The sequence below is a fragment of the Phocoena sinus genome, chromosome X, assembly GCF_008692025.1.
Source record: "Phocoena sinus isolate mPhoSin1 chromosome X, mPhoSin1.pri, whole genome shotgun sequence".
NCBI classification, from domain to species: domain Eukaryota; kingdom Metazoa; phylum Chordata; class Mammalia; order Artiodactyla; family Phocoenidae; genus Phocoena; species Phocoena sinus.
In genome coordinates, this window is record NC_045784.1 from 41,247,394 (window position 1) to 41,507,349 (window position 259,956).

The following is a 259,956-nucleotide window of genomic DNA, read 5'->3' on the forward strand; positions in this document are numbered from 1 at the left end:
TTTATTTCTTTTTCTTCTCTGATTGCTGTGGCTAGGACTTCCAAAACTATGTTGAATAACAGTGGTGAGAGTGGACGTCCTTGTCTTGTTCCTGATCTTAGAGGAAATGCTTTCAGTTTTTCACCATTGACAATGATGTTTGCTGTGGGTTTGTCGTATATGGCCTTCATTATGTTGAGGTAGGTTCCCTCTATACCCACTTTCTGGAGAGTTTTTATCATAAATGGGTGCTGCATTTTGTCAAAAGCTTTTCCTGCATCTATTGAGGTGATCATATGGTTTTTATTCTTCAATTTGTAAATATGGTGTATCACATTGATTGATTTGCGTATATTGAAGAATCCTTGCATCCCTGGGATAAATCCCACTTGATCATGGTGTATGATCCTTTTAATGTGCTGTTGGATTCTGTTTGCTAGTATTTTGTTGAGGATTTTTGCATCTATATCCATCAGTGATATTGGTCTGTAATTTTCTTTTTTTGTGGTATCTTTGTCTGGTTTTGGTATCAGGGTGATGGTGGCCTCATAGAATGAGTTTGGGAGTGTTCCTTCCTCTGCAATTTTTTGGAAGAGTTGGAGAAGGATGGGTGTTAGCTCTTCTCTAAATGTTTGATAGAATTCACCTGTGAAGCCATCTGGTCCTGGACTTTTGTTTGTTGGAAGGTTTTAAATCACAGTTTCAATTTCATTACTTGTGATTGGTCTGTTCATATTTTCTGTTTCTTCCTGCTTCAGTCTTGGAAGGTTATACCTTTCTAAGAATTTGTCCATTTCTTCCAGGTTGTCCATTTTATTGGCATAGAGTTGCTTGTAGTAGTCTCTTAGGATGCTTTGTATTTCTGCGGTGTCTGTTGTAACTTCTCCTTTTTCATTTCTAATTTTATTGATTTGAGTCCTCTCCCTCTTTTTCTTGATGAGTCTGGGTAATGGTTTATCAATTTTGTTTATCAAAGAACAAGCTTTTAGTTTTATTGATCTTTGCTATTGTTTTATTTGTTTCTATTTCATTTATTTCTGCTCTGATCTTCATGATTTCTTTCCTTCTCCTAACTTTGGGTTTTGTTTGTTCTTCTTTCTCTAGTTCCTTTAGGTGTAAGGTTAGATTGTTTATTTGAGATTTTTCTTCTTTCTTGAGGTAGGCTTGTATAGCTATAAACTTCCCTCTTAGAACTGCTTTTGCTGTGTCCCATAGGTTTTGGATCGTCGTGTTTTCATTGTCATTTGTCTCTAGGTATTTTTTGATTTCCTCTTTGATTTCTTCAGTGATCTCCTGGTTATTTAGTAATGTATTGTTTGGCCTCCATGTGTTTCTGTTTTTTACGTTTTTTTCCCTGTAATTCATTTCTAATCTCATAGCGTTGTGGTCAGAAAAGATGCTTGATATGATTTCAATTTCCTTAAATTTACTGAGGCTTGATTTGTGACCCAAGATGTGATCTATCCTGGAGAATGTTCTGTGTGCACTTGAGAAGAAAGTATAATAGGCTGTTTTTGGATGGAATGTCTTATAAATATCAGTTAAGTCTATGTGGTCTATTGTGTCATTTAAAGCTTCTGTTTCCTTATTTATGTGCATTTTGGATGATCTGTCCATTGGTGTAAGTGAGGTGTTAAAGTCTCCCACTATTATTGTGTTACTGTCTATTTCCTCTTTTATAGCTGTTAGCAGTTGCCTTATGTATTGAGGTGTTCCTACATTGGGTGCATATATATTTATAATTGTTATGTGTTCTTCTTGGATTGATCCCTTGATCACTATGTAGTGTCCTTCCTTGTCTCTTGTAACATTCTTTATTTTAAAGTCTATTTTATCTGATATGAGTATTGCTACTCCAGCTTTCTTTTGATTTCCATTTGCATGGAATTACTTTTTCCATCCCCTCACTTTCAGTCTGTATGTGTCCCTAGGTCTGAAGTGGGTCTCTTGTAGACCGCATATATATGGGTCTTGTTTCTGTATCCATTCAGCAAGCCTGTGTCTTTTGGTTGGAGCATTTAATCCATTCACATTTAAGGTAATTATCGATATGTATGTTCCTATGACCATTTTCTTAATTGTTTTGGGTTTGTTCTTGTAGGTCCTTTTCTTCTCTTGTGTTTCCCACTTAGAGAAGCTCCTTTAGCATTTGTTGTAGAGCTGGTTTGGTGGTGATGAATTCTCTTCGCTTTTGATTGTCGGTAAAGCTTTTGATTTCTCCATCAAGTCTGAATGAGAACTTTACTGGGTAGAGTAATCTTGGTTGTAGGTTCTTCCCTTTCATCACTTTAAGTATATCATGCCACTCCCTTCTGGCTTGTAGAGTTTCTGCTGAGAAATCAGCTGTTAGCCTTACGGGAGTTCCCTTGTATGTTATTTGTCGTTTTTCCCTTGCTGCTTTCAGTAATTTTTCTTTGTCTTTAATTTTTGCCAATTTGATTACTATGTGTCTCGGCATGTTTCTCCTTGGGTTTATCCTGCCTGGGACTCTCTGTGCTGCCTGGACTTTGGTGGCTATTTCCTTTCCCATGTTAGGGAAGTTTTCAACTATAATCTCTTCAAATATTTTCTCTGGTCCTTTCTCTTTCTCTTCGCCTTCTGGGACCCCTATAATGCAAATGTTGTTGCATTTAATGTTGTCCCAGAGGTTTCTTAGGCTCTCTTCATTTCTTTACATTCTTTTTTCTTTATTGTGTTCCACAGCAGTGAATTCCACCATTCTGTCTTCCAGGTCACTTATCCATTCTTCTGCCTCAGTTATTCTGTGATTGATTTTTTCTAGTGTAGTTTTCATTTCAGTTATTATATTGTTCATCTCTGTTTGTTTGTTCTTTAATTCTTCTAGGTCTTTGTTAAACATTTCTTTCATCTTCTCGATCTTTGCCTCCATTCTTTTTCCGAGGTCCTGGATCATCTTCACTATCAGTATTCTGAATTCTTTTTCTGGAAGGTTGCCTATCTCCACTTCATTTAGTTGTTTTTCTGGGGTTTTATCTTGTTCCTTCATCTGGTACATAGCCCTCTGCCTTTTCATCTTGTCTATCTTTCTGTGAATGTGGTTTTTGTTCCACAGGCTGCAGGATTGTAGTTCTTCTTGCTTCTGCTGTCTGCCCTCTGGTCTGATCATCTGTTTATATGTGTTAACCATCTCAATTTCTACTGGGTAGCTTATCTTTTTCTTATCAATTGGTAGGGTACTTTATGTAATCTGGATCTTAATAATTTGCCTGTTTCTAGTGGTGCAAATATGTCCTCTCAGTCTGTCACTAATTTTTTCTGCTTGCCTATGTGTCATTACCACACAGAACGTCTGTACTTTTGTGTAGATACATGTGTTGGTCTTTTACTTTAGTGAATTGAGAATTAATTTTGTGTCTTAAAAAATCCTTCTCCATTTCAAATACGAAAAATATTTCCTTGTCTAATTCTTTCATAGTTTTGTTTTATAGTTAGCTCTTCATCTGGGAATTATTTCTGTGAATGGTGTAAGATAAAGATCTAACTCTTTTTTTTTTTTTTTTTTTTTCGGTACGAGGGCCTCTCACTGTTGTGGCCTCTCCCGTTGCGGAGCACAGGCTCCGGACGCGCAGGCTCAGCGGCCATGGCTCACGGGCCCAGCCGCTCCGCGGCATGTGGGATCTTCCCGGACCGGGGCACGAACCTGCGTCCCCTGCATCGGCAGGCGGACTCCTAATCACTGCGCCACCAGGGAAGCCCAAGATCTAACTCTTTTCTTCCCCAAAGAACTATCTTTCACAGCACCATTAATTATACCCCCTATTATTTTCCACAGTATGAACTGCCATCTTAATCACACTCTAAATATTCCAGATTTCCCAATGCACATTAATTTACATCTGCAAATATGTGTAAAATTGAAAAACACTAAAACCTAAGTAAGAAAATGGTTAAAAGACATTAACAGGCACCACATAGAAAATATATTTAGCTAATCTCCAACCTCAATAGAAACAGAGTGCTGGCTAAAATAATAAAATAGGATTTTCTTCCAGTTTTATTGAGATATAATTGATATCAGCATTGTATAAATTTAAGGTGTACAGCATAATGATTTAGCTTATATACCTCATGAAATGATTCTCACAATAAGTTTAGTGAACATCCGTCATCTCATACAGATAAAGAAATAGAAAAAAATATTTTTCCTTTTGATGAGAATTCTTAGGATTTATTCTCTTAACAACTTTCATATATAACATAGAACAAGTTGTATATTATATCCCTGGCACTTATTTCTCTTATAACTGGGAGTTTGTACCTTTTGACTACCTTCATTTACCCCACTACCAACACCCCATCTCTGGTAACCACAAATTTGATTTTTTTTTTCTATGAGCTTGTTTTTGAAGTATAATTGACCTACGACACTATGTTAGTTGTTGTTTTTTTAAAAATTATTTTATTTATTTATTTATTTTTGCCTGCCTTGGGTCTTTTTTGCTATGCGCGGGCTTTGTCTAGTTGCAGCAAGTGGGGGCAATTCTTCATTGCGGTGCGTGGGTTTCTCATTGTGGTGGCTTCTCTTGTTGCAGAGCATGGGCTCTCAGCATGTGGGCTTCAGCAGTTGTGGCTCGTGGGCTCCAGGAGTTGTGGCTCGTGGGCTCTAGAGCACAGGCTCAGTAGTTGTGGCACACGGGCTTAGTTGCTCCACAGCATGTGGGATCTTCCCGGACCAGGGCTCGAACCTGTGTCCCCTGTGTTGGCAGGCAGACTCTTAACCACCGTGCCACCAGGGAAGCTCGACTATGTTAGCTCTTGTTACGCAGCTTAGTGATTTGATATTTCTGAACATTTCAAAATGATCACCATGATAAGTCCAGTTACAATATGTCACCATACAAAGATGTCACACAGTTATTGACTATATTCCCCACACTGTACATTTCATACTGGTGACTCATTTATTTTACAGCTGGAAGTTAATACCTCTAAATCTCCCTCACATATTTCCTTCCTCACCCCCCTCCTCTCTGGCAACCACCTGTTTGTTCTCTGTACGTATAACTCAATTTCTGTTTTGTTATGTTTCTTCATTTGTTTTCTTATTTAGATTCCACATATAAGTGAAATCATACAGTATTTGTCTTTCTCTGACTTATTTAACTTAGCATAATACTCCTCCAGGTCCATCCATGTTGTTGCAAGTGGCAAGATTTCTTTGTTTTTTAATGGCTGAGTAATATTCCATTATATATATATATATATATATATATATATATATATATATACATACATATATACCACATCTTCTTTAATATTCATCTATTGATGGACATTTAGGTTGCTTCCATATCTTGGCTACTGTAAATAATGCTGCAGTGAAAATAGGGATGACTATATCTTTTCTAATTATTATTTTTGTTTTCTTTGTATAAATATCCAGGAGTGAAATTGCTGGATCATATGTTAGTTCTATTTTTAATTTTTTGAGGAATATGCATAATGTTTTCCATTGTGGAAACCTGTTATTTGTTGCCTTTTTGATAATAGCCATTCTGCCAGTTGTGAGGTGATATCTCATTGTGGTTTTGATTTGCATTTCCCTGATGATTAGTGATGTTGAGCATCTTATCATGTGCCTGGTGGCCATCCATATGTCTTCTTTCTAAAAATGTCTATTCAGATCCTCTGCCCATTTTATATTTGGTTGTTTGTTTTTATGATGTTGAGTTGCATGAGTTCTTTGTATATTTTGAATATTTACCCCTTATTGGAAATATCATTTGCAAATATCTTCTCCCATTCAGTAGGTAGACTTTCGTTTTGTTGATAATTTCCTTCACTGTGCAAAAGCTTTTAGTTTGATGTAGTCCCATCACTACCCTGAACTCCTTCTCAGGTAGATTGCCTATCTTCACTTCACTTAGTTTTCTTCTGTGGCTTTATCTTGTTCCTTTGTCTGGAACATGTTTCTCTGTCACTTCATCTTGCCCAAGTTGCTATTTTTATTTTTATGTATCTGGTAGGTTGGTTACACTTCCTGACATTAGAGAACTGGTCTTTTGTAGGAGATGTCCTATGCATCCCAGCAGTGCACTCCTCTCTTATCACCCAGGCTGTAGGGGTTTCCCCTAGGCAGGCTGTGTGGGTCCTTCTATTGTGGTGCACTGACTATGTGGGCAGTCTGGTAGGCTCAGGTGGCTCCAGGTCCAGTTGGTTGCCAGGTCTGCCTTGTGTGGAGGCTGCTAGCCTCTGGTTAGCGGGACCAGATTACAAGGCAGCTGACTGCAGAACCCTAGGGGGCCCCAGGGCTTGTGCTGGCTCACTGGTGGGCAGAGTCAGGGTCCAGAAAACTCTGGGGTTGTTCCCTGCCCAGTGGTGGGTGAAGCCAGGTCCTGGAGTCTGGTTGCAGGACCCAGGGGTCACAGAGCTGGTATTGCAGGGGGGCGGGAGGGGTAGCTCCTGACACAGTTGGGTACCAGGTCTGGGGTGCCCTGAAGCTTGTGTTAGCCTACTAGCGGGCAGCGCCAGGGCTCAGCTGGTCCTAGGGCAGGGTCTGGTCTGCTGATAGGCAGGCTGGTTCCACGGGCTGTGGAATTATGGTTTTCTTGAGTCTGGTGTCTGCCCCCTGGTGGACAAGGCTGGTCAAGAGGCTAGACCAGGCTCCCTGGAGGGAAGAGCCAGGGCCTAGGGGATTTGGGGTGCCTGCCCACTGGTAGGTGGAACTGGGTCCTGGTCCCTCTAGTGAGCAGGGCCATGTCTAAAGGCAGGTGTGGGCTCAGAGGGTCTTAAGGCAGCCTGTCTGCTGATGGGTAGGGCTGTGTCCCTGCCCAGTTAGTTGCTTGTCTGGAGGCATCTCAGCACTGGCACCTACAGTGCCAGGTCCTGGCACTAACGACCTAGAGGGAGGATTCCACAATGGTGCTTGCCAGCATCAGTGTCCACATGGTAAAAGGAGCTCCCCAAAATGGCTGCCTCCAGTGTCTATGTTCCTAGGGTGAGCTGCTGTTGCCTCCTGCTTCTCTGGGAGACTCTCCAAGATCAGCAGGTAGGTGTGACCCAGGCTCCCCTCCCTGGGTCCCAATGAATGAAATTTTGTGCATGCTCTTTAAGAGTGAAATCTCTATTTCCCCCAACCCACTGGGACTCCCGAAAGTAAGCGTCACTGGCCTCCTAAGCCAAATGCTCTGGGCACTCATCTTCCCAGTTCAGGACCACCATGCTGGGCGCCTGAAGTGGGGCTCAGACCTCTCACTCCTTTGGGAGAACCTCTGCAATATAATTATTCCCCATTCTGTGGGTCACCCACCATGGATATGGGACTTAACTATATAGCAAGTCTGTCCCTCCTACCCTTCTTGTTGTGATTCCTTCTTTATGTCTTTAATTGTAGAAGATATTTTTTTTTGGTAGGTTCCAGTCTTTTTCATCAAGGATGTTCTGCAGATAGTTGTGACTTTGGTGTGCCCATGAGAGGAGGTGGGCTCAGAACCTCCTCTGTGCAAACAGCTTACCTGCAGGGCATTTGTAAAAATAATCAGTGGCAACTGTTTAACATCACAGCTGCCTCAGATGGTATTAAAAGTTGGATTCAAAAGAAGCTGACCAAAAAAGTTAAAAGAAAAAACTGGGGAATGGTATTTCCATAAGGTGCTTTGAAAAGCTCTGACATATTCTCAGAAATCTAGACAGCCACATGAGTGTTCTGGGCTGTTCCCATGCCTAGGAAAGACCTCAGAAGGCCCTAAACTCTCAGCTCTGGCTTATCTTGAGGCTCTGCACAAGCAGGAAGTGAAGGCTAACACAGAGGTACAAAACTGCCTACTACAGCATTCAAAGTATGCCCCAACACATGTACAGAGCCCCTCAGCAAATGCTAGGAGACTTCCTGATTCAAAGCATTTAAGAAAATCCCTGCTCTGTAGATAGCTGATCATTATGCTAACCATGCAGAGACTTCAGTAGCCACACGTAACAAATAATATAGATTTTATAGGATCAATACAGAAAAGTCACTAAACACACTACAGATTAATATCTTTTATGAATATAGATACAAAAATCCTTTAAAAAATAGCAAACTGAATCTAGCAACATATTAAAAAGTGGCATTTATCACAGCAATGCAAGGTTAGTCTACCATCAATCAATGCAATACACCATATAAATGGAATAGAGGACAAAAAACACATGATCATCTCAATAAATGCAGAAAAAGTATTTGACAAAATCCAGCACAATTTTATTATAAAAACACTCAAGAAACTAGGAGTAGAGGAGATCTTACTCAACCTAAGAAAGAACATCTACAAAAACCTACAGCCAACATCATACTTAATGGTGAAAGACTGAATGTTTTCTCCCTAAGATCAGCACCAAGACAAGAATGTCCATCCTCACAACTTCTATTCAGTATTGTAATGGAGGTTATAGTCAGGGCAATCAGGTAAGAAGAAGAAATGAAAGACTTAAAGATTTTAAAAGAAGAGGTAACAATATATTCACAGGTGATGTGGCCTTATATATACAAAATCATAAGGTATAGACCCCAAAATTATTAGAATAAACAAGTTCAGCAAGGTTGCAAGATACAAAATCAATATACAAAATCATTTGTATACACTAACAATGAATAATCTGAAAATGAAATTAAAAGAACAATTCTATTTAGAATAGCAGCAAACACTGAAGAAATCAAAGAGGAAATTAAAAAATACCTAGAAACAAATGACAATGGAGACACGACAACCCAAAACCTATGGGATGCAGTAAAAAAAACTTCCCTTCTAAGAGGGAAGTTTATAGCAATACAATCCTACCTCAAGAAACAGGAAACATCTCAAATAAACAACCTAACCTTGCACCTAAAGCAATTAGAGAAAGAAGAACAAAAAAACTCCAAAGTTAGCAGAAGGAAAGAAATCATAAAGATCAGATCAGAAATAAAGGAAAAAGAAATGAAGAAAACGATAGCAAAGATCAATAAAACTAAAAGCTGGTTCTTTGAGAAGATTAAAAAAATTGATAAACCATTAGCCAGACTCATCAAGAAAAAAAGGGAGGAGACTCAAATCAATAGAATTAGAAATGAAAAAGAAGTAACAACTGACACTGCAGAAATACAAAGGATCATGAGAGATTACTACAATGCAACTCTATGCCAATAAAATGGACAACCTGGAAGAAATGGACAAATTCTTAGAAATGCACAACCTGCCGAGACTGAACCAGGAAGAAATAGAAAATATGAACAGACCAATCACAAGCACTGAAATTGAAACTGTGATTAAAAATCTTCCAACAAACAAAAGCCCAGGACCAGATGGCTTCACAGGCGAATTCTATCAAACATTCACAGAAAAGCTAACGCCTATCCTTCTCAAACTCTTCCAAAATATAGCAGAGGGAGGAACACTCCCAAACTCATTCTACGAGGCCACCATCACCCTGATACCAAAACCAGACAAGGATGTCACAAAGAAAGAAAACTACAGGCCAATATCACTGATGAACACAGATGCAAAAATCCTCAACAAAATATCAGCAAACAGAATCCAACAACACATTAAAAGGATCACACACCATGATCAACTGGGGTTTATTCCAGGAACGCAAGGATTCTTCAATATACGTAAATCAATCAATGTGATACACCATATTAACAAATTGAAGGAGAAAAACCATATGATCATCTCAATAGATGCAGAGAAAGCTTTCGATAAAATTCAACACCCATTTATGATAAAAACCCTGCAGAAAGTAGGCATAGAGGGAACTTTCCTCAACATAATAAAGGCCATATATGATAAACCCACAGCCAACATCATCCTCAATGGTGAAAAACTGAAACCATTTCCACTAAGATCAGGAATAAGACAAGGTTGCCCACTCTCACCACTATTATTCAACATAGTTTTGGAAGTTTTAGCCACAGCAATCAGAGAAGAAAAAGAAATCCAAATCGGAAAAGAAGAAGTCAATGTGTCACTGTTTGCAGATGACATGATACTCTACATAGAGAATCCTAAAGATGCTAGCGGAAAACTACTAGAGCTAATCAATGAATTTGGCAAAGTAGCAGGATACAAAATTAATGCACAGAAATCTCTGGCATTCCTATACACTAATGATGAAAAATCTGAAAGTGAAATTAAGAAAACACTCCCATTTACCATTGCAACAAAAAGAATAAAGTATCTAGGAATAAACCTACCTAAGGAGACAAAAGACCTGTATGCAGAAAACTATGAGACACTGATGAAAGAAATTAAAGATGATACCAACAGATGGAGAGATACACCATGTTCTTGGAGTGGAAGAATCAATATTGTGAAAATGATTCTACTACCCAAAGCAATCTACAGATTCAATGCAATCCCTATCAAACTACCACTGGCATTTTTCACAGAAGTAGAAAAAAAACTTTCACAATTTGTATGGAAACACAAAAGACTCTGAATAGCCAAAGCAATCTTGAGAATGAAAAATGGAGCTGGAGGAATCAGGCTCCCTGACTTCAGACTATACTACAAAGCTACAGTAATCAACACAGTATGGTTCTGGCACAAAAACAGAAATATAGATCAATGGAACAGGATAGAAAGCCCAGAGATAAACCCACGCACATATGGTCACCTTATCTTTGATAAAGGAGGCAAGAATATATAGTGGAAAAAGACAGCCTCTTTAATAAGTGGTGCTGGAAAAACTGGACAGGTACATGTAAAAGTATGAAATTAGAACACTCCCTAACACCATACACAAAAATAAACTCAAAATGGATTAAAGACCTAAATGTAAGGCCAGAAACTATCAAACTCTTAGAGGAAAACATAGGCAGAACACTCTATGACATAAATCACAGCAAGATCCTTTATGACCCACCTTCTAGAGAAATGGCAATAAAAGTAAACAAATGGGACCTAATGAAACTTAAAAGCTTCTGCACAGCAAAGGAAACCATAAACAAGACCAAAAAACAACCCTCAGAATGGGAGTAAGTATTTGCAAATGAAGCAACTGACAAAGGATTAATCTCCAAAATATACAAGCAGCTCATGCAGCTCAATAACAAAAAAACAAACAATCCAATTCAAAAATGGGCAGAGGACCTAAATAGACATTTCTCCAAAGAAGATATACAGATTGCCAACAAACACATGAAAGAATGCTCAACATCATTAATCATTAGAGAAATGCAAATCAAAACTACACTGAGGTATCACCTCACACCGGTCAGAATGGCCATCATCAGAAAATCTGCAAACAATAAATGCTGGAGAGGGTGTGGAGAAAAGGGAACCCTCTTGCACTGTTGGTGGGAATGTAAATTGATACAGCCACGATGGAGAACAGTATGGAGGTTCCTTAAAAAGCTACAAATAGGGGCTTCCCTGGTGGCGCAGTGGTTGAGGGTCCGCCTGCCGATGCAGGGGACACGGGTTCGTGCCCCGGTCTGGGAGGATCCCACATGCCGCGGAGCGGCTGGGCCCGTGAGCCATGGCCGCTGAGCCTGCGCGTCCGGAGCCTGTGCTCCGCAATGGGAGAGGCCACGGCGGTGAGAGGCCCGCGTAACGCATAAAAAAAAAAAAAAAAAAAAAGCTACAAATAGAACTACCATACGACCCAGCAATCCCACTACTGGGCATATACCCTGAGAAAGCCAAAATTCAAAAAGAGTCATGCACCAAAATGTTCATTGCAGCTCTATTCACAATAGCCAGGACATGGAAGCAACCTAAGTGTCCATCATCGGATGAATGGATTAAGAAGATGTGGCACATATATACAATGGAATATTACTCAGCCATAAAAAGAAATGAAATTGAGATTTTTGTAGTGAGGTGGATGGACTGTCTGCCATACGGAGTGAAGTAAGTCAGAAAGAGAAAAACAAATATCGTATGCTAACACATATATATGGAATCTAAGAGAAAAAAAAAAGGTCATGAAGAACCTAGGGATAAGACTGGAATAAAGACACAGACCTACTAGGGCATGGACTTGAGGATATGGGGAGAGGGAAGGGTAAGCTGTGACAAGGTGGGAGAGTGGCATGGACATATATACACTACCAAACGTAAAATAGATAGCTAGTGGGAAGCAGCCGCATAGCCCAGGGAGATCAGCTCGGTGCTTTGTGACCGCCTAGAGGGGTGGGATAGGGAGGGTGGGAGGGAGGGAGATGCAGGAGGGAAGAGATATGGGAACATATGTATATGTATAACTGATTCACTTTGTTATAAAGCAGAAACTAACACACCATTGTAAAGCAATTATACTCCAATAAAGATGTTTAAAAAAAGAAAAGAATAGCAGCAAACAAGAACAAAAAGGAATAAATTTAACAAACGAGGTTACAACATAAAAATAAGTAGACAGATGACCCAGTTAAAAACTGGGCAAATGTTTGAGTAAGTATTTATCCAAATAATAAAATATTTACAATATTTATCCAAATTTATACAAATGGCCAATAAATACATCCAAAGATACTCAATATCACTGGTCATTAGAGAAATAAAAATCCAAACCACAATGAGATACCACTTCACACTTACCAGAACGTCTATAATCAAAATGACAGATAATAACAAGTGCTGACAAGATTGGGGAGAAATTGGAACCCTCATACACTACTGGTGGGAATGTAAAATGGTGCAGCCACAGAGAAAACAGTCTGTCAGTTCCCCACAAAGTTAAACATGACCCAGTAATTCTACTCCTAGTTGTATACCCAAGAGAACTGAAAGCATGTGTCCACACAAAAAGTTGTACATGAATGTTTATGGCAGCATTTTCATAAGAACCAAACGAACTTTACTAACCCATCAATAATAAAAAATTTTAATCATCCATACTAAACGGAAGACTATCTTTGTATTCTCTCTACAAAAAATATATTATAAAATCATTGTAATATAAAGAGGTGACCATATAGTATGCAGCCTAAAACATAGGGAAAGTACTTTAGAGGTGTGTCAGATATTAATTAATTAAGATGTTGTGCTGTTAGAAAAAGAAGTGGAAACAACCCAAATGATAATGGATAAACAAAATGTGGTATATCCGTATGATGGAATATTATTCAGCCAAAAATGTAATAAAGTTCTGATATGTGCTATAACATAAATGACCCTTGAAAGCATTATGCTAAGTTAAAGAAGCCAGACACAAAAGGCCACATATTATATCACTCCATTTATATTAAACATCCAGAATTGTCAAATCCATAGAGACAGATAATAGATTGGTGGTTTCCAGGGCCTGGGAGCAGGGGAGGGAATGGGGAATGGCTACTGATGAATATGGATTTTCTTTGGGGGGCGGTGATTAAAATGTTCTGGAATTAGACAGTAGCAATGGTTGTACAACTTTGTGAATATACTGAAAACTACTGTACACTCTAAAAGGATAAATTTTATGGTATGTGAATTATATCTTAATAAAGCTGTTATTATACTATAATAAATAATAAAATACAAGAAAAAATAGATGAGGCCGGAGTGCTTGCCAGCTACAACCTCTGTATAGGGAAGTCACAGGACCTCCTGGGTGACATCAAGGCCAAAGCCCTCAGGCCACTTTCAGCATCCTTTGAACCCATCAGTGTAATTTCATGGTACAATAGGGGATAGCGAAGGGCTGGAGTATTCTTTTCCAGAGAGCCTCCTAAAACAACCAGCTTATGTGCAGTTTGCAGGGCAAATGAGAAAGAACGATCCTGCTTGAGCACCTGACCTTGGCATGCCAACTAACAGTGATGGATACAAACGTATATTTATACACTGCTTCAGAAAATGATTCAGAGAGGAAGTTAACAGAAAAGCTGACATGCCTGCTAAATGGGAGGAAGTTGAATGAAAAGATTTCTTCAGGGCCAACTTCACGGGTGTACAACCTGTGCAGTCATACAGGGCCCCACATTCAGAAAGGTCTTGTGCTTGGCTTAATGCTGTACTGTCCCACTGTCTTGAAATTCTTAGTAATTTTATCTTCAAACTTGTGTTTTCTAAGGGAAATCTGATAGAACAATGGAGCATGAGTGTGAGCAGGGAATATATGGGCAATGTGTGTGTCTACTGTTCCTTGTCACCCCATTCTCATATAACATTCATGATATTTCATGAGCACAGAGCTCCAGTAGACTCATGTTGCATCGAGTTCAGTGACACTAAAAGTGAGTACGAGGTAAGTGTGCTACATCTACGACTGAGTAAGTAGGGGCACTGACAGCCTGTAGAAGCCACATTTACCATTTGAACTAGAAATTGCTAAGATGGCATTGGTATTCTAAGAAACACAAACAACCAACGGGCCCTATTATATCCTTTCTTACTCTTAGTACTTTGCTGCATTAGCCAACCACTTATTCTGAAAATGATGACACAGAAGGAAAAGGGAAAGATAGGGCAACCCACAGTTCTTTTCACTTTTTCCTTATTCATCCGTAAGCTGAAGGTAGCGTGCTGGTAGAATGTGAGCATATCAAGAAGTGAGATAAAAATATCTGGCTTTGTCTTCAAATTTTTAATAATTTCATTTTTGACCTTGTGCTTTGTAAGTGAAGCCCAATGAGACGATAAAGCCAAAGAGATACGAGCAAAAAAAAAAAATATTTGGCGTCATTTTGTGTAGTATTTCTACTGTCCTGGTACAAATTAAATATATATGCACCTATGAGCTACAAAATACTAATTGTCTAATTTTGGTGATTTGACATACAGGTTAATTTGCATTTAAAAGTAGCATTGGGCAATATAAAGATGAGTGGTAAAATTCATGCTAATAATTCAATTTTTAAATTTTTCTTTATTTAGAATCATATTAAAGAGCAAATAAAAAACATCATGACAAGTCGAGAGAAAGAGAGAGACCATAGAGGAAAGGACAAGTTAGTACCATTTAGTACCTTTAATGGCACTTTGTTCCTGCTTTTTGAACAAAGGGCCCCACATTTTTCTTTTGCATGGGGCCCTGCAATTTATGTAACTGGAGATTGCCTTGATGTCTGCATTTGTGGTTCTCAAAAAGTCTGCTGCTTCACAAGCCTACACTTTATGTTGGAGTCATTGTGTGGGTGTAAATTGTGTCAGTGGGTGTGTGTTAGCAGGGGTGCAGTGAGGTAGGGAAGGTGCTGGAGAGTAGGCTGACAGTAGCAAGCCCGAATTAAGAACACACAGAGGGGTTTCAGAAAAGGAGGTGCTAGTTGGATTCTCTGAAGGGCTCACTCTCAGTATTAAAGTCACAGAAATAAAATTATCATCTTAAATTTTCCAAGTCAAATGATGAAGAAAGAGATGGCGTGGGGGAGGAGTTTCTGCTGCACCATGGCAGCAAAAAGGTTTTCAGATGCCTGAGTGAGGCTGTTCTCCCTAGATGCTTAAGGTACAGAATGTGAAGGAAAATCAGAATTGGTCATGAATGTCATTTGTTGTGAGATATAAGCAATCTCAAGCTTTTCTCTGTGTTTTACCCTTTCCATTTTTTAAAAAAAGAGTTGCTGCCTCCCAGTGCCCAGGTAGTGAATGTTTTCAAACTCACTACCTCTCATTGCACAAAATGAGTTTTAGATTATTTTCTCTATATTTTTTAACATCTGTTTGAGGAGCTCAATATTTAGTATACATTATCCTGCAATAGGTATAAAACATTTTAAAGATACAAAATTGAAGCTCGGTAAAATTAAGTAGTTTGCTCAATGTCACACAAAAGGCTGAAGAAGAGCCCAAATACTGTTGCTGCTTGACATAATGAATGGGATACTGGATCTTATTCCCTTACTCTATAAAGACAGTGCATGGTTTCCTTATTTGGTATTGGTTGTGTGGTTTTGTGGGCAGAAAGGAATAATGATTCATTTTAGACTAAGAGCTACTTCAGATATTATAAAGGTCAGCTGATTAGCAATCTTAATTCCATCTGCAACCTTAATTCTCTTTTGCCATGTAACATAGCATATTGAGGGATTCTAAGGATTATAACTTGGACATCTTTGGGGAGCCATAATTATGCCTACGCACACAATACAAAAATGAAGAAATAGGCAATTCAGCCATAAATTTGGAGACTTCAATATTTGACTCCCCAAAATTGAGAGAAGAGTTAGACAGAAAATCAGCAAGGATATGTAAGACTTGCTGTACCTTATAGGTACAACACTATCAAACAACTTGACCTAACTGGCATCTACAGAACACTCCACTAAACAATGTCATATACCTTCTTTTCAAGTACACACAGAACTTTCTGCAGGATAAACCATATTCTAAGCAGTAAAACTAGTACCAACAAATTGAAAAAGATTGAAATAATTTAAAGCATATTCTCTGAAACACAATGGAATTTAATTTGAAATAAAAAAACAAAAAATTGTGAAATCCACAAATATTTGGTAATTAAATATCACTTTTCTAAATTACCCATGGGTCAAAGAAGAAATTACAAAGAAAAAGATTTTTGAACTGCATGAAAATGAAAACACACCATATAAAAAATATATGGGGGCTTCCCTGGTGGCGCAGTGGTTGAGAGTCTACCTGCCGATGCAGGGGACACAGGTTCGTGCCCTGGTCTGGGAAGATCCCACATGCCGCGGAGCGGCTGGGCCAGTGAGCCATGGCTGCTGAGCCTGCGCGTCTGGAGCCTGTGCTCCGCAATGGGAGAGGCCACAACAGTGAGAGGCCTGCGTACCACAAAAAAATAAAATTAAATTTAAAATATATATATATATATATGGCATGCAGCTAAAGCCAAAGAGTTTATATCCATAAACAGTTATATTAGAAAAGAAGATCTCAAATCAATATAGTAAGCTTCTACCTTATGAATCCCACCCCCCAAAAAGAGCTAATTAAACACAAGGCAAGAAGAAAGAAGTAAACAGAAATTAGAATGGAAATCAATAAGACACGAAAGAGAAAATCAGTAAAGAAAAATCAATTAAACCAAAGTTAATTCTCTGAAAAGATAACAAAACTGATAAACCTTTAGCTGGACTGACCAAGAAAAAAAGAGAGAACCCACAAAACACCAAAATCAGGATGAAAAAGAGAGGATATTATTACTGACCTTACAGAACACAGAAGAGCTATGAGAGAATACCATGAACAACTTTATGACAAGTTAGACAGTTTAAATGAAATGTATGAATACCTAAAAAGACACAAGTTAGCAAAACTGACTCAGAAATGTAGAAAATCTGAATAGACATATAACAAGTAAAGAAATAGAATTAGTAATTTAAAAGCTTCCCACAAAGCAAAACTCAGGACCAGATGGATTAAATGATAAATTCTATTGAACATTTAAAAATGAAATAATGCCAATACTACACAAGCTTCCAGAAAATACAGGAAGAGGGAATAATTCCCAACTCCTGTGAGGCAGCACTACCATGATACCAAAACCAGACAATGACATCACAAGAAAAGAAAATTAAAGAGCAACATCCTTCGTGAATATAGACACTATAATCCTCAAGAAAATATTAGGAAACCAAATCTAGTTAAATATAAAAAGGATTATACACCACAACCAAGTGGGATTTATCCCAGGAATACAAGGTTGGTTTAAAGCCAAAAACCAATTAACATAACAAACCATATTAAGAGGATAAAGGGCAAATACTACATGATCATCTCAACAGATACAGAACAGGCATTTCACAAAATCCAATACCCATTCATGATCAAAAAAAACTCTCAACAAACCTGAAATAGAAGGAAACTTCCTCAAGCTGAGAAAGGGCATCTGTGAAAACTCTATAGCTATCATATTTCATGGTGAAAGACTGAATGCTTTCCTCCTAAGATAAGGAACAAAGAAAAGAATGTCCATCTCACCACTTCTATTTAACATTGCACTTGGGGTCTGGCCAGTGCAATCATGTAAGAAAAAGAAGTAGAAAGCATTAAGGTTGAAAAGAAGAAGTAAAACTTCACAGATGACATAACCCTGTGAATAGAAAATCCTAGGGAAATCTCAAAACACTATCTGATAAACAAGTTCGGCAAGGTTGCAAGATACAATATCAATGTATGAAAATCAATTATATCTGTATATATACGAAGAATAAGTGATCCAAAAGTAAAATTAAGAAAACAATTCCATTCATAATATCATCAAAAAGAATAAAAGTTTAGGAATAGATTTAACAAAAGAATTGTAAGACAAGTACACTGAAAATTATAAAACACTGCTGAGGAAAATTAAAGAAAATCTAAATAAATGGAGAGATATTCCATGTTCATGGATTGGAAGACTCCATATTGCTAAAGTGGCAGTTCTTCCAAAATTAATCAATAGTTTCAGTGCAGTCCCCATCAAAATTCCAGCAATGTGTATGTGTCTCTCTCTATAATTGATAAGATTATCCTAAAACTTATATGAAAAACCAAAAGCCTCAGAATAGCTAAAAAACAATTTTTAAAAGAAATCTGGCAGACTTTCATGTTAAAACTTTAAAAGCTTACTATGCATATGTATGGTTGAGTTGCTTTGCTGTGCACCTGAAACTATCACAACATTGTTAATTGGCTATACTCCAATATAAAATAAAAAAGTTAAAAAAAAGGCTTACTATGAAGCTACAGCAATCAAGACAACATGATACTGCATTAAGGATAGACATATATAAATGGAAAAGAACTGAGAGTCCAGAACTACACTCTTATATTTACAGTCAATTGATTTTTCAGCAACGGTACCAAGGCAATTCATTGAGAAAGGATAGTCTTTCCAACAAATGGTGCTGGTACACATGGACTTCTATAAGCCAAAAGATGAACTTAGACCCTTACCTAACACTATACACAAAAATTAATTCAAAATGAATTGTAGGTCTAAATGTTAGAGCTAAAACTATAAAAACCTTTAGGAGAAAATTTTTTAAGACCTTAGGTTCTATAAAAATGTCCTAGATACGATCCCAAAAACATGACCCATAAAAGAAAAAAATTGTTAAATTGGAGTTCATCAAAATTTTAAACTGTTGTGCTTCAAAAGATACCATTAAGAAAATAAAAAGACAAGCCACAGCCTGGGAGAAAATATTTGCAAATCACATATTCAGTAAAAGACTTGTATACAGAACATACAAAGAACTCTTACACACAATAATAAGATAAACAACAATTAAAAATTGGCAAATGATTTGAATAGATACTTCCCCCAAGAAAATATATGAATAACCAATAAGCACATGAAAGGATGCTCACCATCATTAGTCATTAGGAAAATGCAGATTAAAACCACAATGAAATACCATTTCGTATCTGCTAGAATGGCTATGATCAAAAAGACAGACAATGAGAAATGTTGCAAGGATATGGATAAATAAGAGCTCTCATACATTGCTGGGGGAGATGTAAATGGTGCAGCCACTTTGAAAAACTGGAATTTCTTTAAAAGTTAAACATACCTTTACTATATTACTGAGCAATTCCACTCCTTGGTATCTACCCAAGCTAAATGAAAACATATGCCCACACAAAAAATTTGTACACCAATATTCAGAGAGCATTATCCATAAAAGCCAAAAAGTGGAATCCACGCAAGTGTCCATCAATGGATGAATGGATAAACAAAAGGTGGTATATCCAAACAATGGAATTTTATTTGACAATAAAAAGAAATGAAGTTCTGATAATTGCTACAACATAGAAGAACCTCAGAAACATGCTATGAGAAATAAGCCAGACATCAGAGGCCACAAAATGTACATCTCTATTTAGGTGAAATGTCCAGAAAAGGCAAATATATAGAGACAGAAAGTAGATTAGTGGTTGCCTGGGGCTGATTGCAACTGGGCACAAGATTTATTTTTGGGATGATGAAAAAATATCCTAAAACTGGATGATGGTCATAGTTGCACAACTCAGTAAATTTAAAAAATCATTAATCGTACACTTAAAATGGGTGCATTTACAGTATACAAATTATACCTCAATAAATTGATTTACTAATTCTAATGGAAACCAAATTCCCCACTTAAGGTACAAAACACACTTCAGCTACTTTGTTGTCCATAAAGCAAGGCCCCTAGAAGCATCTCTTTATACAGTTACTAACCATAATAACTATCACAGTTATTGAGCTCTTACCATAAGCCATAAACTACCCTAAGCACTTGAAATGCATTTGCTCCTTTAATGCTCATAATAAATTTGAGTTTGATTTAGTAACGTCATGAGAGTCACACAGGTGGCCAAACCAGTACTTAAATTAATGTCTGCTTGACTCTAGAGTCCTTGCTGTACATCCCTATATTCTTATCTATTAATATGAAGCTAGAAAAAAAGAACAAACCACCACCTTTAAAGAGATCTGGAAGACCTGATACCCATTTGACAGAATAGTAAGTACAATAGCAATTATGATCACAGACTTTAAGACAAAGAAAGTGTATTAGTCTCTAACTCTGTGTAAAAAATATTACTCTAGACTTAGTGATGTAAAACAACAATAAATATTTATTATCTTGCAGTTTCTGTAGGTCAAGAATCTGGGGCTGGCTTGGCTGGGTGGTAGCTCAGGGTTTCTCATGAGGTTGCACTCAAGATGTCAGCCAGGACTGCAGTCATCTCAAAGCTCAACTCAGGCTGGAGCATTCACTTCCAAGGGGGCTCACTCACATGCTTGGTAAGCTGGTGCTGGCTGTTGGTGGGAGGCCTTAGTTCCTCTGTACACAGTCGTCTCCACAGGGTTGCATGTGTGTCCTCATGACACGGTTGCCCACTTCCTCTAGAGCAAGCTGTCCAAGAGATCAAAGTTGCAGTTGTGTTGTCTTTAATGACATAACCTCCAAGGTCACACACCATCATTTTTTCAATGTCCTATTCAGTGTAGGAAGAGTCTCCACAAGAACATAAATACCAAGAGGAGGGGATCATCACAGTTCCTCTTGGAGGCTGGCTAACAGCAAAGGTTCAGCTCACTCTGGGAGGGCTGAGAGAACTGGAGTTGCCAAGCGTTCAGTCCCACATGTACCACAGACATACACATGACACTCTCACCAAGTTAAAACTACTTGCTCCAAAGTCATGGATAGCAGCCTGTCCCTTTGGGCTGCAGTCTCATTCTGCTTGCCACACGCGACAATCTGAGTGGACCCACATGGTGGATGGGAAGCGAGAATATGACTTTTGGTGCCTCTGAAATCCCCTTATCCTCTCTATCTGCAGTCTTATTATGGTATCCTCCCTTCTGTTGATTTCCTGCCCTGCACATAGCTTCTCTGAACCTCCCCACATCCCCTATTCCTCATCAAAATGGACCTGTCCCGCATCCCATCTTTTTGAATCCTCCTTTTCATCTAGAGCTTGGAAAGTTCTAAATCCAGAATACTCATTCAAGGTAGTGGGTTAGTAACTTATTCAGTATACTTGCATTCTAACTGCCTTCCAAAGCTTTAGCCCCCAAATGGATGCATATGAGGGTTTTAGTCATCTTCAGGCAAAGGGAGAGCATTTCTGTCTCTTCAAATTATATCAAGTTGATTCAAACCATATCTTCATTCATTCATTCATTCAGTTAATCACCCAACCAGCGTTTACTGAGTGCCTACCATGTACCGTGCACTGTACTTGGCACCATAAACCTCATCTTGGATACTGTGAATGCATGTCAGAAAAACATTTTATAGGTCACACAACTGCAGAGTATGGAAAGATCGAACATAGGCTCCTTTCCTAAGGTTCCAAGGGAAGGGAAGGAGCACAAAGGCATCTCCTCGTATAGCACCCTATGATATGCATACATTACTGGAAGGGTAGATTTGTTAGTCTCAGCCACACCTAGGAAAAGCTTGTCAGCCAAAAGCAAAACCCAAATTAGTTCCTTTGAGTGCAGCTTTTTAAAAGTACATTTAAAGTACCACCCCCATGAATGCTTCAAAAGGTACATTTCTGAACCCTATGAATATGAAAATATAATTCACATCTAAGAGTTGACATTCTGCCTAAAATAGGCAGCTAACAAATGTTGCCTTCGGAATAATTAGATATTACAAGTGTGAAGAGCTATCAGGACAGGACACCATTGTTTTAGAAACCAACCAATTAAAAATGTATTACATTCCTCAGCAACTCTTGGGTTGCCCCCCACCCCCATTAACAGAGAGAAGTAGAGGAATGAAGAGTTTATTCAGTCAACAAAAATTTCTCAGTAACTATTCTGTATCGTAATTAACTGTCCTGGTGCTGGAAATACAGAGATGGACAAGACAGACACATAAATTGAATAAATATTTCAGAAATTTACTCACAGGGGTGAGCAATGCTAGAAGATAGTCCAAAAATATGCAACACTACACTTCAAGAAAAAAATTTTATGACCAGGACCATGGTCTTATTTTAGCATACAGGGAAGCAGTATAACATACTCATCTTGGAAAACAAGTCCTGAAGTCTGACTACTTGAGTTCAAATTTCAACTCTACCATTTAGAAGCTGTAAGACCTTGGGTCATGTAAATTTTCTAAGTCCCAGTTTCCTCACTTAAAAATAAAGCCTGCTTTGGGGTGCCCTTGAGATAATTGAGATACATAACAGAGCATACTGTCTGGGAATTCCCTGGCGGTCCAGTGGTTAGGACTCCACGCTCTCACTGCCCAGGTTCGATTCCTGGTCAGGGAACTAAGATCCCACAAGCTGCGTGGCGTGGCCAAAAACAAAACAAAACAAAACAAACAAATAAACAAAATCACAAATTGGTGGGGGGAAAAAAGCATACTGCCTCCCATATAATGAATGCTTAGTTAATGTTATCTGTAATTTTATTAACTATGGATCAAAGTAATAATAAAATTAGTTTCCATTCCTTGAGGATACACTCACATTATGAAAGAAGGCTCGGGTTTATATTTTCTCCATGTATTTATTCAGCCACTTATTTACATCTTTGACATCTTTCTTGCCAAAACCAAGGAGAATATAGGATCCCAACACTTTCTTTAAATGTCTTACTTGGCCTCACTTAGATTTTGCTCACTCCAGATACTTGAGAGCATAAGTTTCTTCACTCCCACACTCCAAACCCCATTTCTCTTTTCCTTCCCCTTCTTCTCAAGGGCATCATGGATTAACAAATGGGCTCAACCCCCAAAATAAAGTCAACTCTTCTCATAGGTATAATAGCAGTCAGAGACACAGTGCCAGAGCTTTTAGCACAAGAATGAGATCCCAATATGAGCACGTGCTCTCTGTTTTAAAAATGGTTTGGGTAACCATTTTAGAAAGGGAATTTTTAGCCCTGAAAAAATTCACTATATCCCAGGCAGAAAAGCGAACCTTCAATATATGGACCCAGATTTCATCTACCTATAGAAAAAAAAAGTCATTGTAAAGCAAATAGCTATTATTCACCTTAGGAGAAAAGGCAGAGGTGTGCCATTCTTTCATTTCTCATTTTTTTTCATGTCAGTGAATAATAATGACATTTACTCCCTTCATCCTCAGTTCTTTATTCTTCTGTTTTAAATGTTGCTGGGGTTGTTCCTAAAAAAAAAAAAAACTGTCTTGCATAACTTAAGCATCTCATATAACTCAAAATATGGTTATGGTTTCAGCTTCTTAAGACTATTAATTTGAAATCCATTTCTGGGTTCAAACTGTATATATGTGCAAAACCACACATGCAGATGTGTTTATGTTACCAGGTAGCATAAGGAGATAGTGTAAAAAAAGCATGGGTTCCCAAGTCAAACAAGTTAGGGCTCAAATAGCAGGTCTGCCATTTACTAGCTGTGTTTAGTAGGCAAACTATTTACCCTCAATGAACCTCAATTTTCTCACCCATGCATTGGGTTTATCGCAACGAATAAATGAGATAAGATCTGTAGAATGCTTGGCACCCTAATAGGTGGTCCAGAAGTATTAGCAGCCTCTTTTGGAGGAGGTATAGGAAGGGAGTCACGTGTAACTTAAATTTCCACAGGCTGCCCAATTCTTTATGTAGACAGTAGAAACTCAAATCCCACTGGTTCAGTCCTGTCACCTGCACCAGGACACCTTTCTCCCCAAAGTCTCCCCACTTACTTCTGAGAATTCTTAGAATATGTGTTCACAAAATCTTCACCCACCTTGGCCTTGGTTTTGGAGTCCCCAAGACCTGTGAAGCCAAAAACAGTCCTCCCTTCACCATTTCCCCCAGCTTCAGTGCTCTCCAGAAGAGCATCATTTTCCATGCCAGGGAAGCAGCTTTTGCTTCTCCTCAAAGCTGTGGATCATGAGGTATTTGAACAGAACTGGTTTGTTTTGAGTCCTTAGTCTGATGCGCCACACTGCGTTCTAGGCATTCATGGCGGAAAAGCCCCTCCTCCCAGCTCTGTGCTGCATTTTGTCACCTGGTCCCTAAGAAGCACTATTTTTTCCCCGAGTATTACAGGAAGCCTCATGAGAAAACCTTCTTTAGTTTCTGCCAGAAGCCCCTCTGCTCATGGGCCGCATACCTCCTCGCTGGCCACAAGCTGGGACACATACCATGTTTTCCTCCTGTGTCACATGCCCTCTGTGTCATGCCCATATCTCCTCAGGCCTTACCGATGGCCAACAGCTGCATCACTTTGCCTGAGGCCTTCTTCAGTAGCCTGCCTGCCCTGCTTGCAGGCAGTCTTCTTGGGTGCAGTCCTCAGCCAATGACTGACAGGAATAGGTGTGAATAACTCCAAGGCCTATGCTCTACATCAGCTTCTAGAGTTCCCCAATACAAGGAAACTCCAGTTAACCACAGTGGTAACTGGCTTGATAAGGCATCATTCATTCAGTGGCTCTTTTCTTACCTGTCTCACTTCCCTACCCCCTTATTAGTATTTCTTAGGATTATCTCCCCTCAAAACTACTTGCACTCAAATCCTTGTCTTCAAGTCTACTTCTAGGGGAAACTAAACTAAGACGACTGCCTCATGTCCCCATTTTTCTCTCCAGACCCAAAGAGCACACATCTCCCCAGGCAAAATCAACACATACCAGTAAATACTTGAGGAACTACTGATCCACCAGTTCCTTAGACATGGCCAAGGTCTGAATCCAGATCAGCCCCAGCTGGGCATTCTTCTACAAATATAAGTATCCTCCCATATACAGAGATCCTGGGTTAGGTGCCCCTTCTATCAACTTCTCCAGTTTCTCTGTTTCCCCAGTTGTCATAATGGCAATGCTGTATTATAATTCCATTTTTTATTAACCACTGATGCCATCACATTCTAAGGTCTGTGAGGGCAGGACAGTGTCTGTCTTGTTTATCATTTATACCTATTACATATGATAGTGTATTGTGCAGAGTCAATCCTCCATAAGCATAGGTTGATTTCAATTAAATTTCTAAGGAATAACAGAAGCCTGACACCTCAGGCAGTCTGAAACCAGGGAAAAGGAATGAGCTCATACTAATCAATAATACTGACCACTTGTAGAGAGTCAGCTATATGCCTGGTCCTATGTTAAGTGATTTTCAAACATTATTTCATGGAACATTTATATTTACCTATGAGATAGGTACTACAATTCTCATTTTAGGATAGGGAACGTGAAATATAGAAAAGTTCAACACCTTGGCCAAAGATACACTGCTACTAAGTAGCAACATTGGTAACAGATTCAGGTCTGTCTGAATCCAAGAGTTACCTTATTAAGCACTACACTGTCTCTGTTGAGAATCTCTCAATACTATTCTGCTTTGCGCATAGAAAGTATCATCAGAGGCCAAGCATTATTGTATGAATAATGGTGATAGTTTAATGACCATTAAAAATAAGTGTAGTGGCTTGAATGGTGGCCCCCCACATATGTCCATGTCCTAATCCCCAGAACGTGTGAATGTGACCTTACTGAAAAAAAGGATCTTTGCAGATGTAATTGAGTTAAGGATCTTGAGATGAGGAGATCATCCTAGATTATCCAAGTAGACTTTCAATCTAATGACAAGTATCCTTAGAAGAGGCAGACGGAAGAGGAGGAGGCAATGTGACCATGGAGGCACCAGAAGCTGGAAGAGGTAAGGAACAGATTCTTGCCTAGAGCCTTCTGAGAGACTGCAGCCCTGCTGATACATTAATTTCAGACTTCTGGCCTCCAGAATTGTGAAAGAACAAATTTCTGTTGTTTTAAGCCACCGTGTGTGGTAATTTGTTATGGTAGGCCTAGGGGACTAATATAGGCCCGACATTCATTTGTCCATTCATTCATTCTACAAACATTTGAAAAGCATCTCTTATTACATGCAAGACACTGCTACACAAACAGATGAGACGCTATCTCTGCCTTCAAGAAATTTATAGTTAAGTTCAGGACCTTATGCCTGAGTCGTATGGGCATTCTACTCTGGCACTAGACCTACTGGCCATTTTGCTGGCCAGTCCACTGCATAATTATGTGGCAAGTTAGAGTGCTAGGCCGCCATTGGAAATCTCTGAAACTTGAAAGAGATAGGGATCTTGAAGATCATTTGGTTCAACCTCTCCCCTCCACCCAGTATAGGAATCCACTTTTCAGAGTTCCTGGTAGGGGGCCATTCAGCCTCTTTTTGAGCACTTCCCCAGTGAGTAGTGTATCCCTTTCATACTAAATCTCTCATGTATGGGCAACTTTCACTGTAGAGTTCTCACCGTCACTGAGCTCCAATTTGCCCATTATGGCTTCCATCCAATTATCAAAATTCTATCCTCAAGACCCATAAGAATATGCCTAATTCTTCTTTCATATAACAATCCCTCAAATTATTTAAAACACCTGATATGTTTCCCCAACTATCTTCTGCTACCTGGCAACTAGCCCAGTTTAACTTACCATTCCTCAGGTGAAGTGGTTTCTAAACCTTCCACCATATTGCATTCCTTCTCTAAATACAGTATCGTTTATCCATACAATTTAAAATATGGCACTGAGAACAGAATACAGTTTACACATAACTCAAGCAGAGGAGAATGGGACCATTATCTCCTTTATTCTGGGCTTAACTCACACATCCTAAGACTGTATTCATATTGTAAAAAAATGATGTTACACGATTGACTCATTCTGACCTTCTTGGCAGCTGAAACCTAAGTGTTTTGCTGAATTTCCATTAAACCTGGTTTCCCTTATATGCCTATATGCTTGATTTTGGACTCTATGTGAAATATTTTTTATTTACTTCTAGAAATTGCCTGGTTTTTGTTTCAGCTAATTTTTCCAAGCTGTCAAAATACCTTTCAATTCTGATTTCTCATCCATCATATTAACTTGCTTTGAGTGATTCTCATTCCTATGCTCCCCCACCCCATCCCTGGAACTTACCACTATGTCTTCAGGCTCTGGTTTAAACCCTTTCTTTCTGGACTCTTAGAACCTGCTCACATACTCCGATAAGCCATTACTCCTAGCCCTTGACTCCTGTCAAGTCATGACAAACAATTTCTGGGTCAGGGCTCCAATCTCTAAAGTTCCTTCCAGCTCTAATCTTTTACTCATGTTAGAAACTGGCAGATATTCAAAATCACTGCAGTTGATAGGATGCATGTAAATGTAGGGGGCAGCTAGCACCTTATGAGATCCAGGAAGACAACCAATGTTTTATAAATGGCATCAAAGCAACATAACTGGGGAAGACCCTGGGGAATTACAGCATCGTTAAGAAAGTTCACAGCAAGGTTTTGGAAGCCCTTTTGGGTTCTATCCTCTGAGCTGCAGGTATAAACCTGAAGAACCCAAATGTGGCTCTCATAGGCCTATGAACCAGTTCTAAAGCTCTGGGGGCATCACCACCTGACACTATCAAAACTAACTCAGTAAGAAGGGCCCAGAGTTCACTGTGGCTATTGGGGCATAACAAATAGTATCTTGTCAATACCTTGCAGTCGTTCTTCACTGAATTAAAAGGCATGTCGATAAGAGAGGTGAAAGGATGAGGTAGGAAGATGTGACATGTTTGGGAAAAAGAAGAAATCCTGTTTCAATGCCACATTTTCTGATTATTTTTCTCCATTTCTTTTCTGAAAAAAAATTCAGTGGAGTAGTTTGTGGTGGTGAGGATGTGATGTAAGAAAAAAGAGGGAAAACTACTATTTAGAAGTTGTTTTATTACTATTTTACAAATTTTCATATTCCCTATGCTATTGAGATGCCAGTCATATTTAAAAGTATTTATGGGACTTCCCTGGTGGTGCAGTGGTTAAGAATCCGCCTGCCAATGCAGGGGACATGGGTTCGAGCCCTGGTCTGGGAAGATTCCACATGCCGCAGAGCAACTAAGCCCATACGCCACAACTACTGAGCCCACGTGCCACGACTACTGAAGCCCGTGCGGCCTACAGCCTGTGGTCCGCAACAAAGAGAAGCCACCACAATGAGAAGCTCGCACACCGCAATGAAGAGTAGCCCCCTTTCGCCGCAACTAGAGAAAGCCTGCACGCAGCAACGAAGACCCAACGCAGCCAAAAATAAATAAATAAATTTTAAAAATAAAAGTATTTATGACAAATGATGGGCTAGAAGGGCTAAAAAAATTAAAATTAAGCAAGTACCAACAATCCAAAGTCTCCAATGATACTTTATACCTACATAGCATTTTACATTTCTCAAAACACTTTTTGCATGCATTAAAACTTCACGACAACCCTGTGGAACTGCCATTATTATCTCTGCTTCAAGATGAGATTTGGTAAGGTCAAGAGACTTGCCCAAGTTTATAAAAGTAGTGAGAAAAGGCAGAACTGGGAACTGAACTGTTATATTCCAAGCAGTATTCTTTACACCATGGTACAACTATTCTGAAAGAAGAAAGAACAAATCATTACTAGCACAGCAATCCTGAAAAACTGCAAGTATCTTTAGATTTCATACAAAAGGAGTGGAGATTCCTTTCTTTTATATACAGATGGAAATAATGCAATCACTCTGCAAGTCCCCTATCTCAGTCTCTCTCAGTTAGTCCACAAAGATGTTTCTAACTACTCCAATTTAACGATTTAACAAATGTTTATACTTGCAACACATAAGGTGCTATGCTAAAGGAGTGGAAATTACAGAATTATCTTGGCTCTCAAAAATATTATCATCCAGTAGAGAAGACAGGTGCCTTAGTTATCTATTGCTGCATAACACACCAACCCAAAACATAATGGTTTAAGAGAACAACAACCATCTCCTATTGCTCATGATTCTGTAGGTTGGCTAGGCTTAGCTGGGCAGTTCCTCTCTTCCGCCAGCATTTGGGCGTCCCCAAGACTACCCTCAGGTTCACTAGAAGGACTCACAGAACTCAGAAAAGCCATTATACTCAGAGTTATAATTTATTACCATGAAAGGATACAGATTAAAATCAGCAAAGGGAAGGGCACATAGGGCAGGGTCCAGGAGAGACCAGGCATGGAGCTTCTAGTTGTCCTTGCCCAGTGGAGTTGGATGGACAGAACTTACTTCTCCCAGCAGTGATGTGTAGCAACATGCACAGAATATTACCAACCAGGGAAGCTAACCTGAGACTTGGTGTCCAGAGATTTTATTGGAGCTCGGTCACATAGGCTTGGTTGACCCCCTACATGGCTGACCTTAGTCTCCAGCCCCTTCAAAGATCAAGCTGATAACACATGGCCCAAGTCCCTTACAATAAATCACATTATTAGCAAAAACTATCTGGTATGGCCCATGGCCCCCAGGTAAACAAAGACACTCTTGCCAGACAGGACATTCCAAGGTCTTAGAGATACCTCTCAGAAGCTGAGCAGGACCAAACCTTTCTTTGGGGAAGATTAATCCTTTGTTGCATATCCACATAATGTCTGCTGGGGCTGCGGACATATGGAGACTTGACTACACTGAAACATCCAAAATGGCTCACTCACATGATGGCAGTTGGTGCTGGCTATAGGCTGAGAGAACTCAGCTGGGGCTGTCAGTTAAAATACCTTATACATGGCCTCTCCATGTAACTTGGCCTTCTCATAACATGGCAGATGAGTTCTAAGAGGGAGCCTTCCAAGTACACAAAACCAGAAGTTTCAGGTATCTTAAGACCCAGCCTTGGAAGTTGCACAGGGTCACTTATACTGTATTATACTGGACAAAGCAAGTCACAGACTGAAGAGGAGGGAAAATCAACTCTACCTCTTAATGGGGGAAGTAGAAAAGAATTTACAGCCATATTTAATGCATGGAACAGCAGATAGGTTTCCTTCAAAGGGACTAGAGTTTTCTTTTCCAAACTCCAGTGACACTGCCCTGAAGACACAGTGTGAACCCTTGTTGGAACAAAACAACTGGAGGGAACTGTAGCTTATACTCTGGACCCTGTTCTGGGTCTCAGAACTACAGGAGAGTTGAGACCAAGAACAAACCACATAGCTATGCCATATTTGTAAGAGGCATACAGTCTATGTGACAAGCTGAAGGAGAGATGGTGAGTGCATTGTAGTCGGCAACTGCTGACTGCAGTCAGCAGAAGACAAATACATATATACTTAGATACATACAAAGCAACCACAGAAGAACTCTCACCTCTCCAATGTCCCTGTCTCCAGGGAAGCCACCATCTCTGTATCTCCCTTCCGGGACATAAACCAGTTGCTAGAACCTTGAAATATTTAAGAGTCTTAGTTTGGCAAATCTGTACCACTGAAGTGGCTCTACTAATCCTAAATTTATCATTGGCCACATGATGAAGACCTTGACGGCCAACTGTGCATATGAAAACTCCATAAGACAGGCAGTTTCTTTTAATACTAGAGAGTCCTGGTAAAAACAACAAAATGGCTTACCAAAATGACCAAGTAACTACAAGTTCAAGACACTGTGTTTCCAGTTTCAGTTCAAGAAAAGATTTTTTTTATCATGAGTTTTGTCACCCTCTACCTCATTCAAAAAAGAATATAATTTTCCAAAAAAATGAGGAAGACTTCCTAAACAATCAAACAAGACTGTCAAAAACCGATAGATCTGAAAGGAGCAACAGAAAAATCCACAATTATAGTTGAAGACTTCAACACCTCTTTCAGTAATTGATAGAACAAGTAGACAGAAACTCAGTAAGGATATAGATGACCTGGACAGCACTATCAAGCAACTTGACCAAATTGCCATTTATAGAAGACTCCATCCAATAAAAGCAGAATACACATTCTCTCCAAGTGCACATGGAACATCCACCAAGATAGACCACATTCTGGGACATAAAACAAAGCTGAACAAATTTAAAAAATAGAAATCACACAAAGTACATTCTCAGACCATAACAAAATTAAACTAAAAATCAATAATAGAAAGATATCCAGAAAATCACCAAACATTTATAAATTAAATAATATACTTCTCAGTAACCCATCTCTAGAGTCAAAAGAAATCATCTCAAGGGAAATTTTAAGACATTTTAAACTAAAATGAAAATGAAAATAGAATGTATAAAAATTTGTAGTGCTACAACATGGATGAACCCTGAAAACACTCTAAGTGAAAAAAGTCAGACACAAAGGGACAAATATTTAATAATCCCACTTATCTGAGGTACCTGAAAAAGGCAAATTCATGGAGATAGAAAGTAGAAGAGAAGTTAGTGGGGCTGGGAGGAGATGATGAAAAAGTCCTGGAAAAGGATAGTGGTGGTTGCACAACATTGTGAATGTACTTAATGCCACTAAATTTCTCACTTAAAATTCATTAAAATTGTAACTTTTGTGCTATGTATATTGTACCACAATAAAAAATGTAAAACATGCACGGGGTGCTGATAAAATAGTACTTAGAGGGAAATTTACAGCATAACATTAAATGAAAATGTTAGAAAAGAAGAAATATCTAAAATCAATAACTTAAGCTTAGACTTTGGGAAGCTAGAGAAGAGCAAATTAAACCTAAAGCAAGCAGAAGAAAGTAATAAAAATTAGGGAAGTCAAAGAAATTGAAAAGAGAGAGGACTCAATAAAAGCAAAACCTAGATCTTTGAAAAGATCAATAAAATTAATAAATCTTTAGCCAGCATAACCAAGAAAATTTTAAAAAAGACACAAATTATCAATATCAGGAATAAAAGAGGAAGATCACAGCCAATCATACTAAAAGGTTAATAAGAGAATACTATGAACATTCCTATGACCATAAACTGAATAACTTAGATGAAAGACACAAACTACCAAATATCATCCAAGGTCAAAGAGATAACCTGAATAGCCATGTACTGCAGAAACTGAATTGATAGTTTAAAACCTTCCCCCCCAAAACTCCTGGCCCAGATGATTTCATTGGTGAATTCTACCAAACATTTAGGAAAAAACAATATCAATATTACATAATCTCTCATAGAAAATGGAAGAGGAGGGAACATTTCCCAACTCATTCTATGAGGTTAGCATTATCCTAATCAAAACCAAACTATACAGACCAATATCTCTCACAAACATAGATGCAAAAATCCTTTAAAAATTAGCAAATTGAGTCCAGTCATGTATATAAAAAGAATATCAAGACCAAGTGGGATTCATACCAGGAATACAAAGCTGGTTCAATATTCAAAAATCAATATTTAAAAAATTTTAAACATTTGAAAAGACTAAGAAAACCCAAATGATCATATCAATAAATGCAGAAAAAGCTTTAGTAAAATTCAATATCCATTGATGATAAAACCTCTCAACAAACCAGGAATAGAAGGGAACATCCCTAACGAAATAAAGGGTCTCTAGAAAAAACCTGTAGCTAACATTACAGTTAATGGTGAGAGACTGAATGCTTTCTCCCTGAAATCAGTAACAAGGCAAGGATATCTTTTCTCACAACTCTTATTGAAAATTGTACTGTAATTACTAGTTAGTGCAGTGAGGCAAGGAAAAACAATAGAAAGCATACAGATTAGAAAGGAAGAAATAAAATTGTCTTTATTCCCAGATGACATGATTGTATATGTAGAAAACTCTAACCTACAAAAATAGCTATCATAAAAATGGTTAATTTGCAATTATGAACATTTTTGAAACAAATAAAAAAAGTAGTCTCAGCAAAGAAATAGAAAATATAAAGAAGAAACTAATGGAAATTTCAGAACTGAAAAATACATTGACCAAAATTAAAAACTCATCAGAAGGGCTCAATAGCAAAATGGAGATGACAGGGAAAATAATCAGTGAAAGTTAAGATAGATCAAAAAAATTACCCAAACTGAATAACAGAGAGAAAATACATTGGAAAAAGAGAGAGAGAACAGAGCCTCAGACACCTATGTGAAAATAACAAGAGATCTAACATTCACGTCATCTGAGTCTCAGAAGAAGAAAAGAAAGAATATGGGGCTGAAAAAAAAATCAAGGAAATAATGGCTGAAAGTTTCCCAGATTTGGCGAAAAACAAACCTACAGATTCAAGAAGCTGAGAAAAACCCAAATATATAAACCCATATCTATACCCAGACATATTAAAATAGAATTTCTGAAAACTAAAGATAATGAAAACATCTGCTAAAGAATATGTTTTAAATTGGAAATCCAGAGAGGTTTACTTAACTTTAAGGTTTCTTTTGGAAAATAAAAGGCAATAAACAGAAACAAGGATGCAAGATATAGACACATGTTCATTATTTGGTACAAACTAGGGTAATTATTCATGTTTATCTTCAATATTGAAACAGCATTTGGTTTGGTTATTTATTTATATCTTGCCTTACTCAAAGGAATATGAGACAGTTCACAAAAACAAATAACTTCAAATATTTAGCCCAGCTATTTGGTTTGATCTCACACACTGTCTGGCTAGTATGGTAGGCAGCACAATGGCCCCCCAAAGATGTCCACAGCCTAATCCCCGGAACCTGTGAGTATTTTATGTTAGTAGGCAAAGGGGGCTTAAGGTTGTAGATGGGATTAAGGTTGCTAATCAGCCAACCTTAAAATAGGGAGATTATCCTGGATTATCTGGGTGTGCCCAATGTAATCACAAGGGTCCTTAAAAGTCAAAGAGGGATGCAGAAGAGGAGGTTAGCGTGATGGAAATAGAGAAGGACTCAACCTAATGTTGCTGGCTTTGAAGATGGAGAAAAGGGACCATGAGGCAAGGAATGTAGGTGGCCCCTGGAAGCTAGAAAAGGCAAGGAAATGGAGTCTCTCCTAGAGCCTCCAGAAGGAATACAGCCCTACAGACATCTTGATTTTACCCCAAAGAGACCCATATTAGATGTCTGACTTCCAGAACTGTAAGATAATAAAATGTATTGTTGTAAGCCACTAAGTTTATAGTAACTTGTTACAGCAGCCACTGAGAACTAATACAGCTGGGAAAATGGTTTTTCCAAGCACACATTTGAAGCTAATAGAAATTTAAATCAGCTTTACAGATAGTTGTTTGCTCTTTTAGTATCATATTTCCTTTTCTTGTGACCTGACAACATGGACACACATTCATTTGCAAGCATAATTTGGACCAGCTTTTTTTTTCAGGTTAAACTTTTAGGAAGATAAAGCCTTTAGGAGGCACCCTTCTACAATTAGTTAATAGATTTGGGTGGCATTCTCAATGATCATCCAGTTTTAGATATGGAAATTGAGGTTGTAGAAAACATTAAGAAAATAAAATTATTGTTATAGATGAATATCTTATTGCTGATTGGAAAACCTTTAGACATTCTGAATTAGAACCCTGATGAAAATTACATGACTGTTTGTTTGTTTGACTTATGCTAGATTTTACCTCTGGAAAACTTTTCTAGAGCCATTTACAAAAAAAAAAAATCAAAGAGCAAAGCCCTTAACTGTTTACTGAAAGGGCCTTTGGTCTGATTTAGAGCTTAATGCCCTGCCACTCCACATAGCCAGAGACACAGAATTCTTCTACAGAAAAAAAAATTCACCAATTTCTGAAGCATTGAAATTGACTTAAAATATACTAGGAGATACTACAGATTCTCAAGAATATGCTAGGATAGAGATAAAATGGTGATTCGTGTAATTCAAAATAGCTGATAAGTCTATAATCCTTAATATTTGTTTGTGAAATGTGCTATATGCCATACCATATATGAAGCATTCTTGCAAAAAAAAAAAAAATCAAACCTGAATATGATCAAGTCTGGTTCAAATAACATTTTACAGGAAATTCAGAAGACAGGAGAACATGTCATGTTAAATGACAAATCAATTACAAGAAGAGAGAGACTTGTAGATTCAAATGGACCTAAAAGCCAAATAACCAATTACAATGTGTGGACCTTATTTGGATCATGATTAAAACGATTTATGCTATTTATGAGAAAATTGGAAATTTGAACACTTAATGGATACTTGATGACATTAAGAAATTTTTGTTACCTTTTTTAAGTCTGATAATGGTGACTATTTTTTTTAAAGTCCTTACCTGTTAGAGGTACATGCTAAAATAGTGATGGATAACATAATATGACGTTTGAGATTTGTTTTAAAAAATATATGGGAAGGAGAGAAGTGGATGGGGCTCAAATGAAGCAAGACTGGCCATGAACTGACAGTTGTTGAAGCTGGGTGATAGGTAGGGGGGTTTCATTATATTATTCTGTCTGCTTATTTTTATGTTTGAAATTCTCATAATAAAATAAATACTAAAACATATATATTCTATATGATGTTTTACACATCCAATTTTCTTTTTTTTAATTTTTATTGAAGTAGAATTGATTTACAATGTTGTGTTAGTTTCAGGTATACAACAAAGTGCTTCTTTTTCAGATTCTTTTCCCTTGTAGGTTATTACAAAATACTGAGTATAGTTCCCTGTGTTATCCAGTAGGTCCTTGTTGTTTATTATATATATATAGTAGTGTGTATCTGGTAATCACAAACTCCTAATTTATCCTCCCCCCCACGTTTCCCCTTTGGTAACCATAAGAACACATCCAATTTTCATTTCTCATCACCATTCACTGAGCTAATATTTTAATGGGATCATGTCTCAGGAAAGTAGATGGTTGCTATGACTTTTGAGAGGTGACACAGATGTGTGTTACAGAAAAGGCAAACCTTTTTCATTTTTTGTTCAATATTTGTTTTGTGGGGTTTTTTGGTTGTTTTTGTTCTGTTTTGTTTCCATCAGAACAAAAACTGCACTCGGGAAAAATTATAACCAGCCTTTTTCACTCCCCTCCTAGGGGCTGCCTAATGCTTTCAGATGAGCTTCTATTTGCTGATTTAATCGTCTCAGCAACAGAGGGACTAGTAAATAGACTAGGAAGGAGTGGCTCCCGGAGGGTGGGTGGGGAGGGAGCAGACGGATGGCTTTGAAGGTACTTCAGATACAACCTGAAAGAAAATCCATTAGGAGTTTGGGATTAACATATACACACTACTATATATAAAATAGATAAACAACAAGAACCTACCATATAGCACAGGGAACTCTACTCAATATCTTGTGATAACCTATAACAGAAAAGCATCGGAAAAAGAATAGATGTATGTGTGTATGTGTATGTATAACTAAATCAGTTTGCTGTATACTTGAAACTAACACAACATTGTAAATTAACTATACCTCAATTAAAAAAAAAAGAAAAAAGAAAATCCAGGACAAGAAGTTGGACTGAGAATTATTACTCACCACCTAACAGCAAAACCCAGGATGGTCCCATTTTGCTAGGCATCTTCCTCCCCTTTTTCCAGTCCACCCCATTTTCCTTACCTCCTTGGGGTCAGGACTGCAAGCATCAATGAGGAGAAGGACAGAGCTAGGCATATTGGGAGGGCAGGGAAGTTAAGCCTTTAAGGGGTATGCCTCAATATGTCTGACTCCGATAACAAGGGAAAGGAGATGAGAGAAAAATTTATTCTCACCTAAAGCCCAACATGCAGAGGCAGACTGCTGGCACCCAGAACACAGGAGCCAAGGAGACCTGCTAGAGCTGTAACTCGAGGTCCCTGGAGGAGAGGGAAAACATTTGGGAACTGAGGGGCTGAATGAAAGGTGTTTCCTGACATCTTCTTCTGGCAATAGCAAGGGGATTTTCTTGCTGCTTTTTTTAAAATCTCGAGATAAGGAAGGAGAAGGGACCCCCAGAGAAAAGAAGCCAAGCCTTCCTCCCTGCCCTTACCTCTCCCCATGGCTCACATTTGCAGCAGTGGTTCTCACGCTTAGTGCATCAGAATCACCTGCAGAGCTTGTCAAAACCTGCTAGGCCCCAACCCCAGGGTGTCTGACTCAGTAGCTCTGGATGTGACCCAAGAATTTGCATTTCTAACAAGTTCCTAGGTGCTGCTCTTCCTGCTGGTCCCACAGCATGCTTTTGAGAACAGCTGCCCTAGAAGAGAGCTGACGAAAGTCACCAGGAGGTCCCCAGCTCGTAATGTGAGGCTGTGAGGCTTGAGCTTGGGGCCCAGGAAGGTTGATGTGGGGTCCAAGTCCCGGGATGGTTAGCAAACCATTAGCAAAGTGAAGTAGAAATCACTGGATTTCAGTTTTCATATGTTATCACAAAGTAAATGCTTGAAATTAGTGAGTTGCTTTTAGTTGAGGATAATAAATATTTCTTGAGCATCTGTTATGTGTCAGCCCCTGTTTCAGGCTCTTTAACTAATGTTTTTTAGCCTTTTAAAAAAATTTATTGAAGTATAGTTGGTTTACAATGTTGTGTTCATTTCTGCTGTACAGCAAAGTGATTCAGTTACACATATATAATTTTTCATATTCTTTTCCATTATGGTTTATCACAGGATATTAAATATAGTTCCCTGTGCTATACAGTAGGACCTTGTTGTTTATCCATCCTGTATATTATAGTTTGCATCTGCTCATCCCAAACTCCCAATCCTTCCCTCCTTAACTAATCTAATCTTAATGCTTATAGCAACATCTTTGTAAGGTCGTGTTATTACACCAGTTTGCAGAAGAAGAAACTGGTTAGTTAGTTAGCTGAACTACAGATTAGCTGAACTACAACAAATGGCTACAACAAATGCTACACCATTAAGGTGATAAGAATCCTTACAGGAGATGAGTAGAGAGCATTGGTTTACCCAGTCTAGTAAACTATTTCCAGGAGAGCTCTGGGGGTCTGGGTTCAAGTGACAGGAGGCTTTCTATAGCAGAGCCAGGGTCAGGATCAAGATCACTAATGTGGCGCTGGATGATTTGTGGTTTGCACGAAAAATAGCCAGCATCTGCGACACTGCTGCAAGGGCTTGGGCCCAGCAGTTGATAGGAAACTGCCCAAGAACTGAAAACCTTCTCGGGTTTCTCTGGCTATTTGGTGCAAATTTCATGAGGACGCAAGGAGAAAAGAGTCTATCCTTTTTAGCATGTAGGTTACTGAAGAAGATACAAAATCCAGGGAATTCTGTCAGTGGCCTCTAGCTAAATAAATCCCAACAGAGCCTGTGTGTCCTATGCTGCAACCAACGGGAGCACGAATCACACTTTATTGTGATACTAAGGAAGAAAAGCAAGGGTCCACCATTTCAAATTGTGATCTTTGTTTTCCTAGTTATTCATTGGCATGAATCAACGTAGAACCCATTCCTTAGCAGATTAAAAGGTTACATTCGTTCCCCAACCGGCTAGTCTCTACATGTTCTAGCGGAGCTATTGGGGTTTGGTTATTACTTTGATTCGAGTAATGTCATAGCCATGCTCAGCATGAGAGAAAGATGTGAGAAAATGCAAACCTTTCTAATCTAGGAAAGCAACTGCCATAAAGAACATGAGAGAGAGAGAAAAAAAAATCGAAGCTCAGCATTTGCCCAAGCAAGGGAGATACAGCAGGTTGAAAGTGCTCCTTTACACGTGCATATGGGCAATGTTTTCTAACTCTGATGAAGACACAGTCGTTTGCATTTTTCAACCGCAACAAGCTGCTTTGACTTTGTAGGATTTCATGACTCATCATCAGTGAAGTTGATGTTCCTCGGCGTTTGTCCTCCCCACTCCAATAAGCATCTTCTCTCCAGGGTGAAGTCAAGGCATGGGTGCACCAGCTGCAGTGCCCACACCTGGGAACGGGGCTGGGAACCCCCGTCCACCCCTTGCCTCTGGCCCCAGGCCTCTCCTCCAAGAAGTAGCACCATCTCCGGTTCTCAGTTCGTATTGACTGTGATGTTTCTCTCTCTCTCCTGCTCAAAAGAAAACCTCTAAACTGAATTAGGCTGAACCATTTTGTAGGTAAAAAGTGATCAAATATCAGCCATTTCATATAGTTCAACCTCATAAAAATGGAACAATCCGACTTCAGCTGTATACGGGAAAGGGCTTTTGAGAGGAAGGAGTTGGAAATATGGGGCAGGTACCCACACCCCGATAAGAGGGCTTTAGGAGATTTGGGGGTAGAAGGGGAGGCTCCAGGTCACCAATGACATGAGGCCATAGCATCTTTATCTTAAAGACAGAGGAAATTCCCTGACTCAGCCATTCCACAGTTGCAATTGCCCCTGTTCAAAAAGTAATTGCGACCCCAAAGGATAAAATCCCTACCAGTTTTTCTTTCTATGGGTGGAGTGAGCAGCAATTAACCACTAGGAAAATCCTCAAGCTGTCACATTTATTTTGGTCTCTGGCCTCTAGGAAGAAGGGCAGAGTGAAAGGCCTGATGCTGTGGGCCCTCTGAGGCTGGAAATTAGTCAATAAAATGGTCACAGCCACGAGCAAAGAGCAATGTTTTTCCTGCAGGTTCTGCCACATTATGGCTTGAGTGTAGGCAAAGCTGTGGGGCTACCATGGCAAAGGTAATGTATAGTCATGTCTAAAGTCAATTACAAAAGGCGTAACGTGAGGGCTCTGACACTGGCGTGAATCTCCACCCCTGCATCCCTCAAGTGGATGCTTCTTACTCACATTTTTTCCAAAAAGCTAGAAATTAGAAATGGCTCCAGGATAGTCACACGTTTCTAGCTTTCACTTAAAAAAAAAGAGAGAGAGAGAAAGAAAGTAAAATGTGCGGTCTCAAAAATACATTGCTGCTGCACAACCAAGAAGGAAGTTTAAATGACAAAAGATTTCAGGCCTGAGAGTGCATGTGCCCCTTGCAAGGAGCTCATTCCTGACCTGAACAGCCCACCCTCAGGAGGTTGCCCTGGCAATTCTGAGAGGAGGGCAGCAAGGGAGAGCCTCAAACCCCCATCCCCGGTAGCACCCCAAAGCCTCTGGATGAAGTATCTGAGCCACAGACTGACACATGGGGGAGATAATGTGTGCTTCAAAGCCCTAGAAACACAAAATCATTGTTCCCCTAACATCAGAGCAAGACCAGCAAACTCCATTGTCTCCCTTGCATCCCTGGGCTTTGTTATATCTGAGACTTGAGATGGCTTGGCTGCCTTTTCTGCAGTTGACATTTTTTTAAAAATTATTATTCTAATGGAAAAGAATATGAAAAAGAATATATACGTATATGTATAACCGAATCACTTTGCTGTACATCAGAAAGTAACACGTTGTAAATCAACTATATTTCAATTAAATAAATACTAATTATTATTCCCTTAGCAGATATAGTATATTGAGAGATTACATACATGCTCTGTGCCTCAGTTTTCTCATCTGCAAAATGGAGATAATAATAATACACCCCTCATAGGCTGGTTGTGAGGCTTCAGTGAGTTAGTAAAGTGTTTAGAACAGTTTCTGGGCCATAGTTAGCACTTAATTTTAGATATCATCGTCATAATAATATTTAGTTATTACTATTGTAAATACTACCACTTCAATATTATATCAGGTACTCTCCTGGATAAGACGAGATTCTCTGCCTCGAAGGGGCTGCAATCTGGCAAGGAGGAGGCAGAGGCATAAACAATTAATAGCAATATCTATTGTGTGATGCCTGCTGGACCAAAGGTATCCAGAGTAATTAATCTAGGCAAGTGGGAGGAGAGTAAGATGCAGGGAATGGAGCCACAGATGACCTGAGTGTGTGCTCACTGAACCTGGTGAGAAGTGTATGCAAAGGTCAGGAGAGCCTAACCAGGGTCCCATGAAAAGGTATGAACAGTCCTTTGTTATCAGGTTGTCAATCTTCCCTGAGCTAGAGATACACAAATTCTATCCACTCTGCCAAACACTTGTAACAGAGAGGCAAAGGATCAGTAGGGGCCCCAGAGGGTATAACAAAAACCATCCACCTCAGTAAAGGGTACAAACAGTGTGCCTCATCAGGGAATACAGCCAGAGGGAACTAACCTGTGAGTCTCCACATGAACTTTGATGATCCACCCCCCGGCCCCACCAAATTCCATGAATCTGATGTTTTCACAGAATAGGAAGCATTCAGCTGTTGCTGTGAAAACATCATGGGATAGGAGGTGGGACTTCCACAGTGGCTGTATAAGGAATTCAGCAATGCTCTCCCCAGAAAAACAGTGATAAAACTGGGGGAAACTGTTAAAAACAACAATAAATTGAGAAGCATTTATTCAATAAAATCTACTGAATCTCAGTAAGAACAATGGGAGCCTGCAACATTTGAGCCAGGGACTGCTCCCATCCCCGCCAGCTCTGTATTGTGGAAGATCTATTCTGGATGCGTAAGGCAGCCCATGAAGACCGGCAGCTCCCACCCTCCTTCAGTTCTGGTTCCACAGTGTGGAGGTTCCACTTTAGGTGGGGTGGCACGTGGCCAGTGGCTCCCCTCTGCACGTCTCCCCTACAGCTCCAGATCTGTAGCACAAAGGGTTGACTCTAGCAGGGAAAAGCAGGCCAGGAAGAACAGTAGCCCGTATATGTCCCTATGGCTCAAACTCTCCTTGGGGTGGGGGGAGATGATAGGGCATGGGAAACTGTGAAGGCTGGCAGGTCTGAGGCTCTGCCTAAGAGGGATGACTTTATTCGGAACAGAGCGTGGAGAAATTTATGCCCAGGAGTAATGCTGAAAACATTAGAGATTATACTGGCTAGAAATTAGAGAAGACTAACAGCTACATCATACTAGGACAGGCAAAAAAATGGCAGACCAGCCAGAAATTTGACAGGGAGAGCCAGGAAAAAGATAGGCAAAGAGCACCCTGCTAAAATCATACTCTTCTTTGGTGCTCCAGAAAACTGCATGCATATGCAGGACTGTGCCCTCTTAGGAGCATCCAGAAAGGGTACTTGTGAGCTTCCAGTCCCTGACTGAATGTGGAACATACTTGTAAAGTCTCTGAACTTTGAAAGCAGTCCCCAAGCCACACACAGATCCAACAGCAAAGGGTGGAAGGCTTACTGGCTCAGGGGGCATAAGCTCAACCTCTGGCCAATCACTGACTGACCAATAAGCTCTGCTGACCACGGATGACCTCCAGGATGCCAGGCTTAAAATAAGAATAAGGAAAAAACATGAGCAGTTATATCACAAGCTGCACACTGCAAGAGAAATAGATTTTACAGAATTAGTCCAGGCAAGTCACTAAACAAATAAGCAAACGAACAACATAAAATAAGCAACAAGAACAAAAAGGCTGGTAAGAGGGGGGCAGGAGGGAAGTGGACCTGGGTAATCAGAATCCAGAGTTAATCCAACATATTCTGTAAAATGTCCAATTTTCCCCCAAATGGTAAGATAGTTTAAAAAAAAAAAGAAAGAAAAAAGAAAGAAAGAAAAGAAAGAAAGAAAGGAAAAAAAACAAACAGGAAACTGTGACCCATGCATAGGGCAAACCAGGCAATAGAAGCTGCCACTGAGGGGGCCAAGATGTTGAACTTAGTAGAAAAATACTTCAAAGCAGCTATTATAAATATGTCCAAAGACCAAAGGAAAGCATGTTTTAAAAAATTAAGGTATGATGACATGGCTCATGAAATAAAGAATATCAATAAAGAAATACACATTTTTAGGGAATTCCCTGGCAGTTCAGTGGTTAGGACTCCATGCTTCCACTGCAGGGGGCCTGGGTTCAATCCCTGGTCAGGGAACTGAGATCCCGCAAGCCATGCCATGCAGCCAAAACAAAAAAAAGACACATTTTTAAAAGAACCAAAGAGAAAAGTAGCATTGAAAAGTATAATAACTGAAATGAAAAAGTTACTAAAGGAGCTCAACAGTAGATGTGAGCTGGCAGAAGAAAGAATCAAGGAGATTGAAGATAAATCAAAAGAGATTATGCAATCTGAAGAAAAGAAAGAGGAAAGAATGAAGAAAATGAACAGTCTCAGAGACAGTTGATATCATTAAGCACACCAACATATGCATAATGGGAGTGCTGGAAAGAAAGGAGAGGGAGAAAGGGGCAGACAAAATATTTCTAGGAATAATGGCTGAATTCCAAATTTTATGAAAAACTTCTAATTTTTGATGATGAAATCCAATCAAGAAAATCAATATATACCCAAAAGAATTGAGAGCAGGGTCTCAAAGAGGTAGTGGTACACCCATGTTCATAGCAGCATTATTCACAATAGCTAAAACATGGAAGCAACCCAAGTGTCCATCGATAAAAAAATAAGCAAAATGTGGTATATCCATACAATGGAATATTATTCAGCTTTAAAAAGGAGTGAAAGGGACTTCCCTGGTGGCGCAGTGGTTAAGAATCCACCTGCCACTGCAGCGGACACAGGTTCGAGCCCTGGTCTGGGAAGATCCCACATGCCGCGGAGCAACTAAGCCCGTGCACCACAACTACTGAGCCTATGCTCTAGAGCCCATGAGCCACAACTACTGAGCCCACGTGCCACAACTACTGAAGCCCACATGCCTAGAGCCCATGCTCCACAACAAGAGAAGCCACTGCAATGAGAAGCCCGTGCACCACAATGAAGAGTAGCCCCCTCTCACCACAACTAGAGAAAGCCTGCACGCAGCAACAAAGACCCAACTCAGTCAAAAATAAATAAATAAATTTATTTTAAAAAGAAAAAAGGAGTGAAGTTCTGGCATGTGCTATGACAAGGATGAACGTTGAGGACATTATGCTAAGTGAAACGTCAGTCACAAAAAGACAAATACTGTATGATTCTACTTACATGAGATACTCGAAGCATCTCATATTTTGAATACTTTGAGTAATCAAAATCATAGAGACAAAAAGTAGAATGGTGGTTTCAAGGGCCTGGGGGGGAGGCGGAAATGGGCAGTTATTTTTAATGAATAGAGACTTTCAGTTTTACAAGATGAGAAGAGTTCTGGAAATTGATGGTGGTGATGGTTGCACAACATTATGAATGTATTTAATACCACTGAAATGTACACTTTAAAATGTTTAAGATGATAAATTTTATATTCTGTGTATTTTATCACAATAAAACAATGGGACAAAAAATCATGGGATAGAGGCTTTGCTGCAGATTTCCTAGGAGAAGGTGTATAACACAAAAATTCCATGCCTGCCCCATGTGACAAATAACTCCTTAATGCCTGAGCTGGCTGTCCTGGGGGACAACTTACTGGAGCACTTTGTGGGTAATTTTCCCACAGCTTCACCCATTTGCTTCTCACAAGACCCTGAAAAATAGAAAGGGTAGTAATTACAAGCCACACCATGATTGGTACAGCACACTCCATAACTGACTTGTCTGCAATGAACTAAGACCAGAGTCAAGGACAAGCAGGCCACTTCCACTCCACACAACGTGCTCAACCTACTCCCCTCTCATCACCACGGAGGACACAGAGAGGCCCTCTGAACTGATTGTCTACACCAAGGTCTGCAAACCTTTTCTATAAAGGGCCAAATAGTAAAGAGTCTAGGCTTTGTGGGCCATATGGTCTCTGTCACAACTACTCTGCCATTGTAGCAGGAAAGCAGCCATAATATGTGAAGAAATGGGAGTGGCTATGAGCCAAAAAACTTTATTTACAATTGGTGCAGCCACTATGGAAAACAGTATGGAGGCTCCTTAAAAAACTAAAAATAGAGTTGCCATATGATCCAGCAATCCCACTCCTGGGCATATACAGTAAGTCCCCTACATACAAACGAGTTCCATTTGGAGAGCAAGTTTGCAAGTCCAATTTGTTCATAAGCAACAGAGTTAGCCTAGGTACCCAACTAACACAATCAGCTATATAGTACTTTACTGTAATAGGTTTATAATACTTTTCACACAAATAATACATAAAAAAACAGATACAAAAAATACCTTTTTAATCTTATAATACAGTACCTTGAAAAGTACCATAATACAGTACAACAGCTGGCATCCAGGGGCTGGCATCGAGTGAACAGGGAAGAAGAGTTACTGACTGGAGGAGGGAGAGGAGGTGGGAGATGGTAGAGCTGAAGGATCGTCAGCAATAGGAGACAGAAAGCAAGCTGCAATTTCACTCATGCCTGACGTTGATGGCACAGGTTCTGGTTCCTTGCTGGATTCAGTTCTATCTAGCCTCTTGAAAAAACGATCCAGTGATGTCTGGGTAGTACTGTACCAGCTATACCACCACTGCCTTTACACTTGCTTTCAGACATCCTGGGCTTGAAATAAAGATACTGTACTACTGTACTCTATACAGTACTGTACAGTAAAGTACACAAAAGCACAACCACTTGTAGAGGATGCACGCACGCTGACAGTGTACACCAGACACATGAACTAACTTACGTGACTGGACGTGCGAACAGCCATTTGCATCTCTGAAAGTTTGCAACTTTAAGGTTCGTATGTAGGGGACTTACTGTATCCGGAAAAGATGAGAACTCTAATTCAAAGAGATACATGCACCCCAATGTTCACAGCAGCACTATTTACAACAGCCAAGATACGGAAGCAACCTAAGTATCTGTCAACAGATGAATGGATAAAGAAGATGTGGTATATATATATATATACACATATATATATTCCATTGTATATATATGGACAATGGAATATTACTCAGCCATAAAAAAGAATGAAATAATGCCATTTGCAGCAACACGGTGGACTAGAGTTTATCATACTAAGTGAAGTCAGTCAGAAAGAGAAAGACAATTATCATATGATATAACTTATATGTGTAATCTAAAATATGATGCAAATGAACTTATTTACAAAACAGAAACAGACTCACAAACACAGAAAACAAACTTATGGTTACCAAAGAGGAAAGGGGGTGGGGGAGGGGTAAATTAGGAGTTTAGGATTAGCAGATACATACTACTATATATAAAATAAATAAACAACAGGTCCTACTGTATAGCACAGGGAACTATATTAAATATCCTATAATAAACCATAATGGAAAAGAATATATATATGTGTGTGTATATATACATAACTGAATCACTTTGCTGTACACCAGAAACTAACACAACATTGTAAATCAACTATACTGCGATAAAAAATTTTAAAAAGAAAAGAAAAAAAACTTTATCTACGGAAACAGGTGGCAGACTGGATTTAGCCCAAAGATCCCAGTTTGCCTATCCTGGGTCTGCATGCTTGCCATGCAGGCAGTCCCACCAGGACCCTCACCACTAAAGAGTCAGCTCCTTGATGCAAAATCTCTTACTGTGAAATTGTCTCAGGGTTGCCTTGGGCATAAGGAACACCTGGCTGCTCGTGGAACTAGCCGCATGCTGCTCAGGGCATCTACCATTCTCCTTGTCCCAGCCCATTTCCTCTCTCATGCTCCCTGCTCCACTTGCAAGTCAGCTCTCTTAACTCCCTGAGGGAGACTGTTTTCTGATTCTCTAGGATCTCACTTCAGTCTAGATTGTATTCCCCACCCTCCTTTCCACTGTGCTTCTCTGCTCCCCCAAAGTACAAAGATCACCTGGGCAGCTAAATCCCACTGATTTGCCTCTGATCAGCCAAGATGTTCCTCTCCTAGCGCTCACCACAGCTCTTCTATCTTTGAGTAAAGTGGCATGCCCCTGGAGCCTCAATTTCTTTGTTTTTTGAATGGTATGTGATACCTCAAACTTTTATTGAACAAATTTTGCATGTAACATAGTACGAATTGAAGGTGTACATTTATATACTGTAATATGTTTGCCCATGTATCTCTATTTATCACATTATATAATTACAGCACAGTATTATTTTCTATATTAATTATACTGTGCATTAGATCTCTATGGTGCATTTACTATTCTTTACAAGTCTGTACCCTTGAACACCATCACTCTTATACCCCTGCCCCCCATTCCCTGGTAACCACCATTTTACTGTTTTTCATAGGTTTCACTTGTCTAGATTCCACATACAAGTGATATCATACAGTATTTGTCTTTCTCTGTGTGACATCCTCCTTAGCTTAATGCATTCAAGGTCCACCCATGTTGTCACAAGTGGGAGGATGCTTTCGCATCCCGGAGCCTCAGTTTCTTTCAACAGCTTCCCTTTCTTTCCATGCCGGCTCTAATCAGATCACTGAATTCCATAGAAATGGTGGTCTATTATCAATTTTTCATCGAATGAGCATTTTCAAAGCCTCATTCATTCAGCCATTTCATCATTTCAGCAAACATTGATTAAGTCCTTGCTATGGGATGAACAAGACAAACATAGCCCTGGCCCCTTTGAAATTAGCAGTCCAGTTTGGAAAGCAGGTCAATAGGCAATCAGAACAGAGAGGATCCTGGGGGAAAGTGTAGGAGGAGTGCCTAATTCCATTTCTTAATCTGTTTTCTCTGTGCAGAGTAGGATAAAACAATATAATCTTCACTGACCCGGGGCAAGGCATCCGGCTTCATCAGTGGGCTTTTTAACAGGAAGACAAGCACTGCTGCTTCCCACACTGGGCCTATCTTTTTGAGTGTGCAGGAGTATTCTTGAACACATAGCAGGTTTGTATTCCTTTGGGGTTTTTTGCCAGCTCTGGTTGCTGCCTAACAGCACTCACACCAGAGGTCAAGGGACCTTCCAGGTTCCCTGCATAGCCAGTCCAATCCTTGGCTTTAGCCTTTCATAAGTGGGGGAGAAACGTGCCCAGCTCTTAGACTGTGGATCTCAGCATATTAAGGGTCTGTAGAAGCTCTCCACGAGTTATTAACTGAAGCCCATGCAAAGAAAATAGTACATTGGAAAACTTTCTGTTATGTAGGCTGGCTACCATGGTAACAACAAATTTCTCCCAGATCTGGGCGATTTTAAATGCAAAGTGGATTGAAAAATCTGTTTGAATTTACAGGATTCAAAGCTTCATGGAGGGTCACAAGGTGGTAGGCGCTACAGATTAACCACACAGATAATATTGGTATCTCCATTTGGTAAATTGCTTCTCATTGATTCTACCTTACCTGGCACATCAGGCCGCCCTCTGGCCATTTCTCGTAACAGAAACAAAACAAAGCAAATCCAAGCCTTTTTACATATGCAGTGAAGGCTGTTTCTCCACAGAAACATTTGCTCAGAGTCCAAGGCTCTGCCCCATGCTTGAATCCACTGTGTAGACTCTGGCAGGGGCCCTATGTCATCAACAGGTTGATGGACCTCATAGGAAATGTGCTTGTTTGCCAATTAGGCTAGAATCCTGGTTCACCTCATGGAATGGTGGGGTGGTGGTGGTAAGCACTGGGTCTTTTAAAAGTTATTTGTATTTTTTAAATCCCTGCCATAAGTGTATTAAGATTTTAGTGGACATAGCAGTCATAAAATATTCTTAAGACCCAATATCGTGAATCAGGGATATCTGGAAATGGAAAAAAGTATAGGGTCTTCAAGTCAGACAGAGAAAGACAAATATCATATGATATCACTTATAGGTGGAATCTAAAAACATGATACAAATGAACTTATTTACAAAACAGAAATAGACTCACAGACATAGAAAACAAACTTATGGTTACCAAAGAGGAAAGGAGGGGGAAGGATAAATTAGGAGTTTGAGATTAACATACACACACTACTGTCTATAAAGTAGATAACCAACAAGGACCTACTGTGTAGCACAGGGAACTATACTTGGTATCTAGTAACAACCTATAAGGGAAAAGAATCTGAAAAAGAATAGATATATACATATGTACAACTGAATCACTTTGCTGTACACCTGAAACTAACACAACATTGTAAATCAATATTTCAATAAAAAAATTTTTAAGTATAGGGTCTTCAAATAATCATGGTCAGAATATTTGCTTAAATGCCACACACTTGTTGATGGTTATAAGTCGTGGGTACCAAGTTTTGCTTCACTCTTAGAATAGTACAAAGATTTTTGAATCAGACTGCCTAGTTCAGGCCGGGGCTCTTCTGCTACTGCTTATGTGACTTTGGACAGGCTACTTGGCTTTTTTAGCTTTAGTTTCCTCATCTGAACCTACTTCACAGGGTTGTGAGGATTAGACAGGGCTAAGTACATAGCACCTGGCACATTGGCTAAGATGCAATACAGTGTACTTTGGAATGGAATGGTTAACATAAATCCAGAGGTCTATGAGAGCAAAGAGGAGTCTCAGACTGAAAGGTCTGAGACTGAAAGGTCTCTTACAAGCCTTCCTGGGACCTCAATTGTGGAGAGATGGGAGAAAGCTGGGACCAGAAAGCACCAATGGAAGAAGAAGAGAGAGAGTTGGGGACAGCATCACAGAAAAAACTTGCCATTAGACTGTGCACATCAGGAAGGTGGAAACCAGGGCTGCTTTATGTCTGTGTCCCCTGAACAGGCTGAGTACTTGAGCACAGTAGGTGCTCAATGTCTGCGGAATTGAATAGAAATCATTGAACTGAAAGGATCTGGAAGCCTCCCAGAACTGGAGTCAATGCAAGGGGAAACAGAACAATTCTGTTGCCAGAGCATCAGACTGACGCTGGGAACATTGAGTCACAATCACGGGTGTTGTTGGGGTCATTTATGAGGTGAGTCATAAGTAATCTGTTAATAATAAAGTATGGGATGTTCTGAATGATGTGCTCTTTCACAGATTAGAGCAGATTCAAGGTTATCACTATAGCAATGATGTAGCGCAATACGCTTTATCGAGTGCGTTTGCTTGTGGGGGCGTTGTACACCTGTATGTGCTGACTGCAGAATAGGTCAAAGCAAACAAGAAAAAATAAAAGCAAATGAGAGTCACTGACTCAGACTGCAGGAGAGGTGGGCCCAGTTTGATTTCCAGTGTGAACCAGAGAAAGTCAATTCCTTTCCTCCATCTTTCCCCCCAGGACCCAGGGTGGGTGATGCTGCTTTTACAGGAAACGGCAGAGAAATGACATTTAAAGGTTGATTTTAATAATATAAAAACTGAAACCATACCATTCATATTTTCTTAGCACATTAGACATTACAAATGCTTTTGTATGAATTATCACTTGTTAGAGGATCAACTTGGCTTAAGTGAATGGCCTGTATTTGAAGGCTGACTATGACAGCAAGCAGTGTAAACATTGCAGGGATATCGTCTAAATGAGATCTGAGAGGTGGGGTCTTTATCCATGGAACACACACCAGCTTTGTGTTAGGGATTTCATGATCCACATCTTCCCAACGGCTCATCCCACACCCAGACATATCTCCAAATATGGGAAGGAGGGAGGGAGGAAGGAAGGAAGCAAGGAAGGGAAGGAGGGGAATGTTTTTCTTTTGTTTGTCTTGACAATCAAGCAATCTGGGGGGAAGCGGTTGTATCTTTTGGTTTTCGAACCCAGTTTGCCCTCCAGTCTCACAAGGTAGGTAAGAGGAGAAAGGCTTAGAGGCTGACCATGGAAACCTGAAATTCACAGTCAAGATAGCATCACTCTCACAAAGCCTTTTCCCTGTTCTCCCACTGAGATTCCTATGGGCCACGCTGGCCCAACCAGCCCTCAGCAGAGGTTGGTTCCAAATCCCCTGCCACCATGGGTTGCTTGTCACACCTAGATAGGGCCTATGACTTCAAACAATGACCTTTTCAACTGGCTGCTCTGCTCCGCTACTTAATTACACAGACTATGCATTTATGGGTAAAAGGAAATGTGTCTCCATATACAATCACTGAGTAAGGGAGATATGGCTGAAGCCTTGATTCCTATTTTAGTGAACATGATTTACTCTGATACCTGCATCCCATAAGAGGAGGGTAAACCTCTTGAGGTCACTGATCATATCTCATTGCATTCTTTACAATGAATGCCTTGGCCAGTGCTAGACACATAATAATAACAGGTATTAACTCAAAAGAATTAGCTGTAGGAATATTGGCCTTGTTTCGTTTTATTCACTTCTTGTTGCTAAGTGTTTGTTGCTGTTATTGTTATTTTAAGGTTATTTCTCTCCCCGAATGCTATCCTTTTATGGGGATACCCAGAAATGAAATGATATCGTGGCTACCTATTAAAAATAAATAAATCAGCAAAGTAAAACCCAGGGAGGCTGTACTTAACACCGCTGTAAGGTACACTTAAAAATGGTTAAGATGCAACAGCTGTTATATTTAACCACCATGCCAGGTATTTTTGGAACCAAAATAATGTTAAAACAATTAAATTTGTTAAATATTAAAAAAAGATGGTTAAGATGGTAAATTTTGTTATGTTTTTTACCTCAATAAAAATAAAAAAACCCAGGCAGGTTGAAGCCAGATGTCTCACTTCTTGCACGTGCTAAAGGATGGCACAGGGCACTGTTTGCAAGGGGCAGTTACACAGCCATAACCCTCGTATCCAGTAATGTATTTACAATGAATCTTTTGCAGCAATAGATCAAAGAACAGCTTTTATTGACCTATATCCACATTTGACTGTACAGCAAATTAGCACAAACACACACCCAGAGACCAGCTTCAGTTTCCTCTTACCACACTGGCTCTCTAAAGCGAAATAAATTTTCTGTCCTAAAAGCAGAGTTTTGCAAAGCGGAAACTTCTGAAAAACAAGCATTTGTCACTGAGGTTAACAGGGCTCAACTTGAAAAATGACCCTTTGGCTCATGAGAAAACATAACTCTCTCCTAAACTACTATGGGTGAGAAGGGGTGCGAGGGGGGAGAAAAACAGTGGGAGTATGGAGAAAAACAGTGGGAGTATAGAGAACATGATGAATGAAGCAAACAGAAAGACACATATATGTGCGTGTGTGTAGACCCGTGCACAAAACGTCCATTATTTGCATGTTTCATTTCCAAAGGTCCAGATAATGTCAGGTAAAAGTGTAACTTATGACTCAGTCAGAGCCATGCTTTTGCTTTGATAAATCAATGTTAGCTAAGTCAATTAGGGTGGAGGTGGCCAAAAAAAAAAAAAAAACCAAGATGATAAGTGGCAGATGCATTGTTCAGCGGAAAGACAGAATAAGGTAGCTCTCACTTTGAAGAACTGAGTTCAGAGGTTTCAAAGTGCACACAGGAAATGCTCCAACAGCATAAACTGTGCCCCAAGCATCATTCCAGCAAACTTTCAGCCCTCCACATGGCTTTATCTGATCGCCCGATGCTCTATCTCCAGATCCAAGGTACCCACAAAGAAAAAACGCTTTGTGATAAAATCAAGAGCTCAGGGCTTTGATCACCTTTCTGATCAGTGAAGACTGGTAGGTGTCGAGATGAGACTGTCAGATGGTCAGAATCTGGTAGGTTCTCCTGAGTTATTGGAATCTTGATTTTTTGTTGGTTTCTGGTTCTGAATGTACTTAGGCACACACAGTGACTGTTTTCATCACAGATATAACAAGTTAACTACCAAAAAGGAAAAGGACATAGAGCTCCAAACCAGGCCTGTAAAACATTATAAATTCATCTCTGGCTCTCAAAGATATCTACAAGGCAATATTTTGGTGATGATGAATATACACTGAGCCTTGGGTACCCCTTGGACCAAAGGCGGAGAAAACCCAGCATTTAGGGCATCCCATTTTGCTTTTTTGAGGTGTTTTTTTTTTAAGGCACCAATTGAAGTAGTATAAATTAAATCTAGAAGACCAAATTGTGAATGCTACTATTTCCCCAACACCAAACAGTATCCACAGAACAGAGAGGTGGAATTGGATGAAAAGTCTTCATGTAAGAAAAGCAATGTTCTTTTCTCTCTGCTACTCTGTGGTTCGCCCTCATTGTGTGGGATTTTGGGCCTACGGTTAGGAGAAGAAAGTGTATACTTTGAGGATAACAGCAAAACAGCGACAAACACATTTTGTGGGAGAAGAGAATACATTAATTGTATATCAGGCTTGAGAATCAGGTACTACAAGTTAACATGGAAAGGTTTCACAGAAAATTGTTTATGTCAGAGGAGATGATGTCCAAGCTTTCAAACATCCTGGCTGTATAAATCTTCAGGGGAAATCAATGTAGTCATCACAGATAATTCACAAGAAGTAGTTTGTGATCATAATTGAATACTTCCACAAATGTTTTCTTAAGAAAAACCATAGAAAATGAAGTTAGTCATAGAATAACTGGATACTCTAATAAACATATACCCCTCAGAAATGTTCCAGATACAAGATCTTGCTGCTTTCCTTATATCTCTTTAACCTGTGAAAAACTCCTCTTCTTTACAACTTATGTGTCAGGTATTGCAAAACTCAAAATATGCACTTTTGCTGAGGCCACTGATCATAAAGAGAGAAAAAAGTTGTTGGTAGCAATGCTGTGGTTTATCACATGCTATACAGAACCAGTGTGAATTTCCCTTATTTGATTTATAGAATTAAATTGTAAACATAAAATTCAAACAACAGCCCCCCGATGATTCCTCTCTTTGCTTTTCTCTACTTGGTTTCACTGGGACACTAGCCTACTGCCTCCCTCAGACACCTCAGGAGTCCCTGGGCCTCTGTTATTAACCCTGAAGGCATGAAATGGAGAAGTCATTTTCTTTAATTGACCATGACTTTATAGTCAGTGGTCTATAGTCACTCTGTCTAAGCAGGCCCATGTGGGAGAAAGGAAAAAATGAATTTTCCAGAATAATGGGAAAGTCTGAATCCAAGGAATTTTCCTGGACTGCTGGGACTCAGTAAGGCAACACTGCCAAGGTACAAAGCAGCAGCCCTCAGGGCAGCACACTTTAAACACATGGTTATGAGGGTCTTACCAGCTGTCTTCCAGAATAAGCAACATGTTAGAGGAGCCTCTATGGAGATCTCTAATTGCTACTCAGCCAGCACAATGGTAAACCATATGTTTAATAGAAATAGGGGGAAAGAAATCCAATAACTCGTTTCCTGAGCAATCAAACAAAGTCAAACAAAGGAATACTAATGGTGGTATAGCTGAGGAAAAATTTTCTCTACCCTCTTAGACTCTGTTCTTGGGGCCTGTGAATTAAACTGACAAAAGACAGATTAACGGGAGAAAAGGCATATGTTTCTTTATCGATGCTAATATTTTTATGTGCACAGGGGCTTCATAGAAACAAAGTGAAACCCAAAGGCAGTTAGATCTTTTAACAAAGGGCAATAAATTGTGGAGAAATGATTAGACAAGGAAAAGGGGTTTGGGTTCTTAGGGGCAGTAAACTGTAGGAAGGTGACTAGGAAATGTATGGTAGATAGGGTTGTTCAGTAGGATCTGTTATACAGACTCAAGTTGCTCTCTGATAAGAGTCTTGTCCTCTTCCTTGTATAGAAGAGGGGGACACCTTTACAAATGGAAGTTCATGTCACTTTTACCATGGGAAATTTATGCCCTGCTTTTAGGCAGAAAGGGGGAGTTCTTCCTTTGCTGCTTCTCAACTGCCTTCAACTCAAATCATCTTTATGCCAAAATGGCATATTTTAGGGTAGCATCCCCTTCATTGGTGATTATATCTATGCCTGCAAGGCAATCGATTTCATCTTTCCTTTGCAGACGGTAGATAGCAACAGGACACAGGAACCAATGAGAAACTCCCAGGAATTTGAGGCACAAAAGTGGGTTCACATCTCATTACTCCTTTCTCCATCTTCTTCTCTCCCTCAGTCTCTTTTCAGAATACAAGATGCTAAACTTTGACTTTTTCTTCATCCCGCCTCAGGATGTAGCTTTGGGGCAACAGGGGCAGCTGTGGCCTACAGGTAATGCTTGATCAAAGATGCTCTTTCTCAGGCCCTTCCTGGAACTCCTCCTCCTTGACTCCCATCCCTGCTTTTGGCTTCCCCAGGCCTCTGAGTCCTCTACTCAAATGGCGGAAGTTGGCCTCATCTACCACGGCCTCCGGATCTCTAGGCTATGCTAGGAAGTTCACTTCCTTATTCCAGTGATACAAGTATTATATTTTAAAGCCCTGTAAAACATTCTGATGCCTCTCACTGAAGGGGATCAGAATATGACACCCCAAATTATGCCACTTTGGCATAAGGATTATTTTGAACTGAAGACAATTGAGAAAAAGCAATCACAAGAAGAGTTCTCTCACAAGTTTCCCTTGTGAACATGTCCCCCTTCTCCATACCAGGAAGAGGACAAAAACACATCACTGAGACAGAGAAGGTACCAAGATGAGTCTGCATAAGCAAACCTGTTAAATAGCCTTTGTCCACCATTAATTTCCCCCACATATTTCCTAGTCACCTTCCTACATTTTATTGCCCCTGAAAGCCCAAACCCCCTTTCCTTTACCTAGTCACAGTTTATCACCCTTTGTTAAAATGGTATATAAGCACTCAAGCTTGATAAATTTTTTGGGATTTCACTTCTTTTCTGTGAAGCCCCCATGAATGAAAAACATATTAACATCAATTTCTCCTGTGAATCTATTGTTTGTCACTTTAATTCGCAGGTCCCAGCTATAGAACAGAAGAGGAGAGAGTAAAAGTTTTTCTCCCCTAAATTACTGTCTGTCTCACTGTCTGTCTAGTTGATAAATATGTGTTGACTGGGACTTTCATCGTGGTCCAGTGGCTAAGACTTCACACTCTCAATGCAGAGAGCCTAGGTTCAATCCCTGGTCAGGGAACTAGATCCCACATGCTGCAACTAAGGGTTCGCATGCCACAACTAAAGATCCCACATGCCACAATGAAGATCCCACATGCGGCAACGAAAATACTGCGTGCCACAACTAAGAACTGACGCAGCCAAATAAATAAATTAAATATTTTTTAAAAATATGTATCGACTGACAGACTGCCAGGAGAGTCTACATGTACCAGAGCCTGTGACAGGTAAGAGCTCTCAGCTCAGAGGCAGCTGTGCCATGCTCATATGACAGAGCTTGGCAGCAAGTCTTAATGATTAGCCACAAAAGGAAAGTGCAAAGGGGCACAGTTTTTCTTTAGAGAGCTCCAAGATACCATCAATCTCTGTCCCAGCCTAGGGAAATCTGGAAAAAAAAAGTGCCTCAAGCACTAAGGAATGGGGAATGCAGGGGCAAAATGGGTAATGAGTCAGAAAGGAATGTCTGCTAACCCACACTCACATATCTGCATGCCTATGTGAAGACAGCCCTGCATAAATTCTTTTACCCATACCATGTACTTCTGAGGGCATTTTTCCACGTGAGAATCTGCCCTGTGCTTTACGGAACAGTAAGTAGGTCACTTATTTGCTTTCGGATGTAACTCTGCAGAAGTGTGTTGTCACTGTGATATCTTTTTTTCTCTCATGCTTTCTCAGTATCACCAGCTTTGGCGTTCTTCGTTAGATAATAGATTGAAATTCATGCAGTGGCCCGAAAATCACTGCACCAGAGGAAAATGGGGGAGGAGGTGGTCAATCAAAGCCTGGGCTAGTGGGTTTGGTGTTTTTGGTTGTTTGTCTTTAAATAAATGAGCCTAGAACAATATTTCCCAAATTCGAAAACAGATGCTTTTTAGAGTCAATTTCTTATGCAACAATATAAAAATAAGACATTAAATCCAGGAATGAGAAGTAATTCTCCAACATGGTTTTGTTTTGAATCTCTACCTCTTCACTTAGATACAGGTTTGGGGAAAGAGCTCCATCTAAAGAGCCCATATTTCCATCTGTTACTTTAGATATCAGGTCAGAGTTAGTACTTTTAGAAAGCTTGACAGATCTCTTTGATGCAACAGGGGAAAAAAAGACATACTTTTTAAGCAGTAGAATCCAAGATATCCCTGCTCTTTGTCTCCATGATGCAATGGGTCACTGTGGAGACTCTCAGCAAAATAAGCCCAAAATGGCCATCAGGATTAAGACATCTGCTGGCCAAAACAGCTGCAGAGCAGGTGGGTTCTCCATCCCAAGTTCCCATTCTCCTTGTGATTTCTCTTTAGTGCAAGAGGTGTGACAGAGAGCAAGATGACATGGGCAAAGCAGCATCTTCGTCATCCTTCTCATCTTGCCAAGGAACAACCCAACCAGGATTCTATGCATTTTTATGTGACAAAGAAATAAAATAAGGTAGAAAATTGTGGAAGAGGGAAATCAACTTTGGCCAAAGGTTCTCAAGCCCACCTCAGTCTTTGGTTAAAAAGTACATATACAGTTTTCGGGGGGGGGGAGCGCGGAGACAGGGCAGGGGTTAGAGGTAAGCAGATAGAGGGGACACTTCTCTTAAGGCAATATGTAGAAAGCAAAATTTCTTGCCCTTGTAGAGAAAATTCATACTTCAGGGGAACTCTTTATTGCCTAAAGCACTTGTTTCCTACAGGAGCTATTCTATAACTCTGTAAGTTGTAGAGAAGGGATAGACATGTGAATTCTGTCCTGCCTGGTTCAACTTACCTCCTTCACTGTGGGGGGCTGGGGGCGGGGAATGTTTGCCTCCATTTGTAATTCATTTCAACATTCTTTACTCCCTATAAATCTGGGCTGCTTCTTTTTTAAATCAGTTATAACACGTGCCTAGTTCCCTCAGTTATTACGAGTAAAATAAAATCTTTAACACATGTTCATTTTTATGTCTGTATAAGGATCAGGATTTTACCTTTTTTCTAAAAATTGTCTTGGAACACCCTTGTAAGACTTCTTTATTGGGTAGCAGCAGAAGGAAACGTGGTGGAGCCCTTCAGGCTGCAGGAGGCTAGCACGGGGTCATCTGATCTACAGGTAAGGGGAGCGAACTGGCTCTTCTCAGGGGACATGCCCTTTCTCCCCTCTAATCTTACAGGTTAATACCACCATCCAAAACATGAATTTAGTCACCTTTCAGGAGAAGGCATCCGTTCCATTTTCGAAGGCATTACTTCTGGCTCCTCTCTCCACTTGCAGGTTTCTCACGCTCTCGATTTGCAGATCGCTGTGTGGGAGAGCTGCAGCTTCACCCAGTGGGCAGGGCTGGGTTTCTGTTATCCGGCCTGCAACCCCCTGCGCTCTGCCAACACACAATGATCAGTGGCATTCCTGAAATTCCTGACATAGCAGAGAAGCCAGGCTTGGCCCTGCAAACGCCCTTGAACTGTGGTTCTGACCCTAATGGGGCATTTATCTTTTATTCACAGCCAGAGGTTAGGACCTATTTATGTAAATCCTCCGCCAAGGGTCAATTCATCTTGACCCCCTGGTTTTCATTTCTCTAATTGTCTCAGGTATTTTTTAGACCCCTTGGAAACTCTTCATTCAGTGAAAAGCTTCGGGGTCAGTAAGAATTCAGTTACAAAGGGAAGGGGTGGAGGGCTGGAAGAGTTGAGAAGGCTTCCTTTGAAGTGTTCTAAGAAGCTTTCAGAGGCCACCCAGTTGACAAAGTAAAAACAGCAATGACCTTATGCACCCCATTTTATTCACGAAAAGTAAGCTCTCTTGAAATGGTATCCTCACCTAAGAAGTTGCTTAGAGCACACATTGTCCAATTTCAGTTTCCTAGAGCACATATTGTCCAGTCACAGCGGTGGTAAGAGGTTGGGAAAGGAGCTATTAGAATGGAGGGCCTCTGGGCGGGCACTGGCTCCGAAGACAATTGTTCCCACTTAATGGGCCCCAGCATCCTCCTAGCTTTGCATTTTAAAAGGAGGCCCCAGAATAGTGAGAAAATACTTTATTCCTAAGAACCGACCCAGGTTACAGGGATTTCAGGCCACATGGGAAGCCAGCAGGGGAGATATTTAGAGGTCAACAGGTCTTTGGGGGGCCCTCAAATCATCTTGATTGAGAGCCTTGTACTCTAGCTTCCAACTCCCAGTAATGAAGACTTTGAGGGAAGGAATCAATTGGAAAGCAGCCCAACTGTTTAACAACCTTGACGGCGAATTTCTCCTTTTCACTAACTGGATTTTCGCCTTCTGTACTTTAAGCCTGTTGAATTTTTCCATTTTCAATTGAGAGTTGGTGGGCAGAATCTTCTCTTTAAAAAAAAAAAAAACTTTTTTCTTTATTTGCTGTCAACATTTTATTATGAAAAATGTCTAACATATAGGAAAGTTGAACAAATAGTACTGTGAACACCCCATATACCCACAATTTAAATTCAACAAATGCTGACCTTTTGGTATATTTGCTTTATCTATATACACACTGTACATACATATTTGCTTTATGTATGTATATACATTTTTTGCTGGTCTATTTAAAAGTACACTGGAGACCTAAATGTAAGACCAAATACTATAAAACTCTTAGAGAAAAACATAGGCAGAACACTCTTTGACATAAATCACAGCAAGATCTTTTGGGATCCACCTCCTAGAGTAATGAAAATAAAAATAAACAAATGGAACCTAATTAAACTCAAAAGCTTTTGCAAGCAAAGGAAACCATAAATGAGATGAAAAGACAACCCTCAGAATGGGAGAAGATATTTGCAAACGAAAAACCGACAAAGGATTAATCTCCAAAATACACAAACAGCTCATGCAGCTCAATATCAAAAAAACAAACAACCTAATCAAAAAATGGGCAGGAGACCTAAATAGACATTTCTCCAAAGAAGACATACAGATGGCCAAGAGGAACATGAAAAGATGCTCAACATCACTAGTTATTAAAGAAATGCAAGTCAAAACTACAATAAGGTATAACCTCACACTGATTAGAATAGGCATCATTAGAAAATCTACAAACAATAAATGCTGGAGAGGGTGTGGAGAAAAGGGAACCCTCCTGCACTGTTGGTGGGAATGTAAATTGATACAGCCACTGTGGAGAACAGTATGGAGATTCCTTAAAAAACTAAAAATAAAACTACCATACGACCCAGCAATACCACTACTGGGCATATACACTGAGAAAACCATAATTCAAAAAGACACATGCACCCCAATGTTCATTGCAGCACTACTTACAAGAGCCAGGTCATGGAAGCAACCTAAATGTCCATCGACAGACGAATGGATAAAGAAGATGTGGTACATATATACAATGGAATATTAGCCACAAAAAGGAACGAAATTGGGTCATTTGTAGAGACGTGGATGGACCTAGAGACTGTCATACAGAGTGAAGTAAGTCAGAAAGAGAAAAACAAATATCATGTATTAATGCATATACGTGGAATCTGAAAAAATTGGTATAGATGATCTTATTTACAAAGCAGAGATAGAGACACCGACGTAGAGAATAAACATATGGGTGTCAAGGGGGAAAGGGGGGTGTGGGATGAATTGGGAGATTGGGATTGACATATATACACTACTGATACTATGTATAAAATAGGTAACTAATGAGAACCTACTATAGAGCACAGGGAACTCTACTCAGTGCTCTGTGGTGATCTAAATGGGAAGGAAATCCAAAAAAGAGGGGATATATGTATACATATAGCTGATTCACTTTGCTGTACAGTAGAAACTAACACAACATTGTAAAGCAACTATACTCCAATAAAAATTTTTAAAAATAAATAAAAAACAAAAAGACAACACACAGAATGGGAGAAAATATTTGCAAATGAAGCAACCAACAAAGGATTAATCTCCAAAATATACAAACAGCTTATGCAGCTCAATTAATCTCCAAAATATACAAACAGCTCATGCAGCTCCATATCAAAAAAAACCAAACAACCCAATCCAAAAATGGGCAGAAGACCTAAACAGACATTTCTCCAAAGAAGATATACAGATGGCCAACAAGCACATGAAAAGATGCTCAACATCACTAATTATTAGAGAAATGCAAATCAAAACTACAATAAGGGGGCTTCCCTGGTGGCGCTGTGGTTGAGAGTCCGCCTGCCGACGCAGGGGACACAGGTTCATGCCCCGGTCCAGGAAGATTCCACATGCCGCAGAGCGGCTGGGCCCGTAAGCCATGGCCGCTGGGCCTGCGCTCCGGAGCCTGTGCTCCGCAAAGTGAGAGGCCACAACAGTGAGAGGCCTGCGTACCACAAAAAAAAAAAAAAAAAACTACAATGAGGTATCACCTCACACCAGACAGAATGGCCATCATCAAAAAGTCTACAAACAATAAATGCTGGAGAGGGTGTGGAGAAAAGGGAACCCTCCTGCACTGTTGGTGGGAATGTAAATTGATACAGCCACTATGGAGAACAGTATGGAGGTTCCTTAAAAAATTAAAAATAGAACTACCATGTGACCCAGCAATCCCACTCCTGGGTATATACCCAGAAAAGACAAAAACACTAATTTGAAAAGATACATACACCCCAATATTCATAGCAGCACTATTTATAATAGCCAAGACATGGAAGCAACTTAAATGTCCATCAAGAGAGGATGGATAAAGAAGATGTGGTATATATATATATATATATATATATATATATATATGTATATATATATATACACAATGGAATACTACTCATCCATAAAAAAGAATGAAATAATGCCATTTGCAGCAACATGGATGGACCTAGAGAGTATCATTTTTTTTTTTGAGAGTATCATTTTAAGTGAAGAAAGTCAGACAAAGACAAATATCATATGATATCACTTATATGTGGAGTCTAAGAAAATGATACAAATCAACTTATTTACAAAACAGAAACAGACTCACAGACATAGAAAACAAACTTATGGTTACCAAAGTGGAAAGGGGGTGGGAGAGGGATAAATTAGGAGTCTGACATTAACATACACACACTGCTATATATAAAATAGGTAATCAACAAGGACCTACTGTATAGCACTGGGAACTCTACTGTAATAACCTATATGGGAAAAGAATCTGAAAAAGAATGGATATATGTATAACTGAATCACTTTGCTGTTCACCTGAAGCTAACACAATATTGTACATCAACTATACTCCAATATAAAATAAAAATTAAATAAAATGATAAAATTCCTAAAAGACTGCATTATAAAAGTAAATTGGAGACATCATGACACTTCACCCCAAACACTTTAGCCTGCATATCCTAATATAAGTTCATTCTCATATATAGCTATCACAGAACGAGCACCCCTAAGAAAATTAACAGTAATTCCATAATATAATTTAACTCTTAGAATACCCAGACCATAGTCAAATCACCCCAATTTCCATCATAATGTCTTATAGCAGTTTCTTTTTTAAACCAGGATCCAATCACAATTCATACATTTGGTTTCTTTAGTCTTTTTGGAATAGTCCCCCTACTTCTTTTTATAAATGACATTATCTTTTTGAAGAGACTTTATAGGAAGTCTCACATTCTGGACTTGTCTGATTATTTCCTTGTGGTGATATTTAACTTGTTCTTCTCTCTCCTAGATTTCCTGTTGTTATGAGTTGAATTGTGTCTGTCCCCTGAAATCATATGTTGAAGCTGAAGGTGTGCAGAATTTGTTACCTTAAAATCTGCCTCTTTGGCATAAGGATTATTTTTGGTTGATTATTTTTTAAGAAAGTGCAGACATAGGAAAAGCTCTGAAAACCAAGTAGAAGTTACTCTTTGTAAGGGACATTTACATTTATAAGGGAGGTCTCCATTTGTAAGGGTGTCTCCCTCTCTGTACCAGGAAGAGATGATGACTAAATCTCTGGAAACTCTTATCAGTGGAGAAGGTACGGACTCAAATATTCATAACAACCATACCCTTTTTTACTTCATTTTCCTTGTGCTTTTCCTGGTAGCCTACCATAACTGCCTCCCCTGTCCTCCCATCTGTCTTTGTCTTTAGCTGGAGATGGTATTTAAGGTGGTGGCTTGAGCCACTTGGGGGGATTATTCAGCTTTCCTGGGTCTCTCCCATGTAAATAGGCAGTATACATGTTCTTAAACTTCTGTTTGTTTTTCCCCTGTTCATCTGTCTTTTTATTGCAGGGAGGTCTCAGCCAAGAACCTAGAAAGGTAGAGGGAAATTTATTTTTCCTCCTCTATAAGGCCCTAACCCCCAGTGCTTTAGAATATGACCTTATTTGGAAATAGTGTCGTTGTAGACGTAATTAGTTAGGATGAGGTCATACTGGAGTAGGGTGGGTCTGTAATCCAAAATGACTGGTGTCCTTATAAAAGGAAAAATGTGGAGATAGATGTGCACACAGGGACACCACCATGTGAACATGAAGGCAGAGATCAAGGTGATGCTTCTACACATCAAGGAGGATGAAAGATTGCCAACAAACCATCAGAAGCTAGGAGAGAGGCATGGAACAGATCCTCACAGCCCTCAGAAGGAACCAACCCTACCCACACCTTAATCTCATACTTCCAGTCTCCAGAACTGTGAGATAATAAATTTCTGTTGTTTAAGCCACTCAGTTTGTGGTACTGTGTTATGGCAGCCTAGTAAACTAGGCTATAAACTGGATGTTAGGTCTAGAGGCTTGATTAGATTCAGGTTAAACATTTTTGGCAAGAATGCTACCTAGGTGACACTGTGGTCTTCACATTGCATCACATCATATTATACCACATAGCCTCAGTCTACCTGACTGTAAGTGGTGTTAACTATGATCACAGGGTTAAGGTCATGACAACCAAGCTAAGCTTTTCTCTTTGTAATTAAAAAGGAACTTGAGGGGTGATACTTAGATACCACATAAGTATACGGCCTCCATCAATGTCACCCAATTGTTTTAGCATTCCTTAATGATCCTTGCCTGAATGGATTATATTCTTGGAAGATGCCAAAATGATGCTACTGTAAAAATTCATTTGCAACTGTTAGCTGGCATTCTTCTATAAAGAAGAATCAAAAGGAGACAAACAAGTTTTTCCTTAAAAGTCGGGGTAAACGCTTAACTCTTTCCTTTGGTTGCCAATTCTCAGAATAAAGTGTTTGTATAATAGTCATCACCAATCACTAATGAGTTTTTTCTCTCATTTGAGTGTCATGATGGACTCATGATACTCATGGTTTTAATTTATTCAATCATCATAAGCAAAGGCATTCATTATTCCTCTTGATGCTCAACTGTTCCCATTGGTCTTTTGGTGCTTTCTTAATTTCTGGCATAAGAAGCCCCAGCCTCACCTTATATATTGTCTGTACCAAGCCAGAAATAAGCCATTTCTCCAAGAAGCACTGTTTCCTTCTATTAGGGAATTTAGAAACCAAGATCTGGTTTCAATGTAAGCTTATCGCTATTGGGACGTCATTGCTTCTAGACCAGAGAAGTGAACAGCGCTATGAAATAGATGGGCCAGCTTCATGGGCAAGCTACCAGGACAGTCACACAGGCACTTGTGCCCAGAAGGGCCATGTGCTTGGAATTTAATACTCTGTAATCACTGTCTTCAAATTATTTGCAATTTTATCTTTATATTTGTATTTGGTCAGTAGAGTCCAATGTGATAATGGAGCATGCACCAGGGGCTTGGAGCCTCAGTTCATGCTTGGGTCCCCAGGACAGGTTCCCAGGGGCTGCTCCTGTGCCTCCTGGTGCCCTGGGCCCTGCCCAGCCTCCCCATCTCCAACCCTTCCTAGCAACCACTGTTGGCTGCCCTCTGTCCCGAATGGGAGCCTGGGTGTGAGTGTAGGGAAGGTCAGGGTTGGGTGCATTTGCCCCACAACATCTTGGGACAAGGCATGGTGGTGGTGTCCCTACCCCAGGTTAGCAGTGCCACATCACATTTAGCAGGTGACCAAGCAAGGATAGCCTCTCCCCCACCACCAATCCAGATCACTAGTGTATCCCAGCACTAAAGTTCCAATATGCTTGGAGGTCTCCCATTAGCTGTTGAGTTGGAGCAGCAGGCCCATAGGAAGGGGAAATGGCTGGCTTGACTTCCTGCCCCTGGCCCGGGGTGTACATCATATCACATTAGTCATGCCCCATTGTCACAGGGCAGGGCCCCTGGGGGCCTGGGAGCATCTGTACTTGCCTCCTGAGTATCCCATGCAAAGGGATACCTTTTCTTCCTCCTTCCCATTTCCTAAATCTGGTTTGTGTTAGTCTCTTCCGGCCAGCTCAAGACAGTCTCCAGGATAAGTCACAAAATACAAATTGTGACGTTTCAGCTATTCCACATGCAAGTCAAATGCTCTTACATTTGCTTTTTTTTTTTTTTTTTACATTTGCTTTTAAAACTGACATTGTACAATATAAAGACTAAGGGTAAAATTCATGCTAATAATTTAAAATTTAATTTTTCTTTACTTAGAACACCATTAAATGGGCAAATAAAAAACACCATGACAAGTTGAGTGAGTGAGAGACTGTAGAAGAAAGGAAAAGCCTTTATGTTTTACCTTTAATGGCACTTTATTCCTGGTTTTTGAACAAATAGCCCCACATTTTCGTTTTGCACTGGGCCACACAAATTATGTTGCTGGTCCTGAAAAATACATATACGTTTTATATTTTTATATATATAATAACTTATATATTATATATATATTAATCATGATATCATGCTTGATATATATGATATTAATCATGAGATCATACTGATATTTTCCATTCAAATTTAACATTATAAGGCTTTTTCAAAAGTTATTTTATACATGTATTTATTTCCTATTATACTGAAGATTTTAGTTCCATATATAATTAACATAATTACTTATTTGCTTTATCTATGATACAAACATACACCTACATGAGTTTCAAAATTTCAATACCAATGTTACCACTAACAATAAAACTACAAAGTAACATTTAAGATTCTTTTCACTTCTTTTTGACTTCAGTACAGTTGAAATACTATGTTCATAAATTATTTGAAATAATTCTTGTCTCTGAGCAATTCTGTTACCTTTGATATAGAGTCAGGTTTATTCGTTTCTTTCCAATTTTAGGCTTTGCTTTGTCTTCTTTTTTATTTCATTGCATTTTTTGGAAGTTAAACATTTATATATTTCAAAAGTCAAGCTATATAAAAAGGCATACTCAGGGAAATCTCTCTCCAATTCCTATTCTCTCCTCTTCAGCCCCTTCCCAAGCTCTCTACAGGTAACTGTTTCTATTAGTTTCTGGTATTTGGGGGGAGGGGAGAGCAAACATACACACATATTCTTACTTCCTTTCTTTTATATACAAAAGATAAAACACTATATAAATGCTCTGCACATCTTTTTAGCAAAATAACCTCCATATCAGTACATAGTCAACTTCTCATTCTTTTTATACAATTGTATGATACTTCATTATGAGGCTATACCTTTGTTTATTCAATAGGTCCTTTATTGGTGGACATTTCAGAGTTCCAGTCTTCATTATTAAACATAATGCCACAATAAATAACCTTGTGCATTTATTATTTCATAATTATAGAAGCATACCTACCAGGTAAATTCCTAGCAGTGAGATTGCTAAGTCAAGGGGTAAGTGTAATTTTGTTAGATAAACCAAATTCCCTTCCTTGGGAATTGTACCATGTTGCACTCCCACCAGCAACGTATGAGAGTACTTGTTTCTTCACAGGCCTGTCAACAGTGTGTTCTGTCAAACTTGAGGATTTTAGCCAATGTGATTTTGGTAAAATGGTAACAGTGTAGTTTTAATTGGCATTCCTATTATTATGAGTGAAAGTAAGCATCTTTTCAAATGTTCATTTGCATTTCTCTGCGAACTCTGCCATTTGACAATTTTTTCTATCAAGATTTTAGACTTTTTTGTCTTCATTGTTAAGATCTCTTTATTTATTAGGGAAATTAATCTTTTGTCTGTCATATACATGTCAAATATTTTCTCCAGGTTTACATTTGATTATGATTATGTGTTTTTAATGTAAGAAAATGTATTAATCTTTTATTGATTGATTCTAAATGTTGAGTCAGTTCAAAAAGCTTTCTCTACTCCCATATTAAAAAGAAATACAAGGAACTTCTGGTTTGGGCCAAGATGGAGTGCCTCATTCCTCCCAGGGCTTTCCCTTTACAACTAAGAAAGCCTGGCTATAACACAACAAACAAGCTTAGGAAGACTCTGAAAGGTGGAAAGAAGTCAAACTTCCCAGGGACCTGAAACATGACAACGCAGGGGAGATCCCTGGGTCTCCTTACTGCCTCCCTTATATCCCAGACAGGGCCCGGTAGAAACCTCAAACCAAGAATTGCCAACAGGTACAGATAAAAGAAAAAGCTTCAAGAAAAGCTGGATACCCCTAGTTGAGGGACCAGAAAAATGATGGCAAAACAACAGAAAACTCTTTTGGCAACACCGGCACTACTCCAACCAACCAACAGAAAAAAAGCACGTCTCCTTATGTGGGTGGGATCTTCCAAGCCCCACTGGAAGAAGCAGGTGGTGTTCTAATTTCCCTGCAGGGGTACTGATGGGGCTGAGCAGAGAGCTGAGCTTCTATCCCTGTGCAAGGAAGCAGGCAGTGCTCTGATTCCCCCGCCATAGGGTAGTATCAGCAGATCCAGCAGTGAGCTGAGCCTCCACCCCCACTGGGTAGTAGGGGGACTTAACGAGGCAGTGAGAAATGAAACTAGTCAGTACTCTGATCTCTCCCCATCCCAAGTGTTAGCAGGGCCCAGCAGTGGGGAACTAAGTATCCACCCCCATCTGGCATCAATGACACTGGACAAGGTGGTGCTAATCAGGTCTAGTCAGTGCTACACCATCCACTATTCTCCTGCTTCTTGTGTCAGCATGGTCCAGTAGGAAGCTGAATCTCCACAACAACCCAGTAGCAACAAGATTGAATAAGGTGGTGTGAAACAGGGCTAGCAGGCATTCCTTTTCTCTCCCGTCTGCTCCCATCAGCAGGTCCCAGTGGAGAGGTGGGCCTCCAGTACCACCCAACATTAATGATGAGGCTGAATGAGGTGGTGAGAGGTGAGCTAACCCAAACTTTGCTTTCTCCCTCCCCTAGTATCAGTGGGACCCAGTCAGCAGATGAACCTCCATCCCTACCAGGCATCAACAAGGCAGAAGGAGGTGGTGAGAGGTGAGGTTTGTTGGCATTCCACTTTCCCCTTCCTCTCCCTGTATGTTTGAGGGGCTCAGCACAAAGCCAAGCTACTGCCCCTACCCTGTAGCAAAAAAGCAGTGAGTCAACCCTTGGCTTTACCCCTCATTAATGTCAGTGGGAACCAGCGGGGAGCTGAGCTTACATCCACACTAGGAGGCAATGAGATGTCATGAGTCAGTGCCCTATTTTCACTGGGAAGGTGTCCATGGAGCCAAGGGGGGAGCTGAACTTCCAGCCCACATATCTAAAATATGGCAGTGGAGTCACTGCCTACTTTTGCTGGGGTAGTATCATCGGGCACCAGAGGGAAGCTGAACATATACACCACTCAGCCCTCCTGCTACAACTCAACCAGGGGACTGACTGTTTAAAAAAAAAAAAGAATTAATAGGATCCAGAGTCTACTGATATAGTATTCAAAGTTTTCAGGATACAATCAAAAAGTCACTCATCATACCAAGAACCGGAAAATCACAACATGAATGAGAAAAGACCATCAACAGACACCAACATGGAAATGAATCAGATGATGGAATGATCTGACAAGAATTTTAAAGTAACCATCATAAAAATGCTTCAACAGGCAATTACAAATTCTCTTCAAACAAATAAAAAAATATAGAAAATATCAGCAAAGAAATACAAGTTATATGAGAAAACCAAATAGAGATTACAGAACTGAAAAATACAATAATAAAAAGAGTGGAGATGACAGAAGCAAAAATCTGTGAATTTGAGGACACATCAATAGAATTTTCCCAATCTGAACAACAAGAGAAAAGAATGAACAGTCTCAGAGACTAATGGAGTAATAACAAAAGATCTAACATTTGTATCATGGGATAGCAGAAAAGAGAGAGAGAGAATGGAACTGAAAATATTTTTGAGGAAATAATGGCTGAAAACTTCCCAAATGTGGTGAATTCAAGAAGACTCAAGAAACTGAGTGAAACTCAAACAGGGATAAACCTAACAAAATTCATGTCAAGACACAAAACTTCTGAAAAGTTTTGAAAACCAAAAAGAAAAAAAAAGAAATCATGAAAGCAGCCAGAGAGAAATAATGCATTACTTATAGTGGAATACCAATTTGAATCACAGGGTATTTCTCAAAGGAAACCATGGAGGCCAGCAGGAAATAGCACAATATTTTTCAAGTAGTGAAAGAAAAGATCTGTCAATTGTGAATTCTGTATCAAGTGAAAATATCATTCAGGAATTAAGAGGAAGTAAAGGCATTCTTGGTCAAAGGAAACTAAGAAAATTTGTTACTAGCAAACCTACCTTTAAAGAATGGCTAAAGAAGTTTCTCTAAATAGCAAAGATGACAAGAGAAGAAGGCTTGGAACTTCAAAACGGAAAGAAGAACATCAGAATGGGTAAAAGCAAGAAATTAGAAATAGAAGAACAAAATAAACCCAAAGGAAGCAGAGGAAGGGAAAAAATAAAGATATGAGCAGAAATCAATGAAATTAAAAACAAGTACATAAGACAGAAAATCAATGAAACAGAAAGTTCTTCTTAAGAAATTGATAAAAACTGATAAACCTTTAGCAAGACTGACAAAGAGGAAAAAAGAGAGAAGACACATATCATCAATATAAGAAATAGGGGCTTCCCTGGTGGCGCAGCGGTTGAGAGTCCGCCTGCCGATGCAGGGGACGTGGGTTCGTGCCCCGGTCTGGGAAGATCCCACATGCCGTGGAGCGGCTGGGCCCGTGAGCCCTGGCCGCTGAGCCTGCATGTCTAGAGCCTGTGTTCCACGACGGGAGAGGCCACAACAGTGAGAGGCCCACGTACCGCAAAAAAAAAAAAAAAAAAAAAAAAAAATATAAGAAATAAAACATCGCCTATCATTTCAGATCCTGAAGGCATTAAAAGGATAATAAAGGAATACTATGAACTGTATGCTCATAAATTTGAAAACTTAGAAGGGGACCAGTTCCTCCAAATCCACAAACTACCACACTCAACCTCAATAAAACAGGCAACCTAAATAGTCCTATAAGCACTGAAAAAAAATGAATTTGTAATTAAAAAGCTCCTGAATGGTTTCACTGGGAATTCTACCAGACATTTACAGAAGAATTAACACCAATTTTACACAATCTTTTCCAGAAAATAGCAGATGGGAACACTCTCCAACTCATTTTATGATGCTAATATTACCCAGATACCAAAACCAAAGACAGTAACAAGAAAAAGAAAAGAAAAAGAAAAACTGTAGAACAGTATCTCTCATGAACTTAAACACAAAAAGTCCTCAATAAAATATTAGCAAATCTAATCCAGCAATATATAAAAGTAATTATACACCATAACCAAGTGGGATTTATTCTAAGTGTGAAAGGCTGGTTCAACATTTGAATACCAGAATAGCTATAATAAAAGACAATAGTACAAACACCTAATGTTTGCAAAGATGTGGAGAAACTGGATCACTCATACATGGCTAGTGGGAATGGAAAATGGTACAGCCACTCTGATAAAGAGGGCAGCACCTTCTTAGAAAACTAAACATGGCTTACCATACAACCCAGAAATTGCACTATTTGGCATATATCCCAAAGAAATGAACACTTATGTTCATACAAATATCTGTATACAAATGTTCATATAAGCTTTATTAATAATAATCTAAAACTGGAAATAACCCAAATGTCCTTCAGTGGGGGACTGGTTAAACAAACTGTGATACGTCCATACCAATGGAACACCACTTAGCAATAAAAAGGAACAAACTGTCGATACAGCAACAGTTTGGATGGATCTCAAGGGAATTAGGCTGAGAGAAAAAAGCCAATCCTAAAAGGTCACATACTACATGGCTTTATCTATACAACATTCTTGAAATTATAAAATTATAGAAATGGAGACCAGATTAGTAGTGGCCATAGGTCAGGGATAAGGGAGGAGAGTGTGACTATAAAAGACAACATGAGGGATCCCTGTGGTGATACAACTGTTCTGTATCTTGACTGTATCCTGGTTGTGATATTGTACTGTAGGTGTGTTAGTCTGCTCAGGCCTCCATAACAAAATACCATAGACTGGTGGTTTAAGCAACCACCAGTGTGAGACATTTATTTCTCACAGTTCTGAAGGCTATGAAATCTAAAATCAAGGTCCTGACAGATTCAGTTTATTTTAAGGGCCCTCTTCCTGGCTTGCAAATGGCTACCTTCTTGCTGTATCCTGACATGGCCAAGAGAGAGAACTCTGGTGTCTCTTCCTCTTCTTATAAGGGTACTAATACCATCATGGGGGCCCCACTCTCATGACCTCATCTAAACCTAATTAACTCACAAAGGCCCTACCTCCAAATATTATCACATTAGGGGTTAGGGCTTCAACATATGAATTTTGGGAGAGAACATTCAGTCCATAACAAGGTTTCTTTTTATTACTGTGATAAATTTTTATTATTGTGATAGCATGAAGTTTGCCATTCTGACCATTTTTAACAGCATAATTTAGTAGCATTAAGCACATTCACAGTGTGATATAACCATCACTGCTATCTATTTCCAAAACTTTTCCATCACTCAAAACAAAAACTCTATAACCATTAAATAATAACTCCCCATTTCCCCTCTCAGCCCCTGGCAACTTCTATTCTACTTTCTGTCTCTATGAATCTGCCTGTTTGTACTATAGTTTTGCAAGATGTTATCATTGGGGAAAACTGCTAAAGGCTACACAGGATCTCTCTGTATTATTTCTTACAACTGTATATGAATCCACAATTATCCCAAAATTTTTAAAAAGAAATTCATTCATGTTTTTGTCTATTATTTTTATTATTATTAAAATCTCTGATCCATTTACTAATTAACCTCTTAGTCTCCTGCACTAGTGCTGCATCACATGGTGGCAACCACTCCTCTCCCCTAGTCAAACGTGTGGCATGTGGCAACAACTCCTCTACCTGAGTCAAACCTTTTTACATTGGATCAAATAATTTTGGTCTTTTCAACTTCTCTCATGCCCACTTTCTACCTCTTAACCATTTTAGTGAATGTTCCAGAAGACAACATACTTTCAAGGAAAGACAGAAATTGGAACAGTCACAAAATGAATACATAACACTAATAAGCAACTACAATGACGACAGCAGGAAAAACTACAATGATTTATTAACTGCTAGGAATTCTAGATAATTACAGCTGTCCCTTGGTATCCACAGGGGATTGGCTCCAGGACCCCCTGTGGACACCAAAATCCATGGATTCTCAAGTCCTTTATATAAAATGTCATGGCAGGATATTTGCATATAACCTATGCACATCTTCCCGTATACTTTAAATCATCTCTAGATTACTTATAATACCTAATACAATATAAATGCTATGTAAATAGTTGCTGGCATGCAGCAAATTCAAGTTTTGCTTTTTGGAACTTTCTGGAATTTTTTTCCCAAATATTTCTGATCCAGAGTTGGTTGAATCTGCAGATGTGGAACCTGTGGATATGGGGAGCCAACTGTGTATCATTTAATCTTTACATCAACATTGCAGGAAAAGTATTATTAGTGCAATTTTATATACGAAGAAATTTCATCTTGGAGAGGTTAACTAAGCCAAAATTACACCTTCATTAAAATGATGGAGAATGCAGGTACATTTGGCATAAGAGCTTATGCGCTTTCCTCTGTGAAGAACTGAATCGAATCCAGAAACTCTCATTTGGAAAGCAGCAGGACATTCAGTTGGCCCAGGTCTTTTCTTGTCCCAGGTCTCAGAAACAAAATATCACACTCTAACTCTGTATTAGTTTGCTAGGGCTACCATAACAAAATACCACAAACTGGGTGATTCAACAACAGAAATTAATACTCTCACAGTTCTGGAAGCTAGAAGTCCAAGATCAAGATGTTGGTAGGTTTGGTGTCTCCTGAGGCCTCTCTCCTTGGCTTGTAGATGGCCTACTGTGTCCTCACACGTGTCCTCACACGTTCTCTCCTCTGTGCATGCACGTGCCTGGTGTCTGTTTTTGTATTCAAATTTTCCTTTGACACCAGTCAGATTGTATCAGGGCCCACCCCAATGGCCTCATTCTAATTTAATCACCTTCGCAAAGGCCCTATCTCCAAATACAGTCACATTCCGAGGTACTGGGGGTTAGGGCTTCAACGTGTGAATTTGGTGGGAGGGACACAAATTCAGCCCATAACAGGCCCTGAGACTGGATGTGGGTGGGGAGGAGAGAAAAAAGGAAGTTTAAAACCAAGATAAACACCTCCACAAAATCATGTGTTTCAAGTAGGTGCAATCCTGCTCATTTACATTTCATCTAGCCCAGAGTCTTCTAAACTTCTTTTGACCGTACTCATGATAAAAACTTTTTAAATACATTTTGCATTATGGCTCAATACATATGTATTTATTATTATAAAACCAGACAAGAGTCACAAATTAATTCTGATCTTACTATTTGCAATGCATTCCAACGTTTTCTATTTTGTTCTTTTGAATTAAAAGATTGTTAGTTGCCCCTCACTGAATTGATTTTAGGAACTGCTCTTCTTTACAACCTGCTGTTTGAAAATCAATGTTCTAATTTATGCTGTCAGCAGTGATTGTTAAATTATTTTGTTCATTCTACCACTGCTCTTAAATCCCGGATCCCGCTCTCTTACCACCCCACACATGTATTGGATCAATTGAATTTTGTTTTTTTTCAAAGCCTTGATCCACTTATTCATTAGTTTCATTTCGTAATTCCTTCATTTCTGTCAACTGCCCAGGAAACTGTGGCGCCATCTCCTCCGTAACAAATAGAAAATTGCCATCTAATGGTGGAAGGGAGACAGTGCAGGCCTACATTTAGCATCCTTCCACCCTTTTTTTTTAAAATCTCTGCTTTCCCCCCTTCCCCCTTTCTGATGCAATTTTCACAAATACTTGGCAGCATTTTAGTAGGGATTCTTTAAAAATCTTCCTGAAGTGCTATTGCATTCTGTAAATTTAGCTACTCCTTTCACAGAAGTTTGAAGGTCCGGGTGCTAGATGCAGCTCTGTCCTATACCAGCTGTGTGACCTTGAACATGCTACTTTACCTCTGAGTCTCAGTTGTCTTAACCAAAAAATGCCGTGATAAAACATGCCCTGACAACTTTGTTGAGTTGTCTTGCAGTTCAACAAAGAAAATACAGCCTGTTTCTGCCCCTTCCCTGTCTATCCTCAACTCCCCAGGCAGATCCTGTTAAAACTAAGTCAGATCATGTCACTCCCTGCTCAAAACCATCAACTGGTTTCTCAGAGTAAAACTCCAAGTCTTCACCATCACCTAAAAGGTCCTACATAATGTAATCTGCTCGGCCCCCTAACACCACCGGGTAGGGACATTGGAATGCCACTGCCTGTTTCCATAGGGCCAAGGAGGGGGGTTGGGTGGAAGATCAGTTCCCTGTTTGGCCCCCCAGAGTAGGGTGTGTATTATCAAAAAGATTTTCTGTTCTGGAAGGCCACCCTTTTCCTGTTCCTTTGGCTAGGGAAACTAGGCTTTTCTTGGAGCTTTTTGTTCCTTTTTTTTTTTTTTTTTTTGCTCTGTGCCTGTTGGAAGTTCCAGATTGGAGGCTTCTGCAGCCATTGTCCAGAATGTAGAGGCAATAAGGAAGCCAAGGAAACTCACTACCATGTTGTTCCTCAAGTCCTGAGGTCCCTGGACCATCTACCATCTTCTTTCCACATTTCAGATTCTTCTTATGCTTGTTTGTGTGCTATTTCCAGGGTTTTGTTTTTTTTTTAAGTTGTAAGAGATAGGATGTGGTAGGAATGGGGCTACTCCATCTCAGACAGAACTGGAAGTGAATATTAGATTTGAGAGCCTCTGAAGAGGGCCCAGATGTGAAAAACATACAATGCTGTTTGTGCTACCTTAGAGGAACCTTTCCACGTAGCACTTGAAGAACCACCTTCCCTAGGAAAGACAGAGGAACTCTCACGTACCTATCTTGCAGACACAACAAAACAGAAAAAAAAACCCACAAAAAAACAAACAGGGCAACCAGCTAAGGCTGTAGAGGTTTTTCCCTGAACAGAGACATCCCACTGAGGCAGTGAATAGGACTGAAATCAGTTATATTCGCCTTTCAAAACTCTGTGTCTTGGTGTGGGCAAACCCATGAGGAAGACATGCCATTTTGTAATTCATTTGCCAAGAAGGGGCACCATCTTGTGTGCAGAAGGTGCTGTTATGGACTTGGAGGCACTAAACATACAAGTTATATCTTCACTAGAGTACCTCCTTACTATAATTATGACCATTCTTCCTCTCTGTGCTTGTGAACTCAGAGTTTGGTATGTCTTTGGGTCTCTGGGGAAGAAGGGGGCCCTCTCCAGGCAGCTGTCCTCTTTCGGTTTTCTCATCAATTAGGAACCTTTCCACTTTCCATCTTCCAAAAATTACTTAAAAGTTCTGGTCCACTGATGATATCCTTCTTTTTTCAGAGCTTTTATGGATGAATATTTTAAAAAATATCTATTTGGATGTTTCACTAGTATTTTGGAAAAAGGCAAGACAAATACAAGTGTTGGTTTCTCATCTTGTGCTTGAAATCTAACAATGACCTAACAATGACATTTGAAAAATTTGTCCAGGATGCTTGTGTCCTATCAACCTTAAAATAATAAAAGATGCAATGAAGTAAAGTAAAACACAAATTTACAATCTAACTAAAACCTCAACAGTATTGATATCAGAAGTTTGTAAAAGAGGAAACAATAGACAAAAGACTTTGTAACTTCATCTCATACCTCCTAGCAACTAAAATGAAGAAGAAAACCAAACATATAAATGACAGTAATACAATCTGAGAAAGTTTCCTAAATATATTATTACTATAATCTCAGTCTCTCCTTACCTCTTCCTCCCTCCTTGTCACTACTCTTTCTTTCTACACACACACACACACACACAAACACACTCACCACAGTACTATGGCTTTTTAGTGAAAAGTTAACTATTTTTGTTTACAGAAAAAGCTTCCGTTTTTTTTTTTCATGTAAACTCAGATAATGGATTAGAAAATATTAAGTTCTTATTTGCATAGTTAAGAATTAACCTTACCCAAACAAAAGTCTGGCTTGTGTCCATGGCTCTAGGGAGGTAATGTTTAAGTCCTTAGTAGTCCCACCTGATGAGTGTCTTTGTTTTACTTGGTGGGGGGGCAGCCTTGGACCACACCAGATACTCTAACAATGTAATTTACGGTGGGGCTTTGGGTCATGCGGTATCAGCTCCCCTCCCCTGGAGTAGCTGGAAACTAAGATTGGCCACACAGGCAGTCATCTGTGTCTATGTGACTGAGCCCCAATAAAATCTCTGGACACCAAGGCTCAGGTGAGCTTCCCTGGTTGATAATAATCTGTGTGTATTGTTACACGTCATTGCTGAGAGGAGTTAGCTTTGTCCATGACTCTTCTGGGAGAGGACAGTTGGAAGCTTCTCACTTGGAACTCTCCTGGACCCTATCCTATGCACCTCTTCCCTTTGCTGATTTTAATCTGTATCCTGTCACTGTAATAAACCATAACTATGAGCTTAACAGCTTTTTTTGAGTTCTGTGAGTTCTTATAGTGAATTATTGAACTTAAGGGTGGGGTTAGGGTCCCTCTGACAACAATACCAAATATTGTCAAAGACAGAGTAACAGGAATCTCATTTATTGCTGGTGGAAATGCAAAGTGGTACAGCCACTTGGGAAGAAAATTTGGCAGTTTCTTATAAATGTAAACTCATATAATAGACTTATCACATGATCCGGCAATTCTGCTCTTAAGTATTTACCCAGGTGAACTGAAAGACTATACTCACACCAAAAAACCTGTATGCTAATGTTCAGAGTAATTTTATTCATAATCACTCCAAACTGGAAACAACCACAACTGTCAAAGAAAACAAAAGAAAAACAAAAAAAAACTATGTTATATCTATGCAATGGAATACTAGTTGGCAATAAAAAGAACATACTTGATTCATGCAACAATGTGGATGAATCATAAATGTATTTTTATAAGTGAAAAAAGCCATATACAAAAGGCTATGTATTGTATGATTCTATCTATATGTCATTCTGCAAAAGGTAAAACTATAGGGATGGAAAAAAGATCAGTAGTTGCCAGAGGTTGGGGTAGAAGACAAGTTAACTACAAGTGGATTGCACAGGAAAATTTTTCTGTTATGGAACTGACTCTTCAGTATGGTACTAGAGTGGTGGATCCATGATTCTATGCATTTGTAAAAACCCATAGAATTTTACACAACAAAAAGTAAACTTTATGCAAGTAAAAAACGTCAACCAAGATATCAGGGCATCCCAGGATGGAATGAAACATGTGACAAATGAATTTCAGTATATTACAAACGCATGACATGACTTCCCTGAAGGCTGTGAGAGAAAAAAAGCCAACCTCATTAATTTTTAAAAAAATAAACCTATTTTTGAATAATTTTAGATTTACAGAAAAGTTACAAAGATAGTACAGAGTTCCTTATTCAATTTTCTCTATTGTCAACATCTCTCATTTTCATGGTACATTTGTCAACTAAGAAACCAACATTAGTACATTACTATTAACCAAACTGTAGACTTTATTTGGATGTCACCAGTTTTTCTATTAACATTCTCTTTTCTGTTCCAGGATCCAATCCAGGATACCACATTGCATTTATTTATGTCTCCCCAGTCTCTTCTGGTCTTTGACAGTTTCTCAGTCTTTCCTTGTTTTCCATGACCTTCACACTCTTGAGGAATACTGGCCTTATATCCAGTAAAATGTCCCTCAGTCTGAGTTTGTCTGATGTTTTTCTCAGGATTATACTGGTATTATTAGTTTTGGGGAAGAATACCACAGAGGTGAAGTGCCTTTCTTATCACATCATATCAGTTGGTATATATTATCAACTTCACTTATTACTGATGATGTCAACCTTCACATCACTTGGTTAATGTAGTGTTTGCCATGTCTCTCCACTGTAGGGTTACTATTTTTCCTTTTCCCTACTTTACTTTGGATATGAGCCACTAAGTCTAGCCCACCCTCGGAGGGAGCATCCACCTATATTATTTGGAATTCTTTTGTAAGCAAGACTTGTCTCTCCTCCCCCATTTATCTATTTATTCAAGCATTTCTGATTAACTTGTGAAAACAGTGTTTTCACTGAACAATCTAAGGCTAAATACAAAAAGAACTTTACATAAACACCGTATTCTAGTTGATAATTTTGTTTCTCACAGCAACAATTCTAAAACTACTTTACATTATTATTGTTGAACAAATAAGTAAGCAAATTGTGGTAATAGGACCCAGATTTCTCCCTGTCAGAGAAAGAACTTACAAATAAGCAAGTGGGATAAGCTAGAATAAACCCAGAGGTGCTGGGGTGCTAGATTAGAATCAGAAATATCAGTATGAATACAGGTAGGTAGGTAAGTGGGAAGGTAGGTAGATAGATATTTATAGATAGATTGATACAGAATTATAGATATTTGTGTATACAGGAGTTAGTATACATACATATATTTCCTTTCTCTGTCTGCTGAGAGGGTCTAGAAGCAATGACATCTCAGTACCAATGAGCACTCCCAGTGCCCAGATCTTGGCTTTTAAATACTACTCTCTAATAAAAGGAACTCGGGTTCCCTGGAGAAATGGCTGAATCTAAGGATGGAATACACTACTTGTGTACAGTAATACACTGATATCCATATTATTACATGACATATTTTAAATATTGGCAACTAATTACATAATTGAAAAAATATGTATGCAAGCCATTGGTGTAGGGGCCAAACACCTCTAGCAGCTGAACAGAGCCTATGGGTCAGAGCCATTGTGTATGGTTGTGTAGGCTATGTACTGCAAAACCCTATAGGCACCATTCATGTAGAACACAACATAAACAGTACCCTTAGGGTTAGGCAGTGTATAATCATACAAGTGCTACACCATGGGGTCAGCGGTTTGCAATGTTTGCTTGATCTCCTTCACCAAATTTGTGTCAACATCACTGCCAGGACTTCGAGTTCCTCTATAATATGGACCTTTTCCAGCCAAATATCCCTCTACTGAATGTTCCTTAATCTGTCTTACATCCTAAAGGGACCACATGCTCATCAATCAATTTGTTCAGGCTTTTCTCACACCCTTCTTGGTTCATGCTGCTCTCCCTACTCCTTTCCTTATTTCTTTCCCTACCAACTCCATCTCCACTAGAATACTACCTGTTTATCTTCTCCCAAGAAGCCTCAATTAACTGTGACCTCATTGCCCTTTGAAGCTTTATAAAGAGAAAAGAGTCATCTTTGGCATTTGTCCTATTCTTCCTCTTATAATATAAATCTGAGTTCAGGATTCTTATTTATCATTTTGGCCCAAAGTAGGGCCTCCATATAATAGTTGTGCAGGCTATGCATCCTGCTCTATGTAGATGTGCCCTCTGGAGGTGTGCAGTGTACAGTCTGCCCAACTCTATGGAGCAGTCCTGCAATATTAATGCTTTCCACATAAGTGTCTTGTAAATGGCTATTTAGTTGAAATAGAAACATAAACTTCATAGTTCTATAGGAGTAAGTTATAGAATATATAAAATACGTTGATTTTCTTGCTCATGTACAGGAAAGATGGTTGCATAAAGTAAGTTTTTACTATCAAATTTTTAAAAACATTTAGCTCCTAAGGATCTCTAGATGTGAAAATTCAAAAGCCTTTTTCAACTCTCTAGAGGTACCATTTATAATTGAGTGTGTATGCAAGCACCCAACTCTGATGGAATTTTTCATTCTTAATCACCACCACAACAAAAGCAATAATGTATACAGTGACTTCCTCTTCTCCATCTGGCTAACTTCTTCTCATCTTTCAAGACTCGATGTCTCCATAGACAGATGAATGGATAAAGAAGATGTCATGTATATATATACAATGGAATATTACTCAAACATAAAAAAGAATGAAATAATGCCATTTGCAGCAACATGGATGGACCTAGAGATTTATCATACTAAGTGAAGTAAGTCAGACAGAGAAAGACAAATATCATATACCACTTATGCATGGAATCTAAAAAAATGATACAAACGAACTTATATATAAAACAGAAATAGACTCACAGACATAGAAAACAAACTTATGGTGACCAAAGGGGAAAGGTGGGGGAGGGATAAATTAGGAGTTTTGGATTAACAGATATACACTACTATATTTAAAATAGGTAAACAACAAGGGCCTACTGTATAGCACAGGGAACTATATTCAATATCTTGTTATAACCTATAATGGAAAAGAATATATATGTGTAACTGAATCATTTTGGTGTACACTTGAAACTAACACAACACTGTAAATTAACTATACTTCAATTTTTTAAAAAACTCTGGAAATGAAAAAGAAGACTCAATATCACCTTTAGAAGGCTTCCTGAATCATCTCCCACTTCTGTAGGGCTGATGCTCTACTGGACCCCATAGTACCCAGTTACTTCTATCATATAGTGACAGTATCTTTTCATGTTGATGCCCTTCACTGAAACATAAGGTCCTGGGACTTCCCTGTCGGCGCAGTGGTTAAGACTCTGTGCTCCCAATGCAGGGGGCCCGGGTTTGATCCCTGGTCAGGGAACTAGATCCCACATGCATGCCGCCACTGAGGGTTTGCATGCCACAACTAAGGAGACAGACTGTCGCAACTAAGGAGCCCTCAAGCCACAACTAAGGAGCCTACGTGCCGCAACTAAGACCCAGCACAACCAAATACGTATACTATTTTTAATTAATAATAAAAATAGAAATATGATCTCAATCAGTAACATTGCTAATGGTTGTTCTCTATATTTAGTGGTCCAAGATATCAATATTCAATCAAATATCTACAAAAATCTGTGAGTGGATTTTAGCATAGTTCTTTTTTATTACAAGTGTTGACTTTCTTTTTAAAATAACTTTTAAAATTTTTATTTATTTTTGGCTGCATTGGGTCTTCGTTGCTGCACGCGGGCTTTCTCTAGTTGCGGCGAGGGGGCTACTCTTCGTTGTGGTGTGTGGGCTTCTCACTGCCGTGGCTTCTCTTGTTGCGGAACACTCGCTCCAGGTGCGTGGGCTTCAGTAGTTGTGGCTCACGGGCTCTTGAGCACAGGCTCAGTAGTTGTGGCGTGTGGGCTTAGCTGCTCCATGGCATGTGGAATCTTCCCGGACCAGGGCTTGAACCCGTGTCCCCTGCATTGGCAGGCGGATTCTTAACCACTGCACCACCAGGGAAGTCCCAGTGTTGACCTTTTTGATTTTTGAAAATACTTCTTTTGAGAGACTGCTTCATCTTGTCTCTACAAGTAAGGACTTATTTACTCAAATAACCATTGAACATATTGTTTCTGTGAGCGCAATAAATGACTACAAGAAGAACATATCCATTTCTGGTTTGCAGAACCATCATTCCACAGTTGTTTGAGGCATTATCACAGCATCCTTGAGTAAAGGTTTTTCTTCTGCTGAAATCTGTGACATGTATCAGCAAGAGTTGGGATAGCTGCTGTGGACTTGTGGGACCTGCTCCCTCATGCCTGGCTTTGAGCAACAAACTGATCCCATCAAAGCTTTTTTCTCCCTAAGCGTCAGACAACTGACTCAACTTTGAAAAACCTAACCATCCAGTTGCTTAATTTCATTAACCAGATAAGCTGGTGTGTGTTGTGTGAGTGTGCGTACATATGTGTTGTGTATGCAGGAGCTGAGATGGTTGTTTACAAACTGTAAAAAACTCAAATTTAAAAACAAAACAAGAAAACTAGATCTCAGGGAACAAAAACCAATATGTCCAAACCATGACTGCCTGTGAGGAAGCTGTCACATTTTCTCTACTTAAAGGCACCTTTGACAAGGTCAATTTCTTCACTCCCATGAGTAATCTTTTGTGGGTCATTGATTAGGCCCTTACATAACATAGAGATGAATAAGAAAGTTTGATATTAAATGAAAGAGATGAGGGACTTCCCTGGCGGTCCAAGTGGTTAAGACTTCGCCTTCCAGTGCAGGGGGTGTGGGTTCGATCCCTGGTCGGGGAGCTAGGATCCCACATGCCTCACAGCCAAACACCAAGACATAAAACAGAAGCAATATTGTAACAAATTCAAAAAAGACTTTAAAAATGGTCCACATGAAAAAAAAATCTTTAAAAAAATGAAAGAGATGAGAAAAGAATTATTTCTCACTGAGAAAGAGGAAAGCTATGGTCATACACTTAAACAAATGAACTGAAGTATTTTGCTGAGTTAAACACAGGGTTAGTTAATTCACACAAAGGTACCAGGGAATATAAGGAGTTTTTAGAGATGTTATCCTCAAAGAATACATATGAGAGAGAAAAATATGCATATGAAATTAAGTTGGAAGGGAAAGTTAATACATACAATTACAACAATAGATCAGCTAATGGCGGACTTAAAACTCAGTTATGAGAACTGTATAAAAGGTGAACATGCCTTAATTAATACAAATGAGAATGAACAGAGTCACGTTCTGCCCCTAAATGTACCAAGAACCCCTAGAGAAGAGCATGCTCAAAACGGTACAGAAACAGAGATGGGCAGGGAGCAAAGTTTATAACTTCCCCCTCACAGCTGACCATCCTTAAACACATTGCGCTCGGAATTCAAAGTAAGCCTAAGACAGGAAAACCCTCCTAGATCTTGTTCTAGACACATCTCTCTTTTTTTTTTTAACACCTTTATTGAAGTATAACTGCTTTACAATATTGTGTTAGTTTCTGCTGTATAACAAAGTGAATCAGCTATACGTATACATATATCCCCATATCTCCTCCCTCTTGCATCTCCCTCCCACCCTCCCTATCCCAGCCCTCTAGGTGGTCACAAAGCACTGAGCTGATCTCCCTGTGCTAAGCGGCTGCTTCCCACTAGCTATCTATTTTACATTTTGTAGAGACACATCTCTTGTTATCTCTTTGTCACAAAGATAAATACTCTCCAGAATGGTAGAATTTGCCAGTTCTCTGAAAGCGTGATGAGGAGGAAACAATTTTGCTTTGACAGTCAACTGGCACATATATGACTGTTTATGTCAATTATTTCTCCAATTATGGAAAGATGATCGATTTTAACTGAAGACATAATTCTAGCATTCAGAGTCCTTTTTTTTCTTCTAAGTCATTGGCTTGGATCAGTTATCCAGCATTCAATGACATGAGTTTCAGGGCCACAGCCCTTGATCTGCCCTCCCACACTTCTCATATCATAAGGCCAAGAGTACAAATACCTGCCCAGAGCAAAAACCCCAGCATGTTTCCTCACAAATTCCCAAATCCAATGGAAACCAAGCTGAAAGGACTCAAGAAACTAGAAGGGAGTGCATTTGAAAACAACCTAACAAAACAGGTAACACTTCTTACCTATTTTACCACCACTTTACTTCTGCTCATGGAATTGGTGAGGGGATGAGGAAAGGCCTTACTTTCTATAATATTGGCTATTGGCAACTTGATTTAAGGCATTTTTTTCCTCACAAAACATACAACTGAAAGTGGAAAGTCCTTCGATAGGTGGCCAATTGTGATTGTTAGTTTTATGTGTCAACTTGACTGAACTAAGGGATGCCCGGATATCTGGCAAAGCATTATTTCCGGATGTGTCTGTGAGAGTGTTTCTGGAAGATATTGGCATTTGAATCAGTAGACTGAGTAAAGAAGACTCCCCTCACCAATGCAGGTGGGTAGCATCCAATCCATTGAAGGCCTGAGTGGAACAAAAAGGGGGAGGAAGGGAAAGTTCACTCTCTCTGCTTAAGCTGAGACATCCATCTTCTCCTGCCCTTGGACGTTGGTGCTTCTGGTTCTCAGGCCTTCGGACTCAGACTGGTATACCACCAGGTTTCCTGGTTCTCCAGCTTGCAGGCAGCAGATCAGGTAACTTCTCAGCTTCCATAACTGCATGAGCCAATTCCTATAATTATCTATCTATCTATCTATCTATCTATCTATCTATCCTATTGGTTCTGCTTCTCTGGAGCATCCTAAATAATATACCAATGTTTTTGTGGAATGTAGAAAGCATGGCTTTTTATATCACCTGGTGATGTAAATACTCAGAAGGTTAACCCCAAACTTCCAAGGTATAAAGTGACAGTGGGAAGGGATGGTCATATTCAAATTGTTAAAATATCCATAGGGAAGACATAGAAACTGACCACAGACGTTTATAAAACATCAATCATCAGAAATCCCATCCTAACACTAGCCTCAAATACACCTTCTGAATACCTGAGCTTAAGTAAGAGTGATTAGCTCTAGTACTTGGAAATGTGGGAACAGAACCCTACTGGGAAGTAAAAAATCAAACCTGTCAAGAAACAAATCTCTCTTTCCCGTACGTAAACAATTTCCCCAAAAGAGACAGAAGGGCTAACACCGTATCCTTAAAAGAGAAAATCAGAATACAAAGGGTAACATCTCTAAAAGGAATTTCCTGTTTTCACACCAAGCTTCTGCTTCACTACATTGATGGTGTGCAGAAAACAAAAACAGGAATCCTTTGGGTTGACTGAGGAGAGGCACACAGAGTACAAGCCTGTGAAAATAGTAGCCCTGCTCATGGACCAAGGGCTGAGGACGTCCAATAGAAATATAACCATAGCTGGCGTTGACCAAGGTCAGGCCCCACACTGGCTACTTCATACCTGCATTTGATTATTTAACTCTCATGGCAACCATCTGAAACAGATATTTTTATTTCCATCTTAAAACGAGGAGACAGAGGCATCAAGAGACTAACTAACCTGTCAAGCTAGCTGTATAGAGCCTAACACAACTAGCAAGTGACAGTCAGGAGTCAGCCCATGTCTTTCTGATTCCTCCCTTTAAGCAACTCTTGCTCCCTGTGTTGAGACTGATTCTTTACTCCCAGGTCTTTACAGCCTCTTCTTTCGCAGACATGCAAAGGACAATGCCATGATTAACTCATTCAGCATGGAAACTGTCATTGTAAAAATTACAGAGGCTCTCTCTAGAGAAAGCCAAAATATCGGTATGAAAAATAAAATTCACAGTCAATCTGACATTAATTTGCCACGTCTGAAGAACTGAGTGCTACAATTTTTATTTGCTAATGTATCCCATTCCTGAAAGTGTTGGATAGCTGATATTTTTGTTTTAAATTAAAATGGAAAAAATATAGGTTTCAAAGCTGTTAAAGATATTGTGAATGTGCTTCAAATTATTATTTTTTAGAGGGGAAGTCTCAAAATCAGAGCTGGAAACAGCTAGTTTGAATGATTTTTTAAAAATAATTAGTTTAGCAGACTTATCCAGATGAAGCTCACATCTTGGAACTGTGAAGTTCTAGATTGTCCTTTGGCAGAGGGAAGCAGATAAGTAATCTATAATAACCCACACCTCAACCTCCCCCTCCCGTACTTCCAATCTCTCTAATAGCAATAACTTCTCTCTCTGGCTTAAAACATCTGAACAGCTCTATGTTCTGTCAGTTTACTAATTACAATAATTCTATCTCTGCAATCGTTTCCTTCCTGCTCCGTCTGTTGCAACCACCTGTATCCTACTTCAGATCCTTCTTAACTCTTGCCTCTGAAGTGGCTTCTTTCCCTGTGCCCAGTTCTTCCTACTCTGTCTTATATTTAGCCAGAGAGTTTTATCTACAAAAGCACATCAGTCAATTAACATAAAGCACATAGATCATCTTCAAAACCTCCAGTGATTCCCTATTGCCAAACCAGAAACAAGCAAAACAATACAAAACAAAATGCAGTTCTCAGTTTCGCATTAAAGGCCTCCCATGATCTGATCACTGTTTATTTTTCCAGACAAGATGGCGTCCCAATATCCCATCCCCTGCACCGTACTCTGTAGTCACAGAAGACAATGCAATAGGTCCCTAAAACACCTTGCATTCTCCTACTAGGGCTTTTTTTTTTTTTTTTTTTGCTTCAAAATACTGTAAGTTCTGTGAAAATGGAAATTTTGCTTGGTGTACTATAAATATTTGTTAAATAAATGAGTGAATGAATGGTGTTCCCCCTGTGTGGAATGGTCTTTTCTCCCATCCTTACCTGACTATGTACTAACAGTTCCCTCCATACATCATTTAAATCATTCCTCCTCCACAATCCTTCCCTGATGACCCTTACAGAGTCCGTCCCTTGACTATGTCTGCTCTTCCCTTGATTGGCTCTTCTCTGTTCTAACATTTCCACAGGCTGCCTCAGATTACAGGCCCTCTGGCCTCTCGTTCTTCTGCTAGAAAAGCCCTTGGAGAGCAGAGGTAAAGTGTGTACTTCAAGCATGGGGCCTGGCACATAGTAGGAGCTCAAAAGGATAATCATCATCATGTATTAAACTGAAGCTTATTAACAACAGCCAGGCCACACAATACATTCCTGTGTACATGGTTTTTATCTGTATGAGATTTATTTTATCTTCAGGGACAAACTGTGGAATATACAAACATATGTATATATCTAAATCAGGGATCAGTAAACTTCTCCTGAAAAGAGCCAGACAGTAAATATTTTAGGCTTTATGAACCATAAGATCTCTGTTACTTTTATGGCAAAAATAGGCATAGACGTATAAACAAATGGGCATGACTGTATTCCAATAAAACTTTATTTATAAAAGCAGGCAGTGGGCCATGAAAGGGACCAGGATGTCACCCTGGCATTAAGAATTATTTTGAGCTGAAGGCATTTGAGTTCCAGAACTTCCTTATCAGCCTAAAAGCAGAGCCTCCCACAAGAACTCAATTGTCACAAATCTCTCCCCAGGAGAAAATCCCATCTTCTCTTCTCCAGGAGAGGAGGAGTTGACATCACACTCAAACAGACATTACCATAAACTATCATAACTCCCATCTATGTTCCTAAGGACCCATTTATCCTTCCAAAAAGTCATTTGTGTTTCCATTAGCACCCTTTCTCTGTCCCCAACCCCTCTCTAAAAAGTCATTTGTCCTCCCAGAAGTACCCCCTGCCCCTCCCCATCTCCTATTGAGATGATATATAAGCTCCAAACTCTAACCACCGCCTTGAGTCACATTTTTCTGCAAACTGTTGAGTACCTATGCAAATAAACACCTGTCTTTTTTTCTTGCGAATCTCTCTTTTGTCAGTTTAATTTGCAGGTCTCTGAGCACTGAACCTAAGAGGGTAGATAAAAAGGTGTTTTTCTCCCCAAAAGTTGGATTTGGCCCAAGGGGCATAGTTTTCCAGCCCTGTATTGAATCATAACATCAAATTAGCAGGAACAATGGCTGCTGTGTTTCTTCAGTTTCTCCTTTCACTGAGGCAGACAAAACTCTGTTTCCAATTAAGATCAAAAAACACTCATTCCTATAAAGGGCTTCTCAGTGCTGATGACTATGTTCCTGCTGGAGGGATGCAAAAATAAATATGTGAAAAGTCACTTGTGAGCATCCAGTACATAAATATTTGGCATTTTGTAGTATCATTTCCTTCCCCTCTATTTCCCAATTTATATCCTGTTGATTTTTTAAATTTTTTATTTATTTATTTATTTATTTTTGGCTGTGTTGGGTCTTTGTTTCTGTGCGAGATCTTTCCCTAGTTGCAGCGAGTGGGGGCCACTCTTCATTGCGGTGTGCAGGCCTCTCACTGTCGCGGCCTCTCCTGTTGCGGAGCACAGGCTCCAGACGCGCAGGCTCAGTAGTTGTGGCTCACGGGCCCAGTTGCTCCGCGGCATGTGGGATCCTCCCAGACCAGGGCTCAAACCCGTGTTCCCTGCATTGGTAGACGGATTCTCAACCACTGCACCACCAGGGAAGCCCTATCCTGTTGATTTTTGAACTTTGTTAACTTTTTGGCACTGAAAATAGATTCTGTTTTCAGAGTGATTTGCCATTCTAGACATATATGATATTTTCCCTTTCTAAAGAATTTTTTTGAGAGGGAAAAAAAGCACATAAAAAATAAATCCAAATACTGAATTGAATATTCATTATGGTCTCAACTATATAACAAATGTTCACAGAATTGGTAAGTAAATACTCTTCAGTATTACAGAGAAAAATTTTGTTTCAATGGAGAACACTGCATCTTTTATAGCACACCCTTTGGGTTATCAGATTCTGGTCCTGTTCATTGTCTTTGAACTGTTTTGCATCTCTTTGTAAATTACAGGTAAATAGTAAATATTCAAACTCTACCTTGTCTGACGGGAGATTTAAATGACTTCCTCTCCCTCTGGAAAAAACAGTTTGGGTTCTTACCTGCAAACTGGACTGGATCCTATTACTTTACCCAAATTGTCCATTCTTAACACATTGTCCGTTCTTCCAGTTTTCTTCAAAATCTGGCTACAACCCTCCAAACTAACATATCCAATTTTTCTCCCTCCTGCCTGACTCAGAGTCACCAAGAGCTAAAATCTGACTACCCTATTGAGACCCTGGGCTCCCTTGCAGCTGGCCTTTTCCCCTAGGACTTGAAGAAACCTTGCAAGCTGAATCAGCAAGACTCCATAAAAACCTCGAAGGACTCACTACCCCAGCAGACCAGGCATGGGCTAGAATTCTGCATGGACAAGCCACTGCCTGGACCACTTAAGGATGTCCAGTGAAATGATCAGGCCACACATGCCCTTATATGAGAGGCAACCAAGACTGTGGACAACATGGCCATGAGCATGAACATACTAACGAGAGCTTCAGGAAAGTCAGTGAGCGGTGCTGCCTAACCAACTGGTGCTCACATAATTCTGGCTTCCAGACAGGGTGCATGCACAGTAAGTGGAAGCAACTATTCTAAACTTGTTTCCCGAAACTTCTTTGACATCTTCATATAATCACATTTGAGAGGCCAACAAAGAAATCTGTCAGGTGTCTGCAATTCTCCTGACTCTTGAGCTAAATATTTTCCTCCACCCATTTCTTGGAATCTAGTGGACTGGTTACCCTTAGTGTTCAACTCCTGACACTTCAACATAACTTTTTATTTTTATATTGGTGTTTCTCTTTTTCACTTGGGGCAACCCTCTTTTGAAATGCCTGGTCTCCAGGATCCTAAAACAACTTACCTTTGCCAGCAAATCTCAACAGATGGTTTCACTGGTTTTACAGGAACAATGCCAACAAGAGTCCTGGAAAGACTATTTCTTAGACCCTGCTTCCTCCACTCAGGAAGTTTCTGATCACCTCTGTGTTGTTAACTGACTCATGATATTTGTCTTGAACAAAAGCGGAGATTGACTGCACTGAATTTTATCTGAAGCCTGTGCTCCTAGAAAGCAGCAAGGGTTAAGAATTTCACCATCCCTTTCCAGAAAAGAGTAAGTGCAAAGGACCACCTGCCCTTGGTATTCAGAGATAAAGACCCACCTCCACCATTCCTTGTGGCTCCTCCTGACTCCCACAAGACTCCCTGTCTACCCTGCCCCATGACTCCCTTGTTTACTACTTGCCTGTGTAAAACTTCAGGTGTTCTCTTTCTTCTTTGAGATGTTCGTTGTTAACGAACATTCTCCTTATTGCAATAGCCTGCATAAAATCATCTCCTTAATTGTCCAGTGCATTTTGTCTTTGATGGTATTTTCAAAATTTTTACAATCAGTACTGATTATTGTAGGACAGGAAAAACTTTTTTCCTCTACTCTCCTAGGTTTTTCAGTTGGGGCTCTGCAGATTAGACTGACAAAAGATAGATTAATAAGAGATAATAAACAGAGTTTATTAACATGTGCATCGTGCATATACACAGGAATACTCAGTGATGAGTAACTCAAAGAGGTGGTTAGAACTTGGGCTTATATAGCATCTTAACTAAAGAACAATACATTTTAGCGAAGTGACAAGACAAAGGAGAGGACTTTGAGTTTTGGGGGGCAAAAAACTGTGGGACAGCAAATACATGCGGAAACTAATGGAAAATAAGGGCTAGCTGGTAAAGTTTGTTATGTAGATTCTTCTGGTGCCCTTTCTGGGCTGAGTCTAGAGTTGTCTCCAGGGATTAAGACCCTTCCTGCCCTTCCTGGTAAAGAAGGAGAGGGCAGAGAGTTTTTCTTGTGTCTGCTTCTTCTCAATTGCCTTCAGCTCAAAACAACCTTTATGCTGGAGTAGCATATTTTGGGGAGGCATACTCTGAATGCCTTCATTATCCTTATATTTTATTTATTATTTTTTTTAATTTTTAAAATTTATTTATTTATTTTTGTTTTGGGCTGTGTTAGGTCTTCACTGCTGCACCTGGGCTTTCTCTAGTTGCGGACAGTGGGGGCCACTCTTCATTGCAGCGCGCGGGCTTCTCACTGTGGTGTCTTCTCTCATTGCGGAGCACGGGCTCTAGGTGCGTGGGCTTCAGTAGTTGTGGCTCGCAGGCTCTAGATCACAGGCCCAGTAGTTGTGGCGCACGGGCTCAGCCGCTCCACCACATGTGGGATCTTCCTGGACCAGGGACCGAACCCGTGTCCCCTGCATTGGCAGGCAGATTCCTATCCACTGTGCCACCGGGGAAGCCCTATTCTTATATTTTAAAAGAATAAATAGTACAAAAGTTCTTTTTTAGTTTTTCATTCAAAAAGTGTTTTGGATTTCTGTGATCCTATGATGATTTTTCCATTGGAGGAAAAGGGACAAATCATTTTTGAGCTTTGTATCACAGTTACTTTGTGCACATTTTGTGTGTGTGTGTGATAGCTGTAGTTGTGAATATTATGATATCTATTTTACTAATGACGACACAGGCTCAGGGACATAATGCCTGTGTAGTCCAGTTGTGCTGGACTGTGCTGGCACTCAGCATTCTTTTTACCTCCTTCTATACCTCGTCTGGTTTTCAGGGGTTAGAAATTTGGGAACCACATTCCCCAGATTTCCTTGCCAACAGGATTCTGGATTCAGTTTAGGTTCCCCTAATGAAATGGATATGCACGAAATTGGGTAGGTGGAGAGGAGGTACCAGCAGGTAGACCTATATGTATCAACAGATATGAATTCTTTTAATTAGCCTCCAGATGTTTCTCTGCTAATCACCCTCCCTGATGGTGCCAGCAGCTGCGACCACTGGTGGCAGTGTCCTGCAATTCCTTTGCTGAACAGCTGAAGCAACTTCCTGAGTCTCTGAGAGCCAGCAGGGAATCTGAGAGCTACCAGTGGCTTTCCCTGACCTTTGCTCTTCCAGCCCTTCCAACAGTCACATAAGCACCCAAGTCTCTGTGTTATCACCCTTATTGATTGAAATACCGAGAGTAATTTCTGTTTTGTTGTCCTAATCCTGACTGATACAGGGGTGCCTGATGCTACAGACCCTGGAAGCACAGAGCTAGACTTTTGATTCAGCTCTGTTTGACTCCATAGACCAAGTTCCTTGCCTAAGACCTCCCTGGTTCGCCAGCAGTTCCCTGCACCACAAATCATCCATCCTGGAATGACCTACTTCATGGAGGCTGACAATGGAGTTTTGAGAGCAGGAAGAGAGATGAGAGGAGGCATGAGGAGAATGAGTCCTCCAGTACAACCTCCAGAGGGGAAAAGCACATTATGTAGCTGTTGGACACATGAGAGAAATGTCAAAAGAACGTGATATCAGGTAGGTATTTATTCTGTACAATACAAAACAAAAAAGTTTCTTCAAAATGACACCACAATGGAGCCAGTATCTAGCCTAAGTAACCCGAGTCCTACCCAAACCCTTCCCCACCATCATGTAGGACCTGCTGCATCTGGGGTGAAGGAGAGGGCTCCAAGCCAAACTTTGGTCAAAGTCTGCCTTTGACACTGTCGACTGAAAAAGAAAAGCACAATGTAAAAGCTGTGAGTCGAATGTATTCAGTGTCTGACTGAAGACCACAGCCTGGGACACAGCCTCTCAGAGAGCTCTGAGAAACTGTTCCAAAGAGGTAAGGGGAGATGTTAGTATATATGTGATACTGGCAAAGGGGGTACATGCAACCAAGCACACATCTTGTCAGGTTGCTGCTAGTCATGAGGGACAGATATCTTAGTTAATGGTGTTAGTGCTTTTCTAAGTATGGGGAGATGCAAGAAATGGGGTTCATAAAAATTTCTCCTGAAAATATCTAACCATCTGAAGCCTTCTTCTGCCAGTTTTCCCAGAGCACAGAATGCCTCATTCTTGATCTCCACCCTGAACTCCTTTCAGAGGGTTCTAAAGGTCAGCAACTGCAGTGGCCAATAACTCAATCCTTGCAGAGCCAGATGGCGAGTGACATTCTTTTGTTGGCAACACCAGCTCACCACTTCTGACATCACCCCCTTTTTGCTCCTGGGTTCCCACCCCACCTATCTAGGTGTCAGTCTCAATCCCTGTTAACTGATCAGAACTGAAAGTGTGATGGGTTCCTGGAATATCTCAGTTCCAATAAAGGATACCCAAGCAAAGCCTTCTCCAGCCCCGTCTCTCTCTCTTTTTTTTTGCGGTACGCAGGCCTCTCACTGTTGTGGCCTCTCCCGTTGCGGAGCACAGGCTCCGGACGCGCAGGCTCAGCGGCCATGGCTCACGGGCCCAGGCGCTCCGCAGCATGTGGGATCTTCCCGGACCAGGGCACGGACCCGTGTCCCCTGCATCGGCAGGTAGACTCTCAACCACTGCGCCACCAGGGAAGCCCCCCGTCTCTCTCTCTTGAGAACATGTATCTTGAAATCCTGATCTGGCTCACATCCACAAAGCATGACACAGACACTATTCCTACGAGATAGGAGTCTACCCTTTCCTCAGAAACCTTCAGAGAAAGTCCCTCTGTCATCAGGTTCTAGTTTCAAACAGCTCAAACATAAAACACTTGGGGTTACTATTAAGCTGTGACCAAACCAAGACACATAGGGATTTCCTAAATATAAAACTATAAGATTGTTGGTCTCTCTGTCCCTAGAAATGTGTGAGGACTGGTTGACACCAGTCATAAAAGGCATTTAAGAAAATAGGAGTGCTTTAACTACCACACTCCTCTCCAACTTCTCCACAGATCAAGTAGATTTCCTCAGAATGGTATCAGACTGGAAACAGAAGTATCCTACATACATGTAAACACACACACAAACACACACACACACACCCCTCTTTTCCACCTCCAGTCTTTCTCAATTGTGTTATCTAAAATTAATAAATATTGACTCTTCTCATACACACACATTATGCTCAAATATCTTTAGGTTAAATTCCCAGCTGTTATCAGCATTAAGGGTACAGTCAAAGAAAGCCCCTAGGGTGAGCCTCACCAAACCCTCTCCCCTGATGGGTGAAATATTAGGTACTTTGAATCATTTCCACTTCGAAAAGGTTTTAAGAGTTGCTTACTGGTCTCATCTGACAAAAGTCTTTTGAGCCTCTAAGAAAGTATTTTATTTTTCAAAAGGTCAAAGTCACATAATTCCATGAATAAGTAAATTCATGAAGGCATTCAAGTTCAGTCTAAAAATCTAATCTCTGGCCCAAGTTGGGCTCTCAATTTAACAAAAATTTTAATTTAAATTTAATTAAAAAAAAATCATGCCTGGGGCTTCCCTGGTGGTGCAGTGGTTAAGAATCTGCCTGCCAATGCAGGGGACATGGGTTCGAGCCCTGGTCCAGGAAGATCCCACATGCCACAGAGCAACTAAGCTCGTGTGCCACAACTACTGAGCCTATGCTCTAAAGCCCGCGAGCCACAACTACTGAGCCTGTGTGCCACAACTACTGAAGCCCGCACGCCTAAAACCCACCCTCCGCAACAAGAGAAGCCACCGCAGTGAGCGGCCCGCACACGGCAACAAAGAGTGACCCCCGCTCCCCGCAACTAGAGGAAGCCCGCGGGCAGCAACAAAGACCCAACACAGCCAAAAATAAGTGAATAAAATAAATTCTTTTAAAATCATGCCTGCCTGTAACTCTCCATGACTCCTCCTTCTTCTTTACTTACATCCTTTCATTTAACACAGCCCACAACTACTTTTTGATTTCCTTTGTTTGCAACCCAGAAATGTAATCTTTGTTAAGAATCATAAGACTTTAAGTTTTCCCAGTTCTAGTGCATATATGAAATCATTTAACACCCTATGAAGTTTTCATTTCTGATGTTTAATATTCAGGCAGGAAATTGAGGCTCAGTGCAATCAATGGTTTCATTCAAGAAGAAGCAAAGTAGGATAAGAACTCAGGTCATTCTAACCTGAGTTCATTCATCCTGTGAAAATTATTGGACCCACTCCAGATTCTCAGAATCAGAAACTCTAAGGATGGGGCCCAATAACCTATCTTTAATAGGCCCCCCAGGTGATTCTGATGCTCACTGAAGTGTGGGAACCACTGAGTTACCAGATGCTACACAGTCTGGTGCTTGTCAACACTTCTGACCTCATCTAGTTCCGCTCCCCGCCTCGTCCACTCTGCTCTAACCCTCTAACCACTCTGGCCTTCTTTCCGCCTGTTAAATACCCCAGTCTGATGTCTAACTCGGGAATGTTTCACTTCTTACTCCCTCTGCCTGGAATGCATTTCCTGAGGTCTTGGTATGGCCTATGCCTTTTCATCTTACAGGTCTGAACTAAGATGTCATCTCCTCAGAGGAGCCTTCCCTAAATACTTTAAAAAGTCACCTTCCTCAATCCCCTATCTCATTACTTTCTTTTCTTGTCTTCATAACAGTTATTGAAGGGCTATGTTCTACTTTGGTAGAAATAGGACTGAATTGATGCCCTGCCATTAGGCCGTAGCGCTGCTAGGATTGCATCGATCTTCCTGTTTGTAACTATGGCCCCATCTTAAGTATTCCTAATTGAAAAACAAAGCCTCAGGAAACCGAAACTTAACCAGCCGCTCTCGCTTCGGTAACTATGCTTGCTGAACCCCCTTTTGCAACCATCCAACCAATCAGACGGTGACTAGTGTCTTTGTTTAAAAGTTAACCAATCAGTGACTACTGTCTTTGTTTAAAAGTTAGCCAATCAGTACTCCCCACCCCTGGAAAGCCCCGCAGAAGGTCCCGAGCTTGTTTGTACCTGTCTATAAAAGAGCTGTACTAAACTCCATCGGGACCTCTTAGCGTCACTGGCAACGAGTGCGCGGAGGTCCAGGTTCGAACCTGCAATAAATGACCCTTGCTGTTTGGCTTTGACTCTTGTCTCTGGTGGTCTTGTGGAGGGGTCTCGCGACCGTGGGCATTTCATTATCACTATAGGGGTGGGAGGGACTTTTCCTCTACCCTCTTAGGGTCAGTACCTGAGACCTTGAATTAAACAGACAAAAGACAGCTTAACAGGAGAAAAAGGCATACATAGTTAATTCATATTTCTAATTTTATGTTGGGGGGAGGTGCTATACAGAAAAGAAGTGAAAACTCCAAAGTGTTAGACTTTATCTAAGCCCCGGTTAGACTCCGGGGCTTAGGTACCATTTTAACAAAAGAGTGATAAATTGTGGAACAGTAACTAGTCAAAGTAAAAAGGGATTTGAGCTCCTAGGGGCTATAAATTGTGGGAAGGTAAATATATGGGGGAAACTAATGCTAGATGAGGGTTGTTTAGTAAGGTTTGTTATGTAGATTCAAGTCAGTGCCATCTCCAGTGATAAGAGTCATCAATGGTGATTAAGAGTATTCTCCTCTTCCTCTTTTGTGAAAAGGAGACACCATTACAAATGGAAATTTTTGCCCTGCTTTAAGGCAGAAAGGGAGAAGGCAAAGAGATCCTCCTGTGTCTACTGTTTCTTAATTGCTTTCAGCTCAAAATAATATACCAAAGTGGCATATTTTGGGATGACATATTCTGATCCCCTTTCCCACCTTAAATTTTCTTATTAAGTTTCATTTTCTTAAATTGCTATCTCCTCATCACTATACTGTAAGCTCTGTGAAGGCAGGGACCTTATCTGTACCGCTGGTTCAATAGTTATTTGTTGAATGAACTGACCTGGATTTCTTCTGTCTCTGCCCAAGTGTTCCCCCACATATGTCTCACCCCAAGTAATGTATAAAGTAATATTGCTGTAAATCGATTAGACAGGTTTTTTCTTCTATCTTTAACTTAAAGAAGCAAAAATATGTGGAAAAAATATGTGCAAAATAAAATGACATTGAAAAAGCCACTTCTAAAGGAAAGTTGATATGTGCCTACTGAAGAGATCAGAACATGCCACCCGAAAATATGCATCTTTGACATATGGATTATTTTGAGTCAATTGAGAACCTGCAGACACAGGGAAAGCTCTTTATCTCCCCCTCACTGCCTGAAAATAGAGTATAAATTTCCCCTTTTGTATAGGAAATTTACATTTATAAAGGAAATTTCCATTTGTAAAGCTGTCTCCCACCAGGAAGAGAGCTACTTCTCAGGAGACAACTCAGCACCTGAGAGACTCTTATCTGTATACAAGATAACCCTTATTAACCACACATTTCCTCCCCTCCCCTTCCCATAATTTACCTCCCCCACCCAGAAGCCCCAAACCCCTTTTCCTTTGTTTAGCCTAAGGTGGTATATAAAGCTTCCATCATCTGGCCACCTACCTGAGCTACAGTTTTCTTTGTGATTTCTCATGTGCACATACATAATTAAAATTGTTTTTTTCTCTTGTTAATTGGTATTTTATCAATTTGATTCACAGGCTCCAGGAGGATAGAGGGGGAAACAGATTTCCTCCCCTATACTACCAGGCCAGGAAATATTTTTTGCAAGAAATGTTTTAGGTCAAATTAATAAAACTCAGTTTGCCCCTTTGAATTTATCTTTATCAAGTGGGAGATATCCTTCCTTCTCAGTCCACCACTAGAAGTTATCTGAAATGAAAAAAAAAATTTTTTTAATCAAGATCCATATTGAAACAGGAGGGAAGGGGGCAGGGCACAACCCTTAAAGAATGACAGAGCCGTTGTGGGTATGACATAAACTGGTTAGAATCAACTAGGCCCAAGATGGCAGAAGATTCAACTTCCAGTAGACCTTGAGCCTCATTATATGCTCATTTTAATATATTAGCATACACTAAATGACACATCCACAGGCACCATGACAGTTCTGGGGCTAACCATAATAGGCTAAAAAGTGGGCGGTGGCCCAATTCCTGGAACTCCCCACCCCTTCTCCAAATTAGTTGGAATAATCTTCCCACTCTAGCCTATGAAATTATTCAGGCCATAAAAACTAACCACACCATATTTCAGGGCCTCTCTCGCCTTTTGAGACAGACCACGTTCTGTCTATGGAATGTGTATCTCTCTAAATGAATCCACTTTTTACCTATCACTTTGCCTCTGGCTGAATTCCTTCTGTGCTGAGACATAAAGAACCTGAGCTTCATTAAGTCCTGAGACCAGGTGTGCAATTTCAATTAAAAGGTAGTGGGTTTGAGTCCCAATCTGTGGGTTCAAGTCCCAATCTGAGTTTTGGCTGCATTCAAATCCCATCTGAGTTGTGTGGTTTTCAATATTACGCATCTGGGAAGGTCCCTCTCATTCCAACACTCTTCCAAAATCATTGTCCTCATCATTAGCATTAGCATTGGTATTGTTACCCAGTGCTCTGCTCTGATAATTCTCTTCTCATTCACATATCTAGTTTCAGATTTATTTTTTCTCAATGGGAAGCTATTGAACTTCACTGTTTATGTATATGTGAAATAGAGATAATAACTGCTTTTGATTCGAAAGTGCTATAGAAAGGAAAGGTATTATGTCATTATTATATTATTTTTCAAAGACATCTGCATGGGAGCAGATGCTTTTGTTTCCTTTAAAGATTTCCCAAAAGCCATTCCCCCATCATCTATATCTACAACATGCATTGATTTTACATAGAATCAAGTAAGATTGCTTATTCCTATAGAGACCTAACCTTAAGTAAATGAGAGAAGCTAGGTAGCATGAAATTCGAGTCAGAACTCATGTTTAGGGAGGGTCTGAAGGAAATGGACATCAAAAAACTAACTCAAAGTGCAGCCATGGACCATCTATCACTCGTCAGCATTGTTCATCAGAGCATGCTTCATAAAGCCAGTTATATCAATACATACAAAGTAAAATAAATGTCTATCATGGATCACTGAATCAGAAATTCTCTTCTGAGATACATTCATGCAAGGGCCAAGCTATTCCCCCTACACAGACTGGAAACCTCTAGAAACATTGCGATTCTCTTTTCGTCACTAGGATTCCATTGTGCAAGCTGCTGCTTCTATATAGCAAATAGAAGTCTGGAGTTCTCTCCAAGGCCCCACATCCTCAAGAGCCCCTGCCTAACCTGCAAAAAGAGAACAACTACATTCCAAGAGAGCAACTTGGATTCTGAAAGAACACGATGCAGTGTCTCATGAGACCCTTTTCCGTGGCCAGGATTTGCATCAGGGCTTACATGCAAATCCTGGCATTATCCTTATTTGTAACAGCACAACACATAAGAACTAGGACAGAAAACCGTAAACGTGATTGTAATTTACAGGACAGTTGTGAAGTCATAATCATATGTAATAACACCTTGTAAAATAATGTCACTCCTGTCCCCTTAGGAGCCTCACGCACATTTCTTTGTTCTCAGCTCCTGTGCTGCAAACTAGCACTAAGCTTTCCTCTCTTCAACTTAGTAGGAGTGAAAGAAATTTTGTCCTCACTGTGTCTGAGCTGGACCTCCAGAGTGGAGGTCCTTGTATTAGTTTTCTATAGTTAGGTAGGAAATTACCACAAATGCAGCAGCTTAAACAACATAAATTTAGGACCTCACAGTTCTGTAAGTCAGGCACAGCATGGCTGGCTCTCTGCTCAGGGTGTGACATGGTTGATATCCAGGTGTTGGCCTGGCTGGGTTCTTGTCTGGATGCTCTGGGGAGAAAATCTACTTCCAAGCTCATTCTGATTGTTGGCAAAATTCAGTTCCTTGCAAGCTGTAGGACTGGAGTCCCCATTTCCTGGCTAGTTCTCAACGGGGGGCCATGCCCTGCTCTTAGAAATACATCATTATTTCTCAGTGCCTTGACTTTTTTTTAACCATTTTTTTATTGAAGTATAGTTAATTTACAATGTTTTATTAGTTTCAGGTGTACAGCAAAGTGATTCAGCTTTATGTATATATATTTTTCAGATTCTTTTCCATTATAGCTTATTACAAAATATTGAATAGAGTTCCCTGTGCTATACAGTAGTTCCCTGTTGTTTATCTATTTTATATATAGTAATGTCTATCTGTTAATCCCAAATTTCCAATTTATCTCCCCACCCCACTATCCCCTCTGGTTTGTTTTTTATATCTGTGAGTCTGTTTGTTTTGTAAATAAGTTCATTTATATCATTTTTTTAAGATTCCACATGTAAGTGATATCATATGATATTTGTCTTTCTCCACCTTGATTCTTGTGCTTCAAATCTCTGCCCTCCTTTCTGGCAGCCAGCCAGAGGGACACTCTTTGCTTTTTTTTGTTTGTTTGTTTGCGGTACACGGGCCTCTCACTGCTGTGGCCTCTCCCGTTGCGGAGCACAGGCTCCGGATGCGCAGGCCCAGCGGCCATGGCTCACGGGCCCAGCGGCTCTGCGGCATGCAGGATCCTCCTGCACCGGGGCACGAACCCGCATCCCCTACACCGGCAGGCGGACTCTCAACCACTGCGCCACCAGGGAAGTCCTCACTCTTTGCTTTTAAAGGGTTCACCTGATTAGGTCAGGCCCACTCAGGATAACCTCCCTTTGCTATATAATATAACATCAGCACAGGAGTAATATATTCACAGGTTCCAACCACACTCAAAGGGGAGAGGATTATACAAGAGCAAGGCTCATGGGGAGCCATCTTAGAATTCTGCCTACCACAGCCCAAATGGATAAAGGTGACAGAAATAGTGAATCTGGGCAAGTAGTGGGTATAACAAGCCTCCAGGGTCATTTCAAAAGCACAAACCCTTCAGCTCCCTTATTCCTCCAAGCGTGCTTACCACCCTTTTTAGAGGGCAATACTGAACTCAGAGCACAGTACTCTAAAACTTGTGTTTCCTAAGGGAGCTTCCCCAAGTCCCCAAAGTTCAGGAGATCCTCTAATGTTTACCTTGTCATACAGTTTGTCACAAGGGGCTCAAACAGGCTTTTGTTGTGTTCTCTACAAGATTCCAACTTATGGGTAGGAATCTGTCTTCTCCACTGCAATCTCACCACAGTGCCTGTAGACAGTAAGTTCTAAGTGCATGCCTGCTAAATGGATGGCATATAATAATGACACAACTGTCTTGTAATTCCTCCATGACATACTCCTGTTTGATCATGTTTGCTGGCTTCACTAACCATTATTTTTACCAATCTGTATGGTATTTATGAAACTCCATTAGATAAACCAGCATTTATAAATTGTCTATAGTGTGCAAAATTTTACAGGAGATACAAAAAATAATGAAGATAGGGACTTCCCTGGTGGTCCAGTGGTTGAGAATCCACCTTCCAATGCAGGGGACGTGGGTTCAATCCCTGGTCGGAGAACTAAGATCCCACATGCCATGGGGCAGCTAAGCCCACGCGCTGCAACTACTGAGCCCACACTCCACAACTAGAGAGGCTGTGTGCCACAACTACAGAACCCATGTGCCACAACTAGAGAGCCCACGCACCGCAACTATTGAGCCTGCACACCACAACTAAGAGAACCCGCGTACCACAACTAGAGAGAAGCCCACGTGCCTCAACGAAAGATCCTGCACACTGCAACTAAGACCTGATGCAGCTAAAAATAAATAAATAAATATATAATTTTTTTAAAAGATAATGAAGATGAAATCCCTCTCAAGGAGCTTGCACTCTTAAAAAAAAGAAGCAGAAAATAAAAGGAGCTTTCTCTCTGATAGGAAAGACTGGCATATAAACAACTAGAACAAGAACACAAATCTGACCCTGCAACTCTCCTGATTTAAACTCTCAGATAGCCCCTAGATATACTTGGGTTAAAATCCAAAATCCTTGCTGTGGTTTTCAAGGCCCTGTATGACTTGGTCTGCACCTCCCCTCCAGCCACACTTCATTATGGTCCAGCCATAGGAGACACATGTCTTTTTTTTTTAATAGAAGTATACTTGACTTACAATGTTGTGTTAGTTTCTGGTGTATAGCAAAGTGATTCAGTTATATATATATATTCTTTTCCATTATAGGTTATTACAAGATATTGAATATAGTGCCCTGTGCTATACAGTAGGTCCTTGTTTATCTATTTTACACATAGTGGTGTGTATCTGTTAATCTCAAACTCCTAATTTATCCCTCCCCACTTTCCCCTTTGGTAACCATAAGTTAGTTTTCTATGTCTATGAGTCTGTTTCTGTTTCGTAGATAGGTTCACTTGTGTCATATTTTAGATTCCACATATAAGTGATATCATATGATATTTGTCTTTCTCTTTCTGACTTACTTCACTTAGTATGATAATCTCTAGTTGCATCCATGTTGCTGCAAGTGGCATTATTTCATTCTTTGTATGGCTGAGTAATATTCCATTGCATATATATACCACATTTTCTTTATCCATTCATCTGTCAATGGACATTTAGGTTGTTTCCATGACTTGGCTATTGTAAATAGTGCTGCTATGAACACTGGGGTACACGTATCTTTTCGAATTAGAGTTTTCATCTTTTCCAGATATGTGCCCAGGAGTGGGATTGCTGGGTAATATGGTAGCTCTACTTTTAGTTTTTTGAGGATTGGCTGCACCAATTTACATTCCCACCAACAGTGTAGGAGGGTTCTCTTTTCTCCACACCCTCTGCAGCATTTACATGTAGACTTTTTGATGATAGTCATTCTGATCTGTGTGAGGTGATACTTCATTGTAGTTTTGATTTGCATTTCTCTAATAATTAGTGAGACACATCTCTTTTTGGACTCAAGGTCTTTAAAACAGTAGTGCACTGATTGAATGTTTAACAATTGCCTCTCCAGAAGAAAAATAAACAAATCTGATTTGTAGCATTCAACAATATCCATGGTGTAAATACTCTCATCACGGCCAGTTTCAAGTTACTAATGTAAAGTCAACCAAATAACAAAATTGCTGAAAATTTAACAATCAGCTCTTAAGAGTGCATTCGAGCCAACTTCCGCACGTCACTGCTTCAAACATATTATTTCTTCTGGTCATCCCCTGTAGTAGGTTGAATAGTATTCCCCCAAAATTCACGTCTACTCAGAAGCTCTGAATGTGAACATATTTGGAAATAGGGGCTTTGCAGATTTAATTAGTTGAGGATCTCAAGATGAAATCATGCTAGATTTAAGGTGGGCCCTAAATCAAATAATTGGTGTCCTTATAAGAGGAGAGGAGACGGAGACATATGCACAGAGAAGAAGGCTATGTGAAGACACAAGCAGAGATTGGAGTTATGCTGCCACATGCCAATGAATGCCTGGGGCTACCAGAAGCTGGAAGAGGCAAGAAAGGATTCCTCCCTAGAGCCTTCAGAGAGAACCTGGTCTTGTTGCACCTTGATTTCTGACTTCTAACTTCCAGAACCGCAAGAGAATAAAATTCTGTTGTTTTAAGCCACCCAGCTTATAGTATTTTGTTATGGCAGCCCTATCAAACTAATATATCCCCCAATTTTATCTTGGATGATCCCTTTCTATCCTTCAATCTTCGACTAAAATATCACTTCCTCAGAGAAGCCTTTCCTAACTAAATCAGATCCCCCCTGTATATATTTTCATTATGCTTTTCCTTCAGAGCCTGTATTATACTCCATAATGAGAGGGGGGGGAGAGAGAGAGAGACCAAGAGAAAGAGACACAGAGAGAGAGAGAGATGATAGATGATATGGATGATTTTTTTTAACCTGTCTGTATACCCCACTTGACATAAGGTCCATGAGGGCAGGGACATGGTCGATCTTGTTCACTGCTTTATCCCCAATACCTAGCAGAAATCTTATACTTAGTAGGTGCTCTTCCTTTCTTCTCATTCTTTCTTGCTGTCTCCTCCTACTTCCATGTCTGCTCCTTCTCAGTCTCCTTTGTTGTCTTCTTCATCTCCCCAATCATTAAAGGTTAGAAGTTCCCACAGTTTGGTCCTCAAACCCCCTCCTTATCCACATCCTCTTCCTAGGTGATTTCATCTTGTTTCATGGCTTTAACTACCATCTATATGCTGACAAATCTCAAATTTATTTCTCCGCTGGGCTACAGACTTGTATACCCAAATGCCTACTTGAAATCTCTACTTCTGTGTCTGTTATAGTGTTTTATTCCTTGAGCCAGATGCAGGTTATGCATGCAGTCACTTTGTGAAAATTCAATGAGTACTTTTCTGTTAGAATGTGATATTTCAATTAAAATTATTTTTAAAGTAAAAAAAAAACTGTAACAAATCCAAAATAAAACTCCTGATCTTGCCCCCCTCACCTGCTCCTTGCACCATCTTCCCCATCCTGGGATTTAGCAATTCAGTATTTCTATCTGTTCTGGGCAGAAACATTGGAGTCATCCTTGATTTCTGATACCCCATGTCCAATCCATCAATTCTACAATTCTGCTCTACCCAAAAACTATATCCAGATGATCCCTTCTCACCACTTCCCAGTGCAAGCCACTATCAGCTCTTCACTCTTTGCCCATCAACAGTCTATCAACACTGCAACCCTGTCATTCCTCAACTCAACACCTTCCAGTGGCTTTACATCCCACCAGAGTAAACACCCAAGTCCTTTCCATAGTCCAATTTTATCTTCTGCTTTCCCCCTCACTCACTCTACATCTATGTCCTCCTTGCCCTTCCTCAAACACGCCAAGCACCATCCTACCTTAGGGTCTTTCTTCCCTCTGCTTGGAATGCTCTTACCCAAAATATCTGCATGGCTCACTTCCTCCCTTCCTTAAGATTTTTACCCAATGTCACCTTCCCGCCAAGGCATTCCCCAATCACCCAATAAAAAATAGTAACCTATCTCTTTCTAGCACTCCCTAACTCTCTTACATTGTTTTGTTTTCTTCTCAATGGTTATTCATTTATTCACTAGAACATAATCTCCATGAGACTGGAGACTGTCTATTTCATTCACTTCAGTCTATTTCATTCACTGTTCTATCCCTAGGCCCAGACTAGCACCTAATACATAGAGGGGCCCAACAAATAAATCAACTCAGAAGGCAGATTTAAATTAAGTACCAGAATAGATGTGTAATGAAAAAGCCTTGAGAATATTGAAGAGGAAGGAATCTATTCCAGTATCTGTGGAGGGGTAGAAATCAATAATGCCTCACAAAGGAACTAGTATTTGAACATATTCATGGAACATGAGTAGGATTTCCATTCTCTGTGAAAGGATAAAAGGCATTCCACAATTCCGCTACAAGCAAAAATATAATAGTATTACCTGAAAATAAAAATCAATTAAAAATTGATTTCAAATTAAAAGAGTAAAAGGGACTGTCTCATTATTATAAACCAGGACTTTTCCCTACCAATTGTGGGACTAGTTGAAAATACAGGGCAAAACTTATGCTGGATTAAGCAATCTCATTGTTTAATATATCATTCTTAATAGAATCCATTTTAAAGTAAAGAATTCACTAACTTAACTGTCAAAATAGAAATGTGCTATAATGAGATCAGCAATGCCTCTTGAACTTCAGTTGATAAGCCTGCTCAATCTGGTTTCGGCTTATTCTAAGCCTATGCTTATAGGAAAGCAAGTTTTTAAACTACTGGCTTGAAGAGCAGTTTCTTGTAACACTAGATTCACTCAAAAAAATTCAAGAACATTTATAAACATGTCTATTCTACTAAGATAAGATTTCTAAACCTAACACTATAAAAGCACACAAAAGTGACTTCAATTTTGTTTGTGCTTCATGTGATACAAAATGTAAATAACAAATCTGAAAATGTAATATCAACATTTCTTTCCTGTACTACTATTTGTAAGAAAAAGAGGAAAGTATACGACTGAATGACTGAAGTAGAATCCATCTGATAAATGTATCACCTCAAAATTTAACACTGTTTGGGCAGCCAAAGGGAATAAAAACTAAGGTAAACTAGCTCAGAAGATAAAGCCCTGTATTCCCGGGGCTTCCCTGGTGGCACAGTGGTTAAGAATCCACCTGTCAATGCAGGGGACACGGGTTCGAGCCCTGGTCCGGGAAGATGCTGCAGAGCAACTAAGCCAGTGCACCACAACTACTGAGCCTGTGCTCTAGAGCCCACGAGCCACAACTACTGAAGCCCGCGCGTGTAGAGCCGGTGCTCCACAACAAGAGAAGCCACCACAATGAGAAGCCTGTGCACCTCAACGAAGAGTAACCCCCGCTCGCCGCAACTAGCGAAAGCCCACGCGCAACAGCCAAGACCCGACACAGCCAAAAATAAATAAATTAAATAAATAAATTAGAAAAAGAAAAACAAACCCCGTATTCTGATTTTCTGGTCTTGGCTTCGGCACTTGTTAGCTTGGGCAAGTCACTGGGCCTCATTTGATCTACACTATTTACAAAGTCAATCCCTGCTCTCATGTTCTATCTGTAGAAGGTAATGCATTTGAAATTAAATCAAGCAGGCATCACGGAAGCTTAAATGTTTTGAAATACTGGTACAGAAAATCATACATTTTCCCAAGGTAATCTGAGATTCAAGAGGAAGTTATTTTAGCTAGTACAGATTCTGATTTTGACGCGCCTACGGCCTTACACCATGGGTCATTTTTTTCCCCTTCTGAACTCTTCCCATGGTGAACTGTGGAATGTTACCATGCATCATTCAAGTTTTAAAATAACCAATTCACAAACCAGGTAAGTCAGTTGTGAATCTGAGAAGCCCTATAAGATCCAAATCAATTAAATGATACCAGTCTACTCTCAATGAAATCCAAGTAAAATTATGAGCTTTCTATTTTTCTCCTAGGAGAGGAAAGAAAGAAAGAAAGAGAAAAAACACTTCATCTTATGCCCCTAACAAATTCCATCCTAAGTGGTGTTGAATCATGGATGGGGGTATTATTCAGGTCGACACTTACTGCTTCTCTTTCTGTCTGCTCGGAGGACAGCACATGCAGCGGCCTGAAACCTGACCTCAGACACTGGTTTCTACGTGACCCCGTGAACCTTGCCTGGGACAGTTTGGTTATACACATTCATGAATCATGTGGCTATCACTTTCTCCTGTCACAGCTGATTAACCTCAGGGAATTGCCATGGGAACCCTCTTGCCCCATCAGACACTAACAAGATCCGATGCAGATACTGTGTACCTGCCTGAATTGAGTTCCCTGGGAGATGCTTCTCTTTTCTCCCCCAGCATCTGTCTCTCCTCAGTTAGAGGAGGGCTTTGTGTGCCCCCATACACCCCAAGACTTGCACATCTATAATGAATTCCAAACCCAGGAGACTTACTTTCTACTTTTCCTGATGTTTAGATTTGAACTGGGACCTCTGAAACCTAGAAGTTTCCTCATTATTATATTAGCTTAGGAATTCCAAATATTTTAACCGAGGTGTATGGCAGGGGTAACTTTAACACAGAGAAAAGGACTTTCCTGGATGCCAGTGAACCTAGGGTCATGCCAGTGGCTTCAACATGCTGAGGACTCATTCTGGAAATTCCAGGGATGCTTCTGGAGGGCTGCTGGTGCGAGAGAAGATCCTCAAGATCTACCGTTCACTGACAAATTGCCTGGGCCTGGAAATATTCAACAAACTTGCAGGCTTTTGTTGTTTGAGTTAAGAATATGCTCGGGAAAGTGCATCATTCAGCTCCGAAACAGAATGATGTGGGCTCTAAATAGCTCCCATGACAGTCTGTCTTAGAAAAGAATGCATTTCACAGACATATTCAGGGATTCCACTTTAAAGAGTTCTTATAAGCTGGTAAGAACTGCACACATAAGATATTAGAAAGAAAGAAAAAAAAAAGCATGGAAAAATCTCCTTTCAAAGGTACTCCTGAGAAACTCAATTTGAAGTTCTTAGGAAAAACAATCTGCCATCATTGCAACCAGAGATTTGCTGGAGAAGAAAAGGTCAGGCTTAGGGGGAACTTCAATTCACTTCAAGAACATAACACAAACATCAATATCAGTAGCACAGGTATTTGCTTAAGCTCACTGCATCAATTGGTGTAAACTTTACTGAGAATTAAATGGCCACAACAAATACTCAATGGCAACTTTCTCAGCAAGTGGGACCAAACAGATTCTCGGGATCCAGCTACTGTTCTTACACTCAAGAAAACTCCAGAAGACTGCCAAACATAGAAAACATTGGTCAGGCTAGTTTGGAATTCACAGACATTCACTGCTACCTGGCTCGACAAGGCTTTTTGGAAACCAGAAAAAGAAAATAGACAGAAGGAGAGTTGTCTACAAGCAAGTGTGCAACAACTGTAGGTTGATGAAGGACTGTGAACTTCTCTGTTCGCAGAGAAGCTAGCAAACAAAATAATGTTTCTTCCCCCATGACACCGACTTTGAGGACAATATCTTGCACTCACTATTAAAATGCCAGGGAAGAAAGAGTTATGGCAGTTCATGGGTAGGGATGAGGTTTGAGGTGAGAAAGAGAAGATATGGGCCCAGATAGTAGAAAAAGCAAACAAAAAAGCCTTACTTATTCCAGAAACTATTTTCACTTATGTAAAGTTTCTTAACTCCAGAGCTAGGCATGTGAGAATTCATTCAAAAGTAGAAATAACCTATCCCCCACCTGATCATAAATTCCAGGAAATGCCAGGCACTTTGATTATTATGGCGCATATGCCACGAATTCATTAAAACACAGACCTGTTTCTGCTACAGGAAGCACAGCTTTGTGGAATGAGCACCAGAGTGTGTCCTGGCTTGACTGTTCTCTTTTAAGTGATGCTAGGCAATTTGCTTAGGTCTTTCTCTGTGTTGTAACTCTCCAACTGTAAGAAGGGGCGGGGGAAGAAAGAAGGAGAAAGAGAAAGAGAGAGAGAGAAGGAAGGAAAGAAATTCTCCATTTCTCCTGCTTATCATTCAGAGATGCTGTGAGAATTGACAAATAGCATCCTTAGAACACTGAGAGGCTTCTGGAAGCCCGATAGGGGGCATCTCCCAGGGCTGCATGCCTGGAGCTAGGCCCATATCACCATAGGACTGCACAGAGCCTGGGATGTTGAGAAGTTCACATTACAAGCTTCTTCCTTCAGCAAGTCCCACTTATAAATTACAGTTCATTGGTATTTTCTGATGTCCCTTGTGTAGGAGGTAAAAGCTGACTGCTTGTTTTAAAAATAATTTTGTAAGGAAGATTTTTTTTTTAAATATCAAGGCATTTTAACTCGGGAAAGGAAGGGAAGGGAAACATCTCATTCAGTGATAAATGGATTGATTCATTTACTCATTCCACAAACATGTATGGAGCAGCTCCAAGGTGCCAGAAACTCTGCTAGACTCTGGGAAGGCAAAGCCAAATGAGGCAGAGCTCTGGCCTCAGGGAGTTTATGGTCTCATAGGAGAGGAAGAGGAGCTCTGTGATCTAGCACTGTGTTCAGGGTAAGACCAGGTGCTATGAGAGTCTATTGAGGCCACATCTAAATTGAACCGGGGTTCCCAGAACAGGGTGTGCTTTTAGCTGGACTGTAAAGACACATAGGAATTAGATTGAGAAAAAGGAAAGGGTATTCCGGGCAGAAAGAGTAGCACCTGCAAAAATAATGTGAACAGGGACTTCCCTCGTGGTCCAGTGGCTAAGACTCCACACTCCCAATGCAGGGGGCCTGGGTTCGAAACCTGGTTAGGGAACTAGATCCCACATGCTGCAACTAAAGATCACAAATGCTGCAATAAGACCCGATGCAGCCAAATAAATTAAAAAAATTATTTTTAATAAATAAGACATGAACCAGCTTTCCTACAATGTAGTGAAATATTAAATGAGATATATGTGAGGAGCACCTAAGGAAGAGTAGGCATTCAACAAATGGATGAAACAAATTAGGTAGAGCCAGTGAAAGAGCTAAAGAGCTAGGCAGTTGGCAGGGTGGGCATAAGTGTCTCACTTCCTCTAGGAGGCCCTGATGTTTAAGGCTGGTAGGGGGACAGGCAGGACAAAGGGCGTGATACACACAGGATGGCAACCTTGGCCCTCCCAACCTCAGACCTCCACTGTAGTTCTTGCCCCAGCACCATGTTCTTGCCCCCAGAATCACTGATTTTATAAGGTTCCTTGAGAAGCCAGGGACTGAATCATGTATAGATTCATGACAGTAGAACTGCAGAAACTGTGCAGATCTTCTAGACAGTGTGAGCACCCTTAGCTAAAGAGATATAGCCCCCTCTGTATGCGGTGGTCCAAGAGCTTAGAGTTTATGCTTTGGTGAGTTGTAGCAGTTACCTTCTAAAAGCACTAATGAAAACCAAACATTTATTGAGCCCTCACTAAACGCCAGGCACTATGATTGCCCTGAGGATATCCAATGACTAAAAAACAGTCCCTTGCTCTCAGTGACCACTGAAAAATTCATTAAAAAAAAAGCAAGCTCCTGCCCAACCTCTAATTAACTCGTGCAGTTTCTGTTATTAGTATTTTAAGGATAGTCATTTCTCTTAGTCGGGCAGTCTGGAAAAGGCATTTAGATCAAAGAGAATCGATCTCTCCATTTACCACAGTTCCAGGAGAGAAAGCTAGAAAAGCCAAGTGTCTGCTGCCCCCATGTGGCCACAGTTCATCCTTTACTTTCCTTAATCACATGAAAGTACATCTCACACACCAACATCAAAAATGTGAAATTAAGAATTGTGGAGAATAAGGGTACAGTCTTGGGTAAGGGGCTTCTCTTTTTCTGTGTCCCTAAGAAAATCCAATGATAAAAATTGAAAAAAAATTAAATCTCTCCAAGACAGCCTAAGAGATCCCAGTAGTAAATTCTGGTTTATCTTTCTGAATTGAAGGCCCTTGTTCTGGCATTCTAAATTCCATTAGTTTCTGCAATATCCAAACTGGTAAAACAGTTCATGTCCAGGAATTCAGTAAGCAAATTATGGAAGCTACTTCAACCAACGTCTTAGCTATGTGCTGTGAGAGTTGTGAAGAATTTCAACCAAGTTTCATATCTGTTATTTTCAGGTCTCCTTCAAATAATCTTTCCATCCTACACCCACTCCTTAAAAATCTGTCATGCAATAAGTTTAGCCAAGCAAATACATTTGTTTTTCTCTGTACAGAGGCCAACAACTACTGAATCAAATTATTCTCCCATATTTATTTCAAGCCAATAATTCAGTATCTTCCACCCGAAGGAAAAAACAGAGCCAAAGATAGAAAGAGACAAAGAAAAAAAAGACAAAGAGAAAGAATGAGTAGGAACTTATATATAAACTATTCAAAAGTAAGGACTGCACGTTGCCTTTCCATTTTGCCTTCTCCTACATTATTACAATGGGATATATATATGGAGAGAGAGACACACAATAATGAGAGGAGAGTTCAGGATACTATTATTTAAATCCACCTTTCCCAAGAAGAATTTTGAATTTTAACATCAGGTATGAAATATAATGGGAAAGAAAGCCATAGCACGTTGAATATATTTCTATAAATGAAATTAGCTTAAAATATTACATTTAGAGATCTGTCTGTTACCTCAGCTAAATGTCAGGCACCTTGCATCTCATGGGTATGAAACATGCCTGCTTTGACTTTTAAAAAAACGGGTTTATTGATGAATAATTTATATGCCACAAAATTCACCCATTTTGAATGTACAATTCAATGATTTTTAGTAAATTTATAGAATTGGGAAACCATCAACACAATCGAGTTTAAGAACATTTCCATCACTCCAAAAATATCCTGTATGATGTTTGCAATCCCCACTCCAACTCCTCACTCCAAGCAACCATTAAACTGCTTTCCATCCCTATAGATTTGCCTTTTCTGGACATTTCATATAAATGGAATCATACATGCTATTTTGCTTCTGGCTTCTTCCATGTTATTACATGTATATGTACTTCATTCCTTTTACTTGTCCATTGAGTGGATATAACCCATTTTGTATTCATATGTCAGTTGATGGACATTTGAATTCTTCCCACTTTTCAACTATTATGAATAATGTTACTATGAACATTGAAGGTCAAGATATAGTCTTTCTATGTTATGTTTTCATTTCTCTTCATTAGGTACCTAGAGAATTGCTGAATTTATGGTAACTTTATTTAAGAAAGAGCCAAACTGGTTTTTTTCCAAAGTGGTTGTCACATTTTATTATATATTCTCACCAGCAATGTGTGAATGTTCCAATTTCTCCACATCCTTACCAACATTCTAATGGGTATGAAGTGGTATGTCACTGTGGTTTTTATTTGCATTTCCCTAAAGATTAATGAGTGTTGAGCAACCTTTCGTGTGTTTATTGGTCATTTGTATGTCTTCTTTGGTGAAATGTGTATTCAAAATTTTGCCCATTTTAAATTTTAGTTGTCTTTTTATTATTAAGTTATAAAAGTTCTTTTTACATTCTGGACACAGTCCTTTGCCAGAAATACAATTTGCAAATTTTTTTTCTGGTCTGTGGATTGTCTTTTCAATTTCTTAATAATGTCCTTTGAAACACGAAAGTTTTATAATTTTGATGCAGTCCAATTTGTTAATTCGTTCTTTCATGTATTTTGCATTTGGTGTTATATATAAGACATTTTTGCCTAACCCAACAACACCAAGATTTTCTCCTGCATTTTCCTTTTAAAGTTTTACAGTTTTAGCACTTACATTTAGGTCTATGACCCATTTTAACTGAATGTTTGTGTATGTTGTGAATTAAGGGTACAAATCTATCCTTTTACATATGGATATCCAATTATCCCAGCACCATCTGTTGAAAAGACTACCCTTTCTCCATTGAATTGTCTTGGCACTGTTTTCTTCTGAAGTATAGTTGATTTCAATATTATATTAGTCTCAGGTGTACAACATAGTGATTCCGTTTTTTTATAGATTATTCTTCATTTAAAGTTATTACAAAATAATGGCTATATTTCCCTGTGCTGTTCAATATATCCTTGATGCTTATTTATTCTATACATGGTAGTTTGCATCTCTTAATCCCATATCCCTATTTTACCCCTCCCCCCCTTACCTCTCCCCATTGGTAACCATTAGTTTGTCCTCTACGTGTGAGTCTGTTTCTATTTTGTTATATACATTCGTTTGTTTTTTTATTTTACTTATTATTTTTTTATTTTTGGCTGCATTGGGTCTTCGTTGCTGTGCGCGGGCTTTCTCTAGTTGTGGAGAGAGGGGGCTACTCTTCGTTGTGGTGCGCGAGCTTCTCATTGCAGTGGCTTCTCTTGTTGCAGAGCACAGGCTCTAGGCGCACGGGCTTCAGTAGCTGTGGCACACAGGCTCTAGAGTGCAGGCTCAGTAGTTGTGGCGTACGGGCTTCATTACTCCGCAGCATGTGGGATCTTTCTGGACCAGGGATCGAACCTGTGTCCCCTGCATTGGCAGGCAGATTCTTAACCACTGCGCCATCAGGGAAGTCCCTAGTTTTTAGATTCCACATATAAGTGATAACATAAAGTATTTGTATTTTTCCATCTGACTTATTTCACTAAGCATAATATCTTCTAGGTCCATCCACACTGATGCAAGTAGCGGAATTTTATTCATTTTTATGCCTGAGTAATATTCCATTGTATATATGTACCACATCTTCTTTAGCCATTCATCAGTTGATGGACACTTGGATTGCTTCCATATCTTGGCTATTGTAAATAGTGCTGCTATGACTGTTAGGGTGATGTATCTTTTTGAATTAGTGTTTTTGGGGTTTTTTTCAGATATATACCCAGCAGTGGAATTGCTGGATCATATGGTAATTCTATATTTAGTTTTTTGAGGAACCTCCACACTCATTTTCCATAGTGGCTGCAACAATTTACATTCCCACTATAGGTGTACAAGTGTTCCCTTTTCTCCTTATCCTCGCCAACATTTGTTATTTGTAGACAAATATTGAAACTCCCTGGAATAAATCCCACATGATCATGGTGCATGATCCTTTTTATACATTGTCAAATTCAGTTTGCTAATAGCTTTTTGAGGATTTTGCATCTAATTCATATTGGCCTGTAATTTTCTTTTTTTGTAGTGTCTTTATCTGTTTTTGGTATCAGAGTAATAATGGCCTCATAGAATGAATTTGGGAGTATTCCAGCCTCTTCAATTTTTTGGAATAGCTCAAGAAAGATAGGTATTAGCTCTTCTTTATATGTTTAGTAGAATTCCCCTGTGAAGCCATCCAGTCCTGGACTTCTGCTTGCTGGGAGTTTATTACAAATTCAATTTCATTATTAGAGATAAGTCTGTTCAGATTGTCTATTTCTTCTTGATTCAGCCTTGGAAAATTTTATGTTTCTAGAAATTTTTCCATGTCTTCTAGGTTGTCCAATTTATTGACATATACCCATTCATAATTTCTCTTATTATTTTCTGTATCTCTATGATATTGATTATTATTTCTCCTCTTTCATTTCTCATTTTACTTGGGTCCTCTTTTTTTCTTGATGAGCCTGACAAGATTTATCAATTTTATTTACCTTTTCAAAAAAAACAGCTCTTGGTTTCATTGATCTTTTCTACTGTTTTTTGATCTCTATTTTATTTCCTCTCTTATCCTTATTATTTCCTTCCTTCTGCTGACTTTGGACTTTGTTCTTCTTTTTCTAATTCCTTTAGATGGTTGGTTAGAGTGTCTATTTGAGATTTTTGTTTCTTGAGGTAGGCTTATATCACTATAAACTTCCCTCTTAGAACTGCTTTTGCTGAATCCCATAGATTTAGGAAAATTGTGTTTCCATTTTCATTTGTCTCAAGGTATTTTCTGATTTCCTCTTTGACTTCCTCACTGACCCATTTTTTTTGTTTGTTTTTTGGGGTTTTTTTTTGCGGTACACAGGCCTCTCACTGCTGCAGCCTCTCCCGTTGCAGAGCACAGGCTCCAGACGCGCAGGCCCAGCGGCCGTGGCTCACGGGCCCAGCCCGCTCCGCGGCATGTGGGATCCTCCCAGAGCGGGGCACGAACCCGCGTGCCCTGCATCGGCAGGTGGACCCTCAACCACTGTGCCACCAGGGAGCCCAACCCATTGGTTTTTTAGTAGCATGTTGTTTAGTCTCCACATGTTTGTGCTTTTCTCCACTTTTCTTCCTGTAATTGATTTCTGATTTCACACTGTTGTGGTCAGAAAGAATGTTTTGGTATGATTTCTAACCTCTTAAATTTGTTGAGACTTGTTTTGTGCCCCAGCATGTGATCTATCCTGAAGAACGTTCCATGTGGACTTGAAAAGAAATGTTGCATTCTGCTGTTTTTGGATGGAATGTCCTGTAAATATCTATTAAGTCCAACTGGTCTAATATGTCTTAAAAGGACTACTGTTTCTTTATTGATTTTCTGTCTGGATGATATGTCTACTGATATAAGTAGAGTGTTAAGTACCCTAGTATTATTGTGTTATTGTCAATTTCTTCCTTTATGTCTGTTAATATTTGCTTTATGTATTTAGGTGTTCCTATAATAGGTGCATATATGTTAATGAGCGTTAGATCTTCTTCTAATATTTACCCCTTTATCACTATATAATGTTCTTCTTTGTCTTTTGTTATAGACTTTGTTTTAAGGTCTATTTTGTCTGAGTATTGCTACACCTGCTTTCTTGTCATTTGCATTTGCATGAAATACCTTTTCCCATTCCCTCTCTTTCAGTCTCTGTGTCTTTAGCTCTGAAGTAAGTCTCTTGTAAGCAGCATATAGATGGGTCTTGTTTTTTTTTATCCAATCAGCCACCCTATGTCTTTTGATTGGGACATTTAGTCCATTGACATTTAAAGTGATTATTGATAGGTATGTTCTTATTGCCATTTTGTTACTTGTTTTCTTGTTGTTTTGTAGTTATTCTCTGTTCTAAGTCTTCTAGTTTATTCATTTGTGGTTTGACGATTTCCTTTAGTGGTATGCTTGAGTTCCTTTCTCTTTAGTTTTTATGTATCTACTGTAGGTTTTTGATTTGTGGTTACCATGGGGTTCATATATGTTGACTTATAACTATATCTACTAGTTTTACACTGGTAGTCATTTAAATTCAAATACATTCTAAAAGATCTGCATTTTTCCTCTCCTCTGACACATTTTGTGTTTTTGATGTCCTAAATTACATCTTCATGTTCATCCCCTTACTCATTATTGTAGTTATAGTTGTTTTACAATTTTTGTCTTTTAATATTTGTACTAGCTTATATAACTGGTTGATCTTCAGCCTTTAACATATATTTGTCTTTACTAGTGCGATATTTCTTTTCCTATAGATACTTCTTGTTATAGCCTTTCTTTTCCACTTGGAGAAGACCCTCTACCATTTCTTTAGGGTCAGTTTAGTGTTGATGAACTCTTTTCGTTTTTGCTTGTCTGAGAAGTTCTTTATCTCTCCTTCAATTCTAAATGATAATCTTGCTGGGTAGAGTATCTTAGGTTGCAGGTTTCTCCCTTCAGCACTTTGAATATATTATGTGACTCACTTCTAGCCTGCAACATTTCTGCAGAAAAATCAGGCAATTGCCTTACAGGGGTTCCCTTGTATATTACTCTTTGTTTTTCTCTTGCTGCCTTTAGAATTCTCTATGTTTAGCTTTTGCCATTTTAATTATGTCTTGGTGTAGGTCTGTTTGGGTTCATCTTGTTTGGGACTCTGCTTCCTATACCTGAATATCTGTTTCCTTCTTCTTTTTTGGAAAGTTTTCAGCCATAATTTCATCAAGCACATTTTTTACCTCCTTCTCTTCTCTTCTCCTTCTGGGATCCCTATAATGCAAATGTTGGTATGCTTAATATTGTCCAAAGATCCCTTTCTAATTTTTTTATTTGGTTTTCTTTTTGCTGTTCTGATTGGGTGATTTCTATTATCCTATCTTTCAGATCACTTATGTGTTCTTCTATATAACCTAGTCTGCTGTTAATTCCTTCTAGTGTGTTTTTCACTTCAGTTATTGAATTCTTCAGTCCTGACTGGATCATTTTAATATTTTCTATTTCCGTGTTAAAATCGTCATTGTGTTCATCTATTCTTTTCCCTAATTCAGTTAACATTATTACTACTAATGTTTTGAATTCTTGTTCTGGTAAATTGTTTATTTCTGTTTCATTAGTTGTTTTTTTTCAGGGGTTTTCTCTTGCTCTTTCAATTGAAACAAATTCTTCTGTCTTCTCATTTTGCTTAACTTCCTCTGTCTCTATGAAAGTAGGTGAAACAGTTACCTATTGCGGTCTTGAAGGGGTGTCCTTGTATGGGAGCAACACTATACTGCCTGCATGTGTCCCGTGGCTTTGAAGGAGGAACTGGATCTGACATGAACACAAGTCACATCTTTCCCCAGGGTGTGCAGGCAGTTATCACCTTGATAGGAGGTAGGGCTGGAGATTGAGGGGCTAGGGGCTGAGCCAGGTGTGAGCTGAGGGTTCTCCTCTGCTCAGTGGCCATCCCTGCCCTTTCTGGGTTGGGACTGGATCTCAAGTTGCTGGAGTAGAAACCCTGAGGGTTGAGTCCCAGCTGGCTCCATTCCCTTTTAGTGTGTGCTCTCCCCATTCCCAGCACCAGCACCCTCGCCCCAGAGGGGAGCAGTGCTGGGGCAGGAGTTGATGCAGGTGCTGGGCATGGGTTGGGGTGCAGGCTGTGGGGGTCAAGCCACAGTCAGTGACCCTGACCGCTTTTGATGCCCTGCCTGTGTAAGCACCAGTAATGGCTGCCCCTGCCCTGCTCAGATGATGCTCTGGGACTGGGCCACCTTTATCCTCGGCTGCGGCAGTCCTTGCCCCAGTGTGGAGCTGCGCCATGAAGCTGTCACTCAGCTCAGACTGGGGTGCACACCAGGGTGGTGGGGGAAACTGGCCAGTGACCCATGAAGATTCAATCTGCCCTCTCTACCCTGTTTCAGGAGTAAATGTGTGCTCACTCTTCATGAGTGAAGTCCAGGCTTCCCACAGCCCTCCTGTTAGTCCCACTGACCCTCCAACCAGCCAAGGGGACTCATCTTCCCAGTGTCAGACCCAAGGGCTGAGGCACCCAATCTGTGGCTCAAACCACCACTCCCCAGGGAGGATCTCTACCTGTGTAATCCCCCTCCTGAGTCCCCTCCTAGGGGCACAGGTCCCACCCTAATCACTTCTCTTCTCTTCCTATCCGATTCTGTGTGATCTTTTCTTACAGCCTTGGCTGTACAGGAGTAGTTCTGCCAGTCTCCTGATAGTTTTCAGGGAAAATTATTCCACATGTAGATGTATTTTTGATGTGTTCATAGGGGGAGTTGAGTTCCACCTCCTCCTTCTCCACCATCTTGGTCTCCTCTTCTCTCTTGGCATTATTGGGTTTGGCATTTCAATTGTCAAAACTCTACTGACCATAAATATAAGGGTTTATTTCTGGAGTCTTGATTCTGTACCACTGTCTGCCTGTACCACACTGTCTTGATTACTGTAGCTTTTTAGTAAGTTTTTGAAATGAAGAAGTGAAAGTCCTTCAACTTTGTTCTTCTTTCTCAAAAATCCTTTTGCTATTCTGGGCCATTTTAGGATCAACTTGTAAATTTCTGGGGGGCAGGGGGAAGCCAGTTAGGATTTTTGTAAGGATTGAATTGAATCTATAGATCTAGCTAACAGAATTTGGTTTTCTAATCTATGAACATGGACTGTCTCTCCATTTACTTAGATCTTCTTTAATTCCTCAGCAATATTTTGTATTTTCGGTGTACAAGTCTTGCATTTCTTTTGTTACATTGATTCCTGAGTATTTTATTGTCTTTGGTGCTAGCGTGGATGGAATCCTTCCCTTAAATTTCATTTTCAGATGGTTCATTGCTAGTATATAAAAATACAATTGATTTTTGTGTATCAATCTTGTGTCCCACAACCTTGTTCACCTTGTTTATTAGATCTAGTAATTGCTTTTTGTAGATTCCCATAGGATTTTCTTACATACAGGGTCCTATAATCTGCAAAGAAAGATAGTTTTACTTCTTTCTTTCCAATCTTGATGCCTTTAATCTTTCCTCTTGTTGCATTGGCTAGAACATACAGTTCAATGTTGAATAAAAGTGGCAAGAGTAAACATCTTGCCTTTTTCCCAATTTAGGGAAAGCATTCAGTCTTTCATTATTACATAGGATTTTAGCTGTAGGTTTTTCATAGATGCCATTTATCTAATTGAGAAGTCCCTGCTTATTACTAGTTTGCTGACAGGTTTTGGTTTGTGTTTTTATCTTGAATGTTAGACTTTATTAAATGTTTTTTCTGTATCTATTGAGATGATTCATGCATTTTTTATCCATTACTCGCTAATACAATTTATTATATAAATTGATTTTGAGATGATAAAGTCAATCTTGCATTCTTGAAATAAATTCCACTTGGTAATGGTGTATAATCTTTTTAATATGCTGTTGGATTTGGTTTGCTAATATTTTGTTGAGGATTACTGTATCTATGTTCATGAAGGTTATCAGTCAGTATTGTTTACTTTTTTCTTGTGCTATCCTTATCAGGTTTGGGTATCAGGGTAATACTGGTCTCATAGAATGAATTGGGAAGTGTTCCCTTCTCTGTTTTCTAGAAAAGTCTGTGAGAATCAATGTTAATTCTTCTTTACATATTACATAGAATTCACCAGTGAAACAATATGAGCCTCAACTTTTCTTTGTGGGCAAAATTTTAATTACTAAATTCACTGCATTTACTTATTACAGGTCTATTCAGATTCTCTATTTCTGTCAGTTTTATCTATACTCTATCAGTTTTGGTGATTTATATATTTCTAATAATTGGTCCATATTATCTACATTTTCTAATTTGTTCGCATAAAGTTGTTCATAGTATTCTCCAACCGTTCTTTTCATCAACAGTGAAAGATCAATAATGATGATGCCTCTTTCATGCCAGATTGTGGTAATTTGTGCCTCTCTTTTTTTCTTAGTCAGTCTAACTAAGGGTTTTTCAAATGCATGGATTTTTTTCTAAAAACCAACTTTTGGCTTCATTGATTTTCTCAAAAGTTTTGTTTTTGTTATTGTTTTCTATTTAATTGATTTCTCCTCTAATCTTTATTATATTCTTCCGTTTGTTTCAGTTTGTTCTTCTTTTTCTAATTTCTTAAGACATAAGCTTAGGTTATTGATTTGGTATCTCCTCTATCTTTTCTAATATACGTGTTTAAAGCTATAAAATATCCCTCTAAGCACTGCCTTAGCTGCATCCCATAAAATTTGATATGTTATATTTTCATTTTCTTTCACTTCAACATATTTTTAAATTCCTTTTCTGATTTTTTTCTTTCACTCAAGAGTTATTTAGAAGTTTGTTACTTAGTTTCCAAATATTTGGAAATTTCCCAAATTTCATTCTTTGTGGTTTCTAATTCATTTCTGTTGTGGCCAGGGAATATGCTTTGCATGATTTCAAATCTTTTAAATTTACTGAGACTTTTTATGGACTAATATGGTCTATCCTAGAGAATGTTCCATTTGCACTTGAAAATAATATGTATTCTGCTTTGGTTGGATGGAATGTTTTATAGATGTCAGTCAGTTCAAGTTTGTTAATCTTGTTCAAGTCATTTATAACCTTGCTGATTTTCTATCTAGATTTTTATTTATTATTTAGAGTAGGGTGTTGACATCTCCAGCTATGATTGTTAAATGTCTATTTCTCCTTTCAGTTCTATCAGCTTTTGCTTAGTGCATTTTGGGGCTCTATTGTCATGTGCATATAGGTTCATAATTGTTATAGATTCCTGGTCAATTTACACTTTTATCATCATGAAATATCCTCCTTTAACTCTGATAATACTTTTTGTCTTAAAACTCTATTTTGCAGATATTAGCATGGCCACTTCAAACACTTTCTTAGTTGCTGTTTGCATTGTATAACTTTTTTTCATCCTTTTACTTTTAATGTACCTGTGTCCTCCAAAATAAAGTGTGTCTCTTACAGACAGCATAAAGCTGGATCTTGTTTTCTGTGCTAACAATGTCTGGTTTTTGACTGGAATGCTTAATCTACTCACATTTAATGTAATTATTTATATGGTGAATTTATATCTCCCATTTTGTTATTTTTTATATGTCCCATGTCTTTTTTGTTTCATTGTTCCTCCTTTACTTTCTTCTTTGCTGTTATACATTTTTCTATATTATACCATGTAAATTCCTTTGCTGAATTGTTTCACTATTTTTTTTAAGTTATGGTCTTAATTGTTGCTCTAGGGATTACTATATGTATTTTAACTTGTCACTATCTACTTCATATTAATACTAACTTACCTTTGGCAAAATATAGAAAAATTACACTAACGTAGCTCCATTTGTTCCTCCCCCTTCTTTGTGCTATTTTGTCATATATTATATCTTTATATGTTACAAGCTGAACAAAAGAGGCTTATAATTATTATTTTATGAAACCTTATTACTTTTAAATTTGTTAAGAAAATGTTTTAAATATATATAGCATTTTATATTTACCTACATTTTATCTTTTACTGGAACTTTTAATTTTTCTAGGTGAATTAGAGTTACCACCTAGTGTCATTTCCTGTCAGCCTGAAGGACTATATGTATTATTTCTAGAAAAACACATCTGTCTATAAAAATAAGGTTATTGGAGAGACCTTCAAGATGGCAGAGGAGTAAGACTTGGAGATCACCTTCCTTCCCACAAATACATCAGAAATACATCTATATGTGGAACAACTCCTACAGAACACCTACTGAACGCTGGCAGAAGACCTCAGACTTCCCAAAAGGCAAGAAACTCCCCACGTGCCTGGGTAGGCAAAAGAAAAAAGACAAAACAGAGACAAAAGAATAGGGATGGAACCTGCACCACTGGGAGGGAGCTGTGAAGGAGGAAAAGTTTCCACACACTAGGAAGCCCCTTCACTGGCGGAGATGGGTGTGGCGGAGGGAAGCTTCAGAGCCACAGAGGAGAGCACAGCAACAGGGGTGCAGAGAGCAAAGCGGAGAGATTCCGCACAGAGGACTGGTGCCAGACCAGCACTCACCAGCCTGAGAGGCTTGTCTGCTCGCCCGCTGGCTGGGACGGGTGGGGGCTGGGAGCTGAGGCTCTGGCTTCTTCAGTGGTCAGATCTCAGGGAGAGGACTGGGGTTGATGCATGAACACAGCCTGAATGGGCTAGTGCTGCCACAGCCAGCTGGGAGGGAGTCCAGGAAAAAGTCTGAAACTGCCTTAGAGGCAAGAGACCATTGTTTCAGGGTACGCGAGGAGAGGAGATTCAGAGTACTGCATAAACAATCTCCAGAGATGGGCGTGAGCTGTGGCTATCAGCACAGACACCAGAGATGGGCATGAAACACTAAGGCTGCTGCTGCAGCCACCAAGAAGCCTGTGTGCAAGCACAGGTCACTATCCACACCTTCCCTCCCAGGAGCCTGTGCAGCCCACCACGGTCAGGGTCCCATGATCCAGGGACAACTTCCCCAGGAGAACACACAGCACGCTGTTGCAATGGTCATGATGGCCTCTGCCACCACAGGCTCACCACACATTCCATGGCCCTCTCTTCCCCTGGCTGGAGTGAGCCAGAGCCCCGTAATCAGCTGCTACTTTAACCCCGTTCTGTCTGAGCGAAGAACAGACACCCTCAGGCGACCTACACGCAGAGTCGTGGCCAAATCCAAAGCTGAACCCCAGGAAGTGTGCAAACAAAGAAGAGAAAGGGAAATCTCTCCTAGCAGCCTCAGGAGAAGTGAATTAAATCTCCACAATCAACTTGATGTACCCTGCATCTCTGGAATATCTGAATAGATAATGAATCATCCCAAAATTGAGGCGGTGGATTTTGGGAGCAACAATATATATATACGTATTTCCTTTTTCTCTTTTTGTGAGTGTGTATGGGTATGCCTCTTCGTGTGATTTTGTCTGTATAGCTTTGCTTTTACCATTTGTCCCAGGGTTCTGCCTGCCCATTATTTTGTTGTTGTTGTTTTTGTTTTCTAGTACAGTTTTTGGTGCTTTTCATTGGTGGATTTGTTATTTGGCTTGAATGCTCTCTTCTTTCCTTCTTTTTTTTCTTCTTTTTTTATTACTTTTAAATTTTTTTCATATTTAAAAATTATTTTTTATTTTTAAATTTAATAACTTTATTTTATTTTTTCTTTCTTCCTTTCTTTTTTTCTCCTTTTTCTTCTGAGCCGTGTGGCTGACAAAGTCTTGGTGCTCTGACCGGGTGTCAGGCCTGTGCCTCTGATGTGGAATAGCCGAGTTCAGGACATTGGTCCACCAGAGAACTCCTAGCTCCACATAATATCAAACAGCGAAAGCTCTCCCAGAGATCTCCATCTCAATGCTAAGACCCAGCTCCACTCAACGAACAGCAAGCTACAGTGCTGGACACCATATGCCAAAAAAGTAGCAAGACAGGAACACAACCCCACTTATTAGCAAAGAGGCTGCCTAAAATCATAATAAGGTCACAGACACCCCAAAACACACCACTGGACAGGGTCCTGCCCACCAGAAATTCAAGATCCAGGCTCATCCACCAGAACACAGGCACTAGTTCCCTCCACCAGGAAGCCTACACAACCCACTGAACCAACCTTAGCCACTGGGGGCAGACACCAAAAACAACGGGAACTACGAATCTGCAGGCTGCGAAAGGAGACCCCAAACACAGTAAGATAAGCAAAATGAGAAGACAAAAAAACACACAGAAGATGAAGGAGCAAGGTATAAACCCACCAGACCAAACAAATGAAGAGGAAATAGGCAGTCTACCTGAAAAATATTTCAGAGTAATGATAGTAAAGGTGATCCAAATCTAGGAAATAGAATGGACAAAATACAAGAAACGTTTAACAAGGACCTAGAAGAACTTAAGAGCAAACAAACAATGATGAACAAAACAATAAATGAGTTAAAAATTCTCTACAAGGAATCAGTAGCAGAATAACTGAGGCAGAAGAACGGATAAGTGACTGGAAGATAAAATAGTGGAAATAACTACTGCAGAGCAGAATAAAGAAAAAGAATGAAAAGAATTGAGGACAGTCTCAGAGACCTCTGGGACAAAATTAAACACACCAACATTCGAATTATAGGGGTCCCAGAAGAAGAAGAGAAAAAGAAAGTGACTGAGAAAATATTTGAAGACATTATAATTGAAAACTTCCCTAATATGTAAAAGGAAATAGTTAATTAAGTCCAGGAGGTGCAGAGAGTCCCATACAGGATAAATCTAAGGAGAAACACACCAAGACACATATTAATCAAACTATCAAAAATTAAATACAAAGAGAAAATATTAAAAGCAGCAAGGGAAAAAAAACAAATAACACACAAGGGAATCCCCATAAGGTTAACAGCTGATCTTTCAGTAGAAACTCTGAAAGCCAGAACGGTGTGTCAGGACACATTTAAAGTGATGAAAGGGAAAAACCTACAACCAAGATTACTCTATCCAGCAAGGATCTCATTCAGATTTGATGGAGAAATTAAGACCTTTACAGACAAGCAAAGTTCAGAGAATTCAGCACCACCAAACCAGTTTTACAACAAATGCTAAAGGAACTTCTCTAGGCAGGAAACACAAGAGAAGGAAAAGACCTACAATAAAAACCCAAAACAATTAAGAAAATGGTAATAGGAACATACATATTGATAATTACCTTAAATGTAAATGGATTAAATGCTCCAACCAAAAGACATAGACTGGCTGAATGGATACAAAAACAAAACCCATATAAATGCTGTCTACAAGAGACCCACTTCAGACCTAGGGATACATACAGACTGAAAGTGAAGGGACGGAAAAGATATTCCATGCAAATGGAAATCAGAAGAAGCTGGAGTAGCAATTCTCATATCAGACAAAATAGACTTTAAAGTAAAGATTAGTACAAGAGACAAAGAAGGACACTACATAATGATCAAGGGATCAATCCATGAAAAAGGACTAACAATTGTAAATATTTATGCACCCAATAAAGGAGCACTTCAACACATAAGGCAAATGCTAACCGTCGTAAGAGGGGAAATCAACAGTAACACAATCATAGTAGGGGATATTAACACCCCACTTTCACCAATGGACAGATCATCCAAAATGAAAATAAATAAGGAAACACAAGCTTTAAACAATACTTTAAACAAGATGGACTTAACTGATATTTATAGGACATTCCATTCAAAAACAACAGAATACACTTTCATGTCAATTGCTCATCAAACATTTGCCAGGAAGGATCATATCTTGGGTCACAAATCAAGCCTTGGTAATTTAAGAAAACTGAAATCGTATCAAGTATCTTTTCCAACCACAATGCTATGAGACTAGATATCAATTATTGGAAAAAATTTGTAAAAATTACAAACACATGGAGGCTAAACAATACACTACTTAATAACCATGAGATCACTGAAGAAATAAAAAAATACCTAGAAACAAATAACAATGAAAACACGATGACCCAAAACCTATGGGATGCAGCAAAAGCAGTTCTAAGAGGGAAGTTTATAGCAATACAATCCTACCTCAAGAAACAAGAAACATCTCAAATAAACAACCTAACCTTACACCTAGAGCAATTAGAGAAAGAAGAACAAAACAAATCCCCAAAGTTAGAAGAAGGAAAGAAATCATAAAGATCAGATCAGAAATAAATGAAAAAGAAATGAAGAAAACAATAGCAAAGATCAATAAAACTAAAAGCTGGTTCTTTGAGAAAATTTTAAAAACTGAGAAAACATTAGCCAAACTCATCATGAAAAAAAAGGGAGAAGACTCAAATCAATAGAATTAAAAATGAAAAAGGAGAAGTAACAACTGACACTGCAGAAATACAAAGGATCATGAGAGATTACTACAAGCAACTATATGCCAATATAATGGACAACCTGGAAGAAATGGACAAATTCTTAGAAAAGCACAACCTGCCAAGACTGAATCAGAAAGAAGTAGAAAATATGAACAGACCAATCACAAGCACTGAAATTGAAACTGTGATTAAAAATCTTCCAACAAACAAAAGCCCAGGACCAGATGGCTTCTCAGGCAAATTCTATCAAACATTTAGAGAAGGGCTAACATCTATCCTTCTCAAACTCTTCCAAAATATAGCAGAGGGAGGAACACTCCCAAACTCATTCTACGAGGCCACCATCACCCTGATACCAAAACCAAACAAAGATGTCACAAAGAAAGAAATCTATAGGCCAATATCACTGATGAACATAGATGCAAAAATCCTCAACAAAATACTAGCAAACAGAATCCAACAGCACATTAAAAGGATCATACACCATGATCAAGTGGGGTTTATCCCAGGAATGCAAGGACTCTTCACTATACGCAAGTCAATCAATGTGATACACCATATTAACAAATCGAAGGAGAAAAACCATACGATCATCTCAAAAGATGAAGGAAAAGCTTTCGACAAAATTCAGCACCAATTTATGATAAAAACCCTCCAGAAATAGGCATACAGGGAACTTATCTCAACATAATAAAGGCCATATTTGACAAACGCACAGCCAAGATCGTTCTCCATGGTGAAAAACTGAAACCATTTCCTCTAAGACCAGCAACAAGACAAGGTTGCCCACTCTCACCACTATTATTCAACATAGTTTTGGAAGTTTTAGACACAGCAATCAGAGAAAAAAAAGAAATAAAAGGAATCCAAATCAGAAAAGAAGTAAAGCTGTCACTGTTTGCAGATGACATGATACTATACATACAGAATCCTAAAGACGCTACCAGAAAACTACTAGAGCTAATCAATGAATTTGGTAAAGTAGAAGGACACAAAATTAACGCACAGAAATATTTTGCATTCCTATACACTAATGATGAAAAATCTGAAAGAGAAATTAAGGAAACACTCCCATTTACCACTGCAACAAAGAAGAATAAAATACCTAGGGATAAACCTACCTAAGGAGACAAAAGACCTACATGCAGAAAATTATAAGACACTGATGAAAGAAATTAAAGATGATGCAAACAGATGGAGAGATAAATCATGCTCTTGGATTCGAAGAATAAACATTGTAAAAGTGACTATACTACCCTAAGCAAACTACAGATTCAGTGCAAACTCTATCAAACTACCAATGGCATTTTTCACAGAACTAGAACAAAAAATTTCACAATTTGTATGGAAACACAGAAGACCCACAATAGCCAAAGCAATCTTGAGAAAGAAAAATGGAGCTGAAGGAAGCAGGCTCCCTGACTTCAGACTACACTACAAAGCTATAGTAATCAAGACAGTATGATACTGGCACAAAAACAGAAATATAGATCAATGGAACAGGATAGAAAGCCCAGAGATAAACCCACGCACATATGGTCACCTTAGTTTTGATAAAGGAGGCAAAAATATACAATGGTGAAAAGACCTCCTCTTCAGTAAGTGCTGCTAGGAAAACTGGACAGCTACATGTAAAAGAATGAGATTAGAACACTCCCTAACACCATACACAAAAATAAGCTCAAAATGGCTTAAAGACCTAAATGTAAGGCCAGACAGTATAAAACTCTTAGAGGAAAACATAGGCAAAACACTCTATGACATAAATCACAGCAAGATCCTTTTTGACCCACCTCCTAGAGAAATGGAAATAAACAAATGTGAGGTAATGAATCTTAAAAGCTTTTGCACAGCAAAGGAAACCATAAACAAGATGAAAAGATAACCCTCAGAATGGGAGAAAATATTTGCAAATGAAGCAACTGACAAAGGATTAATCTCCAAAATTTACAAGCAGCTCATGCAGCTCAATATCAAAAAAACAAACAACCCAATCCAAAAATGGGCAGAAGACCTAAACAGACATTTCGCAAAAGAAGACATACAGATTGCCAACGAACACATGAAAGGATGCTCAATATCACGAATCATTAGAGAAATGCAAATCAAAACTACAGTGAGATATCACCTCACACCAGTCAGAATGGCCATCACCAAAACATCTACAAACAATAAATGCTGGAGAGGGTGTGCAGAAAATGGAACCCTCTTGCACTGTTGGTGGGAGTGTAAATTGATACAGCCACTATGGAGAACAGTATGGAGGTTCCTTAAAAAACTAAAAATAGAACTACCATACGACCCCACAATCCCACTACTGGGCATATTCCCTGAGAAAACCATAATTCAAAAAGCATCATGTACCACAATGTTCACTGCAGCTCTATTTACAATAGCCAGGACATGGAAGCAACCTAAGTGTCTATCAACAGATGAATGGATAAAGAAGATGTGGCACATATATACAATGGAATATTACTCAGCCATAAAAAGAAACGAAATTGAGTTATTTGTAGTGAGGTGGATCGACCTAGAGTCTGTCATACAGAGTGAAGTAAGTCAGAAAGAGAAAAACAAATACCGTATGCTAACACATATATATGGAATCTGGTTATGAAGAACCTAGGGGCAGGACAGGAATGGTTATGAAGAACCATCTGGTTATGAAGAACCTAGGGGCAGGACAGGAATAAAGACGCAGACGTAGAGAATGGACTTGAGGACATGGGGAGGGGCAAGGGTAAGCTGGGACAAAGTGAGAGAGTGGCATGGACTTATATACACTACCAAATGTAAAATAGATAGCTAGTGGGAAGCAGCCGCATAGCACAGAGAGATCAGCTGGGTGCTTTGTGACCACCTAGAGGGTGGGATAGGGAGGGTGGGAGGGAGATGCAAGAGGGAGGAGATATGGGGATATATGTATATGTATAGCTGGTTCTCTTTTTTATAAAGCAGAAACTAACACACCATTGTAAAGCAATTATACTCCAATAAAGATGTTAAAAAAATATTAAATTTTTTTAAAAATTAAAAATAAGGTTATTTTGGCTTTACAAAATACTAGGTGTCCCATCCTACAGGCAGGTACAAAGATAAAATGGGAAGAGTACAAATATTTTATTTATATCTATTAATTTCTGGAAGATTCATTCTCTTATGTGGTGTCTAGACATACTCTGGAAAATTTAACTGTAAGGTGGCCAAGTTCTTGGGTCATCAGTCCATCATTTTCCTTCAACCTTTGTGAGAGTAGGTTGGATATTTATTTTTTAAAAGTATTTTTTGAAAGGAAATCTTGCTTTAGAGATTACTTTGCTGCTTTCTTTTGGATCTCACCACCACCACCTCAAGTTAAAAAGGGGAGTCCCAAGATAACTCAGAATAATGGAGGTTGCCTTTCAGATGGGGAGGCTGACATCTGTTTCCTCCCCAGCTGCTGAGCTGCAGAAATTCAGAGACCAATCCTGTCTCTTGGGTGCAACTTGAGAGAGTTGTTGGTAAAGCTTGTCCTCAGGACTTTGGAGTGTTGGTGAAGATAATGACTGATGACTTCTCCCACCTAGATGAACTTGTAGAGCAGAGGCTGGTATAGCAGCCTGAAATGGCAAGATGAAGAAAGAGCAGTGGTGAAGACAGTTTGCATGTCCAGAGTTTGGTGGAGTGAGCGTGTTTGGGTTTTCCCAGGGGCCAAGTGGATGCCACAGAAGGCATCCAGCTGGAAGAATCTTAAAGGGTCTTGACCCAAGTGGACAGTGTGTCAGGTGAGGACACTAGGGGTAGGGGTAACCCCTGTGGTAGAAACTGAGGCAGTAAGTAAGTGAGCTGAGGAGTAAACACTGAGGAATTCAGTGCTCTTGGGATCATGGACCATCAGAATGACCCTATATCCCTCTGGTACTCTTCCGTACTGCTAAACCTGTGCAAAGATCTTGCTGTTATTAATGTCTTGGTTTCACTCATTTGCATTATAAGGTTCCTGGGGATGCTTGTCACCTTGTTTTGTTCAAAATGTAGTCTGTGAAGCTTTTCTTTTGCTATCATAATGGTTCTATTTTTAAGACAGTATTTAGAGAAATCAAATCTACACCATCATCACCTTGCCATGACCTGTTAGCCTAATACTGACTTTTGAAGAAACAGTGCTAGTTGACTTGTAGAATGTCCCATGTTCCGTGTCATCTGATTGTTTCCTATGATCTCATCTCAACTTTTCTTTTCTCTCCTGTATTTTCTACAGACTTGAAGTTAGGTATAGAAGTTTGATCAGTTTTAGGTTAAGCATTTTTTTAAAATTTTATTTATTTTTGGCTGCATTGGGTCTTTGTTGCTGTGCACAGGCTTTCTCTAGTTGCAGCAAGCGGGGGCTACTCTTCATTGCGGTGTGCGGACTTCTCGTTGCGGTGGCTTCTCTTGTTGCGGAGCACGGGCTCTAGGTGCGCGGGCTTCAGTAGTTGTGGCATGTGGGCTCAGTAGTTGTGGCTCATGGGCTCTAGAGCGCAGCCTCAGTAGTTGTGGCACATGGGCTTAGTGGTTCCGCAGCATGTGGGATCTTCCCGGACCAGGGCTCGAACCCGTGTCCCTTGCATTGGCAGGCGGATTCTTAACCACTGCACCACCAGGGAAGCCCAGGTTAAGCATTTTTAACACAAATACTTAATAACCGCCAAGAATATTTCATAGGTGCTACTATGCAACCCCCTATTAAGGATGCAATTAGCAAATAATTTGTAGAGTAACATTTTGGTTCTACGTGAGCATCTTGTTCAAACAACCTTTTATCAAATGCATTTAACATCTGCTACGGACTGAATGTGTCCCCCCCAAATCCATATGTTGAAATCCTAACCCTCAATGTGATAGTGTTAGGAGGTGGGGCCTTTGGAAGTTGATTAGGTCAGGAGGGTGGAGCCTCATGAATGGGATTGCTGCCCTAGTAAGAAGAGACCAGAGGGCTAGCTTGCTCCTTTTCCACCATGTGAGGATACAACAAGAAGTTCAGCTAGCTACAACCCAGAAGTGGGCCCTCACCAAGAACCCAACCATACTGGCACCATGAGCTCCAATTTCCAGCCTCCAGAACTGTGAAAAATAAAGTTCAGTTGTTGATAAGCCACTCAGTTTATGGCATTTTGTTTTAACAGCTTAAGCTGACTAAGGTAACATCTCTTGAGGTTCCTTACCTGAATCAATTATCTAATTCTTTCTCTATTTATTGGGTGGCATTCTTCTATAAATAATTGCTGTAGTGAATACTGTGTTGCTCCACTCAAATCTCTTTTTTGGGGCCAATACATTATCCCCCAGTTTCTGGGAAAATCAGCTACTGACCTCATAGCTATCTCTCTCATTGGGAACTGCCCTCAGCTACAGGCAACTGCCTCACTCAAAGTTATGCCCTCACTTCCCCACCGCTGCTCAGGGAGCAGGCAGTATTAAATGAGTGTCTTATGCAGGAACACAAAGGTCCAGCCTTCCATTTGGGACAACTCTGAAGGGCCATCCCAGCTCCAGAGCTCCCTGTAAGACTGAGGCCTCAGTTGCAACTGCATTGAGGGTAAATTCTCCCTCTGTCCAATCCTATCTCCCTCAACCTCTTACAGATGTTTCTCCCCAACAAACCTTCTGTATGTAACTTTCCATTTTTGTTAACCCAGAACTCATTCTAAGACTATGACAAAGAGCTTTCTTCTCTTTTTCTTTCATCTTTTTTCATTTGACTGTTTTTGGAGTATCAGTATGAACTCATGGTTTTGTATTTATTTAATGTATTACAACAAACTGCAGCCATTTTCGTCTTTGTGCTCAAATGATCAAATGTGGCCAGTGAAGGCCCTTCATGATGACTCCTATGTCCTTTAGACATTAATCTTTTATTTATTTATTTATTTTGCGGTACGTGGGCCTCTCACTGCTGTGGCCTCTCCTGTTGCAGAGCACAGGCTCCGGACGCGCAGGCTCAGCGGCCATGGCTCACGGGCCTAGCCGCTCCGCGGCATGTGGGATCTTCCCGGACCGGGGCACGAACCCGTGTCCCCGGCATTGGCAGGCGGACGCTCAACCACTGCGCCACCAGGGAAGCCCTAGACATTAATCTTTAAGTGTGTCTTTTCTAGCACAAGAAGATAACCTATGCTCATCATGTATTCTTCTAGGTCCAGACCCAGAATCAGATATTTCTCTAAAAATCTCTGGTTCCCTTTTAGTGGGAATGGTGGTTAGAGATCAAGATCTGGGCACTAGGGATAAAATGTTTTCTTTTTTTTTTTTTTTTTTTTTTTGCGGTACGCGGGCCTCTCACTGTTGTGGCCTCTCCCGTTGCGGAGCACAGGCTGCGGACGCGCAGGCTCAGCGGCCATGGCTCACGGGCCCAGCCGCTCCGCGGCATGTGGGATCTTCCCAGACCGGGGCACGAACCCGTGTCCCCTGCACCGGCAGGCGGACTCTCAACCACTGCGCCACCAGGGAAGCCCTAAAATGTTTTCTTTTAATTTCATTTTCTAAATGTCTTTTTGCTGGTGTACAGAAATACAATTTACTTTTGCATAGACATTTCACTGTGGTCACATTAGAATTAGAACCAAGTTCTCCTGAATCTCAGTCTCTATTAGTTAGAAATATTTTCAGCTGCAAATAACGGGAAGTTGACTCACAATGGCCTGGGAAAAACAAGATGTTTAGTTAGCTCCTCTAATAAGGAGTCTGATGATAGCCAGTCTGGGACTGATGCAATGGCTCAATAATCCTGTCAGGGACCCAGACTGTTACTATTTAACCACTTCTTAGTTTGTTCTCATGTTTCTTTTCTTGTTCTTACAAATGACTGGGCTCCTACCAGATATTATCTATATTCTAGGCAAAAATAAGCAAAGATAAAGAGGTTAATGGTAAAAAAGTTTTCTCCTTTCCAGGCTTTGTTTTTTTTAATTTGAGAAAGATGCCCTCTCCATATAATTCCACTTAATCATTATTGGACAGAACTGTCACGAGTCCAACTCAATATAAGGTAGGTGAGAAAACTGAGGGGTTTTATTTCTTAACTTCCAATAACTGTTAAAAGGAGGGAAAGTTAGAAGGAGTCAAGAATGGATGTTGAAAGTACCTCTTGTGGTATCTGCACTAAAGCCAACATTCTTCCCACTAGATAATTCCGTTAGGTAAAACTTTGACAAAGTGTGACAAAGCTTGATTCATGTAAAAAAGGATTCCTTTGAACAAAAAGACCTCAAAGTACTTATATTTAGTATGTGTATCTGAAGACAAGATAAGCTATAAAAAATGTGATCCTTGTTCACTGGAGAAGAATTTTTATTTAGTTTTCTCAATATAACTGAGGTATAATATTAACATCATGTAAGAAAAAATTCTAGCAAAAGATGAATTACTTGTTTTAGACCAACTATCCCAGGGAAAACAACTAGAAAACATGGGGAAAATATAAAAACAACTGTTTGAAGGCATCATAGAATCATAGGCATTAAGACTTTGTACAGCTAAGACCCAGAAGTAGAAGGAAGCCAAGAACGGCTGGCTTTCCTCTCAAAGTGATCACCATTCTGCACATTCTACAAGTGACAGCTGCAACTCAGAGATTTCAGCACTCTCGTGGTCGTTGAAAGTTCAGGGCATGCCAATGCAGAGAGGTCTTTATAAACACTCCAAGATTTTAACTGGAATAAGTGTGAACTGAAATAGATCATTCCTAGGAATGAAGCTTGGACTTAAATTAGCTCAATACCTGACTGGATTAAGGTGGGAGGTCACAAATAAATTAATATCAGGAATGAAAAAGAGAATATCACCACAGATCTTACAGACACTAAAAAGGTCATTAGAAAAGATTATGAAAAGCTTTTACTAAAAATATGAAACTGAGATGCAATGAGCTAAATTCTAAGGAAATACTGTAACAAACTGACACATGAGTAGAGAATCTAAATTTTCCTGCATCTATTTATAAACATTTAATCCATAATTTAAAACTTTTCCATACAGAAAACTCAAGGTTCACATGGCTTACTTGACAAATTTTATCAGGGAGCTAAGGAAGAACGAACACCAATATTACACAAGCTCTTCCAAAGAAAAGAAACTCTTTCAGGGCTTCCCTAGTGGTGCAGTGGTTGAGAGTCCACCTGCTGATGCAGGGGACACGGGTTCGTGCCCCGGTCCGGGAAGATCCCACATGCCGCGGAGTGGCTGGGCCCGTGAGCCATGGCCGCTGAGCCTGCACGTCCGGCGCCTGTGCTCCACAACGGGAGAGGCCACAACAGTGAGAGGCCCGCGTACCGCAAAAACAAAACAAAACAAAACAAAAAGAAAAGGAACTCTTTCAAAGAGAAGAATGAAGGGCACCTTTTCCATCTCATTTTATGAGGTCAGCATTACTTTGATCCAAAAGCTGACAAGAACATTACAAAAAAGGAAAATTCAGTTCAATCTTTTTCATGACATTCTAAATGAAACATTAGTACATTAACTCCATAAATATATTAAAAGATAATAGGTCATTAGTAAACTGGGTTTATTCTGGGAATGTAATATTCATAAATCAATGAATGCAATGTTATAATGATAGAATAAAGAAGAAAAATCACATCTCAATAGATACAGAGAAGGCATTTAATAAATGTAACATCCATTCATATTAAAGCCTCTTTGCAAACCAGGGATAGAAGGAATCTTTCTTCAACTGGTAACTGATATCTATAGAAATTCTATAGCAAGGATTTTTTTCTTCCAAATGTGACAGGTTATCTTCTCTCATACCAATTCTTTGGCTGATAGAAAACTAGACAAAACACCAAAAGATCACAGCTTTTTAAAGGCATCAGAGATAAAGCAAGGAAACCAGCATTAGAGAGGTCTAGATGATTAAGTAAAGGGAAACACACTGAGGTGAGTTGCTTCTTTTTCCCTTGAGGCATTTGTCAGTTCCTAAGCTGTGTGGAGCCAAGGTGAAGAGCCAAGGTGAAGAGCAGAAAATAGCGATTCATAGCTTTGAGAAGTCTCATGAAGTAGGGCACAAAAATTGGATTTACTGCTTGTTATTAAGGCAGCCAAGACTTGAAGGTCAAGATCCAACAAAAAAAAAAGAAACCACAGAAAACTGAGCTCCAAATTGTGAGCACAGTTCAATTTCTAAACTACACAAGACAAGATGTCATGAAGTCAAGCAGAAAGCAGCAACTAAAAAGCTAAAAACTTAAGCAGAGCTTTTGGAAGTCTCATAGTAATAGAGACAAAAACTAGAAAACTAGAGATCAGGGTCTACCAGGCTTTCAGGTAAAAATCCTGAATGGCTTTGTCCTAGGAGAGGCAAACCAGTTATACATCAGTCCTCATGAAGATGAAATAGATTCTCAGATCATCTTAATCCTTTTCTAAAATTTATTTATTTATTAATTTATTTTTGGCTGCATTGGTTCTTCATTGCTTCGTACGGGCTTTCTCTAGTTGCGGCGAGCAGGGGCTACTCTTCGTTGAGGTGCGTGGGCTCCTCATTGCAGTGGCTTCACTTGTTGCTGAAGCACGGGCTCTAGGAGCATGGGCATCAGTAGTTGTGGCACGTGGGCTCAGTAGTTGTGGCTCGCGGGGTCTAGAGTGTAGGCTCAGTAGTTGTGGCACACGGGCTTAGTCGCTCCACAGCATGTGGGATCTTCCCAGACCAGGGCTCAAACCCGTGTCCCCTGCATTGGCAGGCAGATTCTTAACCACTGTGCCACCAGGGAAGCCCTCATCTTAATCCTTGATGGACCAAGGTTATCTGCTTCTACTATATCTGGCCCCCAGAAGAAAAGTAAATTATTTCTAGAGGATGAAACATTATCCAGAGAAATTTTTTAAAACACTTCATATACAATTTCTGGCATTCAACAACAAAAAAATATCACAGGCATGCCATGAATCAGATGAAGGAAACCAAGATAAAACAGGTGATATAAATAAACCCAATAGTGATCCAAATATTTGAGTTATCAGACACAACTTAAAAAAAAAACTATGATTACTATGTTCAAGAAATTAGGTGACAGGGACTTCTCCAGCGGTCCAGTGGTTAAGACTTCACCTTCCAAAGCAGGGGGTGTAGGTTTGATCCCTGGTTAGGGAGCTAAGATCCCACATGCCTCGCAGCCAAAACAACCAAAACATAAAACAGAAGCAATATTGTAACAAATACAATAAAAACTTTTAAAATGGTCCACATAAAAATAAAATGAAATTAGGTGACAAAATTATTGACATTAGAAAGAATCACATGGGGATTCTAGAACTAAAAAACACAGCTTAAATTAAGCACTAAGTAGATGTTAGATATAGCATAATAGAAGTTTAGTGAACTGGAAATGAGTTAGCAGAGACTATTCAGGCTGGAGCATTATGAAAAAAAGGAACGAAAAATAATGGGAAGAGTGTAAGAGACATGGAACATGGTGTAAAGGTTCAATATATGTTTAATTGGAAGGAATACCAGATTGAAAAGATACCAGAATTGACAAATGATATCAAGCCACTGACTCAAAAAGCTCTACTAATCTCAAACAGAATGAATACAAAGGAAATCATAACTAGGCACATCATAGTCAAACTGCTGAAAACAAAAGAGAAAAAAGGAAAATCTAATTGCAGCCAGAGAAAAAAGGCACATTACATTCAAAGGAGACCCAGTAAGAACGGCAACTGACTTTTCAACAACTACAATGAAATGATATCTTTAAAGTGCTGAAATAAAATAACTGCTAACTTAGAATTCTATTCTCAAGGAAAATATCCTTTTAAACGAAGATGAAATAAAGTTGATTTCAGAAAAACCAAAACTGATATAATTAATTGCCAGCAGACCTACACTAAAATAAACACTAAAGGGATTTCTTAAAGTTAGGAAATAATGATGCTTAAAAAATAAAAAGTGAAAGCGTTATGAAGAATAAAGAGTAAATATGTGGATAAAACTATATGAACACTGACTGTATTAAGCAATTATAATAAGGCATAGAGAGACTTAAAATATATGTAGAATTAAAATTCAGGTCAACAATAGTATAAATGATAAGAGGGGATTGACCTAAAATATTTTCTATCATTGAATTGTGGAAGAAGCAGTAAAAGTATTAATCTACAGAAGACATAAATTGAGGCATGTATGTCATAATCTCTAGAGTAACCACTAAAATAATAATTAGGGGGTTTCCCTGGTGGCGCAGTGGATGAGAGTCCGACTGCCGATGCAGGGGACATGGGTTCGTGCCCCGGTCCGGGAAGATCCCACATGCCGCAGAGCGGCTGGGCCCGTGAGCCATGGCCACTGAGCCTGCGCGTCCGGAGCCTGTGCTCCACAATGGGAGAGGCCACAACAGTGAGAGGCCCGCGTACAGCAAAAAAAAAAAGAAAAAAGAATAATTAAAGACTGCAAAACTAACAGGGCAATAGAAGGGAAATGGAATGATAAAAGTTAATCAAGGGACTTCCCTGGTGGTGCAGTGGTTGGGACTCTGCTTCCAGTGTAGGGGACATGGGTTCGATCCCTGGTCGGGGAACTAAGATTCCGAATGCCATGTGGCACAGCCAAAAATTAAAAACAAAAAAGTTAATTGATTCATCTAGGCAAATTATCCAATCTCTCAGATTCCTTCAGCCCTTCATGGTACCAGTCTTGGGGGAAGCCTTACTATTTCCATGAAGTGTCACATTTTTACACGCACCTGACTTTCTCCAAAAGTCCTCTATCTGGTACACTGAATGATGATAAAATCTGAGGGGTTGGGCTGCATCAGCTGCCACAGTGGTGTCTGGATTTGAGGGGCCCTCTCTTGTCCCTTTCTTTTCATCTTTAAAGCTCAAAAGTAGGGCTTCCCTGGTGGCACAGTGATTGACAGTCTGCCTGCCGATGCAGGGGACACGGGTTCGTGTCCTGGTCCGGGAAGATCCCACATGCTGCGGAGCGGCTGGGCCTGTGAGCCATGGCCACTGAGCCTGTGCGTCCGGAGCCTGTGCTCCGCAACGGGACAGGCCACAACAGTGAGAGCCCAGTGTACTGCAAAATAAAGAAAAAAAAAAAAAGAAGCTCAAAAGTAGAGTAAACGAGAGATCTAACAATGGGCAGCCTTGTCTCTCAGCCTCAATTTTTCATAGTGACACAGCCAAATTATCTGCCCATTCAGGTGTGCATCTGTGGCCCCTAGACATTTTAACTACACAGTGACTAGCCACCAAGAAGCAAATGAACTGCCCATTCAGCAGTGTTTCTGGGACCTATAGACATTGTGGCCATACAATCATAAGGCCATAAGTTCACATGGCCTGCCAGTTCAGGGGCATTTGTGGCCCACAGAAAATGAGGCCATTCAATCATTAGCACTACTGGTGATTTGTCCTCAACCCCAGAGAGGATGCTTCCCACCCCTCAAGTGAAACAGTTCAACTTTTCTGCCATGTTCACTCCACATTAGGTACCACTGTCAGGCAAAGGGCTCAATCACCAGCAAGCATCATTGAGGCAGGCTGGGTCACAGACACATGGATCAGCACAAAGCACAAGTCTCACATTCTCTCGTTATCCTGTAGAGAGACATGCTTGGGTTGGGTGCAGCTGGACCAGGGCCACCCCTGACAATCTTCCTTTTCACAGCATGAGCATGAAAGTGCCATTGTAAGCAGAGGAAAAGTATTTGAGCTCAGGTGCCAGATGTTCAGAGGAATGCTGAAAATGACAGCTGCCCAGCAACCTTGTGGGAAGTTGAGATCATGAGCAGCCCCTCACTCTATCTGGGGGAGGAGGAGCCACTGGTCCCGCCTAGCCCACTGTCAGGCCACCCAGAGAAAGCCTCTTATTATTCCACGTATAATCCTTTTTGTCTCCCAACACGCTCTTTGGAAAGAGTTCTATGGTGAAATACATTTGGAAAATGCTGTATTATTTTTTTACCTTTTTTTTCACCTTTTTTTTTTTTTTTTTTTTTTTTTTTTTGCGGTACGTGGGCCTCTCACTGTTGTGGCCTCTCCCGTTGCGGAGCACAGGCTCCGGACGCACAGGCTCAGCAGCCATGGCTCACGGGTCCAGCCGCTCCATGGCATGTGGGATCTTCCCGGACCGGGGCATGAACCCACGTCCCTTGCATCGGCAGGCGGACTCTCAACCACTGCATCACCAGGGAAGCCCCTGGAAAATGCCGTATTTTACAGACCTTTTGGGAGATCTATATAGTATCCTACCTACATAGTATCCTAGTGGTTGTAGAAGTCTCTCCATTAAAAAAAAACACATCTAAACAATGTTTCCCAAGTTTTTATGATCATAGAACCTTTTACTCACATCATGATTGTTAATAAGCTAGAGAACCAGTGTTTCATGGAAGACATTTTGTGAAATGCTGACCTAGGGCAGACATAGCAAATAGGTTTCAACATAATTACCAACTCTGATTGGTAGAGGTAGACTAGAACATACTGTTGAGAAGAATTCTAAGAGCCTGTCTGACCTTGACCAGAAAGAGTACCATTATTTTTTTTGAATTTTATTTTATTTTTTTATAGAGCAGATTCTTATTAGTTATCTATTTTATACATATTAGTGTATATATGTCAATCCCAATCTCCCAATTCACATTATTGACAAACGATAGCTGCCGTGTACGTAGAATATAATGGCAGCATAAGGGCAACAGATTTGCCAGTCTTGATCTAGGTTCTCTAGCTTTATTTTCTCTGGCAAAAGATTCCTCTAGGTCAGAATCGGTGACTTAAGAATTCCTCCAACAGGAACACAACTTGGGAAATGTGAGTCTTCATTCATTATAATTTGCTCATGTTCACTGAGTCTTTACTGAGTAGACTGGTCCCTCAGGAAGGGGAGAAAGTTCTTTCCATTGAAAGGAATGCTCTGAGGTGTCATATAAAATAAATCCTGGAATCCATCTCCAAGCTCAGTACCCAGGAGGATGCTCTTCACCCGAATGCCCCCATGACTACAGCCTTGGCCTCTGAGGTCAGGGGCATTTGGGCAGAATCTAGGAATTTCTCCCAACTCTCTGAAGCCTCCTTGGCCCTAACACCTATGAATGTTTTGGGCTTCTCCACTGTGAAGCTGCTCAGGGCTTTGGAGGCCAGTACTTTGCACTTGAGGATCTGCTGTCTGAGATGTGGGTCTGTGTGTATGTACCTGCATATCTATAAGAACATACATGTACAAGTGTGTACAAAGATAGTGGGGAATACAAATTAGGGCTCACTTGATATCCATAGGGTCCAGGGCCAGGAGAAGAAGACAATTCCATGACACAAACCACTGTTGCTTGCCTCAGGAGTTGATGCTTCAGTTTGCAGAGTGACACTGGAGACATCGGCAGGGATCAACTTCAGTCTGGAAGGAGGAAAAGGGAGACAAATCTTTCAGTTTTAATGGGATTTTCAAAGATGTGCCAGGTATTGTCTGTTGGCACTCTGCGACATTCCCATTCCCATCCCCTCTCCTGGACTGCCGGGGCTGGAAGCATTGAGATTACATTTCTCAGACTTGCTTGCCAACGTGACCTCTCTGCATGAAATCTGGAAGGGAGAAGGGAGTTAGAAACCATACTTTTCCTCTAGCAGGAAGAGTAGGCAAGTATTTTTCAGCAGATGTGAGTTTTGTTTGGTTTTAATTTTATTTAAGTATAGTTGATTTACAATGTTGTATTAATTTCTGCTGTAAGCAGATGTGAGTTTTGCAGTACCTGCTAGACTCCTTGCTATGCTAATCACCCAACCACCCTGGGGCCATGGGACACCTGTGCTGTCAGCAATGGTTTTCTGCAGTTTTTTGACCTCTGGGTCTCAGAAAAAACTTCCTGACTTTCTGTACCATGGTGATCCTGAAAGCTAGTGGTGGCTCCTGACCTGTGCTCCTCCATTCTCTTTCTCACTTCCAGGAATGATGACAACTAGAGTGCCCTGGGAAGCCATGTTGAAGAGGGCAGAGATGCCGACAGCCTCGATCTATATGGAGGAACACCACCGGTCAACATGGACTACCCATGGTTGATTCTTATGTGAGCAAGAAAGGTTGTGTCTGAGCCATTATATTTTCCATCTAATTATTCCAGTAGTTTGGCTTACCCAGACTAATACAAGAGTTGTAGCATGTATCTAGTTACTGGTAGTCCCTGGGGTTTGTAGACAGGGGTGTGCTTACAAACAGTGTCTGACCATCAGAGAGACCTCTGTGGGTCCGTTTTCCCCAGAGTGGTGCCTGCATGGGTATGCAGACCTATGAGGAGAGCTATTGCGGTTGGCCCAAAAGTTTGTTCGGGTTTTTCTGTATCATCTTATGGAAAAACCCAAACAAACTTTTTGGCCAACGCAATATTTTGACCTTTTGACCTTTTGACCTGGGCTCAGTACAGCTGGGTCCTCTTGGGCAGCTGAGACCTGTGTTCAGTACAACGGAGACAAGGAGGCCTGGAATGGAGATCACCCTGGTGGTTCTTATAAAGTCTTAAATAATCCATCATTGAACAATGCCCATTCCTTTACTATTCTCTTCCCCCAGAAGCTCCTGTGCAACAGAGGGAGGGAAGGAGGAGAGGGGCACATTGGCTGGGAAGTCAAGTGGAATAGGTCCCAGTCTCAGCCTGTTAACAACTCCCTGAAGCATCCTCTCCCTCCACGGGCCTCAGAGTCTTCAACCCCAAAAGAGAATTAGTGAGGGGTCTCACTAGTGAGATCAGAAAGCACCCCAATCCTACTCCCTCATCACTGTGTCTCCGTGTGTGTGTGTGTGTGTGTGTGTGTGTGTGTGTGTGTGTTCCAAGCCGAAGTCATAGCTGCTAAACCAGAGGGTCCGTAAAACCTTATTTGGACGCAAAGTGTGTTCTGAGGACTAGCATATTAGCACCACCTGGGAGCTTGTGAGAAATGCAGACACTCAGCGTCCCCAACAGAACTACTGAATCAGAAGTTGCAATTTAACAAGATCCCTAGGGGAACCCTATGTAAATTCAAGTCTAAGATGTACTGCTCCAGAGGACAGGGGGAAAAGACGAATCACCTTGAAAAATGATGGGATCTGGAGTCAGGACACCTAAATTCTAGTTTGAGTTCTGCCACTTACTTACTCCACAAAATTTACCAAGACATGTAACCATCCAGATCCTTTTCTTAAATGAGGATGTGCTCATGACTACTGAATGGTATAGAAGTCAAGGGTATGCATTCTGGAGCCAAACCGCCTAATCTTAACTCTTTATTTCATTTACTACCTGTGAAGCGTTGGATAACTCACTTGACATCTGTATGCTTCAGTCTCCCAATCTGGAAGGTATGGTATAATAATAGTGAGGGATTCTACTAATAATTTTAAATTACAAATGAATATAAATAACATAGCACAGTGCCTGGCATAGTCTAAGTCCACAGTACATATTATTATACTCTGGCTTATTACAACATCCTTCAATAACAGAAAGACCTTGAAAGTAGAATCGTCATCAGCTAGCTGAAGTCTTCCTCCTTTGGGTTTTATTGTGGTACACACACTTCTCAACTAACAGACACAGTCATCCAAAGACTGAAGCTCTAACCTCTGTGCCACCTGACAGTCATGTGATTGGCTTCATGCCAACATATTGGAGCCATCAACCAGTTCCCTGGGGTGGATTCCCATTTTGTCTATTCCAGCCCCATTCACTCTGCACACTCTCCTGCCTGTGGGAAATCTGCAGAGGCAGTGGCACACACAGCGATGCAGTGCAGCAGGAGATGAACACTTGCAACTGGCCTTCCCTTTCCTACAGGAACTCACCCAGTTCAAAGAGCAGAACGTCATCAAGACATTGCTTGATGGACCTGTCACCTCAGTCACTGCAGGGAAAACTTCCAGGAAGAGGCAGGTACCAGGGACCCTCAGCAGAACCGTGCACCACAGCAAGAAAGCAAGCTCCCTCAGCTGCCGCCCACTGCAAGTACTCAGGACCTCTGCTCCTCGGAGGCGGGAAAATCACAGCAGTGCCCTCCGGCTGCTGCTCCTCAGGTCTGCAACCTCCACACAAACACCAAGCAAGTGTACTGCTGGGGGCAGAGTCACGCTGTGTTCATGAGGTCCACCCACTGGGATGGTTGAAACAAACCGACCTCAGAATCTACAGGAACAGTATGTTCGGGTTCCCCAGGACCACCCTCAGGCTTGAAGATTCCCTAGAAGGACTCGGAACTCAGAAAAGCTGTTAGTTCTTTTCAGAGTCTGTGAGTCCTGCTGAGCTGTTATATACAGAATTATTATTATTTTTAAAAGAATTTTATTTATTTATTTATTTGGCTGCACCAGGTCTTAGTTGCGGCATGCGGGCTCCTTAGTTGTGGCACGCGGGCTCTTTAGTTGTGGCATGCGGGCTCTAGTTCCCTGACCAGGGATCGAACCCAGGCCCCCTGCATTGGGAGCATGGAGTCTTAACCACTGGACCACCAGGGAAGTCCCATACACACAGTTAGGATTTATGACAGTGAAAGTAAAATCAGCAAAGGCCAAAGGTGTGCAGGGGTGAAGTCCAGGGGAAACCAGTGGTGAGATCCAGTTGTCCTCTCCCAAAGGAGTCACATGGACAATGCTTAATTCTCCCAGAAATGATGTGTGACAACACATGCAAAGTGTTGCCAGTCAGGGAAGCTCACCCATGCCTAGGGGTCCAGAGATTTGACTGGAGGTCAGTCATGCAGGCATGCAGCTTCCACGTCACTCACTTTAGCTACTCGGTCTACAGCCCCCAGATGTCAAACTAATACAGCACAGCCGAGGGCCTCAGACATACAAAACAGACCCTCACCATACGTCACACCATTAGCATGAAGCACCTGGTCAGATGGAACAGAGGTGCCTGGATTACAGAAATACCCTACTAGGCAGAACACGCCAGGCTCTTTGTGGTGCTCTCCCAGGAGTGGGGCAAGGACCAGTCTTCCCAAGACAGGCTTTTCTTGGGAACGTAAGGGCTTGAGTAACCTGGGCCTGCTGAGGTTACACTTTACAATGAATTTTAACTTAATTAGAGGCCTAATTGCCATTTAAAAACATGTTTGCAGGGAATTCCTGGCGGTCTAGTGGTTAGGACTCTGTGCTCTCACCGCCAAGGGCCTGGGTTCACTCCTGGGCCCTGGGCAAAAAAAACCAACAAAAAGACGTTTTCAGTGGTGACCCTGGGCAAGGTTGGTGGCGAAGGGGAGGGAAGCACACAGTGCAGGAAGGAGCAGCACTGGCACCAGCACGCTCCCTAGTGTTGGGGAGAGGACAGCAGAAACTGCCACGGTAACCAAGCAGGACCCTAGAGGCCTTCCGGGGACAGACCCCTCCCATGTCCTCCACCTGCTTCTCATCTGTAGAAAAACTCTAGCCTCCTCGGTCTTCCCCAAGTTTCAAAGAATAATTTAATCAGAGAAGTGAGAAAATGCAGAAACAAAGGAAAACAGTCAAGCAAGACAAAATAACAGTTTAGCCATTAAACAAAGTCAAGGACCTTTAGTTCCTCCCCACGGGCTATAGATAATATCCGGAGCCATATCCTGTGAGCTGTTTTGCAGATACTGAAATCCCCATCAGGTGGAAGACCTTAACTGCATGCTGACCACAAGCACTTAGACCCCAGACTGGTTGGAAGCAGAAGGTTGATGAGGTTGACTCCCCGATTACCTCACCAGCAACCAATCAGAAGAATGGCCATCAGCTGATCACACATCCCACAACCTCCTGCCTCACTCTGTCTTTAAAAACCCTTCCCTGAAAGCCATCGGGGAGTTCAGGCCTTTTGAGCACTAGTTGCCTGGACTCCTTGCTTGGTGCCCTGCAGTACACACTGTACTTTCCTTCACCACGACCTGGTGTCAGTACATAAGTTTTATGGGGTGTGGGTGAGTGGACCCAAGCTTGCTTTGGTAATACCACCACTTACCAGGTGCCTGCCTTAGAACACATTCTGGGCTGGGGGCGCTAGAGATGTTCCTTTAAACAATCCTGACAGCCCGTTGGGATGTGCGATCTTTAGCTATGACTTACAAGAGGCCCAAAGGGCCGGTAAGTGGTGGAGCCAAGCCTTCTCTTCTACGGATCGGTAGATCCCAACAGCTGGGCGGAGTGTGGGCTGGAAGAACACCTTGGCATGTTTCTTGGTTCCTGGATGCCCAAGTCACACTAGGACATGCTGGCACGGCATGAGCAACAACTGCACGCCCTTCGCCAGCCCCTTCTCTTTGAGAAAGCATTCATTCCTGCAGAGTCAGGATATGGGGAGCGTCTGACCAGGGCCAATGACCAGGTCTTTCTGCAGCTGGGGGTTTCTCTACTGTCCTCAGGACACTGTCATACTAACTCTATTAACTTTCTCCTGCCTCCTGACAGTGGTGTCAGAAAAACTTATCAGGTCACCTCTCTTCTGAAAATAAATAGGTTACCATCCCCAAACCTGGCCAACATTTAAGGTACAAAGAATCACAGTGGGGGGGGGGCAAGTCCCCAGTCACGTGCCTGACAGAAAACAGACTCTTCTCCCGGGACTTCTACACAAGACTGGGACAGAGTCACTTCCCAGGAGACCTCCAGGTTGTAGATCTGGGCAATGATTCATCCAACCAACCTGGGAATATCACACATGCCACCACCTCCTCAGAGGCGAAAGGGAAAGACAGGGAGAAAGCAGTATGTTCAGATGGAAGAGTAAATAAATGTATGTTGGCTTCCATGACTGCTTTTGTCACTTGCTTCTCTCAACAGTGCCTGGCACCTGTTGGCTGTAGCACAGAAGGAATTGGGTGTACTGAGCCCAGACCCTGCCTTGCCCAGCCCAAGGAGTTCTGCTTGGTGACCAGACAGGTACCACAAGCACACGGCACACCCTTGGTCTCTTTCCCCAGACTCCGACAGGGAACAGAAAACTTTCCTCAAGGGCACTACAGGACTTTTAGCAGGCCATGTTGCCTCTGGCTGGCATCGTCAGAGAAACAGCTCTCCCCCACTTTATGCTGTGCTTTCGAACCGGCAAAGCCCAGATTCTCCAAGGATCCCCAAGGTCCCAGAAACCGGAGTTCCTCGACTGATTTCAGGAGAATCAGGCATCATGGTTTCCTCCTCATTTGTGCATGCTGCCTGCCCGGCAGCACAACTCCCAGCCCCTCCTCCATGCTGCTTCCCCGACTGAGCTTGAACCCTGCTCCCCGACCCCTGGCCTGAGACCACGGCCCGGCTCCGACGGTTCCACCCCGCGCCCAAGATGGCCGCGCCCATGTGCCGCCGAGGACGCAGCAGGCACGACTACCGGTTTCTTATTCTGAGGATCTAAAGAAAGAGGAGAGCGTGGCTTTGGAAGATGGAGGGGCGGGAACTCCCCAGGGAGCACAGCAACAAGGAGGCCCGGCCGCGCGGGAGAACGGACTGGGAGAGCGGGCCTCGGCCTCGGAGGCGGCGGACTCGGATCGCCACGACAGTCCGCGCGGAGCCCGCTCACCTCCCGCCGCCCGACACGCCTCCCCAGCCTCTCGTACGACTCGTCGCGGAAAATGCTCGCACGCTCCCGTCGCTCCATCTAACCTCAGAGGGAACCACGTCAGAATCCTTTGTCCTCGAAAGGCGCCGTGTTGCCCATTGGCTGTGTTGCCCCCCGCCCCCAAAGCCCGCTCCTGCGCGTGCACACCGCTCGGGCTCCCGGGGCGACGGCGAGCGGAAGTGCCCTGCTGACCCCGAGGGCGGTGCGAGTTGACGCTTCCGGTTGTTATCTGCCCTGAGACCTCGGGATCCTGGCGGTGGAGTAAGGAAGGGCGGAGTTGGTGATGGGCTGAATGGGGAGGTCGCAGGGGCCTTGGGCAATGAGGTCGCGTCCCTGGGGTGTTGAGTGACAGGGCCGCGGTGGGGAGGGGAGGGGGGGGCTACGGGGGTCAGCGAGTGATTGGTTCATATCTTGATTCATTCAGCGACCGTTTCCTCAGTGCCTAGTAAATGCCGGGCATCCCTGTGTTGTTTCACAGTAGTCTGTTCACAATAGCCCTGTGAGGAGGTACTACGATGCTCTTTGTTTTACAGAGAGAAAGCAAGAATAGAAAGGCTGGGAAACCTAACCAAAGTCACACAGTAAAGTGGAGGGATCCTTTTTCTTTTTTCGTTTTTTCGGCATAACGCTTATGCCTTTCCAACAAACGCACCCTACATTTATCACTTTGCTGGCTCACTGTCTGTATCTCCCCTGCTAAGAGTATGGCTCCGCAAGATGGCGGAACTCTGAAGTTTTGTTCACGTAGAACAGTAGAACCCGTAGAACAGTAGAACAGGCACACGGTAGGCCCTGACCTCTTATGAAACGAATAAAAGCGGCAGAGCAGGCGGTCAGTTTCGTTCCAGAGCCCAGACCTTATCGGGCGGTAATTCAGCTCTTACTGAATGTCAATTCTTAAAACTACAGTGAGGCACTGTGCCTTCTGGTGGCAAGGAAAACTTTGGGGTTTTCCTCAACTTCGCTCCGTCATGGAGGTTACTGATTGCATCGCCTGTGTGGTCATTGCCTTTCCAGGGTCAGGGTTCATAACTGAGCCCACGGCTCAGCAGCTTCAGACACCAGCTGATGTGCTATGGGCTTCCTCAGTTAGACTACAGAAGACCCAGTCTGAGGCCTCAGAAGGAGGTGAGCTCCTCGGGTCAGAGGCAGAGACATGGTCCTGAAGTGATGGTCCCAGCAAAGGTACCTTCGTCTTTGAATCCTTGGGTCCTGCCTCCTTAGAAATAAAATAGCTCCTCTGAGGGGAGTTGGAAGAGGAGCGCCAGCGCAGACCCCAGGGGCAGAGGGAAAAGGCTCACAGGACAGACCCAGATGCTCTGGTTAGAGGGAAGGGGCTCACAGGATAGCAGGTCCTAGAAGAACTGGACCTGCAGTGCCCTCTGTCCCTTCCTTCAGCTGAGAGAGAGCAAGGCTGACTCGGTGACTCAACTTCTAGCCACCATCAAGAGCTGTGTGATGGTGGTCAGTTGAACTCCTATTGGAGGAGAGGGATGAAAGTTACAGACGGATGAAGGGACGCTGCCCTGCTGTGGTGCCTGCAAAGGCAGGATCAGGCTGGAAAGATTGACCACCTGCCTCACGGGACTTTCTCCACTCCTGACACATTTGTGCACACATCATTATCTTTCCCTCTTGTGCCATGGGCTATTTTTGTTTTGTTTGTTTGTTTTTTGTTTTTGACCGCCCCACGCCGGCATGCCGGATCTTAGTTCCCCAACCAGGGATGGAACCCACACCCCCTGCGGTGGAAGCACAGAGTCTTACCCACTGTTCCGGCCAGGGAAGTCCCCTGGGCTATTTTTGGATTTGAGTCAGTCCCATAGTATAAACAACCAACTTACCTGTAGCAGAAATGTTGAATCTCCTCTACCCTGACTAGATGACCAAAGAGGTGTCTTTGGTTTCTGTGTGTCTGTGACCTTTCAGCGTGGTCTCTAGGTAGGCCATCACCTAGCTCTGCTGCCTCTCATTTTGATGCTATTAACTGGGTCTGGGAAGTGACTCATTAAGCTGCATCTTGCTGAGCCCTGTTGTCCTGATCCTAAGGCAGGGATTGCTACAGTAGCAATGGTTAACAAAAGCTCCTTGCTGAAACTGTGTTTTGAACACCGCCAAATAAGGAAGAGCATGGCGATCAAATGGACATAATGGGAACTAAGGAAGTATTGGGGCGGGAACAAGGTGGAGGTGGCCCACTGAAGGGCCGAAGGAGCCTGGCGCAACGTCAGTGGTTTCCAGCTCCATGAGGAACTGACCAATGCCTGGCCGTTAACCTCCCTCTACCCACCTCCTTTCCTACCTCCTCGCCCCTGCCTTCTGCCCTGCGCTTAGCTCTGGTTTGTCTCCTTCCTCCAAACCACAGCAAGCTGTCCCTGTCCTCCAGACTTTGCTGAGGGTCTATGACCTCCAGGGCTCAGTGTGATAATAGGTGATTTGTAATAATTTCTCCTTTCTGTTTTACTAGTAAATGATACTGAGAAAAATGAAAAAATGCAAGTAAATAAAAGAATAAAGGTGGAGTTACCACTGGAAGGTAAGCGCTCTCAACGTTTTCATAAATGCTATTTTGTACTGCTCTTCCTCAATAAATACATATTGCTTAACAAAGGAGATCACACTACACTTGCTTTCTGGTAACCTACTTTTAAATACATTAAGAAATGAGAACAGGATTGCATTGCATTTTTAAAGCCCATGTGGTATTTCCCATGTTGCGTGTCTAATTTTTGATCTGAGTCCCCTTTGCTGGAGCTTTAGTTGCTTCCAAATTGTTGAATGGTGGAAACACCTACAGTTAACATCCTTGTAGCCTGTGCTTATTTATGATTGCCTTTTTATGATAAATTTCTAGGCATAGAATTCCTGAGAGAAAGGAGATGTCAGGTTGTTAATGGCTTCCGAGGAGATGTCTTTAAACACAAGTCATAAATCTGTCCAGGAAGAGAAAATAAATTGACGTGGAAAACACACAGGATCTTAGCCGTGTCCCAGGGGAACAGGCTGGAGCTACCAGGCCACGTGTCCAGATCATCCCCTGTGTGGGGCAAGAGTGATTGTTATTAAGCTGGTGATGGTGGTCTCATGGCTGTATGCACTGATCTCGACCCTCCTAATTCTGCCTTCCTAGATCTCCATCCTTTGTCAGGGCAGAGCCAGATGGCCGTGTCCCAGGTGAGTTCCTAATTTACCCCCTACTTTGTTTCCAGTGAATTTGAGGCAGCAATTAGGAAATTATATTGCAGCCTTGAAAAATCTATTAGTCCACTTAGCTCTGGCTGTTTTCTGTTCAACCTGTCATCGACCTCAGGTTTCTCCATTCCTTCTCTTCCCCACCAAAAAAAAAAAAAAGGTAAAATGAAAGGCACCTCTCAACAGCTTCCCTTTTTTTTTTTTACATCTTTATTGGAGTATAATTGCTTTACAATGGTGTGTTAGTTTCTGCTTTATAACAAAGTGAATCAGTTATACATATGTTCCCATATCTCTTCCCTCTTGCGTCTCCCTCCCTCCCACCCTCCCTATCCCACTGCTCCAGGCGGTCACAAAGCACTGAGCTGATCTCCCTCTGCTATGCGGCTCCTTCCCCCTAGCTATCTACCTTACGTATGGTAGTGTATATATGTCCATGCCACTCTCTCGCTTTGTCACAGCTTATCTTTCCCCCTCCCCATATCCTCAAGTCCATTCTCTAGTAGTTCTGTGTCTTTATTCCTGTCTTACCCCTAGGGTCTTCATGACCTTTTTTTCCCCTTAAATTCCATATATATGTGTTAGCATATGGTATTTGTCTTCCTCTTTCTGACTTACTTCACTGTGTATGACAGACTCTAGGTCTATCCACCTCATTACAAATAGCTCAATTTCTTTTCTTTTTATGGCTGAGTAATATTCCATTGTATATATGTGCCACATCTTCTTTATCCATTCATCTGATGATGGACACTTAGGCTGTTTCCATTTCCAGGCTATTGTAAATAGAAATGCAATGAACATTTTGGCACATGGCTCTTCTTGAGTTATGGTTTTCTCAGGGTATATGCCCAGTAGTGGGATTGCTGGGTCATATGGTAGTTCTACTTGTACTTTTTTAGGTAACCTCCATACTGTTCTCCACAGTGGCTGTATCAATTTACATTCCCACCAACAGTGCAAGAGGGTTCTGTTTTCTCCACACCCTCTCCAGCATTTATTGTTTCTAGATTTTTTGATGATGGCCATTCTGACCAGTGTGAGATGATATCTCATTGTAGTTTTGATTTGCATTTCTCTAATGATTAATGAAGTTCAGCATTCTTTCATGTGTTTGTTGGCAGTCAGTATATCTTCTTTGGAGAAATGTCTGTTTAGGTCTTCTGCCCTTTATTGGATTGGGTTGTTTGTTTTTTTGTTATTGAGCTGCATGAGCTGCTTATAAATTTTGGAGATCAATCCTTTGTCAGTTGCTTCATTTGCAAATATTTTCTCCCATTCTGAGGGTTGTCTTTTGGTCTTGTTTATGGTTTCCTTTGCTGTGCAAAAGCTTTGAAGTTTCATTAGGTCCCATTTGTTTTTTTTTTGTTTTCATTTCCATTTCTCTGGGAGGTGGGTCAGAAAGGATCTTGCTGTGATTTATGTCATAGAGTGTTCTGCCTATGTTTTTCTCTAAGAGTTTGATAGTTTCTGGCCTTACATTTAGGTCTTTAATCCATTTTGAGCTTATTTTTGTGTATGGTGTTAGGGAGTGATCTAATCTCATACTTTTACATGTACCTGTCCAGTTTTCCCAGCACCACTTATTGAAGAGGCTGTCCTTTCTCCACTGTATATTCCTGCCTCCTTTATCAAAGCTAAGGTGACCATATGTGCGTGGGTTTATCTCTGGGCTTTCTATCCTGTTCCATTGATCTATATTTCTGTTTTTGTGCCAGTACCCTACTGACTTGATTACTGTAGCTCTGTAGTATAGTCTGAATTCAGGAAGCCTGATTCCTCCAGCTCCGTTTTTCGTTCTCAAGATTGCTTTGGCTATTCGGGGTCTTTTGTGTTTCCATACAAGTTGTGAAATTTTTTGTTCTAGTACTGTAAAAATACCAGTGGTAGTTTGATAGGGATTGCATTGAATCTGTAGATTGCTTTGGGTAGTAGAGTCGTTTTCACAATGTTGATTCTTCCCATCCAAGAACATGGTATATCTCTCCATCTCTTTGTATCATCTTTAATTTATTTCATCAGTGTCTTATAATTTTCTGCATACAGGTCTTTTGTCTCCTTAGGTAGGTTTATTCCTAGCTATTGTATTCTTTTTCTTGCAGTGGTAAATGGGAGTATTTTCTTGATTTCATTTTCAGGTTTTTCATCATTAGTGTATAGGAATGCCAGAGATTTCTGTGCATTAATTTTGTATCCTGCTAGTTTACCAAATTCATTGATTAGCTCTAGTAGTTTTCTGCTAGCATCTTTAGGATTCTCTATGTATAGTATCATGTCATCTGCAAACAGTGACAGCTTTACTTCTTCTTTTCCAATTTGGATTCCTTTTATTTCCTTTTCTTCTCTGATTGCTGTGGCTAAAACTTCCAAAACTATGTTGAATAAGAGTGGTGAGAGTGGGCAACCTTGTCTTGTTCCTGATCTTAGTGGAAATGCTTTTAGTTCTTCACCATTGAGGACGATGTTGGCGGTGGGTTTGTCATATATGGCCTTTATTATGTTGAGGAGAGTTCCCTCTATGCCTACTTTCTGCAGGGTTTTTATCATAAATGGGTGTTGAATTTCATCAAAAGCTTTCTCTGCATCTATTGAGATGATCATATGGTTTTACTCCTTCAATTTGTTAATATGGTTTATCACATTAATTTTTCTGCGTATATTAAAGAATACTTGCATTCCTGGAATAAACCCCACTTGATCATGGTGTATAATCCTTTTAATGTGCTGTTAATTCTGTTTGCTAGTATTTTGTTGAGGATTTTTGCATCTATGTTCATCAGTGATATTGGCCTGTAGTTTTCTTTCTTTGTGACATCCTTGTCTGGTTTTGGTGTCAAGGTGATGGTGGCCTTGTAGAATGAGTTTGGGAGTGTTCCTCCCTCTGCTATATTTTGGACGACTTTGAGAAGGATAGGTGTTAGCTCTTCTCTAAATGCTTGATAGAATTCTCCTGTGAAGCCATCTGGTCCTGGGCTTTTGTTTGTTGGAAGATTTTTAATCACAGTTTCAATTTCAGTGCTTGTGATTGGTCTGTTCATATTTTCTATTTCTTCCTGGTTCAGTCTCGGCAGGTTGTGCATTTCTAAGAACTTGTCCATCTCTTCCAGGTTGTCCATTTTATTGGCATAGACTTGCTTGTAGTAATCTCTCATGATCTTTTGTATTTCTGCAGGGTCAGTTGTTACTTCTCCTTTTTCATTTCTAATTCTATTGATTTGAGTCTTCTCCCTTTTTTTCTTGATGAGTCTGGCTAATGGTTTATCAATGTTGTTTATCTTCTCAAAGAACCAGCTTTTAGTTTTATTGATCTTTGCTATCGTATCCTTCATTTCTTTTTCATTTATTTCTGATCTGAGTTTTATGATTTCTTTCCTTCTGCTAACTTTGGGGTTTTTTTGTTCTTCTTTCTCTAATTGCTTTAGGTGCAAGGTTAGGTTGTTTATTCGAGATGTTTCCTGTTTCTCAGGGTAGGATTCTATTGCTATAAACTTCCCTCTAAGAACTGCTTTTGCTGCATCCCATATATTTTGGGTGGTTGTGTCTCCATTGTCATTTGTTTCTAGGTATTTTTTTATTTCCTCTTTGATTTCTTCAGTGATCACTTCGTTATTGAGTAGTGTATTGTTTAGCCTCCATGTGTTTGTATTTTTTACAGATCTTTTCCTGTAATTGGTATCTAGTTTCATAGCGTTGTGGTTGGAAAAGATACTTGAAACAATTTCAATTTTCTTAAATTTACCATGGCTTGACTTGTGACCCAAGATATGATCTATCCTGGAGAATGTTCCATGAGCACTTGAGAAAAATGTGTATTCTGTTGTTTTTGGATGGAATGTCCTATAAATATCCATTAAGTCCATCTTGTTTAATGTATCATTTAAAGCTTGTGTTTCCTTATTTATTTTGATTTTGGATGATCTGTCCATTGGTGAAAGTGGGGTGTTAAAGTTCCCTAGTATGAATGTGTTACTGTTGATTTCCCCTTTTATGGCTGTTAGTATTTGCCTTATGTATTGAGCTGCTCCTATGTTGGGTGCATAAATATTTACAATTGTTATATCTTCTTCTTGGATCGATCCCTTGATCATTATGTAGTGTCCTTCTTTGTCTCTTATAACAGTCTTTATTTTAAAGTCTATTTTGTCTAATATGAGAATTGCTACTCCAGCTTTCTTTTGGTTTCCATTTGCATGGAATATCTTTTTCCATCCCCTTACTTTCAGTCTGTATGTGTCTCTAGGTCTGAAGTGGGTCTCTTGTAGACAGCAAATATATGGGCCTTGTTTTTGCATCCATTCAGCCAACCTGTGTCTTTTGGTAGGAGCATTTAGTCCATTTACATTTAAGGTAATTATCAATATGTATGTTCCTATTCCCATTTTCTTAATTGTTTTGGGTTCGTTATTGTAGGTCTTTTCCTTCTGTTGTGTTTCTTGCCTACATAAGTTCCTTTAGCAGTTGCTGTAAAGCTGGTTTGGTGGTGCTGAACTCTCTCAGCTTTTGCTTGTCTGTAAAGGTTGTAATTTCTCCATCACATCTGAATGAGATTCTTGCTGGGTAGAGTAATCTTTGTTGCAGGTTTTCTCCTTCATCACTTTAAATATGTTCTGCCAGTTCCTTCTGGCTTGCAGCGTTTCTGCTGAAAGGTCAGCTGTTAACCTTATGGGGATTCCATTGTGTGTTATTTGTTGTTTTTCCGTTGCTGCTTTTAATATGTTTTCTTTGTATTTAATTTTTGACAGTTTGATTAATATGTGTCTTGGCGTATTTCTCCTTAGATTTATCCTGTATGGGACTGTCTGTGCTTCATGGACTTGATTAACTGTTTCCTTTCCCATATTAGGGAAGTTTTCAACTATAATCTCTTCAAATATTTTCTCAGTCCCTTTCTTTTTCTCTTCTTCTTATGGAACCCCCATAATTCGAATGTTGGTGCGTTTAATGTTGTCTCAGAGGTCTCTGAGACTGTCCTCAGTTCTTTTCATTCTTTTTCTTTATTCTGCTCTGCAGTACTTATTTCCACTATTTTATCTTCCAGGTCACTTATCCGTTCTTCTGCCTCAGTTATTCTGCTATTGATCCCTTCTAGAGTCGTTTTCATTTCATTTCTTGTGTTGTTCATCATTGTTTGTTTCTTCTTTAGTTCTTCTAGGTATTTGTTAAATGTTTCTTGCATTTTGTCCATTCTATTTCCAAGATTTTGGATCATCTTTACTATCATTATTCTGAATTATTCTTCAGGTAGACTGCCTATTTCCTCTTCATTTGTTACGTCATGTGGGTTTTTATCTTGTTCCTTCATGTGCTGTGTGTTTTTCTGTCTTCTCATTTTGCTTATCTTACTGTGTTTGGGGTCTCCTTTTTGCAGGCTGCAGGTTCGTAGTTCCCGTTGTTTTTGGTGTCTGTCCCCAGTGGCTAAGGTTGGTTCAGTGGGTTGTGTAGGCTTCCTGATGGAGTGGACTAGTGCCTGTGTTCTGGTGGATGAAGCTAGATCTTGTCTTTCTGGTGGGCAGGTCCACGTCTGGTGGTTTGTTTTGGGGTGTCTGTGGACTTATTATTTTAGGCAGCCTCTCTGCTCATGGGTGGGGTTGTGTTCCTGTCTTGCTAGTTGTTTGGCATAGGATGTCCAGCACTGTAACTTGCTGGTCTTTGAGTGAAGCTGGATGCTGGTGTTGAGATGGAGATCTCTGGGAGATTTTCGCCGTTTGATATTATGTGGAGCTGGGAGGTCTCTTGTGGACCAGTGTCCTGAAGTTGGCTTTCCGAGCTCAGAGGCACAGCAATGACTCCTGACTGCAGCACCAAGAGCCTTTCATCCATACGGCTCAGAATAAAAGGGAGTAAAAGTAGAAAGAAAGAATTAGTAGAAGAAGAAAGAAAGAAAGAAAAGAGGGAGGGAGGGAGGAAGGAAGGGAGGAAGGAGGGAAGGAAGGAAAAAAAGAAAAATAGAAAGAAGATAAAGTAAAATAAAGTAAAGTAAAGTAAGATAAAATATAATAAAGTTATTAAAATAAAAAAATAATTGTTAAGAAAAGGAAACGGACGGATAGATCCCTAGGACAAATGGTGGAAGCAGAGCTATACAGACATAATCTCACACAGAAGCATACACATACACACTCACAAAAAGAGGAAAAGGGGAAAAAATCATAAATCTTGCTCTCAAAGTCCACCTCCTCAATTTGGGATGATTCGTTGTGTATTCATGTATTCCACAGATGCAGGGTACATCAAGTTGATTGTTGAGATTTAATCCGCTTCTCTTGAGGCTGCTGGGAGAGATTTCCCGTTCTCTTCTTTGTTCTCACAGCTCCCAGGGGCTCAGCTTTGGATTTGGCCCCGCCTCTGCATGTAGGTCGCTGGAGGGTATCTATTCTTCACTCAGACAGGATGGGGTTAAAGGAGCCGCTGATTCGGGGGCTCTGGCTCACTCAGGCCGGGGGGGAGGGAGGAGCACGGAGTGCGAGACGAGCCTGCGGCAGCAGAGGCTATCGTGACGTTGCACCAGCGTGAGGCGCACCGTGCGTTCTCCCGGGGGAGTTGTCCCTGGATCCCGGGACCCTGGCAGTGGCGGGCTGCACAGGCTCCCGGGAAAGGGGGTGTGGATAGTAACCTGTGCTCGCACACAGGCTTTGTGGTGGCGGCAGCAGCAGCCTTAGCATCTCATGCCCGTCTCTGGGGTCCGCGCTTTTAGCCGCGGCTCGCTCCCGTCTCTGGAGTTCCTTTAAGCAGTCCTTTTAATCCCCTCTCCTCGCGCACCAGGAAACAAAGAGGGAAGAAAAAGTCTCTTGCCTTTTCGGCAGGTCCAGACTTTTCCCTGGACTCCCTCCCGGCTAGCCGTGGTGCACTAACCCCCTGCAGGCTGTGTTCACGCCACCAAGCCCTGTCTTCTCCCTGCACTCCCACCGAAGCTCGAGCCTCAACTCCCAAACCCGCCTGCCCCGGCGGGTGAGCAGACAAGCCTCTCGGGCTGGTGAGTGCCGGTGGGCCCTGATCCTCTGTGCGGAAATCTCTCCACTTTGCCCTCCGCACCCCTGTGGCTGCGCTCTCCACCATGGCTCCGAAGCTTCCCCCTCCGCCACCCACAGTCTCCGCCTGCGAAGGGGCTTCCTAGTGTGTGGAAACCCTTCCTCCTTCACAGCTCCCTCACACTGGTCCAGGTCCCGTCCCTATCCTTTTGTCTCTGTTTATTCTTTTTTCTTTTGCCCTACCCAGGTACGTGGGGGGTTTCTTGACTTTTGGGAGGTCTGAGGTCTTCTGCCAGCGTTCAGTAGGTGTTCTGTAGGAGATATTCCACGTGTAGATGTATTTCTGGTGTATCTGTAGGGAGGAAGGTGATCTCCACATCTTACTCTTCCGCCATCTTCCCAGAAGCCCCAACTACTTCCCTTTTGGAACTGCACTTCATCTTTTCCTCTTTTCCTTCTCAGAGAAGATTGTTTACATACATAGACTTACCTTTCTTCCAGTTCACTTTTTTCTTTTTAATTAGGGAAAATAATGAAAGTAAATTGATGCTTAATGTTTTAAAATGCATATAAAAATAGTAGCCCAGTCATCCGTATTTCTTCTCCCCCCAGTACCTCAATTTTCCTCAGAGATGCCCACTTTTAACATTTTGGTGATAAGGCGCTGTAGATGCATTTACATCAGTGTAATTAAGTGAAAATAGACGTATGTGTAACATGTTTTTGCACAAATGCCATCACATTCCCATACCCATCTTGCTTTCCCCACATGATTATATCCTGGGTGTTGTTTCTCATCAATACATAAAGATTATTTCAGTTCCTATTTCGTGGTATGGATGTATCATTTAACTATTTCTCTATTCCTAGATATTGGGGGTTTTATTCATTTTTTTTACTATTATAAACAGTGCCTCATGAACAGCTTTCTATATATCTATAAGCTCAGTAGTATAAGTGTTGTGGAGGGTTCACATGGAAATCAGATTGCTGAATAAAAGCCTGGAAAATTGGATCACAGAAATTATCTGGTCTTCGAAAACTAATGAAAGTAGTAATTATGAAGGATTTGGGAGTACAAATTTAAATGTAAGATGAAAAGGCACCCAATTCATTTTATGAAGCCACTTAAATTTGATGAAGAGGGCTTCCTTGGTGGCGCAGTGGTTGAGAGTCCGCCTGCCAATGCAGGGGACACGGGTTCGTGCCCCGGTCCGGGAAGTTCCCACATGCTGCGGAGCAGCTGGGCCCGTGAGCCATGGCCACTGAGCCTGCGCGTCCGGAGCCTGTGCTCCTCAACAGGAGAGGCCACAACAGTGAGAGGCCCGCGTACCGCCAAAACAAAAAATTTGATGAAGATACTACAAAAAAGAAAATTATAGACCAGCTTTGCTTAAGAATATGAATGCCCAAAATTTAAAAATATTCTGCATAGAACAGTAATAAATTGAATTACACATTTTTTTAAAGTAATGCATGCACAGGGTAAAAATTTCAAGCAAAAACTTTGTTTAAGAAAAGGTAAAAAATAATTCGCCCTCTCACTCTGTCCCCATGTCTCCTTCAGTGTTTCATACATTCTTCCAGAGATAATGTATGCATCTCTATCTAGATATATGAATCTCTTAAAAAATTTTTTTTGCAAATTACAGCACATTGTTGCCCTTGTCTTAATGATCATTCCATTGCAGTTGTACATAGCTTATCCCAGGGATTCTGAACTGTGGCACTCTCGCCATTTTGGGCCAGATTATTCTTTGTTGTTTGGGACGGTCCTGTGCATTTTACCATGTATAGCAGCATCCCTGGCCTCTATCCGCTAGATGCCAGTAGCACTCCCTCCCCCAGTTTTGACAACCAGAATGTCTCCCGACATTGCCAAGTGTCTCCTGGGGGACAAAATTACACAAGGTTTCAAACCAGTGGTCTACCTTATTTACAAAAATAGCCACTTGATATTCTACTGGATGGAAATGCCATTTATTATTTATCTTTCTCCTAGTGATGTATATTTAGGATATTTCTAGGCTTTTGCTACCATAAACAACATAGCAGTGAATATCCATGTACATTCCAGTTGTATGCATATGAGTATATCTTTCTAGAAGTGACATTTCTAGGTCAGTGGTTACAGACATTTTGAATTTTGATTTAAGATTGTCAAATTGCCCTCCAAATAGCACGTAGCAGTTTGTATTCCTAGCAGCAGTATGATGCCTTTTCCCATAAACAGGCAATCACAGTGATTTTTGCCATTGTGAGGGGAAAAAAGAGTGGTGCATTTTAATTTGCATTTTTTGAATTGAGTGTCTGTTCATATTTTTAAATGTAATTTGCACTTTTTCCTTTCAGATGATTATTCTAAGTTGTTTGCACATTTTTCTCTTGGGTGTGGAATTACTTTGATTGCTGATTGCTTGCTCTTTATGTTAACTTAATAAGTAAATTAGACCTCTATCATGTATGTTGTAAATATTTTTTCATGGTTTCTCATTTGACTGGGTTTACATATCTTGGAGAGTAGACACTTAAATTTTTAAAATGTGATCTAATTTCACAATCTTTAGTGGCTTCCAGATTTCATGTATTGCTTCAGAAGGCTTTTGTGAGTCAAGATTATAAAAATGTCATTTCAGTTATGGGAAAAGGAGTGGTTAATGAATGATGGTGGCACAACTGAGTTTCCATCTGGATGGAAACAAAGCTAGACTCTTCTACATCATATGAAAGTAAAATGCCAGATTGATTAAAGAACTACATATATATTTGAGAAATTAGATGAAAATTTAAGAGGATATTTCTGTAACCTTGCTCAATGCAAGAAATAGTTTTTGTTGTTGTTTTTTGGTTTTTGGTTTTTTTTTTTTTGCGGTACGTGGGCCTCTCACTGTTGTGGCCTCTCCCGTTGCGGGGCACAGGCTCCAGACGCGCAGGCTCAGTGGCCACGGCTCACGGGCCCAGCCGCTCTGCGGCACGTGGGATCTTCCCGGACTGGGGCACGAACCTGTGTCCCCTGCATCGGCAGTCGGACTCTCAACCACTGCGCCACCAGGGAAGCCCGCAAGAAATATTTTTAATGAAATACAAAACCCAGAAACCATGCAGAGAAAGACTGTCAGATTAGACTGCATTAAAATGTTAAAATCTGTACAGTCAAAAGACATTTGAGGCTGAAAGGCGGTGCATATGATACACAGAGGATTTATATACAGAAAATGCAAACTGATGATACAAAAAAGACCAAAAATGTGATAGAAAAATAGAAAGATAGTACAGACAATCCAAAAAAAAAAAAAGTGGGTGATGCCGTAAGGGAAGATGTTTACCTTTTCCTTATGGCTCATTTTTATTCCTCCTTTTCTGTTGCATTCCAACAAATGAAACCAGTCTTGGCCCTTCTACTAACTGTTTGCCTTCCAGGTAGAAGTGTGTGTGTGTGTGTGTGTGTGTGTGTGTGTGTGTACAAAAAAACCCAAAATTTTTGCACGGGTTATTTTTAATGAAAATATGCTCCTACTATGCATACTCTGCTTTTTTTCATTTAACAAAAATATATCAGACATCCTTTCATGTCAGCCAATTTTTATAATGGCCGTTTTAGAGTATAGCCATAACAATTTATTTAACCACTCTGTCATCCACCAGTCCAGATGCAGCTTGTTGACAATCAGGGTTCATTCTTATCAGAATCAATGTTGCCTGGTGATATAGCTGTCATGCCACCATTATTAGATTCCCAGGAACACAGGACATTGAGGGTCATCTCCCCTTATTTTTTGCTAATACAAATAATGCTGCCTTGACCATCCTTATGCCCATATAAATATTTCAGTAGGATAGAGTCCTGGTTAAAATATGAGAAAAAATGTAATAGGTACTGCCAAACTACCTGTCAACCAGCCTTCTATGAGAGTATTCATGTTCCTATATGAGGAACAGTGGCTCATGAACAGTGAGCCGCTCGTGAACAGTGGCTCTTCTCTGTCATTTGAATGTTTACCAACCTTATAGGTAAAAGACAGTATCTTACTGTTTAATTAGCATGTATTTGAACTTTAATGAGGTTTATAATCTATTTGTATGTTTATGCTTATATTTTTGTTGCTATGAATCTTTTGTCTATTTTATTGAGTTGTCTTTTCTTAACTGACATCAAAAAGTCTAGGGTAACAATCCTAGAAGGGCACTGCTGCATTAAAGAGTATTTGCAACATACATTTTGATGTATATTAACCTGTTGCTCCACCCCCTTCCCCTGAAGGCAATAAATAGTTTATAACTTCTTTGGTGTTTTTCTACACACTTGACTGCAGTAGGTATTATCAACCTGTTGAATGTTTAAGAAGCTGAAGGGTATAAATAAATCCTGGAGATCTAATGCCCAGCATAGTGATTATAGTCAACAGTACTGTATTATAAACTTCAAAGTTGCCGAGAGACTAGATCTTAATTGTTCTCACTACAAAAAAGAAATGATAATTGTGTGACGTGATAGAGGTGTTAGCTAATGCTACTGGACTGTTGGTAATCATATTGCAAAATATAAATGTATCAAATCAACACATTGTACATCTTAAACTTACACAATGTTATATGTTAATTATATCTCAAGAAGAAAAAGAATCTGAAGGGTGATAAATGGTATACTATTATAAATTTATTTCACATTCCTCCAGTTATACTGTATTAGGTTGTGGTCTCTTTCTTAAAGATTTGTTAGAATTTTAGTGTATGAAGGAAATTAGATCATTGTTATGTAGCTTACAAATATTTTTACCACTTTGATACTGATGTTTGAGAATTTAAAAAATTATTTTCTTTCTGCTATTTAGAAATTTCTAATGTCTAGGTAATCAAGTTTGCCAGTCTTCAGCTATATGTCTTCTGAATTTGGGGATGGCTTAGAAAAACTTTCGCCACTCTAGAATTATAAAAACTTTCAACTAGTAATTTTATGATCATCCTGCACACATTTAAATCTCTGACATATCTGTAATTTATTTTGGAGTTCGGAGTGAGATAGCTAATGCAGCTTTATGGTATGCTTTTTCCCTGCATAAATACCTAGCCAGATTTTGCTAATGACTTCTTTTCTACAGCGATTTGAGATACTTTCATTCTGGACTAAATTCTGACCCTGTGTGTGTAGGATCTGTTAGTGGTTTTTAACTTTCTTCATTGTCATTACTGAAGCATAACACTAAGTATAGCATGAATAAAATTCTTCCTCCTCATTAGGGAAATCTGACCTTGAGTTAACCTGGTTTTAGCTTTGTGTCCCTGGAAACCCAATAATGGTGGAATGACAGCTGTATTACCAGGCGTTGTTACTTAGGATCAAAATGACTCTTTTTAATCTGTACAAATCAAGCATTTTATTTATATAGCAAGGAAGCACTCATTTATTCTCCATTTAAATACCACACTTGAGATTTAAGATCACGTTTGGCAGTGTACTGCAGGATGCTAAATAAGACCACTCATATCGCTTTGGATTTCTTGATACCTTGTTACATTTTCCATCATCCACTGGAACAATTAGTTCAGCTTCCTTAACCTAAACTCGAAGCTTCCCGGATGTAAAAGCCACAATGACTCTTGACCGGTAAACAAACTGCACCTGGACTGGGAGGACTGTGAATAACTGAAAATAGCTGATAGGAAGCCACCGATTTGGGTTTTCCTGAGTCCAGTGTAACTCTCATAACTGGGCATGTCCTTTGCCAGGACCTTGGAAGATGTGCTCAGGGGCCTGTTACAAGAGATACTGGTACATGGAGCAGCTTCTGGCTTCCAAGCCAGATACTGCCTGCACTTGCCAGTGTGGCCCTGTTCCCGGGCACCTCAGGTGGGACGGGGCAGGTTGAGCTACTGGATTGTACTGAGAACTCCTCTTGCTGGCGTCACTGCCCTTTGGCCCACTGTTTCCTGTCTCCCTCTGCAAAGCTGAGTAAACTGGTGCCACATATGGCCCATGGGGGCCTTGTGGGTGCAAAATGTCTCCTTGAATTTAAGGCCACCAAGTGTGGGTGGGACAGGATGGAATCCAGAATGTAAATAGGTGGATTATTGCTCTCTGATAGGAATCCAGGCACTTAGAGAAGTAAATTCCTATTTGGTGGTGATAAGATCAAGTACAGACCTTTCCTTTTTTACCTCAATCTGCTGACCAGGCCAGATATAGTCCTGTTCTTTGACTCATGATTGATTGGATAATCAGCACTGTTGGTCGTGATTGAGTAGCTGTGTTTCGAACTGTTTCTTCTAGATCTACATCCCCTTCAAAGCCTTCTCTGTCAGCCCTAAGCAGAACTGACTTCTCCCTATTCTGGGTTCCCTGCCCTACCTCTGCCATTGCCTCCTTCCTTTCCTCCCACCCTTTCATGTATGAGTTTGTAAGTGTTGTTTTTCTCCCTCTACTAGACTGTATGTAGCTCCTTCAGTTCAGGAGGTGTTTGTTTTTATTAACCTTTACATCCTTAGAACTTATCAGCTTGCTCTCCAGTCAGTAAATATGTGTTGGAAGAATGAATTTCCAGGGTAAAATATTTCTAACACTCGATCTCTTTCCCCATAGAGTTTAAAATAATTTTAGTTACATAAGCACCCTATATACTATACTATGTCAAATTGTGGATGGTGAATAGCATAAGAACAATTACGTAGAGAAAGGCAATGCAGTGTCTAAAAAGTGCGTGCGGAAACCAGACTGAATGGACTTTAATCCTTAATTCCTACCTGTGTGATCCTGAGCAGGTGACCTCACACTCTGTGAGCCTTCCTGTCCTCATCTGTCAGGGTTCTCCTGGGTGGTGGGGAGGACTAAAATCTTTCTACGTGTGAAGGACATAGGATGGGCACAGAGTGGGCACTTAATGTAACATACTGTCTCCACCTGCAAGCCAATTACTGGGCTAAAGAAGGGTGTGCTCTTGCAGGAAATGTTGACCATCAGGGATGTGTTTGTGGACTTCACCCTGGAGGAGTGGCAGCAGCTGGACGCCACTCAGAAGAACCTCTGCAGGGATGTCATGCTGGAGAACTACAGCCACCTTGTCTCCGTGGGTGAGGGACCCTTCACAGGGTGACTGGAACGCACCCCCGGGGCTCCCTCTCTGTCGGCTGCTGCAGCTCAGGGGCGTCTGGGCCCTGAATGAATCGGGCCTCAGGCTCAGGGTCAAAAATTCATAATGGCGTTTGCACCCTGCACGGGATGTCTGTGCTGTCACCTTCTCTGTGGATGGTCTGCACTGAGGGCCCACTAGCTGGGCTCACGGGGCAGTCACCGAGGCCAGACCATCTCTGCCCTGCAAGAATGGGCCTCGGTTCCGGAATGCCTTATGTGTCAATTAGAAAGTCCTCTGTCATTTCCCCTTAACAGGATTCCTCGTGGCCCAACCAGGTAGGATCTCCAGGTTGGGACAAGGAGGAGAGGAGGCCAGGATGGCAGCTGGAGAAAGCACAACACGAAGGTGTCCAGGTGAGCCCATGCCGGGCCAGTTGGGCCAGGGCAAGGGGACCTGGTGGGTCAGGGAGAGCTTGGCCTCGGGGGCGCGCCCAGGAGTTCTTCTCAGAAACCCCAGACTTGGGGACACAATTCGGGTCTGGTGGAACGAGCTGCTGTGATATCCACACGATGCCCCACCTGCTGCCCCTCTGCAGCCCCTTGTTCTTGGGGTTCAGACAGAGGCAGCCACTGCTGTTCTGTAGATCCCGTCTCCACCTTCCAGCATCTGGGTGGCTAGGGAGACATGCCCAGCCTTGTCTCCTTCCTCCTCCCTCTCCTTTCTGGAAGCTGTTGGGACTTTCCCCATCTCTTGGGCATTTGTGTGTTCATCAGAAGACAAGCAGATGGAGAGGTGATGTTTCCTCTTTACTTGACATACTGTGGGCCCTCGAAGTCTGAAACGCAGAGTCTTTAACCTCAGGGAAATTATCCTACCTGGGTTACTGGAGTTGGGATGGACAAAAAAAAAAAAGCTTTGCTAGTGGCCTTCAGCTCTACCAGGCCAAGTACCACCATGTCCTTGTTGGCCCTCACTTTGTGTTTAAACAGTGTCAACTTCACACAGGTTTCTGTTTTCTTATTTCTCTGAGGCTCTTCCAAATCTGACTTTTTCCGCCTGTTGTTAGATTCCTCCTCTTGTCAATACTTCCCTCCCACTCAATTGTTTTGTCTTTTGTGTTATCTCTATGTATTAAAAAAATAAATGAACTTCAGAGCATATTACTTGCACGATGGCATGTTCTGGATAGAGCTGCTTCTTTCCTTTTCTGTTGAATCTCCTCTACCCGGACTAGATGACCAAAGAGGTGTCTTTGGTTTCTGTGTGTCTGTGACCTTTCAGCGTGGTCTCTAGGTAGGCCATCACCTAGCTCTGCTGCCTCTCATTTTGATGCTAGTAACTGGGTCTGGGAAGTGACTCATCAAGCATCATCTTGCTGGGCCCTGTTGTCCTGATCCTAAGGCAGGGATTGCTACAGTAGCAATGGTTAACAGAAGCTCCTTGCGGAAACTGTGTTTTGAACACCGCCAAATAAGGAAGAGCATGGCAATCAAATGGACATAATGGGAAATAAGGAAGTATTGGGGCGGGAACAGGGTGGCAGTGGCCCACTGTAGGTCTGAAGGAGCCTGGCGCAAGGTCAGTGGTTTCCAGCTCCATGTGGAAGTGACCAACGCCTGGCCCTTAACCTCCCTCTACCCACCGCCTCTTCTCCCTCCTCGCCCCTCCCTTCTGTCCTGCGCTCAGTTCCGGTTTGTCTCTTTCCTCCAAACCACAGCAAGCTGTCCCTGTCCTCCAGACTTTGCTCAGGGTCTATCACCTCCAGGGCTCAGTGTGATAAGAGGTGATTTGTAATAATTTCTCCTTTCTATTTTACTAGTAAATGATATTGTGAATAATGAAAAAATGCAAGTAAATAAAAGAGGAAAGGTGGAATTACCACTGGAAGGTAAGCAGTGTCAACGTTTTCATAAACGCCCTTCTGCACTGCTCTTCCTCAATAAATGCATATTGCTTAACAAAGGAGATCGCACTGCACTTGCTTTCTGGTAACCTACTTTTAAATATGTTAAGAAATGAGAACAGGATTGCATTGCATTTTTAAAGCCCATGTGGTATTTCCCATGTTGCGTGTCTAATTTTTGATCTGAGTCCCCTTTGCTGGAGCTTTAGTTGCTTCCAAATTGTTGAATGGTGGAAACACCTACAGTTAACATCCTTGTAGCCTGTGCTTATTTATGATTGCCTTTTTACGATAAATTTCGAGGCATAGAATTCCTGAGAGAAAGGAGATGTCAGGTTGTTAATGGCTTCCGAGGAGATGTCTTTAAACACAAGTCATAAATCTGTCCAGGAAGAGAAAATAAATTGACGTGGAAAACACACAGGATCTTAGCCGTGTCCCAGGGGAACAGGCTGGAGCTACCAGGCCACGTGTCCAGATCATCCCCTGTGTGGGGCAAGAGTGATTGTTATTAAGCTGGTGATGGTGGTCTCATGGCTGTATGCACTGATCTCGACCCTCCTAATTCTGCCTTCCTAGATCTCCATCCTTTGTCAGGGCAGAGCCAGATGGCCGTGTCCCAGGTGAGTTCCTAATTTACGCCCTACTTTGTTTCCAGTGAATTTGAGGCAGCAATTAGGAAATTATATTGCAGCCTTGAAAAATCTATTAGTCCACTTAGCTCTGGCTGTTTTCTGTTCAACCTGTCATCGACCTCAGATTCTCCAATCCTTCCCCTCCCCACCAAAAAAACAGAGAAAAAAAAGGGAACAAGATAGAAAGGAAAAGACTTTTAAAATCTACTTCTTACTCTTGGGACTGCGCTTCTTCTTTTTTTTTCTTTTCCTTCTCAGAGAAGGTTGTTTAAATACATAGACTCATCTTGCTTTTTCTATTTCTTCACTTTCAGTTCACTTTTTGCTTTTTCATTATGTTTGAAATAATGAAAGTAAATCCATGTCTCATGTTCCAATATGCATAAAAACAGTATCCAAAAGATCCCTACTTCTTCTCTCCCCAGTACCACATCTTCCTCGCAGAAGGAACAATTTGGTGATAAGGTGCTGTAGATGCATTTACATCAATTTAACTAAAAATAGACATATATGTAACATGTGTTTTTGCACAAGTGCCCACTCCCATACCCATCTTGCTTTTCCCACCTGATTATATTCTGGGTTTTGTTCCTCATCAGTACATAAAGATTATTTCAGTTCCTATTTCATGGTATAGAAGTATCATTTAACTATTTCTCTACGAATGGACACTTAGATTTTTAATTTTCTTTTTCTATTATATACAGTGCCTCATGAACAACTTTCTATGTATCTCTTGGCCCATTAGTACAGGTATTTATGGAGAATACACCTGGAAGTAGGATTTTTGAATCAAAGGTGTTCACACTTTAAATTTGCTCTTCCAAATCCTGGACTAATTGCTGCTTTCACAAAATTTTAAAGAGCAGATAATTTCTGTGTTCAACTTTTCCAGGCTGTTAAAAGGTGAAAAGGAATCCAGTACATGTTATGATGCCAGTTAACTTAAATTCAAGGAAGATACTACAAGAAAGCAAAAAGTGAAAGACCACTTTCACTTAAGAATATGGATGCCAGAATTCTAAAAACATGTTCTGAATAGGGCATTAATAAATTGAACTGAGTATTTTAAAAAGTACTCTGTGCATATGGCAAAAAATTCAAACAAAACTGTTCATCAAAAGGTGAAAAATAATTTTCCCTCTCACCCTGTCTTTGTGTCTCCTTCATTTTTTCATGCATTCTTCCGAAAATCATGTGTGCCTATTTATCTATCTTAAGAATCCCTTTTTCTTTTTATTTTCTTCTTTTCGCATATTACAGCACATTCTAGTCCTTTTCATGATCATTCCATTTCACTGCTCAACCCCAGGTTTTCTCACCTGTGCCCTCTTGACGTTTGGGCAAGATAATGCTGTGTTGTGGAGGGCTGCCATGTGCATTGGAGGATATTTAGCAACATCGATGGCCTCTACCCTCTAGATGCCAGTGCCCCCCCCCCCACTGCCCACCTTGTTTTGACAGTGGGCTAAGGAGAAGTGTGCTGTTGCAGGAAATGTTGACCTTCAGGGATGTGTTTGTGGACTTCACCCTGGAGGAGTGGCAGCAGCTGGACGCCACTCAGAAGAACCTCTGCAGGGATGTCATGCTGGAGAACTACAGCCACCTTGTCTCCGTGGGTGAGGGACCCTTCACAGGGTGACTGGAACGCACTCCCCGGGGCTCCCTCTCTGTCGGCTGCTGCAGCTCAGGGGCGTCTGGGCCCTGAATGAATCGGGCCTCAGGCTCACGGTCAAGAATTCATAATGGCGTTTGCACCCTGCACGGGATGTCTGTGCTGTCACCTTCTCTGTGGATGGTCTGCACTGAGGGCCCACTAGCTGGGCTCACGGGGCAGTCACCGAGGCCAGACCATCTCTGCCCTGCAAGAATGGGCCTCGGTTCCGGAATGCCTTATGTATCAATTAGAAAGTCCTCTGTCATTTCCCCTTAACAGGATTCCTCGTGGCCCAACCAGGTAGGATCTCCAGGTTGGGACAAGGAGGAGAGGAGGCCAGGATGGCAGCTGGAGAAAGCACAACACGGAGGTGTCCAGGTGAGCCCATGCCGGGCCAGTTGGGCCAGGGCAAGGGGACCTGGTGGGTCAGGGAGATCTTGGCCTCGGGGGCGCGCCCAGGAGTTCTTCTCAGAAACCCCAGACTTGGGGACACAATTCGGGTCTGGTGGAACGAGCTGCTGTGATATCCACACGATGCCCCACCTGCTGCCCCTCTGCAGCCCCTTGTTCTTGGGGTTCAGACAGAGGCAGCCACTGCTGTTCTGTAGATCCCGTCTCCACCTTCCAGCATCTGGGTGGCTAGGGAGACGTGCCCAGCCTTGTCTCCTTCCTCCTCCCTCTCCTTTCTGGAAGCTGTTGGGACTTTCCCCATCTCTTGGGCATTTGTGTGTTCATCAGAAGACAAGCAGATGGAGAGGTGATGTTTCCTCTTTACTTGGCATACTGTGGGCCCTCGAAGTCTGAAACGCAGAGTCTTTAACCTCAGGGAAATTATCCTACCTGGGTTACTGGAGTTGGGATGGACAAAAAAAAAAAGCTTTGCTAGTGGCCTTCAGCTCTACCAGGCAAGTGAGAATGGTCTCATGGAGATTGTCCTCCAATATTTATAATGATATAATATCAATCCTATACAAACCCTTTAGGAAAATAAGGAGGAAATAATTCCCAGCAAGTTTTTTAGACCAGCATTACCCTGACACCTGACCAAGAAATTAAAGGGAAAGAAAAGTACAGACCAATAAATCTCATGAATATTGATGTACAAACCCTTAACAAAATATTTAGCAAATGGAATCCAATAATATTTGAAAATGAATGCAAGGTTAACATTCAGAATTCAATTTAATTAAATATATTAACAGAATAAAGGCAAAAGCATATGATCATCTCAATGGTTACAGGAAAATAATGTGGCAAAATTAATATATGTTTGTGATTTTAAAAAATCCCTTAATAAACTAGGAATAGAAAGGAACTTCCTCAGTCTGTTAAAGGGCATTTATAAAACGCCAACACCATATTGAATGGTACAAGCCTAAACACTTTCTCTCAAGCTCATTAATTCTTTCCTGGGTTGTAATGAGTCTATGATGAGCCTGGCATCCCTAGGAGTAAGATTGATGGGCACCAACAGAATTGCAGTTTAATATTACAATCAGAAAAAGGCAAGATTTGGGAATTCCCTGGCCTAACCAGGGACTAACCACTGGACTCCGCATTTCCATTGCAGGGGGCTCGAGTTCGATCCCTGGTCAGAGAACTAAGATCCTGCAAGCCAGCTGGTATGGCGAAAAAAAAAAAAAAAAAAGGCAAGATTCAAAGAGAGAAGTCTGAGGGCAAATGCTTCATTAAAAAGTGAGGATCCCTTGCTGAGTTCCCAGACCTGAGCCAAATTTTAGATCTGGAACCAATTGTCTAGAGAGGTGCCCATGTCCCTTATAGGAAGAACCCTACAACATTGTAGCAAACATAAAATACTTACCTTAGTCCCTTTCCAAGGGAACCTATGGCCATTTATCTGGGTGACTATGGTCATTGGGGAAAAGGGAATATTTTTAGGACTATAGGACACAGCTTTCTGAGTTGACATTAATACCCAGATATGCAAAGCATCACCATGGCCCTCCTGTTAAGTGGGGGGGCTTACTGGGTACACGTGTTACACTGAGTCCTCGCTTAAACCTGATTCACAGTGGCCCACTGCACATGCAGACCCATCCAGTGGTGATTTCCTCAGTCTCCTAGTGTATAATTGGAATTCATATACTTATCAGTTGGACCATTTACTACCTCTCTCCTCACCTGTAAAGTTTGTTAGCTGATAATTTAGGTAACAGTATTCAGTGGTTACAGAGTAAAGAACTATGGAGATAACTTATTTTTATCCAAAAAAATCACATACAGATATTACAATCACAGGATACCCATTTTTAAGATGCAAAACATATACTCAAAACCATACACTCAGACAACCACATGGAAAAGGAATACGGAATATATAGACATATGTGAAAATGGGGTCTTTTTTTGTGTGTGTGTGTTTCAATAAAGCTTTATTAACAAAAACACATGGTGGGCCGTATTTGAGCCCTGGACCATAGTTTTCCAACCTCCACTCTTTTTTTTTTTTTAAACATCTTTATTGGGGTATAATTGCTTTACAATGGTCTGTTAGTTTCTGCTTTATAACAAAGTGAATCAGCTATACATATACATATGTTCCCATATGTCTTCCCTCTTGCGTCTCCCTCCCTCCCACTCTCCCCATCCCACCCCTCCAGGCTGTCCCAAAGCCCCGAGCTAATATCCCTGTGCCTTGCGGCTGCTTCCCCCTAGCTATCTACCTTACTACGTTTGTTAGTGTGTATATGTCCATGACTCTCTCTCGCCCTGTCAAAACTCACCCTTCCCCCTCCCCATATCCTCAAGTCCGTTCTCCAGTAGGTCTGCGTCTTTATTCCTGTCTTACCCCTAGGTTCTTCATGACATTTTTTTTTCCTTAAATTCCATATATATGTGTTAGCATACAGTATTTGTCTTTTTCTTTCTGACTTACTTCACTCTGTATGACAGACTCTAGGTCTATCCATCTCATTACAAATAGCTCAATTTCATTTCTTTTTAAGGCTGAGTAATATTCCATTGTGTATATGTGCCACATCTTCTTTATCCATTCGTCCGATGATAGGCGCTTAGGTTCTTTCCATCTCCGGGCTATTGTAAATAGAGCTGCAATGAACATTTTGGTACATGACTCTTTTTGAATTTTGGTTTTCTCAGGGTATATGCCCAGTAGTGGGATTGCTGGGTCATATGGTAATTCTATTTGTAGTTTTTTAAGGAACCTCCATACTGTTCTCCATAGTGGCTGAACCATTTCACATTCCCACCAGCAGTGCAAGAGTGTCCCCTTTTCTCCACACCCGCTCCAGCATTTACTGTTTCTAGATTTTTTGATGATGGCCATTCTGACTGGTGTGAGATGATATCTCATTGTAGTTTTGATTTGCATTTCTCTAATGATTAATGATGTTGAGCATTCTTTCATGTGTTTGTTGGCATTCTGTGTATCTTCTTTGGAGAAATGTCTGTTTAGGTCTTCTGCCCATTTTTGGATGGGGTTGTTTGTTTTTTTGTTATTGAGCTGCATGAGCTGCTTGTAAATTTTGGAGATTAATCCTTTGTCAGTTGCTTCATTTGCAAATGTTTTCTCCCATTCTGAGGGTTGTCTTTTGGTCTTGATTATGGTTTCCTTTGCTGTGCAAAAGCTTTGAAATTTCATTAGGTCCCATTTGTTTATTTTTGTTTTTATTTCCATTACTCTAGGAGGTGGGTCAGAAAGAATCTTGCTGTGATTTATGTCATAGAGTGTTCTTCCTGTGTTTTCCTCTAAGAGTTTGATAGTTTCTGGCCTTACATTTAGGTCTTTAATCCATTTTGAGCTTATTTTTGTGTATGGTGTTAGGGAGTGATCTAATCTCATACTTTTACATGTACCTGTCCAGTTTTCCCAGCACCATTTATTGAAGAGGCTGTCCTTTCTCCACTGTACATTCCTGCCTCCTTTATCAAAGATAAGGTGTCCATATGTGCGTGGGTTTATCTCTGGGTTTTCTATCCTGTTCCACTGATCTTTCTGTTTTTGTGCCAGTACCATACTGTCTTGATTACTGTTGCTTTGTAGTATAGTCTGAAGTCAGGGAGCCTGATTCCTCCAGCTCCTTTTGTCGTTCTCAAGATTGCTTTGGCTATTCGGGGTCTTTTGTGTTTCCATACAAATTGCGAAATTTTTTGTTCTAGTTCTGTGAAAAATGCCAGTGGTAGTTTGATAGGGATTGCATTGAGTCTGTAGATTGATTTGGGTAGTAGAGTCATTTTCACAATGTTGATTCTTCCCATCCAAGAACATGGTATATCTCTCCATCTATTTGTATCATCTTTAAATTCTTTCATCAGTGTCTTATAATTTTCTGCATACAGGTCTTTCGTCTCCTTAGGTAGGTTTATTCCTAGATATTTTATTCTTTTTGTTGCAATGGTAAATGGGAGTGTTTTCTTGATTTCACTTTCAGATTTTTCATCATTAGTATATAGGAATGCCAGAGATTTCTGTGCATTAATTTTGTATCCTGCTACTTTACCAAATTCATTGATTAGCTCTAGTAGTTTTCTGCTAGCATCTTTAGGATTCTCTATGTATAGTGTCATGTCATCTGCAAACAGTGAGAGCTTTACTTCTTCTTTTCCGATTTGGATTCCTTTTATTTCCTTTTCTTCTCTGATTGCTGTGGCTAAAACTTCCAAAACTATGTTGAATAAGAGTGGTGAGAGTGGGCAACCTTGTCTTGTTCCTGATCTTACTGGAAATGCTTTCAGTTTTTCACCATTGAGGATGATGTTTGCTGTGGGCTTGTCATATATGGCCTTTATTATGTTGAGGAAAGTTCCCTCTATGCCTACTTTCTGGAGGGTTTTTATCATAAATGGGTGTTGAATTTTGTCAAAAGCTTTCTCTGCATCTATTGAGATGATCATATGGTTTTTCTCCTTCAATTTGTTAATATGGTTTATCACATTGATAGATTTGCGTATATTGAAGAATCCTTGCATTCCTGGAATAAACCCCACTTGATCATGGTGTATGATCCTTTTAATGTGCTGTTGGATTCTGTTTGCTAGTATTTTGTTGAGGATTTTTGCATCTATGTTCATCAGTGATATTGGCCTGTAGTTTTCTTTCTTTGTGACATCCTTGTCTGGTTTTGGTATCAAGGTGATGGTGGCCTCGTAGAAGGAATTTGGGAGTGTTCCTCCCTCTGCTATATTTTGGAAGAGTTTAAGAAGGATAGGTGTTAGCTCTTCTCTAAATGTTTGATAGAATTCGCCTGTGAACCCATCTGGTCCTGGGCTTTTGTTTGTTTGAAGATTTTTAATCACAGTTTCAATTTCAGTACTTGTGGTTGGTCTGTTCATATTTTCTATTTCTTCCTGATTCAGTCTTGGCAGGTTGTGCATTTCTAAGAATTTGTCCATTTCTTCCAGATTGTCCATTTTATTAGCATAGAGTTGCTTGTAGTAATCTCTCATGATTTTTTTTATTTCTGCAGTGTCAGTTGTTACTTCTCCTTTCTCATTTCTAATTCTATTGATTTGAGTCTTCTCCCTTTTTTTCTTGATGAGTCTGGCTAGTGGTTTATCTATTTTGTTTATCTTCTCAAAGAACCAGCTTTTAGTTTTATTGATCTTTGCTCTCATTTCCTTCATTTCTTTTTCATTTATTTCTGATCTGATTTTTATGATTTCTTTCCTTCTGCTAGCTTTGGGGTTTTTTTGTTCTTCTTTCTCTAATTGCTTGAGGTGCAAGGTTAGGTTGTTTATTCGAGATGTTTCCTGCTTCTTAAGGTGGGCTTGTATTGCTATAAACTTCCCCCTTAGAACTGCTTTTGCTGCATCCCATAGGTTTTGGGTCGTTGTGTCTCCATTGTCATTTGTTTCTAGGTATTTTTTTATTTCCTCTTTGATTTCTTCAGTGATCACTTCATTATTAAGTAGTGTATTGTTTAGCCTCCATGTGTTTGTATATTTTACAGATCTTTTCCTGTAATTGATATCTAGTCTCATGGCGTTGTGGTCAGAAAAGATACTTGATACAATTTCAATTTTCTTAAATTTACCAAGGCTTGATTTGTGACCCAAGATATGATCTATCCTGGAGAATGTTCCATGAGCACTTGAGAAAAATGTGTATTCTGTTGTTTTTGGATGGAGTGTCCTATAAATATCAATTAAGTCCATCTTGTTTAATGTATCATTTAAAGCTTGTGTTTCCTTATTTATTTTGATTTTGGATGATCTGTCCATGGGTGAAAGTGGGGTGTTAAAGTCCCCTACTATGAATGTGTTACTGTCGATCTCCCCTTTTATGGCTGTTAGTATTTGCCTTATGTATTGAGGTGCTCCTATGTTGGGTGCATAAATATTTACAATTGTTATATCTTCTTCTTGGATCGATCCCTTGATCATTATGTAGTGTCCTTCTTTGTCCCTTTTAATAGTCCTTATTTTAAAGTCTATTTTGTCTGATATGAGAATTGCTACTCCAGCTTTCTTTTGGTTTCCATTTGCATGGAATATCTTTTTCCATCCCCTTACTTTCAGTCTGTATGTGTCTCTAGTTCTGAAGTGGGTCTCTTGTAGACAGCATATATAAGGGTCTTGTTTTTGTATCCATTCAGCCAATCTGTGTCTTTTGGTGGGAGCATTTAATCCATTTACATTTAAGGTAATTATCGATATGTATGTTCCTATTCCCATTTTCTATATTGTTTTGGGTTCGTTATTATAGGTCGTTTCCTTCTCTTGCATTTCTTATCTAGAGAAGTTCCTTTAGCATTTGTTGTAAAGCTGGTTTGGTGGTGCTGAACTCTCTCAGCTTTTGCTTGTCTGTAAAGGTTTTAATTTCTCCATCAAATCTGAATGAGATCCTTGCTGGGTAGAGTAGTCTTGGTTGCAGGTTTTTCTCCTTCATCACTTTCAGTATGTCCTGCCACTCCCTTCTGGCCTGTAGGGTTTCTGCTGAGAGATCAGCTGTTAACCTTATGGGGATTCCCTTGTGTGTTATTTGTTGTTTTTCCCTTGCTGCTTTTAATATGCTTTCTTTGTATTTAATTTTTGATAGTTAGATTAATATGTGTCTTGGCGTATTTCTCCTTGTATTTATCCTGTATGGGACTCTCTGTGCTTCCTGGACTTGATTAACTATTTCCTTTCCCATATTAGGGAAGTTTTCAACTATAATCTCTTCAAATATTTTCTCAGTCCCTTTCTTTTTTTCTTCTTCTTCTGGAACCCCTATAATTCGAATGTTGGTGCATTTAATGTTGTCCCAGAGGTCTCTGAGACTGTCCTCAGTTCTTTTCATTCTTTTTTCTTTATTCTGCTCTGCAGTAGTTATTTCCACTACTTTATCTTCCAGGTCACTTATCCCTTCTTCTGGCTCAGTTATTCTGCTATTGATCCTATCTAGAGTACTTTTTATTTCATTTATTGCATTGTTCATCGTTGCTTGTTTCATCTTTATGTCTTCTAGGTCCTTGTTAACTGTTTCTTGCATTTTGTCCATTCTACTTCCAAGATTTCGGATCATCCTTACTGTCATTATTCTGAATTGCTTTTCAGGTAGATTGCCTATTTCCTCTTCATTTGTTACGTCATGTGGGTTTTTATCTTGCTCCTTCATCTGCTGTGTGTTTTTCTGTCTTCTCATTTTGCTTATCTTACTGTGTTTGGGGTCTCCTTTTTGCAGGCTGCATGTTCATAGTTCCCGTTGTTTTTGATGTCTGTCTCCAGTGGCTAAGGTTGTTTCAGTGGGTTGTGTAGGCTTCCTGGTGGAGGGGACTAGTGCCTGTGTTGTGCTGGATGAGGCTGGATCTTGTCTCTCTAGTGGGCAGGTTCACGTCTGGTGGTGTGTTTTGGGGTGTCTGTGGCCTTATTATGATTTTAGGCAGCCTCTCTGCTAATGGGTGGGGTTGTGTTCCTGTTTTGCTAGTTGTTTGGCATAGGTTGTCCAGCACTGTGGCTTGCTGGTCGTTGAGTGAAGCTGGGTGCTGGTGTTAAGATGGAGGTCTCTGGGAGATTTCCACCGTTTAATATTATGTGGAGCTGGGAGGTCTCTTGTTGACCAGTGTCCTGAAGTTGGCTCTCCTACCTCAGACGTAGAGCCCTGCCTCCTGGGCTGGAGCACCAAGAGCCTTTCATCCACACGGCTCAGAATAAAAGGGAGAAAAAGTAGAGAGGATTAGTAGAAGTATGAGTAAAGAAAGAAGGAAAGGAGGAAAGGAAGGAAGGAAGAAAGAAGCAAAGAAGGAAAGGAGGGAGGGAGGGAGGGAGGGAGGAAGGAAGGAAGGAAGGAGGGAAAGAAGGAGAAAATGTAGAGAGAATTAGTAGAAGTATGAGGAAAGAAAGAGGGAAAGGAGGAAAGGAAGGAAGGAAGAAAGAAGCAAAGAAGGAAGAAAGGAGGGAGGGAGGAAGGAAGGAAGGAAGGAGGGAAAGAAGGAGAAAATGTAGAGAGAATTAGTAGAAGTATGAGGAAAGAAAGAAGGAAAGGAGGAAAGGAAGGAAGGAAGAAAGAAGCAAAGAAGGAAAGAAAGGAGGGAGGGAGGGAGGGAGGGAGGGAGGAAGGAAGGAAGGAAGGAGGGAAAGAAGGAGAAAATGTAGAGAGAATTAGTAGAAGTATGAGGAAAGAAAGAAGGAAAGGAGGAAAGGAAGGAAGGAAGAAAGAAGCAAAGAAGGAAAGAAAGGAGGGAGGGAGGGAGGAAGGAAGGAAGGAGGGAAAGAAGGAGAAAATGTAGAGAGAATTAGTAGAAGTATGAGGAAAGAAAGAAGGAAAGGAGGAAAGGAAGGAAGGAAGAAAGAAGCAAAGAAGGAAAGGAGGGAGGGAGGGAGGGAGGAAGGAAGGAAGGAAGGAGGGAAAGAAGGAAAAAAGACAGAAAGAAGATACAGTAAAAATAAAATAAAGTATAATATAGTTATTGTACTAAAAAATATTTAGAAAAAAAAAAAAGGGACGGATAGAACCCTAGGACAAATGTTGGAAGCAAAGCTATACAGAGAAAATCTTACACAGAAGCATACACATACACGTTCACAAAAAGAGGCAAAGGGGGAAAAATCATAAATCCTGCTCCCAGAGACCACCTCCTCAACCTGGGGTGATTCGCTGTCTAAAGGAGGGAAGGAAGGAAGGAAGGAAAGAAAGAAAGAACGAAGGTAAAGTACAATAAAGTTATTACAATTAAAATTATTAAGAAAAAAAAATTTTTTTTTTTAAAAACCATGGACGGATAGAGCCCTAGGACAAATGGTGGAAGCAAGAGTATACAGACAAGATCTCACACAGAAGCATACACGCACACATTCACAAAAAGAGGAAAAGGGGAAAAAATCACAGATCTCGCTCCTAAATTCCACCTCTTCAATTTGGGATCACTCCCTGTCTATTCAGGTATCCCACAATGCAGGGCACATCAAGTCGATTGTGGAGCTTCAATCCGCCACCTCCACGGCTGCCGGGAGAAGCCTCCCCCTCTCCTCCCTGCTCTCACAGCTCACAGGAGCTCAGCTTTGTACCCGGCCCTGCCCCTGCGTGCAGGTCGCTGGAGGGTGTCTGTTTTTTGCTCAGACAGGACGGGGTTAAAGGAGCCGCTGATTCGGGAGCTCCGGCTCACTGAGGCCAGGGGTTGGGGGATGGGGGAAGGAGAGGCACTGCGTGCGGGGCGGGCCTGCGGCGGCAGAGGTGGCGTGATGTTGCACCAGCCTGAGGCCCACCGTGCGTACTCCCGGGGAAGTTGTCCCTGGATCCCGGGAACCTGGCAGTGGCGGCCTGCACAAGCTCCGCGGAAGAGGGGCGTGGAGAGTGACCTGTGCTCGCACACAGACCCCCTGGTGGCGGCAGCAGCAGCCCCAGCATCTCCCGCCCGTCTCTGGGGTCCGCGGTTTTAGCCGCGGCTCGCGCCCGTCTCTGGGGTTCGCGCTTCCCGCCGCGGCTCGCGCCCGTCTCGGGGGCTCGCGCCCTCAGCTGCGGCTCGCGCCCGTCTCTGGGGTTCGCGCTTTTAGCCGTGGCTCGCGCCCGTCTCTGGAGTTCCTTTAAGCAGCGCTCTTAAACCCCTCTCCTCGCGCACCAGGAAACAAAGAGGGAAGAAAAAGTCTCTTGCCTCTTCGGCCGGTGCAGGCTTTTCCCCGAACTCCCTCCCGGCTAGTCGTGGCGCACCAACCCCTTCAGGCTATGTTCAAGCCGCCAACCCCAGTCCTCTCCCTGCGCTCCGTCCAAAACCGAAACCCGAGCCTCAGCTCGCAGCCCCGCCCGCCCCAGCGGGTGAGCAGACAAGCCTCTCGGGTTGGTGAGTGCCGGTCGGCACCGATCGTCTGTGCAGGAATCTCCCCGCTTTGCCCTCCGCACCCGTCGCTGTGCACTACTCTGCGGTCCCGAAGCTCCCCCCTCCGCCTCCCGCAGTCTCCGCCCGCGGAGGGGCTTCCTAGTGTGTGAAAACTTTTCCTCCTTCACAGCTCCCTTCCACTGGTGCAGGTGCCGTCCTTACTCTTTTGTCTCTGTTTTTTCTTTTTTTCTTTTGCCCTACCCAGGTACGTGGGGAGTTTCTTGCCTTTTGGGAGGTCTGAGGTCTTCTGCCAGCCTTCAGTAGGTGTTCTGTAGGAGTTGTTCCACGTGTAGATGTATTTCTGGTGTATCCGTGAGGAGGAAGGCGATCTCCACGTCTTACTCTTCCGCCATCTTCCTAAAGTCTCTCTGGGGTCATTTTAAGAAGAGAATTGTGTCACATATTAAAGACAAAGCTGAATGGGAAAATGGATTGGAAGACAGAATCAACTATGCACAAGATCATTTTACTGGTAGTTTCTGCAGACGACATTTTAAAAATTAAAAACTCAATAATCCTACCACCCAAGTGATAATCTGGATAATCTGCTTAATAATTTGTTGTATTTCCTTCCGAGCTTTTTGTTCTGTGTCTACCTATACACACACACCTACAACAGATACAAATATAAAACAAATATATTTGTATACATATGTATGTGCAAATAATTTTACTCAGCATAAAACTGCTACTTTTCTGCCATCCAGAGTCACTGATATAATGGTGCATTATCCATCCTTGATGTATTTTTTTATAAGTTATGTGGTACATTGTTTTATGTTTTTTCACTTAGCCAATTACCATGAACATTTCCCCAAATCCTCAAACATGAAAAAATTTTTAGTTAGTGCATACTATTCTATCTTATTGATATGTCAGTTTTTAATCAATTGACTATTGGATATTCAATTTATTTTTTTTCTATTTTAAATAGTATTATGTTAAGGGAGATAAGCTGAAAATTAAAGACCTTTTACTGACTAATAAAATGAGGCATAAATGTAACCATAAAATGATTACCCTTAAATATTAAGTTATAAGCACTGTTCCTAAGTGAGGTGTGTCAAAGCTTAATATATGCCTTTTCTGTAAGGGGTTTGCATTTCTGCACTGAAAGTGTTGATGAATATGTGTAAGATCTCCTGTTTGAGCTCCTTTGTTTCAGGGATCATGATGACTCATCCTCCGTCACACCACTTAAGGAAGCAATTTTTCTATTTTGTTTAAGAAGTAAACTGGGAGTTTGCCCTAGCTAGGATTAACAATTTTTGCTTTATATTTTTCTTTCAAAAATGTCATCCTCTACTCCACAGTGAACATATCTTAATTATTGAGTGCTTGTTTGCAACCTCTGCACCTTTCACACAAAATGTGTGGTATAGACTATGGAACATATTTCTCTCATAATTTCTAACACAGTTTTCTAAACTCATTAAATTCTTTGTTTTTCCTCAGCATAAATATTCTGATAGGTCAGCATAAATATTCTGATAGGCAAGGATATTTAAATTCTTTCTAAAGTCTTTTCCACATCAATATATTCACAGTTTTGCCACTTTTGAATTCTCTGGTATACAGTTCTCCACTTGTGTAAGAATTCTGCGTGAAAAATTGATCACATTTATTATATCCTTCTGGAATTATACTTTTGTGCCTTTTATTAAGTTAAATGAACATTAAATAATATATGAAGAGTTTTTGACATTTTTTGATATTTATAAGGTTACTCCCCAGGATGAATTGATATATAATATAATGAGGTGTAACTAGTGAAATTATCTCACAGTAAAGTATCTTAATAGGTTTTCTCTCCTGTATGACTTTTCTGATGTTTAATGAGAGTTGACTTCCCACTGAAGGCTTTGCCACATTCTCTGCATTCATAAGGTTTCTCTCCTGTATGAGTTCTGTGATGTATAATGAGAGTTGATTTCACACTGAAGGCTTTGCCACATTCACTACATTCATAGGGTTTTTCTCTTGTATGAATTCTCTGATGTTTAATGAGAGTTGACTTCCTACTGAATGCTTTCCTACAGTCACTGCATTCATAGGGTCTCTCTCCTGTATGAATTCTCTGATGTTTAGTCAGTGGTGACTTTTCATTGAAGGCTTTCCCACATTCGTTGCATTTATAGGGTTTTTCTCCTGTATGAGTTCTCTGATGTACAATAAGGGTTGACTTCTCACCAAATGCTTTCCCACATCTTCTACATTCATAAGGTTTCTCTCCTGTATGAGTTATATGATGGACAGAGAGGTGTGATTTTCCACTGAAAGTCTTCCCACATATGCTGCATTCATAGGGTTTCTCTCCTGTATGAACTCTCTGATGAACAGAAAGGTGTGACTTTCCCCTGAAGCCCTTTCCGCATTTACTGCACTCATAAGGTTTCTCTTTTGTATGAGTTCCTTGATGTTTAATGGGGGTGGGTGTCTCATCAAAGGCTTTCCCATGTTTATTGCACTCAGGTTTCTCACCTGTATGAGTCCTTTGATGTGTAAGGCTGGACTTACCACATTTGATAGCTTCATAAAATGCTTGTCTAATGTGTGTTTTTTCATGTCTAATAAGGTGATATGAACTCTTAAAAGCTTTTGCACATTCACCACATACAAATGGTTTCTCTCCTGTATGAGTTCGCTGATGTTTAATCAGAGTTGACTTCTGGATAAATGTTTTCCCACATTCACTGCATTCATACGGCTTCTCCCCTGTATGAGTTCTCTGGTGTGCAATGAGGGTTGACTTTTGGCTGAAGGTTTTTGCACATTCACAGCATTCATAAGGTTTCTCTCTGGTGTGAGTTCTCTGATGTACAACAAGGTTTGCTTTCTGGATAAATACTTTTCCACATTCAGAACATTTATAGAATTTCTCCCCAGTTTGAATTCTTGGACTTTTATTAAGGGATTGCTTATGGTGGAGGGCTTTTCCATGTTCATTAGGCTCAAAGAATTTCTCTCCAGGTTGAGCTTTATCAAGATTAGAATGGAAGCATAATTTCCAATATGCCTTACATTCATCATCTTTCTTTCTTACATAGCTTCTACTTTGACTAAGAAAATTTAAATTATGTTTTGAACACTTTCCCCATGAATCATATTTAGGGAGTCTTTGTCTTATAGAAACAAAGTTTGTGCTTGGATAAATGATTTTTCTGTATGTTCTGAATTTTGGGCCACTTCCATCCTTCAGTGTTTCCTTATCAACGGATGCAGCTTGCCACAGAGGTTTGTCTTGGCTTTCCTTATGATTATCTATTGGGTCACCAACTTGCCAGAATTCTAGGGAAAAAATGCAACGAATCATCAAACTTATAAATATTTCTACTATAATGTTACGGCATGAAATTCATTCATAAATGCCCTGCTGTGAACTCCTATTAATGGACCTGAGCTGATGTGGGTGAACCCTCCCTATGCTCCACCACCACCACCTCCCTCAACTGTAAATACAAACAAATACTGGCCCACATTTAACAGAAAATAATTTAATACCCAGTCAAGCTCAAAACCAAGAAAAGAAAGTTTTTAGGTGTCAAAACTGAAGTGAGAGTTTAAAGTGATGGGGTGAACAGAAACTGAAGGTTGAAGATTTGCAGGGGAATCCAGACCACAGGGCACAAATGTTCAGGAAACTAGAATATAATCTTCACTTAAAGTAGGAGCCACAAAGGGCATCCATGTGTGTTAAACAGGAACTAGAAAGACTCCCCACTGGTCAAGGAAACTGGAAAGAAGGATATTATATATAAGAAATCAAAAGCCTGATATGATACTATATATAGAAATCCCTAAAGACTCCACACAAAAACTACTAGAACTGATAAATTCAGTATGGTAGCAGGATACAAGATTAACATCCAGAAATCAGTTACATTTCTTTACATTAACAGTGAAATATCAGAAAGGGAAAGTAAATAAACAACCCCTTTTAAAATCACATCAAAAAGATGAAATATATAGGAATAAACTTGAACAAAGAGGTGAAAGACTTATATGCTGAGAACTATAAAACATTGATAAAGGAAACTGAAGAGGGTTTGAAGAAAAAATATCCCATTGTCTTGGATACAAAGAATTGTTAAACTGGCCATACTACCCAGAGCAACCTATAGATTTAATGCGATCCCTATCAAATTACCCATGACATTTTTCACAGAACTAGAATAATCCTAAAATTTATATGGAACCATAAAAGACCCACAATTGCCAAAGCAATCCTGAGGAAAAAGAACAAAGCAGGAGGCAAAACCCTCCCAGACTTCAGACAATACTACAAAGCCACAGTAATCAAAACAGCATGGGGGGCTTCCCTGGTGGCGCAGTGGTTGAGAGTCCGCCTGCCGATGCAGGGGACACGGGTTCGTGCCCCGGTCTGGGAGGATCCCACATGCCGCGGAGCGGCTGGGCCCGTGAGCCATGGCCGCTGAGCCTGCGCGTCCGGAGCCTGTCCTCCGCAACGGGAGAGGCCACAACAGTGAGAGGCCCGCGTAACCCAAAAAAAAAAAAAAAAAAAAAAAAAACAGCATGGGATCGAGGGGGAAGATGGCGGAAGAGTAAGACGTGGAGATCACCTTCCTCCTCACAGATACACCAGAAATACCTCTACACATGGAGCAACTCCTATAGCACACCTACTGAATGCTGGCAGAAGACCTCAGACATCCCAAAAGGCAAGAAACTCCCCACGTACCTGGGTAGGGCAAAAGAAAAAAAGAAAAAACAGAGACAAAAGAATAGGGACGGCACCTGCACCAGTGGGAGGGAGCTGTGAAGGAGGAAAGGTTTCCACACACTAGGAAGCCCCTTCACGGGCGGAGACTGCGGAGGTGGAGGGGGGAGCTTCGGGGCCGTGGTGGAGAGCACAGCAACAGGGGTGCAGAGGGCAAAGCGGGGAGATTCCCGCATAGAGGATTGGTGCCGACCGGCACTCACCAGCCCGAGAGGCTTCTCTGCTCACCCGCCGGGGCAGGCGGGGTTGGGAGTTGAGGCTCGGGCTTCGGTCGGAGCACAGGGAGAGGACTGGGGTTGGCTGTGTGAACACAGCCTGAAGGGGTTAGTGCACCATGGCTAGCCGGGAGGGAGTCCGGGGAAAGGTCTGGAGCTGCCGAAGATGCAAGAGACTTTTTCTTCCCTCTTTGTTTCCTGCTGCGCAAGGAGAGGGGTTTAAGAGCGCTGCTTAAAGGAACTCCAGAGATGGGTGCGAGCCGCGGCTAAAAACACAGACCCCAGAGATGGGCACGAGCCACGGTTAAAAGCACGGACCCCAGAGACGGGCGTGAGCCGCGGCTAAAAGCATGGACCCCAGAGACGGGCGGGAGACGCTAAGGCTGCTGCTGCCACCACCAAGGGGCCAGTGTGCGAGCACAGGTCACTATCCACACCCCTCTTCCGGGGAGCCTGTGCAGCCGCCATTGCCAGGTTCCCGGGATTCAGGGACAACTTCCCTGGGAGAATGCATGGTGGGCCTCAGGCTGGTGCAATGTTATGCTGGCCTCTGCTGCCGCAGGCCCGCCCCGCACTCTGTGCCCCTCCCTCCCCCCCGGCCTGAGTGCATCAGAACCCCCGAATCAGTAGCTCCTTTAACCCCATCCTGTCTGAGCAAAAACCAGACGCCCTCCAGCGACCTACACGCAGAGGTGGGACCAAAGCCAAAGCTGAGTCCCTGTGAGCTGTGAGATCAAAGAAGAGAAAGGGAAATCTCTCCCAGCAGCCTCAGAAGCAGCGGATTAAAGCTCCACAATCAACTTGATGTACCGTGCATCTGTGGAATACATGAAGAGACAACAAATCATCCCAAATTGAGGAGGTGGACTTTGAGAGCAAGATTTATGAACCAGACCTAACAAATGAAGAGGAAATAGGCAGTCTACCTGAAAAAGAATTCAGAATAATGATAGTAAAGATGATCCAAATTCTTGGAAATAGAATGGACAAAATGCAAGAAACAGTTAACAAGGACCTACAAGAACTAAAGATGAAACAAACAATGATGAACAACACAATAAATGAAATGAAAAAGACTCTAGATGGGATCAATAGCAGAATAACTGAGGCAGAAGAATGGATAAGTGACCTGGAAGATAAAATAGTGGAAATAACTACTGCAGACCAGAATGAAGAAAAATGAATGAAAAGAACTGAGGACAGTCTCAGAGACCTCTGGAACAACATTAAACGCACCAAGATTAGAATTATAGGGGTTCCAGAAGAAGAAGAAAAAAAGAAAGGGACTGAGAAAATATTTGAAGAGATTATAGTTGAAAACTTCCCTAATATGGGAAAGGAAACAGTTAATCAAGTCCAGGAAGCACAGAGAGTCCCATACAGGATAAATCCAAGGAGAAATACGCCAAGACACATATTAATCAAACTGTCAAAAATTAAAAACAAAGAAAGCATATTAAAAGCAGCAAGGGAAAAACAACAAATAACACACAAGGGAATCCCCATAAGGTTAACAGCTGATCTTTCAGCAGAAACCCTGCAAGCCAGAAGGGAGTGGCAGGACATACTGAAAGTGATGAAGGAGAAAAACCTGCAAACAAGATTACTCTACCCAGCAAGGATCTCATTCAGATTTGATGGAGAAATTAAAACCTTTACAGACAAGCAAAAGCTGAGACAGTTCAGCACCACCAAACCAGCTTCACAACAAATACTAAAGGAACTTCTCTAGACAAGAAACACAAGAGACGGAAAAGACCTATAATAACGAACCCAAAACAATTTAGAAAACGGGAATAGGAACATACATATCGATAATTACCTTAAATGTAAATGGACTACATGCTCCTACCAAAAGACACAGATTGGCTGAATGGATACAAAAACAAGACCCATATATATGCTGTCTACAAGACACCCACTTCAGACCTAGAGACACATACAGACTGAAAGTAAGGGGATGGAAAAAGATATTCCATGCAAATGGAAACCAAAAGAAAGCTGGAGTAGCAATTCTCATATCAGACAAAATAGACTTTAAAATAAAGACTATTAGAAGAGACAAAGAAGGACACTACATAATGATCAAGGAATCAATCCAAGAAGAAGATATAACAATTGTAAATATTTATGCACCCAACATAGGAGCACCTCAATACATAAGGCAAATACTAACAGCCATAAAAGGGGAAATCGACAGTAACACATTCATAGTAGGGGACTTTAACACCCCACTTTCACCCATGGACAGATCATCCAAAACGAAAATAAATAAGGAAACACAAGCTTTAAATGATACATTAAACAAGATGGACTTAATTGATATTCATAGGATACTCCATCCAAAAACAACAGAATACACATTTTTCTCAAGTGCTCATGGAACATTCTCCAGGACAGATCATATCTTGGATCACAAGTCAAGCCTTGGTAAATTTAAGAAAATTGAAATTGTATCAAGTATCTTTTCCGACCACAATGCCATGAGACTATATCAATTACAGGAAAAGATCTGTAAAAAATACAAACACATGGAGGCTAAACAATACACTACTTAATAACAAAGTGATCACTGAAGAAATCAAAGAGGAAATAAATAAATACCTAGAAACAAATGACAGTGGAGACACAATGACCCAAAACCTATGGGATGCAGCAAAAGCAGTTCCAAGAGGGAAGTTTATAGCAATACAAGCCCATCATAACAAGCAGGAAACATCTCGAATAAACAACCTAACCTTGCACCTAAAGCAATTAGAGAAAGAAGAACAAAAAACCCTCAAAGTCACCAGAAGGAAAGAAATCATAAAAATCAGATCAGAAATAAATGAAAAAGAAATGAAGGATACGATAGCAAAGATCAATAAAACTAAAAGCTGGTTATTTGAGAAGATAAACAACATTGATAAACCATTAGCCAGACTCATCAAGAAAAAAAGGGAGAAGACTCAAATCAATAGAATTAGAAATGAGAAAGGAGAAGTAACAACTGACACTGCAGAAATACAAAAGATCACAAGAGATTACTACAAGCAACTCTATGCCAATAAAATGGACAACCTGAAAGAAATGGACAAATTCTTAGAAATGCACAACCTGCCAAGACTGAATCAGGAAGAAATAGAAAATATGAACAGACCAATCACAAGCACTGAAATTGAAACTGTGATTAAAAATCTTCCAACAAACAAAAGCCCAGGACCAGATGGCTTCACAGGAGAATTCTATCAAACGTTTAGAGAAGAGCTAACACCTATCCTTCTCAAACTCTTCCAAAATATAGTAGAGGGAGGAACACTCCCAAATTCCTTCTACGAGGCCACCATCACCTTGATACCAAAACCAGACCAGGATGTCACAAAGAAAGAAAACTACAGGCCAATATCACTGATGAACATAGATGCAAAGATCCTCAACAAAATACTAGTAAACAGAATCCAACAGCACATTAAAAGTACCATACACCATGATCAAGTGGGGTTTATTCCAGGAATGCAAGGATTCTTCAATATACGCAAATCTGTCAATGTGATAAACCATATTAACAAATTGAAGGAGAAAACCATATTATCCCAATAGATGCAGAGAAAGCTTTTGACAAATTTCAACACCGATTTATGATAAAAACCTGGCAGAAAGTGGGCATAAAGGGAACTTTCCTCAACATAATAAAGGCCATATATGACAAACCCACAGCCAACATCATCCTCAATGGTGAAAAACTGAAAGCATTTCCACTAGGATCAGGAACAAGACAAGGTTGCCCACTCTCACCACTCTTATTCAACATAGTTTTGGAAGTTTTAGCCACAGCAATCAGAGAAGAAAAGGAAATAAAAGGAATCCAAATTGGAAAAGAAGAAGTAAAGCTGTCACTGTTTGCAGATGACATGATACTATACATAGAGAATCCTAAAGATGCTAGCAGAAAACTACTAGAGCTAATCAATGAATTTGGTAAACTAGCAGGATACAAAATTAATGCACAGAAATCTCTGGCATTCCTATACACTAATGATGAAAAATATGAAGGAGAAATCAAGAAAACACTCCCATTTACCATTGCAACAAAAAGAATAAAATATCTAGGAATAAACCTATCTAAGGAGACAAAAGACCTGTATGCAGAAAATTACAAGACACTGATGAAAGAAATTAAATATGATACAAGTGGATGGAGAGATATACCATGTTCTTGGATGGGAAGAATCAACATTGTGAAAATGACTCTACTACCCAAAGCAATCTATAGATTCAATGCAATCCCTATCAAACTACCACTGGCATTTTTCACAGAAGTATAACAAAAAATTTCACAATTTGTATGGAAACACAAAAGACCCCGAATAGCCAAAGCAATCTTGAGAAAGAAAAAGGGAGCTGGAGGAATCAGGCTCCCTGACTTCAGGCTATAGTACAAAGCTACAGTAATCAAGACGGTATGGTACTGGCACAAAAACAGAAAGATACATCAATGGAACAGGATAGAAAGCCCAGAGATAAACCCACGCACATTTGGTCATCTTATCTTTGATAAAGGAGGCAGGAATGTACAGTGGAGAAAGGACAGCCTCTTCAATAAGTGGTGCTGGGTAAACTGGACAGGTACATGTAAAAGTATAAGATTAGATCACTCTCTAACACCATACACAAAAATAAGCTCAAAATGGATTAAAGACCTAAATGTAAGGCCAGAAACTATCAAACTCTTAGAGGAAAACATAGGCAGAATGCTCTATGACATAAATCACAGCAAGATCCTTTTTGACCCACCTCCTAGAGAAATGGAAATGAAAACAAAAATAAACAAATGGGACCTAATGAAACTTCAAAGCTTTTGCACAGCAAAGGAAACCATAAACAAGACCAAAAGACAACCCTCAGAATGGGAGAAAATATTTGCAAATGAAGCAACTGACAAAGGATTAATTTCCAAAATTTACAAGCAGCTCATGCAGCTCAATAACAAAAAAATAAACAATCCAATCCAAAAATGGGCAGAAGACCTAAATAGACATTTCTCCAAAGAAGATACACAGACTGTCAACAAACACATGAAAGGATGCTCAACATCACTAATCATTAGAAAAATGCAAATCAGAAGTACAACGAGGTATCATCTCACACCAGTCAGAATGGCCATCATCAAAAAATCTAGAAACAATAAATGCTGGAGAGGGTGTGTAGAAAAGCGAACACTCTTGCACTGCTGGTGGGAATGTGAATTGGTTCAGTCACTATGGAGAACAGTATGGAGGTTCCTTAAAAAACTACAAATAGAACTACCATATGACCCAGCAATCCCACTACTGGGCATATACCCTGAGAAAACCAAAATTCAAAGAGTCATGTACCAAAATGTTCATTGCAGCTCTATTTACAATAGCCAGGACGTGGAAGCAACCTAAGTGTCCATCAACAGATGAATGGATAAAGAAGATGTGGCACATATATACAATGGAATATTACTCAGCCATAAAAAGAAACAAAATTGAGTTATTTGTGGTGAGGTGGCTGGACCTAGAGTCTGTCATACAGAGCGAAGTAAGTCAGAAAGAGAAAAACAAATACCGTATGCTAACACATATATATGGAATCTAAGAAAAAAGAATAAAAAAGGTCATGAAGAACCTAGGGGTAAGACGGGAATGAAGACACAGACCTACTACAGCATGGATTTGTGGATATGGGGAGGGGGAGGGGGAGGCTATGACGAGGTGAGAGAGTGGCATGGACATATATACACTACCAAGCGTGAAGTGGATAGGTGGTGGGAAACAGCCGCGTAGCACAGGGAGATCAGCTAGGTGGTTTGTGACCACCTAGAGGCGTGGGATAGGGAGGGTGGGAGGGAGGGAGATGCAGGAGGGAAGAGATATAGGAACATGTGTTATGTATAACTGATTCACTCTGTTATAAAGCAGAAACTAACACACGATTGTAAAGCAATTATACTCCAATAAAGATGTTTAAAAAAAAGAATCTATATAAATCAAAAAAGACAAACACCCCAACAAAAACACAAATATAGGGTATGCACAGGTTAAGTCACAGAAGAGGAAATCCAAACAGTCAACACCAAATATGAAATGACAAATACTTTTACTCATAATCAGGGAAACGAAAATTATAATAAGATACCAACTCATACTTAACAGATTACCAAAATGTAAAGAGTGTGCCCATACTACAATTCTAGAGAGAAAGAACAGTGCCATCACTGCAGAATGTTCTATTGTACAGTACTGGTCTGAGTCATACATTGTCTGTATCATCAGTATGGCTGCATAAGGTTACAGAGCTTTGCATTTTTACATTGACACTTCCTGTTCAAAAGCTGAAGTTTCAGATATTTGAGAAGCTACATCTGCCAACCCAGCTGCAATCCATGCTCTTAGGGAATTGGTTTAACATGATATTTATTAAAACCCATGTAACATCATGGTGACTATAGTTAATAATACTGTATTGCATACTTGAAAGTTGCTAAGAGAGTGAATCTCAAAAGTTCTCATCACATGGATAAAGAAGTATGTATATTGTACATACATACAATGGGATACTACTCAGCCATAAAAAAGAATGAAATAATGCCATTTGCAGCAACATGGATGGACCCAGAGATTATCATACTAAGTGAAGTAGGTTCAGAAAGAGAAAGACAAATACCATATGGTACCACGTATATGTGGAATCTCAAATATGACACAAATGAACCTATCTACGAGACAGAAGCAGACTCACAGACATAGAGGACAGACCTGCGGTTGCCAAGGGGGAAGCGGGGTGAGGGACGGATGGAGTGGGAGTTTGGGGTTAGCGGATGCAAACCATTATATATAGAATGGATAAACAACAAGGTCCTACTGTATAGCACAGGGAACTATATTCAATATCCTGTGATAAACCATAATGGAAAAGAATATAAAAGAGGATGCGTATATGTATGTATATATGTATCTCTGAATCACAACATCGTAAATCAACTATACCTCAATTAAAAAATCTATTATGAAATTGTTTTATAAACAATTTTTTAAATGTTCTTTTTTTTTTTTTTTTAAACATCTTTATTGGGGTATACTTGCTTTACAATGGTGTGTTAGTTTCTGCTTTATAACAAAGTGAATCAGCTATACATATACATATGTTCCCATATGTCTTCCCTCTTGCGTCTCCCTCCCTCCCACTCTCCCCATCCCACCCTTCCAGGCTGTCACAAAGCACCGAGCTAATATCCCTGTGCCTTGCGGCTGCTTCCCCCCAGCTATCTACCTTACTACGTTTGTTAGTGTGTATATGTCCATGACTCTCTCTCGCCCTGTCAAAACTCACCCCTCCCCCTCCCCATACCCTCAAGTCCGTTCTCCAGTAGGTCTGCGTCTTTATTCCTATCTTACCCCTAGGTTCTTCATGACATTTTTTTCCCTTAAATTCCATATATATGTGTTAGCATACGGTATTTGTCTTTTTCTTTCTGACTTACTTCACTCTGTATGACAGACTCTAGGTCTATCCATCTCATTACAAATAGCTCAATTTCATTTCTTTTTAAGGCTGAGTAATATTCCATTGTGTATATGTGCCACATCTTCTTTATCCATTCATCCGATGATGGGCGCTTAGGTTGTTTCCATGTCCTGGCTATTGTAAATAGAGCTGCAATGAACATTTTGGTACATGACTCTTTTTGAATTTTGGTTTTCTCAGGGTATATGCCAAGTAGTGGGATTGCTGGGTCATATGGTAATTCTATCTGTAGTTTTTTAAGGAACCTCCATACTGTTCTCCACAGTGGCTGAACCAATTCACATTCCCACCAGCAGTGCAAGAGTGTCCCCTTTTCTCCACACCCTCTCCAGCATTTATTGTTTCTAGATTTTTTGATGATGGCCATTCTGACTGGTGTGAGATGATATCTCATTGTAGTTTTGATTTGCATTTCTCTAATGATTAATGATGTTGAGCATTCTTTCATGTGTTTGTTGGCATTCTGTATATCTTCTTTGGAGAAATGTCTATTTAGGTCTTCTGCCCATTTTTGGATGGGGTTGTTTGTTTTTTTGTTATTGAGCTGCATGAGCTGCTTGTAAATTTTGGAGATTAATCCTTTGTCAGTTGCTTCATTTGCAAATGTTTTCTCCCATTCTGAGGGTTGTCTTTTGGTCTTGGTTATGGTTTCCTCTGCTGTGCAAAAGCTTTGAAGTTTCATTAGGTCCCATTTGTTTATTTTTGTTTTTATTTCCATTACTCTAGGAGGTGGGTCAGAAAGGATCTTGCTGTGATTTATGTCATAGAGTGTTCTTCCTATGTTTTCTTCTAAGAGTTTGATAGTTTCTGGCCTTACATTTAGGTCTTTAATACATTTTGAGCTTATTTTTGTGTATGGTGTTAGGGAGTGATCTAATCTCATACTTTTACATGTACCTGTCCAGTTTTCCCAGCACCATTTATTGAAGAGGCTGTCCTTTCTCCACTGTACATTCCTGCCTCCTTTATCAAAGATAAGGTGTCCATATGTGCGTGGGTTTATCTCTGGGCTTTCTATCCTGTTCCACTGATCTATCTTTCTGTTTTTGTGCCAGTACCATACTGTCTTGATTACTGTTGCTTTGTAATATAGTCTGAAGTCAGGGAGCCTGATTCCTCCAGCTCCTTTTTTCGTTCTCAAGATTGCTTTGGCTATTCGGGGTCTTTTGTGTTTCCATACAAATTGCGAAATTTTTTGTTCTAGTTCTGTGAAAAATGCCAGTGGTAGTTTGATAGGGATTGCATTGAATCTGTAGATTGCTTTGGGTAGTAGAGTCATTTTCACAATGTTGATTCTTCCCATCCAAGAACATGGTATATCTCTCCATCTATTTGTATCATCTTTAATTTCTTTCATCAGTGTCTTATAATTTTCTGCATACAGGTCTTTCATATCCTTAGGTAGGTTTATTCCTAGATATTTTATTCTTTTTGTTGCAATGGTAAATGGGAGTGTTTTCTTGATTTCACTTTCAGATTTTTCATCATTAGTATATAGGAATGCCAGAGATTTCTGTGCATTAATTTTGTATCCTGCTACTTTACCAAATTCATTGATTAGCTCTAGTAGTTTTCTGGTAGCATCTTTAGGATTCTCTATGTATAGTATCATGTCATCTGCAAACAGTGACAGCTTTACTTCTTCTTTTCCGATTTGGATTCCTTTTATTTCCTTTTCTTCTCTGATTGCTGTGGCTAAAACTTCCAAAACTATGTTGAATAAGAGTGGTGAGAGTGGGCAACCTTGTCTTGTTCCTGATCTTAGTGGAAATGCTTTCAGTTTTTCACCATTGAGGATGATGTTTGCTGTGGGCTTGTCATATATGGCCTTAATTATGTTGAGGAAAGTTCCCTCTATGCCTACTTTCTGGAGGGTTTTTATCATAAATGGGTGTTGAATTTTGTCGAAAGCTTTCTCTGCATCTATTGAGATGATCATATGGTTTTTCTCCTTCAATTTGTTAATATGGTTTATCACATTGATAGATTTGCGTATATTGAAGAATCCTTGCATTCCTGGAATAAACCCCACTTGATCATGGTGTATGATCCTTTTAATGTGCTGTTGGATTCTGTTTGCTAGTATTTTGTTGAGGATTTTTGCATCTATGTTCATCAGTGATATTGGCCTGTAGTTTTCTTTCTTTGTGACATCCTTGTCTGGTTTTGGTATCAAGGTGATGGTGGCTTCGTAGAAGGAATTTGGGAGTGTTCCTCCCTCTGCTATATTTTGGAAGAGTTTGAGAAGGATAGGTGTTAGCTCTTCTCTAAACGTTTGATAGAATTCACCTGTGAAGCCATCTGGTCCTGGGCTTTTGTTTGTTGGAAGGTTTTTAATCACAGTTTCAATTTCAGTGCTTGTGATTGGTCTGTTCATATTTTCTATTTCTTCCTGATTCAGTCTTGGCAGGTTGTGCATTTCTAAGAATTTGTCCATTTCTTCCAGATTGTCCATTTTATTGGCATAGAGTTGCTTGTAGTAATCTCTCATGGTTTTTTTTATTTCTGCAGTGTCAGTTGTTACTTCTCCTTTTTCATTTCTAATTCTATTGATTTGAGTCTTCTCCCTTTTTTTCTTGATGACTCTGGCTAGTGGTTTATCTATTTTGTTTATCTTCTCAAAGAACCAGCTTTTAGTTTTATTGATCTTTGCTATCGTTTCCTTCATTTCTTTTTCATTTATTTCTGATCTGATTTTTATGATTTCTTTCCTTCTGCTAGCTTTGGGGTTTTTTTGTTCTTCTTTCTCTAATTGCTTGAGGTGCAAGGTTAGGTTGTTTATTCGAGATGTTTCCTGCTTCTTAAGGTGGGCTTGTATTGCTATAAACTTCCCCCTTAGAACTGCTTTTGCTGCATCCCATAGGTTTTGGGTCGTTGTGTCTCCATTGTCATTTGTTTCTAGGTATTTTTTTATTTCCTCTTTGATTTCTTCAGTGATCACTTCATTAAGTAGTGTATTGTTTAGCCTCCATGTGTTTGTATTTTTTAAAGATCTTTTCCTGTAATTGATATCTAGTCTCATGGCGTTGTGGTCGGAAAAGATACTTGATACAATTTCAGTTTTCTTAAATTTACCAAGGCTTGATTTGTGACCCAAGATATGATCTATCCTGGAGAATGTTCCATGAGCACTTGAGAAAAATGTGTATTCTGTTGTTTTTGGATGGAGTGTCCTATAAATATCAATTAAGTCCATCTTGTTTAATGTATCATTTAAAGCTTGTGTTTCCTTATTTATTTTCATTTTGGATGATCTGTCCATGGGTGAAAGTGGGGTGTTAAAGTCCCCTACTATGAATGTGTTACTGTTGATCTCCCCTTTTATGGTTGTTAGTATTTGCCTTATGTATTGAGGTGCTCCTATGTTGGGTGCATAAATATTTACAATTGTTATATCTTCTTCTTGGATCGATCCCTTGATCATTATGTAGTGTCCTTCTTTGTCCCTTTTAATAGTCCTTATTTTAAAGTCTATTTTGTCTGATATGAGAATTGCTACTCCAGCTTTCTTTTGGTTTCCATTTGCATGGAATATCTTTTTCCATCCCCTTACTTTCAGTCTGTATGTGTCTCTAGTTCTGAAGTGGGTCTCTTGTAGACAGCATATATAAGGGTCTTGTTTTTGTATCCATTCAGCCAATCTGTGTCTTTTGGTGGGAGCATTTAGTCCATTTACATTTAAGGTAATTATCGATATGTATGTTCCTATTTCCATTTTATATATTGTTTTGGGTTCGCTACTATAGGTCATTTCCTTCTCTTGTGTTTCGTGTCTAGAGAAGTTCCTTTAGCATTTGTTGTAAAGCTGGTTTGGTGGTGCTGAACTCTCTCAGCTTTTGCTTGTCTGTAAAGGTTTTAATTTCTCCATCAAATGTGAATGAGATCCTTGCTGGGTAGAGTAGTCTTGGTTGCAGGCTATTCTCCTTCAGCACTTTCAGTATGTCCTGCCACTCCCTTCTGGCTTGTAGGGTTTCTGCTGAAAGATCAGCTGTTAACCTTATGGGGATTCCCTTGTGTGTTATTTGTTGTTTTTCCCTTGCTGCTTTTAATATGCTTTCTTTGTATTTAATTTTTGACAGTTTGATTAATATGTGTCTTGGCGTGTTTCTCCTTGTATTTATCCTGTATGGGACCCTCTGTGCTTCCTGGACTTGATTAACTATTTCCTTTCCCATATTAGGGAAGTTTTCAACTATAATCTCTTCAAATATTTTCTCAGTCCCTTTCTTTCTTTCTTCTTCTTCTGGAACCCCTATAATTCGAATGTTGGTGCGTTTCATGTTGTCCCAGAGGTCTCTGAGACTGTCCTCAGTTCTTTTCATTCTTTTTTCTTTATTCTGCTCTGCAGTAGTTATTTCCACTACTTTATCTTCCAGGTCACTTATCCGTTCTTCTGCCTCAGTTATTCTGCTATTGATCCTATCTAGAGTGATTTTAATTTCATTTATTGCATTGTTCATCGTTGCTTGTTTCATCTTTAGTTCTTGTAGGTCCTTGTTAACTGTTTCTTGCATTTTGTCCATTCTACTTCCAAGATTTCGGATCATCCTTACTATCATTATTCTGAATTCTTTTTCAGGTAGATTGCCTATTTCCTCTTCATTTGTTAGGTCTGGTGGGTTTTTATCTTGCTCCTTCATCTGCTGTGTGTTTTTCTGTCTTCTCATTTTGCTTATCTTACTGTGTTTGGGGTCTCCTTTTTGCAGGCTGCACATTCGTAGTTCCCGTTGTTTTTGATGTCTGTCTCCAGTGGCTAAGGTTGTTTCAGTGGGTTGTGTAGGCTTCCTGGTGGAGGGGACTAGTGCCTGTGTTGTGCTGGATGAGGCTGGATCTTGTCTCTCTAGTGGGCAGGTTCACGTCTGGTGGTGTGTTTTGGGGTGTCTGTGGCCTTATTATGATTTTAGGCAGCCTCTCTGCTAATGGGTGGGGTTGTGTTCCTGTTTTGCTAGTTGTTTGGCATAGGTTGTCCAGCACTGTGGCTTGCTGGTCGTTGAGTGAAGCTGGGTGCTGGTGTTAAGATGGAGGTCTCTGGGATATTTCCACCGTTTAATATTATGTGGAGCTGGGAGGTCTCTTGTTGACCAGTGTCCTGAAGTTGGCTCTCCTACCTCAGAGGCAGAGCCCTGACTCCTGGCTGGAGCACCAAGAGCCTTTCATCCACACAGCTCAGAATAAAAGGGAGAAAAAGTAGGGAGAATTAGTAGAAGTATGAGTAAAGAAAGAAGGAACGGAGGAAAGGAAGGAAGGAAGAAAGAAGCAAAGAAGGAAAGAAAGGAGAGAGGGAGGGAGGGAGGAAGGAAGGAAGGAGGGAAAGAAGGAAAAAAGACAGAAAGAAAGATGATACATTAAAAATAAAATAAAGTATAATATAGTTATTGAATTAAAAAATATTTAGAAAAAAAAAAAAAAAGGGACGGATAGAACCTTAGGACAAATGTTGGAAGCAAAGCTATACAGAGAAAATCTTACACAGAAGCATACACATACACCTTCACAAAAAGAGGTAAAGGGGGATAAATCATAAATCCTGCTCCCTGAGACCACCTCCTCAATTTGGGGTGATTCGTTGTCTAAAGGAGGGAAGGAAGGAAGGAAAGAAAGAAAGAACGAAGGTAAAGTATAATAAAGTTATTACAATTAAACTTAATTATTAAGAAAAAGAATTTTTTAAAAAAAGTCATGGACGGATAGAGCCCTAGGACAAATGGTGGAAGCAAGAGTATACAGACAGGATCTCACACAGAAGCATACACGTACACATTCACAAAAAGAGGAAAAGGGAAAAAAATCATAGATCTCGCTCCTAAATTCCACCTCTTCAATTTGGGATCATTCCTTGTCTATTCAGGTATTCCACAGATGCAGGGTATATCAAGTTGATTGTGGAGCTTTAATCCGCTGCTTCTGTGGCTGCTGGGAGAGATTTCCCTTTCTCTTCTTTGTTCTCACAGCTCACAGGAGCTCAGCTTTGGATTTGGCCCTGCCTCTGCGTGTAGGTCGCTGGAGGGCGTCTGTTTTTTCGCTCAGACAGGACGGGGTTAAAGGAGCCACTGATTCGGGGCCTCCGGCTCACTCAGGCCGGGGGTTGGGGGATGGGGGTAGGAGGGGCACTACGTGCGGGGCGGGCCTGCGGCTGCAGAGGCAGCGTGACGTTGCGGCAGAGGCCGGCGTGACGTTGCACCAGCCTGAGACCTGCCGTGCATACTTCCGGGGAAGTTGTCCCTGGATCCCGGGAACCTGGCAGTGGCGGGCTGCACAGGCTCCGCGGAAGAGGGGTGTGGAGAGTGACCTGTGCTCGCACACAGGCCCCTTGGTGGCGGCAGCAGCAGCCTTAGCGTCTCCCGCCCGTCTCTGGGGTCCGCGGTTTTAGCTGCGGCTTGCGCCCGTCTCTGGGGTTTGCGCTTTCAGCCGCGGCTCGCGCCCGTCTCGGGGGCTCGCGCCTTCAGCCGCGGCTCGCGCCCGTTTCTGGGGTTCGCGCTTTTAGCCGCGGCTCGCGCCCGTCTCTGGAGTTCCTTTAAGCAGCGCTCTTAAACCCCTCTCCTCGCGCACCAGGAAACAAAGAGGGAAGAAAAAGTCTCTTGCCTTTTCGGCCGGTGCAGGCTTTTCCCCGAACTCCCTCCCGGTTAGTCGTGGTGCACTAACCCCTTCAGGCTATGTTCAAGCCGCCAACCCCAGTCCTCTCCCTGAGCTCCGTCCAAAACCAAAACCCGAGCCTCAGCTCGCAGCCCCGCCCGCCCCGGCGGGTGAGCAGACAAGCCACTCGGGCTGGTGAGTGCCGGTCAGCACCGATCGTCTGTGCAGGAATCTCCCCGCTTTGCCCTCCGCACCCGTCGCTGTGCACTACTCCGCGGTCCCGAAACTCCCCCCTCTGCCTCCCGCAGTCTCCGCCCGCGGAGGGGCTTCCTAGTGTGTGGAAACTTTTCCTCCTTCACAGCTCCCTCCCACTGGTGCAGGTGCCGTCCTTATTCTTTTGTCTCTGTTTTTTCTTTTGCCCTACCCAGTTACGTGGGGAGTTTCTTGCCTTTTGGGCGGTCTGAGGTCTTCTGCCAGCCTTCAGTAGGAGTTCTGTAGGAGTTGTTCCACGTGTGGATGTATTTCTGGTGTATCCGTGGGGACGAAGGCGATCTCCGCGTCTTACTCTTCCGCCATCTTCAAGGTCCCCCCTAAATGTTCTTATCACAAGAAAATAAAAACATTTTTAAAACCCCACTCTTTCTGTCTCAAAGGCTGGTAATAAAATACTACCAAGTGCTTCCCCAGTCCAGAGGCCTTTGCAGGACTTAAAATGAGTAGGCCAAAACCACTTAATGTCCCTCAGCAGTAACAGACACCTTAAAACTATGAGTATTAAGGTTGAAGAAGCTGAGGAAGAAACTTTCTTCAGAGAGAGCTGTTGGGAAGCTGTGGCGTTTTCTCTAACAATAGGGGCGGGAGGAGTACATTAGCCTCAGCCCTAATCTAGTAAGAAAAACTTCAAGGAGACAACTTGCTTGATATACGCCGAGTAGAGTTTTGGGGATGCGGGGGACTTAGCACCTGATTTGCACCTAGAAAACCTCTACAGGTGACAGGCAGGGTTAGGCAGTCTGTGACCACAGAAAAGAGGTTGCATGGGGGGTGAAGAGATCAATCTGCAGATCCCACCACACACACATACTCCACAAGCCAGATGTGGACCCTCTGGATAGGAACAGGATTGGGTTACTTTGGAGAGAGAGCTTTCTGCTAATATCAAGGTGACCTCAGCAAATAGAGATTGGAAGTATACAATGGTGCTGCAGGGTGAGGGTGGGGAGGAGATATATTAAATAACTTGTTGGAAAAGAGGCACTGTCTATATTGAGGAAACTGCAGTCAAGGTTCCTAGCTGGGACGTCTCCAAGGAAACCATAAACATGCCAGGGACAGGAAGAATCAGTCTTTGGAAATCTGCCACATGCTGAGGGCATCGATATCAGATGACATCTTTATCAGTTAGGGCAAACTGTTTTTGTCCTTTGTATGTCCTTCCTTCCTCACTTGCTTCACCCAAGGAGGCAGAGATGGCCTAGTTGTTGCCTAGGGGAGTGAGGGGGAGTAAAGAAAGAAAAAGCTGAGCATGCTTCCTTTGCTACTAAAAACTCCAGCCTGAAGCACTGAAGCAGGCATTAGCTGGGGGAGAGATTTCCCTTTAAATGAAGTTCATAGTTTTCACTTCTACATGTGATTAGACTTTTTTTTTTAACTAAAATGAGACTACCACACACCCTCAGAAATTAAAAGGATAATAAGGAAATATTGTAAACAAATTTATGCCAATAAATTTGACAACTTAGGTGAAATGGACAAACTCCTTGAAAGACAAGTTACCAAAGTTTTTGTTCATGAAGAAATAATCTGAATAATCCAATATCTATTAAAGAAATTGACCTTGTAGTTTAATGCTTTCCCACAAAGAAAACTCCAGGCCCAGATGAGTTCACTGGGGAATTCTATCAAACTTTTAAGGAAGAAATAACACCAATTCCATACAAATTCTTCCAAAGAACTAAAGAGGGGATGGAATACTTCCTAGCTCACTCTATGACTTCACTATCTTGATTGTGGTGATGGATTCTTGGGTGTGTGCATGTCAAAACTTATCCAATTATGCACTTTAAATATATGCAGTTTTTTGTATGTCAGTTATACCACAAATACAGAGGCTAAAACAGCTAAATCAGTACTTAGAGGCAGTCATAGCATTCACAATGCTTATATTAGGAAGGGAAGCTATCAAATCAGTGATCTAAGTTTCTACCTTATGAAACTAGGAAAAGAGAAAATTAAATTCAAACTAGCAGAAAAACAGAAATAATAAAGATAAAAGCAAGAACGAATGAAATCAAGGTTTCCATTTCTAGCCACAGTGGAGTATGTCTACTACAGCCCCTGTCTCCTGCTGATTATTACAGCTAAAAACTCTGGACAAAATATATAAAGCAGCTACTTAGGACTCTGACAAGTTAAAAAAAAAAAAAAAGCAGGTAGACTCTGAAGGTGAGTCAAAAAGTGGAGAAGCAGCCCATACACCAGTGAGTTTCTTTTTTGTCCCTGCTCTTTTTTCACAAGACTTTGTCCCAATGGCATACAAAATTCCAGAAGTCCTGAGCTCATCCAAGAGCTGTGTATACAAGGGAAAGCAAAGCCTCACACCAAAGCTTTAAGAACTGAACAAAACTAAGATTTCAACCACAGCTCAAGTCTAACACCTGAGTGAGAAATGCATGGAGACAACCGTAAAACAGGAGAGCAAAGGCTCTGAAAACTGTGCAAAGACTTAAACCACCACACAAGACTAAAGTCTCAAATTAACCCCCAAATGGTGCATACACAACACAGATGCAAACAAGCACAGCAAAGGCTTTGAACACCGAACCAACCGGAATCAACACCCACAGAAGGCAAGACAAAACTAGTGGTTTGAATCTAACTAGGTTTATTACATGATAAACAAAGATTAAAAGGAACAAAACAATCACCCCTATCTAAGATAGAATCCAAAATCATTCAACATAACAAACAACTAGCAAAATGTGACCAATTCTCAAGGGAAAAGATAATCAACAGATGCCAGATGCTGGAAATACCAAAGACATTTACGCAGCTGTTGAAACTAAGCTCTATGAGGCAAACACACTTGAAATGAATGGATAAACAGAAGTTCTCAACAGAGATACAGAAACTGTAAAAAAAAAAAAAGAAATGGAAACTTTAGAACTAAAAAAGGCAATATCTGAAATTAAAAACAAACAAACAAAAACAACACATGGTATGAACTGAGCAGAACAGAGACGACAGGGGCAAGAGTCAATGAACTTGGAGTTAAACTGACAGAAATGATCCAACCTGCCAAGGTGAGGAGTAGAGACAAAAAAAAATGGGAAAAATAAAAGAAAGAAATACAGCAACAGGTATTCCTAGGACAATATCAAAAGGTCCAACATTCATGTCATTGGAGTCCTCAAAGGAAAAGAGACTCGTGCAGAAAAAAAGGTCTGAAGAAATAATGGCCAAAAAACTTCCCAAATTTGGAGAAAGACGTAAATCGACAGATTGAAGAAGCTCAGCATACCAGAAACAACGTAAACTCAAAGAAACACCCAGAAATATGACAATCAAATATCTGGAATGCAAAGTTAAAGAAAACATCTTGAATATAGCCAGGAAAATAAAAAAGCACACTGCATATGAGGAAACAATGATTCAAATGACTGTGAGGTTCTCATCAGAAACCATGGAGGCCAGAAGATAATGGAACACCTTAAAAATACTAAAGGAAAAGAAATGTCAACCCAGAATTCTACACTGATGCAAAAATATTCTTCAAGAACGAAGACAAAATTTTAAAATTCTCAAGAGAACAAAAAGTAAGAGATCTTGTCACCAGCAGACCTGTTCTAAGAGAAATGATACAGGATCTTCTTCAGGGTGAAGGGAAATCATATCAGAAGGAAACGTGGAACTTCAGGAATAAATAAAGATCAACAGAAATGGTAAAATATCTGGTAAATATAGAGACTATTTTTCTCCTTTTGAATTCTTTAAGGTATGTATGACAATTGAAAGCAAACATTATAACATCGTCTGAGCAGTTTAAAATATGAAAACCTATAACATAAAGGAGGGAAGGTAAGAGACCTATATTACTGTAAACCTTCTACATATGACTTGAAAAGTTAAAATATAAACTACAGGTGGTGAAAGGGTTAAGTATGTATATCTTAATCCCCAGAGCAACCACTAAAGTAAAAAAAAAAAAACAAAGGAGATATTGACAAAAAGCAAATAGATACGTTTAAAATGAAATATTTAAATTGCAGTTGCATTCCCTATGCAAGACCTATGCATTCAAAACTACCAAATATTACTGAGATGAATTTTTATAGACCTAAATAAATTGAGAGATACACTATGTTTGTGAATCAGAACACTCGATATTGTTAGTATTTCAGTGACCCACAGATTCAAAGTAATCCCAAACAAAATTCCTGTAGGCTTTTGTGCAGAAATTGGCAAGCTGATTCTAAAATTTATATGAAAATATCAAGGACCAAAACATTATGAAAAGGAAGAACAAAGTTGGAAGACTCACAGTACCTGATGTGAACACTTAATGTAGGCTACAGTAATTAAGACACTGCGGTATTGGCAGGTAGACCAACACTTATGTGCTCAACTGTTTTTGACAAGGGTGCCCAGGTAAATCAGTGGAGAAGAGACAGTCTTTCCAAAAATGCTGCTTGAACAATTAAATATGCATATGCCAAAAAAAGAAGAAAAACAATGACCCTTGCCTCATACCAGGTAAAAATATCCATCTCATCATTGGCCATAGGCCTAAATATAAGAGCTAAAATTATAAATCCTCTGAAATAAAACATATGAGAAAATCTTTGTTACCTTGGGTTACAGAATTATTTTTATATAGGGCACAAAAAGCATGAACCATAAAAGAAAAACTTGATAAACTGGACTTTATCAAAATTAAAAATATCTTTTTATGGAAAGACACTGTTAAGATAAAATCAAGCCACAGCATGGGGGTAAAAACTTGGAAAACACATAGCTGATAGAGGGCTTGCATCCGGAATATATAAAGAACTCTCACAACTTAATAATAACAAAAATGGCAACAAATTACAAGAAACAGTTCACCAAAGATGTATAGATGGCAAATAAACACATGAAAAGATGCTGAACATCAGTTACTGGAGAAATGCAAATTAATATCACAATGAGATACTCTTATACAGCTACTAGAAAGAAAGACTAACAATATTAATAATACCAAGTGCTGGCAAAGTAGCAAAACACCGGAACTCTCATATGCTGCTGCTGGGCATCCAAAATGGTACAGTTACACTGGAAAACAGTTTGGTAGCGTCTTGTGAAGTTGAACATACACTTACCACATGACCAAGCAATCCCACTCTAGATATTTACCTAAGAAATAAGAAAATATATGTCCACACAAAGACCTGAACATGAATGTTCATACCAGCTTCTTTCATAATAACCAAAAGTTGGAAAAAATTCAAAAGTGCATACCCTGGTCTATGGATAAGCAAATGGAGTATCATTCAGCTACAAATAGGAACAAACTGCTGATACACGTCACAACATGGATGAACCTAAAAAGCATTAAGGTAAATGAAAGAAGCAAGATACATAAGGCTGCATACTATAAGATTCATTTATATGACATTCTAGAAAAAACAAAACTAGAAGAAGAAACAAGATCAGGTGTGGGAGTAGGGGAGAAGTTTAATTGTAAAGGGGAACAAGGGAGTGTTTTAGGGGGAATGAAAATGTCCAATATCTTGATTGTGGTGGTGTTTAAATGACTATATATTTGTTAAACCTATAGAACTGTACACTTGAGAGGTGAACTCCATGGTATATAAATTATACCTCAATAAACCTCATTTTAAAGAAGAGAATGCAGTTATATCAGAATAAATATATCATAACAATACATGGAAAATGCATATGGAAATTACGTTAAAACATTACCATATACAACCCACTATCATATTGTGCTATTTATGCATTTCCTTTTATTAAACTACCTGTTAAGTATTAAGGATAGAAAAAATACTAACAAATATTTAATTCTAGTTAATGATATGCCTGTGGGAATATTTAGGTGTGAAGTGTACTGATCTCCACAACTTACTTTGAAATGCATCCCACACAAAAAATAAGGGAGATTGATGGAACAACAGAGGAATTAGTACACAAATAGGAGATAAAGAAAATATAGCAAAACATTCATTGTAGAATCTAGGTGGTATTATATGGATGTTCAAACCATAATTCTTTTGCTTGTTTTGTCTGAAAATTTTCATAATAAAATGTTGGGGGAAAAAGGAGCTGATAAAGAACAGCAAAGTAAGCTCAAAGAAGTAGAAGTAGAAATAAAAGTAAAAGGAAAACGGAAAACACACAATAGAGAAAATTAACAAAGGTAAAAGTTCTTTCTGTGAAAAGCTCAACAAACTTAAAATAATAAATATGACAGTGAGGCTACTCTTGATACTTGGATCTTGATAGAAGATTTTTATTATCTCAGAATGACCAGAGAATTTATGAGACCTGTCAGAGATTTCATCCAGGGGCCAGAGGAGAATACAGGCCCTGAAGTAGCTTAAAGAATGGAGGAATGGGGGAAGAGAACCAAGCTGTTGCGCTCCTGTTTTCCATCCCACCTGACCTGTGCTCCTAGGTGATGGCCTTGCTAAGTCTCCCAGTCCTTTGAACCCTTCGCAGCGGACATTTAAAGCAATGAATCTGAACTAGACATGGGCTTCACAACTATCTGGGGTGTTACTCACAACGTGCATAACTAGGCCTACCCCAGATTTCTGAAACAATTTCTAGAGGGTGGGGCCTACTCATGAGTATCCCAAGGGTTCCACAGGTCACTATGTGATACACCTCCAGTTGACGACCACTACGTTTAAAAAAATATTTCGTATGGCTAATAACAATAATAAAAAGAGTGATAATATATATTGAGAACTTCCCTTATTCCAAGCACCCTTTTTGGTGCTTTACATTCATCAACTCATTAAATTCCGACAATCCTGTAAATTCTAGCATTAGCCCCATTCTACAAACAGGCAGAGAAAGGCTAAGCCACGCGTGCAAAGTGACAGCTTGTGAGTGAAGAAGCCAGAATCTGAATCCAGGCTGTGAGCTCCAAAGCCCAAGCTCTTCACCACTGGGCTGTGGAAGAATAACAAACCTCCTTCCTCTGCTCCGGTCCAAAACAATGAAAGCAATACTTATCCAGTGCTTCTACCAGCCCCCCGCCTGGATGAATGAGAATAAGATGCAGGCTCTCGCCTCTAGGGGTTTGTGTTCCAGGCAGAGAAAAAAGCCACAGGCACTTGGCTAGGTTTTAAAAAAGTTACCAAATGGAATGCAAACCTAGAAGTTTAGCTATGTTATTTAAAGTTACAAATGTAGCTAACAAAGAAACAAAAAATAAAAATTTAATAAACATTGAGAAGAACAGGGGAGCAGAAGGCCGTGTAATTGAGGTAAATCCTTATTTTTTCATAGAGGGGAGAGAAAACTGAGAGCTCCAGAAGTGCAGGTGTGTAGGTATACGCTGGACCTATGGAGATGCACATGAGAGGAATTAAAAACAAAAACCTTGAAAACAAGCTGTGCTTGGAGGTGTGACTGGGAATGCACCGAGATTACTTTGTACTCCATAATGTTCTGCAGACTTAGACTGAACATGTGCATGTGACACTTTTAATATAATACAGCTTGTAATATAAGTGAAATGTGACTCAAAGGGTGGAAGGTGCCTCTGAGTTTGCTTCCTCCTTCCTGTAAACACTGGAAGCATGATAAGGCATGCCATTACCAGACAAGAAACCCTGATGAATCTCTACAGGGCAGCAGATACGGGATTGACGGAGCAATAAAGAGGGAATTGTAGCCCAAAAAGTCCCTGGGAGAAGGTACAGGGAGGTGGGTGCACACGCCAGCAAAACTGTGGAGGCTCTGAGCGACAGGGTGCATCTGCCAGGCAGGAGTGGGCTCTGGGAAAGACAGCTGGGGAGTCACCTGGGATCAGCTGGGCCCGCGTCGGACTATAGCTGCAGCTGTGAAACTAAACTCTAAACAGCTGTTGAAAAGCAGATTCAGATTCAGTCAATCTGAGGTGGCTCCCAAGAGTCTGCACTTCTACTCTGAGGCCGGGCCATGCCCAGGCTGCTGGTCCACGAACCACAGTGAACAGTTACAGCGCTCCAGACAGACTTCTTCGGGAGGGGCCACTGAGTGGCCACTGTGAGTGGGAGAGAAAAGGAGGAAGACCAATGTCTGAAGACTTTCTGGATAAGGGGCCCTGAGGAAAAAAACAAAGAAACAACAGAAAAGGAAAGAAGCAGCTCTGTCCAGAACTGAGACACTGCTCACTGAAGCATGCCATCGTGGGAGTAATATGCTCTCAAGTTTATTTTTTTTAATAAATAGAGATAACACAAAAGACAAAATAATTGAGTGGGAGGGAAGTATTGACAGGAGGAGGAATCTAACAATAGGCGGAATCAAGTCAGATTTGAAAGAGCCTCAGAGAAATAAGAAAACAGAAACCTGTGTGAAGTGGACACTGTTTAACCACAAAGTGAGGGCAGAAAAGGGCATGGTGGTACTTGGCCTGGTAGAGCTGAAGGCCACTAGCAAAGCTTTTTTTTTTTGTCCATCCCAACTCCAGTAACCCAGGTAGGATAATTTCCCTGAGGTTAAAGACTCTGCGTTTCAGACTTCGAGGGCCCACAGTATGTCAAGTAAAGAGGAAACATGACCCCTCCATCTGCTTGTCTTCTGATGAACACACAAATGCCCAAGAGATGGGGAAAGTCCCAACAGCTTCCAGAAAGGAGAGGGAGGAGGAAGGAGACAAGGCTGGGCACGTCTCCCTAGCCACCCAGATGCTGGAAGGTGGAGACGGGATCTACAGAACAGCAGTGGCTGCCTCTGTCTGAACCCCAAGAACAAGGGGCTGCAGAGGGGCAGCAGGTGGGGCATCGTGTGGATATCACAGCAGCTCGTTCCACCAGACCCGAATTGTGTCCCCAAGTCTGGGGTTTCTGAGAAGAACTCCTGGGCGCACCCCCGAGGCCAAGATCTCCCTGACCCACCAGGTCCCCTTGCCCTGGCCCAACTGGCCCGGCATGGGCTCACCTGGACACCTCCGTGTTGCGCTTTCTCCACCTACCATCCTGGCCTCCTCTCCTCCTTGTCCCAACCTGGAGATCCTACCTGGTTGGGCCACGAGGAATCCTGTTAAGGGGAAATGACAGAGGACTTTCTAATTGACACATAAGGCATTCCGGAACCGAGGCCCATTCTTGCAGGGCAGAGATGGTCTGGCCTCGGTGACTGCCCCGTGAGCCCAGCTAGGGCCCACCCTCAGTGCAGACCATCCACAGAGAAGGTGACAGCCCAGACATCCCGTGCAGGGTGCAAACGCCATTATGAATTCTTGACCATGAGCCTGAGGCCCGATTCATTCAGGGCCCAGACGCCCCTGAGCTGCAGCAGCCGACAGAGAGGGAGCCCCGGGGGGTGCGTTCCAGTCACCCTGTGAAGGGTCCCTCACCCACAGAGACAAGGTGGCTGTAGTTCTCCAGCATGACGTAAATTGATGTAAATGCATCTACAGCACCTTATCACCAAATTGTTCCTTCTGCGAGGAAGATGTGGTACTGGGGAGAGAAGAAGTAGGGATCTTTTGGATACTGTTTTTATGCATATTGGAACATGAGACATGGATTTACTTTCATTATTTCAAACATAATGAAAAAGCAAAAAGTGAACTGGAAGTGAAGAAATAGAAAAAGCAAGATGAGTCTATGTATTTAAACAACCTTCTCTGAGAAGGAAAAGAAAAAAAAAGAAGAAGCGCAGTCCCAAGAGTAAGAAGTAGATTTTAAAAGTCTTTTCCTTTCTATCTTGTTCCTTTTTCTTTTCTCTTTTTTTTTTGGTGGGGAGGGGAAGGATTGGAGAATCTGAGGTGGATGACAGGTTGAACAGAAAACAGCCAGAGCTAAGTGGACTAATAGATTTTTCAAGGCTGCAATATAATTTCCTAATTGCTGCCTCAAATTCACTGGAAACAAAGTAGGGCGTAAATTAGGAACTCACCTGGGACACGGCCATCTGGCTCTGCCCTGACAAAGGATGGAGATCTAGGAAGGCAGAATTAGGAGGGTCGAGATCAGTGCATACAGCCATGAGACCACCATCACCAGCTTAATAACAATCACTCTTGCCCCACACAGGGGATGATCTGGACACGTGGCCTGGTAGCTCCAGCCTGTTCCCCTGGGACACGGCTAAGATCCTGTGTGTTTTCCACGTCAATTTATTTTCTCTTCCTGGACAGATTTATGACTTGTGTTTAAAGACATCTCCTCGGAAGCCATTAACAACCTGACATCTCCTTTCTCTCAGGAATTCTATGCCTCGAAATTTATCGTAAAAAGGCAATCATAAATAAGCACAGGCTACAAGGATGTTAACTGTAGGTGTTTCCACCATTCAACAATTTGGAAGCAACTAAAGCTCCAGCAAAGGGGACTCAGATCAAAAATTAGACACGCAACATGGGAAATACCACATGGGCTTTAAAAATGCAATGCAATCCTGTTCTCATTTCTTAACATATTTAAAAGTAGGTTACCAGAAAGCAAGTGCAGTGCGATCTCCTTTGTTAAGCAATATGCATTTATTGAGGAAGAGCAGTGCAGAAGGGCGTTTATGAAAACGTTGACACTGCTTACCTTCCAGTGGTAATTCCACCTTTCCTCTTTTATTTACTTGCATTTTTTCATTATTCACAATATCATTTACTAGTAAAATAGAAAGGAGAAATTATTACAAATCACCTCTTATCACACTGAGCCCTGGAGGTGATAGACCCTGAGCAAAGTCTGGAGGACAGGGACAGCTTGCTGTGGTTTGGAGGAAAGAGACAAACCGGAACTGAGCGCAGGACAGAAGGGAGGGGCGAGGAGGGAGAAGAGGCGGGGGGTAGAGGGAGGTTAAGGGCCAGGCATTGGTCACTTCCACATGGAGCTGGAAACCACTGACCTTGCGCCAGGCTCCTTCGGCCCTTCAGTGGGCCACCACCACCATGCTCCCGCCCCAATACTTCCTTAGCTCCTATTATGTCCATTTGATCGCCATGCTCTCCCTTATTTGGCGGTGTTCAAAACACAGTTTCGCTTTTGTTAACCATTGCTACTGTAGCAATTCCTGCCTTAGGATCAGGACAACAGGGCTCAGCAAGATGCAGCTTAATGAGTCACTTCCCAGACCCAGTTACTAGCATCAAAATGAGAGGCAGCAGAGCTAGGTGATGGCCTACCTAGAGACCACGCTGAAAGGTCACAGACACACAGAAACCAAAGACACCTCTTTGGTCATCTAGTCAGGGTAGAGGAGATTCAACATTTCTGCTACAGGTAAGTTGGTTGTTTATACTATGGGACTGACTCAAATCCAAAAATAGCCCCAGGGACTTCCCTCGCCAAACAGTGGGTAAGACTCTGTGCTTCCACCGCAGGGGGCGCGGGTTCCATCCCTGGTTGGGGAACTAAGATCCGGCATGCCGGCGTGGGGCGGTCAAAAACAAAAAACAAACAAACAAAACAAAAATAGCCCATGGCACAAGAGGGAAAGATAATGATGTGTGCACAAATGTGTCAGGAGTGGAGAAAGTCCCGTGAGGCAGGTGGTCAATCTTTCCAGCCTGATCCTGCCTTTGCAGGCACCACAGCAGGGCAGCGTCCCTTCATCCGTCTGTAACTTTCATCCCTCTCCTCCAATAGGAGTTCAACTGACCACCATCACACAGCTCTTGATGGTGGCTAGAAGTTGAGTCACCGAGTCAGCCTTGCTCTCTCTCAGCTGAAGGAAGGGACAGAGGGCACTGCAGGTCCAGTTCTTCTAGGACCTGCTATCCTGTGAGCCCCTTCCCTCTAACCAGAGCATCTGGGTCTGTCCTGTGAGCCTTTTCCCTCTGCCCCTGGGGTCTGCGCTGGCGCTCCTCTTCCAACTCCCCTCAGAGGAGCTATTTTATTTCTAAGGAGACAGGACCCAAGGATTCAAAGACAAAGGTACCTTTGCTGGGACCATCACTTCAGGACCATGTCTCTGCCTCTGACCCGAGGAGCTCACCTCCTTCTGAGGCCTCAGACTGGGTCTTCTGTAGTCTAACTAAGGAAGCCCATAGCAGATCAGCTGGTGTCTGAAGCTGCTGAGCCGTGGGCTCAGTTATGAACCCTGACCCTGGAAAGGCAATGACCACACAGGCGATGCAATCAGCAACCTCCATGACGGAGCGAAGTTGAGGAAAACCCCAAAGTTTTCCTTGCCACCAGAAGGCACAGTGCCTCACTGTAGTTTTAAGAATTGACATTCAGTAAGAGCTGAATTACCGCCCGATAAGGTCTGGGCTCTGGAACGAAACTGACCGCCTGCTCTGCCGCTTTTATTCGTTTCATAAGAGGTCAGGGCCTACCGTGTGCCTGTTCTACTGTTCTACGGGTTCTACTGTTCTACGTGAACAAAACTTCAGAGTTCCGCCATCTTGCGGAGCCATACTCTTAGCAGGGGAGATACAGACAGTGAGCCAGCAAAGTGATAAATGTAGGGTGCGTTTGTTGGAAAGGCATAAGCGTTATGCCGAAAAAACGAAAAAAGAAAAAGGATCCCTCCACTTTACTGTGTGACTTTGGTTAGGTTTCCCAGCCTTTCTATTCTTGCTTTCTCTCTGTAAAACAAAGAGCATCGTAGTACCTCCTCACAGGGCTATTGTGAACAGACTACTGTGAAACACAGGGATGCCCGGCATTTACTAGGCACTGAGGAAACGGTCGCTGAATGAATCAAGATATGAACCAATCACTCGCTGACCCCCATAGCCCCCCCCTCCCCTCCCCACCGCGGCCCTGTCACTCAACACCCCAGGGACGCGACCTCATTGCCCAAGGCCCCTGCGACCTGCCCATTCAGCCCATCACCAACTCCGCCCTTCCTTACTCAACCGCCAGGATCCCGAGGTCTCAGGGCAGATAACAACCGGAAGCGTCAACTCGCACCGCCCTCGGGGTCAGCAGGGCACTTCCGCTCGCCGTCACCCCGGGAGCCCGAGCGGTGTGCACGCGCAGGAGCGGGCTTTGGGGGCGGGGGGCAACACAGCCAATGGGCAACACGGCGCCTTTCGAGGACAAAGGATTCTGACGTGGTTCCCTCTGAGGTTAGATGGAGCGACGGGAGCGTGCGAGCATTTTCCGCGACGAGTCGTACGAGAGGCTGGGGAGGCGTGTCGGGCGGCGGGAGGCGAGCGGGCTCCGCGCGGACTGTCGTGGCGATCCGAGTCCGCCGCCTCCGAGGCCGAGGCCCGCTCTCCCAGTCCGTTCTCCCGCGCGGCCGGGCCTCCTTGTTGCTGTGCTCCCTGGGGAGTTCCCGCCCCTCCATCTTCCAAAGCCACGCTCTCCTCTTTCTTTAGATCCCCAGAATAAGAAACCGGTAGTCGTGCCTGCTGCCTCCACGGCGGCACATGGGCGCGGCCATCTTGGGCGCGGGGTGGAACCGTCGGAGCCGGGCCCTGGTCTCAGGCCAGGGGTCGGGGAGCAGGGTTCAAGCTCAGTCGGGGAAGCAGCATGGAGGAGGGGCTGGGAGTTGTGCTGCCGGGCAGGCAGCATGCACAAATGAGGAGGAAACCATGATGCTTGATTCTCCTGAAATCAGTCGAGGAACTCCGGTTTCTGGGACCTTGGGGATCCTTGGAGAATCTGGGCTTTGCCGGTTCGAAAGCACAGCATAAAGTGGGGGAGAGCTGTTTCTCTGACGATGCCAGCCAGAGGCAACATGGCCTGCTAAAAGTCCTGTAGTGCCCTTGAGGAAAGTTTTCTGTTCCCTGTCGGAGTCTGGGGAAAGAGACCAAGGGTGTGCCGTGTGCTTGTGGTACCTGTCTGGTCACCAAGCAGAACTCCTTGGGCTGGGCAAGGCAGGGTCTGGGCTCAGTACACCCAATTCCTTCTGTGCTACAGCCAACAGGTGCCAGGCACTGTTGAGAGAAGCAAGTGACAAAAGCAGTCATGGAAGCCAACATACATTTATTTACTCTTCCATCTGAACATACTGCTTTCTCCCTGTCTTTCCCTTTCGCCTCTGAGGAGGTGGTGGCATGTGTGATATTCCCAGGTTGGTTGGATGAATCATTGCCCAGATCTACAACCTGGAGGTCTCCTGGGAAGTGACTCTGTCCCAGTCTTGTGTAGAAGTCCCGGGAGAAGAGTCTGTTTTCTGTCAGGCACGTGACTGGGGACTTGCCCCCCCCCCCACTGTGATTCTTTGTACCTTAAATGTTGGCCAGGTTTGGGGATGGTAACCTATTTATTTTCAGAAGAGAGGTGACCTGATAAGTTTTTCTGACACCACTGTCAGGAGGCAGGAGAAAGTTAATAGAGTTAGTATGACAGTGTCCTGAGGACAGTAGAGAAACCCCCAGCTGCAGAAAGACCTGGTCATTGGCCCTGGTCAGATGCTCCCCATATCCTGACTCTGCAGGAATGAATGCTTTCTCAAAGAGAAGGGGCTGGCGAAGGGCGTGCAGTTGTTGCTCATGCCGTGCCAGCATGTCCTAGTGTGACTTGGGCATCCAGGAACCAAGAAACATGCCAAGGTGTTCTTCCAGCCCACACTCCGCCCAGCTGTTGGGATCTACCGATCCGTAGAAGAGAAGGCTTGGCTCCACCACTTACCGGCCCTTTGGGCCTCTTGTAAGTCATAGCTAAAGATCGCACATCCCAACGGGCTGTCAGGATTGTTTAAAGGAACATCTCTAGCGCCCCCAGCCCAGAATGTGTTCTAAGGCAGGCACCTGGTAAGTGGTGGTATTACCAAAGCAAGCTTGGGTCCACTCACCCGCACCCCGTAAAACTTATGTACTGACACCAGGTCGTGGTGAAGGAAAGTACAGCGTGTGCTGCAGGGCACCAAGCAAGGAGTCCAGGCAACTAGTGCTCAAAAGGCCTGAACTCCCCGATGGCTTTCAGGGAAGGGTTTTTAAAGACAGAGTGAGGCAGGAGGTTGTGGGATGTGTGATCAGCTGATGGCCATTCTTCTGATTGGTTGCTGGTGAGGTAATCGGGGAGTCAACCTCATCAACCTTCTGCTTCCAACCAGTCTGGGGTCTAAGTGCTTGTGGTCAGCATGCAGTTAAGGTCTTCCACCTGATGGGGATTTCAGTATCTGCAAAACAGCTCACAGGATATGGCTCCGGATATTATCTATAGCCCGTGGGGAGGAACTAAAGGTCCTTGACTTTGTTTAATGGCTAAACTATTATTTTGTCTTGCTTGACTGTTTTCCTTTGTTTCTGCATTTTCTCACTTCTCTGATTAAATTATTCTTTGAAACTTGGGGAAGACCGAGGAGGCTAGAGTTTTTCTACAGATGAGAAGCAGGTGGAGGACATGGGAGGGGTCTGTCCCCGGAAGGCCTCTAGGGTCCTGCTTGGTTACCGTGGCAGTTTCTGCTGTCCTCTCCCCAACACTAGGGAGCGTGCTGGTGCCAGTGCTGCTCCTTCCTGCACTGTGTGCTTCCCTCCCCTTCGCCACCAACCTTGCCCAGGGTCACCACTGAAAACGTCTTTTTGTTGGTTTTTTTTGCCCAGGGCCCAGGAGTGAACCCAGGCCCTTGGCGGTGAGAGCACAGAGTCCTAACCACTAGACCGCCAGGAATTCCCTGCAAACATGTTTTTAAATGGCAATTAGGCCTCTAATTAAGTTAAAATTCATTGTAAAGTGTAACCTCAGCAGGCCCAGGTTACTCAAGCCCTTACGTTCCCAAGAAAAGCCTGTCTTGGGAAGACTGGTCCTTGCCCCACTCCTGGGAGAGCACCACAAAGAGCCTGGCGTGTTCTGCCTAGTAGGGTATTTCTGTAATCCAGGCACCTCTGTTCCATCTGACCAGGTGCTTCATGCTAATGGTGTGACGTATGGTGAGGGTCTGTTTTGTATGTCTGAGGCCCTCGGCTGTGCTGTATTAGTTTGACATCTGGGGGCTGTAGACCGAGTAGCTAAAGTGAGTGACGTGGAAGCTGCATGCCTGCATGACTGACCTCCAGTCAAATCTCTGGACCCCTAGGCATGGGTGAGCTTCCCTGACTGGCAACACTTTGCATGTGTTGTCACACATCATTTCTGGGAGAATTAAGCATTGTCCATGTGACTCCTTTGGGAGAGGACAACTGGATCTCACCACTGGTTTCCCCTGGACTTCACCCCTGCACACCTTTGGCCTTTGCTGATTTTACTTTCACTGTCATAAATCCTAACTGTGTGTATGGGACTTCCCTGGTGGTCCAGTGGTTAAGACTCCATGCTCCCAATGCAGGGGGCCTGGGTTCGATCCCTGGTCAGGGAACTAGAGCCCGCATGCCACAACTAAAGAGCCCGCGTGCCACAACTAAGGAGCCCGCATGCCGCAACTAAGACCTGGTGCAGCCAAATAAATAAATAAATAAAATTCTTTTAAAAATAATAATAATTCTGTATATAACAGCTCAGCAGGACTCACAGACTCTGAAAAGAACTAACAGCTTTTCTGAGTTCCGAGTCCTTCTAGGGAATCTTCAAGCCTGAGGGTGGTCCTGGGGAACCCGAACATACTGTTCCTGTAGATTCTGAGGTTGGTTTGTTTCAACCATCCCAGTGGGTGGACCTCATGAACACAGCGTGACTCTGCCCCCAGCAGTACACTTGCTTGGTGTTTGTGCGGAGGTTCCAGACCTGAGGAGCAGCAGCCGGAGGGCACTGCTGTGATTTTCCCGCCTCCGAGGAGCAGAGGTCCTGAGTACTTGCAGTGGGCGGCAGCTGAGGGAGCTTGCTTTCTTGCTGTGGTGCACGGTTCTGCTGAGGGTCCCTGGTACCTGCCTCTTCCTGGAAGTTTTCCCTGCAGTGACTGAGGTGACAGGTCCATCAAGCAATGTCTTGATGACGTTCTGCTCTTTGAACTGCGTGAGTTCCTGTAGGAAGGGGAAGGCCAGTTGCAAGTGCTCATCTCCTGCTGCACTGCATCGCTGTGTGTGCCACTGCCTCTGCAGATTTCCCACAGGCAGGAGAGTGTGCAGAGTGAATGGGGCTGGAATAGACAAAATGGGAATCCACCCCAGGGAACTGGTTGATGGCTCCAATATGTTGGCATGAAGCCAATCACATGACTGTCAGGTGGCACAGAGGTTAGAGCTTTAGTCTTTGGATGACTGTGTCTGTTAAGTTGAGAAGTGTGTGTACCACAATAAACCCAAAGGAGGAAGACTTCAGCTAGCTGATGACAATTCTACTTTCAAGGTCTCTTTTTGTTACTGAAAGATGTTGTAATAAGCCAGTGTGTAATAATATGTACTGTGGGAAACAGGCAGGAGAGTATGTAAAGTGAGTAGAGCTGCTCTTTTCAGAAGTGAAGGCCCTTTCCTCTTGTGCCCCTCTCTTCAGTCATTTTGCTGTACTCGTCATGTCCTATGTTGATGTCACTATCTCATCTGAATTTAACAGTGGTTTTTGCCAGATGTCTTACCACTGGTTAATATATTAAAATTATTGCCTGTAGCCAAATGTATTTTATACTTCTGCTTGCTTCAGTTATTTTTGTATGAGTTTCCTGTTGATTTGTAATGTAGTAGCACAAAACTAATTCTTAATGTCCATCTCCAGTGTGAATTTCACATGCTAAACCAAGAAAAACCTATAGCGCTTCCCTGGTAGTGCAGTGGTTAAGAATCCCCCTGCCAATGCAGGGGACATGAGTTCGAGCCCTGGTCCGGGAAGATCCCACATGCCGCGGAGCAACTAAGCCTGTGCTCTAGAGCCTGCGAGTCACAACTACTGAGTCCGTGTGCCACAACTACTGAAGCCTGCACGCCTAGAGCCCGTGCTCCACAACAGAAGCCACCGCAATGAGAAGCCCGTGCACCGCAACGAAGAGTAGCCCCCACTCACTGCAACTAGAGAAAAGCCTGTGTGCAACAACAACAACCCAACGCAGCCAAAAATAATTTTTTAAAATAATAATAATAAGATGGGGGAATTCCCTTAAAAATGCTTGATTCTTTAGGAAAAAAATAGGACAACCTATGAATTACAATTATTTAGATTTTATTAAATTATCTGTTGGTGAATAAAGTATGAGGTATGCTTAAAAGAGTATAGAGAAGATTCAAATTTCTATTTTATATGAGTTTTCTAAGTAAGAACACATCCCTCCCATCCACATTCACTATATTCACAGGGTTTCTGAAGTATGAATTCTCTCATGCTTGGTAATGGCAACAGTGCAGCCACATCTAAAGGATTTCCCAGATTTAATACATTTGTAGGATTCTCTCCTGCAAGAATTCTCATATCGCAGCAACACAGAGGTCATATCTGTAGGCCTTCCCTCATTCATGTCATTTACAGAGTTTCACTTCAGTATGAATGCTACGATGTTGAGTAAGATATGGGGATTGGCTAATTCAACACATTTGCAGGATTTCTCTCTGATATGAATTCTCTAATGTTGAGTAAGAAGTGAGTATTGGCTAAGGTCTTTCCATGTTCCTTACTTTAATAAGTTTTCTATTCAGTAGAAAGTTTATAATGCTGAATAAGTTGTGATCCAGAACTAAATGCATTTGCAAATTGCTTTGAATTGTACGTTTTCTCTACACCATGTTTTCTCTGATGTTTACGCTGAGCATTAACTAAAAGTCTTTGCCATTTCTCAAGCTTATAGGATTTTACTCAAAATAAATCTTTGTCCTTGAGCACAAAAGTAGAATTCTTTTTTTAAAACATGCTGGGTGGGCTTCCCCGGTGGCACAGTGGTTGAGAGTCCGCCTGCCAATGCAGGGGACACGGGTTCGTGTCCTGATCCGGGAAGATCCCACATGCTGCGAAGCGGCTGGGCTTGTGAGCCATGGCCGCTGAGCCTGCGTGTCCGGAGCCTGTGCTCCGCAGCGGGAGGGGCCACAACAGTGAGAGGCCCGTGTACCACCAAAAAAAAAAAAAAACATGCTGGGTTCTTTTTTAAAATTATTCATTTATTTATTTTTGGCCACACCACGCGGGCATGTGAGATCTTAGTTCCCTGACTGGAGATGGAAGCCAGGCCCATGGCTGTGGAAGTGCAGAGCCCTAACCACTGGACCGCCAGGGAATTCCCAAGAGTAGAATTCTCTTCACGCTCATTATATTTCAAGGGTTTTTCTTTAGCATAAGCAACTTTGTTTTATTGGGAGTAAATTTATTTGGGTATAAACTAATACAGTATTAATATATAATACTGATATATATCATATATATCACATATATAATATTGTTTAATTGGGAGTAAATTTATATGGGAATTTTTTTATCATATATATAATAGAGTTTCTCTAATTCCTTTTGTGAAAATGCTCTTGAACCACTGGCTTCAAATGGAAACCTTTACCAGGTTTGTTACATTTGCCTCTTTTTCCCCCAGTTTTTTCTTTAGCATAGATAACTTTTACCTGAAATGCCTCCCATTTCCCCTCTGCATCTCAAATTAACCTTTGCATTGTCACTTTTTAATGAAATGAAAATTGTATCATTGTTAATATGCACAGATATCCTAGCTAGATACCAACTAGGGACTTTGTAGAATCAAGATTAGCCATCATGTACATGTCAATGATAACTAGTAAAATATATATACTAGGAAGAATAATGCACATCAAAAAGCAAGAATTCAACTATAAATAAACCTAAGAAGATTGTATGTCATCTATATAAAAGAGAATAAATAAGCTGTATTCATGAATGAAGGCTCAATACTGTAAAACCCCAGTTGTCCATAAACCTAATCCATGAATTTCAGGCAATTTGAATCAATATTCTAAATAGGATCAGGGGCCTTTGGTACAATTCTTCATTTTAATTGGCAGGAAAAAATATATATGAAAACAGCCAAGGGTATTTTGAGGATAGTTATAATAAGGGAAGACATATAATATACTCCATTATAAACTACAGTAAATAAAACATGTGGCATAGAGCAGAATTAAAGAAATCACTGAAACAGAATAAAAAATCCAGAATCAGTGTCAAGTATATGAAATACTAAATGAAGTTTAGCTAACAATAGTGTGAAAAAACTAAGAAATTGAGAGGGGAATTTGCCTTACTGTATATAAAGTTATAAATCTACTTAAACTAGTTTATGATGGTTGATGAAAAAGTCAGTGGAAGGCAGAGGTCCAATGCATAGCCATGCATATATGGAAAATAACATGACAAGTGTGTTGTTCCAAGTTTGTGGAAACTGATAGTGCTGATATGATGTAAATCTATCTGTAAGGGAAAAAAATTCTGGACCCCTAAATCATATCGTATACAATGACAGATGGATTAAAATTAAATATGACAAAATAATAAAATGTCATAATGAAATATAGGAAAATATCATATAACATTGTGATGGAGGATAAATAGGAACAACTCAGAAGCCATGAAGTAAATCCTAGACCTCATTAAAACATCTTTAAAATAAAAACAAAATCAAAAGGTAAGATGTACATTGGGGGGACTTCCCTCATGGCGCAGTGGTTAAGAATCTGCCTACCAATGCAGGGGACACGGCCCTGGCCTGGGAAGATCCTACATGCCGCAGAGCAACTAAGCCCGTGTGGTGCAACTACTGAGCCTGCACTCTAAAGCCGGTGAGCCACAACTACTGAAGCCCACACGCCTAAAGCCTGTGCTCTGCAACAAGAGAAGCCACCACAATGAGAAGCCCCCGCTTGCCACAACTAGAGAAACCCCAGGCGCAGCAACGACCACCCAATGCACCCAAAAATAATAAATAAATAAATAATAAATTTAAAAAAACAGATGTACATTGGGGAAAATATTTGCAACACTTACAACAGAGCTACTATTCCTAATAAAAATATCCCCACAAACTGTTGTAAGAGAGGATAGAAAAATGGACAAAGAATATGAAGAAGCTAGTCACAGAATAAGAAAAAAGTTGTAACTATTTTGAACTGGTTTTTCTTTTGGATGGTATACCATGTGGATATAGTCTTCAAAGGAATAAAGGAAGTTCATATTTATGAGGGGGAGGTGTGCTCAATCTAATATTTGCATCTCTGACTCTGAATTCTTTCTAAACTATAATCTTACATTTCCATACACTACCAAACGTAAAATACATAGCTAGTGGGAAGCAGCCACATAGCACAGGGAGATCAGCTCGGTGCTTTGTGACCACCTAGAGGGGTGGGATAGGGAGGGTGGGAGGGAGGGAGACGCAAGAGGGAAGAGATATGGGAACATACGTATATGTATAACTGATTCACTTTGTTATAAAGCAGAAACTAACACACCATTGTAAAGCAATTATACTCCAATAAAGATGTAAAAATAAAATCTTACATTTCCTACTGCACATAATGCTTGGAAATCTAATTCACACCTCAAACCTATTAAAAGCCAAACAAACTCATATTTTTAATCAGAGTAACATGCAATCATTGTATTAAAATTAATGAGAAGAAACTGGAACTCTCCTACTTTTCTTGTGGGAATGTATTGAATAAAAATACAGCCACTTGGGAAGACAGTTTGGCAGTCCCTCAAAAGACTAAACAGTTACCATATGACCCAGCAATTTCACTCCTAGGTGTATACCCAAGGAAATTGAAAAACATGTTCACCAAAAAAACTTGTTGTACATAAATGTTCAGAGCAACATCATTCCTAATAACCAAAAAGTGGAAACAAACCAAATGTCAATCAACTGATAAATGGATAAAAAAATGTGTATCTATACAATGAAATATTAATCATAAAAAGGAATGAAGGGGGGACCTTGAAGATGGCAGAAGAGTAAGACGCGGAGATCGCCTTGCTCCCCACGGATACACCAGAAATACATCTACACGTGGAACAACTCCTACAGAACACCTACTGAAGGCTGGCAGAAGACCTCAGACCTCCCAAAAGGCAAGAAACTCCCCACGTACCTGGGTAGGGCAAAAGAAAAAAAGAAAAAACAGAGACAAAAGAATAAGGACGGCACCTGCACCAGTGGGAGGGAGCTGTGAAGGAGGAAAAGTTTCCACACACTAGGAAGCCCCTCCGCGGGCGGAGACTGCGGGAGGCGGAGGGGGGAGCTTCGGGACCGCGGAGTAGTGCACAGCGACGGGTGCGGAGGGCAAAGCGGGGAGATTCCTGCACAGACGATCCGTGACGACCGGCACTCACCAACCCGAGAGGCTTGTCTGCTCACCCGCTGGGGCGGGCAGGGCTGCGAGCTGAGGCTCGGGTTTCGGTTTTGGATGGAGCGCAGGGAGAGGACTGGGGTTGGCGGCTTGAACATAGCCTGAAGGGGTTAGTGCACCACGACTAGCCAGGAGGGAGTTCAGGGAAAAGCCTGCACCTGCCGAAGAGGCAAGAGACTTTTTCTTCCCTCTTTGTTTCCTGGTGCGCGAGGAGAGGGGTTTAAGAGCGCTGCTTAAAGGAACTCCAGAGACGGGCGCGAGCCGCGGCTAAAAGCGTGAACCCCAGAGACGGGCGCGAGCCGCGGCTAAAAGCGCGAACCCCAGAGACGGGCGCGAGCCACGGCTAAAACCGCGGACCCCAGAGACAGGCGGGAGACGCTAAGGCTGCTGCTGCCGCCACCAAGGGGCCTGTGTGCGAGCACAGGTCACTGTCCACACCCCTCTTCCGCGGAGCCTGTGCAGCCTGCCACTGGCAGGTTCCCGGGATCCAGGGACAACTTCCCTGGGAGTACGCATGGCGAGCCTCAGGCTGGTGCAACGTCACGCCGGCCTCTGCCGCAACGTCATGCCGCCTCTGCCGCCACAGGCCCGCCCCGCACGCAGTGCCCCTCCTTCCCCCATCCCCCAACCCCCGGCCTGAGTGAGCCGGAGCCCCCGAATCAGCGGCTCCTTTAACTCCGTCCTGTCTGAGCAAAAAACAGACGCCCTCCAGCGACCTACAGACAGAGGCAGGGCCAAACCAAAGCTGAGCTCCTGTGAGCTGTGAGAACAAAGAAGAGAAAGAGAAATCTCTCCCAGCAGCCACAGAAGCAGCGGATTAAAGCTCCACAATCAACTTGATATACCCTGCATCTGTGGAATACCTGAATAGACAAGGAATGATCCCAAATTGAAGAGGGGGAATTTAGGAGCAAGATCTATGATTTTTTTCCCTTTTCCTCTTTTTGTGAATGTGTACGTGTATGCTTCTGTGTGAGATCTTGTCTGTATACTCTTGCTTCCACCATTTGTCCTAGGGCTCTATCCGTCCATGGTTTTTTAAAAAAATTTTTTTTCTTAATACGTAATTTTAATTGTACTAACTTTATTATACTTTACCTTCGTTCTTTCTTTCTTTCTTTCCTTCCTTCCTTCCCTCCTTTAGACAACGAATCACCCCAAATTGAGGAGGTGGTCTCTGAGAGCAAGATTTATGATTTTTCCCCCTTTACCTCTTTTTGTGAAGGTGTATGTGTATGCTTCTGTGTAAGATTTTCTCTGTATAGCTTTGCTTCCAACATTTGTTCTAAGGTTCTATCCGTCCCTTTTTTTTCTAAATATTTTTTAATTCAATAACTATATTATACTTTATTTTATTTTTACTGTATCTTCTTTCTTTCTGTCTTTTCTCCTTCTTTCCCTCCTTCCTTCCTTCCTTCCTCCTTCCCTCCCTCCCTCCTTTCTTTCCTTCTTTGCTTCTTTCTTCCTTCCTTCCTTTCCTCCTTTCCTTCTTTCTTTCCTCATACTTCTACTGATTCTCTCTACTTTTTCTCCCTTTTATTCTGAGCCGTGTGGATGAAAGGCTCTTGGTGCTCCAGCCCAGGAGGCAGGGCTCTACGTCTGAGGTAGGAGAGCCAACTTCAGGACACTGGTCAACAAGAGACCTCCCAGCTCCACATAATATTAAACGGTGGAAATCTCCCAGAGACCTCCATCTTAACACCAGCACCCAGCTTCACTCAACGACCAGCAAGCCACAGTGCTGGACAACCTATGCCAAACAACTAGCAAAACAGGAACACAACCCCACCCATTAGCAGAGAGGCTGCCTAAAATCATAATAAGGCCACAGACACCCCAAAACACACCACCAGTTGTGAACCTGCCCACTAGAGAGACAAGATCCAGCCTCATCCAGCACAACACAGGCACTAGTCCCCTCCACCAGGAAGCCTACACAACCCACTGAAACAACCTTAGCCACTGGAGACAGACATCAAAAACAACGGGAACTACAAACGTGCAGCCTGCAAAAAGGAGACCCCAAACACAGTAAGATAAGCAAAATAAGAAGCCAGAAAAAAACACAGCAGATGAAGGAGCAAGATAAAAACCCACCAGACCTAACAAATGAAGAGGAAATAGGCAATCTACCTGAAAAAGAATTCAGAATAATGATAGTAAGGATGATCCGAAATCTTGGAAGTAGAATGGACAAAATGCAAGAAACAGTTAACAAGGACCTAGAAGAAATAAAGATGAAACAAGCAATGATGAACAATGCAATAAATGAAATTAAAAGTACTCTAGATGGGATCAATAGCAGAATAACTGAGGCAGAAGAACGGATAAGCGACCTGGAAGATAAAGTAGTGGAAATAACTACTGCAGAGCAGAATAAAGAAAAAAGAATGAAAAGAACTGAGGACAGTCTCAGAGACCTCTGGGACAACATGAAACGCACCAACATTCGAATTATAGGGGTTCCAGAAGAAGAAGAAAAAAGGAAAGGGACTGAGAAAATATTTGAAGAGATTATAGTTGAAAACTTCCCTAATATGGGAAAGGAAATAGTTAATCATGTCCAGGAAGCACAGAGAGTCCCATACAGGATAAATACAAGGAGAAATACGCCAAGACACATATTAATCAAACTGTCAAAAATTAAATACAAAGAAAGCATATTAAAAGCAGCAAGGGAAAAACAACAAATAACACACAAGGGAATCCCCATAAGGTTAACAGCTGATCTCTCAGCAGAAACCCTACAAGCCAGAAGGGAGTGGCAGGACATACTGAAAGTGATGAAGGAGAAAAACCTGCAACCAAGACTACTCTACCCAGCAAGGATCTCATTCAGATTTGATGGAGAAATTAAAACCTTTACAGACAAGCAAAAGCTGAGAGAGTTCAGCACCACCAAACCAGCTTTACAACAAATGCTAAAGGAACTTCTCTAGATAAGAAAAGCAAGAGAAGGAAACGACCTATAATAACGAACCCAAAACAATATAGAAAATGGGAATAGGAACATACATATCGATAATTACCTTAAATGTAAATGGACTAAATGCTCCCACCAAAAGACACAGATTGGCTGAATGGATACAAAAACAAGACCCTTATATATGCTGTCTACAAGAGACCCACTTCAGACCTAGAGACACATACAGGCTGAAAGTAAGGGGATGGAAAAAGATATTCCATGCAAATGGAAACCAAAAGAAAGCTGGAGTGGCAATTCTCATATCAGACAAAATAGACTTTAAAATAAGGACTATTAAAAGAGACAAAGAAGGACACTACATAATGATCAAGGGATCGATCCAAGAAGAAGATATAACAATTGTAAATATTTATGCACCCAACATAGGAGCAGCTCAATACATAAGGCAAATACTAACAGCCATAAAAGGGGAGATTGACAGTAACACATTCATAGTAGGGGACTTTAACACCCCACTTTCACCCATGGACAGATCATCCAAAATGAAAATAAATAAAGAAACACAAGCTTTAAATGATACATTAAACAAGATGGACTTAATTGATATTTATAGGACACTCCATCCAAAAACAACAGAATACACATTTTTCTCAAGTGCTCATGGAACATTCTCCAGGATAGATCATATCTTGGGTCACAAATCAAGCCTTGGTAAATTTAAGAAAACTGAAATTGTATCAAGTATCTTTTCTGACCACAACGCCATGAGACTATATCAATTACAGGAAAAGATCTGTAAAAAATACAAACACATGGAGGCTAAACAATACACTACTTAATAACGAAGTGATCACTGAAGAAATCAAAGAGGAAATAAAAAAATACCTAGAAACAAATGACAATGGAGACACAACGACCCAAAACCTATGGGATGCAGCAAAAGCAGTACTAAGGGGGAAGTTTATAGCAATACAAGCCCACCTTAAGAAGCAGGAAACATCTCGAATAAACAACCTAACCTTGCACCTAAAGCAATTAGAGAAAGAAGAACAAAAAAACCCCAAAGCTAGCACAAGGAAAGAAATCATAAAAATCAGATCAGAAATAAATGAAAAAGAAATGAAGGAAACGATAGCAAAGATCAATAAAACTAAAAGCTGGTTCTTTGAGAAGATAAACAAAATAGATAAACCACTAGCCAGACTCATCAAGAAAAAAAGGGAGAAGACTCAAATCAATAGAATTAGAAATGAAAAAGGAGAAGTAACAACTGATACTGCAGAAATAAAAAAAACCATGAGAGATTACTACAAGCAACTCTTTGCCAATAAAATGGAGAATCTGGAAGAAATGGACAAATTCTTAGAAATACACAACCTGCCAAGACTGAATCAGGAACAAATAGAAAATATGAACAGACCAATCACAAGCACTGAAATTGAAACTGTGATTAAAAATCTTCCAACAAACAAAAGCCCAGGACCAGATGGCTTCACAGGTGAATTCTATCACACGTTTAGAGAAGAGCTAACACCTATCCTTCTCAAACTCTTCCAAAATATAGCAGAGGGAGGAACACTCCCAAATTCCTTCTACGAGGCCACCATCACCTTGATACCAAAACCAGTCAAGGATGTCACAAAGAAAGAAAACTACAGGCCAATATCACTGATGAACATAGATGCAAAAATCCTCAACAAAATACTAGCAAACAGAAACCAACAGCACATTAAAAGGATCATACACCATGATCAAGTGGGGTTTATTCCAGGAATGCAAGGATTCTTCAATATACACAAATCTATCAATGTGATAAACCATATTAACAAATTGAAGGAGAAAAACCATATGATCATCTCAATAGATGCAGAGAAAGCTTTTGACAAAATTCAACACCCATTTATGATAAAAACTCTCCAGAAAGTAGGCATAGAGGGAACTTTCCTCAACATAATTAAGGCCATATATGACAAGCCCACAGCAAACATCATCCTCAATGGTGAAAAACTGAAAGCATTTCCACTAAGATCAGGAACAAGACAAGGTTGCCCACTCTCACCACTCTTATTCAACATAGTTTTGGAAGTTTTAGCCACAGCAATCAGAGAAGAAAAGGAAATAAAAGGAATCCAAATCGGAAAAGAAGAAGTAAAGCTGTCACTGTTTGCAGATGACATGATACTATACATAGAGAATCCTAAAGATGCTACCAGAAAACTACTAGAGCTAATCAATGAATTTGGTAAAGTAGCAGGATACAAAATTAATGCACAGAAATCTCTGGCATTCCTATATACTAATGATGAAAAATCTGAAAGTGAAATCAAGAAAACACTCCCATTTACCATTGCAACAAAAAGAATAAAATATCTAGGAATAAAGCTACCTAAGGAGACGAAAGACCTGTATGCAGAAAATTATAAGACACTGATGAAAGGAATTAAAGGTGATACAAATAGATGGAGAGATATACCATGTTCTTGGATGGGAAGAATCAACATTGTGAAAATGACTGTACTACCCAAAGCAGTCTACAGATTCAATGCAATCCCTATCAAACTACCACTGGCATTTTTCACAGAACTAGAACAAAAAATTTCGCAATTTGTATGGAAACACAAAAGACCCCGAATAGCCAAAGCAATCTTGAGAACGAAAAAAGGAGCTGGAGGAATCAGGCTCCCTGACTTCAGACTATATTACAAAGCAACAGTAATCAAGACAGTATGGTACTGGCACAAAAACAGAAAGATAGATCAGTGGAACAGGATAGAAAACCCAGAGATAAACCCACGCACATATGGACACCTTATCTTTGATAAAGGAGGCAGGAATGTACAGTGGAGAAAGGACAGCCTCTTCAACAAATGGTGCTGGGAAAACTGGACAGGTACATGTAAAAGTATGAGATTAGATCACTCCCTAACACCATACACAAAAATAAGCTCAAAATGGATTAAAGACCTAAATGTAAGGCCAGAAACTATCAAACTCTTAGAGGAAAACACAGGAAGAACACTCTATGACATAAATCACAGCAAGATCCTTTCTGACCCACCTCCTAGAGTAATGGAAATAAAAACAAAAATAAACAAATGGGACCTAATGAAACTTCAAAGCTTTTGCACAGCAAAGGAAACCATAACCAAGACCAAAAGACAACCCTCAGAATGGCAGAAAACATTTGCAAATGAAGCAACTGACAAAGGATTAATCTCCAAAATTTACAAGCAGCTCATGCAGCTCAATAACAAAAAAACAAACAACCCCATCCAAAAATGGGCAGAAGACCTAAATAGACATTTCTCCAAAGAAGATATACAGAATGCCAACAAACACATGAAAGAATGCTCAACATCATTAATCATTAGAGAAATGCAAATCAAAACTACAATGAGATATCATCTCACACCAGTCAGAATGGCCATCATCAAAAAATCTAGAAACAATAAATGCTGGAGCGGGTGTGGAGAAAAGGGGACACTCTTGCACTGCTGGTGGGAATGTGAATTGGTTCAGCCACTATGGAGAACAGTATGGAGGTTCCTTAAAAAACTACAAATAGAATTACCATATGACCCAGCAATCCCACTACTGGGCATATACCCTGAGTAAACCAAAATTCAAAAAGAGTCATGTACCAAAATGTTCATCGCAGCTCTATTTACAATAGCCCGGAGATGGAAACAACCTAAGCGCCCATCATCGGATGAATGGATAAAGAAGATGTGGCACATATACACAATGGAATATTACTCAGCCTTAAAAAGAAATGAAATTGAGCTATTTGTAATGAGATGGATAGACCTAGAGTCTGTCATACAGAGTGAAGTAAGTCAGAAAGAAAAAGACAAATACCATATGCTAACACATATATATGGAATTTTAGGGAAAAAAAATGTCATGAAGAACCTAGGGGTAAGACAGGAATAAAGACGCAGACCTACTGGAGAACGGACTTGAGGATATGGGGAGGGGGAAGGGTGAGTTTTGACAGGGCGAGAGAGAGTCATGGACATATACACACTAACAAACGTAGTAAGGTGGATAGCTGGGGGGAAGCAGCCGCAAGGCACAGGGATATTAGCTCAGTGCTTTGTGACAGCCTGGAGGGGTGGGGTGGGGAGGGTGGGAGGGAGGGGGACGCAGGAGGGAGGACATATGGGAACATATGTATATGTATAGCTGATTCACTTTGTTATAAAGCGGAAACTAACACACCATTGTGAAGCAATTATACCCCAATAAAGATGTTTAAAAAAAAAAGGAATGAAGTACTGATACAATGTGCAATGTGTATGAACCATTATAAGTTAAAGAAGTCAAATACTACTCAGCCATGAAAAAGAATGAAATTTTGCCATTTGCAACAACATGGATGCACTTGAGGGTATTATGCTAAGTGCAATAAATCAGAGAAAGATAAATACTATATGAAATCACTTATATGTGGATTCTAAAAAATTAATGAATATAACAAAACAGAAACAGATATAGACAACAAAATACCAGTGGGGAAAGGGAATGGGGTAGGGGCAAGATAAGGGTAGAGGATTAAGAGGTACAAGCTACTATGTATAAAATCAATAAGCTACAAGGATGTATGGTACATCACAGGGAATATAGCCAACATTTTATAATAACTATACATGAAATATAACCTTTAAAAATCGAATCACTATGTTGTACACCTGAAACATATACTATTGTACATCAACTATACCTCAGTTAAAAAAAGAAAGAAGCCAGACACAAAAAGCCACCTATTCTATCATTCCATTGATATGAAATATCCAGAATAGACAAATACCTAGAGACAAAAGTAGATTCGTTTCCAGTGGCTGAGGGGAGGGGGAAGTGAAGAGTGGCTATTAATGGTTTATTAATTTACTAGGGCTGCCATAACAAAGTACCACAACTGGGTGGCTTAAACAACAGAAATTCATTGTCTCATAATTCTGGAAACTAGAGGTCTGAGATCAAGGTGCTGGCAGTGCCCATGTTCCCCCTGGAGGCACTAGGGAAGTGTCTGCCCCAGGCCTTCCTCCCAGCTTCTGGTAGTTCCTTGGCTTGTGGCAGCATAATACTAATCTTCACGTGGTGTTCTCCCTGTGTGTGTGTCTGTTTTTGTGTCCAAATTTCCCCTTTTTATAAGGACATCAGTCACATTGGATTAGGGACCCACCCTACTCCAGTATGATTTCATATTAACTAATTCCATCTGCAATTACCCTATTTCCAAATAAGGACACTTTCTGAAGTAGGGCTTCAACATGAAATTTGGGGAACAAACACAATTCAACCTGTAACAAATGGGTATGGAGTTCCTTTTGGGGGTGATGGAACTGTTCTGGGAGTTAGTGAGTGGTGGTGGGTGCACAACATTGTGAATATACTATAAACCACTGAATTGAACATTGTAATGGTGAATTTTGTGTTATGTGAATTAAATTTCAATTAAAAATTACCCCCCCAAAAAACCTTAACCCTCTGGCAAGGTTATCTTTTTCAAGCCTGGGTGCAATGTTATTCCTCACAATTTACGTAGAATATAAGCTCCCATGAGGACAAGGATTTTTGTGTAATCTGTATCTTAGTGCTTAGTATACTGCTGGAAACATCATAGATGATGAATAAATATTTGTTGAATTAATAGATGAATAAATGAGAGTTTTATACCATGTCTTAAAATTGTGCATCCGAGAGGTAAAATATCTTAAATATGTAACCTTTAAAATTAATCTGGTTTTAAATACTACAGTCAAACAGTGCCTTAATAGTCTTCTCATTGCAGAAATCTTGTTGCAGCCTTAGTAGAGAGGGATGGCAAAGTCTAATTCAGGGTCATCACTGCTCAAAGAGCTCTTTAGCTGAAAATAGAGAAAAGTAGCAAAACTCATCATCTCTAAAAAATTTCTCTCAAATGGATCATCTCCCATGTTCCTACTCTGTTAATACTTGCTTTGTGGGACTTCCCTGGTGGTGCAGTGGATAAGACTCCACGCTCCCAGTGCAGAGGGCTCAGGTTCAATCCCTGGTCAGGGAACTAGACCCCACATGCATGCCGCAACTAAGAGTTCACATGCCACTACTAAGGAGCCCACATACTGTAACTAAGGAGCCCACAAGCCACAACTAAGGAGCCCACCTGCCACAACTAAGACCCTAGATAAAATATTTTTTTAAAAGACTTGCTTTGTGATTCCCATTTTCTCAGCTAGAAGCCAGAAGGCTAGAGAGCCTGGTGGATGCAGAGGAGAGGCTCCTAAGACACACAAAGCAGGGTAGAGAAGGTTGGTGAGTGAAACTGTAGAAGAAAAGGGGATTATTCAGCACAGACATGATTTGGTAGAGTTGTTAACATTTGGAACCCTATGTTGATTGGTGAATTGTACTAAGTCTTCATGGAGTTGGAAAGGCCCTTCAGTGTTATCCCTAATTGAAGCAAAGGTGCCAGGCATTGAAACAGTTGTTGGATGTGGAGATGGGGCATGACTTTCCATTAGATGACTTTCTTGAGCCAAGGGCAAGTCCTGAGAGAGACTCAGCTGAGAGTTATTGGCTGCTGAATCTCTAAGCAGCTGAGAGAATGAGTAACTTAGTCCTAAAGGGGGAGACATCTGAGAGGCACACTACCGCATACACTACAGTTTATTACATTTCCTATCAAGGCCATGTGATTCTTCTGAGATGGAGGGAGTAGATGATGGCTGGAAGTAATGAAACTGGAGCCCAAATGAGAGCCAAGGAATGTTAGAAAGGGAAGGCAAGGAGAATTAAAGACTGAAGAACAAGTGATTGGTTCTTTAGATTTTCAGTGATTTATGAGATCTTTCCCTTACAGTGGCCTCCTATGAGTGAAAATGGGTGACTTCGTATCCTCCATCGGAGTTCTGCTGTGAGCCCAGATAGGCAGACAAGAAGAAAAGCCTGTCAAAAGAATCTGGAGGAGGAAAATTTTCCTAAGGCAGATTTTGTTTGGTTTGGTTTTGTTCTCATCAGTCCCTATTATGCCATTGTCAAATGCCTACTTCGTCTAACACAAGTCAAACCCTGGTCAAAAGGATGAATTCCTAGTTTGCTAAGGATTTTTATTGTGAATGGGTGTCAAATGTTTTTCAAATTGTTTTTCATCAATTGATCTTATCAGGTCTTTTTCTTTAAATTGTTAATATGACACATTACATTGATTTTCAAATGTCAAACCTTCCTTGCATACCTGGAATAAACCCATACAGTCATGGTAATTATTATTTTTTTATATATTGCTGGATTCAATTTGTTAGTATTATGTTGGGGATTTTTGCATCCCTTGCTCATGAGAGGTATTGGTATATACTTTATTTATAATTGATTCAGTTGCCTGGGTTAGAGCACTCAAGTCCTACATTTCCTTTCCAGGAGCTTCCAACATCCTTGCGGTCTAACCTTAAAGTGACTGCGTATCTCTTGCCCTATTCCAAAGCTCTTACATCAACACACTGTACCTATCACTAGATTTACATAGCAACTAGACTCTTGAAAAGGGAATACTAATCAAATGCTTTACTCAAAATGAATTTTTTCAAAACCAATACATAAGAAGTAATAAACACTTTCGACTGTACAAAAAAGAGCTAAGTGACCTACACCCTGTTTTCTCCCCATCACATTTATATAATCGGTAAATAAAGCATTTATAAGGAAATGTGAACATATTAACAATGCTTAGTCATGACACTGACAATGCCTAGTCCAACTATCAGCCTCACAAGCATATAGCCTATGGTTGTATTCATCTTCTTCTCCTTGGCATCACAATCTCTGTATTTCTCAGACCCGGGGCCATTCTTCCATCTTGGTGACCTGGTCCTGTCTTGGTCAGACTGCAGTGAGTCCCTTGTCTTCTCAAGAGTCACCATGGAACAGTGATTGAAAGCATGTTCTGTGGAGCCAAACTGCCTGAGTTTGAAGCCTGGCTCGGCCACTTACTAGCAGCATGGTCTTAGGCAAGTTACTTAAACTCTCTGTGCCTCAGTTTTCTCATCTATATTATTATGACAATAATAAGTGTACCTACTTCTTAGGGCTATTGTGGAAACTAAATGGAGTTAATATCCATAAAGTATTTAGAACAGTGTCTGATATACAGTAAACACCGTTATAAGTGTTAGCTATTAATGTCATTATTTCAGTGTATCTGAGATCCTCTTGAATTCAGTGTTGATGGCCCTTGCCAGCCTCTTCACATGCCTGTGATGTTTGCTGACATTTTCTAGTCCTAGTTTCTCTTCATAGTAAACCTTTCTTCTGCCTTCCCAGGCCCTATCAAAAACAGAAGTATGGGGGACAGGCAATATTATCAGGCAGTCTTTTGACCCCCATTTGGCCATATAAGAATGGGCCTTGGGCTTGGAACACTTCCTGACCAAGAGATAAAGAGCCCACACAACCTCTGCTTGAGTGAATATCTTTCCCTGTTGCCAGCTCAATGTATGCTCCTTTGTACCACTTAAGCATGTGTGTCATATGGCACCTGACCAACCCCACTGCTGTATCTGTCCAATGAGGGGAGGGGACAGGGCCTTTTACTAAGGTACAAGAGATGTGTGCAAAGGCAAACTGCCCTGAGTCAGCTGTGGAGAGAGACCCAGTGGCCACAGGGGACCAACACACACTACTGAAGCTGATCTTGCTGTCTCTTCTCTATGTAAGTAAAGTACTGTTGCATTCAGTACTTGACTGCATTGTATTTTCCTTGGTGACTCCAATATCAAGATGCAGTGGGCAGAAGTGTTTGGAATCCTCACCTGGGACTGGTAACCAGTACACAGTGTTCTGCTCGACAAAAACAAAACAAAACAAAAAATTCTACTCAGGGGAATTCCCTGGTGATCCAATGGTTAGGTCTCTGTGCTTTCACCGCCAAGGGTGCGGGTTCAATCCCTGGTCAGGGAACTAAGATCCCACAAGCCAGGGCGGCCAAAAAAAATTTCCACTCAGGAAGTCCATTTGCAAGAATGACAGGTAAGCCTGGGAGGCTCTAGTGTCATGAACTCCTGGCTTCAGTTCTAGTTCAAGCCAGTAAGAACTAAGTCACCCTGACTCGGCCACTGACTCCTCACAAGGTGTCTCCCCAGCATGAAAAAACTAAATGAGCAAGGGTATGAATGCATGTCTCAAGGCCTGAACAAATGTTAACTCAAAAAACAAGCAAAGAGCCTCACACCCATGTCCTTTCTGAGAATGTTCCTTTGGTAATGAGGCTTTTCTGCAGAGTTGTTGAGAGTCCCCTGTCTGGTATCTTTTTTTTTTTTTTTTTTTTTTTGCTGTACGCGGGCCTCACTATTGTGGCCTCTGCCGTTGCGGAGCACAGGCTCTGGACGCGCAGGCTCAGCGGCCATGGCTCACAGGCCCAGCCGCTCCGTGGCATGTGGGATCTTCCCGGACCGGGGCACAAACCCGTGTCCCCTACATCGGCAGGCAAACTCTCAACCACTGCGCCACCAGGGAAGCCCCCCTGTCTGGTATCTTGAATCCAGCCAGAGTTCTAGTAGGATTGACACTCACAAGTGCAGTAGGAAGAGGGGAATTTTGCTGTATTCTTTTGGTGGGTAGTTCAGGGTAATGAATTAATATTTGTTGAGTGAGCATCCACCTCTACTACACTACTGTGTGAGGTCCTATAACAGGTATAAAACAGACAATGAGTTGTTAAACATAAGATAATTGAGCATAAGACAAAGCTCTTGGCGTGGAGAATCTTCCAGTAGGGCTGAAACCTGTCTAACAATGCTACATCTATAGGAGAATAATAAATGCATTAAGAGGGACTTTGGAAGAACAAAAGAGCTTCAACGGAAAATTGGGGAAGCCTCCATAGAAGAAGTGACATTTGAGCAGGGCCTTGAAGAATGGCCAGGGTTTAGTATGCAGAGATGTGAATGGGAGTGAGAGGAAAGAAGGGTATTGCAGGCAAAGGAAAGATTGGGTTGGCCAAGAAGTTCGTTCAGGTTTTTCCATACCATGTTATGGAAAAACAAGAACTTGTTGGCCAACCCAATAGCTTGAATAAACTACAGAAGTGAAAATGAGTAAAGGGCATTTGTGTAGGAAACCCAGATTTGGTATGAAAGGAATGGGGAGAGTTAGGCTGAAAAGATGGCTTTGACCAGACTTGATAGTACTTAAATGCTGGACTAAGTTAGATTTGGGGTTTTAGACATTGGATACAACTGAAGGATTAAGAGAGATGGCAGGCCTGGATGAGAGTTACACTTTAAAAAGTTAACCTGCTGAGGGGGACCTTCAAGATGGCAGAGGAGTAAGACATGGAGACCACCTTCCTCCCCACAAATACATCAAAAATACATCTACGTGTGGAACAACTTCTACAGAACACCTACTGAATGCTAGCAAAAGACCTCAGACTTCCCCAAAGACAAGAAAATCACGACGCCCCTGGGTAGAGCAAAAGAAAAAAGAAAAAACAAAGACAAAAGAATAGGGATGGGACCTGCACCTTTGGGAGGGAGCTGTGAAGGAGGAAAAGTTTCCACACACTAGGAAGACTCTTCACTGGTGGAGATGGGGGGTGGGTAGGGGGAAACTTCAGAGCCACAGAGGAGAGCACAGAAATAGGGGTGCAGAGGGCAAAGCGGAGAGATTCCCACAGAGAGGATCAGTGCCAACCAGCACTCACCAGCCCGAGAGGCTTGTCTGCTCACCCGCCAGGGGTGGGGTGGGGACTGGGAGCTGAGGCTTGGGCTTCAGAGGTAAGATTCCAGGGAGAGGACTGGGGTTGGCTGCGTGAACACAGCCTGAAGGGGGCTACTGTACCACAGCTAGCTGGGAGGGAGTCCGGGAAAAAGTCTGGAACTGCCTAAGAGGCAAGAGACCATTGTTTCGGGGTGCGTGAGGAGAAGGGATTCCTTCCCTGTGTGCCCACAGAAGGCAGAGCACCACTTAAGCAAGCTCTAGAGATGGTGGCGAGCCACGGCTATCATCTCAGACCCCAGAGACAGGCATGAAATGCTATGGCTGCTGCTGCAGCCACCAAGAAGGCTGTGCACAAGCACAGGTCACTATCCACACCAACCCCCTAGAAGCCTGCTCAGCCTGTCACTGCCAGGGTCCCGAGGTCCAGGGACAACTGCCCCAGGAGAACCCATGGCATGCCTCGGGTTATTGCAATGTCATGCTGGCCTCTGCTGCTGCACGCTCACCCTGCATTCAAATTATGACTACCATACCCCTTCCTCTCCCTGGCCTGAGAGAGCAACAGAGCCCTAATCAGCCACTGCTGTAACCCCGTCCTGTCTGGGCAGGGAACAGACACCTGAGGGCACCTACACAGAGAGGCAGGGCCAAAACCAAAGCTGAACCCCAGGAGGTGTGCAAACAAAAAAGAGAAAGGGCAATTTCTCCGTGAAGCCTCAGGAGCAGTGGATGAAATCCCCCAAATCAACTTGATGAACCCGGCATCTGTGGAATACCTGATTAGACAACAAATGTTCCCAAAACTGAGGCAGTGGAGTTTGGGAGCAACTGTAGATTTCGGGTTTGTTATCTGCGACTGATTTGTTTCTGATTTTTATGTTTCTCTTAGTTTAGTTTTTAGTGTTTGTTATCAATGACGGATTTGTTTATTGGTTTGGTTGCTCTCTTCCTTTTTTATTTTATTTCTTTATTTTTATTTTATTATTATTTTTATTTTATTAATTAAAATTTTTTTAATTTAATTTTAGTTTTTTTTCTTTTGAGCTGTGTGGCTAATGGGGTCTTGGTGCTCCAGCCAGGTGTCAGGCCTGAGCATCCAAGGTGGGAGAGTCGAGTCCAGGACATGGGACAACCAGAGACCTCCCAGCCCCATGTAATACCAATCAGCAAGAGCTCTCCCAGAGATCTCCGTCTCAGCACTAAGACCCAGGTCCACCCAATGGCCAGCAAGTTCCAGTGCTGGATGTCCCACACCAAACAACTAGCAACACAGGAACATGACACCACCATTAGCAGAGAGGCTGCCTAAAATCAGAATAAGGTCACAGACACCCCAAAACACACCACCAGAGAAGGTCCTGCTCACCAGAAAGACAAGATCCAGTCCCAATCACCAGAACACCGGCACCTGTCCCCTCCATCAGGAAGCTTACACAAGCCACTAAACCAACTTCAACCACTGGGGGCAGACACAAAACAACGGGAGCTACAAACCCACAGCCTGTGAAAAGGAGACCCCAAACACAGTAAGATAAGCAAAATGAGAAGACAGAAAAACACACAGCAGATGAAGGGGCAAGATAAAAACCCACCAGACCTAACAAATGAAGAGGAAATAGGCAGTCTACCTGAAAAAGAATTCAAAATAATGATAGTAAAGATGAGCCAAAATCTTGGAAATAAAATGGACAAAATGCAAGAAACATTTAACAAGGACCTAGAAGAACTAAAGATGAAACAAGCAATGAGGAACAACACAATAAATGAAATTAAAAATTCTCTAGAAGGAATCAATAGGGGAATAACTGAGGCAGAGAAACGGATAAGTGACCTGGAAGATAAAAGAGTGGAAATAACTACTGCAGAGCAGAATGAAGAAAAAACAATAAAAAGAATTGAGGACAGTCTCAGAGACCTCTGGGACAACATTAAACACACCAACATTCGAATTATAGGGGTCCCAGAAGAAGAAGAGAAAAAGAAAGGCACTGAAAAAATATTTGAAGAGATTATAGTTGAAAACTTCCCTAATATGGGAAAGGAAATAGTCACTCAAGTCCAGGAAGCGCAGAGAGTCCCATACAGGATAAATCTAAGGAGAAACACACCAAGACACATATTAATCAAACTATCAAAAATTAAATACAAAGAAAAAACATTAAAAGTAGCAAGAGAAAAGCAACAAATAACACACAAGGGAATCCCCGTAATGTTAACAGCTGATCTTTCAGCAGAAACTCTGCAAGCCAGAAGGGAGTGACAGGACATATTTAAAATGATGAAAGGGAAAAACCTACAACCAAGATTACTCTACCCAGCAAGGATCTCATTCAGATTCGATGGAGAAATTAAAACCTTTACAGACAACCAAAGCTAAGAGAATTCAGCACCACCAAACCAGCTTTACAACAAATGCTAAAGGAACTTCTCTAGGCAGGAAACACAAGAGAAGGAAAACATCTACAATAACAAACCCACAACAATTAAGAAAATGGTAATAGGAACATACATATTGATAATTACCTTAAATGTAAATGGATTAAATATTCCAACCAAAAGACACAGATTGGCTGAATGGATACAAAAACAAGACCCGTATATATGCTGTCTACAAGAGACCGACCTCAGACCTAGGGACACATACAGACTGAAAGTGAAGGGATGGAAAAAGATATTTCATACAAATGGAAATCAAAAGAAAGCTGGAGTAGCAATTCTCATATCAGACAAAATACACCTTAAAATAAAGACTAGTACAAGAGACAAAGAAGGACACTACATAATGATCAAGGGATCAATCCAAGAAGATATAACAATTGTAAATATTTATGCACCCGATATACAAGCACCTTGATACATAAGGCAAATGCTAACGGCCATAAAAAGGGAAATCAACAGTAACACAATCATAGTAGAGGACTTCAACACCCCATTTTCATCAATGCACGATCATCCAAGATGAAAATAAATACGGCAACAGAAGCTTTAAATGATACATTAAACAAGATGGACTTAATTGATATTTATAGGACATTCCATCCAAAAACAACAGAATACACTTTCATGTCAAGTGCTCATGGAACATTCTCCAGGATAGATCATATCTTGGGTCACAAATCAAGCCTTGGTAAATTTAAGAAAATTGAAATCATGTCAAGTACCTTCTCCAACCACGACACTATGAGATTAGATATCAATTACAGGAAAAATTCTGTAAAAAATACAAAAACATGGAGGCTAAACAATACACTACTCAATAACAAAGAGATCACTGAAGAAATCAAAGCAGACATCACAAAATATGTAGAAACAAATGACAATGAAAACATGATGACCCAAAACCTATGGGATGCAGCAAAAGCAGTTCTAAGAGGGAAGTTTATAGCAATACAGTCCTACCTCAAGAAACAAGAAATATCTCAAATAAACAACCTAACCTTACACCTCAAGCAATTAGAGAAAGAAGAACAAAAGAAAACCCCTAGGTTAGCAGAAGGAAAGAAATCATAAAGATCAGATCAGAAATAAATGAAAGAGAAATGAAGAAAACAATAGCAAAGATCAATAAAACTAAAAGCTGGTTCTTTGAGAAGATAAACAAAATTGAGAAAACATTAGCCAGACTCATCAAGAAAAAAGGGAGAAGACTCAAATCAATAAAATTAGAAATGAAAAAGGAGAAGTAACAACTGACACTGCAGAAATACAAAGGATCATGAGAGATTACTACAAGCAACTATATGCCAATAAAATGGAAACCTGGAAGAAATGGAAAAATTCTTTAAAAGCACAACATTCCAAGACTGAACCAGGAAGAAATAGAAAATATAAACAGACCAATCACAAGCACTGAAATTGAGATTGTGATTAAAAATCTTCCAACCAACAAAAGCCCAGGACCAGATGGCTTCACAGGCAAATTCTATCAAACATTTAGAGAAGAGCTACCACCTTTCCTTCTCAAACTCTTCCAAAATATAGCAGAGGGAGGAACACTCCCAAACTCATTCTACAAGGTTACCATCACCCTGACACCAAAACCAAAGAAAAATATAATAAAGAAAGAAAACTATAGGCAAATATTACTGATGAACATAGATGCAAAAATCCTCAACAAAATACTAGTAAACAGACTCCAACAGCACATTAAAAGGATCATACACCATGATCAAGTGGGGTTTATCCCAGGAATGCAAGGATTCTTCAAAATACACAAAGCAAGCAATGTGATACACCATATTAACAAATCGAAGGAGAAAAACCATATGATCATGTCAATAGATGCAGAAAAAGCTTTTGACAAAATTCAACACCCATTTATGATAAAAACCCTCCAGAAAGCAGGCATAGAGGGAACTTACCTCAACACAATAAAGGCCATATATGACAAACCCACAGCCAACATCATTCTCAATGATGAAAAACTGAGACCATTTCCTCTAAGATCAGGAACAAGAGAAGGTTGTCCACTCTCACCACTATTATTCAAAATTGTTTTGGAAGTTTTAGCCACAGCAATCAGAGAAGAAAAAGAAATAAAAGGGATCCAAATCGGAAAAGAAGAAGTAAAGCTGTCACTGTTTGCAGATGACATGATAGTATACGTACAGCATTCTAAAGATGCTACCAGAAAACTACTAGAGCTAATCAATGAATTTGGTAAAATAGCAGGATACAAAATTAATGCACAGAAATCTTTTGCATCCCTATACACTAAGGATGAAAAATCTGAAAGAGAAATTAAGGAAACACTTCCCTTTACCATTGCAACAAAAAGAATAAAATACCTAGGAACAAACCTACCTAAGGAGACAAAAGACCTGTATGCAGAAAACTAAGACACTGATGAAAGAAATTAAAGACTATACAAACAGATGGAGAGATATACCATGTTCTTGGATTGGAAGAATCAACACTGTGAAAATGACTACACTACACAAAGCAAGCTACAGATTCATTGCAGTCCCTATCAAACTACCACTGGCATTTTGCACAGAAGTAGAACAAAGAATTTCACAGTTTGTATGGAAACACAAAAGACCCTGAATAGCCAAAGCAACCATGAGAAAGAAAAACGGAGCTGGGAAAATCAGGCTCCCTGACTTCAGACTATATTACAAAGCTACAGTAATCAAGGCAATAATGTACTGACACAAAAACAGAAATATAGATCATGGGAACAGGATAGAAAGCCCAGAGATAAGCCCAAGCACATATGGTCTCCTTATCTTTGATAAAGGAGGCAAGAATATACAATGGAGAAAAGACAGCCTCTTTAATAAGTGGTGCTGGAAAAACTGGACAGCTACATGTAAAAGAATGAAATTAGAACACTTCCAAATACCATACACAAAAAAAACTCAAAATGGCTTAAAGACCTAAATGTAAGGCCAGACACTATAAAACTCTTGGAGGAAAATATAGGGAGAACACTCTATGACATACATCACAGCAAGATCCTTTTTGACCCACCTCCTAGAGAAATGGAAATAAAAACAAAAATAAACAAATGGGACCTAATGAAACTTAACAGCTTTTGCACAGCAAAGGAAACCATAAACAAGATGAAAAGATAACCCTCAGAATGGGAGAAAATATTTGCAAATGAAGCAACTGACAAAGGATTAATCTCCAAATTATACAAGCAGCTCATGCAGCTCAATATCAAAAAACAAAAAACCCAGTCCAAAAATGGGCAGAAGACCTAAACAAACATTTCTCCAAAGAAGATATACAGATCTGCCCCTTTCTTTCCTCTCCTTCTGGCCAACTTCCAGAGTCCTGAAGAAGTTGGTGGGTTTTTTCGTTTGTTTTTGTTTTTCTGCAGTTTTGTCAGTTTTATCATCTCTTTTTGAGGAACGGATTTGTTGAGCTTCTCACTAACCTATTTTGGAAGTCCCACCTCTACAGTAGCTTATTTTAATACCTACTACTTCCATGTCAAGTGGAAGGCAAACAGCTGAAAACAGAAGGCAAGTGGTCCTGAGAAATAGCTGCTTGTTAAAACATTTTAAAGGATACTTGAATTGAATTGCCCATTGAAGAAAACCTATCTTCAAACAAATCAGAGTGGTGAGTAATATTTATTAATACTTGTGTGATTTGGTAATTATTCACCAGCTGAACTAGTGTAATCATCTTACTAAAAGTTCTCTAGTTCAAAGTAATCATGTTGACTAGAAATAACACTTCACACAACAAAGTTGAATTGACATATTTTCTTCCTCCAGCAGATGGTGACATTTTATAGATTATGGATAAATTGTCCAGAAGGACCAGCAAGCTAAGTGACTAAAATAGACTTGTATCTATTTCATTTCTTCTTTATCTACATCCTGAATTCATTTACAAAAAAGCATTCATCAAGAAGCTACATCTATCAAAGTAGTCTAAGAACAATAAAAAATCATGACTAATATATACAGTAAAAATTTCAACTTCTTCAGTGCTGAATTACATAGCGTTTTTAATCAGCTATTTTCTCCTTTGGCATCAGGGCACATCAGCCTGCCCATATACAAAAATAGAACAGCAAGGACAGAATGTTCAAGTGGGTAAACTTGTCTTTAAATAATGTTCACCTCTGATTTATCTTTGTTTCTTTCTTCCATGGAGGTCCCTCATTCCTCTCAGTCTCCCAGATTAGTTCTTTAGAATCAATTCTCCCTTCCTTTAAACTCAACACATTAATGTTTACTTCCCTAGTTTCTAACCTACAGTATAGAATCTAATTAAAATTCATTCTTAGGTGTATGTAATTAGTTGTCACAGCTTAATGTGCTAACTATACCGAGGATATTAAATACACTAGTTCAAACCAAACATCAATTGAACATATATTTCAAGGTTTCTTGTGTAGTTCAGAGTCCATCTAGTAAGGGAAAAAAACTCAAACAGTAGGTAAGAGATATTTTAATGCACGTGTGCACAAGATTCCATGGGAACCCAGAATGTGAATCGTTAATTCTGTTGAAGGAACTTTATATGTGAGTTTCAAACCTCAGTGCCATATCATAGACTGAGATGGGCAAAGGTCATTTCAGGCAGAGGGAACAACTTGAGCTCAGATTTAGAAGCATCAAACTACTCGGCATTTTTGCTAAACCCAGAACAGTCTTGTTCGAATACACAGTATAAAACACAGTGTGCCAACAGAACTGGAATGGTGGATGGGAGGGGAAGAGGAAGGAAATGGGGGAAAGTGAGACTGTAGAGGTAGGTTGTTGCCAGACTGTGAAACCCTTAGAAGACATGCTAAAGAGTAATGACAGCTCTATGAAAAACCTTATGAGGTGTACTAAGGAGTGTGGACTTGATCTTGTGAGCCTCAAAGAGCTGTATTTTAAAAGCAGTGAGGGATGGAAGCAGAGAGACCAACTGAAAGGTGACAAATCGCACAAAGCCTGAGAGAAATAACACAGTGTGGATTGATGAGTGGTGACGTCTTGCAGGGAAAAGTGTCAGTGATGAAGGCAAGTGTAAGAGACATTAACATGGTAGACTTCTGGGCTGAGGCGAATGGCTGGATGTGGTGCCTGAGAAAAGGGGAGGCATGCCCAAAGATGACTGTGAGGTTTCTAATTCTGCCATCTTGGTGTCTAATGATAGCATTATTCAAAACAGGAAATTCATGAAGAATAGCAGATTCATAGAGGGCTGCAGAGGATTTGGTTGGGGACAAAATGAATTTGAGATGCTTGCAGGCATCCAGGTGGAGGTGCTGAGACAGAAGCGGAAATATGAGTCTCATTGGAATTCAAGAGAGAAACATGGAAATGGCATTTGAGTGAACACTGTAAACTTGCTGGGAGAGGCCATGGTAATGGAGTCTCAGGTGGTTGAGTGCAATGAGAAGAGGGGTCCAAGGATGGGATTCCCAGTATTTTAGGTTAGGTGGAGACTATGAAGGAGATTAAGAAGGAGGAGCTTGAGCGGTAGCAAGGAATAGAGTCGTGTTTGAAGACGAAAGATGGTAACTAACCTTCCTCTCACAGTGTAACCTCCATATTTGTGGGAGATGGAGTGGTATACAATGATATCCTAACAATATTTCTAGAATAACCCCTGCCTCACTTTGGCCAGAGCTTGGAAGACTGTCCATGCCAGAAAGTCAACATCATAAGAATGTGAAGTGAGAGTATTATGAAAGATGCCCTGACCTACACTGTGTACTTAATTAATTTTTCTTTTCTGATGAGAAAAAAATTAACAAACTTAACTAAGTTCCATTAAAATCTATGTTTTCATCCTCACAAGATAAATTATACATATTACAACAAGGAAGGAAAATGTGTAAAATTGGAAAAATTCCTGTGAGAAGACACTCTTTGCCCAGAAAATACATTTATTTGCTGATTTAAGTTTCTATCAGAACATACAGAGGGACCTGGGAAATGAGTTGTAATTGGATTTCAACAGGAATCCACCCTTTCTGCCTTTGTCGATGTCAGAGCGTGTGGTGGATGCTGTCCAGATTCTCCTTCAGGAATAAAGAAAATGTTCCCCAGCTGCTGGGAGTGGTGCCCATGGAGAGCCCTCAGCTGCCGGCCTCTTCAGAGATTGCCTTGGCTGAAGAGAGCTGCCTCACCCAAAGTCACAGCCTTCTATGGATTGGCCTGAAACTAATAACCGAATGACAGGGGGCCTGTCCCCTCAACTTGGGACAACTCTCAATAGCCACTCCATCTTCAAAGGTCACCATGTGGTACGCCAAAAGAGTCGTTGGGCTCCTATTGTAAGCCAGCTTCTCCCTGTTTCCAATCCTGCATCCTTCCATTCCCTTCAATAGACGTTGATGCCTCTGATAAATCTCCTGCATGCTAATCTCTATCTCAGAGTCTGCTTCAACAGAAGACTCAACCTATAACAGGGGTGAACTCATAGAGCATAGACATGGGTTGCAGGCAAACCCTAGGCCCACCTTTTCATCCATTTGAGCTTGGTCATTGGAAGAAAGCAGGGCTAGAAATATCTGGATTTCTTAAGTTTATTCTTAAATTAACCTACAGTAAAACTCACTCTTTGGGGCATACAGTTTTATGAGTTTCCACAAATGCACCAAGTCATGTAACCACAACCACAGGCAAGTTACAGAATAGTTATAATTACCACCACTCCCCAAACTCCCTCATTCTGTCACTTTATAATCAGTTCCTCTACTCTGTCCTTAATCCCTGACAACCACTAATCTCTTCTATCAATATACTTATGCATATTCCAGAATGTAATATAAATGGAATCATACAGAATGTAGACTTTTGAGCCTGGTTTCTTTCACATAGAATAATGCATTTGAGATTCATCCATGTTGCGTATTATCAACAGTGTGTTCTTTTTTATTGTTGAGTAGTATTTCATTGTATAGATCACCAGTTTGTTTCTCCATTCACCAACTGAAGGACATTTATGTTGTTTCCAATTTTTAGCAACTATTTAAAAAAACTGCTATATTCACATAGAGGGTTTGGTTTGAACATCAGTTTTCATTTCTTTTGGGTAAATATGTTGCCATGGAATTGATGGGTCATGTAGTAAGTGTATTTTTAACTTTATAAGAAACTGCCAAACTGTTTTTCCAAACTGTTTGAACCACTTTTACACTCCTGCCAGCAATGTGTTAGAGTTCTAATTGTGCTACAACCTTGCCAGCTGCTGTTATTGCCAGGTTTTTTAAAGCCATTATAATAGGCGTTCAGTGGTATCTCATTGTGGTTTTAATTTGCATTTTACTATTGATGTTGAGCATCTTTTCTCACAGGAAATGCAGTGGAATATCTTCCTTGGTGCAGTGTCTGTTCAAATCTTTTGTGCATTTTCATATTGGGCTTTCTGTTTCCTTATTGTTGAATTTTGAGAGTTCTTTCTATATTCTAGTTATGTCTTTTGTCAAACATGTTATTTATAAATATTTTCTCCCAATATATAGCTTTTAGTTTTACCCTCTTAACAGCATCTTTTGTTGAGCAAAAATTTTTACTTTTCATGAAGTCCAACTTATCAAATTTTAATTTTATAGATGGTGCTTTTGGTGTCATATCTAAGAATTCTTGTGCCCAGGGCACAAAGATTTTTTTCTATGTTTTCTTCTAAAAGTTTTACATCTTACATTTAGGTCTATGATTGATTTTGAGTGAATTTTTGTAAAAAGTGTGAGGTATGTGTTGAGGTTCATTTATTATATATGGATGCCCAATTGTTCCAGTACCATTTTTTAAAAAGTTTTATTGAAGTATAGTTGAGTTACAATGTTTTGTTAATCTCTTATGTACAGCAAAGTGACTCAGTTATATATATATATATATATATTTCTTTTTCATATTTTTTTCATATTCCTTTCCATTATGGTTTGTCAAAGGATATTGAATATAGTTCCCTGTGCTATACAGTAGGACCTTGTTTTTTATTCATCCTATATATAATAGTTTGTCTCTGGTAATCCCAAACTCCCAATCCTTCCCTCCCCTACCGGCCCTCCCCCTTGGCAACCACAAGTCTATTCTCTATATCTGTGAGTCTGTTTTTGTTTTGTAGATATGTTGTTTTGTATCATATTTTAGATTCCACATATAAGTGATATCATATGGTATTTGTCTTTCTCTTTCTGACTTACTTCTCTTAGTACGATAATCTCTAGGTCCATCCATGTTGCTGAAAATGACATTATTTCATTCTTTTTATGCCTGAGTAATATTCCATTGTATATATATACCACATCTTCTTTATCCATTCATCTGTCAATGGACATTTAGGTTGTTTCCATATCTTGGCTATTGTAAAGAGTGCTGCTATGAACATAGGGGTGCACATATCTTTTCGAATTATAGTTTTGTCTAGGTATATGCCCAGGAGTGGGATTGTAGGATCATATGGTAACTCTATTTTTAGTTTTTTGAGGAACCTCCACACTGTTTTCCATAGTGGATGCACCAATTTACATTCCCACCAAGAGTATAGAAGGGTTCCCTTTTCTCCACACCCTCTGCAGCATTTATTATTTGTAGGCTTTTTAATGATGGCCATTCTGACTTGTGTGAGGTGGTACCTCATTATAGTTTTGATTTGCATTTCTCTAATAATTAGTGATGTTCAGCATCTTTTCATGTGCCTATTGGCCATCTGTATGTCTTCTTTGGAAAAATGTCTATTTAGGTCTTCTGCCCGTTTTTCAATTGGGTTGTTTGTTTTTTTATTATTGATTTGTATGAGCTGATTGTATATTTTGGAAATTAAGCCCTTGTCGGTTGCATTGTTTGCAAATATTTTCTCCCATTTCATAGGTTGTCTTTTCATTTTGTTTATGGTTTCCTTTACTGTGCAAAAGCTTGTAAGTTTGATTAGGTCCCATTTGTTTATTTTTGTTTTTATTTCTAGTGCCTTGGGAGACTGACCTAAGAAAACATTGGTACGATTTATGTCAGAGAATATTTTACCTATGATCTCTTCTAGGAGTTTTATGGTGTGATATCTTATGTTTAAGTCTTTAAGCCATTTTGAGTTTATTTTTGTACATGGTGTGAGGGGGTGTTCTAACTTCATTGATTTATATGCAGCTGTCCAACTTTCCCAGCACCACTTGCTGAAGAGACTTTTCCCCATTTTATATTCTTGCCTCCTTTGTCAAAGATTAATTGATTGTATGTGTATGGGTATTTTCCTGGGTTCTTTATTCTGTTCCACTGATCCGTATGTTTTTGTGCCAATACCACACTGTTTTGATTACTGTAGCTTTGTAGTATTGTCTGAAGTCTGGGAGGGTTATGCCTCCTGCTTTGTTCTTTTTCCTCAAGATTGCTTTGGCAATTCTGGGTCTTTTATGTTTTCATGTAAATTTTATGATTCTCTGGCTTTGCTAACCAGAAATTCTACCTGGAAATTTTAAAATGTTCTATTAAATAATTCTTGAGAGGAAGGGAAATTAAAAATGAAATAATAGAACTAATTTAAAAATAATGCTAATAAAAACACTACATATCAGAAATTATTGGATATAATTTTTTAAATGATTGGATGAAACTCCATACCCTTAAACAATATCAATAAATAACAACAAATGAATAATATCCATACTAATAACATGAAAAAATGAAAACATGAAAATATATGAATTAAATTCCCAACTCGGGGACTTACCTGGTGGTCCAGTGGTTAAGACTCCACACTTCCAGTGAAGAGGGCGTGGGTCCAATCCCTGGTCACAGAACTAAGATCCCACATGCTGCGTGGCCAAAAAAAAAAAAAAGAATACATATATATATATATATATATATATATATATATATACACATACACACACACACACACATATATAAATTCCCAACTCAAAACACTAGAAAAAGAGCAACAAAGTAAACAAAGTAAAAGCACAGGGAGGAAAGAATAAAGATAAAAGCAGAAATTAATGAGATTTAAAAATAGAAAAACTATATTTTTACATCTAATTAGTAAATCAAAAGCCTTTTTTCTTGAATAAATTAGTAAAATAGACAAACCACTATTGTACTGATAGTTCCAGTTTAATGTTAAATATTTGTGAAGATAATGGGTATCCTTACCTTGTTCCTGATCTTAGCAGAAATTTCTCTAGTGTTCCAAGGGAAAAAAAAAAGGTGGCAGATGTATACAAGGTTAGAAATGACATGAGGGAAATAATCATTGAAATAGAAGAAATTTTTTTTAATCATGAGGACTTTCATAGACCTCTATGCAAATAAATTTGAAAACAGATGAAATAGATAAGTTTTTAGGAAAATACAGTTGCTAAAATTGACCCCTTTAGAGAGACAAAGCTTAAACATATCAATTTCTTTAAAGTTATAAAAGAACTCTTCCACAAAAGAGCAGTTGGCCCAGATGGTTTCACAGTAGAATTCTGCCAAACATCCATAGACAAGATTGTTCAAATAGTACATAAATTATTCCATAGCATGGAAAATGAAGGAGAAACTTTACTTTCTTTTCATGAAGCAAGTATAATCTTGATACCTAAACCTTATAAAGACAGCATAAAAATCACAAATTAAATCACTTTTATGAATATTGGTGCAAAAATACTAAATAAAAAATAAGCAAACATGATCCAACATGACATTAGTAAGTAATACTCCATGTCTAACTGGGATTTAATCCTGAAATGAAAGGTTGGTTCAATATTATGAAATTCATTAATATAACATATTAACACATCTGAGAAGAAAAATTATTTGATTATCTCCATTGATGTGAAAAAGCCTTTGACAGAATTTAACTTTATTTCTTAATTTTAAAAACACTCAAGAAAACAGAAATTTATGGATACTTCCTTTACATACTTCCTAGCATCTCAGGAATTTCTGTTAAGATCAGGAACAAGGTAAGGATACCCATTATCTCCACGACTATTTAACACTAAAGTGACGGAATTAGCCAATAGAATTAGACAAGAGAAATTAATTAGAGGCATAAGAGTTTGAAAAACAGAAATAATTTTCTATTTGCAGATGACATGATAGTAAACCTGGAGGCCCCTACAGAGTCAATAATAAAAACTAACTCAAACAATGAAAGAATTCAGTAAGTTAGCAGGATATAAAATTAACATAAAGGAATCAGCTGCTTCATGTGCACGATAACCTGTTAGTAAATGTAATCTTAGAGAAAAATCCATTTACAATAGCAACAAAGAAGGTAAAATACTTGAGAATAAGTTGAACAAGGAATATGCTAATCTATACAATGAAAACCTTAAAACACTCCTGAATGACACAAAAGTAGTCTTGAGCAAATGGAAAGACATTCCTTTATCTTGGATAGGACAAGTCAATATCATAAAGACAATTCTCCTCCCTAAGTTATTTTAAAAATTCACCACACTCTCAATAAAAATACCAATAAGTTTTATTCTGGACCTAGACAAGTTGACCCTAAAATTTATATGGAAAAACAAATTTGTGAGAATAGCAAAATGGTCTAAGTTTTTTGAACTGGCCAGGTTCTCTTCTGCTACTCCATTGCCACCTCATTTAATTGGGCTCTTCTCCATCTTCAGATCTCAGCTCGAGTGTCCCTTCTGGGAAGCCTTTACTACACACACACACACACACACACACACACACACACACACACATACACACAATCTAAGGCAGGCATTTTGTTATACACTGTCACAGAACTGTGTTACTCTCCTTCATAGCACCTTGGCTCAATTTGGAGTTATTTACACACTGGGGGATTTATTTGGTTAAAGCTGGTCTCCTCTCCTAGTCTGGAAAGGACAAGAGAGGAGAGACAGGGACTGTTTTCCTCACCATGTATCTCCTCAGCCCAGCACAAACCCAGGTGTAAATGCATGATTGCATCTGGTAAATATTTTTGAATAAATATCAAGACATGAAAAAAATACAAAGGAAAGTTCCAGCCATTTTTGAGGAGGTTTGGTCTCTAGTCCAGGGTTTTTAAAGGATTAAAGATGTGATTTTAGCACCCCTGTTTATAATGTTTGAAACCTCATGAAAAAGAGAAAAGGTAGCAGAATAAATGAATCAAAAGGAATCATTTTTTTTCTTTTTCCCACATCAACAATTGGCCTCATTTTTCCTCAGCCAGGCCTGCAGATTCTGCTTTCCCAGGCTCTCTCCATCCTTTCCTTTCCTACTGCCATCTACTTCAAATCCTCCTCCCCTTCCCGCCCAGTACGTCTTCTTGCCTCCATCTCAATCCACTGGACTCCAGCAAGACTATTTTTGGAAAGTCATTTCTGCTAATATTACTTACTCCCTCAATAAAAATAGTCAGTGATTTGCTTTCAAAGACCAAATGCAAAAGCGCTTCCTGCAGCAGTCACCTATGTGCTTGACACCATGATAAGCTCTGGCATTCAACACCCCTAACCACACAATTTACAAGCTTTAATGATTTAAGTCTTTATCCAAAGGTCCATTGGAAGCCATGACAGACTCCAAGCCCAGGAGTGACAGGACTGGAATAAATCACTGATTCAAAATCAGAGGAGAGGGGACTTCCCTGACAGCCCAGTGGTTAAGACTCTGCGCTTCCACTGCAGGGGTCGCGGGTTCCATCCCTGGTTGGGGAACTAAGATCCCGCATGCTGCAAGGCTCGGCCAAACTACGATTAAAAACAAAACAAAACAAAACAAAAACAGGGCTTCCCTGTTGGCGCAGTGGTTGAGAGTCCGCCTGCCGATGCAGGGGACACGGGTTCGTGCCCCGGTCCGGGAGGATCCCACATGCCGCTGAGCAGCTGGGGCCCGTGAGCCATGGCCGCTGAGCCTGCGCGTCCGGAGCCCGTGCTCCACAACGGGAGAGGCCACAACAGCGAGAGGCCCGAGTACCGCAAAAAAAAAAAAAAAAAAAAGGAGGAGAGCAGAGTGGAGACAGAGACCAGCTAAGCAGTTTTTACAGTGCTCCAGGGGACAGAGGTGCTCACCTGGGCTAGGCTGGTGGTAGTGGCAATGAAGAGAGGTAAACAAATTAAAGGGATATGAGGAGGTAAAACCAACCTGCCTTGGTGATGGATTGGATTGAAGAAGGTGGGGCTGAGAAAGAAGGAGGTGCCAAGACCAACTCCTACATTTCTGACTGCATAATAAAATAGATGGTTTTCCCATTCACATATTAAACTTGAGATGACCAAGAGAGATTGTCAAGTAGGCAACTAGATTTCTAGGTCTGGAGCTCCAAGGAGGAATCTGGACCAGAAATGTCGATCTGGGGTTATTGAAGAAACCACAGAGAAGAAAAAGGGCCTAGGGCTGAGCCTGAAGGAATTCTAAACATTCTGACATTGAATGACCAGGCAGAGAAGGGTGAGCTTCTCACAACAATGACAGTAACAAAATCCTTGAATCTTACTCCATGTCATGCTCTGGGGTTCTATTTATATCTAGCTAGCTAGCTATCTGTATTATAAGATTTAATTCTTACAATAACCCTACAGGGTAGGTACTATTAGGGTCACTGTTTTACAGAGCCCGGTCTCCCAAGCACTGTGCTGTGAAGGTGCAGCTATGAAACGGGAGGAGAGCTGAGCAAAGGGCATGTTGCCAAAGTTGAAAGAAGAGAGAGTTTGTAGGCGGGAGCTGTCAACAGTGTAAATGCTACTGCAAGGTCAAATAGGCGAGGCATTGAAAATGTCCTCTGGATTCAATAACACAGAAGCTATTAATAAGCTTAGAAAGAGCTGTTTAGGTAGCAATATGGGGTCAGAATCCAGACTGGACTGTGCTGAGAATGAGTAGGAGATGACAGCAGGGAGGGAACAAGTATAGACAACTCCACCGAGAAGCTGGGCTGTAAGGAGCGGGCAGAGAAACTGGTGACAGCAGGTCGAGGGTGTGGCGAGGATGCCGGGCAGGAGGATGCAAGTGCAGGCTGGAATCCAGCCAGGCTCTGCATCCAGCTGTCAACTTGGACCTGGGGCTGTGGCCTGAAGGCAGGGGTGCTTTTCTCACTGTGGTCAGTCCTCCTTTCTGCAATTCCTCTGTCTGGAGGGGCACCTTCTGATCCCCATAAAGGTGCTGAATGTGTTAGCAGCAGCTGTGCTACATGAAACTGTGAATCAATGGGACTTTAAAAAGAAAAAGAGAGACATTTAACTATGTTGCATTCTCACGTTGGTGAGAATAATCTGGTTGAGAGAATGTGGTTGAATTAACAGGAGGGAGAAGTGTTGACTCATGGGGAGAGGGGCCTACTCTATTATACCAGAAAGAAGAAAAAAGGGGTGGCAGGTTCACTAACTTAGGTGTGATAGAAGTCACTTTGTAGAAAACAACTTTATGGGTTTGTTAATTGACTGTTGTGGTGACAGACAAGTGACCTTGATGATTCCTAGTGTTTCTCTACTCTTAGGGCTGTACAGTTAATCTGGGGTCTTAGGATCACTGGGTTTTGGTTCACATGATTGCCCCTGAGATGTCACCATCACTCTCTCTGTGACCCTTCTGCTGCCTCCCATCTGTGGCTGTCAAGATGAACCATGCAGCCACTCCTCCTTGAGTACTGCTCTTCCCTGATGCGTGGCCAGGAAGAAGAGCTCAGGTACTCTCTGCTCTGGGGGCGTAGACTTTCCTCTCTCCCTTCCCCCACCCCCAGCCTAGGGGAGGGGCCCATGGAGCGCTGCTCTTTCCTCTGCTTCTCCAAGATATTTTATCTAAGCCCTTACACCTTCTCTGTATCAGCTAGTTTTTGCTGTGTAACAACCCCCTAAAACTTAGTATCTTGAAATCCACAGCTGTTATTTCTCACAACTCTGTGGGTCAGCTTGGTGATTCTCCTGGTTTGGTTCAACTTGAATGGGGCTGGACAGTGTCGCATCTTTTCAAAGCATGCTTCTCAGACCAGCAGTACCCAGGAGCTTATTAGAAATGTAGACTCTCTAGCCCCACCCTAGGCCTAATGAATCAGTTTTGGCATTTGGCAAGATCCCCAGGTGGGTTACGTATAAAGTTTGAGAAGCACTGATCTAAGATATCCTCCCTCACCTGTCAGGTGGTTGGCATGCTGGTTTGTCTGGGGGCCTCAGCTCGGATGGCTTACTCTCTGATCCATGCGGCTACCCAGGCTTCTTCACACGGTGATCTCAGCGTTCCCAAGAGCAGCAAGAGGGCAACCCCCAAAGTGGAAGCATTTTTCAAGCCTCTGCTCGTTTCATGTTTGCTACTGTCCCATTGGCCAATGCAAGTCACAAGGCAATCCTAGAGTCAGTGGAGGAAGGCACTACCAAAGGACATGGAGAGAGGAGGGGAAAACTTTGTGGTTATTTTAAAAACCTACCTACCACACTCTCCAGTACTGGAGTTTATGCTTTTGGAAAGAAACACCAGCGACCTTCTGCATTCTGCCCAGCCACATCCCTCCCTACAGGTGAGCACAGAGTCACTTACTTGCTTAAAAAAGGAGAGAAGGGAAAAGTGAAAATATAAGGAAGGAAAAAGTTATAGATTAATATTGGAAAATAATATCCTTGCAAAGGAGAAGATGGGTACAGAAGTAAGTGGATATATGGATCTGATAGTGGACAAGTGAGATTCTCCAACCATTTCATATTTTCTATGAAGTAAGAGGTAAGGTCACCTGTTGAGAATGGGGAGGGGGGGTGGAGGGCAAAGAGGGAAAACAGAGTAGACCTCTCCTCAGAGAAGAGGTTTGAAATAGTCACAGTTGAACTTGAGACTAGGAACTGACATGAAAAGCACAGAACTGGGACTTCCCTGGTGGTGCAGTGATTAAGAATCCACCTGCAAATGCAGGGGACATGGGTTTGAATCCTGGTCTAGGAAGATCCCACATGCTGCGGGGCCACTAAGGCCATGCAGCACAACTACTGAGCCTGTACTCTAGGGCCTGTGAGCCACAACCACTGAGGCTGCGTGCCACAACTACTGAAGCCCACGCGCCAAGAGCCCATGCTCCGCAACAAAGAGAAGCCACCGCAATGAGAAGCCCTCGCACCGCAACAAAGAGTACCCGCCCCTTGTCACAACTAGAGAAAGCTCCCACTCACCGCAACTAGAGAAAGCCCCCGCGCAACAATGAAGACCCAATGAGGCCAAAAATAAATAAATTTATTTATTAAAAAAAGAAAGAAAAGCACAGGATTTCAGGGACCAATTAGGTTGATGCTTATGACTTTATCTTGATGCCAATCTGCCCTGTGGGGAAACTTTTTGCAACAGCGTTGGCAGGCACAGAGAAAGCCAAAAGCAGAGATTGGGGGGGGGATGTTGCTAAGTGAGTAATAAAAAGACAGAGGGTCAGGGAGCTCAGGTTATTGGTAGAAGCGTTACTAAAAATAATGGTCTGGAGCACGGGAGACCTTCAAGATGGCAGAGGAGTAAGACGCGGAGATCACCTTCCTCCCCACAAATACATCATTAATACATCTACACGTGGAACAACAACTACAGAACACCCACTGAACGCTGGCAGAAGACCTCAGACCTCCCAAAAGGCAAGAAACTCCCCACGTACCTGGGTAAAGCAAAAGAAAAAAGAATAAACAGAGACAAAATGATAGGGACGGGACCTGCACCAGTGGGAGGGAGCTGTGAAGGAGGAAAGGTTTCCACACACTAGGAAGCCCTTTCGTGGGCGGAGACTGTGGGTGGCGGAGGGGGGAAGCTTCAGAGCCACGGAGGAGAGCACAGCCACAGGGGTGCAGAGGGCAAAGCAGAGAGATTCCCGCACAGAGGATCGGGGCCAACCAGCACTCACCAGTCCGAGAGGCTTGTCTGCTCACCCGCCGGGGCGGGCAGGGCTGGGAGTTGAGGCTCGGGCTTCGGTCGGAGCCCCGGGAGAGGACTGGCGGCGAGAACACAGCCTGAAGGGGTTAGTGCACCACGGCTAGCCGGGAGGGAGTCCGGGGAAAAGTCTGGAGCTGCCGAAGAGGCAAGAGACTTTTTCTTCCCTCTTTGCTTCCTGGTGCACGAGGAGAGGTGATTAAGAGCGCTGCTTAAAGGAGCTCCAGAGACGGGCGCAAGCCGCGGGTAACAGCGCAGACCCCAGAGACGGGCATGTAACGCTAAGGCTGCTGCTGCCGCCACCAAGAAGCCTGTGTGCAAGCACAGCTCACTATCCACACCTCCCCCCCCAGGAGCCTGTGCAGCCCGCCACTGCCAGGGTCCCGGGATCCAGGGACAACTTGCCCAGGAGAACACATGGTGCGCCTCAGGCTGGTGCAACGTCACACCAGCCTCTGCCGCCGTAGGCTCGTACCGCATCCGCACCCCTCCCTCCCCCCGGCCTGAGTGAGCCAGAGCCCCCGAATCAGCGGCTCCTTTAACCCTGTCCTGTCTGAGCGAAGAACAGACGCCCTCAGGTGACGTACACGCAGAGGCGGGGCCAATCCAAAGCTGAACCCCAGGAGCTGTGCGAACAAAGAGAAAGGGAAATCCCTCCCAGGAGCCTCAGGAGCAGAGGATTAAATCTCCACCATCAACATGATGTACCCTGCAACTGTGGAATACCTGAATAGACAACGAATCATCCCAAAATTGAGGCAGTGGAGTTTGGGAGCAACTTTTGCTATACGCGACTGATTAGTTTCTGGTTTTATGTTTATCTCAGTTTAGTATTTAGTTTATTATCATTGGTAGATTTGTTTATTGATTTGGTTGATCTCTTCCTTATTTATATATATATATTTTTTTCTTTTTCTCTTTTTGTGAGGGTGTATGTGTATGCTTCTTTGTGTGATTTTGTCTATATAGCTTTGCTTTTACCATTTGTCCTAGGGTTTGTCTGTCCGTTCTTTTTGTTTTTTTTTTAAGTATACTTTTTAGCGCTTGTTATCATTGGTGGATTTGTTTTTTGGTTTGGTTGTTCTCTTCTTTCTTTCTTTTCTCTTTTTTTCTTAATTACTTTTTAATTGTTTTATTTTTAATAATTAAAAATTTTTTTATTTTAATAACTATTTCTTTTTATTTTCTTTCTTTCTTTCTTTCTTCCTTCCTTCCTTCCTTCCTTTCTTCCTTGCTTTCTTTCTCCCTCCCTTTTCTTCTGAGCTGTGTGGCTAACAGGGTCTTGGTGCTCCATCCACGTGTCAGACCTGTGCCTCTGAGGTGGGAGAGCAGAATTCAGGACACTGGTCCACCAGCCTCCCAGCTCCACATAATATCAAACAGTGAAAGCTTTCCCAGAGATCTCCATCTCAACGCTAAGACCCAGCTCCACTCAACAGCCAGCAAGCTACAGTGCTGGACACCCGATGCCAAACAACTAGCAAGACAGGAACACAAGACAGGAACACAATACCACCCATTAGCAGAGAGGATGCCTAAAATCATTATAAGGTCACAGACACCCCAAAACACACCACCGGACATGGTCCTGCCCAGAAGAAAGACAAGATCCAGCCTCATCCACCAGAACACAGGCACGAGTCCCCTCCACCAGGAAGCCTACACAACCCACTAAACCAACCTTAGCCACTGGGGGCAGACACCAAAAACAACGGGAACAACGAACCTGCAGCCTGTGAAAAGGAGACCCCAAACACAGTAAGTTAAACAAAATGAGAAGACAGAGAAACACACAGCAGATGAAGGAGCAAAGTAAAAACCCACCAAACCAAACAAATGAAGAGGAAATAGGCAGTCTACCTGAAAAAGAATTCAGAGTAATGATAGTAAAGATGATACAAAATCTTGGAAATAGAACGGAGAAAATACAAGAAACATTTAACAAGGACCTAGAAGAACTAAAGAGCAAACAAACAATGATGAACAACACAATAAATGAAATTATAAATTCTCTAGAGGGAATCAATTGTAGAATAACTGAGGCAGAAGAATGGATAAGTGGCCTGGAAGATAAAATAGTGGAAATAACTACTGCAGAGCAAAATAAAGAAAAAACAATGAAAAGAATTGAGGACAGTCTCAGAGACCTCTGGGACAACATTAAACAAACCAACATTCAAATTATAGGGGTCCCACAGAAGAAGAGAAACAGAAAGGGACTGAGAAAATATTTGAAGAGATTATAGTTGAAAACTTCCCTAATATGGGAAAGGAAATAGTTGATAAAGTCCAGGAAGCACAGAGAGTCCCATACAGGATAAATACAAAGAGAAACATGCGACGACACATACTAATCAAACTATCAATAATTAAATACAAAGAAAACATATTAAAAGCAGCAAGGGAAAAACAACAAATAACGTACAAGAGAATCCCCATCAGGTTAAGAGCTGATCTGTCAGCAGAAACTCTGCAAGTGAGAAAGGAGTGGCAGGATATACTTAAAGTGAGGAAAGGGAAAAACCTACAACCAAAATTACTCTACCTAGCAAGGATCTCATTCAGATTCAATGGAGAAATTAAAACCTTTACAGACAAGCAAAAGCTAAGAGAACTCAGCACCACCAAACCAGATTTACAACAAATGCTAAAGGAACTTCTGTAGGCAGGAAACACAGAGAAGGAAAATACCTACAATAACAAACTCAAAACAATTAAGAAAATGGTAATAGGAATATACATATTGATAATTACCTTAAATGTAAATGGATTAAAAGCTCCAACCAAAAGACATAGACTGGCTAAATGGATATAAAAACAAGACCCGTATATATGCTGTCTACAAGAGACCCACTTCAGAAACAGGGACACATACAGACAGAAAGTGAGGGGATGGAAAAAGATATTCCATGCAAATGGAAATCAAAAGAAAGCTGGAGTAGCAATTCTCATATCAGATAAAATAGACCTTAACATAAAGGCTAGTACAAGAGACAAAGAAGGACACTACATAATGATCAACGGATCAATCCAAGAAAAAGATATAACAATTATAAATATTTATGCAACCAACATAGGAGCATCTCAATACATAAGGCAAATGCTAACAGCCATAAAAGGGGAGATCGACAGTAACACAATCATAGTAGGGGACTTTAACACCCCACTTTCACCAATGGACAGATCATCCAAAATGAAAATAAATAAGGAAACACAAGCTTTAAATGATAAATTAAACAAGATGGACTTAATTGATATTTATAGGACATTCCATCAAAAAACAACAGAATACATATTTTTCTCAAGTGCTCATGGAATATTGTCCAGGATAGATCATATCTTGGGTCACAAATCAAGCCTTGGTAAATTTAAGAAAATTGAAATCATATCAAGTATCTTTTCTGACCACAATGCTATGAGACTAGATATCAATTACAGGAAAACTTCTGTAAAAAATACAAAAACAAGGAGGCTAAACAATACACTACTTAATAACCATGAGATCACTGAAGAAATCAAAGGGGACATCAAAAAAATATCTAGAAACAAATAACAATAAACACACGATGACCCAAAACCTATGGGATGCAGCAAAAGCAGTTCTAAGAGGGAAGTTTATAGCAATACAATCCTACCTCAAGAAACAAGAAACATCTCAAATAAACACCCTAACCTTATACCTAAAGCAATTAGAGAAAGAAGAACAAAAAAACCCCAAAGTTAGAAGAAGGAAAGAAATCATAAAGATCAGATCAGAAATAAATGAAAAAGAAATGAAGAAAACAATAGCAAAGATAAACAAAACTAAAAGCTGGTTCTTTGAGAAGATAAACAAAATTGAGAAAAAATTAGCCAGACTCATCAAGAAAAAAAGGGAGAAGACTCAAATCAATAAAATTAGAAATGACAAAGAAGTAACAACTGACACTGCAGAAATACAAAGGATCATAAGAGATTACTACAAGCAACTATATGCCAATAAAATGGACAACCTGGAAGAAATGGAAAAATTCTTAGAAAAGCACAACCTTCCAAGACTGAACAAGGAAGAAATAGAAAACATAAACATACCAATCACAAGCACTGAAATTGAGACTGTGATTAAAAATCTCCCAAGAAACAAAAGCCCAGGACCAGATGGCTTCTCAGGAAAATTCTATCAAACATTTAGAGAAGAGCTAACACCTATCCTTCTGAAACTCTTCCAAAATATAGCAGAGGGAGGAACACTCCCAAACTTATTCTACAAGGTCACCATCACCATGACACCAAAACCGAAGGAAGATGTCACAAAGAAAGATAACTACAGGCCAAAATCACTGATGAATATAGATGCAAAAATCTTCAACAAAATACTAGCAAACAGACTCCAACAGCACATTAAAAGGATCATACACCATGATCAAGTGGGGTTTATCCCAGGAATGCAAGGATTCTTCAATATACGCAAAGCAAGCAATGTAATACACCATATTAACAAATCGAAGGAGAAAAACCATATAATCATCTCAATAGATGCAGAAAAAGCTTTTGACAAAATTCAACACCCATTTATGATAAAAACCCTCCAGAAAGTAGGCATAGAGGGAACTTACCTCAACATAATAAAGGTCATATATGACAAACCCACAGCCAACATCGTCCTCAATGGTGAAAAACTGAAAGCATTTCCACTAAGATCAGGAACAAGACAAGGTTGCCCACTCTCACCACTATTATTCAACATAGTTTTGGAAGTTTTAGCCTCAGCAATCAGAGAAGTAAAGGAAATAAAAGGAATCCAAATAGGAAAAGAAGAAGTAAAGCTGTCACTGTTTGCAGATGACCTGATACTATACATAGAGAATCCTAAAGATGCTACCAGAAAACTACTAGAGCTAATCAATGAATTTGGTAAAATAGCAGGATACAAAATTAATGCACAGAAATCGCTTGCATTCCTATACACTAATGATGAAAAATCTGAAAGAGAAATTAAGGAAACACTCCCATTTACCACTGCAACAAAAAGAATGAAATACCTAGGAATAAACCTACCTAAGGAGAGAAAAGACCTGTATGCAGAAAACTATACGACACTAATGAAAGAAATTAAAGATGAAACAAACAGATGGAGAGATATACCATGTTGTTGGATTGGAAGAATCAACATTCTGAAAATTACTATACTACCCAAAGCAATCTACAGATTCAATGCAATCCCTATCAAACTACCACTGGAATTTTTCACAGAACTAGAACAGAAAAATTCACAATTTGTATGGAAACACAAAAGACCCCGAGTAGCCAAAGCAACCTTGGAGAAAGAAAAACGGAGCTGGAGGAATCAGGCTCCCAGACTTCAGACTATACTACAAAGCTATAGTAATCAAGACAGTATGGTACTGGCACAGAAACAGAAAGATAGATCAATGGAACAGGATAGAAAGCCCAGAGATAAACCCACGCACATATGGTCACCTTATCTTTGCTAATGGAGGCAAGAATATACACGGGAGAAATGACAGCCTCTTCAGTAAGTGGTGCTGGGAAAACTGGACAGCTACATGTAAAAGAATGAAATTAGAAGACTCCAAAACACCATACAAAAAATAAACTCAAGGCCTTCCCTTGTGGCATAGTAGTTGAGAGTCTGCCTGCCAATGCAGGGGCACAGGTTCGTGCCCCAGTCCGGGACGATCCCACATGCCACGAAGCAGCTAGGCCTGTGAGCCATGGCCACTGAGCCTGCGCGTACGGAGCCTGTGTTCCGCAATGGGAGAGGCCACAACAGTGGGAGGCCCGTGTACCCCAACAAAACAAAACAAAACAAAACAAAACATAATAATAATAAACTCAAAATGGCTTAAAGACCTTAATGTAAGGCCAGACACCATAAAACTCTTGGAGGAAAACATGGGCAGAACACTCTATTACATAAATAACAGGAAGATCCTTTTTGACCCACCTCCTAGAGAAATGGAAATAAAAACAAAATAAACAAATGGGACCTAATGAAACTTAACCACTTTTGCACAGCAAAGGAAACCATAAACAAGATGAAAAGATAACCCTCAGAATGGGAGAAAATATTTGCAAGTGAAGCAACTGACAAAGGATTAAACTCCAAAATTTACAAGCAGCTCATGCAGCTCAAAATGCAAAAAACAAACAACCCAATCCAAAAATGGGCAGAATACCCAAATAGACATTTCTCCAAAGAAGATATACAGACTGCCAACAAACACATGAAAGGATGCTCAACATCACTAATCATCAGAGAAATGCAAATCAAAACTACAATGCAATACCATCTCACACCGGTCAGAATGGCCAGCATAAAAAAATCTACAAACAATAAATCCTGGAGAGGGTGTGGAGAAAAGGGAACCCTCATACACTGTTGGTGGGAATGTAAATTGATACAGCCACTATGTAGAACAGTATGGAGGTTCCTTAAAAAACTACAAATAGAACTACCATACGACCCAGCAATCCCACTACTGGGCATATACCCTGAGAAAACCATAATTCAAAAAGAGTCATGTACCCCAATGTGAATTGCAGCTCTACTTACAACATCCAGGACATGGAAGCAACCTAAGTGTCCATCAACAGATGAATGGATAAAGAAGGTCTATACAGATATATACAGATATATATCTTTATATATAAAGATATATACAATGGAATATTAGTCAGCCATAAAAAGAAACGAAATTGAGTTATTTGTAGTGAGGTGGATGGACCTAGAGTCTGCCATACAGAGTGAAGTAAGTCAGAAAGAGGAAAACAAATACCGTGTGCTAACACATATATATGGAAACTAAAAAAAAAAAAGGTCATGAAGAACCTAGGGTCAAGACGGGAATAAAGACTCAGACTTAGTAGAGAATGGACTTGAGGATACGGGGAGGGGGAAAGGAAAGCTGGGACGAAGTGAGAGAGTGGCATGGACATATCTACACTACCAAATGTAAAATCGATAGGTTGTGGGAAGCAGTTGCATTAGCACAGGGAGATCAGCTCGGTGCTTTGTGACCAGCTAGAAGGGTGGGATAGGGAGGGTGGGAGGGAGGGAGACGCAAGAGGGAAGAGATATGGGGATATATGTATATGTATAACTGATTCACTTTGTTATAAAGCAGAAACTAACACAGCATTGTAAAGCAACTATACTCCAATAAAAACGTTAAAAAAACCCCCACAAAATTAAAAATAGAACTACTGTACAACCCATCAATCCCCCTACTGGGCATACACCCTGAGAAAACCATAATTCAAAAAGAGTCATGTACCACAATGTTCACTGCAGTCTATTTACAATAGCCAGGACATGGAAGCAACCTAAGTGTACATCGACAGATGAATTCCTAAAGATGATGTGGCACATATATACAATGGAATATTACTCAGCCATAAAAGGAAACAAAATTGAGTTATTTGTAGTGAGGTGGATGGACCTAGAGTCTGTCATACAGAGTGAAGTAAGTCAGAAAGAGAAAAATAAATACCGTATGCTAACACATATATATGGAATGTAAAAAAAAAAGTTTGAAGAACCTAGGGGCAGGACTGGAATAAAGACGCAGACATAGAGAATGGACTTGAGGACATGGGGATGGGGCAGGGCAAGCTGGGACGAAGTGAGAGAGTGGCATGGACATATATACACTACCAAATATAAAATAGGTAGCTAGTGAGAAGCAGCCGCGTAGCACAGGGAGATCAGCTCGGTGCTTTGTGACCACCTAGAGGGGTGGGATAGGGAGGGTGGGAGGGAGATGCAAGAGGGAGGAGATATGGGGATATATGTATATGTATAGCTGATTCATTTTGTTATAAAGCAGAAACTAACACACCACTGTAAAGCAATTATATTCTAATAAAGGTGTTAAGACAAATATAATGGTCTGGGGGCTTCCCTGGTGGCGCAGTGGTTAAGAATCTGCCTGCCAGTGCAGGAGACACGGGTTCAATCCCTGGTCCAGGAAATCCCCCATGCCGCAGAGCAACTAAGCCCATGTGCCACAACTACTGAGCCTGCATTCTAAAGCCTGGGAGCCACAACTACTGAAGCCTGTGCACCCTAGAGCCCACGTGCCACAACTACTGAGCACACGTGACACAACTACTGAAGCCCACACTCTCTAGGGCCCACGTGCTGCAAGTACTGAGCTGCACGCTGCAACTACTGAAGCCCGCACACCTAGAGCCGCCCTCCGCAGCAAAAGAAGCCACCACAATAAGCCTGTGCACCACAGCGAAGAGTAGCCCCTGCTCGCTGCAATTAGAGAAGAGCCTGTGCACAGCAACGAAAACCCAACGCAGCCAAAAAAAATTAATTGATTAATGAAATAAAGGTAATGGTCTGGGGTCTCTTAGCTGAATATGAAAAATTGAGAAGTAAGTGGGGGTAGTGGTCAATGAGGTTGGAAAATAGAGAGGATTTGAACCAGTGGCTGAAAGGAGAGGGAACTGTAGACAAAAAGCAGGATGCCTGAGCTAGTGATTTCAGAGGTGGAGTCGTTGCTGTGATGAAAAAGACTAGAGGAGAAGATCTTTGGAGATATTTCCACTTTTCCAGTTTGAACACCTTCCCCTGGTGGAGATGAGTACATTTGCTTTCTATCGTCATTAACCTTACAACACCTTCCCCAAGGGGGTGTTCATTATCCTCCCGAAACAGAGCAAAAATTAGCGTTTTTAGTTCTCTTGTATTTCAGGCACTCTGATCTGCCTCTTGGACTTCCTGTCACTTTTTCATCCATCCTTGAGTACATGTTCCTCCTTATGGGTCCTTTTATTTTTTTTTAACTTCTTATTTTATATTGGAGTATAGCCGATTAACTATGTTGTGATAGTTTCAGGTGCACAGCAGAGGGACTCAGCCATACATACACATGTATCCATTCTCCTTATGGGTCCTTGTAAACACTGAGCTCCTGAGAAATTCCAGCATCCTACCACTCTGATTCTGTAAATGTCTTTTGCTCATGTGTGTCATAATAGGCTAGGTTATTCTGTGCTAAGAAAGGACCCCAAAATCTCAGGCTGGAAGGTATGGAGGCACTAAAACTTATCCGCATTTTACAAATGAGTAAACTGAT

At 40.9% G+C, this 259,956-nt stretch overlaps 2 protein-coding genes and 1 long non-coding RNA gene across 7 annotated transcripts; 1 reads left to right on the plus strand and 2 right to left on the minus strand.

Moving 5' to 3' along the window:
• Window positions 1-20,288: 20,288 nt before the first annotated feature.
• On the minus strand, window positions 20,289-145,176 carry LOC116747427. Of its 2 annotated transcripts, XR_004348036.1 has the most exons (5): window positions 145,028-145,176; window positions 138,711-138,841; window positions 65,055-65,140; window positions 57,688-57,856; window positions 20,289-20,692 (listed from the first exon to the last, which is right to left on the minus strand). It is a non-coding gene; the product is annotated as an uncharacterized LOC116747427 (long non-coding RNA). The 2 variants fall into 2 exon arrangements; XR_004348037.1 differs by lacking the exon at window positions 57,688-57,856 and having other exon boundaries at window positions 145,028-145,174.
• A 3-nt stretch (window positions 145,177-145,179) lies between these two features.
• KRBOX4 (KRAB box domain containing 4) lies at window positions 145,180-177,199 on the plus strand. 4 transcript variants are annotated; one of them, XM_032619569.1, is made up of 10 exons: window positions 145,180-145,244; window positions 147,451-147,519; window positions 148,114-148,157; window positions 162,082-162,208; window positions 162,525-162,623; window positions 164,030-164,098; window positions 164,693-164,736; window positions 166,241-166,367; window positions 166,685-166,783; window positions 176,885-177,199. In XM_032619569.1, exons 2-10 carry the CDS (start codon window positions 147,477-147,479, stop codon window positions 176,941-176,943), a joined length of 711 nt encoding a protein of 236 aa, XP_032475460.1. In that variant the 5' UTR covers window positions 145,180-145,244; window positions 147,451-147,476; the 3' UTR covers window positions 176,944-177,199. The 4 variants fall into 4 exon arrangements, with proteins under 4 accessions (XP_032475460.1, XP_032475457.1, XP_032475456.1 ...); XM_032619566.1 differs by lacking the exon at window positions 176,885-177,199 and adding an exon at window positions 167,976-168,796; XM_032619565.1 differs by lacking the exon at window positions 176,885-177,199 and having other exon boundaries at window positions 166,685-167,969.
• Window positions 177,200-178,474: 1,275 nt separating this feature from the next.
• On the minus strand, window positions 178,475-206,884 carry ZNF674 (zinc finger protein 674). Its single transcript, XM_032618895.1, has 3 exons — window positions 206,800-206,884; window positions 204,889-204,987; window positions 178,475-179,967 (listed from the first exon to the last, which is right to left on the minus strand). The coding sequence occupies exons 1-3, from the start codon at window positions 206,882-206,884 to the stop codon at window positions 178,475-178,477; spliced, it is 1,677 nt and encodes a 558-aa protein (XP_032474786.1).
• Between the last annotated feature and the right edge of the window lie 53,072 nt (window positions 206,885-259,956).

Bases quoted from the DNA above. Each gene is read 5' to 3' on its own strand.
- KRBOX4 (XM_032619565.1), top strand. From the start codon at position 147,477: ATGCAAGTAAATAAAAGAATAAAGGTGGAGTTACCACTGGAAG. The intron at 162,209-162,524 runs GTGAGGGACCCT...TCCCCTTAACAG, and splicing joins CAGCCACCTTGTCTCCGTGG to GATTCCTCGTGGCCCAACCA. The intron at 166,368-166,684 runs GTGAGGGACCCT...TCCCCTTAACAG, and splicing joins CAGCCACCTTGTCTCCGTGG to GATTCCTCGTGGCCCAACCA.
- ZNF674 (XM_032618895.1), bottom strand. From the start codon at position 206,884: ATGGACATAATAGGAGCTAAGGAAGTATTGGGGCGGGAGCATGGTGGT. The intron at 204,988-206,799 runs GTCAGTGGTTTC...TCCCCTTAACAG, and splicing joins CCGAAGGAGCCTGGCGCAAG to GATTCCTCGTGGCCCAACCA. The intron at 179,968-204,888 runs GTGAGCCCATGC...TTTTTTCCCTAG, and splicing joins CGCAACACGGAGGTGTCCAG to AATTCTGGCAAGTTGGTGAC.